Source organism: Carassius carassius, chromosome 29, assembly GCF_963082965.1.
Source record: "Carassius carassius chromosome 29, fCarCar2.1, whole genome shotgun sequence".
NCBI lineage: Eukaryota > Metazoa > Chordata > Actinopteri > Cypriniformes > Cyprinidae > Carassius > Carassius carassius.
Genome location: NC_081783.1, coordinates 27721412 through 27973181, shown reverse-complemented (window position 1 = coordinate 27973181; position 251770 = coordinate 27721412). Strand labels below are relative to the sequence as shown.

The 251770-nt window shown below is 38.4% G+C and overlaps 5 protein-coding genes and 2 pseudogenes across 10 annotated transcripts; 5 read left to right on the top strand and 2 right to left on the bottom strand.

Annotated features, from left to right (window-relative positions):
* Positions 1-8301: 8301 nt before the first annotated feature.
* LOC132110215 (zinc-binding protein A33-like) lies at positions 8302-10699 on the bottom strand (annotated as a pseudogene).
* Positions 10700-17496: 6797 nt separating this feature from the next.
* Positions 17497-22115, top strand: LOC132110037 (MRN complex-interacting protein-like; annotated as a pseudogene).
* On the bottom strand, positions 22013-27331 carry sqstm1 (sequestosome 1). The gene is made up of 8 exons (XM_059516507.1): positions 27043-27331; positions 26584-26679; positions 24495-24835; positions 24224-24383; positions 23831-23911; positions 23513-23691; positions 22699-22897; positions 22013-22618 (listed from the first exon to the last, which is right to left on the bottom strand). Exons 1-8 carry the CDS (start codon positions 27209-27211, stop codon positions 22461-22463), a joined length of 1383 nt encoding a protein of 460 aa, XP_059372490.1. The 5' UTR covers positions 27212-27331; the 3' UTR covers positions 22013-22460.
* Positions 27332-33347: 6016 nt separating this feature from the next.
* mgat4b (alpha-1,3-mannosyl-glycoprotein 4-beta-N-acetylglucosaminyltransferase B) lies at positions 33348-188718 on the top strand. 2 transcript variants are annotated; one of them, XM_059516504.1, is made up of 15 exons: positions 33348-33684; positions 128136-128315; positions 134759-134902; positions 135776-135909; positions 143002-143048; positions 144217-144330; positions 161526-161601; positions 162115-162229; positions 175344-175474; positions 178045-178152; positions 179800-179993; positions 181773-181851; positions 185940-186027; positions 186705-186835; positions 187814-187951. In XM_059516504.1, exons 1-15 carry the CDS (start codon positions 33588-33590, stop codon positions 187919-187921), a joined length of 1746 nt encoding a protein of 581 aa, XP_059372487.1. In that variant the 5' UTR covers positions 33348-33587; the 3' UTR covers positions 187922-187951. The 2 variants fall into 2 exon arrangements, with proteins under 2 accessions (XP_059372487.1, XP_059372488.1); XM_059516505.1 differs by lacking the exon at positions 187814-187951 and adding an exon at positions 187983-188718 and having other exon boundaries at positions 33375-33684; positions 186705-186817.
* A 1698-nt stretch (positions 188719-190416) lies between these two features.
* Positions 190417-214583, top strand: canx (calnexin). Of its 4 annotated transcripts, XM_059516498.1 has the most exons (15): positions 190417-190534; positions 201110-201304; positions 201774-201847; positions 202031-202089; positions 202404-202545; positions 202863-202944; positions 205885-206077; positions 206178-206367; positions 206574-206687; positions 207285-207441; positions 208344-208559; positions 212022-212141; positions 212223-212328; positions 212502-212590; positions 213500-214583. In XM_059516498.1, the coding sequence occupies exons 2-15, from the start codon at positions 201113-201115 to the stop codon at positions 213557-213559; spliced, it is 1794 nt and encodes a 597-aa protein (XP_059372481.1). In that variant the 5' UTR covers positions 190417-190534; positions 201110-201112; the 3' UTR covers positions 213560-214583. The 4 variants fall into 4 exon arrangements, with proteins under 4 accessions (XP_059372481.1, XP_059372484.1, XP_059372483.1 ...); XM_059516501.1 differs by lacking the exon at positions 190417-190534 and having other exon boundaries at positions 212226-212328; positions 212505-212590; XM_059516500.1 differs by lacking the exon at positions 190417-190534 and having other exon boundaries at positions 212226-212328.
* A 1869-nt stretch (positions 214584-216452) lies between these two features.
* On the top strand, positions 216453-246927 carry maml1 (mastermind-like transcriptional coactivator 1). Of its 2 annotated transcripts, XM_059516496.1 has the most exons (6): positions 216453-216894; positions 217329-217812; positions 232078-233436; positions 242761-242925; positions 244210-244381; positions 245867-246927. In XM_059516496.1, the coding sequence occupies exons 2-6, from the start codon at positions 217471-217473 to the stop codon at positions 246916-246918; spliced, it is 3090 nt and encodes a 1029-aa protein (XP_059372479.1). In that variant the 5' UTR covers positions 216453-216894; positions 217329-217470; the 3' UTR covers positions 246919-246927. The 2 variants fall into 2 exon arrangements, with proteins under 2 accessions (XP_059372479.1, XP_059372478.1); XM_059516495.1 differs by having other exon boundaries at positions 216453-217812.
* Positions 246928-247691: 764 nt separating this feature from the next.
* Positions 247692-251168, top strand: ltc4s (leukotriene C4 synthase). The gene is made up of 6 exons (XM_059516497.1): positions 247692-247750; positions 247795-248809; positions 249326-249425; positions 249504-249574; positions 250551-250632; positions 250707-251168. The coding sequence occupies exons 2-6, from the start codon at positions 248749-248751 to the stop codon at positions 250855-250857; spliced, it is 465 nt and encodes a 154-aa protein (XP_059372480.1). The 5' UTR covers positions 247692-247750; positions 247795-248748; the 3' UTR covers positions 250858-251168.
* The last annotated feature ends 602 nt before the right edge of the window (positions 251169-251770 follow it).

Genomic DNA, 251770 nt, shown 5'->3' with positions numbered 1-251770 from the left:
CGGCAGTTGTCTTTTTTTCCCATTGTGACAAGATCAACTGGAAGAAACGTCCCATGCCGAGTGAGCTGTCCACCAAGTAAGTGATTTTGTTATAATGATCATTCATAGTTCAATGAAACTGTAGTATAGCCATTGCATACAGTGTGTCACAATAATAACAATAAAGGGGATATACTGATACACGGACCCCCTATTCACGTAATAGTGTCACTACTAAGATTGTATTAACGTTACATTAGCATGGCACTGTTACAGTATGGCTAATGTTAGTCATCTCAAAACATAACGGAACACTTACCGCAGCAACAGGTGATCCAATTTGTCCTGTCTTTATTATCGATGGGATGGCTGTATCCTTTAGCACACGTTTCATGGTCCGTGTGGCAACTTGCATTTTTTCAAAATAGTCGTCTACAGTAAAATGTTCAGAGCAAACGAAATACTTCGTGATGGTGTTTACAGGTGTGTTTAGATCTATTTCCAGAGCAAGTAGCCATCGATTTATCAGGTCAGCGTTTGTGGTTGGAATTCTATGAAACATCATAGTAATACCTGGTCTCCCCTGTTTATTGTCGCAGTTCTTTACAATACAGCGAACACACATGATTGTACACTATAAATCTACTATCTAGTAATTGCTGACTCTATTACTCCAACTCAGAGCGAACTTTCTTCTCCTCACCACTGCGCGTCTCGGGTGCTGCGCTAATCACTCCGCCCAAGTAACGTTAGCTGTGCTCCTACACCTAGTGAGAATATAGTTCCCAGTATTTATTCGATTAAAAATGGTCTCTGTCTCATATAGCCTTGTTATTTGTACACGCTGTGACTATACAGATCACAACATGTAAATAGGAAAATGTTTGCATTATTTTGTCACTTATTGGGATTACTATGCTACCAGTATCCATTTACATCCAGTCTTTGTGCTAAGCTAGGCTAGCGGTGGGTGCGTCAAATAACACTTACACAACGCACAGAAATGAAAAAGGTATGTATGGACTTATCTAACTCTGGGGGATACTGTGAATAAGCTAAAGTCCCAAAAAGTCGGAGTGTTCCTTTAAGATAGTGTATCAATTATTCTCTGTGTGATGTCAGAGTGGCGTAGTCGGTTTTCTTAAAACTGCCTGTTATTCTATTCTATAAAGTTGCAGTCTAAATCATGCCACACTAAAAAAAAAAAAAAAAATGATAAATCAGTTTATTCCGTTTTATTTTCATGGTTAACTGCCTTAAAAAAAATCTGGGTTAAAAACCTGTTTACATATGATCACCTTGGTCAAGACAATAAACTACATAAAATCACACCTTTGTAATATCAGTCAGCATTTTAACTGATATGTGTGTGTTCGTGTATTTTGTAGTTTTTCATATGCATCACATTATTCAAGTAGGCTCCAAGCCATTAGGCTACCTGCATTTAAAGTTGTAATCAAACAAAGGACGCAGCAAACCAGTGTAACTTACCTGGCCTCGGTCTTGGCTAAGCCTGAGGTACATCACCTTCTCCACTTTGACGTAAAACAAAAGCAAAAACGAGAAGTTCTGTCTCCACCTCTCCTGACAGGACTGTCCTCTCGTCAGCACTCCTCTTGCGCCGTTGCTATGCGACAGAGCGGTAATCGGGAACACCAGAGTGGTGGAATTAGGAAATCCTGCGAAGGCGGAGCATCTCACGCACCTCGGAGGGCCCTTCGTGCACTTCGGAGACCGGTCTTCGAAGTCCGTGGCCTTCGAAGTGCGTACACTCAACTTTGGGACACAGCTATGGACGACTCAAATTTCCAGCTCAATCAGTTTTATTTTGGCTTTGTCAGTTGATTGGTCTTTTCGTTAAATTAGGTTGTAAACCTTTAAAAACAGAGAACAAATGTTACCATTTCAAGTAAACATTTTAATTAAACATTTATAATGAATTTTAATTGTTTAAATGTTTAATTAAACATTTTGTTTTCTATGATGAATTAGTCATTTAAGCCTTTACATGGAATAAAGAACCCATTAAACAAGTCAAAGCTGCATTGTGTTACTTAACCAATCTACACATCAATTAAACATAGCTTGAACATATTATACAGCATTCCAAACACCATGAAAGTAAATAAAACATTTCACTGACCATTAGCGTCTTTGGACTGAACCTAAAAGTGAACTTGGAGTGTCTTCTCAGTGAAGTTTGTTTGTCTGAATGACTGAGGAACTCCAGGTTTTTTAACAGGTGCTCCAAATCAGTGAAAATGACAACAGGTGACAAGCAGCCAGATTGCTGCTGCTGGTGCACTCTGGGAAGTGTAGTTCTTTGACTCATTTCAGAGATTCAGCGCAACACCTCCCCACTTGAGCTCCTGTTTTTTTTTCAAAACCAGAGCTCACACAATCCCTTCACACCTCTGCTTGTTCTTCAATGGGAAGTAAAATGACAAGGTGTCTTACATCTCTATGAAGAATTGTGAATGGAATTTTAGTTTGGAGCATCTTTGTTCTTTCACTGTTAGCTCTTGTGAGCCCTTCTTTGGGGTTTGCCTTTTTGATGTGAACGGGATAACTGGGTAAAGTCTTAACAAGCACATCTCTTACTATGCCTTTGCTGTCAGCATTAACACTGACCACTCTAGCAACCAGACCACATCTCCAACAGCAACATTTCGCTCTTTGGTGTGCCATTTGTTCCTTATGAACAGATTAGGTCCCGCCAATTGGCTCCACTTCTTCCAGAAATTATTTACCACTCCTTGAATGTGTTTATGTCTTTTGTAAGGGTAGCCATCAAACTGGAAATCTCCAGGGTCTCCCTTTGGATTGCCACGTCCTAAAAGCAGAGAATTTGGGATGATGTACTCTATACAGTCTTCTCTGCTTTGAATTCTTGCATCAATGGGTCTCTCGTTTGCAAGGTTAGCTGCCATGAAGAGAAAAGTTTGAAATTCACTCCATGTGTAAACAGCATCTCCACCAAGGTTGCTCAATGCCCGCTTCACTACTTTGACAGCTGCCTCTGCTGCACCATTCCTATGGGGAGAGTCTGCAGGGTGGATCTTCCACTACCATTCGGTACCATGCTTGGCAGCGGTGTCTTCAAGTTCAGACTTGTTTACTTGATTAAGGAATTTGTGGAGCTGTTCCAGTGCAGGCCTGGCTCCCACAAAATTGGTGCCAGGATCTGACCAGAGTTTTCTGGGGTGTCCTCTCAGTGAAGTGAACCTTTGATAGGCTAGTAGGAATCCTTCAGATGACATGTCACTCACCACTTCAGTGTGTATGGCTCGAGAAGCCATGCAGCAGAAGACTGTTCCCCATACTTTGAGTGTAGTTCTTTTCTTGACCTCATCTCTCACTTCATAAGGGCCGAACAGGTCCATAGTGGTGAATTCAAAAAGTGCAGCTGGGCCTGTTTGCTCCATGATTTGTTGACACTGTTTTGCCTTGTTTTTCCTGCAGACCACACAGCTGTCAACCATTTTCTTGGCAAGTATACGCCCTTTTATTACCCAGGCTTTGTTCCTCATCCGGAGAAGAGTTCCTGCCACTCCCTCGTGGTTTGCTTTGTGGGATTCTTGTGCCAGCAATGTAGACACCCATGCTTCAAATGGTAAAACTGGCACTGCTCGCTTATCTTCTTTGAACGTCTGAATTCTGCCTCCACAAACTAGTAGTCCAGAGTTCACATCTTTGTATACTGCCAGCCTGCTTAGAGTTGTGTTTGAAAAAAACTGCACCCTTTTGAGCTGCGAGGAAGATGTCTTTGAGTGCATCTTCTCGTTCTTTGACAGTCACCACAGCTTGCTTGTGTGATCTTAACTCCCACTTTGACTGTTTAGGGGCCCGACACTTCCTCTTCAGCCACTGCTTGGCAGCTAGACAAACCCAGGCAACAACTCTCACCAGTTTGGACAGGCTACTGAATATTCTTACTTCCACAAGATCTTTAACCCAGCCCGAGGGCTTCCTTCCTAGAAGAAGAGTTGTTGGGTTAACCACAGGTATTCCTTCTTGAGTTTCACTTTTTGGAATTTCCTGAGTGCCTCATAGGTCTTTTTCCTGCTTACTCCTCCTTGTTTGAGCTCTAGTTAATGCACCTGAGAAGGCCTTTCTCTGGAGCTTATTTACACTCTTCCTGGCATGAGCTGCAACCTCTCCAGCTGATTTTATAGGCCACTTCTCCACTGGCCACTTCAGGAACTATGGTCCATTTTGCCATGTGGAATTCTCCTTGAAATCTTCAGGAGAACCTCCTCTCGTTATAACGTCAGCTATGTTTAGATCTCCACAGATCCACCACCAGTCTTGAACTAGTCCAGCTTCCTGGATTTCACCCACTCTATTTGCAAAGAAGGTTTTGTACCCATAACTGACTCTTTTAATGGCTCCTAAGACCGTTTGAGTAGGTGGAACCATCTCTCAATCTTCATTCTAGCATGCTTTTCCACATACTTCCTGATCCTGGCTGCGAAGACAGCACCACAGATCTCCGCTTTTACAACTTCACCCTTCTGATCCAGGGGTGTCAGCTTGGCTTTTGATTCAACAAATCGAACTTCAGTGCCTTGACTTAAGTACATTACAGCTCTATAGGTTTGGTCACTTCCACCAGAGAAAGTGATGCCCCAAGGTTTCCCTTCCCAGCCAGCTGGTGTGAGGCTCCTGTGGAATTTCACCTGTCCAAGGTGCCCATATTCTTCTAAAAGCTTTATGGCTTCTTCTCTGAGCCTTTCTGAGAGAGGTTGGTCCCAGGTTTCTTGGGTTAGTTTTCCACCCCCTCCCTCTTGGAATGCTTCTCTTACAAGAATTGCTCCCTTCTGTTTGGCGGGTGTAATTAAACCAATAGGGTCATACAGTCCAGCCACTTGGCTTAAGAGGGCCCTTCTAGTCAGTGACTTAGGTGTTTCAGTTCTCACCTCCTCCTTCAGAAGATCTTTTTCCAAATCTCATCTTCTTCTTCCTTTTGGAAAAGTTAACGGAGATTAACATGTAGAGCTTGTCTTCATCCACTTGGTAACCGATACCCAAGGCTTTGTGTTCTTCATCCCTCATTTGATTTGGAAGAATTAAAGTTTTACCTTGTGTCTCTGTTAAACCCTCTTTCTCCACTCCTTGCCTCCCACTTTGCCCATGGTTTGAGGAAGAAACCTCCAGCTTTCAAGATCTCTTCAACATTTGCTGTGATTTTGTTAAGTTTATTTAGGTCATTTTGAGAGGTTAAGAGGTCATCTACATAACTGTCCTCTTCTATGACTCTACGCTCATCCTCCAAGTGAAGAAAGTTGGGCAGGTGTGCTGTTTCTCTCATAGCCAACTGAGCAATGCAACCAGCAGGTCTGTCCCCAATGTTGACTCTGGTTATTGCATATTCACTTATCTCTTCATCTGGGCTGTCCCTCCAGAGGAACCTGTGGAGATGCATCTCACGCTCCTCTAGCCATACAGAGTTGTACATCTTTTTGATATCTCCTAGAGACGCATACGTCCCTTCTCTGAACCTCAGCAGGACAGCTCTGATAGGGTTGAGTCCCTTCAGAAGAAGATCATTCATACCCACGCCTTTGTATTTCTGGCTACTATTCCACACAATACGAATTGGGGTTGTTACCGAATGAGGGTTTGGCGCCACCAGGTGGCTTACATACCACACTGGTCCATTCCACTCGTCCATGATTTTGTTGGTGAGTTTTATGGCTGCGCCTCATTCGACCATTTCATGGATCTGGGTAGCATATGCGATTTTCCAGGCTGGCTCTCTGCTTAGTTGCTTTTCTGTCCTTAAGAAACAAGCCTGGACTGCACCTTTGTTGTTTGGGAGAGAGGCTGGATCTACCGTCCAAGGATACTTTGCATCCCAATGTGGAGCTGGTGTGTGAGCATCCCCCTTCTTGTAGGTGAGGCCTCCTTTAATGATCTCCAGTTCCCTCTCCTCTGCCAGGGTCATTTCTTTTCCTCCTGGTGGACAGTTTCCACATCGGCATCCTCCACATCTTGGCTCACATGCAGCTCTGATGCTGTCCCAGTGCCACCACTCAAGGAACTCCCGGTGTCTGGCAGCTGTATATTTGGTCTGAACCCCATCCTCCTGCAGTAGCTGGGCTGTGTCAGTTCTTGGACTTGCAATTTCTTGATATTTGACAGCTGCTGTCCTCATAGAGCGAGCGAAGTGCGTTTTGGACTCATATGCTGCAACCTCCACCTCTTCAAATAAGTCGGGATACGCTCCACCTACTGTCTTCCCCAATGGACCCTCCCATAAGACGAGGTCTCCAATGATTTTTACCCTCTGGGGAGGGAGTCTTCCCTCTCGGTGGCTAATGAGAAGTTCAACCTCTTCTGGCCTTTCCAATTCTTTAAGTTTGACTTCTGGGAAGAATTCTCTCAACTTCTCAGGTTCAATTACTTGATGCACTCTGGCGATTTCATCCAAGCCGTAGCAGACCATTTCATGAGCTCTCTCTGTTCCTTTAGGTGTCTTGACTCTAACTTTGAGGAGATACCTTTGAGTATTCACTTCCATGGCCATACCACCAACCCCATGCACAATTAAAGTTATCTTCTCATGTCTTAACCCCAGTCTTTCAGCAGCCTTATGGGTTATGTAGTTTGTATCTGAAGCAAGGTCAATTAAAGTCCCAATCTTCTGCCCTGCGTTTGCAGTAACTTGCATCAATATCATGATGACAGGAATTTCAGAGAGCCCATTCCTCTGCAGTAGCTCAGACTGGCCAGAAGCGTCGAGTGTCACTGCGGTTTTAATGGTGTTGGTGAAAGCCTTTCTGCATCGATCTGCCATTTCTGGGGAAAGTTCAGACAAGATCTCCTCTTGTTCCTCCGTTAGTTTGGTTTCACACTGTCAGGTCCTAGCTTGCCAAAGGGGGCAGTACAAGGTATTAACTCTGCAGGGTGCCCAAACTTTTGCAGACACCATTTTTTTGTTTTCTGTTATTTTGAAAGTGTAAATGATGGAAATAAGATCTAACTTTTTTTTTACTTATTATGAGGATGTCTAATCTGTCATTTGATGCCTTTTGGAGATTTTTCCATCTTTTCTTGGCGTTTTTATGCACATTAATAAAAAACATTACCTGGGGTGCCCAAACTTTCACTCCCCACTGTATAAAGAGAGCGAGAGAGAATCACAGTGTGTTCAACTATTATCAATTACATTCATAACAGCATCAAGGGAACCAGCAGAAAGAAGGAAATATATACAGGGATAACAAGAAATGTCCAAAAGGATTCTATAAATGTGTTCTGCTTTTTTTATTTCTTAGATCTTTTAAGTCCCTAATGCAATGTTTAAGTTCAGTTTTAAATAATGTAATTTTAGGTTTATTATTAGTCAATTTTTTTTTGTATATGGTATTTCTCATACATAATTATTAAACAATAATTAATTAAACCATTAATTAAATCTCGTTTAATCTATATCTTTACCAAAGAGTCGTTTTGGTATCCAAAGCACAATGATGCACAATTTCTGAGCACAATTGATCAATATTGATGAATATAGGCTCAGCTAACAAATGTAGACAACTCAAATAGCTCAACTGTCATCGAATGAAACACATACACTGTAAAGATTGTATTAAAAATTATAGTCAGAAATGTACTGTGAAATCAATGCATGCTGGATCAATTTCTTACAAATGACTGAAAGAACAGCAGAATGATGCTAACATCACAGTAATTACTGCTCTTGTCTTTAACTGTGCCACTGTCAGAAATGTACTTGTTTAATAATTTTGAAGTTACCATACTGGTGATTGAAGATCCCATTTGTTTGGGGCCTTAGGCCTTGTATATTAATATCCAAACTTCTGATCTAGTCATGTCAGATGTGTGACAAATTAAAACATTTAATTTGTGACTAGCTAGAATATGAAATTACTGTAAAAGTAATGCAATCATTAATATACTGTAATTTTACACATTGTAATTGTGTGTAACACACACAGAGTGCCTTCGCCTGAAGTTCTGGAGATCTAGTGCTGAGTTCAACGCCTGTAATCAAACAGTTATAATAATCTCCTCTAGACGTTCTGGTTTACTGAACATTACAGACAGGTGTTGGAGCCGGGATCTTGATCTGATTCTGTTCGATCCTCTACTCAGTCACTCCTCTACACTACAGTCACATTCATATTTGAGTGTTACACCAATCACAATTAATCAAACCCAAAAATCAATCAAGATCCAGTCAACAACAGATGTATAGAACCAAGACCTGCCCTACATTTGTCCTTTTTCAATAATACAATTAAAAAATATAGTACAGGGCAGGTCAATATACTTGTTAGTTTGTTATTTTTTTTTATCTTAATATATAATTTCATATTCAAATATGTTTAATATCCATTAGTTACCATAAAATAGAATATCAAATATTGAATCATAAAATGCAAAACAATGTAAATAACTAATTATTGTACCTTAATTGATCTAAAAGCAGAATGAGATTTAACTGTGATTTTCTGTTGTTACGATCAGTTTAACTGGTAAGATCCTCAGAGGGGAAGTTGTGCAGTGATTATATAAGAAAGGAAAGACAGTCTCTGTGAAGGTTGTTGTGAATGAGCAGAGACAGATGTTAGTTTGAGGATCAGAGAAGGACACCTTTCCTCTGTCACAGTCCAGCTGAACTCTCACACGCTGAGGCTTCTATTTAACTGTGAAGCGAGTCGAGGGTTTATCTGGGGATTTTGAGCAGTATTTACTGCTCCTGTACTGCACAAGACAGACATTAGAGTTAAAGAAAACCCCTCCCTTCCTTTGGTTTGATGCTGTGGTTATTCCAACAATCCAGTATGTATTATCTCCAACCTCCACATCCCAGCAGTGTGTTCCTGAGTTAAAGCCCTCAGATCCCAGAACACACAGATACTCGTCAATCCTCTCTGGATTATCAGGAAGATTTTGACGTAAATCAGTGTATGATACACTGGTCAGATCAGAAGAGAGAGTGAGCCAAGGAGCTGCTGTGTTTGGATCTAGAGTCAATGGAGCTGCAAAGAGAATTAAATCAGATTAGATGATAAAATATAATGGGATTAGAAATACAAACCTATTTACATAAACACCTTGAGGAACAAACTGTTTTGTAGTCATTATGAGTTTGCAGTATGATCTTATGAAATACAGTTCAAATTCATAACAAATTTCATAGTACTTACAGTGATTATTAGATGTATATCTATCAAATGTTTATCAGTCTGTCTTTGTGTATATCTGCAGTATTTAATCGTCTGTAGTGGTGTCAGATTTTCTAGAGACTCACTGTGTTGGAGAGTTTCCTGCATCTTCCTCCAGACTCTAAAGCGCAGGTTACTCAAGTAATGTGGCACATGAATCAAAGCTCCAGAACTCATCTGTGGATCCGGCTGAGATGGGATCCGGAGTCTGGAAGAACATTCAGGATCAGAACTGCACTGGACTTGAGTTCAGATCCACTGAGAGAAGAAACTTACATTTCCATCGTCATGCTGAAGTTCTGGAAAACAGAGTTATAAAGACATTTTAATATCTCATCAAACACTCATAACAGGTTTCCTTCCATGCAGAATTTGATCATTGGTTGAGTTAATGATTGTTGTTTTGTGTTCAGTGGTCACCTTCAGAAATCAGGCATCGCTGGCCTTCATCATCTCCTCCGTGTCTTTGATTGTGTGTGAAAGAGCAGAGATGTGTCTGTTCATCTCCTCCAGCTTCTCCTTCATCATCTGCTGCTTCTGCTCCTCTTCCTCCCTCAGTGCAGTGATTGTAGCTTCTTCTTCATCTCTGAGAAACTGATGAAGCTTCTCAAACTCCTCTTTAATCTGACGCTCGGTGTGCTCAGCTTGAGACTGAAATCACATCACATTCACTTCAGTCAGCTCTGCATTAACACTCACTCCACTAATGTCCATCATAAACTCTGTGAATGTTTGACTCTTTACTCGATATCCTTACCTTGATGTGCTGAACGCTTTTATCACACATTGCTTCCTTTTTTTTTGCATGTTTGAGCTTGTTTTGTAAAGATGTCAGTGCTGTATTCAATTCCTCCTACAAGTTAAGAAGCAAATCTGTGAAACTTAAGTAGCTAAGAGCTTTAGTATGTTTGGAAGTTATTGTCAATTGTATGACGTATGATTATTCTCAGGAAGTTGTCCCATTTGTGCCTAATTCGCAGGACACTTTTTTATTATTATTTAACTTTAAAGGATAAATATATGCAAATACTAGCAAAGCACTGTGATTAGCACATGAAATGAAAGTCATTTTCATACCTTGTGAGATGAGATCACTTCACCGATGGGTCTGAATGTGTGACTGACATGTTTCTCTGAGTCTCTGCACACTAAACACACCGGCTGTTTATCCTCCAGACAGAAGAGTTTGAGTTTCTCACTGTGTAAACTGCAGATCTTCTCAGATCCTGATGAGCGCCTCTCGTTTCGCTCCTTTATCAGTGAATCACACAAGTTTTTTAACACTAGATTACGTGGAGGCAGTTCTTTTGAGGATTTTCTTCTGCAGACGGGACACTCCTGAGTTTTCTTGGTTCTCCAGAACTGTTGAAGACACTCTTTACAGAAACTGTGACTACAGGAGAGAAGAACAGGATCCTTGAAGATTTCACAGTACACCGGACAAGAAAGCTCTTCCACAGATTTGGGATCCATTTCGAGTTCTTGTAAAAGCTGCAACGATCTACAATTTACTTTCACTTTCTGATTTTGAAAAGTAAATTACAATTTCTAAATCAAACCTATTCTGTTCAATATACTTCTCTTAAATCCTCCTTTACAGTGTCTTCACTGATCTCCAAAACACGGACTCTTTAGCTTTCAGTGTGAAATGGCAGAAATCATAAGACTAGTCACTTCCTGGTGGGGTAAAGTTTGAAGGTAAAGAAGGGTGGAGTTTCTGATGTTTTCTGAGTTTCTGAACAGAGACTGAAAGTACATTTGAACTTTAATTGTGCATTCGTCCACCGGACTCAACAAACTGAAAATCAAACTACCCTGCTGAAAAAATCAACCAAACAATAGAAACCTTTACAAAATTTCTAATAGTTTTAGTTTTACTGGTTATAATGCCAGTTGAATTGGTTTTTATGGATACTGTACTGGTGTCTGTTGGTCTCTACTGGTAATAAGTCTCCTTCAGCTGGTGTCGTAATAAAACCACTAAATCCTAATGAAATATGTCCCAAAAAACACTACAGAAAACCATTTTTAATAGTTTTAATTGTTAAAAGATGATGGTTTGTACTGTTTGTAATGCTAATTGTTGTGGAAACCAAACTTCTGTGACGATTTCTATTGTCGTTTTTTTTTTTTTTTTTTACGTGAACATGTTTTTTTTAATGGCAGAAAAAGGGATATACAGTACCCTGCCTGTAACAGCACAATAAATAATATATATTAATAATAATAATAATAATAATATATGTTATATTATATATATATATATACCCTATTGTTTATATAAACAACAGGGTATTGTCTGTGTATTTTAAGACCCTTTTTGATCATCATAATTTAACATATCATAATAAAAAAAATTGACAATTTTATTGTTTGAGCAGTACTTCTTTATGGGTTTTATGGCAGAATGCATCCATCTTATTTGACATTTAATTTTGAGAGTGGTGTGGCTTGTAATGGCAATAATTTGCTTCTATATAATTTTTTAATATAAAAGATATTCATTATATATAATTTTCACACCATTAACACTTAACTGAAGAGTACAGACTCAGACGATATATAGATTAGAAGTTGAATAAGGCCATTTGACATGACATCAAATACTACTATAAACACTTTAGCAGATCTTATGATTAAAACAGTAATTAAAGAGATGTCCATTTTTCTTGAACAACTGTCTCACCAAGATAACTATCATTACTAAACAAGTTTCTGTAAAACAAGGACTTATTTTTAAATGTTAAATATTTATTGAGTTAGCTATGTTATGCTTTAAATTGAGCATCCATTTATAAAAAAAAGTTTATCAGAACATTATTTACATCAAAATTACACCTAAAAAAGAAAGAAACAAAGAAAGAAAAAATGTAACCCCACAAAGTATTAAAAGGGAAAATTTTGCCTTTAGATTGCAGGTAATTCTTTATCCATTTTTTTTCTTAAAGGGTACATAACATACACAGTTTCACCTTATCGCATGTCAATCTTGAGTACCTATAGAGTAGTACTGCATTCTTCATATATCCAAAAAGTCTTTAGTTTTATCATATTTATAAAAGAAAAATACAGCTTTCCGATTCTCTCCAGAAAAAGCCGAGCTCCTGGAGGCGTGCCGTCACTGAAATGACCAGAACACACAAATGCACTTGATACACTCCGTTGCTGCCCCGGAAAAAACAAACTGCATCCACTGTTCCTGTAACGCTGGGTTCTTTGGGAAGCTGAACATGGTAAACTTTCACCCTCATGTCGTTCCAAACCCGTGAGACCTCCGTTTATCTTCAGAACACAGTTTTTTTAGATTTTAGATTTAGTCCGAGAGCTCTCAGTCCCTCCATTGAAGCTGTGTGTACGGTCTACTGTCCATGTCCAGAAAGGTAAGAAAAACATAATCAAAGTAGTCCATGTGACATCAGAGGGTCAGTTAGAATTTGTTGAAGCATCGAAAATACATTTTGGTCCAAAAATAGCAAAAACTACGACTATATTCAGCATTGTCTTCTCTTCCGTGTCTGTTGTGTGAGAGAGTTCAAAACAAAGCAGTTTGTGATATCCGGTTCGCGAACGAATCATTCGATGTAACCGGATCTTCTTGAACCAGTTCACCAAATCAAACTGAATCGTTTAAAATGGTTCCCGTTAGGGCTGTGCGATATGGTGAAAATATCTAATTGCGATTTTTTTGACAGATATTGCGATTGCAATTTGATTTGCGATTTTAAATTTGCAACGTCAAGCTTGAGCTTAATATAGTCAATAATGTGCAGCACAGTAGGAGTGTCATTACCCTGCTGAAAAAAAAGAGGAAAAAAAAAATTCTTAGAGTTACCATGAAATAATTTTATATATATATATATATATTTTTTTTTTTTCCTGGCAGGCAAGATTATAAAGATATATTATAGAGCACTGCGCTATCAAGTGCAAGGTTGTAGGTTCGAATCCCTGCTAAATGCATAAATTTAATTAAAATTTAATTTAACTAAGTTACTGAATTTGACTGGAAATATTATTTTTTTATATAAATAACTGTATTTGGGATTTAAAGAACAAGTGGAAAATGTGCTGAATGTTTCATTTCATTCAAGTGAAATTAGCAAGCAGTTAGACTGAATTTACATTAGTTTTAAATACGGAGCCAGGCGAGAGTTGACGCAGGTTGCTTGAGTGCGTCGAGCCTCATCCATACTGCCAGATGCTCTCGGGGAAGAGAGGAGCGAGTATGAGAAGCATCATAGAGAAGCATTCAGAGACACCGGCTGTGTGTGCAGTCTTCTGAATGGGGAATAGCGAACATCCAATAAGAGATTCTCTTGATATGCATTGTGACGCAGCTCTTGTAAATTATATTTTTTGTTTGTTGTCTGTCTTTTCAAAGCTTAAGTTACATAACGTTTTTCTTTAGTTTTAATTTGTCTAACTATTGACCTGACCCTGTAGACGCCATAATCCCACTCGGTCTCTCTCCTGCTTTCCGTGTTTTTTTAAATTTATTTATTTATTTTTTTAATAATGGTGGGCGTTTACACAGTTGGCTAGAGAAGTGCTGATTGGGGAGAACAGAGGTGCGCTCACTCTATTGGTTAGTAAGATTGTCACTGAAGACTGACTGTCATGCATATGCTCTGGAACAGAGTGATATCGCGTCCACATCGCAGGCTTTTGGGATTAGGAAATCGCAACGTCTCAAATCGCGATTTCGATTAGATTTTGATTAATCGCACAGCCCTACCCACCTCCAATAAGCATTAATCCGCAGATGACTTAAGCTCAGGGGCGTCGGACTGGGGGTAAAACCAGTACTGATTACCAGGCCCCCAAAGGAAGAGAGGGCTCTTGAAAAGTCTGGAATATATATTTTCAAGGGGGGGGGCATTAGGACTGCCTATGCATAGGGCCAGCATAGAGCCAGATAACGAACGAAAGATTGACTCGTTCTCGATGTGAAGATGAACGGAGGTCTCACGGGTTTGGAACGAAATGAGGGTGAGTTATTAATTACATAATTTTGATTATTGGGTGAACTAACTCTTTAACCATGAATTAAATTTTTTTAGAACTTTCTTTAAAAATGGATGCACATTATTTTTATCTGAAGGTGTCAAGAGATATGAAGTGGTCCTCACCATTTGAAAGACCCATAATTCAGCTAAAAGTGGTTGTGTCTTGAGATGTGCTCATTATAATCCAAATGAATTTGTCAAATTTACTAATTCCCTCAGTCATACACGTGTCTAAGGACAAAGCGACCGTTGAAAATCATTTGAACTGTCAATACGTCATAAATAGAACGCAACAGCAGCAGTTTTCTGTCGTTGATTGTGTAGACAGCATCACTGATTATAATGAGTTTTAATAGTTGTAGTGTATTGTGTCCGGTGTAGATCCGCTCTGCGTCTCAATGTTATAAATCCAATGTGGCGGCTCCACGCGAACGACAGTTAGTAGAGAGGTTTACAAAAAGCGGTTTGAGTTACTGTAAAGCCTAGCAATGTCAAGCAATAAATTTCTCCAATCAAATCATCCAAGTAACCAAAATTTATTAACAACTCGTCAAAAGTTCTAAAACACAAATAGCCTTAGCTGGTAGCAAGTTGATACCATAAGGGTTCAACAATCCCCAATATTATCATGTGTAAATGTGCAATACTCTACACTAGACAAAAACAGTAAATCAAAACAGTGACACAGGCCAGCTCCTAGTACCAGGTAGACAAGAGTTTTCCAACTCTGGCACAAACCATCATTGCCATCTAACATCAGCTACGACAACTGTTTTCCGAAGCTGGCACAAACCATCATTGCCATCTAACATCAGCTACGACAACTGTTTTCCGAAGCTGGCACAAACCATCATTGCCATCTAACATCAGCTACGACAACTGTTTTCCGAAGCTGGCACAAACCATCAATGCAGTCTCCAAGAAGGAAATCACCACCACCCATCTGGCAATCAGCATGCACCTGCCATTACTCCAAAGCTAATGCCATCCCATTCATAAAGGACACGTAGACTAGAAACTACCGTCTGACCCTACCAAACAGGACTACCAAAAATACTGTAGTGTTTGTAGCCATTACATTACTATCAACATTTAACCTGGTATAAAATTTGTATTTATTGTTATCAGTGTTATATTTAATCTGCAACAGCAATGTGTACTTTCCTAAACATCCACTTGGTCAACTTTTAAATGCATCAATATGCAGAGTTCTCCGCGTTAAAGACCCACAACTGATAGATCAAAGAGTTACTTGTTTTCTCTCGGGTACGGTGGGAAGTTAAATTAAATTAAATGTGGAGGATGTTAACTGTGACATGATGATGATTGACAGGTCAGTTTACAGTTTACAGGTGCGACAAACTGCTCCTTTAAAGACACAATTGTGTGATGTATGTCCCAAAGCTTACCTACAGTCGTGGCCAAAAGTTTTGAGAATTACATAAATATTGGAAATTGGAGAAGTTGCTGCTTAAGTTTTTATAATAGCAATTTGCATATACTCCAGAATGTTATGAAGAGTGATCAGATGAATTGCATTGTCCTTCTTTGCCATGAAAATTAACTTAATCCCAGAAAAACCTTTCCACTGCTTTAAACCTGCTTTAATGCTGAGATCATTTCAGTAATCGTCTTGTTAACTCAGGTGAGAATGTTGACGAGCACAAGGCTGGAGATCATTATGTCAGGCTGACTGAAGTGAAGTGACATTCAGCCAAGTATGGTGACCCATACTCAGAATTTGTGCTCTGCATTTAACCCATCCAAAATGCACACACACAGAGCAGTGAACACACACACACACACTGTGAGCACACACCCGGAGCAGTGGGCAGCCATTTATGCTGCAGCACCCGTGGAGCAGTTGGGGGTTCGATGCCTTGCTCAAGGGCACCTAAGTCGTGGTATTGAAGGTGGAGAGAGAACTGTACATGCACTCCCCCCACCCACAATTCCTACCAGCCCGGGACTCGAACTCACAACCTTTCGATTGGGAGTCCGACGCTCTAACCATTAGGCCACGACTTCCCTACGACTGGATTAGAATGGCAGACTTGACATGTTAAAAAGAGGGTGATGCTTGAAATCATTGTTCTTCCATTGTTAACCATGGTGACCTGCAAAGAAACGCGTGCAGCCATCATTGCGTTGCATAAAAATGGCTTCACAGGCAAGGATATTGTGGCTACTAAGATTGCACCTAAATCAACAATTTATAGGATCATCAAGAACTTCAAGGAAAGAGGTTCAATTCTTGTAAAGAAGGCTTCAGGGCGTCCAAGAAAGTCCAGCAAGCGCCAGGATCGTCTCCTAAAGAGGATTCAGCTGCGGGATCGGAGTGCCACCAGTGCAGAGCTTGCTCAGGAATGGCAGCAGGCAGGTGTGAGCGCATCTGCACGCACAGTGAGGCCAAGACTTTTGGAAGATGGCCTGGTGTCAAGAAGGGCAGCAAAGAAGCCACTTCTCTCAAAAAAACATCAAGGAAAGATTGATCTTCTACAGAAAGTATAGTGAATGGACTGCTGAGGACTGGGGCAAAGTCATAATCTCAGATGAAGCCCCTTTCCGATTGTTTGGGGCATCTGGAAAAAGGCTTGTCCGGAGAAGAAAAGGTGAGCGCTACCATCAGTCCTGTGTCATGCCAACAGTAAAGCATCCTGACACCATTCATGTGTGGGGTTGCTTCTCATCAAAGGGAGTGGGCTCACTCACAATTCTGCCCAAAAACACAACCATGAATAAAGAATGGTACCAAAACACCCTCCAACAGCAACTTCTTCCAACAATCCAACAACAGTTTGGTGAAGAACAATGCATTTTCCAGCACGATGGAGCACCGTGCCATAAGGCAAAAGTGATTATTAAGTGGCTCAGGACCAGAATATTGAAATTTGGAAACTCCCCAAATCTTAATCCCATTGAGAACTTGTGGTCAATCCTCAAGAGGCGGGTGGACAAACAAAAACCCACTAATTCTGACAAATTCCAAGAAGTGATTATGAAAGACTGGGTTGCTATCAGTCAGGATTTGGCCCAGAAGTTGATTAAGAGCATGCCCAGTCGAATTGCAGAGGTCCTGAAAAAGAAGGGCCAACACTGCAAATACTGACTCTTTGCATAAATGTCATGTAATTGTCAATAAATGCCTTTGAAACGTATGAAGTGCTTGTAATTATATTTCAGTACATCACAGAAACAACTGAAACAAAGATCTAAAAGCAGTTTAGCAGCAAACTTTTTGAAAACTTTTGGCCACGGTACTCTTCTACTACTCACTCAGAAGTGTGTACTATCTCTTCACCAAAAGAGTACATATGAATATTGAAACGCAGGGACGGTGTCCTCTAGAGGGCGCTGTGGGTGAAAGGAAGAACTAATGTAGAAGAAGAGGACTGTAAATCACAGCCCTTAGTAAATCACTCAACGTTACTTAAAACTGTCTAAATATTAGGTTTGGATTGACGATTAATCTATTTAAATTCATCTTCGTTTTGTTGAACGAGATCTTTTGGCTTAAATTGTTTTTAGTTGATGCTTGAACAGAATTACAGTAAATGTTGTTTGTGTCACATCCCATCTAATTATCCCAATAAGCTTTTGATATAACTGTGATGTAATATCCAAATGAACATCGAATTGAATCAAATGCTTCTGAATCAGAGTCAAACCGAATCTCTTTCTCCTCCAGGTGAAGAAGAGTAAGAAATGGAGCTGTAAAGTGTGCGGCGAGAAGCAGTCACTGGTGAAGGTGGACCTGAATCAAGCTAAACTCATGATAAATTATAAAAATAACACAAAAAGAGAAAAACATAGTCGTCTAGTAGTACACACATCACGTGAATTAAGTTAGCTGCTATTTGCAATTGTTTAATTTAATAATAATAGTGATTTTGTAAATGAATAATTGCTCATTTATGACACTTTGTTAGTAGCTTGTACTTGCGATTGTTGATCTGTTGGTGCACCGTAAGTAAAATATCTAGAAAAATAAAAAAGGTACTAGTAATTTTCCAGGACGTTATCTGTTATCCATGATCTGCTGTAACACAAACTACAGTGTGTAACCTGTGACAAAATCAATACAGAGATTTCCTTCATATTAACACTGTAGATTGTGCCCTATTTTACAGACTTTTCTTGGAGTGTAGCATACTAACTACCAAAACACTGCTTAAAACCACAACAGTTCAGAATGTGTACTTGTTTACATTGTGTGAATGTGTACATTGTGTGACATCACAATGTCATTTAGCAGCAAATCAACCTTCCTTTAGCAACTTCCCCTGAGAAATATGTGTGTTTTGGCTGATTGATGTGTTGTGTGTAGGAGTTTGGTCGAGGCGGTGCAGCTGACTGCAGAAGACATGTCCAGAAGTTGAATGCTCTGCGAGGACAGATGCTGGAGGTGAACAGTGAAGAGCTGCTGTCACAGCGGTGAGCAGACCGTCAGGAGCACCACGCTCTCTATAAGTTACAAAACTCCTTAAACATTAACCCTAAAAGGGCTGACATATCCTGGGGAATACAAACTTTAGAGAAGCTGTGTGGAGAAGCTGTGAAATTGTAGGTCTTATTTCTTGGTTTCAATTTGAAAGGGTGTTTGTTGTGAATCTTTAGATGAGGTGATTTTATTTCTACATTCTTTGTTTAGCTCACAGGATGAACTGGTTTGAGGGGACTTACCTGTTTAAAAACTCTTGTTCAGCATTAGCTATTTAGCTTATTGGGTTTACATTGAAATGTCATGAATTAAGTGCTTAGATTTTTTGTAATCTGTCTCTAAATGTTTGTATCAGGGGATTTTTTAGGGGTATAAATCAGGATATAAAACACACACACTCCCCTTAAAAAGTGTTGGAACAGTGAGGCCAATTTTTTATTGTTGTTTGACATCAAAAAATGAATATGAGATTTCCACATTTCAGCTTTTATTTCCAGGTATTTTCATCTGGATCTTATACACAATTTAGAAGATAGCACCTTTTGTTTTTAAATACAAAAATATACAAAATATCATAAAAATAATACGATTATTTTTGTAATCTTGACAAAACACACATTGTTGGAAAGATCTGACAGTCAATGTTTCATATTTGGTGACTTTTTTCTAATAGAAATGATATCGTGTCAGAAAATGATTGATTTGTGACAGAAAACTGTAGAATAGTTGAATCTATTGAAATAAAATCTCATCTTTAAATTTGGAACATAACTTGTTTAGAAATGTGTCTTTGATTTCACAGCAATTTTAGAGTGCAACATTTGAGAAAATATTTATTTTATATAAAACAAAAACATATGATATTTACTGTAAACTTAAACTTCTATAATTTTGTTTATAATTTATTTGTTATTTAAATGATTTCACTTTAGCAATAATCTGCTGTGTGTCTTTAAAAAGAGACCAACTTTAGGTCTGTATTCCAAAACACTCAGGAAAATAAGTCAAGGTTTGAAAAACATTTTTTAACTTGTTTTATTTGAGTCTAAGTAAGATTGAAAATACCAATAAATTAATTTTCTGATGACTCTTTATGGTTTTGCCATTTTTAGAGTTAAATATGTACATGGCCTAGATTATATTTGAAAACGTTGTGTATAATTGAATAATTTTATGAAATCAGCACAGTTGTATCACCTTGACATTTTTAATTCATCACCACAAAAATATAAAACTGAATTTTAAAACAGAAATTGAAAACAAGCTCATCATAGGAGACACATATTCAAGTCACTGCATGTATGAGTTGCATTTTTAGCAGTGCATTTTAGTAAATTAATATTGCAAAAAGTGAGCATCACGTCATTGACTCTTTGACTAACAATGTTTTAAAGGGAACCGAATGAAAACTATGGAAACGAAGATGTTTATGAAAGTCTGGATCAAAATCCTAAATCAGAGGTAAAGCACCAATGTCCATTCAGTCCTTTTATTAATAATGTCCATTCAGTCCTTGTCTGCTGAGTTAAATGGTTATCATTCATACGGAAAGCGAGAAGCCTCATGTAGATCAATTGAGAATCAAGACGTTTGCCAGCAGGACTGTCTTTATAAGTGTCCTCTCTTTGTAGCAGGAAGTGGCTCATGTTAGCCGCTGGAGTAAAAACACTGATCAAACAGCTGAGGGTCCAGATAAACTTGAAGATGAGGAAGAAGATGAAAATGTTTCTACAGAAAGACACCAAGGAACCAGGTACCTTGTCAAGAAAAGCATTTCATCTGTTAATGAGGCAAAATACTATGACTGTTAAAGAAAATTTTAATCATTAATAAATAAAAACCAAAGAATCTTAGCACAAACAGTCATGATAGTGTACAAATATTGGACAATATCTTTACCTTTCTTCATCAACATCCATTCAAAGCCCATATGCCTAAGGACTCGTAAACATTTCCCTCCAAAGCTACCATTCCTCGGTGACTCACTCAAGTCCTGAGGATGTGAGACTGTCACCCTTTATCGATCACTGATCACCAGATCAGGGAAGTTAGGTTTTGAGATGCAGAAACTCCAGGGAAAGCTGCAGAGCTAAGAGTCCTCAAGAACCTAAGCTTGTGCCAGGCTTTCAGCCTAGTCTTTCCACTTCAAGATCCTCTGACTCAAACTGGTTCTTTTTCATTAACCTACTTCAGCAAAGATCAACTTAAGCCTTCAGATTACATCAGGACTATCGTTCAGACAGACAAGACGTGCAAGTGTCAAACTTAGTCTTAATTTTTAAAATAAGTATAATTTGCATCTTTTTTTCAAAGGTGTGTTTGAACTAAGAAACTGATGCTTCCTTCAGGCTGTAGATCTGCTGAATATCAAATTGTACCATAGCTTCATGTCTTTATTTATCTTCTCTTGACTGCTTAAGTTTTAACTTAAGCCGTTTAAGAGACGGCTGGATCAGGTAAGCCACACAACGCACTTTAACACATCTGTAACAGTAATGTGCTAGGATACTGCAAAATACCCTGTTTAAAAAAACACAGTTTCAACACAAACTCTTCTTGTATCTACTGCAGCCACTGCAGCATGAGACAAAGTTGAATTCATTGTGGAGTAAAGGATCTGCTTCCAAATATTCCTCCTGTGGCAGGTCAGGTGATATAGAGCCGTGCACTAGCACAGATCTCCCATCATCCCGTCAGGCTGTTTGTTATCCTACAGCCTGCTCCAGTTCCTCATACACAGCGGAGAACTCTGGTGAAAATAAACAGCAGTGTAACTCTTCACACAAGTCACCAGAATCTGAGGTGACCAAAGGACTCCTGCACATCAACAGTCCTTCTGTTTCTTCTCATCAGAAGTTTAGTGAATCAAAGATTGAGAAGGACTCCAAATGGGATAAATTCCTCACAGTTGTCCCTGATCAGCAGGACGAGGAAGAGTATGACTATGAAGCTCATGATTCCTCTAATCACAGTGATAACACAGCAGTGGCTTGTTTCACAGAAGCACTTACAGACACAGGTGTGGATTCTGAAGAGAGCAGGTTTCCACTGGATGGACAACAGACACAGGTGCTCCAGGGAGGCAGAAGTCTGTTGGTGATATTTGTGTGAATGGAAATGTATCCAGTCCAAACATCAGTCACAGCTCAAAGCCAGCCGGTTTTGAAAACGCTGTCTGTAAACAGCCTACACTATTTAAGATGCCCTGTTCAAGCCTTTCCATTAACTCCCTGTTCTTTAGTGATGAAGACTTTGATGACACATCTCAGAATAAGTTGCATTTCTATTCAAAATTAAAGTTTTATGATGTTACCATATCCTCTTCAATACAAAAATGCATTGGTAGTTAAACCATTCTCCACAGTTTTCACATTTAAGAAAATAGAAACTTTATTTTGTTTTTTTGCATTTTATTGTAGACAGAAAGGACAGGAATTTTAGAAGACCTACAGTGACATTAACCTGATTCCATCTATTTATTCAAACTAACAATAAAAATACCCCCAGGTTTCTACTTTGCCTACAAACTCTTCTTATTGGTTATGTAAATGCAAATAGAAAAAGCACACAGATGTAGACCTCTACTTTTATATGTAATATGCATATATATATATATGAGATGTAATGCTAATAACAGAAATGCGGAATATATCTATTTTGCATAAAAGCCCATTAATGATCTTAACTAAGTGCCAAGTCACCTGAGTAATTGATATTGTTGATAGCATTTACGTAAATAATTTGTCATTGAAAAAATATGGAAAGACTTTGTTAATAGAAAATAGGCCAAAATCTAATAGTTGTGGCCCAGGTCTTCTTTATTCCCGTGCTCCTTCTCTACTTCTGTGAGCCGGGTTTGGAGTACTGGATGGTATCCAGAGCAGAGCCGATGTCGAAATTCTTAGTGTGGAGCAGTCTGGTCAACCATCCACCCTCATCAGTGAAGCCCATGGAGAGCATCTGAGAAAGAGACTCCACCAGCCTGGGGTCTGCATCTGAGGGAGAGGACATTAACATTAGGATGCCTGAATTGAGATGAAGTGGACTGGAGTTGGTTACTGGGTGAAGCACGTACCTTGAGGAAGGTGTGGGTAGAGAGCTGCCTCGCGCAGACCAGTGGGACCCTCAGAGGCGCTTGTGCTGGAGTCAGTACTTAGTGGTGCTGGATGATCTGTCCCGTCCTGCTCCAACCTGAGGGACTGCAGCTCTCCTGTGGAGGGGTCCACCTCTTTAGAGCTGAGATGAGTCCATTCCTCATCACTGCCTTGGTCTTTCTGCCCCGAGGATAGAAGGAAAGAACGTTAACCCAATGTAGCTTCTCAGCCTTTAATATCTAACTTCTAAACTTTGTTTTTTTGGCTCTGAAAAACTCAAGATGTCACAATCTTGATTACTATCAGAGAGGGGCGTAGAATACACATGGGATGTGCCCACACTTTTAATAAAACAAATCTGTCCCCCACAAAATTTCGGGCAACTGTGTTCACATAGAGGTTTTCAGTGATCAGTGTGAATATATCTAGATTTAATTTCAAGGATGGTCTATGCATGACGTGGCATTTTATCCATACCCAAAATGAGGAGATGTGAACATTACAGAGCTCTAAACACTCTCATGCAGAATAGGTTTCATTCACACTCAAAGCTAGAGGGCGCTCTCACACAGAACATCCAAAACGGACTCGTATAAGTAATAACTTGAGACATGCAGGAAATCCCTAATACTGACAAAGGCATACAGCTATTGCTGTAGCTAAACTGAATAAAAAGAGGAAAGACAATACGTGGACATAATTGCAACAATATATGGCTTGTTTCATTTTTTTTGATACGAGCTTCAAAGCCTCAGTGTCGAAAGTCACATCACTACTACTTTGAAAATGATTTACCTTTGTTCCTTCACTGATGCTCTCTTCATTGGCCTGACTTCCAGGACCAGACCCTCTGGAGAGAAGCCCTATAGAGCCACTCTCACTCCGAGCACTAGATGGCCCACTGGAGGCAGGAGGAGTTGGTGTAACTTTGGTCCGCTTCCCCTCATGCTCAACGTCGATGTCCACATCTATTCCTGGAAAGGAACGAGCAATTTTATTTTGAAGGGTTAGATAACAGTCCAAACAAAGAAGAATCTGGATGGTATGTTAGAAGCCAAAATCTTTGGGAAAGTCCAAAAGTATCAGTAATAAACCCAAAGAAAGGGAACTTACCAAGAGGGCTCAACATGGCCGCCACTCCCTCTCCAATGTTCTTTAGATACTCCATATTGGCCTGGGAGGAGTCAGTAGCACCTGTGGATGATAACACCGTTTCTGTCAGGGACGTGCCGGTCTACAGCATTCTATCAAATTATTCTAAGATCAAATTTCATATGTCAGCCAAACCAAAGTGGTCTATAAATGGGACATTAGCTGCATCTGAATGCTTAGGCAGCTGACTTGTTTGTGCGCAAGGTTCTACCCAATCCTTTAGTTGTTCACAAACTGACCAGCAATCACATCTTTAACACAACTTTTTATTTTTTAACTCGTTCACACAAGCCCTGTTGCGTTCCTCCTACTTGGCAGGTTTTGTATTAGACCGATTGATTGATAGTGTCTCACCGTTCTCTCTCATGTTTTCAGAAGCATCCTGGTTCTGCTGGACTCCAGATGGGCCTGGCTGAGCCTGGTTCTGGGCTTGGGCCTGAGCTTGAGCCTGAGCCTGGGTATTTGCCCACATGCAGTGTCTCATCTTACGCCAAAACTTCCCACGAGGGAACCACTGCACACAAAAGATTTACTTGAATCAGTATGTTCAGATCATTTGGAAACCAAAATGTATTGTACATAAGACAACAAACACAGACACGAAAACAGTAAAACAGACATTCACCTCAAACATGTTGGCCATGGGGTGAAAGAGGGGCAGAAGAGGATGCTCCTTGTGGAGGCCTTTGCCCTGGCAGGAGGAGCACAAGTCATAATCGGGGCAAACGGTGCACTTGAAACGTGTTCCAACCACCGGCCCATCGCACCCGTCACAGGTCACCCCTGGGTGTGGCATTTGAGGGTAATGGGGAGGGGGCCCCATGTGAGGTGCTCCTGGGGGACCCATTGGAGGTGGACCCATAGGATTAGGTCCTGGGGGGCTGAAGTGAGGGGCTCCATGAGGTGGGGGGAATGAGAACCCAGGGACCCCATGAGGTGAGGGATCACGTTTGTGCTCCTTTCTTTCTGAAAAGGGAAGAAATGCAAGTATTGCTGTTATTGGAGCTGTTTGTGTGCACTGGAGACATTTAAAAGACAAGGGTGTATGTAGTATTATCAATAGGGATGTAACGATTGGCTGCGAGCTGGCTGAAAATCGATTCAAATCGGTTGAGATGCTAAACAAATCACGATTCAATTAGGGAAAGGAGTTTATATGCGATGCAATCTAGGAAAACCCAACACATGGTGAAACTGTAAGTTTTTTTTAGGTATTGATACCATATGAAAGCTGAGTTCAAGCCCTTTCCAAAACTGGTTTCATTTTGTCTCTTGAACGTAACAAAAGTTATGGGTGATTGTTTTTGCTTCAAATTTCAAAATGATACGATCTAATTTAGATTAAAAACTGCTCATGTTGCATGTATGCAGCATCTTTGTTTGGAGCATGATTAAAATGCAGTGGTTGTCTCTAACTTTTAATGGGAAGAGCACAGATAAAGCATTATTTTGTTTATATGAAGATATTTCTTTAATTTGTGTTATATATTAAATTTGGGGCTTGTTTCATATTTTCAATTTAGTTTTGTTATTTACATTTACATTATATTTAAATTTTGTTATTTAGCAGATGCCTTTATCCAAAGCGACTTACAAATGAGGATAATAAGAAGCAATCAAAACCAATAAAAGAGCATTGGATTGTGCTATTAGTACATTATTAGAGTGTTATATTTCAATTTCACAAAGAAACATGCAGCATTTTGTCCAAGCAATAATATATGGACATTTCATTTACAATTTGTCTTAGAAAATTTAATTTAATTTAGAAAAAATTGTGAATCGAATCGCAAAATCTAAATCATGAATGCCTCTTGTAAGGATCTGTTCACATTTTTTGAATGTATTGTCATTGTCATAGACTTTTCCCATCAAAAGAGCTTGTAATACATCTAAGTGGCTATTACCTACCAGACCACATAGCAGAGAATGTATATATATATATATATATATATATATATAATATCTTTGTATCCTTGTTGGTTTCATCCACTTCTGAAAATGTTTGTACAGTATTTAACAAGAATGTAATTCCTAAATAATCAAGTAGTGTAGCCATGAAGCAAAAAGCAAGCAAGTTTCATGGGGTTACTCAATTTGGCTTATAACATGGGCAGAGTAAAGGACACTTGCATGGCAAATGTGGTATGGCCAGATTACATACTATATTTTTTGCAGTGGTCTCAAAGTAAGTGCTTATTCAGAAGATGTATCTAGTCATAGAGTATGCAATTTCAGATGGACCCAGTCATCAGAGTCTTTTCTACAGGTTACACTACCTAGCCAGACAAATACATTTCAATTCACAGACTGATATTCTTCATAGAAGAGAGATATTACGGTTATTGTCTGTATGAAATGCATTTGAATGTAATTTAAAATAGCTTAATAGATCTGAGCCATGTCATTGATCCTGAGGTGTGCTGAGCCTTTTCTGTTTCTGTCTCCAGTGGAGGGCAGTAGTTTCTACTATGTCTAACAAGTTTTCTATTTTTTTTTTTTTTTATCAAATATGAATTTGAATTTGTTGTGTACTGTTTGTCTTCTGTCTAAAAAGCACTTGACAAACTCGTGCCCTCGTGTATTGAAAGGAAGTTACATTAAAGATGACGAATTCTTATGTTGAATTAAAGTTGGAGCACAACTACGTAAACATTACAATAACCCATAAACCCTTGGTTTTGCTCAGGAGTAATATCTGTGTAATTACTCACGCTTGATGTTGACACGGAAAGTGCCCTCCTTCACAAGAGCCAGCCCCATCATGAGCTCATCGTCAGAGGAGAAGGCAATCAGGTCACCATCTTCATCTGGAGACAAAGTCCAGGAAAACACAGAAGGGCATTTCAGCTGCTTGATATTACAGTCCTTATATCTTGGTTAAATTATTGTTTATAGATTCTGCTGCTGTCCCTCTCTTCATTGTAATTTAATAGCACGGTGCTTACGTAACTTTGTATTGAGGTGTATCAATGCTCAAAGTAACAGTAATGCCAATATTATATTTCATTTCAGAAAGAGGTTTATTTTCCTAAACGTGCCAAAGTTGTATGTCTAATGTCTCTTTGCTTAATTTATCATTAAAACTTCTGGTAGATAAACACTAATTGTATAGTGTTAACAATAAAAACCGACTATTATTATTATTAAATTAGAATTGAAAACTGACGTACCTTTATAGTACATCTGAAAGGGCGCAGTCCTGAGACCGACGAAAACATCGAGCACTTTTCTCTTCAGATACTCAAAACTTGTTGAGACGTCCTGATCCACGGCGAAGCGGCGGATCTCCTTGTTGCAGTCGTCCTTACCGATAAGGTAAGCTTTCACGGTCATCGACATTGTGGCGAGAAAGAGCGTCTCGGTGCGAACCTCTGAATGTGTTGCGCAGCAGAAAATGCGTTTGTTGAACACGGAACTCTGCGCTGTCTGAGTGAGAATGCGTGTCCTTCCTCAGACCACAGTTGCGTTTATAAGCCGGAGCGTCATATGCAAATCAAGCGGAGCGTCAGCCAATAGCGGAGCCGAGCGCGTCTTGCAGGAGGGGACGTCCCTCGTCACTGCGGGACACAGTTCATGTTGTCTCTCATCATGTGAGTCGGTGATCTAAGCTGTGACCTGGCATTTTGTGAGGGGAAATTCCGACAGCAGTGTCACCAAGGCCCAAACAACAACAATAAACGTTTAATAATATTGACAATGTCAATGTGATTCTGTAATTATTTTTTTTTACAAATGGTAGCTACATTTCTTGAGGCTAGCTTGCTCATTCTGAGGCAGGGAATGTCACAGTCTTTCTTGCTTCTGCTATACAACAATATAACAATGGTACAAGTTTTTTTTTCTACATCCATTTATGTATGTATTTATTTAAATGGTATAGGTGTTTATATACATGTATGCATTTATTTAAATATGTGTGTGCATTATTTTGATTGAATCTTTGTTTTACTACAACTGAGTCAGTAACTGTGAGCATGATGTCTGGAAATCGATTATACACGCTCTACTAACCCACATAAGTCTGAAATTGATGATGTGAGGGTATTGTATTTCTACTACAGCTGCTGGCTAAATAAAGTGCTGAGTCATCATGAATGAGGGCTAGCAGACGCATATTGAACTTGACTCCCTGAGAAAAAAAACACACACATTTTGTACACTGTACAGAACAAACTTAAGTAGTAAGAAGTAGTATCTATCATTTCGTAATCATGTATAAAAACTTAAGATATATATATATATATACAGTATATATGTTGTATAGTTGTATATATACCACAATACTAGAAATGTGGACTGATAAAGAATATAAACATTTATACTTATAATTAAAGTAAATTGTATTAATTTTTATTTCATATTTTACTACTACCAATAATAATAAGAATAATTGCTATTATTAATAATAAATAATAAAATATAAATATACTGTGTCATCATGAATGAGGGTTAGCAGATACATATTGAACTTTGCTCCCTGAAAAAACACATTTTGTAAACTTTAACAAACTTTAAGCTTAAAAATTCATTAAGTATTCTCCACCATCATTTCATAATCATGTATACAAACTTAAGAAATCTATTTTGTATAGTTGTATATATACAACAATACTAGACACGTTATTAATATTAAATATTTATATTTATAATTATTCACAGATCATATTTATGTATTAATTGTCATTTATTTTTTATAATTATAAATGACATTTTATATTTTTTTATTTAATATTTAATACTACTACTACTAAAAAGAAGAATACTTGTTAATAATAATAATAATAAATAAAATATAAATATACCGTGTCATCATGAATGAGGGTTAGCAGTCGACCTTTCAATATTTGTTCCTTAAAAAACACAAAAAGGAAATTATAGGCCTATACTGTATGAAGCTTACTGAACAATCTTTAAACTTAATGCAAAAAAACATACCGTATGTAACAATTTAAATGTGTGTGTGTGTGTGTGTGTGTGTGTGTACACAATCAACATATTCACATTACATATTCAACATAGTCACACATCATTAAACTATTAGCCTACGTTTATGATTAAAGAATACAAATGAATTGATATTTTATTTTAGAATACTGCCTACTACTATTATTACTATTATTTGGGCTTTATCTTTGAATCTATTAATATTAATCAATATAAGCAAACTTCAATTTCAGCCTCCATTTAACCCTGTTTTGAATTTGACATGTCAACTCTGTTTTTTGGTGGAGCCATATGATGTCAGAAGTTTGTGACCTCTCCCTTAAAACCTTCTCCGGACTCTTTATTCTAGAAGCCTCCAGAAGAGAAAGAGCGCGGAAAGAATGCAGTCATTCTGGAGGCGCGGGGCGTGACTCTGTCAGCTGATTCTGACTCACGCGCGTCACGTGCTTTCCTTTGTTTACATGCCCACATCCCATAGCGCTGATAATAAGTGCATATTCGACTGAGCAAACAGCCCATGACTTAAATACACAGACCCTATCAGTTAGAGACACTCTTAGATGTTCTCTTATTTAATGTTTAATTGGTGAACTATATTAAATATAGATTCCTGCTTTTAATTAGCCTATGTGTTTAAATAAAAATTAATCTAATAATTGTTCATTTATTGCCAGGTTTTTTTAATTTATTTATTCGTGTGTTTTAACAGGGGTCAAAGAAGTGTAACCCACATTACAGTGCTTAATCATATTTCACACAGGATCAAACGCTATCTGCTGCTAGGACTCACAATAGTGGCTAGATGGCGCTATTGTCTGCATGCCAGCACAATATTGTTTATTTACTGTAGGAGTGGTCCAGAAAATAAACTAACTATAAATGCATCTTAAATACAGGTTTGATTGGAGAGTTTGAACTATAAAGTAAGCTGTTATGAAAGCTGTTTGGAGTGTTTTAAATAAACGTAAACCGTTTAAAGTAAATTTTACTTAAATGACAGTAATTATGTTAATGGTTGGTAATACAGTATACTGATAATGTATTCCTGAGGCACCATTTTATTTCATCAGATTGCTGCCACACTAACACTCTGGAAATCCTCTCAAAGGCATCTTCCGATGGGGCCTTAAATATGTTTTTGTGTAGCCTACTCAAGTAACATAAATCAATATTTCAAGAGCTGCAAAATGTTTTTGTTAATGTGTTTACTGCAAGAGAGAGACACTGACAGTCTTAAGTACCTGCCAGAATATTTGGGCCCATTTTGTAGGTTTCTCTAGGAACAGGCATTTTAGAAATATCCCTAGAGGTTCTCCAGAGAGTTTCACAAGTTTCAACAAACCAATGATTAGCACCTGCACAGAAACTGCTTTTTCTTCGTTAATATGCACTGTGCATATTGGCAGAACACTCTCCAGAATGAAGCTGGCCACTCAAAGATGAACTGTTTGGCAGAACTTCAAGTCAAAGCGCTAGAAGAGATGAAACTGGGCAATCAGAGGCCTGATTCATCTCGAGAGCTTTAGATGAAACGATGACTGGCTGAAACATCACAGAGATGTGATTAATTATCTACAGGCACGAGTGCGGCATAACTGGATATTAACTGATCCTGTATTAAACAGATATTCTCATCTGTCTTCAATAGTGCCATGTACACTTTTAGATAAGCATTTGTCTGTCCATCCATCCAATGTGTATCTTAAACAATGATTATTTATCCGTGTATTATTTACTATCAGTTTTAGGGAGAGTTACTTTTTAAAAGTAATTGCATTACAGTATTGTGTTACTCCATGAATGTTAACCAACTGTGTTCTATGGAAAGTAATGGATTGTGTTAACTTTGCATTACTTTTTGTTACCTATAAGCTAAAAAAAAAAAACACCAGAAGTGTAATGAAGTGCCTCCACACCTCACTCCTGATTTCCATCATCATGGGGACACGAGAGGTAATATTATTCATATTAATATTGGCAATATATTAGCAAAGACAGCCTTGAAAATAAATCTGCATCGTTGACCTTTTAGATCTTACATTCAAAAAATCCACAAAAATTCTAACCTTTCATTGAAGTTAAACAATTGAAAGTGGAGAGAAAATCACATGATGAAGAAAAAATCTATGACTTTCTGTTTCACAAGATTATAAAAATGAGGAACACAAAAGCCAAATTCCCTTAATCATCCATCACAAGGAGTAAAACTTCAGCTTCACAAAATAGAAAGTAGCTGTAAGAAAAGAGCGAAAGCATTGAAAATCCCCATCATCAGGGCAATTATTAAGAAGTTCCATTCAACTAAAGATGTTAAATCTGCCTGGAAGAGGACGTTGTGTCTGTATGGTCCTAATGCACAGTGATGAAGAGTTTGAGTGGCCAAAGACTCTCCAGGGATCACAGCTGGAGAAGGAGAAGGAGCTGTGAATCTGAAGGATCTGGAGAGATTCTGGATGAAGCAAGGGTCTCTGATCTCTTGTCAGGTGTTCTCCAAACTCTTCAGGCATTATAGGAGAAAACAGGAAACTCAGAGCTGTTATCTTGGGAAAAGGACGTTGCATGAAAACTTTTGAACAGAATGGAGAACTTTTTTCTTATTTTATATGAATATATATATTTTCATTTAGTATTTTACTGCCCTTCAGAGGCTACAAAAGATAGTTACATGTTCCTCATAAGACAAAATAAGTTACATTTACCCTGATCTTTAAATTCAAGGCATCAAGAGCCACCACGCACAGATGTGTCAACCACAGACAACATCAGAGGTGTCTTACCTGTGCTAAGGAGAAGAAGAACTGGACTGTCGTTTTCAGATGAAAGCAAGTTTTGCATTTAATTTGGAAATCAAGGTCCTAGAGTCTGGAGGAAGGGTGGAGAAGCTCATAGCCCAAGCTGCTTGAAGTCCAGTGTTAAGTTTTCACAGTCTGTGATGATTTGGGGTGCAATGTCACCTGCTGGTGTTGGTCCATTGTGTTTTTTGAAAACCAAAGTCACTGCACATGCTTCCTTCTGCTGACCAGCTTTTTGAAGATGCTGATTTCATTTTCCAGCAGAATTTGGCACCTGCCCACACTGCCAAAAGTTGGTTAAATGACCATGGTGTTGGTGTGCTTGACTGGCCAGCGAACTCACCAGACCTGAACCACAGAGAGAATCTGTGGGCTATTGTCAAGAGGAAGATGAGAAACAAGAGACCAAACAATGCAGATGAGCTGTAGGCCACTGTCAAAGAAACCTGGGGTTCAGTACCACCTCAGCAGTGCCACAAACTGATCACCTCCATGCCACACCGGATTGAGGCAGTAATTAAAGCAAAAGGAGGCCCTACCAAGTATTGAGTATGTGTACAGTAAATGAACATACTTTCCAGAAGGACAACAATTACTGAATATGTTTTTTATTGGTCTTATGAAGTATTCTAATTTGTAAATTGGTGGGTTTTTGTTAAATGTGAGCCAAAATCATCACAATTAAAAGAACCAAAGACTTAAACTACTTCAGTCTGTGTGCACTGAATTTATTTAATACAAGTTTCACAATATGAGTTAAATTACTGAAATAAATGAACTTTTCCACGACATTCTAATTTATTGAGATTCACCTGTAAATAAACATATGTAATGTGAAATGGCTTATTCAGGACATTATCAAATAAACAATAGCATGCAATTTTCATGAGCTCATTTTGTTAAGTATTAACATATTTGCCTATTCTGCAAGGTGTATGTAAACTTATGAGCACAACTGTATATATAAATATACGAAAAACTCCCTCCCTCCCTTCCACCCAGACACACACACACACACACACACACACACATGTGTGTGTGTGTATACCCAAAAATTATTTCTACATTTTTACTTATATTTCCTCACTGCCATTTAAAAAAAAAAATTCAATGTAAATATAAAATGTATTTTATTTGTAAAATGTATTTAGGACAATGTGTGTGTATACAAAGAAATATTCTGGCACAATGTTGACTACAATATTGATTATTGATTTTTTTTTTAATTGAGGCACTTATGGAAATCAAGGGGGGCAGTGTGAAGAGTAGTTAAAAGGTAATGATCTTCTAAAAATGTAATTCATTCTTTTGAAAGTTTGATTATTTTTAGCTTTAGGCATTTAATTAGGCCTAGTATTGCAGTGTTATGGTTAAAGATTATAAACAGAAAAGGTAGGCTAAGTAATAATAAGAGGTTAGAGATTTTTTTCACACTATAAATTCATGTAAACATTATGTACATGGCAATAGCCCACAAAAGCGTATTTTAACATGTACATAATGTTTACATGAATTTACAAACCTGTCATTAATATCTATATTTTCTGTGTATAATCTTTTACAGGCTGCACCCTTAAACATGGTGTTACAGCAAAGCACGTGACTTCAAACAATGTATGCTTTATGGGATATTATATAAAACACAAGTCTACTACAGCGTGCCACTGTGCAGAAATATAGAGCGTGTTTTGTTTTTTGACCGCGCGGAGGAGCAGCTGCACCGCCTGCACGAGCCAGTCCAACAAAACACCGCGAAACACACACACACGCTCTTCTCTCTCTCTCTCTCTCTCTCTCTCACACACACACACACACACACACACCCTCTCCCGTATAAACGGCATCTGCCTGTACAGTACACAGTCTGTAGCATTCTCGCCTCCCTCTCCTCTCTCATGTGCGCGCGCTGTCATTAACGCACGCCAGACGCGCTCGAGCTCACGGTTCGGTTCGGACATGATACCGGCGCGCACCCGGAGATGAGGCTCAGAAATGGCACCTTCCTAACAGTCTCACTATTCGGGTTATGTGGGCTTATATCATTATCCTGGTACACCGCGTTCAACAATTCCAAAGGTAAGAGCCTGTTTTTACTCTCTCTCTCTCTCTCTCTCTCTTTGTCTGAACGGAGCGCATCATGCGTGGAAACCAAATGCTTCTCTTGCATTCTGTCATGCATTCAAATGCGATACTGAAGCGCCGGAGCTTGCAGATCACTGAGCAGCTGTTCAATGCAACGCTGCTGCTGCTGCTTGGCTTGTCTGTGCTTTTCTGTCTTCAACTTCCCCTCAAACTATCAAAGAGGCCTGCTGATGTTCACTCAAATACAAAGGCAACGTTTGCAATTTAGAAGCATATCTACCCAAATAACCATTAAACCCCTTATCTGATGCTATTTCAACCATTTTTATTTTATTTTTTTCTAGCAAATGTTTCGAATGCAGCCATGGCTTGCTGGGTGCTTGAAGGCTCCTGTGTGGTTCTGAGCATGCTTGTAACAATCTTCTGATGCTGAACGTGTTTGGATGTAGTTGGTATGATGAAGCAGGATAGATAGGCTAGATTTAAATCTTGGTATTTGCTTTCTTGTTTGAATGTGATGGATTGTATCCTGCTTACATCTTGGTGATTGATATCTCATGAGGTTCTTTAGAGGGCAGCTTATAACTTGCAGAAAGTATGTGAAAGAGAAATGGGTATGATGTTTGTGTAACGCATTACCTAAAATTGCTCAGTTGGCCTTATCCACTTGCTCCCAGTTTTAAATCCTAATTACATCAAGCTCTATCTATATATGCCTGCGTTTGCTCTCAATCCATATTCATTAATTAAGCCTCATGGTTGCACCTCTGTGCACATAACACAATGAGCTTTTTTAATATGCGAGTGCAGACTCTATTAGAGCAGGTATGAAAAAAGCACGAATTTTCCTAGTTTCTCACTCCATCACAACTTTTGTTTTGCTTATAACTTCCTGTGCTCTTGTCATTGTAAACATCTGCCCTTGCTCAACTCATCTGAAGATGCTAATCATCTTATTCTGTTGCCAAATATTTTTCACGTTTAGTGTGTTTTAGATGTTTCTTGTTATTTACTTCTGTGGAAACCCACACAAAACTTGATATATATATACATATATATATATATATATATATATGTGTGTATATATATGTATATATATGTATATATATGTATATATATATATATATATATATATATATATATATATATATATATATATAAAAACTTATAGTATTTGTTTTGAATTTATTTATTGCTGATTTTATGTAATAACAAAACAACATTGCGTCCTCACAAGATGATTTTCATAAAAAGATGAAAATAGAAGGGTAAACGTTTAATCACAATTAAAATGTTTTTTTTTATGAATACAAAAAAAAAAAAAATTAAAAAGCACCATGGTTGTAAAAATAGGCTTTATTTTGTTTGTAACGTTTTTTTTAATTTTTTTATTTGCAAAGGTGGAATAGCTAATTTTTTTTAATGGGCAAGATGAATAAAGGGAATGAAGTAGGCTAAACCCCCCCCCCCCAAATTGGCATTTGTAGAACAGAAAAAACACGCTTGCATGTACACACACACACACACTTACATACCATTAAGACATCCACAACCAAACTAGAGCGTAAAGAACACAAACCTCTTGTACCTGTCCAGACATGCCTGTTCAACACACTCTGACACAGGCAGATCAAGAGAGGCATCATTTACCCTTTATAATTGCATGCCTTTGTAGTAGAAATCTCACACCAGAATATTTCAAGCCTCACAAAGGGAGATAGTTGACCCAGACATTTTTTTGTTCAGTGGAGGAGAGAAATCTGTACATGCTTGGAGTACATGAAGGAGAGTAAGTGATAAGATTATTCTGTGGACTATTTATGAGTATTTATGAAGAGGTTCAATTGACTACTAGTGAGAGAGTGACAGTAGGAGATCTGTACGGTCGCTCCAGGTGAAAGCTCTTCCAAAGAGATGGAGAGAAAGCTCTTATTATCTGCATCCTGAAGGAGATAAAGATCTGGCTTGACCTCTTGATCTTTCCCATTTACTTCTTGTTTAGGCTCTTTTCTTTCTCTCGGTTGCTCACTAAAGGAGTGAAGCCCAGCAGGTATCACATTGCTGTTCATTCCAGCTTAAGCTGAGGTGATATCTTCGTGATACTCCCCGGTTACCCAGAATCCTCCCAGCAGAGATGAGGCAGGGAATCTGAGCAACCTTGTATTGATTTAGTCTTTTGAGGAAAAAACTGGACGAGTAACTAGAGACATTGTAGGTCTTGGGAGATTTAATTTACCAGTTTGTCCAAGGCTTTAGTTGCTACTGAAATTCTAGTTTCTCTGCCATTGTTACTTTCTGCAAATGAAGAGTTTGGTTCCAAAACAATAAAAATGGCTTCTTTTTTTTTTTTGAGTTTTCACCAAAATTAGTATAGTATCTGGTCGATATTAAAGTAAATTTTTTATTTTACGCAAAATACAAAATCCACCGAGTTGTTAGGTCATGTTTTCTTCCATATTTTTCCAAAATGCAACAATCGCCAGTCTCCTTTCGCTGCAGAATGCGATATATCCGCTAAACCAATCACAGCGCACCATTCCACTCACTGTAAACGGTAACAACCAATCACAGAGCACCATTCCATGCACTCTAGACAGTAATGGCAGCGCTTTGAATACACCTGGCATTAGGGCTGTGCGATTAATCGAAATCTAAATAAAATCGCGATTTGAGTGTGCATGATTTCTAAATCGCTTTATAGCACGATTTTCCGTGGCCCCGGCCTCCTGCAGTATGTTAACTGAACCAATCAGGATGCAGCGCACCTAAGTGGAGCGCGAGAACAGAACATGTTGGGCATATGCCTAACTCCAGGTTCACACACTCTGTCTGTGATGCGTAGGCCCATGTTAATGGATCAGAACGCTCACACTGCATGCAGTAAAAAGATGAGGACAGAAAAGGTTATAAATAGAAAGGTGCAAAAAGATTTAATATGATCTGAGCATGTGCATCTGGTTTTGTTAACAGAGCAAAGAAAGTCTTTCGCCTATGCTTTCGCCTTACAATAATGCGCTCTCGTTGCTGCTTCTGAACCGTGTACACATAACTTACTGTATACAGAGTACGTTTGAACCTTGGGCAATAAATATATTGGTCAAAACATATAACACCTGAGGCACCACTACAGTAAATAAATAAATCCCTGAACACGGGTTTTATTTTATCTTTTTATTATTATTATTTTTTGCCATATGTCTAGACATTTTGTTTGAAATCTTTACTTAGTGATTATTTTGATTATTTTGACGAATACATTGCGTCAAAGCAACTGAACAACATTCATTAGGAAAACAGTGTCAATAATGCAAAATGATAGTTAAAGGCAGTTCATCATTGAATTCAGTGATGTCATCTCTGTTCAGTTAAATAGTGTCTGTGCATTTATTTGCAATCAAGTCAACGATATCGCTGTAGATGAAGTGACCCCAACTAAGCAAGCCAGAGGCGACAGCGGCAAGGAACCGAAACTCCATCAGTGACAGAATGGAGAAAAAAACCTTGGGAGAAACCAGGCTCAGGTGGGGGGCCAGTTCTCCTCTGACCAGACGAAACCAGTAGTTCAATTCCAGACTACAGCAAAGTCAGATTGTGCAGAAGAATAATCTGATTCCTGTGGTCTTGTCCTGGTGCTCCTCTGAGACAAGGTCTTTACAGGGGATCTGTATCTGGGGCTCTAGTTGTCCTGGTCTCCGCTGTCTTTCAGGGCAATAGAGATCCTTTCTAGGTGCTTATCCACCATCTGGTCTGGATACGTACTGGATCCGGGTGACTGCAGTGACCCTCTGATCTGGATACAGACCGGATCTGGTGGCTACGGTGACCTCGGAATAAGAGAGAAACAGACAAATATTAGCGTAGATGACATTCTTCTAATGATGTAGCAAGTACATAGGGTGTTATGGGAAGTGTTTCCGGTTCCGGTTTACCTAATTAATGCAGCCTAAAAATCCTATAATGGATTTGGATATTAAAAGCATATCAGTATGTTATGTGTAAGCCAGGTTAAAGAGATGGGTCTTTAATCTAGATTTAAACTGCAAGAGTGTGTCTGCCTCCCGAACAATGTTAGGTAGGTTATTCCAGAGTTTGGGCGCCAAATAGGAAAAGGATCTGCCGCCCGCAGTTGATTTTGATATTCTAGGTATTATCAAATTGCCTGAGTTTTGAGAACGTAGCGGACGTAGAGGATTATAATGTAAAAGGAGCTCATTCAAATACTGAGGTGCTAGACCATTCAGGGCTTTATAGGTAATAAGCAATATTTTTAAATCTATACGATGTTTGATAGGGAGCCAGTGCAGTGTTGACAGGACCGGGCTAATATGGTCATACTTCCTGGTTCTAGAAAGCACTCTTGCTGCTGCATTTTGGACTAGCTGTAGTTTGTTTACTAAGCGTGCAGAACAACCACCCAATAAAGCATTACAATAATCTAACCTTGAGGTCATAAATGCATGGATAAACATTTCTGCATTTGACATTGAGAGCATAGGCTGTAATTTAGATATATTTTTGAGATGGAAAAATGCAGTTTTTCTAAATGCTAGAAACGTGGCTCTCTAAGGAAAGATTAGCACACCTAAGTTCCTAACTGATGACGGAGAATTGACAGAGCAACCATCAAGTCTTAGACAGTGTTCTAGGTTATTACAAGCAGAGTTTTTAGGTCCTATAATTAACACCTCTGTTTTTTCAGAATTTAGCAGTAAGAAATTACTCGTCATCCAGTTTTTTATATCGACTATGCATTCCATTAGTTTTTCAAATTGGTGTGTTTCACCAGGCCGCGAAGAAATATAGAGCTGAGTATCATCAGCATAACAGTGAAAGCTAACACCATGTTTCCTGATGATATCTCCCAAGGGTAACATATAAAGCGTGAAGAGCAGCGGCCCTAGTACTGAGCCTTGAGGTACTCCATACTGCACTTGTGATCGATATGATACATCTTCATTCACTGCTACGAACTGATGGCGGTCATATAAGTACGATTTAAACCATGCTAATGCACTTCCACTGATGCCAACAAATTGTTCAAGTCTATGAAAAAGAATGTTGTGGTCAATTGTGTCAAACGCAGCACTAAGATCCAATAAAACTAATAGAGAGATACACCCACGATCAGATGATAAGAGCAGATCATTTGTAACTCTAAGGAGAGCAGTCTCAGTACTATGATACGGTCTAAATCCTGACTGGAAATCCTCACATATACCATTTTTCTCTAAGAAGGAATATAATTGTGAGGATACCACCTTTTCTAGTATCTTGGACAGAAAAGGGAGATTCGAGATTGGTCTATAATTAACTAGTTCTTTGGGGTCAAGTTGTGGTTTTTTGATGAGAGGCTTAATAACAGCCAGTTTAAAGGTTTTGGGGACATATCCTAATGACAATGAGGAATTAATAATAGTCAGAAGAGGATCTATGACTTCTGGAAGCACCTCTTTTAGGAGCTTAGATGGTATAGGGTCTAACATACATGTTGTTGGTTTAGATGATTTAACAAGTTTATACAATTCTTCCTCTCCTATAGTAGAGAATGAGTGGAACTGTTCCTTTAGGGGGTCTATAGTGCACTGTCTGATGCGATACTGTAGCTGATGGCTGAATGGTTGCAATTTTATCTCTAATAGTATCGATTTTAGAAGTAAAGTAGTTCATAAAGTCATTACTGCTGTGGTGTTGGGAAATGTCAACACTTGTTGAGGCTTTATTTTTCGTTAATTTAGCCACTGTATTGAATAAATACCTGGGGTTATGTTTGTTTTCTTCTAAAAGAGAAGAAAAGTAATCAGATCTAGCAGTTTTTAATGCTTTTCTGTAGGATAGGTTAATTTCCCGCCAAGCAATACGAAATACCTCTAGTTTGGTTTTCCTCCAGCTGCGCTCCATTTTTCGGGCTGCTCTCTTTAGGGTGCGAGTATGCTCATTATACCATGGTGTCAAACTGTTTTCCTTAACCTTCCTTAAGCGTAAAGGAGCAACTTTATTTAAAGTGCTAAAAAAGAGAGAGTCCATAGTTTCTGTTACATCATCAATTTGTTGTATGCGGTTTTGGATATGCTAAGGAATTTGGATACATCAGGAAGATAACTTAAAAAGCAGTCTTTTGTGGTAGAAGTGATGGTTCTTCCGTACTTGTAACAAGAAGTAGAATTTACAATTTTGGCTATATGAAGTTTGCACAGAACTAAATAATGGTCTGAGATATCATCACTTGGCTGCATAATTTTAACACTATCAACATGAATTCCATGTGACCGTATTAAATCTAGAGTATGATTTCGACAATGAGTAGGTCCTGAAACGTGTTGTCTAACCCCAATAGAGTTCAGAATGTCTATAAATGCTGATCCCAATGCATCTTTTTCATTATCAACATAGATATTAAAATCACCAACTATTAAAACCTTATCTGCAGCCAGAACTAACTCGAATGTAAAGTCACCAAACTCTTTAATAAAGTCTGTATGGTGCACTGGTGGCCTGTATACAGTAGCCAGTACAAACATAACGGGATTTATCATTAACATTCGTTTCTCTGGATAATGTTATATGAAGTACCATTGCTTCAAACGAGTTATACTTGAAGCCTGCTCTCTGAGAAATCCTGAAAACGTTGTTATAAATTGAAGCAACACCTCCACCTTTGCCTTTTAGACGCGGCTCATGTTTATAACAGTAATCTTGGGGGGTGGACTCATTTAAAATAATGTAATCATCAGGTTTTAGCCAGGTTTCTGTCAAACAGAGTACATCTATTTTATGATCAGTGATCATATTATTTACAAAAAGTGTTTTCGTAGAAAGGGATCTGATATTCAATAATCCAAGCTTTATCATTTGTTTATCCATATTGCTTCTGTTTTTTATTTGTTGAACCTCAATTAAATTGTTAATCTTAACTTGGTTTGGACGTTTTTTGTATTTTCTAGTTCGGGGAACAGACACAGTCTCTATAGTGTGATATCTAGGTGAAAAAGTCTCTATGTGCTGAGAATTAACTGACCTCTGTGACGGGAGGCGGCTAGCAGACGGTCGGTTTAGCCAGTCTGTCTGCTTCCTGACCTGGGCCCCAGTTAGTCAAGTATAAACACTAAGACTATTTGCCATATTTCTAGAGAGAAGAGTGGCGCCACCCCAGGAGGGATGAAGACCATTTCTTTTAAACAGGTCAGGTCTGCCCCAAAAGCTCGTCCAATTGTCTATGAAACCTATGTTATTCTGTGGGCACCACTTAGACATCCAGCCATTGAGTGATGACAGTCTGCTATGCATCTCATCACCACGGTAAGCAGGGAGGGGACCAGAGCATATTACAGTGTCTGACATCGTGCTTGCAAGTTCACACACCTCTTTAATGTTATTTTTAGTGATCTCCGACTGGCGAAGTCGAACATCATTAGCGCCGGCATGAATAACAATCTTACTGTATTTACGTTTAGCATTAGCCAGCACTTTTATATTTGCCAAGATGTCAGGCGCTCTGGCTCCCGGTAAACATTTGACTATGGTGGCTGGTGTCTCTATATTCACGCTACGTACGATAGAATCACCAATAACTAGAGCACTTTCATCAGGTTTCTCAGTGGGTGCATCACTGAGTGGGGAGAACCTGTTTAATGTTTTGATCGGAACAGAAGAGCGGTGTTATGACCCACGACTACCACGACTACGCTGCCTTACCGTCACCCATTTGCCTTGCTGCAGGGGCTCTGTTTCCGGAACCGAACAATGTACAGGAATCCCTGAGCTAGACGCATCCAAAGCCGTATCTAGAGCCCTAACATTCTTACTGTCCTCAATTAAGGTTTGGATGTGTGTCTCTAATTCTGAAATCTTCTCTGTCAGCCTAACTATTTCCCTGCATTTATCACATGTGAATCCCTCATCAGCGACAGAGATAGATAAACTGTACATGTGGCAAGAGGTGCAAATAACAATAGCAGGAGAAGCCATTACTCACCGTGCTTGATGAAATATTCTTAAAACAGTTGTTTGATGAACTTGTGAAAAACTGAAGCGAGAGAGAGGAGAGGAGAAAAGAAAACAGCGATAGGTTCGAATGAAAACGCTAATGACGAGCTAACGAGTGCTAACGCTTTGCAGGTGTACTGCACTCACAGATATAAAATAAAAGTGAACGATCAAAGTTAATCTGATGAGATTGATCGATAATATCAGAAATATAGTGTGAATTAAGTTATATTTTACCACTTTAAAAAACAGAGAGTGATAGTAAGATAGAGATTCTAGAGAAAAAATAAAATAAAAACAGCTACACGGAGCTACGATTAGTTACAGAAGGCCAACAGGAAGTAGAGAAAACACTGTCCAACAGCGACACCCACAGGCAGGGAAGGGCAGGGAACTTATGTATGTTCTAGAGACATGTTACAACTTTTTGATAAAGCTCTCATTGGTTTTCTTTTGGAAATATGTTTAAAATTTATACTGAATGTATTTTTGACTGTAAAGCATGTCTGTATGTGTCAAAATCGTGATTAAAATTGAAATCGCAAAATTTAAAAAAAAAATTGTGAGTTTTTTTTTGTCCATATCGCACAGCCATACCCGGCATCTTAGTTTTCCTCATCTATTTTGTACTTTGTGATCAACAAACAAACTTAGGGCTGCATGATAAATCGCATTGTCATGCACATCTCGTCAGTAAAGCCAGTTCTGTGATAAATCTCCATCGCGAGCTTTCAGATGGAGGGGCATTTAATACACAGAGCCATACATCACTGACAAGTTATGCAATATAGCGTTTATAATCGCAGATGAGTTGCATTTGATTAGGGGTGCGATATTGTGTAGCTAGCCAGTGTAAGTGTTTTTATTAATGCCATTTATGTTTTATTTTTTTATTTTTATACAGTGCATAGCACTAGTCAACTAAAGAAAGATTAATGCACTTTTGGAAATTGAATGTTAGGGAAATGTCATTTAGGAACTTGGAATCTGTGGTTTAATGTGATATTGTTCATGTTTGTTCATGATGAAATTTTATTTTATTGTTGTAGGCCTCATTAATTTATAGCATTAACATTGACCTGTTGAATTCATGTTGGCAGTGATGACTAATGAATGTATTTTTAGTTTAGTGCCTGTATATAAGATTAGTATTGACCTGTTCAGAGCCTGTCATATGTGGATCAACTTACTATGTTGTGTATTTTCAACAGTTTCAGTATGAAAAATTACTTTTATATTGATTTAATGGAGGAGAAAAAAAAACGTGTAATGGATTTATCGCATTTTGGGGAGAAAAATATTTTTTTTAAATAATAAATCTTTGAAAATCAAAATCTGGATTTGAATTTTTTATGTTATTATAACCTAAATATTCTATGAGAAAGTTTGAAACAGAAAATAGTGTTTTCCATCTTGCCACTTTCTTGGTAAAGAAAACACATTTTTACTCCAATTAATCAAAATGGATTTATTTAGTTTTGGAACCAAACTTTTCAAATACAGATTGTGTCTCAAATTCTGATAAGAGATGTAGGGTTCAGTTAGTTTTTTTTTTTTTTTTTGCTATATATTAGTCTATTTTTTGGGTTAGTTCTTATATTCAATTGAACTGAAACCATACAGAGATATGGTGGTTATTTATAACTGTCCTTCAAATCAAACATTAAATAAGTGATATGATAAAATGACATTTGTCATTTACATATTTGCCAGAATTAGTTTTTTAAGCAGAATAGTACACAGTCCTCAAGCTATAGTAAGATGAACAGCAACATCATACTGTAACTATGTTCATTTTATAGTAATGCACAGTGATTATGTACAGCTGGATCACATGCTTGCAGTGTGTTAGCCAAACATTTCCACCTACTTTTGCAACCTTGTATAAAATACTTTTTAGGCCTTAAATATCCCCCATTTTGAAAAATATGAATGGGAATCCATGACAGTAGTCAAATTGATTTCATAGGGCCCTTATTTTAACTAGCCGTATCTCGCAGGAGTCATTATTTCAGTGGAGGAGGGGCATAGATTGTACTCTTTATCAATTGAATTTATCAAGGCACAAGCAAAGCTTAGAGTGTTAAAGGAAACATGTTGAAGTGCATGTCAAAGCTTGTCTCAGCACGATTGTGTGCTGGCGTGAGTTTTCACTCATGTTAATTTGTTATGTAATATTGTGTAATATCCTCTGGGTGCTGCTCTGTTATCCATGTGTATCAGTCCAGCCAAAAAAGGCTGAACTTAAATGAGAGACGGTGATTTGATGAAAGCCGTTTACATTATTCACAGCCAGGATATGTTCTTCAGCTGCTTATCAGCCTGTTTGGAGTGTTTCAATAGATTTAGTTGATGCCTAAGTGTTGGAGGGGTATATGTCAACATGAAATCTGCCATCATGCTTGGAGCCAAAAAAACAACTCTTCCATCTCTGATATCCTGGTCTGGACATTTTGGACATTAAAAAATAAATTCAAAAATTGGTATCAAGTTTGATTTTCTGAGTAGTCACATCTGTAACAAGCAGTTTGATAGGAAGGGATGACGAATATGAGAAAACACATGCCAAAATTTCGGGCTCAGTGTGCAAGGACCTTAAGTCTATTTTATGTGTTCATTCTCGACTGTGCTGTTATTCCTCACAAAAATGAGCACAAACACAGGTCAAGTTATGCATTAAAGTTTACTACTTTAAATGTGTGCTGTCTTTTCACTGCACACTGTTGCTTAGAGACTTTTGTCATAGTAGCGGCCCCATACAGGGGCCCCAAGAGCTTAAGACTCGATCCTGTTGCCAGAGTAAGTGTAACAAACAAAATAGCAATGTGACAGCCTGCAAGAGCAGTTTGTTTAAAGGTCTGCTATCTTTAAAGTAGTTACTTTGTACACTTTTATAGTAATAGATTAACACAATAAGTGATCAAAAAAGAAAATATTCTCTTGATTTGATTTTCTTGTCAGGGATTATTTTTTATTTACTAGAGTGCTAAACTTGTTTCATTGTTATGGTGGGTATTGCTTGTGCTCAGTCCAGATTTACTGTGTGTGTGTGAGTGTCTTCTGGTGTGAGTCTTGCACCTTTGGAAAGACTTGAATTATTTAGGGCTGGAGTGACTCTAGACCACTAGAAACCCTCCCTCAATAGAGGCCTGGCTGAAAAGAGAGCCAGTGCTCAATCCAGCTGACTGAAGCCCATCTAAATATTTAATTCACAAGGCCACAAATTCTGAAAAGCACTGATCAGTTTGCTATGAATGCTAATGAAGGTTTAGATTTAGAGAGTAGTTCTACCTGGCTACAGACAGACAGTTTGGAGCAGCCTCTAGAATATAAAAATAAACGTATTGTCTCTATGTAGTTTGTACTGCTATAGTGGTCAGCTTTTTTTTATTTTTATGTCTCTTATGCTTTACATTTCAGTGTCACATGATCTTCAGAAATCATTCTAATATTCTGATTTGCTGCTCAAGAAACATTTCTGATTATTATCAATGTTGAAAATTCCTTCATATTTAGTGCTGTAAAAATGTAAGGAATGAATTATTCATTATTAATATTTGTGTGGAAATTGATTCATATGTTCGAAAGAACAGCATTTATTTGAAACAGAAATCTTTTGTAACGTATTTTACTGTGACTTTTTTTGATCAGTTTAATGCATCCTTGCTAAATAATTATTAATTTCTTAATTTGTGTTCTAATTCTATTTTTTAATTTCTAAAAGCTTTTAAATAGTATTGCATATAATCACTTATTGTACAATTTATTTATTTTTTTTACTTAAAATTCACTAAACAAAGAAACAATATTCACAGAACATACAGGAACTGATACACTGACATGATTAAGCCAGCGTTGCTAGAACAAGCCAATGCTAGTAATGATAAAAAATACCTAAATATTGACCAATTATAATGGGCCAGGTTAATATATTTCTATAGCTTTCTCTAGAACAACCTGTGGATTACATACAAATACTCAAATAGGCCTATATCTTGCACTTGTGCTCTGTCAGTATGAAAGTTTCAATGATACCAATGTGATATTTAGCATATAATATCATAAAGCAGCCCATGTACTGCTAATATATACAACTGATTGACTTCTGTATTATGAAATACTATAATATGCTATATAACAATGAAGATGGAGATGCTAAACCTAGAATTCTGATGAAAATTGGGTTAGATATTGTAGTGTGTTGAGATAAGCTGCTTATGGTTATTATATATTTTTTGACCTGTTTCAATCAAAGAGACACTGTATCACAAAATCTGTGTGTTGTGACGTCACGATGAGCCGTGCAGGCATATGCACTGTGTGTGTGTGTGTATCGGGGGATGTGCCTGTAGGCAGGAACAGTCTTGTCTCTCTTAATTTAGCCCCGGTGATGCAGCTCATGTAGCCCATTTCTTTCACTCATTATATGATGTGGCACTCTGCCAAAGGCTACATTATGCAAGCCACCCTCCCTTCTGACAGCACCCACTTGCAAACACACACACACACACACACACACACACACACACACACACACACACACACACACACACACACACACACACACACACACACACACACACACATAGAGAGTGAGACTGGATTGAGAACACAGGTTAGCAGGTGGCATCATTTATAATTAATGTGACTGATGTTTTACCTGTGATTTCCATATGGAGAAAGGCAAGTGTGTGTGCCCCATGTGTGTTTAACGTTTACTTCTCTTTCACTGTGGAGCAAATCTGTCTTGTGAATGTTTACAAGACATCCACTATCCTGCAACATTGAGAAGGAGTAACCATGCAAAACAAGAAGTCAAGTCAAGTCACCTTTATTTATATAGCGCTTTAAACAAAATACATTGCGTCAAAGCAACTGAACAACATTCATTAGGAAAACAGTGTGTCAATAATGCAAAATGATAGTTAAAGGCAGTTCATCATTGAATTCAGTGATGTCATCTCTGTTCAGTTAAATAGTGTCTGTGCATTTATTTGCAATAAAGTCAACAATATCGCTGTAGATGAAGTGACCCCAACTAAGCAAGCCAGAGGCGACAGCGGCAAGGAACCGAAACTCCATCGGTGACAGAATGGAGAAAAAAACCTTGGGAGAAACCAGGCTCAGTTGGGGGGCCAGTTCTCCTCTGACCAGACGAAACCAGTAGTTCAATTCCAGGCTGCAGCAAAGTCAGATTGTGCAGAAGAATCATCTGTTTCCTGTGGTCTTGTCCTGGTGGTAATATTTTGAAGAATGATGGTAACCATACAGATGATGGTAGCTGTTGATTCCATAATAGGGAAAAAATGCTATGGAAGTCAATGGGGATCAGAAACTAAAGCAATAAGCCTGGAGAAGCTGTGGTTTACAGTGAATTTATAACCGCTATGGGGTGTTGTTTGGAATGATGCAAATTGACTGTAAACCACGGCTTCACAGGGCTTATTGCTTTTATAAAACGGTTATTCCATATTTGTAGTAAGGTTCCAACAAAGTGGTTGCCGAGCAACAAACAGAAGTAAACAAAGGTTTATGTTTGTAGTGTAATTTACAACAGCTTGGAACGTGGCTCAACCAATCAGAATCAAGGACCGGAACTATCGGTTTTATAATATTTAATTAACCACATTATTCAATATCTTCTTTTGTGTTCAACAGAAAAAAAGAAACTTAAAACTTTTAACTTTAACCACAGTGATCAGATCATTGAGAGACTGGAGCTGTTGAATCATTTATTGTATATATTATAAATAACAGTAGACACTATAATACAATAGAATTAATATTTTTTTCTTAAAGTGTTTAGTCAAAATAAAAGATTGTCACCATTGTTTTGTATGATGAACAAATTTAAGTTTTTATTCAAACATAGGCCAATGCACACACATTGAGCGCATCAAATATAGTAAATGGAAGCTCAACCATGTGTTCTTGATCCGCCAGAACCAGTGAGGTTTGTTCTTGCCAACTTAACTGTCTTTGAGCATATTTAATGTGAAGTAAAAGCTTTTCAGTTTGGTTGCACTGACTTTCAGTTGATGGACAAAAATGATGTAAGAATATTATAAATATTCTCATTTGTATTTTGAAAAAAATAATGACATGAGGGTGATTTAACAGCTGTGATATACTGTACTGTGATTAGAATGGAAAAAAAATGTTTTCCCTAAAAAATTCTCCTTTTGCTTTCCACTGAGAAAAAAAAGCCATGAGGGTCGATAATAACAAAACATTATTATTTTTTTTTTTTAACCAATTCTTATACACTGGAGAAAGAAAGGTTTTGTGCTCATTCGGGGACACAGATGAATTGTTCTGTTTATGGGTCAGAGCATTAAAAGGGCAATATGCCAGTGTACTTTGCATGTGCAAAATCACCCTTTCTCTTCCATATTCATACCCTGCAGAGAGCAATGATGGAGAGAATTTAGACAGGAGGTGACAGCCCATTGCTGATGTACTGAAGGCATTTACTTAGATGGGTATTTCATCATCACTGCCCATCTAAAAAGCTGTCATTTTAAAAGGTTTTGTTTTGGGTTAGAGCCTTTCTATATTAATTATAATAGCTGATATAAAACAATAGAAGTCCATGTTGTGTGATTAGCTGGACAAGTGTGTGTGTGGTCCTTTCAATAATTAGTCAGTTATCAGGAGAATAGCATGTGACTAAAGAGACCGTGTGAGCATTGCATGTGAAGTCTCACACATGTTCAGACGGCAGTGTTAAGCCGTGACTGGACTCTGAGTGTATGAAATTACTTCAGACCCACAGCAATGCAAACCATGCAGCTTAAGGTGTGTTTGTTCTTTGAATTGATCTGTGATAAAATTCTCTATTGGTCAAATATATCCTCTGATGGTGTTTGCACTTTGCAAATTTACAGAACATATACATCAATAATGTTTTATTGAAGAATGGAGTAATGCTGGATATTCAGGTTTACCATCTTAGTAATAAATTTCATTTTAAAATGCATTCAAATAGAAATCAGCTATTTGGAATTGTAATTGTAGTTCACAATATTGCAGTTTTTACTCTATTTTTGATAAAATAAGAACATCCTTGATGTGAAAACTTAATTGAATTTTTATGTTTTATTTATTATGTGCAGTTATATTTATAACTTTAATACAATATAATAATCTTTTTAGAAAAAAAAAAAAAAATTAAAACCTTTGATAATGATTAAGATGTGTACACTGTTTTTGTACTTGCACCACTCTAAAGCCAGAAAATTTAGATTTAGAAAATTTAGATTTTTTGGGGCAGAAACTGTCAAGAATAAAGAGTATTTTTCAGTACATTAACCCAACTGCTGCTCTTCCTCTGTCTCCTCTAAATCTTAAATTTTGTCAATATACCTCTAGTTTTGTGTGCTGTACTTGATCAAGTTTGTGTGAACTAGGGATGCACGATCATGATTTTTCATGGCTGAATCAGATACCGATTTTTTACAAGCAAACTGGCCGATTCCGATACCGATTTCCGATTTTTTTAATTTATATTTTAATCTTTAAGCAACAAACAACAAACCATCTGAAATTAACGGCAATAACTGCACAGTAAGTAGACTACATTTAATACAGACATAGATGGTACAGACATCAGAATTTAGCTTTTGTTTTTGAATTGTGTTGAAACTACAGAAAACTGGCCTTAAATGAAAATATTAACTGTAACCATGTGAAATTAAAGGCAATAACTGCATAGTTCTACAATCCAAACAACACAATCAACACACATTCAATAAGATGTTTCTTAATCAGCATTCTGTTTTTTAGTTTTTACATTTGGTTTAAATTAAAAAAGTGAGACTAAATAAAAGTATGCTGTAATAATAAATCTCCATAATCATCGGGAAGAAGGAGGCGGGAACCGGCGGACAATCAAATGACACTTTAATTACAAAAATAAACACAAAACAGCGGGTCAGCCCCTCACGGACGACTGATGCGCTCAAATAAAAAAGCAAAACATAAACTAAAGCCCAGGCCTGGTCCTCTCTCGTCCTTCACTGTCGTCGCTCCAGTTTTATATCCTTCCATCTCCTCAGTGGGACTCGAGACCGGTGGTGGGTCGCAGGTGTCGCTGATTTCCCAATCACTCCACCGGCCTCGCTCGTTCCCACATCCCTCGGCCCCGCCCCACTCGTCACATATGCTATATAAATAAATTATTCCAAAATGTTAAAATCAAATAATGTTGGTGCGAATAAAACAAAGATGCAAAGTGTTTCATTCATCCAATAAAAAAAAAAATAGGGTAATGATTCACATCTATATATTTTTTTTACTTGAGCCAATGAAAAATAAATAACTATTGTCTCAAGTTAAAAGATATAGATGTGAATCATTACCCTACACATTTTTAATTGAATGAATGAAACACTTTTTTTTTCAGTGTGCTACAGCAGGTGATTTTTAAATCAAATTAAGTCGATGTAATTTTAAGGTAAAATAAAAATAATCATCCTATACAGAATTGACGTTTACTTCTGGCTTTTCAAACGTGTATGCAAGTTCTACTTTACAAAAAAAAAAAATCTGTTTTGTCAGTTTAGTCCGTTTCATTTCTCATCCAACACGTGAGAAGTTGATCTGAATATCGCTTCACTGTCTCCGCTTGAGCAGGGCGGGGACAGAGTTGCATACAGGCATCAAGGAAGTCGGCCGCGAGCTGCCATCTTGTAGCAGAACTTCACTTGCGTTAGCATCCCATTGACTTTGCATTCATTTTGGCGTCACTTTGACAGCGAATAACTTTACATTTGAGGCGTTTAAAGACTCCATTTGTCCATTATTTATTTCTAAAGATACACAACAATGTATAAAGGGCTCCATTACCTTCTATGTTACATTATGGCCCCGTAGAAACAGTTTTTGTAAAAAAAAGGCTAACGATTGCGTCATAACCACTCGACTCTCTGTCGCACAGTAGAGAAATTACCGTACAGACAGGAGGAGAAGCTCGCCAAAGAACTCCCCACTCAAGCTCGCCGTCTCTGCAAGATTAACGATGGCAGTTTGCACGCACAGCTACTAGAAGATTTACATGTCAGACAGGTTGCTGACATCATCAAGCTTAGTTTGAGTCTGCGCGTCAGAAACGTAAGTGCTAAAAATCGCTAAAAATGGGCTTCACTTGTCTCAATTGAGTTCCAATGGGGTCGCTGTGTCCATTTCTTTTACTGTCTATGGTTGCATACAGCACGCTCGCGCAGCTACAGTGAGCGCTGGAAAGGGACTCTTATTTTGTTCAGTCGGTAGTTCGCTTCCTGCTATATGTGCCTCAGACATGTAGCTCTGCACTTCCAGTGCTGAACGGCTGCCCGTGTCCTGCGCACAGGTTTTGAAATACTTCCACACAAATGACATGATAGCGAATGATTACAATGTAGTCTGTACATGCAGGCGCACTTCTGGAAAAATCGGCCGGAAAAAAGACCAAAAACCGACCGATTGCCGATCGCGTATTTTAAGCAATAACCGGCCGGTTCCGATTTATGGCCAGTCAACCGGTGCATCCCTAGTGTGAACGGTCTATACATTGGCATTTCATGATGAGATGGTGTCTGTGCTTGTTGTGTCTTCAAAGAACCATTTCTTATCTCACCATTTTCTTTAGAGGTGTGATATTAGTGGTTTGCGCTGTGAAGTCTGTGTTCACGATCCTGCCCTTGTGCACTGTTTGCGTGGATGTGACTGTCTGATTCAACCTAGAGTTTAACCTCTCGTGGAGGCCATTGTGCTTACTTGTTAGTGTTTTTGTTTTATCCCTATCTGTCATCCTTCTGTCTCATTTGTTTGCTTGCTTTTCATGCTTGAGGTCTGTCAGGAGAGGTCATGTTTACCCAGAGTGCACTAAAGCCAGGAAGGACAGATTTTCCCGTTAGGCATTGCTCCCACGACCCGTTCAGAGTTCACTTTCAATTTCTCTGTCATACCCCATTAGAGCCCCAGACCTTTGATACGGCCCTGACACCCACACAACCCTGTGCTGAAACTGAGAAATACACTTGCCCAGAGAAACAGGAATGCTCTTACTGATCCGTTAACAGAAAAACCTTCATACGTGAGGAAGTAGATTGTAGAAAATTGCTGAAGTTTAGTGTAATAGCCTAGTATGTTTAAGAATAACAACTATACAAATAGCTTTATTAGTTTTATCCACACCGACAGACCATAATGATCTGTTTTTTAAAAGTGTGCCCCTTTTTGTCATCTGCTACTTTAAAGTCAGATGTATTCTGATTGGCTGGATTTTATCGTTCATCAGCTGGAAAAAAATAATGTAGTTCCTTAGTGTCGTTATCGTAATTGTTGTGGTTCTCCGGCTATGATTCATAATAATTTTCATAAGGATATCTATAAGACCTGGGGAAAACTGTCCGTTGTCCATTTCCATTAATCTCAATGACAGTTTTTCAGATCGTACAGGTCCCCTAAAGTATGAAACCTGCTCGCTGTCATAATTTCTCCTGAAAAAAAAAAAATCTTATAGAGAGGAGCCCTGAGGACCCTCATGACTGTCTGTCAAGGTCAGTAAGTCTCTTAAAATATCCGATCATTTGACCAAGGATAGGTTAGTTCTGGTTGTAAAATGTCATGTTGTGTGACTTCTTAAGAATGTAATGATATTAATTAATAATTTGTTATTTGCATATTAGCGGGTCATAAACTGTCATTAAATGTAAACTTTTTTAGAAATTATATATTTTTATAAAATGAAATGAAACCACTGTAATTTTATTTGTGAAAGCAACATGAATACAAAGAGTACATTTCTAAGAAAAATTAAATATGGTTTAAAATTATATTTTTTTCTTTATCGTGGACATTTTTTTCATGCATCCTAAAAGTGTCTGATTACTTAATATAATGTGTACAAATGATTACTGAATATAATTTTTCTAATTATTCTTTAAACATATCTCTCATCAACAGAATGATTTGTCCTCCTCTGCTCCTGTAGATTTCATAACCGCACATCCAGATCAATAGAGCTGATTAGCATTTGCCACAGCTCACTGACATGTATGAGTGTTTGTCCTAGATTATGATGAGCAGGCTCCAAATTAACACTTGCCAAGGGCGTTTACATACAGTTTGTGATGTGGCTGCTACCAGATCCATAGTCTCGCGTAGCCAGACCTTCAGACTGACAGCTGAAGGTCTGAAATCTGTGGCAGCTTTCATTGGCCAAGACCCGCCCATGAGGCCATTTGAACGACATGTCAAACAACCAATCACAGTTCGTTTTGTTTCAGCGTCACATTTCAGGGTCACCACATTAACAGACCGTTGTGTAAAACTCTTGGACGTATTTTAAAGATTCTGTGCCATGAACTTTAAAGGGATCATATGATGTTGCTAAAAATAACATTATTTTGTGTATTTGGTGTAATGCAATGTGTTTATGTAATTTAAGGTTAAAAAACACATTATTTTCCAAACACTGTACATTATTGTTTCTCCTCTATGCCCCGCCTTTCTGAAACGTAAAGTTTTTTTTTTACAAAGCTCATTGCTCTGAAAAGCGAGCTGTGCTCTGATTGGCCAGCTATCCAATGCGTTGTGATTGGCTGAATACCTCAAGTGTGTGATGGAAATTTTACGCCCCTTAAAATACTGTGATGCCATGTCCCGGCACGATGAGACAAAACCATAAAACCCATTACAAACAAGGCATTTGTAGCATCCTGTAGGGATTATAATGACTTATACTCACGTTTAAATCATCAGTTGCAAATTCTTTAAATATTTAAACATACTTACAAGCTGTGAGTCAGAAGCGTCAGACTGTCCTTGCAAAGTTGAAATTGCCTTATTTTATAGAACAGCCTTTGTACCACAGACGCATTGTAGGCTACTGGTTCAGGAAACAGTCCTCATCCTCTATAAAATGCACTGCAATATTTGCAAATGCAATATTTGGGTTGAACTGTTCTTAACCACTGATTTTTAGTTGTGTCCCCTTTTAAAGACCAAACAAATTAGTTTCGCTTTCACAATGAAACACACAGTGTCTTCACAATATGGTTGTGGTGCAACAGCAAGAATAAAAGTTACACCTTCTTTCTTTGCGGGAACATTTGGGCGGCATTATGCAAATCTTCCCACATCGTGACGTAGACATGTGGAGGCATGTTAGAATGAGCCGTTTTAGGTGGGTGCTAACTTTTATAAAGAATATCTCCTTGGATTTGAGACTTTAGTCTTTGTAACTTTACAGATGTTCTTCATGCACCAAAAGCTTTGTAACACTCCAAAGAAAAAGGAACAATTGAAATCACATCATATGACCCCTTTAAATATTTCACATACTTTTGAAAATACAGTTTTTATTTTATCCCAGTGAGCGCTCATTGTCACAGTTGTAAACACAACAGCTTTCTTCTTTTGTGTGGGGGTCTGGCATCACAGCATCTTTGTTTCCATGTGTAACATTTATTGAATGCGACACGCACATCTCCTGGAAATCCTGTATAATTCAACCAATCCGATGACAACTTGGAAGTGTCCATCTCTCCATTAACACTGTGGCTTGTTTACAAAACAAAGATAAGTGAATGTTCCTTTACTTATGATGTTTGCGTTCAGTGTAGACTGGTATCTAGTGTTGGGCGATATGGTCATTTTTCAGATCGTCATATCGTAAGCCCATGAGATCGATGATACATGATATTATCGTGCATGTGTGAAGCAAGAGAGTCATAGCATAACTATTGGGTGTTTTAAACTGCACAGGTGCGCGAGAGAGAGCCTATGGAATCACCAATAGTCGAAAAAAAAATACTTTCAAAGATACTGTTAAACTAACGTTAAATATAAAAATACTGTATTTAAAACCGCTATTTCATATATATTCAGACGCATCTGTCCTACCGCTCAAATTTGCCGCATCTGCGCATGGAAGTTATCAGTCTAAATGTTCTGCAAAGTCAGTCAACGGTGAAAATCAATAGTAGATTTCATTTAAAGTCCAACAGTTTAACACTAATATTTGACATAAACGAACACGGTAAAGTTGAACTGAACTGATGCATCAGTCATACAGCGCTCCGGACCGCGCGCCTCATGACGAGAACGACGCACCACAACAGAAACAAGAATGAGATGCGTGCTAACTTAACTGTGGCATTAAACTCAGTTAGTGACGGCTCGTTTAAAATATTGCATACATATAGGCCTTTCAGATTACTTGTTATACTGCAATGAAATACCTTATATCTGCAGACGACTTTGTAATGGCCAAAACGATTATTGTCGTGTAATGCACATTATAGTGCGGCATGCCATTTAAGAGTCTGATCACTTAACTTATAACGCACACTATGTGGTGATGATGCAGAAGGGCTACGTGTGAAAAACTATGGATGATAAATACACGATTCTATCATCTATCGGCACAACCCTACTGGTATCAGCCATCAAGTTATGGCGTTTGATGCATTGTATTTTGCCCAAACAAGCCATTTTTGGACATTGGTTAATAAATGATTTGTTTATAAAGAGGATTACGTTGTAGACCTATGATCTTTGGTGCGTTGGTCTATTTATAGGGTAAAGGAGCCTATGCCTATTTAGAGTGCTGAGATGTTAAGATGTCACAGAGGACTTATTTTATTTCTTTATTCCAACTTCCAAGTGGTGTAGTCTACGTTAGTTATTAATATATTATGTTAAAACATGAATAAATGACTCATTTTTGACAAAGGCAAAAGAGCTGTGTGCGTGTGCACATTTGAATAATGTCGGGTTGTAAACGGGTTCAGGCTTTTAAAAAGCTGTCAATCAAAATGTACTTGTCGGGCTCTGGCCGAAACCTGTCGGGCTCTGGTCCTGTCGGGCCTAACTTTTAAGGCCCGATTACAGCTCTATTACATTGCAAAACTTACAAGATGCGTTAATGGTACAAAGACCTCTTAAATGTCAAAAGATCAAGGGAAATTGGATTTCTCATGTCATGATAAACTGGCTCTATAATCCCACTGCCTTAGGGACAAACACACATTTGTAATATATTTGTTAGTAATGACCAGTAAGACTTTTGTGGCTGGTAGCCTGCCAATTTCTCATTTTACTACATCTACCATGTCCAGTTTTGGAATTAAAGTAATGACTAATTTTAGTGATTTAATAATTGTATGTAAGAGGATGCATTGCCATCTTTGCAGAGATTCTTGAATGAGATGCTGGTGGAAGAAATGATCTGATTGAACACAGTAGTGAAGATACAATTAAAAAGCAGGAGGTGACCTTAGGGTCGGCTTCAGTGAGGAAGATGCAGTGGAGCATGTGTATGTAAACTGCATGTCTGACAGTGTGTTCAGAATATATAGATAGTTTGATTCCTGCTGTGCCAGCCATCTGCGCCTTCAAGAGTTAGTGCATGTTCATGTTTGTGTGTCAGATTCACGCCTACACACACTGAAAGATATTAGTCATTTTTAATACGACGATTAATTGGTTGACCTGTTACCCTACAATATATTGTATAAAAAAAAAGTGATTTTACTGTAAAATACTTAAGATTTTTTCTCACACAGGTTTGGGATGAATTAAAATTCATGTTGACATTTATTTAGGTTGTAAAATGTCCTAAAATGGTGTGACCCTCCATTCCACAAAAATTTATATAAATACTTATATGTATATATTATTTGTTATATAAATTATATTTATGATTTTAATACTATTTATAGAGATGTTCCGATACCCTTTTTCTCTTCCCGATACCGATTCCGATACCTGGGCTCAGGGTATCGGCCGATACCGAGTACTGATCCGATACCTGGGTGTGTATCTGTATATACAGCTGTATATACTACTAGCCCTGTGTAAATTTCTAGAATTAATTTATGGTGTGCTCCAGACTTATCCCTTGATAAAACATGAACAAATACATGGTTAACTACTGTATTTATTACAGTATTTTTATTATCTGACATGAATTTGACAGTAATATTATTTAATTTCTTAAGCGAAAAAGAACTTCAAATGCAGCCAAAAATCTAACACCGCAAACTAAAAAAGGTATTTTAGTATTTTAGTTTTACAATATTAGTGTATAAAAAACTGCAACAAATAAGTCTAGGAATATAAAAAAATCTATATTAATCAGATAATCTCTTTACAACAAAACAAGTAAAAAACAAGCAACCGTCTAGGCATAATTATTATTATTAATAGAGACGTATTATTACTACATAGAGACGTAGCTAAATCTACTGTAGGCTACAACAGTAGCTTAATATATTGTCAATTTACTCGCCATGAAGATCTTTGAGTGTCTGTGTTTATGATATGACAGTTTTCTCAAATGAAACGTTAAATTCTCATGAAGTGACGGTTTATGCGTTCAAGTCCTCATATAGTGACACACGGCAGAAGCCACAAAACAGCGAGCTCCCGTGCATCTGCGCCCGTCTCCCACAGAGATGTAGACTTTGCAGGAGTAATATTTAAATAGTATTTTGCAGTTTAATATTCACAGACACTAGTATATATATTCGGCTACAGTCTGGAGCCCTGCGCTTAGACTAACACGGAAGCGACTGAACGCAGCTGCGGGTAACGAATATACTCAAACTTACTACCGGTTCTACAGAGACGCTGGTATCATCACATTTTAAAATTTTCAGCACCGTCTTGGTAGTGAAGTGCCAGTACTTGTGGCATCCCTAGTCGCCGTTTTACTGTCTGGTTGGTCCAGTCTGAAATACTGCTAAACAGCGGACATACTGCTAACCACTGATCTATAATATAGAAGCGGCTTCACTGTCTGTTGGCAGTTTAGAACGCGATGAGCGATCCAGTCATATATAGATCAGTGCTGCTAACGCGTTTTCATTTCTTCTTCGCTGCTCTAAACAGGGGTTGCTTGTGGCATTACAGCACATCGTCCTGTGTTTGCAATGCATTCTGAGCAGCGAAGAAGAACCGTGCAGCGGTTAGGCAAAGCTAGCGTTCATAACTAGGTCTTGAAAATGGTATCGGATCGGTATATGGGTTCATGTACTCGCCGATGCCGATGCCAGAATTTGTTGTGGTATCGGAGATATTTCCGATACTAGTATCGGAATCGGAACAACTCTAACTATTTATAGATTTTTTGAATTTGAATGTAAAAAAAAAAAATAACATGAATAAAAGGGGTGCATTTCACCATCATGGACACTCTTAAAAGGTTACTCCACCCCAAAATGAACATTTTGTCATTAATCAAGCTTTGTTTGTCTTCGGAACACAATTTAAGATATTTTGGATGAAAACCCGGAAGCCGGTCTGTCCCATTGACTTACCTTGACAGTGTAATTTACTTGGCAGTCAATGGGAAAGTGACAAGCCTCCCGGGTTTGATCCAAAATATCTTAAATTGTGTTCTGAAGATGAACAAAGCTTTTTAATGGGTTTGGAATGACACGAGGTAAGTGATTAATGACAAAATTTTCTTTTTGGGATGGAGTAACCTATCATTGACCCATATAGTGTGGATATATTGTTACACTGCACAAGATTTATGCTGAACAATAATGTCGTAGTAAATGACAATAGCTTTTTTGGGGATAAACTATTACTTCAATAACATATCAGTTTTTAAATACATTTCTGAGTAAATATAATGTAGGCAGAAAAATTCCATCCTATAATTTCTGAAATGTCTTTACTCTTTCATTTCTGGCCATTTCTGGTTTTTATTTTATTTTTTAAATCCGCTGTATTCTAGCTGGTGTGTTTTTCGCTGTTTAAGGGTTGATCAGTAAGACTTAACTTACTGACCGCTTGGCCATTGTGCTTGTTCATTCTCACCAGCCATCTGCCAGCGTAGCACTTCCTGTGCTGACAGTGCTGACAGCTCAGTGGGCACAGATCCATCTGAGGGTAGGAGGGACCTGCCTGATTCACTGATGTGAGCTCAAATGCGTTTTAAATTAATTCTAGGCTGCTCGCCCATGCACTATGTATGACACTTACTGTAATAAACGTGCACAAACATACACAACGACAATGTGTTCTGTCTCCACCTTGTAGTCAAATACACAGCCAACCAGAAACATAAATTTGCACTTATTGATAAAAAAGGCTTACGCAGACAAAAGTTGGTGGCCGTGGTTTCACACTCTGTGAAGGAAGTTTGGCAGTAAATACAGTAGGCTTTATAATGTTGTCAGCTTAAACAACTTTCTGTTAATGCTAAATGTCATGTGAACATAATTTCTCAATAGAGTTCTATAGGAAGTTAGCATTTTAGCTCTTCTGGTTCCACCGTGCTGAAGTTGGCTGATATTTTCTATAGGTCAAAATGTCCACAAAATAGGTCCACCACAGAAGAAACAGAACTCTCTGTCAATGAAAATCAGAGTTAAAATCATGGCAAAAAGGAGACATGCAAAATGTGCAGTGTTGAGGGGGCTTCAGAAACACTATGCATAAAAAAAACAGTCTACTTTGGGCTTAACAAGTGGCTAAATGTGGTATTTGGGGACATTAAATGTCATCATGATGAACAGGAAGACTCATCTACTCACTAGTCTGGTTTCACAGCCTCATTGTGTTTATATTTGGGCTCTTGCAAACTATACTAATCAAACTTTCCAGCTTGTAGATCGAAAGGGTTATGGGAAGTTTAGTGGTGGTGATGTTGAGGTCACGCTTCTGTGGTGCAGTTTATTTATATCCTGACATTAGCTTTTTACTTTACTAGATTTCAAAAGTCATGTAAATTGTGTTGTAAAATCATAAACATTTGTTGGTCTCTAAGGCACTTTTTTGTTGTTCCAATAATCAAATAATCCAATGGGAAAATCCTTCTGGCTTTTGTCAATTTGAATCAGGGTAGGGTCAAAATATAAAGTTTTCCATTTAAGGGCTAATATTTGCACCCTGGTTTTAATTTCCATTTTAATTAAATTAATTAAATTAAATTACCATTTTAGTGTTGTCTTTAATGTCAGATACATAAATTTAACCAAATACTTCAATCAAATACACAATCAAACAAAAAGAAAATTGTACCTCATTATAAAAAAGTCTTGAGCAAAAGAAAGTAGTTGCTGTGTTTCACGCTCTGTGACGGAAGTTTGGCAAAGTTTTATAGGTGCACAAAGTTTTGTTGTTATTATGTCTGTATACAAAAAAATGTAGACCCTTTACAGATTCGATTGATGTATTGCTCTTATCTGTATGATTAAAACTGAAAGTGTAATTTAAGTTCTTTTCGGGGGTTATCAGGAGAAAATTACTCCTAACATGTATACGCGTTAATCGACTCCAGAGGGTTAATATAATGCTGTCGACTTTTTTAATGCTAAATGTTATTATGTCAGTGAACATGTTCCCTTCCGAGAGAATTTGAACTGCGTTCTCTAACAGTCTCTATGGGGAACGCCTTCAGTGTAACCGGTGTCTGAAGCATACATGTAGACTCAATAATAACATTGGCAGGCCTATGAAGTAGGGGTGTGCGATACATATTGTCTGCTATAATATCGTAATTGTTGTGTGTGCAATTTGACATTTTATAGAGTTTTTTACAACAAAACTTTCAAAACACACTTAAAAAAGTGCACGCATTATGTAAAGTCTAGATTAGTGTGGTACGCAACTAGTGTGTCACGGTACCATAATTTCAGTATTCAAATGAAGAAGTGAATGTGTTCTCCCGTTGCCCTTTTATATTGTGGTCACTATGGGTTATGACATCATAGGTAGGCCTGCACGATGTGTCGTTTAAGCATCCCCGGCCCTTAACGAATGTGATTTGCGGATTAATTGCACAGCTTAACCATCATAGAGTGAAAGTTTAGTGTTTTTAAGTCCTGTCAGTTTAACAGGGCAGAGAGAGAGAGAGCGCGAGAGAGAGAGCGTGAGAAAGAGCGCGCGAGAGAGAGAGAGAGAGAGCGAGCGCGCGAGAGAGAAAGAGAGAGAGAGAGAAAGAGAGAGAGAGAGAGAGCGAGCCCCGGCCGTACGCTCACTGTTTTCAAACAACACGAGCGCTGTCTTGCTCTCTCTACCTCGCGCATATTAATCAATTGACAAGATGGTGTCGATGTTTAAATCATTTAAAATGAGAATGTAAGTGTGCTCACCCCATTTTTGTTTGTAAGAAATTTTTTTATTAGATTTCATATCGCAATATATATCGCAGAAAAATAAAATATCGCAATGTAATTTCTTCCCAATATCGTGCAGCCCTAATCATAGGCTGTCGCCGACCAATGTTATTGTCGTGTTTAGATGTATGCCAGTCATGCTGAAGGCGATCCCCATAGCGACCGTTAGAGAATGCAGTGTCTCATTCCCTTCTTAGGGAACCATTGTTACATACGTAACCTGAGACGTTTTTCTATAGAGTTCTTTAGGAATGTGCTCTAAAACATGGTTTGTTATTGGTATAATTATGATATTTTTATTACTGCAATAGTGATTATTAATGTTGATTAATAGAATACATATGTAGAAATGTTTTTGTGCTTAAGGCAAAGTCACCTCATTCTGGACAAACATGTTGGTTCATAATGTAATCTAGCCTAGTGCAAGATATGCAAAAACGTCTCAGGTTACGAATGTAACCATGGTTCCCTGAGTAGGGAATGAGACACTGTGTCCTCTAGGGGTCACTATGGGGAATGCCTCATTGTGACCCGTGTCTGAAGCATACAATGAAAAAACACCAACAAGTTGGCCGGCAACAGCCCCTGACGTCACTACCGGTACAACTATAGATAAATAGGCACCGGGAGAACACTTTAATGCAGGAAGGAGACTGTAATGCAGGAAGTTACCACCTACCCTCGGTCAGGTGGAGAGCTGGTGGTTATAGGGGAATTAGGAAGGGGGAGATAAGAACAGATGTAAAACACCTAAAGGGACCGAGTAGATACTCAAGTATCACTCTGATCCGGACTAAAGCGATGATGCCTTGTCTGGATCACCTCCCTTTGCCTATCTTCTTTTGACCCACGATTCCTTCTACACCTACCTGCAGGTGGGGGAGGAGTGCAAGCTGCGACACTAGCCTTCTGTGCCAGTCTCTGATCCTCAGACTGAGACGGACCAGGACCCCTATGTTTTTCAGGCTTAGACCTGGATGTTCGTGAAGGATTGAAGGCCACTGAGTGTGCTTTCACCTCCCTGAACCTCTCGACCACCGTTTCAACCGAGGTTACCGAAAATTTAAGGCAATTTGTAAGGCAAGACTGGAGCAATAAGAAGAAATCCTTACTTTCTTCCCGATATCTGTCAGGTTCACCAACAGATATCTCCCCGTTACCACCATGGCCACCATAAACCTGCCAATGGCAGAGGCTGCCTGCTTAGTAGCATGGAGGGCAAAATCGGAGTGTGCGGAGTGTGCATTCAGCTCCCAAAGGAGCTAAGCACGCTCAGTTTTTGCGAACTAAACTCTCCTGAATTTATTAACCACTGTCTCGACAGTAGTATCGAAGTTCACATCTTAAGAGAAGATGCTTCCACCATGGAGAGATAGCATGGCAGCTTCTCCTTAACAGGTGGCATCTTCTCATAACCATTCTCACCCATCCCCTCGATGTTGGCATAACTAGTATGCTGAAATCTGTATAGGCGGATGAGAATGATTTTTTTTAATGTTTTATTTGAAAAACAAATTCAAGCCGGAGTGCAGCATAAACAAAAGGAAATTACCGATAGGGAGAAATTTCCCATCAGATCCTTTCCATGTTCTCACCGTGACGCAACACACAGCATTCATTCAGTCCCCAGGGAGCTAAACACGCTCCGCCCACTCGCTGTGCAAAACAGCAAAAACAGCTGCCGCGTATGCATCGCTATTCCCGCAAATGTTGTCTACAAACTCAGGTAAATGGTGAAATACTCACATCCCCTCAGAGTCTCGCGAATCCATCACAATGAGCGCAGCAGAGCGCATCCAACTCCCTCAAGAGCTTAACACTTGCGGTTGCGCTTGCTCTTCACTACACACACACACACAAACACCAAAGTATGCGAGCCATGTGAACTGCAGGTATCGGACCAAAGCCTCTGGCAAGAAACATGCACTCCTAAACACTGTACGTTTATCTATAGTCGCACCGGTAGTGACGTAAGGTGCTGTCACTGGCCAACATGTTGGTGTTTTTTCATTGTATGCTTCAGACACAGGTCACGACAAGGCATTCCCCATAGCGAACCCTAGAGGATGCAGTTCGAAGGTCCCTTGAAAGGGAACTCTTGTTATAATCACTTAATCACATCTTTTTTACATTTCATTCTTTAAGAACTCCAGCACTGACTCATCTAAACACCTTTGAATGGCCATTGCATTCACAAGCTCAACAGAAACTTGTGGTTATTGGTTATAATGCTCAACGCTGCAAAAAACAGCATTTAAAAGGCAATCTGATCTGGAGCAACGTCCACAGATCATAACGTAATTCCACCAATTGCCACAGCCGTAATAGGTACAATTTGACTGTGCCAAGGCAATTTTTAATTTAAATTTATCTAGAATTTGTTATGGCACTAGGGCTAAAGTACTAAATTAGGGGTTAGTAATAAATCAATGCATCGTGATTCGTTGATCGATTCTGAGATTTTCAGAATGCATCTTGATTATCTCTCTAATCGATTCTGAGCTTAAATAATAAAAATTCATTACATTTATATAGCGCTTTTCTAGGCACTCAAAGCGCTTTACATAGTCTGGGGGTATCTCCTCATCCACCACCAGTGTGCAGCATCCACCTGGATGATGCGACGGCAGCCATAGTGCGCCAGAACGCCCACCACACACCAGCTTACTGGTGGAGAGGAGACAGAGTGATGAAGCCAATCAGCAGATATGGGGATTGTTAGGAGGCCAAGATGGTCAGAGGCCAATGGGCGAATTTAGCCAGGATGCCGAGGTCACACCTCTACTCTTTTCGAAAGAAATCCTGGGATTTTTAATGACCACAGAGAGTCAGGACCTCGGTTTAACGTCTCATCCGAAGGACAGTGCTTGTTGACAGTATAGTGTCCCCATCACTACACTGGGGCACTAGGACCCACACAGACCACAGGGTGAGCACCCCCTGCTGGCCTCACTAGCACCTCTTCCAGCAGCAACCTAGTTTTCTCAGGAGGTCTCCCATCCAGGTACTGACCAGGCTCAGCCCTGCTTAGCTTCAGTGGGAAACCGGTCTTGGGCTCCAGGGTGATATGGCTGCCGGCTTAGTTTTTAACAGCAGATAGCGCTCTAGGCAAATTTTTTACTGCATGCTCAAATGCTCATGAAGAAGAGAGAATCGCAATGCCTTTAGAAAATCCTAGAATCGATGCAGAATCATTTCTAGATGCGTGATGTATCGATTTATTGTCCCAGCCCTATACAGCACAAGCTCCCATTAATTTCTACCCTTGAACCAGGGTGATGTTAACTTCTGGGCTAAAAAAATACATCATCCCTGTAGCACTGCTTATCTTTTTACTTCATGTGCTTGAGGGTTACAGCTAGACTAGACAGTGGGCTTCATCCATTCATTGTGTAATAGAGTGAATAATGAAGACATTTTTGGAAATGTTTGTTGACATTGTGGTCACTTTCCTTCCATGCAATAAGCACTTCATTTAAATTTTTAAATCAACTACAGGAATGATAGTTGTGGGAAACCATGCATCAAGCACAGTTTTGTGCAAGGAACCAACCAAAATGTCTCTCTTTTCTTGGCACTGACTGCAGGGATACAGTAAAATTCACCCGAAATTATCGGTTCAGTCTGTTGTTTATGCACTTGAAGGTGAATGTACAGCTTTTGTTGTCTTTTCTGACCTACCAAGCCATTTACTTTCTCTGCATTTTCATTTTCATTTATCACAATAAACTAGCCTCTCAAGAAGCAGACAAATCAATTGGCAGGAATACCTACTTAACTACCCCCTCTTGTTCTCTCTTTCTCCATTACACTCTACATTTATCTCTCTTCCCTCTGGTCGAGCTCTATCAGTCTCATCTCTTTCCCTCATTTCCATGCTCAAGAAACCAATTGATTGAGATTGGTCTCGCTGCTGATTGTGATGTTTTTTTAAATCTTTGTGCACTCTATCTTCCTGCCACACAGACGGGTCTTGTAACGGGAGCACTAGGGTTTCCTTTACAGGCCTGAGAATGGGGACAGGGAATCATTTAGTATGATTAAAGAAAACCTCAGGGTGGCTTTACATCTCCTTGACCTGCAGCTTAAACGTTTGGATGTCTGCGCAGAGATGGACCTATTTCATTATGCAGCAGCGTTTGATGGAGGGATTTGGAGGTTAATGGGGTTGTGTGGCGTCCAGCTGTCGTGTGAAGGACACTGCTATCATTGGCTTTTTCGATTCACAGGTTCCTTTATTTTAGCTACCACATATTTTGTTGGATAAATGCTGCTGTTCAATGTCTTGTTTGTGTCTTGGTAAGCAAAACAGGTTAATAAATAATGTGGGTAATGAGTTTTGTTGTTTGGTCATTAAATTGTTCAGGTGTGAATTTGTGTGGTGATGTTATATTTTTCTAACATGTGGTGAAGTGTGTTCATGTAAGTTTCCAAAATGTGAGGTTATCAAATGACTAACTTAGTTTTAAAGTCTCAGTGTGATGCTATATTAGGGTTATATTCCACTAATATGAAATGGGATGGAACTCATTAGGAATGTGTGTGTGTATGGGTGTGTGTGCGTATATATATATATATATATATATATAATTTTTTTTTTTTTTATTAAACTGCTAAGAAAAATCTTTGTTCTGGCCAAACTTTGTTTAAAATGATGTCACATTAATTTATTTGTTGGTTTCTCTTGTTGTGTCTTAATTTCTTATCTTCTTATCTTATATGGTGGGAGATATTGTAAGCCTTTTTAAGAGAAATCTCTTTCTGCTTGCAAGATTAGCATCTTTTTATTTGACTCAATTTAGTGACTTTGTACAGAGATCTGGTTGATTGCTTGTTGATAAGCATCTCTGCGTCCTTCAAAGTGATTCTCTGTCCTGCAGTAATATCGGTATCATCATAGAAACAAAGATGGCCCTGTCTCAGTCCGTCCTTGAAAGCACTCTGCCAGTCAAGGAATCTCAGTTCACTTTCACTCATGAGATGCACTTTCCTTTCTCTTTCCTGAGGTACAGCATAGAAATGCACATATAATAATTACCTTAATGTCTCAGAGCACATGTTTGTAATGTTACATCAATCCAAATGAAGTCCCAGCATAAGAAAAACAAATATATGTCAGAATAATAGAAGATCAGTCTAAAAGTAGAGTTTGAATAATGGGAAACAACCACTAGAGAGGATTTTGTTGTGCTTTTAGTAGTACAAGTGACCTTATAAAGCTATTTCAGTTTAGGCAGGATAATATGCCAGTTGAGATGAGGTCACAAGTGTCACAATCTGCTGACAGATTATTTTGAAATATGGAGAGACAAATTGTACAAAACTTGTTTTGATTTCTTGTTTCAGTCATTAAATTGTATTACTGAATATGTAATTATATAACTATTAGAATTCTTTCATTTCAAAAATACAGATTCTATCCTTTGAAGACATTTGAGTTACACACAACTAGTCTTAAAAGATGAAAGGGGGAACAATTACTTATTAATTTTAACTTTGATTATTACACAGTTTTATAAAAGTTGTTGTAGTTTAGATGTGAATATAGCAGTACCAACTAAAGGAGGATCAAGTGTATTTGCTTTGAGTTTTCAGTTTGGGTTTCTGGCCCAGTGTTTTCCTGGATTTCACTTTTGACCACAAAAAAAAATAAAACTTTAGTGCATAACTGCAGAGAACTGTTGGAGAACACTACATTCTTTCATGCCTCCACATTTCTACAGATGAATATGTCAATGTCAATGTCACCTTTATTTATATAGCGCTTTAAACAAAATACATTGCGTCAAAGCAACTGAACAACATTCATTAGGATCAAGTGGTATATAGTCAAGTGGAATATCAGTGGTATAGATGGGCTTGATGGGTTTAGGGTTTGTTGAGTGAAGTTCAGCTCAGGGTAAATGTTTACTTTTCCCTGAACAGACCCTCAGTGAACACACAGACCCTCACTGTAAACACACTGACAAAGTCACCTTACAGTATAGAAATGTAACACTGGCATCAGTACCAGACCATTTCATTTTGTCTGTTTAATGTTCTGTCATATACTTCTGCTTGTGTCTGCTTTAGAAAGCAAATGTTTTATCCTGTCTTCTACCAATCCAGAAAATGCCATGAGACAGAAAAATTAACATTAATCTCATACATTGTGCTGCTCACCTTTCATTTGATAACCACTAAACCTCAGGACAGTATTGAATTAAGGAGCACTATTGAGTTTGCATTACAATAAAAAAAAAAGAAGTTTGCTTTGAATGAATGTAACTACTTAGACAGTTTTCCAGTTTTTGAACAGATTTCCCCTGAGGTCGTTTTAGGTGGTTTCGTTGTACTCCTTCCCCCTTCCCCTCTTTCCAAAAATGTCAGAGATGTGTTTTATTGTTTATTTTTGTATAAATTTACTCCAGTTATAATCAACTGATTCTTTAATTCTAACATTTACACAAGAAGTGTAGCTCATATGCTGTGTGCCAGCTTCCATATTAAGCACAAGCTCATTGGAAAAAAACATAGATGAAATTATATTTTTCTAGCTAATTTCACATAACATACAAAGTGAAATGTCCAGTAAAAGTGATGCAAAAGATGCATTCAGTTTTACCCAAAACAGATGAACGTGAATCTGTCAGTGTTCGTTAATGCTTGATCATATTTGAAAATAATGCACCACCTATGCTAAACCCGACCTACAGTACCGATAATGTTAGCAAATGCGCAAATGTGCGATTAAAAGTGGGCAGAAGCAGTCATGCCATTTTAACCCATTTCTGTATGTCTTTAAGATTTTTCATTGTGACTCATGTTTCACGGGACTCATGAGCTGTTGCAAGTGCTGTATCAGGTGAGCTACAGAGCAAGTTTACTGCAGTAGAAAACAACATAACAGCTGATTATGTAATGCAAACATCAAAATGTACTGTTCGTTTACACACAATGCACTATGGTAAAAGTTTTTTGAGGTAATAATGTAGTCTAATGCAAGGAATCACACAGTAAACTTTATTAATTAATCTTTTGCCTCTGTAATCGTAATTTGAGTGAAAAGGATTTCAAGTTGTTGGTGTCTTACTAGGGTTTATTTCAGCTGAAAACTGCAGTGAATTTTCTTTGTAGGCAAGTAGGTAGAGGCATGTTTTTCCAGTGGGCCTGGGTTGCCCGTATTCATGCTAAAGGAAGTGTTTTCCATTGTCAGTTGCCGGTTTTCCATCCTAATATGAAATATCGCAGAAAACATTTGCGAATAAGCACTGTTTCCTTCCAACAAATCAAAGTGAACAAAATTGTCACTTGCTGACAAACTGGCACTAAATATCACTAAGAAAAGTAGGAGAAGCCACTGAATATAATAATCTGTAAATATAATATGTTACTTGCGCTTTGAGTGAGCAGACGAAACAATAAATGCTTTCAGAAGTGAATGTCACCTGTTTGGGAACGTGGTAGACCATTCTGTTAGGCAGTTTTACAGAAATACTTTGACGACAGACTTTGCTCAGGCACTTCAGAATGACTATGACAACATTTCAGATGCTGTACAACAAAATCGTTCCGCTTGTTAGTCAGGTTATGCTGTCCCATAGCGCAAAGTCACATGCAGGATTTATTTGCAAAATGCGTTTCCATCTCCCATTATTCGCATTACTCCTTTTCCGCACAAGTTAAAAACTACCTCAAGCGAACGTAAAAACTTTTTTGCAAATAAAGGGATTTATGTTCTAAATTTGGTGTTTCCATCAATCGTTTCTGATGCAATACTTCAAAATGTGCACAAAAAGAGGGTGATGGAAACAGATAGTGTTTGCTCACATTATGAAGAAAAGTCTCACAGGCAACTGTGCTTCTCTTCATTCTCTTCATCTGTCTCACTGAAAATTCATTAAGGCTGTATATACAGTATGCTCTGTATAATGAAGAAGATCTAGGGTTGGTGTTACATTTTTAATTAAACAGTAGTTCTTACGTGTAGACCTTAATTAGAAGTTACTGAATTAATGTTTTGTGTATAATCAATAAATCTTCCCACTAATTTGATTTGTGGCCTGATTTAGCCTACTGCTACATGGAAAATACAAATAAATACAAATCACTTTTTGGGGGGTAAATTGTTGTACGATTTGATTTATAATATGACCACTGAATGTGAATATATATATATATATATATATATATATATATATATATATATATATATATATATATATATATATATATATATATATATGAGTTTTCTTTATTTTCATGACTATGAAAATTGTAGATTCACACTGAAGCCATCACAACTATGAATTAACACATGTGTAATTATATATGGAATTATATACATAACAAAAAAGTGTGAAACAACTGAAAATATGTCATATTGTAGGTTCTTCAAAGTAGCCACCTTTTGCTTTGATTACTGCTTTGCACGCTCTTGGCTTTCTCTTGATGAGCTTCAAGAGATAGTCACCTGTAATGGTCTTCCAACAGTCTTGAAGGAGTTCCCCGAGAGATGCTTAGCACTTGTTGGCCCTTTTGCCTTCTGTCTGCGGTCCAGCTCACCCCTAAACCATCTCGATTGGGTTCAGGTCCGGTGACTGTGGAGGCCAGGTCATCTGGCGCAGCACCCCATCACTCTCCTTCTTGGTCAAATAGCCCTTGATGCCTTCAGTGTCTCTACAATTTTCATAGTCATGAAAATAAAGAAAACTCTTTGAATGAGAAGGTGTGTCCAAACTTTTGGTCTGTACTGTATATATATATATATATATATATATATATATATGTATATATATGTATATATATATATATATATATATATATATATATATATATATATATATATATATATATATATATATATATAGGGATATATATATAGGGATATAACGATATCAAAATCTCACGGTACAATACAATTTCGGTATTGACCTCACGGTACGATATTTATTGCGATATTGTGGAAAAGCTCACGGTATTGTTAAATAGCTCACGATAGTGTTTGTGATGATAATAGCGAAAAAATGCTGACATTTATTCTGCTTTTGCCAGTCAACAGGCAATTTATTGTTGTATTTATGGATCCATGACGACATAAAACGCTGATCACATAGTGCTTTTAAAGTGCAAGTTGTAGTCAGGAACATCAATATTCTGTATAGTAATATTTGGTTGCATAACTGATGCTTCTGTGCAATGTTCAAAGTTAAGGAGCAACTAGAACAATTGTAAACAATAGGGAATTCCCTTTAAGTGCAAACAAAGATCAAGTTAAGTCAGGTTTAAATGTGCAAGGCAAATAAAAGCAGCCTTTTAAAACTGGTATTTAGGAACATAACTTAAACTTAAATAAAATAGTCAGTCAAAAAGCTTTTTAAAAAACACTGACCTATCATTTAGCTTATGGTCACGTTTTTCATCAGAAAGATCAAAATATCTACATTTCAAGGGAGAAGAAAAAAAAACAGTAAAAAAAATGCTTAAATAGTCTGGCAAAAAGCCTTCTGAAAAACACTGAACTATCCTTTAGCTAATGTTCAAGTTTTTCTTTAGAAAGATCAAAAGATTTACTGCAGAAAAGGGACGTAAATCACACGCTATGTATTCCGCGATGTACCTCGTGATTTCTTGAGCCCTTGCGCTGTTGTGTGGCATAGTTGTTGAAAATGCCTCCTTCAGGGTTTTATGACCGGACAGGACTTTCTTTGTGAGAGAATTTGCGTTTTTTGACACGGCGAAACCAAAATGTTTCCAGACATCTGATTTAAAAGCTGCAGGGGCAGGCACAATCTCAACTTTGGTTTTGTTTTTTTCATCCTTACAAGTATCGCTGTCGGCCATGCTGGCTTGCTGTGAGCTTGTGTGGACAGCGTGCAATCCTATTGGCTTAACAACGGTTGTTGTGACGACGCAGCGCAAAGAATCATGGTCTATGTAGTTAACAATGATTTGTTCCACGGTACTGTGTTTATTCCTCTTGCTTTTTGACGGACACCTGTCCTTTTAATATTGTTACCCAACCACGACGATATCGAGACACGTTTACCACCGCGATAGCGCGATATCGTCAATATCGTTACATCCCTATATATATATATATATATATATTACATTATGCAGTTGAACACACACACACTGAGAAGGTGTTAGACTTGGACACGTCCACCGTCATAGCCACAGAACTTTATCGAGCTAGTATGCTTAAGGTGGGTCATACGGTGGGTCAAGTTTTCTCAGATCTGCCAATCCGACAAACTGCCAATCCGTTAAACTTTGACCTCGTCTGCTTCAAGCACATCTCAGCATCTCATGTGCTCTGTTAGGGCCTCTTTACCTTCCCATCCATCATGTCTCTCTCTGTCTTTGCCAACATTTCTCTTTCCTACTTAACACCTTCATCAATATTTCACCTACGGCACAGCACTGTTCTTTTGTCTGCGTTCCAGAGTAAACCGTGACTGTCTGAGTTTGTGTTACATGGATTCTGCATTCAAAGCTTTTAAATCACATAGGTTTATGATCTAGGCCACATAAATATTTGTTCAAAGCTGAAGTTTTCAATGTCTGCGCAAATAACGTCACCAAACAGAATTGCAAAAGGCTTTCCGGACAGTTTCCCAAACTTTTCCCCTCCAATTTTCCATTGGTTAAACCAACAGATAGTCCCGCCCCTAAGCTCACGCCATTGATTGAGTGAACATTGTTGTTGCAGTATGCTCAGAAACACGTTGCATTTTCAAAGCCAAAGAGATACTCTTTCTCAAGGAAAAAAAACTACAAATGGCTTTAAAAGTGATATACTTTACCTTTCATTTTAAAACCCTTCATTTGAAACCTCCTAAAGATGACATACAGTAGTGACAACTTCCTGTTTCCTGTGTTTAGCTTGGCTGAGTTAAGCTGTCTATTCTCCCATCACTCACCCAGATAGATTCAGTTGGTTAAGATGACCTCTGTCTGCAGGCGTTGAGCTTTGATTGGTCCCTGCGTCTCAGAGGGGCGTTTGGATTGGTCCCGAGGGGTTTGCTGAATGTCGTCGTTTATTGTGGTTGTAAATGAACAGGTTTATGTGTCATAACAGTGGCGTGTGCTGCTGAAGTGAGGGAGTTTATGAATAATGCAAGGAAAATAAACTCATATGTCAGCAGCTATATATGTATATACATGGTAAATCTAAACTAATGTGACAAAGATCTTTGCTTTCAATTTTTGCACTGATATGGATTGTGAAAAGTTATAAATAAATCTTTTTTTTTTTTTTGCTTTTGAAAAAATAAAATTGGTTTTATATTTTAATATCACTATAAAATAACAGTTTTCTATTGTAAAATGTAATTTTATTCCTGTGATCAAAGCTGAATTTTCAGCATCATTACTCCAGTCTTCAGTGTCACAAGATCCTTCAGAAATCATTCTGATATGCTGATTTGCTGCTCAAGAAACACTTATCAATGTTGAAAACAGCTTTGCTGCTTCCTACTTTTGTTAACGTTTATGCATTTTTTCAGGATTGTGTAATAGAAAGTTCAAAAGAACACTATTAATTTGAAATCCTTTATAACATTATAAATGTCTTTGCGGTTACTTGCTGTATGATCAATTTAGTGTGCCCTTGCTAAATAAAAGTATTCATTTCTTTGAGTAGTTATGTCCCAGGAAGAACAGGAGGGTGTGTCATTATTACCTGGCTTAAGACATAACAAAAACATTCATCACATTAAAATGATGTTCATTTTTTACTATAGAGGAATTTATTTAGGTCATGTAAGTGCAGACCCATCAGAGCCACTTCTATGAACAGCTGTACTTGACAAAAGTGAAGTGAATAGGAGAGAGATGAGATGATCCCGGTTTACTCGTGAATGCACATTTGGCACAGTTTCAGATGTAAGCCAATAATAATGTGTATTGAATATATATTTCCAGAGGAGTGAAGAAGCGTTTCATTTAGTGTGAACTCTGTTTGTCTTTGTGTGAACATTGCTCTGAGGTCCTTTGTTCTGCTGCTGATGGTGGGATATCACACCGCCTCTGTGGACCGTGAACACTCTGTGAGGTTTGGGTTATTATATCACGTTCACACATTTGATGAAACGCCTCTACAATTCAGAGAAACTTCAGAGCAGCAAAGAGGAACTTTCAAAATTATGAACAGGCACAAAAGCTTACAAACTGACTGGCGGTGAAATTAATTTAGTAGTTAATGTGTCAATAATGTCGTTTATTTAGATCCTTTTCCATCAGATGTATTTTGTTTAATTAAACCTTTAGAATACTAAACATTAAAAATGCATTAAAGGGGTAGTTCACCCAAAAATGAAAATTATGTCACTAATAACTCACCCTCATGTCGTTCCAAACCCGTGAGACCTCCGTTCATCTTCTGAACACAGTTTAAGATATTTTAGATTCAGTCCGAGAGCTCTCAGTCCCTCCATTGAAGCTGTGTGTACGGTCTACTGTCCTACTGTCTACGGTCTTTTTGGTCCAAAAATGGCAAAAACTACAACTTTATTCAGCATTGTCTTCTCTTCCGTGTCTGTTGTGAGATAGTTCAAAACAAATCAGTTTGTGATATCCGGTTCGCAAACGAATCATTCGATGTAACCGGATCTTCTTGAACCAGTTCGCCAAATTGAACTGAATCATTTTAAACGGTTCGCGTCTCCAATGAGCATTAATTCGCAAATGACTTAAGCTGTTAACTTTTTTAATGTGGCTGACACTCCCTCTGAGTTAAAACAAACCAATATCCTGGAGTAATTCATTTACAGTCAAGTTAAAGTCAAGAACCGGTTGCATCGGTTTTCGGGTCACCAGTACTTCTTTCGGACAGTTTGATTCAATAAATCGTTTGAAGAAAACTTTTCACCGGTTCTTTTGCGCTCGAAGTAATGACATCATTGGCGATGATTGCCCTTGATTCAAGCCTTCGGTTTACCTGCGCTTATAACATTAGCACAGAATCAGTTCAGAATCAATCACCAAAAGAATCAGTTCAGTTCAGACGCTCTGTGTGTCGGTTTGCTTCACGCTGAATCACACATGCGCAGTATCATCAGCTCCTTGGTTCACGAATCGGACACCTCTGACAGAAACGGTTCTTGACTCGTGAACGAGTCAATCGCTCGTTCGTTATCTGGCTCGGCTCGGTGTTCATTTTCGGTTCTCTCTTCACAGCAGTTCAGTCAGTGTACTGTTTGAGTAAATTAATTACTCCGGGATATTGGTTTGTTTGAACTCAGAGGGAGTGTCAGCCACATTAAACAAGTTAACAGCTTAAATCATTTGTGGATTAATGTGTATTGGAGATGCGAACCATTTAAAACGATTCAATTCAATTTGGTGAACGGGTTCAAGAAGATTCAGTTACATCGAATGATTCGTTCGCGAACCGGATATCACAAACTGCTTTGTTTTGAACTCTCTCACAACAGACACGGAAGAGAAGACAATGCTGAATAAAGTCGTAGTTTTTGTTATATTTGGACCAAAATGTATTTACGATGCTTCAAAAATTCTAACTGACCCTCTGATGTCACATGGACTACTTTGATGATGTTTTTCTTACCTTTCTGGACATGGACAGTAGACCGTACACACAACTTCAATGGAGGGACTGAGAGCTCTCGGACTGAATCTAAAATATCTTAAACTGTGTTCTGAAGATGAACGGAGGTCTCACAGGGTTTGGAACAACATGAGGGTGAGTTATTAATGACATAATTTTGATTATTGAGTGAACTAACCCTTTAAGTCAAATATTTCAAGAACATGTCATGAGACTGAGTCTGTAATTATTTGGCATTTGTACAGTTTTGACATGAATTGTGTTCTTGATGAAGTGGGATCCACAGGTTCATGTGTGCTTTAGTGGCTTTACTGAGATCTGCGTTCAGGATGAAACTTGACTCACAAGACCTGTTAAAAGTTTAAGAGCAGAATAGAGGCTCATTGAAAAGTCAAGACCTTCCCATCTGTTGGCCCGACCCATTACCGGCCACATGTACTGTAAGTGTTTAGCTTGAGGTTGTGCGCATTAGATATGACTTAATGTACAGATTGTAACAGAACCTGATTCTGAGAAATGAACTATGTTCAGACTAATTAGTGTGGGGAAATTATGTTTATTTGTTAAATGTGAAAGTTTTCTGTGTGTGTATATGTGTGTGTGTGTGTGTGTGTTAGTAATTACAGTTAATGTGTGTAGGCATGTGTTGGATGAGACAGCATCACTTATTAATGCTGCTGTTGTAATCAGATACCAGCAAGAGCAACATACACTCTCTGTCTAATTCTGTCTCTCTCTCTCACACACAGTTAGCTTGTTTATTTAGTCCATGCAAAAAAAGAGAAATAAATCTGTACACAAGATATCTGAAGCCTTTTTGAGTTTATTATAATTCGATTAGGCAACAGAAATAATAAAATTCTATTCAGATTCATCAAGGTGGGTTTCAGTCTGTTTTAGACTGGCATTTTATTGCAAATTTGATTGCACTGTATAATCGCTAGCTTGTTTTTTGTATTTTTTTCTTGACTTTGCTGGGTGCACTTGTGTGTTTGTGCATCATTGATATTGTGTGTCTTTGTAATCCCTCATAAATCGTCTCCTTTACGTTGATGCCCTTCCATCAGCCGTGTTTCTCACAATCCTGTCCATCTGTGCCCTAATGCTTTGCTTGAGCCGGTGCAGAGTGGGCAAAAAATGGCTAAACTAGCCATTTCATTTCTCAAACTGAGAGAAAGGCCATCCAAAACCATAGGAAGTCCTCTGGAGGCGGTGACGGAAGAGGAGAATAAGTGAAAGAGCACTTCTAATGGGTCCTGGTGTACCGCTAACAACCCTCATCCTGACCCTAAAACCTAAAGAGATTAGCTGCCATAAACCAGAATTATTGGATCACTTGCATCTGCATATAATGTTGTTTTGCCCTGGCTAATGCCTGTCCATTAGGCTAACCGAAGCTGCTACGCTGTTAGAAATGGATCTCTCATTCATATGGCTACAGATCCTCAGGTTAGTGTGCTCTGTGTTAATCTGCGATTCTGATGAAAGAGCCTGTAATGCAGGAGATTGCAGACATGCAGTGCAACAGGTGACGTCAGGCAAAACGATTGAATGATCCATGAACCTGGAGAAGTGAAAATGACACAGAGAGTGCAGTCGCTATCACGATTTTTTGATAAATTTAGCGATTTCGATTTTAATCACGATTTAGACACACACAGACATGCTTTACATTCATAAATGCATTCAGTATAAATTTTAAACATATTTCCAAAAGAAAACCAATGAGAGCTTTATCAAAAAGTTGTAACATAACTCTAGAACATACATAAGTCAAAATAATCACTAAGTAAAGATGTCAAACAAAATGTCTAGACATATGGCAAAAAAAATAATAAAAAAATAGAATAAAACCCGTGTCCAGGGATTTTTTTTTCTTTTTTGCCATGCATTGGTCATAGAGCTCACTGTAGTGGTGCTTCAGGTGTTATATTTTTTGCCCAATTTATTTATTGCCCAAGGTTGACACGTACTCCGTCTGCAGTGCGTATACAGTAAGTTATGTGTACGCGGTTCAGAATCAGCAACGGGAGCGCATAATTATGGAAGTTCTAAGCAGCTGTGCATAATTTTTTTTTCCTTCTTGTTTTCTCATTATAACGGATTAATTTTCTCATTATTTAGACATAAAGTCGTTTTTTCGTTATAACGACTTAATTTTCTCGTTATCTCGACATAATGAAAATTGTTTTCTTGTTATAATGATTTCATTTTCTAGTTATCTCGACATCACGAAAGTTGTTTTCTCGTTATAACCACTTAATTTTCTCGTTATCTCGACAGAACAAAAGTTGTTTTCTCGTTATAATGACTTTTATCGTTATCTTGACATAACGAAAGTTGATTTCTCGAGTAATGACTTAATTTTCTCCTTATCTCGACATAACGAAAGTTTTCTCTTTATAATGATTTAATTTTCTCGTTATCTTGACTAGAGCCCAACCAATATATCGGCCGGCCGATATTATCGGCCGATATAAGGTAATTGCATTTAAATCGGCATCGGCATTTATAACGGCCGATGAAACATGAGAAACAGAGTCTCATGCTTCACTCATGTTATGAGTGTTGCATAGTGTGCCCACCAGAGGGAGCTCTGCAGCTCCAGAGTTAACAACAGCGCCAGAAATCCACTATAGAAGAAAACGATCAGCCAAGCCAAGGAGATGTAACTTACTGTTTTGACGGTGAGTCTGTCGTTCGTCATGTGAAATGATTGTAGATTTAGTTCATACCCTGTATATAAAAACTGTGTGGTAGTTCTAGCTAACGGTCCTATCATTATCACTTCTAAATATTCTGGAACATCACTTACAGCCGCTAATGCATTGCTATATTAGATTAGCCACAAAGCTAATACCATGTTTATCAGTGGAAGAGCGCGAACGTTAATAGGAGGTCAAACTATAACGTTAGCGTTTAACTTATTCTTATTCTATTGCGGTGTGTTTCCCACATAATGACCGCGTAATTGGGCCTTTCACACAGGACGCGGTATGCACGGCGCTTGCCGCTGGGTTCAGCTTTGCCCTTCAGATACAACGCGATTTGCGCTTCGCTATGGCGTAGGCGGAGTTTTAAAAACGTTTAGCGGGAGCTCTTTCATATTCTGTTGTTCCTCCTTTCGGTCAGCAGCAAACATGTATCTGTCCCGTTGTAAGAAGCGAGCGATAGCGCTAGTCCTGCTGATGAGAATTAAGAGAGAAGCAAGGAAGAAGAGGCTACCCTCAGGTCCAGAGAACAATTTGGTGAATTCAGGCTGGTTACGTTACTCTAACGCTAATATAGCTTCCTTTTTAGCAGGCCCCTTAAATGCTTGTTATTAACTTGTTTGAAGGTGGTTCTTCTCAAAATTGACAGCGGTGTGTTCATGACACTAACGTTAACCATTCAACTTCGAATTGATTCCGTAATCTTCCGGTAATAGTAGGCAAGACGATGTTTTGATTCAGACTGCACAAAGAGAAGAGGAGAAGATATACGGGTCTGTTGTGAATGTGTCTGTGAGAGCAAATATAGTGTAGTTACAGTAACTACAGTAGGTGCGTCAGAAATGATTAAACCAGAGGGGACATGTAAATAAATGTGAGCTGAACAAGCGCTTTTTTTTTACATATTGTTTCAAAGCAGCTTTACAGACATAATAGAAAAATGTTGAAATAATATTGTTAAATATAAGTAGGTAATACCTATTGCTTGACAAATAAAAAATATATATATATTTCTCATTTTTGTCTATGTAGGAGATCCCAGTTTATTATTATTATAATTCTCATGATGACATGAGTAATGATACATGGTGATATTAATACACATGCTTATTCTTTCTCTGTCTCTCTTTCTGCCTACAGATGGCTGAAAAAGGTGAATGCTGTAGCAGCAAAGTGTGGGACTACTTCTGCAAATACTTTAGTATTATAATTTATTTACAGTACACACACAGACTGTTAAAACCAGCTTCAACTGGAAGAAAGTAAAAGTGTTAAATGTTTAAAACCAGACTGTTTTTTGATCATTAAAAAATATATACTTTTGATGTGCAATTGTTTAGTCATTGAGATTGTAATCTAAGGCTTTTTTTTAACATAATCCATTCTGGAAAATGGTTTATACAGCCCACATACATAGAACAGGCAGATATTTTGCTATTGAATGTTGTGTAAGTGCAGTTTATAGGAAATGGGTCTAATATCCAGATTATTTTTAAAATCAAAATATCGGCTTATAAATCGGCTCTTTTCGAGTTAATATCGGCATCGGCCCCCAAAAATCCATATCGGTCGGGCTCTAATCTTGACATAACTAAAGTTGTTTTCTCATTATAAAGACTTAATTTTCTTGTTATCTCGGCATAACGAAAGTTGTTTTCTCGTTATAACGACTTAATTTTCTCGTTATCTTGACATAACGAAAGTTGATTTCTCGTATAATTACTTAATTTTCTCGTTATCTCGACATAACGAAAGTTTTCTCTTTATAATGATTTAATTTTCTCGTTATCTTGACATAACGAAAGTTGATTTTTCGTATAATTACTTAATTTTCTTATCTCGACATAACAAAAGTTTTCTCTTTATAATGACTTAACTTTCTCGTTATCTCGACGTCACAAAAGTTGTTTTCTCGTTATCACGACATGAGTTTTTACTGTTGCTATAGTAACGAACTCAACTTTGACAGGCATCTGATGGACAACCATGCAGGCGCTCTTACTGTAGCCTATATTTCAGCAAATTTTGCTTAGCCTAGGTAATAACATCTACAATACATAAATAAAGGCTGATCATTCACTGTTAATGTTAATCATAATTAACATTTCAAAACAACACCGCAGACACAGGCGAATTATTCAAAGATCTTTTAGAGCTGCTTGGATTAAACTCACTTTTAATTTTCCCTTTATTTTAAATAAAATTATATATAATTTGTAACTTTTAGTAGTCATTATATGCTGTGACAGACATGTGCGTTACAAGCTTCTGTTTGAAAAGAGCGTTGTACGTGTAGTGTATGTGTGTGTGTGTGTGTGTGTGTGTGTGTAGAAAAAAAAGATAATACATTATACAACAAAACTGAATTTAATTAGCCTATGCACTCAATATGGTTAACAATAAAGGTTAATAATAAGGAAAAGAAGCACATCACAAATAGCCTACATCGTTAAATCCCGTCCTACTGTTGATAAACAGAACATCTCCGCTTATTATCTAACAATCATGTGCCTCAAAGAAGCACAAATAAAGATATAGGTGCAAACAGAATACAGTGACATCAACCTTGGTTTCGATAAGCAGTTATTTTATGACAGAGAGCACGTTTGTGAAACTCATGCATCTGGCAAGAACTTAATACACAAAATAATCATATTGATTCAAGCATTTAACATTTATGAATTAATTAAATATTAGTAATGAATAATACTGCACATATTATAGTGATCACGAGGAAGGTCCTATTTTATTAAAGTGGATATACTGTACAGTATACAACACCCCAACACCACAACAAATCAAGTTGTTATAACGAGAAAACAAGAAGGAAAAAAATTATAATGCATGGCCGCTTAGAACTTCTATACATTATTGTAACGCGAATGCACATTAAAATAATGCGCGAGCGTGAATCTATCCGCTCGCATGCAGATTTCCTTTGCTCTGTTAACAAAACCAGACGCGCATGCTCAGATCATGGACTGTATAAGGCTCCAATACACGCTGCCTTAAAACGTGTCTCCTCGCGCTCAACCTGTGTCCTGTGCACTCACAACTCTCTGTGCTCATGCGCAAATCTTTTCGCACCTTTCTATTTATAAACTTTTCTGTTCTCATCTTTTACTGTGTGCAGTGTGAACGTTCTGATCCGTTAACATGGGCTTGACAAAAAAAGGCTATGCATCACAGACAGAGTGTGTGAACCTGCAGTCTGTTTTGTTCTCGCGCTCCACTTAGGTGCGCTGCATCCTAATTGTTTCGGATAGCATACTGCGGGAGGTCAGGGCCGTAGACAATTGTGCTATAAAGCGATTTAGAAATCGTGCACACTCAAATCGCAATTTTATTACGATTTCGATTAATAGCACAGCCCTAGTATCAACATAAAAGAAGCAAGATAATTATAGTTACTTAGCACTAAAACCACACACACACACACGTTTGTTTTTGTGAACAGTGTGTTCATCCCATAGGCGTAATGGTTTTTATACTGTACAAACTGTATATTCTATGGCCCTTCACCAACCCTACACCTAACCCTAACCCTCACAGGAAACTTTGTGCATTTTTACTTTCTCAAAAAAACTCATTCTGTATGATTTATAAGCGTTTTGAAAAATGGGGACATGGGTTATGTCCTCATAAGTCACCCTCTCCTTGTAATACCTGTGTCATACCCATGTCATTATACAGAGTTGTGTCTTGATATGTCACAAAAACAAGAGCACACACACACACACACACACACACAAATGTTACTTGAAATAAAATGCAAAACAAAAACATCTAAACTAATTGTATTTCAGCTAGTTGCCAAAATGTATCATTTAGTTTAACTTAGTTGCTGGAAAATAAAAATTACAAACATATGCAATAAAATTACTGCAAATGTAAATGGATTTAAAATGAAAATAGAATAAAAAAAATTACAGATTAAAAAAAATAGCAATACTTTTTCCAGTGATATTTTAACTATCATCAAGATACTATTATAAAATAATAAATTGTCATAGTATCTCAAAGATATAAACATTACACTGAAAAAAATGCTTTTAACTTGGTGTGACAGCAACACTGCTGTTTTCTGAACAAGCTCATCAAAAACATTTTGTTAGTAAAAATCTAGTTTAAAACGTGTCAAGTTCTTCAATGTAAATGTAAGTATTCATGTTGGTTCGAATGGTTTTGAGAAACTTCTGTAGTTTTCAATAGTCAAGAAAGGTTTCAATGTAACTGTCATAGTAACGCAAGTAAAATCTTTTTTCTTAAACCATGAATACATGTTGATTCTTTTTCTCACTTTTTCAGTTTTTTTCATTGTTAGTATCTTTCCAGTGTGTCGGTATTTAGAAATTTTGTATATTGCGTTTCATGTTTTGTCTTACAAATAAAAATAATAAATGCATGCTATTTTAAATGTTGAAAAAAATTTGTAAATTATATTTTTATAAACATTTATTTTTTTCAAACTGCATGATTTATTAATTATTTCCTTATTTAAGCACCGTATTTTTCCTGTAAGAGCAGATTTGGCCAATTCTAAATAATTGTAATATGAGGTTCATGTGTCATCCACTTCCAGCTAATTTTATTTGTACAAAACAGCTTGTTTTGCTGCTTGATATTGCACACTAGTGTGTTCGACCATGTTATTTTAATGTATTATCTTACTTATGAGCACACTGGTTTGTAGTGCAAACAGTTTTACCATTTACTGCACTACTGTTATTCTTCTCATTATTTTCCAACAGCGGCTACGGCTAATAAACCGGAAGTCTTGCACATTCACAGAAAACGGCTTACTACAGCATTGAAAAATAAGGTGAATAAACTGCATGTTGGTTGCCCCAAATGACTTCTTTGGTCGCACCACATGACTGAATGGTTTTGCTGTGTATTCATGTATTTCTAAAATGCTTTACTAGGATATTTTTTATATTGTAGTGTAAGCTAACAAGAGCCTACTTTTTGAATGAGTAGCATTGTTGAACTGCTTTAATTGTTTAATTGTGAGAAGCTTGTATCTTGGCAAGCTAGAGTTTCAAAGTAGTGTACCAAAATCTGGAGCTGTGTGTATTTCACAGAGGGAGCGGCTCATGTTGTTTGCTATAATCCTGTTATCAGTAGCATTCTGCTGAACTGTAATATAAACGTTAGTGTCTGTGATCAAGAGAAACAGTTGGTCTAATCAGAGTGCATTGTGGGAGTCCGCCCTAGACCAAATGAACCATCATGAACTGAGAGGTTTTGAGGTCACTTTATAGCAATTGTTCTGTTTTTTGCCTTTATGGTCGAAACTGCATTTGTACACACTCCCCAGAGCTCATTTGCTCTATATAAAGATATAATTATGTGTACTACTTATGGATTGGATTTCTTAGGTGTAGATTCAGGATGTTTGGTCATTTATAATTTTAGTGTTTATCTTTATAATGTAAGGGTAATCTACCCCTGAGGAATATACAAACATGAGCAATACAAGTGACAGAAAATCATACTCCCTCTTCCTCTGCTGATGAAGCAAAATGATAAGCTAAAAATCATAGGACATGATAAATAAAGGCTGTTTGGAAACTGCTGACAGAGAAAGAAAGCAGGATCGGGAGGAGAAATCTAAAGAGGATTTTCTACATTCATACAAATTGCTCTCCAACAGCTAAATTTAGATTACTTATGTCTTATTTTAGTTGTAACTTTGGAACTGTAACTCTTTTCTGAAACCCTGCCTAGCCAGCATTTTAAGGCTGCTCCAAAAGGAAAAGCTAAATTATGCTGCCCTCTGAGATCCCAGAATGCATTGCTGAGCAAGCTCAATGAAAAATCATTGATGACAGTGGCCAGGGAAGATGTAATTTGTAAAAACAGAGATGGTGCATATGGTCATGAACAATTAATTATAAAATATTTTTGGTGCATGAAAAATGGACTAACATTATAAGTGGACTCTAAATAAAACAAATGCAAAATATTGGACCTTTCTCAGCAGGTGGACTGTTTGTCTGCTTCTTGTCTACTTTTTCAGATACTTAATTTGAGATCCAGCTATTTTCAATATCAATTTATTTTTCCGCATACAGTTTTCTTTCCTTTAAACACTCTGTTTCCCAGCGTCCTCCTCTGCTGTTGCATCTCAGTGTGTGAGAACAGAAATAGCTGCCCTTGAGTCAAACATGTCCTGTTGCTTTCTGTTAACATGACTTACAGTTGTGAGCAATGACAAGCATCCATTATTGGATTTCTCCGGCTGTATTGTTCGATTGTTTCAGGTTGTGGATATAAGGTGATGTTGACAGAAAAGAATTCGTCAGATGTTCACACAGTTTAGCAACTGCTGCTCTAAAATTAGCAACTGCAAACACTCAGTCACCATCAGCTTGAAAATACAAGCCATGCTTATAGTCACAATCAAACTGAAGCAGCAACAGATCTATTGTTCTCTTTTGTTCCTTCCGTATTGTGTGGCTTCCCCATTTGTAAGTCCTTGTGGACAAAAGCTTCTGCTACATTAATTTAAAGGGTTAGTTCACCCAAAAATTAAAATTAGCCCATGAATTACTCACCCTCAAGGCATCCTATGTGTATATTACTTTCTCCTTTCAGACGAATACAGTCGGAGTTATATAAAAAAAATGTCTTCAATGTTCCAAGCTGTGTAATGGCAGTCAGCAGGTGTTGCAGTGCATAAGTCCAAACAAAGTGAAATAAAGCAAATCCATCCATAATAAAAAGTGTTTCACACTCTGGGTGGTGAACAAAGGCCTCCAATTAAAAATATGTTTTGGGAGAAAAATATCTATATTAAAAAAATAATAATAATCGCTTCTGAGCGGCGCATGCACATTGCAAACCTCATACTTAATTCCCCTGGAATTGCTTCATTTACAAAAGTTAGAGCAAGCTAGATTTAAGTGATTATTACGATTATTACCCCCAGAGCCATGTGAGGCACTTTTTATTATAGATGGTTGCACTTTATTTCATTTCTTTTTGACTGATGCACTGCAACACCCGCTGACTGCAATGAATATCCTTGAAAGATTAAAGACAATTTTTTATATAACTCCGACTGTATTCGTTTGAAAGGAGAAAGTCATATACACCTAGGATGCCTTGAGGGTGAGTAATTCATGGGCTTATTTTAATTTTTGGGTGAACTAACCCTTTAAATTAATGGAGCAGAAGCTTTTATCCACAATGACTTACAAATGGGGAAGCCACACAATACGGAAGGAACAAAAGAGAAAAAAAAAGTTAAAGTAAACAGTTGAGAAAAAAATCATATGTGTATTATATTGGATGCATTCATTGTCTCTTAAAGTGACCATGCCTAATAGGGCTTGGGCGCCGCATTGCATTCCGGGACATATTGATGGTGGGCATATTGATGAACAAATAAACAGAACGAACATACAAATTAAACACTTTCAAACGGGGCCCACTGGTACAACCTGAACCGGGGGCCCGCAAACCCCAACTATGGCCCTGTTTACAGTATAAACTTTAAGTGAACTATGAGGGCAAAAAAACTAAACGGAAACAAAATAATCGTTCATTTATCGTAATCGAGGTAAAATGTTCAATTAATCAAGGTTTTGACTTAAGGCCATAATCGTCCAGCCCTACTAGCAACACTTGGCTAAAGCATGCTATAAATGCAGTGAGACAGAGCATTACTGTAACTCATGCATACAATGTCTAATCTGCCTCAAACTTCACATGTTTGATTAGAGTCCTGGCCTGAAGATATCTACATGCTCATATTTGGTTACAGTTATAGCGCCACCTACTGGCAACAGGAAGTGACATGTTTTACAATGTTATGCACTATTAACAACACAGTAAATTATGTAATTGTGTTCTAAACATGACAGAAACATACTAAAACATGCTAGCTGCACTTAGCTGAGTGCTAAAGCATGCCATTAATGCAGTGAAGCAGGAAGTTACTGTAACTCAGGCATGCATGTCTAATCTTCCCCAAATTTAACAAGTTTGATAAGAGTCCTGTCCTGAACACACCTGCATGCCCGTATTTGATTATAGTCATGCTGGCAAACGGAAGTGACGTTTTACAATGGTGGTGCTAGCGCAGTGGATAAGACACATGTCTTTGGTGTGAGAGACCCGGGTTCGAATCCACTGTGAGACACCAATGTGTCCCTGAGCAAGACACTTAACCCCTAGTTGCTCCAGAGGTGTGCGACCTCTGACATATGTGGCAATTGTAAGTCGCTTTGGATAAAAGCGTCAGCTAAGTGAATAAATGTAAATGTATTCACTATTAGCAACATAGTAAAATATGCCATTGTGTGCTAAACTTGTTAGCAACACTTACTAAGTGCTAAAGCATGTTAATGATACTTTGAAACAGGAAGTTGTTTTAATTCATGCATTCAATGCCCAATCTGCCCCAAACGTCACATGTTTTATAAGAGTCCTGGCCTAAGCACATCTAAAGGTCTATATTCACTTATAATTATAGCGCTACCTGCTGACAACAGGAAATATCTTGTTTCACACTAACTTAAACATGCAATGTCTGATCTTTCCTTAACTTCACATGTTTGCTAAGAGTCCTAGCCTTAACAGATCTTAAGGGCAATATTTCAGTTATAATCATACTGCCACCTGCTAGCAACAGGAAATTGACACAAATATTTACCATTTTATAAGCATATTGCCCAACGTTTGCTGTTCACCTATGGCCACCGGGTGGCGGTGAGCCCAGGGGCGAGGGCCCTTTCATCACTGCTTGCAGCTTTAATTTTATTTGTAAATTTGGCTAATTATGACTGTTATAACAGGAAAAAATACTGAACCAATCTTATTAAGAACAGAATACTGTTCTCAAAACATAGAAGCATAGAAACATTTAATGATGTGACTGTCAGTCTATGAAATTCACATGTGAAAGAATCACACAACACACACCGAGAAGTGCTTCAGGACAGCTGCAGTCTGACACATCCTGTTGAGCGTTTGACACAAGCCCTTACGGCTCACAAGCAACACTTTACAGCAGCAAGGAACGTTTTCCTCCTTTTATTTCGTCTGTCTGCCTTCCTTTCTGCAGTCTGGATTGACAGTCAAACACAAATCCAGATGACAGAAGTGTATTCACTCGAAACACACTGTTTTAGCCCCACAGAGTGTGATGATGCACCCTAAATTTGTCACACTTCTCCAGTATAGACTCCACACAGTAAAAAAATAGAAACGTAGAAACACTTTGAATGATAAAGCATGAAGACAATAAACACACGTCTGCATCAATAATATATTCAGCCTATGTTCTTTATGCCATATCAGGACATAGCTTTTATTGCAATTTAATACTATAAAGTAGGGTTGCACGATGTGTCGTTTAAGCATCGATATCGCGATGTACGAATCCACGATAGTCACATCGCAGGATGTGCGATGTAGGCTGTCGTAGTTGATCCGTTTTTCATTAACTGTACGGGCCAGCTGCTCCCCTGCCCTTGGCAAATGTGATTTGCGGATTAATTGCACAGCTTAACCATCATAGAGTGAAAGTATCATTTGCTTGTGTTTTTAAGTCCTGTCAGTTTAACAGGGCAGAGAGAGAGAGAGCGCGAGAGAGAGTGCAAGAGAAAGTGCGAGAGAGAGAGTGAGAGTGCGCGCGAGAGAGAGTGCGAGAGTGCACGCACGCGCGTGAGAGAGAGAGTGAGAGAGCAAGAGAGTGCGCGAGAGAGAGAGAGAGAGAGAGAGCGAGAGTGCACGCGCGTGAGAGAGAGAGTGAGAGAGCAAGAGAGAGTGCGCGAGAGAGAGAGAGAGCGAGAGAGCACGTGCGCGCGAGAGAGAGAGAGGGCGAGAGCGAGAGAGTGCGACCCCATTTTTGTTTGTAAGAAAAAATTTGATTAGATTTCATATCGCAATATATATCGCAGAAAAATAAAATATCGCAATGTCATTTTTTTCCCAATATCGTGCAGCCCTACTATTAAGTAATATATTTTCTGTCTCATCCTGTGATAAATCTATTTATTTTAAACATGCAACTAATGTTATGAAGTGAGTTTTAAGTACAGTTTGTTGGAGTACAGGTTTATGCGTCTCAAACTGCGGTGTGTGTGAAGTCCGCACAGCTGGTGGTTGGGCTGCACAATTAATCGAAATTAAATCGCAAATGAAATTAAATCGCAAATGAAATAAATCGCGATTAGGCAGAAGCTGTGATTGTCATTCATATCTTTCAGTGAAGCACAGTTCTGTGATCAGCAGTAGATCTCCATCCGAAGGCCTCTCGTGCGAAAAATCCAAATATGTCCTGAAGACATACAGAACCGGCTTTACTGACAAAATGTGCGTGACAATCATGATTAATCGTGCAGCCCTAGCTGGTAGTATCCGTGTATTGATACTGTGTGGAAAGAGTATTGAATCTGTTTCAGATATTTCATTATCAGTTTAAGTTTGATATGTACTGAAAAATTGCCATTTTTGACAACACTACTCCACACTCATTTGTGTATTTGTAGAGGTTTCTGGGGCAGGTCGCACAAGTTGTGTTTAGTTAAAAATAGTTTTGGGCACGAAGTTACAATTTACACAACTAAGTGTTTGAGCATTGAACTTGCAGACTGATTGAATTGCACCTGACAGATTTCATTCGTTTTACTGTACATGATGTTGTTGATTACACTCGTCAATCATTTACATAAGTTTTAGAGCAGTGGTTCCCAACCTTTTTCAACTCGCGGCCCACACAACCAAACATATATTTTTGCGCGGCCCACTGCAAAAAACAAAACAAAACAAAAGATCTGACCCCGCTGTTGTTGGTTTAATAACTATTAGTTAATAAGTACTCAGAAGCTAGATTGTTAACTGTATTCATTGAATGAACTAGGGCTGTGCGATATGGAAAAAAACAAAAAAACATCGCGATTTTTTGATCAATTTTGCTATTTCGATTTTAATCACAATTTTGACGCACACATATATGCTTTACAGTCATAAATACATTTAGGATGAATTTGAAACATATTTCCAAAAGAAAACCAATTAGAGCTTTATCAAAAAGTTGTAACGTCTCTAGAACAGACATAAGTCAAAATAATCACTGTACTCAGGTGTTGAAATAGATTTGTTATACATTATACAGGTTCACACGTTTGCAGTGTGTATACAGTATGTGTATGCAATGCAGAAGCAGCAGAGAGAGCGCTTTATTGTAATGCGAAAGCACATTTGAAAACATTGCAATTGCGTTTTAAAATACAACAACGAGCACCATGAAACCATTTAAAGAGGCGCATTCAGCGGTCTCCTTGACGGGAAACAGTCAACAAAGTAAAATGATCTCAAACGTATGGCGCACTCTCTTCATTTTATCAAATGATCATAATCACATCTATTCATTTTACAGCTACTAGCATTTTATTCAGACTAAAACCCCTTTAATTTGGGTGAGAAAGCTTTTTTTCCAAGTGGCTTTTGCACATAATAATAATAATACCGCTGCAGACGCATTTTGCACCATTAAGGTTATTAATTGATTGTTAATTTAAACGACGATCGCTCATGGAAATGATCGAATATTGACATACCTAAATGCAAATGAGTTGGATGGAAACCTGGCTATTGTCTGCATCAAACCATGCTTCTGAACAAATGTCATTCACTCATAGTCTCTATTAGCACGGTGCTGTCTGTGAGTGGGGCAGAGTAACGCTGCAGTGTTTGTAAGAGCTGCCAACTTCTCCACCCCATTTACAGAGTAAAATTCTTTAACTACCTTTATCTCCCAGGACTGTTGAATTTGGGGTCCTTCACATGCGGCAGAAGCACTTTCCACTGCACCAATAACACGGGCTGCCCGTTGACATGTCTGACTTTAAATCGGCGCTACTAAACACGGATATCAGCCGATGCCAATATATAAAAAATTACAAATATCGGCCCGATATATCGGTCAACCTCTAGTGTGGTTGACCCTAAACTTTTATAACGAATATCTCCTTGGATTTGAGACTTTGCAACTTTACAGATTTTCTTTATGCACCAAGAGCTTGTAACACTCCAAAGAGAAAGGAACAATTTAAATTGCATCATATGACCCCTTTAAAAGCTTGACTTATTAGTGATAAATCTTAAACTCTCTTCTTCTAAAGGCTGTCGTTTAGACTTTGGTATATTATCCCCACAAGTTATTTGTCCCAAGATTAAGATTCTTTCAGAATATGAATATGTCATGAACTAAAAAAGTTGAAAGACCTCCTGTAATGTGTGTCCTTCTGCTGCTTTTAGATGAAAGAGGTGGATTAAACAGACAGAAGTTTAACGTTACAGTGGATGTGTTTCCTATCTTCTGAGGATTATTTGAGCAGGTCACATGAAGAAGGTGTGAAAGAGTGATCCTACGATGAACACTCTCATTCTCACCAATGACACATTTCAAAGGACTTGTTCCTCTAATAATTTTCATATCCGATATGATAAACAGACTTTTAAATGTTAAAAATATTCTTGCCCCTCATGTCACTAGCCTTACTTTTTTCGCTCTTTTCTGTGCAATCACAGTGTTTCAGGACTGAGGCTAGCAAGCTTCAAAAGGACTCAAAAGCACTTTAAAGGACCATAAATGTCACCCTGGACCACAAAACTAGTCTTAAATCGCTGGGGTATATTTGTAGCAATAGCCAACAATACATTGTATGGGTCAAAATTATCGCTTTTTCTTTTATGCCAAAAATCATAAGGATATAAAGTAAAGAATGTACCATGAAGAAATTTTGTAAAAAAAAAAACAAAAACAATTTGCATCCCTCAGATTCCAAATTTTTAAATAGTTGAATCTCAGCCAAATATTGTCCTATCCTAACACAACATACATCAATGGAAAGCTTATTTATTTATTCAGCTTTGTATGATGATGTGAAAATATAAAAAATTGACCTTTATGACTTTTTGTGACAAACAGACCAAAATGTATATATCTTGCAGTAAACACTACACTTTGTGCAAAACTGGAAAAAGTGTTATTTATTCGCTTCCATTTTTTAACAACAAATTTGATTAAATTAGCTTTTATGTCATTTTGAAACTTAACCAATCTGTGCAGTCTTTATTCACTTTGATTATAGTGAAAAGAGATATTCAAGGCCAGAATATTCAAGAAATCTCATTTTGTGTTCCACCGAAAGCCGTACATTTTTGGAATCACATGAGGCTAAATAAAAGATTTTTTTTTGAGTGAACTATTCCTTTAAAAGTACATACTTTATTAATGCCAGAAAGTGTGTACTCTTGCACTAAGCATTTAAAGCACAAACCTGCCTACTGTAGTTGTTCTTGGCAATTTCCAGTACTTTTCACCACCGATTTCATGTTGTGTAGTGGTAACAGTAACGGATAACAAACACCAAAAAAAGCTTCTCATTGACAGGCGCAGGTACGGTATCTCTGCAGAATTCAGGTAGGTGCAGTGGATGGAGGCTTTCAAAACATTCTTGAATCAAACTTTCCATGCCAATTCCTCTTCTCGACAGCTCATTGATCTGTCTGCTTGGTGCTGGTTTACTTGTGTGTGTTGTTTGCTTGTGTGTGTGTGCTGGAGCAGAGCTTCATGAATGAGGCATATTTAGTTTCTCCTGGTCAGAAGCTGTTAAACGGGTTTATTCGAGTGGAGATTTCTCTCCATGCCACAGCACAATGCCGCTTCTGTGAGCGCGAGACAATTGACTCCAGTTAATGAGCCGCACACTGAGAAACCAGCTCAAACAATGAGTGGTAGAGAGAGAAAATTACTCACACACAGCAGCTTGTATGAATTCATCATTCAGATATGATACTGAATTTTACCAGACCTGTCAAGAACACATCCAGGGCATATTTCATTGCATGATTAAAAAGAAAAAAAAGAAGAAACTACAGTTTGCATAAACATGGCTATTTGAAGGGCTGCTAAGATTACTGCAAAAAAAATGTAAATGAAAAGTACAATTGAGCAGTTCATCTGAAATGATGAATAATAACTATTGTTTGGTTATTGATAGGGCTGGGATAAACGATTATTTTTTAAACGATTAATCTAGCGATTATTTTTTCGATGCATCGATTAATCTAACGATTAATTTTTTCAGACCGATTCGATTTCGATTATCTCCCCATTAATTGACTACTTACAATTTATACATGTTGATTTACATATCTGAATGAAAATATAACATTGCAATATATGTTTATTGCTCTTAAAATTACAAAATAAAAGACTGACTAAGAATGCATTACTTTGCAATTGTATAGAGATATTCAATAAAACCTTGAAGCCTTGAAAACACATAGCTTACTGAAACAAGCTTACTGAACACATAAGTTCTTCTTTCAGATGAAAATAACAACAACTTGATGTCTAGCATTCAATAAAAAAGTTCACCCAAAATACTTGTTTAGAGCAATTGAAAAAATACAGTAACCAATGTAAACTTTAGGGCTTTAAGGTAATACAGAGAGTGCTTTTCCAAAAAATAAAAAATAAAAATTAACAGTGGGAGCCAGCAGCCTGTCATGTAGAAAAAAAAATCTCTGAATGCTCCACGTGAAACTTTGGCGTTCTGCCCTTTTTCTATCTTGTCTAATGATTTTGGTTAATATGCACGAGGGAGAGAGAGAGCGAGAGAGAGAGAGAGAGCAAGACAGCGCTTGTGTAGTTTGAAGACTGTGAGTGCGCGAGCGCGCGTGAAACTTTGGCGTTCCGCCCTTTTTCTATCGTGTTTAATGATTTTGATTAATATGCACGAGGGAAAGAGAGAGCAAGAAGCGCTCGTGTTGTTTGAAGACTGTGAGTGTGCGCGCACAGCCGGGGCTCTCTCTCGTACGCACCCTGTCATGCGCAACACAGTCATTCTATTCTACATCACTCACCGATCAAATAAGGCTTTGACAGCCGCCAAAAAAAAGATCAATGCAGAAAAACCCCTGGACTGGTTATATAACGTTGGACAGAATGTTGATCCGGCCATCGTGTATATTCAGCGCACATAAGGTAAACGTTTTGCAAACGTTTTTTAGAGAAATAAAAACAGGTCGACGAATCGATGCGCATATTTTGCGTCGACGTCATCGATGACCTCGACACGTTGTCCCAGCCCTAGTTATTGATGATAATTATGATTATCATAATACATGTTTAAATAAAATTCACACCATTAGTATTAACCCATGTTTGGAAACACTTTAGGGACCAATTTATGCTATTAACTAATTGCTTACTAGCATATTTGGCTGTTTATTAGTACTTATAAAGCACATATTAATGCCATATTAATACCATAATCTAGATCCCTTAACCCTACCACATACTAACTGCTAAATAGCAACCAATTAGGAGATTATTGGTCCCCAAACTAAAGTGTGACCACAATATTTTACACCATTTTTAACCCATTGCGCAGCAGATCTTCAGTAAGTAAGTCGGTCATCAGTGCAAATGTCATGATGCTGTTAGAGGCAAGGGTGTAGTTATAATTTAACGAAGTTGACTGCTCGGCTCAGTCACATGATCAAATTATATTTAGACATGACAGAATGTTTAGAAAACCAAATGGCTCTGGGATTTGTTTACTTTTGAATTAATTCATGCATTTTTACTTCTTTTTTCCCTATTCAGGATTGTCCAAGTACAAGTTTGAATCATGATAGGTGGATATCATTGCTTTGACAATCAGTAATTGTTCAATTATTGCAATGTCCTCAGTGAGATCAAGGGCAGCTGGTGACACGGTTGGACAGCATTTATTCAGATATTAATTGAAAGTGTTGTATGTGCTTGGTTTATTAAATGTGTACAATGACACAGATGGTAAACAGATCACTTAAAAAAAACATACTAAATGGTGTATGTAATGATAAAAGACTTCCTAGTCATCGGGAAGAAGGAGGCGGGAACCGGCGGACAATCAAACAAAGACTTTAATTACAAATTAACACAAAACAGCGCACCAGCCCCTCACGGACGACTGGTGCGCACAAATAAAAACCAAAACACAACTAAAAGCCCAGGCCTGGTCCTCTCTCGTCCTTCACTGTCGTCGCTCCAGTTTTATATCCTTCCATCTCCTCTGTGGGACTCAAGACCGGTGGTGGGTCGCAGGTGTAGCGGATTTCCCAATCACTCCACCGGCCTCACTCGTGTTCCCACATCCCTCGGCCCCGCCCCACTCGTCACAGTGTATTTGAAAACAAATAAAAAATGCCAGTAAGGGGGAAAGAAAATACAGTTTGTAGAGTAAAAACAACAACAACAACAAAAACACACATTTTGCCTTTGGAGAGTGCCTGTATACCACAACTACATGTGTGTGTTTTGTCAGGAAAGTCACTGTAACTGTCATATTTTCGTAGTCGTGCATGTACATGCCTGTGGACAAGTGAACACTATGACTGTCAGAGTTATCTATGAAGCCTGTTGTCTGTGTGACATCACTCTGTCCGCTCTTCTTTGTGTGCATAAGCCCTCCATCTCCTCCTGTTTCACTTCACGAGAGTGTGAGACAAAGATGAAGAGGGGTAACGTGCAGCAGGGCAAACAAACAGCCGCATCTGAGCTGAGTGAGCTCCAGGCCTGCCAAGGGGGAATGACCTGCTAATGTGTCCCAGCACTGGATACTCCTCCTGGGGAAGAACAGGTGGATATCTCCCTGCGCCAGGCTGGAGGGTTTCAGGTTTTGCAGTGAAACAGATCTCTGTCCATTAGTCAATATAAAGTCGATACTGCTACAGGCTGCACTGCAGAAGCACTTAATACTAAGAGAAGCTGAAAAACATGCTTACCAGTTTGTATTGTGATATATGTTTAAAATGGCATATTAAATACATGTAAACCATGCATAATATACACATTTTTTTAATATGCAAGGAACACCTGGATGACCAACACACATGCATAATGAGTATATGCGATTGACTTCTAATTTTTTTTTAATCTAGACATTTTTATAATGACTATAAAAACACCATCACAATCTTTTTTCTATTTTAATTCCTGATGGTGCTAAAAACCATGTAAGCGCTATAAAATCTTTATGAACAAACATGACTTTAAAACACACATTATTTATTACATTTATAATAATTTTATCCTTAAGGATGTTCTTCATTTAATTGACATAGGACCATTTTGTCCTGAAAGTATAGCTGAGTAAATGCAGACAAACTGCAGGAAATGAGGCTGATAAATGAGACCTCTGCAGCCCAGTGCTTACAAAAAGCTGAGAGAGAGAGTGAGAGAGAGACATTTGATAAAAGTACAGTAAGTAAGAGGTGCAGGTCAGAGAAATGGAAAGCTATGAAAGAGGAGTGAATAGAAGCTGATCACAAAAGAAAAGAGGACCAAAGTGGCATGGGCGATCTCTTCAGACTCCTAAAAAGTGGGGTTGTCAATGCAGCTGGTCAGGAGACTGCTGAATAGCTGTGGTTTTCCTGTCTGTACCCGACTCCAGGGAAAGAGTTTCAGAACCCACCTAGTGTGTCACAAGACCCCCATTACAATCACTCTCTGCTCTGGAACAGCTGATTGGTTTAAAGTGGTTTAGCTGTAATGGTTGGAGTGGTTGGTATTTCTAGTAGACTAATATAGGTCATTTAACTCCGAGTGCTCTGAAAACACTTTTCTGTGTTAGTAGACAAGCACATTAACCAAACAAAAAATATACATTACACACCAAGCAAAACACATTGACTATTGTTAGTGGTGGTAAGTAATTCAAGCATTACTCTTTAGCTTCACAAGGAACGCTTTAGCTTTAGCTTTAGCTTCGATTGCTGAGCCAACTCAGTTCAGAATGCTTGTGAATGCTTTCATTATAGCAAACAAAATGTAGACACAAGGAGGTTTATTGTCCAGTGTAGACCACTTCATTGGTTATAATGGGAGATTTCACAAGAGTGTAGATCTAGATCTTGCTAAAGAGAGTGTACTGCATTGATAGCACTGCATTGAATTAAAATTTGCATCTTCATCACTTCTTTCACCCAATGAGTTTGCATCTCTGACATTGTGTATGTAATTTAAAAGTGTATGTGTACAGAACAGAACTTCCTGTTTTTCTCTCTCTATCTCTCAAGCTCATCTGGCAGAGGGTGGATGTTTTCACATCTCACTAACAATAGGTTACTGTCGTAACCCCGGTTCTCTGAAACATCGAGTGGAGAGATCCACCTATGGGAAGGGCTTCCGTACCTGACCTCTGCAGAAGCATCCAATTGCACCAAGTCTGGTTAGACAGACAGAAGCGCGCAGCCAATGCCAGGTAAGGCCCCACCCCTTACCTAAGGGCATATAATGGCTACGACGCTGCTATTCTCCAGTAAGTATATTCGCTTCTCGTGCGGCAAGTGGGGCAAAGCTGGTGGATCTCTCCACTCGATGTTTCAGAGAACCGGGGTTACGACAGTAACCTATTGTTCTCTTTCATCATCTCGTGTTCGAGATCCACCTATGGGAGAGACATGGACAGCTCCCCAATTGCTCAATACACTCACAGTGAGGTTCTGAAAGCCAGAGAAGGACGGTCGCCCCAGGGAGGTGGTGCCTGACACGTCCCATAATCATGAAACTGCAATGCTGACGCAAACACATGACTGCTGTGCACATGCAGCACATGAAAATTGTATGTAGTACACACACGATAGTAACACTAGCAACACCAAAGTGCATATAAATACACCCAGAAAGGAATGGAAATGCATGCTTGGTGACAGTAATGTACGTGAACTGCCGGCCCATTCCCTCCTATTCGTTACTTCCAACGTGGTTGAAAGGAAGGGCTAAGAAGACCCCACCCCTAAAACCGAATGTGCTACTGAGATGCTGGTGACATCCAGCTGGTAATAACGCACAAAAGTATGAGGAGAAGCCCAACTGCCAGCGGAGCAGATGTTCTGCAGTGACACTCCCCTTAACAAAGCCCCTCGTGGAATGAGCCCTGATGTCCCCTGGGGGCTGCACTCCCTTGGATTCATAAGCCAAAGTTATAGCGTTCACAAGCCAATGTGAGAGGCGTTGCTTAGATATGGGATTCCCTCCATGAGGGGGTGCCCATGAAATAAAGAGCTGGTCGCTCTTCCGGAAAGCACCGGTCCTGGTCATATAAGTCTGTAAAGCGCGAAGGGGACACAGAGCATTTAGCCTCTCATCCTCCGGGGAGGAAAAAGGTGGAGGGTGAAAAGCGGACAGCTCCAACACCTCCGAAGTGAACGCAGGGAAGCACTTCGGCATGAAGGCCGGGTTAGGCTTAAGGGAAACCTTATCTCCACTAAGAGAGAATTTAGTGCACAAGGGATGAACCGAGAGTGCATGTAGCTCACTGACACGTTTAGCCAAGGCCAAGAGCAAAGCTGTCTTGAAAGACAGAAGCTTAAAGGAAATACATCCCAGAGGGCTCAAAAGGGTATTGAGACAGAGCCTCCAGCACCATGGAGAGGTCCCACTCAGGGCCAGATCTCCTGATGACTGGCAAGGAGCGGCGGGCACCCTTCATAAATCTGCGGATTAGAGGATGCCGCCCGACTGTTGAGCCCTCAAAACCCACATGACAGGCCGAAATCGCAGCCAAGTAGATCTTGATTTGTGGAAAAAGACCTACCTTTTTCCAATAGGTCTTGCAGGAAACACAAAATATCAGGAACTGAGCACTGATAAGATGTGAGACCACGCCCATCGCACCACCCTTCGAACACTTGCCACTTACAGCCATACAGGGACCGCATAGAAACGGCCCTGGCATTCCGTATAGTAGCAATCACACGAGGCAAAGCCCCAGTGCGCTTAGGTTCGCTTTAGCTAGAAGAACATAGAACAATGGTAGTTTCGCGCGAGACGAATAGATCTACGGTTGCCTGTCCGAATCTCATCCATAGCATATCCACTATCTGCGGGTGAAGATGCCAATCTCCGTAGATTGGGTTCCCTGTGCGTAAAAGTCTGCGCTTTTCCAGTGGCGCAAGGCTGCCGAGCAGGCGCGCGTCACTGTTACAGAGCGGCAAAGATCGCGCGTCGGGCTGAAATGTAGTGACAAAACCCATATCATGAACGCGCTCATTCTCAGGAGTCCCAGCGACACAACCTGGATGGTTGAAGCCATAAGACCCTGCAGCCTGAGGCATGTGTGATATTGTACTATCACCCCCTCTCTGAACTGCGATAGACAGTTCATCAGAGAGAGACGTGCTCGCATGGAGACTGAGTTCAACTCCAAGCCCAGGAAAATGGCATTCTGACTGGGTGTAAAATTGCTCTTGTTCACATTCACTCTGAACCCGAGAGATGTGATGTGCGTGAGCACACGGCAGGTGTCCTGCAACACTTTCTCCTTTGATTCGGCTATGATGAGCCAATGGGTGCCAAGCCAGCCTCCGCACACAGACAGAAACACCGGGGGCTTAGACTGAGCCCAAACGGCAGAACTTTGAATTCGTAACATGTGCCCTGGTAGGCGAAACGAAGAAACTTCCTGTGTGGCGGATAAATGCTTATATGGAAGAAAGCATCTTTCAGGTCGACCGATGTGAACCAGTCGTTCTGTTTTATGGCGCGGGTGAGCGAGCCATGAGTTAACATTCTGAAATTGTATTTCCTTAAATGTTTGTTCAGCACACGAAGGTCCAAGATAGGGCGGAGAGAGCCGTCCTTCTTTGGAACCAGGTAATAACGAGAATAAAAACCCTGATTCAACCCTGACTGGGGGGCACCACCTGAATCACTCCCTTGTTTAGGAGGAAGGATATTTCCTCTTTCAGAATGTGTGAGGCGCTCACTTCCGTGTGTGAAGAGAGAACACCGTTGAAATGCGGGGGTTTCATTGCAAACTGCAGTCTGTACCCCTGCATTATAGTACGCATCACCCACTCCTGGAGCCGAAACAGTCTGCCAAGCCCATTCGTGACTCGCGAGTGTTCCCACCCGAACCGAGTTCTTTGTGATGCAATGGCGCCATCTAGTGGATGAACTAGGGGCAACATGCAGGGGTTCAGACAGACTTTCTCTCTCCGCAGAGAGATGGACCCTCTCTGCAGAGAGAGATTCAATTCAATTCATTAGATTCGTTTGTTTTAATGTGTTTTTTTGTTTTTTGTGTGTTTTGTGTTGGGGAAACACTGGGGCCGAAGCCTTTAATAATTGGGTGAGGGGAACAGAGTGGGTGCGGTGTGGTGACACTGCTTCTGCACTTTTCCTCACAACAGACCCCCTGAACGTGAGGGGGGAACACATAACGTTCATAAAACACACGGGCCAGGCAGCCTCATGAGGAGGAGAACCGCTCCTTCCGCGGGCGACCCTGCGTCTCTTGTACGGGGGTTCCGGGACGGGAAGAGAGTCCGAAGGGCTCGTGGCCCGTGAACGTGGACTCGATGCCCCCATCAGCCGGACATCAGGCAGGCCGCTTACGCTTCGAGTCGGTGGGGGCAGGGTTAGATGGTCTTCCAGCCACGGCTGCGGTGGGAGTCGATTTTCCCCAGTACTTAGCAGGCGGTGGGTTATTTTGCCGTGGAGGGGGTTTGTTGCGGGGCCTTTCCTTGCTCTGGTGGAAATGTCGTCCCATGGCAGGTGTGTTAGGCAAATGCGCAGGGGGTGCCTGGCGAGGGGCCACCTTCCTAGGGAGGCATAGCTTGAAGGCCTCATCCACCTCCTTTTTGTCGTCACACCGTTGTTGCATCAATGCGACGGCGGGGCCGAATAGAGCCCGGCCGGGCTCTACCGATGCGCCCGCGATGCGCCGCTTCTCACTGTCAGGAAGGCCCGACAGGTTAAGCCAAAGCGCACGCTGTCCCACCACTGAAAGCGCCATAAAGCGCCCGCAGGCTTGGACGGCCTGCCGAGCGTTACGAAGGACGAGGTCGTTCACCATAAGGATCTCCTTCCACAAGGGTAGGGAAGGAGTTCCCTTTTCCAGCTGTTGCCCTAGTTTGTCCAATCAGGGCCCAAACAGCCAAGGCCGAGGACTTGTATGCAGTCTGGTGAACTGAGGCAGAAAAACGGTCCATTTTGTTGGGCAAGACCGGCTTAGGGGGAGCGAGCAGCCCGCCCTGAGCGGGGTTAAGGTGCCTGGCGATGGAAGGCTAGATAGCGGGGGAGTCACCCATACCATGAGCTGCCATATCCTTCACTTCAAGGCCTGTGAGACCGTGTTTGAAGTCGAGCGGGTTGCTCCAGTTGTGCCTCATGTGCTTAGCGCACGCTGGAAGGACGGGGAAGAGTTGTTTCCTCGGACCGGGAGGAGGTCCCAACACTTTCCCGTCATAGATATCCCTCTCCTGGTCGGTGGCGCTCTGCGGAGCTGGCCACTCAATGTTGAGGCGAGCGGCCGCTCGCTCACAAACCTCTAGGAGGATGGACTGAGGCAGTGCTGCATGGACGCTAGCCTGGGGAGCGCCAGAGGGCGGGGTGGCCTCCTCGTCCTCTGAGATCCCAAGAAGGGTCGCATCATCCTCATCGCTGGAACAGGCCGGTTCGTCGACGAGCGTGAGGTTGCCCTCGAAGATGTCCTCTTCGGGGAATGCGGGATTGGGCTGGTCAGCCCAAATAAGTGAGGCGGCGCCCCGGGTGTCCCCCGGTAGCGCGACGGCGTCAAATGTCCCCCGTCTGAGTCAGAAAGGCCAAGCTCGGAGCACTGGGTCGCTGCAACTTTAAGACGGTGTCGTAACAGCTTCTTGGGCAGCATAAGGCAATGGCTGCAATTTTCCGGATTCTCCAGGTCTTCTTGAGCGTGTTTAAGGCCCAAACAAACCACACAGAAAGGGTGAAGATCCTTAGCGGCAATAAGCGCACCACACGCGGCCGGGCAGGCCCATGATAGGCTGTTCCCGGGAGAAGCGGAAGGTTTAGACAGTGACATACCAGCGAAGAACTCGGAAAAATCCGTGGCGGGCAGCCGTGGAAGGAGAAGCAGGTGAAAAAGGCGAGAGCGCTGGCGGCTCCGAATGCAGAACACAGCGAAAAGGCTGAAAAGACAACTGTCACGTCTGGCGGAGGCTGATCTGGCGATATATCCTCCTGAAGACACGAAAGTGAGCAGCGTATTTCAACCGAACTGTGTCAGTGCAGAGATCGCGAGAAGCGAATGTCAACTGGAGAATAGCAGCGTCGTAGCCATTATATGCCCTTAGGTAAGGGGTGGGGCCTTACCTGGCATTGGCTGCGCGCTTCTGTCTGTCTAGCCAGACTTGGTGCAATTGGATGCTTCTGCAGAGGTCAGGTACGGAAGCCCTTCCCATAGGTGGATCTCGCACACGAGATGATGAAAGAGAACCATCAGTGTGTACTTGTGACAACCAATACATCTGTGACTCTGAATTAAACCCTGTGCTAGCAAAAAAATACATGAGGTCACATTGGAGTTTTGTCTAGGTCAATTGTGATATGCTATGGTGAGTGTTTTTATGTGTTTGTGTGTTTATCACTGTGATTAATGACAAATCAAAAAGCATCCAGGCTTTTTAACGCTCTTCAATAAAAGCTTTATACTGTGCTGCGATATGCTCTTTAAAATAACCGCAAAACCACAAGAGCATACAGCATGAGCTAATGACAGTCAGTCTCTTTCTCTCTCTAACACACATGCACACACACACACACACAGGCATACCATGGCCATTTCTATTTACCCAGTTAAATGCAGTACCGTGACCGTTTCCAACTCCTACTATTTCTGTAGTATATTGTATGTGATATTTTAAGTGCACATGAAAGACAACATCAAATCATAAGAATACATCCTTGAGAAGGGTTTTGTATGCATGTGTGTTACTTTGCTTCATTTGGTTTTATTGAGCAGCTGCATCATTCTCTCGTGTGTGTATGCAGCAGGTGGCACAGGTCCATAATTTCTCATGAGCCGCCATCACCTTGACTCAGTGCCACAAAGGTATTTACTAAAATGAATCAGAGTCCTGTTTGTTTGTCAGTTTATTCATTTATTTGTTTGTTCTGTTGATACGATATGACTGACTGGTGTATGGCACATGTTTTGTGATATGATCTCCACAGAGAGTTGCCAGCTTTATTTTTTAGGCAATCCTTAAAAATATTTTGGTTTGCAGTAACAGTAAAAAAAAATTTTAAAAGGGTCGGTAGGTAGGTCTATTTTTTTTTCAAGTTTCAATGTAAAAAAAAAAAAAAGTAAAATTTTGGTGATGATGATTACGTAGGTATGAACTTAAACAAATTAGCATATCGTGACGTCACTGACTGTGTCTTCAACCCGTAACTTCGGGCACATCATTGCAAACCTCATTTTGATGCAGGCTATAGACCACAAACAAATTGAAATCTTTGTCAAAAACATGTTTATTGCATGAATTTCAGGTGAGAAGAAAAAAAATGAGGTACTGTTATACTGTTTTACTTGTATCCACCACTAGGTGTCAATGCAACCTACAAATGAGAGACCGTTTACTTTGCTTTCTTGGGTTGTCACTTTTGTGAAAAAAATCCTGTTTGATTTGAGTGACAAGTGTTCATTGAATCAATTTTAAAATCGATTTTGCATACTAGATGCATTTTATACAGCAAATAACACCAAATACAGGTAAATCCACTTCAAAGATTCAATATATTGGTAAAGACCAATATTTCTGATGATTTATTGGCATGAAGTTACGTGCACAATGACAAACAGGAGTGCAACATTCTCGAAAAACAATAAGCAGAGTAGACTGCTATAATGCAAAACATTTACTGCAGGCTTAAACATTGCTGTGTTTACGATTAGAAATTTCAACAACAACAAAACAAAACAACAAAAAAATCGCATAAGTAGGCGATTCTAGCCCGAATCTGTATCTGTATGCATGAGACTGTCTGAATACCGGCAGAATTCACATTTCTGTTGTAAAAAGAGAAACATTGTGCAGAAGTATTATTTGCTGTTATGCGTGTGTCCGAAGCTGCAGCTGCTGTGTGACACTTGTTCCAAAAAGAACAAAAAAAAAAAAAGAAAACTGGACGCGCTCCAAGAGAAGGCTGTTAAAATCAATTTCCTATTTTCTTTTTCAAAACTTGTGTTGGTTGGACCAATCGATTCGTGCAATAGATTTTCGAAGTTTTAGACTAGACGTGAGGGAGAAGGGATGGGAAAAGATGACTCTGACTCTGACAGTGAATGAGAGTCTGAGACAAAGCGAACGCACAGGCCATAGTGTGACATCCGTTAACCAATAGTGTAAACATAGATGACGTTACAGGGTTTTTTTTAAAGAAAGAACGTAGCCTTCGTTTGTATGTAGGCCTAGGTAATTTATATATTTACAATACTTACTAAGATATAATTAATATTATTTTATTGCTTTTGTAATAGTTGTTTGAAGAGAGAAAAAAAAAATTGGTCAATCTTAACGCAAATCTACAACTGGCAAGTCGGTCGGACTAAAAGCAAAAAAAAAAAAAAAAAAATTGAGTCAGTTCTAAATTGACAGGGTCGGTCGGGTTACGTCAAACAAGAATATTTTTAAGGAAGGCCTTAATTCACCTCATGGGGAAATGGTTTTCCCTATGGTTTACACTGACAAGAGTGATGACTATAGCAGTATTAAATACACATTTTGCTTCCAAAATATTAACATTTTTGAAAAGGGGACATTTTGTAGAATGTTCATGGCGCTCTTTTCCATATTAATTTGAATTGAATGGGGAATGGAGGACTGTTGAGTGACAAAAATGGCAGCTGCATAAATGCTGATCATATGCACTGTATTCCAAATCATGTGATAGACAAAAATCTTAATGTTCATTCAAATAGTGCATTTTAAAATGCATCACACCATCTGTGATACTCATAATCAATTATGATGCATGCATATTACTGTAAATACGATTTACATTTTGGCCTGTTTCTCATCCATACACATTTGTGTTTGACAAAGGAAATACAGTTAAACAGGTTTCAGAATGACATGATGATGAGTAAATGTTGACCCAGTTTTTTTTGTCATTTGAAGAGAAATGCTCGAACTCTTTAAAGTCATGCAGATTCTGAGTTGTGGTGAGGACTTCCCTAATTTCGTAGAATTAGGAGAATTATTAAACACTTAATCCATCAACCTTGGTGTGTACTGGCCTTTACATGCCAAAGTTTAATACTTAGGTTACAGGAATTTCTTTATTATCTGATATTTCCTGGGTATTGTTTTTAAAGAGTTTGTATGTGTGTTTAAGTTATTTTGGGGCCATCTTTGTCCCTTTATGGCTCCTTCCGGAGCAGATCATTTGTCTTATAAAATTCTCCAACCTGGTAGCTTTGCCCTGCACAGACAAATCAGATTTTACACCACGCTCCTTCTCCCAGCGCCCTCCAGCTTGATTTACTGCAGTTTGGTTGTATTTCCTTAATGTGAAAGGGCTGCACTTTGTAGAATTGGGACCTCGGCTAAACACATTTAGAGTTTGTGTTCCGTGACTTGGACTTTAGTTTAATTGAATTCACTTGCTGTATTGAGTGCAGTCTCAGCTGGGTAAGAGCTTAGCAAAAATATCTGCCAAACTCTGTCTGACATGTGCACCTTGTGCTCAATTCAGTGTTTATTTGAAAGCAGACAGAGTCGTTTCAGTGCAAGGTGGTGTAGGATGTCCACCTAAGGCTGAAAGTGAGCTGGAGAAGGCGATACAGTGACAGATTTCAACTTTAACATGTGAGTTTTAAAAGGATGGTTCATCCAAAAGTAAAAATTCTGATCATCCTTCTGGGTGAAGGATGGCAGAGTTTTCATTTCTGAGTGATCTATTCCAATAATCGTCTTTCCACAAACTCGCTCTGTGACTAATTTAAGTTGCAAAAGTCACATCTGGACAGTGTGAAAGTGGATCAGGTATGAACACATATTGGAATCTTCACAAAGCTCTTTTCAAAGCATTGACCTCATAGTCAGACCTCTGAAGAGCAGATTTCAAAACCTGTTTCCTTAACGTGAGCCAGCGGTGTGGAGTAGGGATGAAAGTGCTACCTCAGAACCAGCCAATGGTCATTCTCCCTCATCTGCTCCCCAACAATCCCTCTTTATTTTTGAGTGGCTGTTTTTCCAGTGTGAGGGCCGTGTGTCAGATTAAAGGAATGTGGAGAAATCCTTGAGTTTCCAGTAGGGATATGCCGGTATCAAATTTTCCTGTTGCGATTAATTGTTCATGCTTTTATCACGGTAAACGGTATTATCACGGTATTGAAATTTAGTTTAAAAAAGTGCTAAAAATATAGTATAATATAATAGGTTAAATAACTTTTTTCTAATAACAAAAATAACTGAACATTTAAATAAAATAAAACAATAAAGAAAAATATATAAAGTTGAAAGTTTTGCACAGATTAAAGTGCAAAAGAACTATAAAGACCCATAGGTAACACTTTACAATCTCATTACTAAACCATTAACATTCACAATAGCTACATTTTCTACAGAAGTTATTAATCTTGGTTAAAAAAAAAAAAAAAAGTCAGTTCATGTTAGCTCATTAAATAATACAGTTGCAATTAAATATTGGAATACCTAAGATTAATAAATGTTCAGAAGAATTTGTCATTGGCAGTTTATATTAACCAATGAATTAACTAATGTTAAAAATGAAGCCCTGATGTAAAGTGTGAATTAACAATAAAAAATAAAAACATTTTCAAACTATATCTATGGCACGTTGTAGTCCAGATTAAAATAACCTATTAAGTCATAATACTTAAGTATTTGGCACTGTGATGAACATCATAGCAAATACACAAATCTGAATGGCTATTTAATATTATTTAAATATGTTTCAGAAAGTAGTCCAGCTGGTTTATTTAAGGGGTTTCCAGGGTAAGGACATTTTCTGCAGTTTAGCGCCATCTGCTGTCAGAGAATGACTGTGCTTTCATTCAGCTCATCCTTCACGTGTTCCTCCATGTGCTTCTCATGCGTGCTTGTTTACATCAGAGCGCAAAGAGTCTTTCAAGCAGCATACAGTGGTGATGTGCATTTTGACCAGTTGATGGGAATAGTATTCTTAAAATGCATTCCAAATTCAGAATAATTTGTAATATAATTATTCACGGTATTTAGAAGTGCCCACGATAACAATATTGTGCATATTCATTACCGTGATAAATCGCATTACCGAATACCGGCACAAGTCTAGTTTCCAGGCCCTTCTTCACTCACCTACTTCACAATTATTTAATACTAGCTTCTCTCGCTTAAGATGAGTGTGCTTCAGTTAGGGCTGGACCAGAATATTCGATTATTTGAATTTTCGTTCAATGGGTCGGCATTCGATTTTCAATTTTGAGATTAGAATTATTTTTATTTTATTTTTTTCTCGAACACCTGGCATCCCTCCGCGAAACGGTTCTCATTCATCGTTGAATACAGTTGTCCTGTCGCATCGCGTCATGCCGCAACAGCTAAAGTCTGTCTACAATGACACACAAGACCAGCCTCTATTGGTACTCTTGGCGAGAATTTAGATTTCTGCACACACACCCCACCCTTTACTATAATATAACATAAATGCTGCTAAAAGGTATTAACATAAATAAGTAGTAAATAAATTGTGGTGATAAATAAAATAGAGATAATGCACCTTGTAGGTATTTTATCAGTGAATCTGCCTATTGTTGAGACCAGACATGAGCTACTCCCACAACTATGCCTACAGTGACAAGTCCTTATTACAACAAAGAGAAAAATGAGCAATATAAAATGCCTAAAATAGTCTAGCAGACAACAAAGACAACAAAATAAAGACTACATTTTGTAATTTACTTGTAGATGTTTGCCAGCTAGTTAGTATAATTAGCATACCCATAACTTTCATTAAAATTTTGTGCATACAGTGGAAAATTACATACTTAAAAGGATAGTTCACCCAAAAATGAAAATTTAATGTTGTTGATATAGGTGACTTTGTTTCTTCAGTAGAACACAAACTGAGATTTTTTAACTCATACCGTTTTAGTCTATTAAGTCAAGTCACCTTTATTTATGAAGCACTTTTAACAATACAGATTGTGACAACGCAACTAAACAGCATTAAATAGGAAAATAGTGTGTCAATAAAGCAAAAAGGCAGTTCATCATTTGTATTCAGTGATGTCATCATCCAGCTCAGTTCATTTCATATAGTATCTGTGCAATCAAGTTGACGATATCACTGGAAATTAAGTGTCCCCAACTAAGTAAGCCTTAGGTGACAGCAGCAAGGAACCAAAACCCCATCAGTGACAGAATGGAGAAAAATCTTTGTGAGAAACCATGCTCAGTCATAGGCCCAGTTCTCCTCTGACCAGACGAAACCAGCAATTCAATTCAATTCAATTCAAGTTTATTTGTATAGCGCTTTTTACAATACAAATCGTTACAAAGCAACTTTACAGAAAATTATGTTTCTACAATATTTAGTAGTAGCTAGTAGTTTGTGCACGTTTGACAGGATTTTAGAAAAAATAAAAATAATAATAATACAAGACGTAGTCAGCTAGACGATGAACTATCAATATTATTAATTAATAGTAATTATATGATGCAGTCACACATGTAGCAATAATTGTTAGTTCTGTTTGTTGATTCAAGGTTAGGATCATCTGGGGTCCTCTGAGGGTCAGCATCATCTCTTCTCAGGTCTTCTGGATCCAGACTGGAGCTTGTGTAAATCCTAGTTCCCGTGGCAAAACATAGAAACAAAATAGAGACATCATTAGCATAGCTGCTGATCCAACAAAGTAAAATTAGTTTAACCCAAGCTAAAGAATAAAAATGCAGATGCAACTACACTCACAATTTAAGAGATACATTATTTGAATGCTTGGCGAAAGAGATGCGTTTTTAATCTAGATTTAAACAGAGAGAGTGTGTCTGAACCCCGAACATTATCAGGAAGGCTATTCCAGAGTTTGGGAGCCAAATGTGAAAAAGCTCTACCTCCTTTAGTGGACTTTGCTATCCTAGGAACTACCAAAAGTCCAGCGTTTTGTGACCTTAGGGTGCGTGATGGGTTGTAGCGTGGTAGAAGGCTAGTTAGGTACGCAGGAGCTAAACCATTTAGGGCCTTATAGGTAAGTAATGATAATTTGTAACTGATACGGAACTTAATAGGTAGCCAGTGCAGAGACTGTAAAATTGGGGTAATATGATCATATTTTCTTGACCTGGTAAGGACTCTAGCTGCTGCATTTTGGACTACCTGTAGCTTGTTTATTGAAGATGCAGGACAACCACCTAGAAGTGCATTACAATAGTCCAGTCTAGAGGTCATAAATGCATGAACTAGCTTTTCTGCATCAGAAACAGATAACATGTTTCGTAGCTTGGCAATGTTTCTAAGATGTAAGAATGCAGTTTTTGTAACATTGGAAATATGATTTTCAAAAGACAATTTGCTGTCCAATATAACACCCAGATTTTTGACTGTAGAGGAAGTAACAGTACATCCGTCTAGCTGCAGATTGTAATCTACAAGATTCTGTGTGGTGTTTTTTGGTCCAATAATTAATATCTCTGTCTTATCCGAATTTAATTGGAGAAAATGATTTGTCATCCAATCTTTTACATTTTTAACACACTCTGTTAGCTTAGATAATTGGGAAGTTTCATCTGGTCTCGTTGAGATATATAGCTGAGTATCATCAGCATAACAGTGGAAGCTAATTTCGTATTTTCTAATAATATTACCAAGGGGCAACATGTATATTGAAAATAGAAGTGGACCTAGGACGGATCCTTGTGGCACTCCATATTTTACTGATGATAAATGAGATGACACCCCATTTAAGTAAACAAAATGGTAGCGATCGGACAGGTAGGATCTAAACCATCTTAGAGCCTGCCCTTGAATACCTGTATAGTTTTGTAATCGATCTATGAGTATGTCATGATCTATGGTGTCGAATGCAGCACTAAGATCAAGTAAGACTAGAAATGAGATGCAGCCTTGATCTGACGCAAGAAGTAGGTCATTTGTAATTTTAACAAGTGCAGTTTCTGTGCTATGGTGGGGCCTAAAACCTGACTGAAATTCTTCATACAGATCATTTTTATGCAGGAAGGTGCTCAATTGAGCAGACACAACTTTTTCTAAAATTTTAGACATAAATGGAAGATTTGAAATAGGCCTATAATTTGCCAGTACACTAGGATCTAGTTTTGGTTTCTTAATAAGAGGCTTGATAACCGCCAGCTTGAATGGTTTTGGGATGTGACCTAAAGATAACGACGAGTTAATGATATTGAGAAGCGGTTCTTCGGCTACAGGTAACAGCTCTTTTAGTAATTTAGTGGGTACCGGATCTAATAAACATGTTGTTGGTTTAGATACAGTGATAAGTTTATTTAGCTCTTCCTGTCCTATATTTGTAAAGCACTGCAGTTTATCTTTGGGTGCGATGGATGAAACTGAAGTGTTAGACGCTGTAGAATCTACATTCGCTATTGTATTTCTAATGTTATCTATTTTATCAGTGAAGAAATTCATAAAGTCATTACTATTTAACTTTGGTGGAATATTTGAATCAGGTGGCGTCTGGTCATTTGTTAATTTAGCCACTGTGCTAAATAAAAACCTTGGATTGTTTTGGTTATTTTCAATGAGTTTGTGGATATGCTCTGCCCTAGCAGTTTTTAGAGCCTGTCTATAGCTGGACATACTGTTTTTCCATGCAATTCTAAAAACTTCCAAGTTAGTTTTTCTCCATTTGCGTTCAAGACTAGGAGTTACTTTTTTGAGAGAGTGAGTATTACTGTTATACCATGGCACAGTACGTTTTTCTCTAACCTTTTTAAATTTGATTAAACCAGACGAAACCAGCAGTTCAATTCCAGGCTGCAACAAAGTCAGATTGTGCAGAAGAATCATCTGTTTCCTTTGGTCTAGTCCAGGTGGTCGTCTAGAAGACAAGGTCTTGACTGGGGATCTCTATCTGGGGCTCTAGTTGTCCTGGTCTCCGCTGTCTTTCAGGGCTGTACAGGTCCATTTTGTAGGTGCTGATCCACCATCTGATTTTAAAATCTATACAATGTTTGATAGGGAGCCAGTGCAGTGTTGACAGAACCAGGCTAATATGGTCATAATTCCTGGTTCTAGTAAGAACTCTAGCTGCTGCATTTTGGACTAGCTGGAGTTTTTTTATTAAGCATGCAGAACAACCACCCAATATGTCAGGTCATGAATGCATGAATTAACGTCTCTGCATTTGTTATTGAGAGCATAGGTGGTAATTTAGTTATATTTTTGAGATGGCAAAATGCAGTTTTTCAAATGAAAGATTGCTATCAAATAGCACACCTAAGTTAGAATTTAGCAGTAAGAAATTACTCCTCATTCAGGTTTTATATCGACTATGCATTCCATTAATTTTTCAAATTGGTATGTTTCTCCAGGCCGCGAAGAAATATAGAGCTGAGGATCATCAGCATAACAGTGAAAGCTAACACTATGCTTCCTTATGATATCTCCCAAGGGTAACATGCAAAGCGTGAGAAGAAATGGCCCTAGTACTGAGCCTTGAGGTACTCCATACTGCACTTGTGATCGATATGATACCTCTTCATTCACTGCAACAAATTGATGGTGCTCAGATTAGTACGATTTGATCCGTGCTAATGCACTTCTATTAATGCCAACAAAGATTTCCTCTCTATTCAAGAGAAGGTTGTGGTCAGTAGTGTAGAATGCAGCACTTATAGAGAGATAAAACCACGATAAGATAATAAGAGCAGGTCATTTGTAACTCTAGGGAGAGCAGTCTCAGTACTATGATACGGTCTAAATCCTGACTGGAAATCCTCACAGATAACATTTTTCTCTAAGAAGGAATATAATTGTGAGAATACTGCCTTTTCTAGTATCTTGGACAGTAAGTTAGTTCATAAAGTCATTACTGCTGTGCTGTTGGGAAATGTCAACACCTGTTGATGCTTTATTTTTCATAAATTTAGCCACATTGAATTAATACCTGGGGTTATGTTTGTTTTCTTCTAAAAGAGAAGAGAATTAATCAGATATAGCAGTTTTTAATGCTTTTCTGTAGGATAAGGGTACTTTCTATACTTTCACTCTTTGTGAATCTCCCCCACATTTTTGAATGGGTTTTGTTTCACAATCCTCTCCAGGGTGCAGTTATCCCTATTGCTTGTACACTTTTTTTTCTAACACATCTTTTCCTTCCCTTCGCCTCTCTATTAATGTGCTTGGACTAGGGCTGTCACTATTGTGAAAAAATCATTTTCGATTTTTAAGACATAAGTGTTCATTGAATTGATTGTAAAATCGATTTTCCATGACTAAAAAAAAAAGACGTTTCCTTTTTCAACGTCAAATAATGGACGAACGTAAAGAGAGCGCTGGAAACGCACAAGTCAGCAATATTTCTTATTTATTGGCATGAAGTTTCGTGCAGAAAAACAAACAGCAACAGGAGTGCAACATTCTCGAAAAAATATATATGCAGAGGGGACGGCTGCCATAACTGCATCACTGCAGGCTTCAACTCGGCTGCATTTATGATTTAGACAATTCAAAAATCTCCAAGATTATTATAAATAATGATTCAATCCATTTCAAACAACTGTTCAAAAAGAAGACGCACTCCGACCACACTGATGTCCCAGGGACACTCAGGTACAGCTGCGCCAATTTTCCATCACAAAAGCCTGTCGCTGTCAGCTTGCAATGATCCTTTTCATAACTCAGAATTTCCTGTAACTAGATGCGCGAATGAGGCGAATTCGCGTCTACCGCCGCCGCGAGACCTCCAGATGCTCGTAAACGCGTCTTTACATTGACTTAACATTGAAATCATTCGTTCCAGACGCTCTATTCGCTTTTGGTGTGAACGCAGCATAAGAGGTCGCTTTCAACGTCACTTGGTCTGGTATTTTCTGTCTAGCTTTTGCAACGCATACTGCACTTTCGGAATTCTTTATTTTCTTTTTCTGCTTGTTTGTGAGTTTTGTTACATCTATATTCTTTAATTGTTTAATTATTTTAAAATTAATAGTGTACATATTTGGTTAAAATCGATTCCCTATTTTCATTTTCGAAACTTTCTTTGGTTGGTCCGATCGATTGTGCAATCGATTTTCAAACTAAAAGTGACAGCCCTAGCTTGGACACCGAGCTCTGTGAACAGTCAGCCTCTTTTGCAATGACTTTTTGTGTCTTGCCCTCCTTGTGAAAGGTGTCAGTGGTCGTCTTTTGGACAACTGTCAAGTCAGCAGTCTTCCCCATGATTTGTGTAGCCTACAGAACTAGACTGAGAGACCATTTAAAGGCCTTTGCAGGTGTTTTGAGTTAATTAGCTGATTAGAGTGTGGCATCAGGTGTCTTCAATATTGAACCTTTTCACAATATTCTAATTTTCTGAGATACTGAATTTAAAATTTGAGAATTAAATTTGGGATTTTCCTTAGTTGTCAGTTATAAACATCAAAATTAAAAGAAATAAACATTTTAAATATATCAGTCTGTATGTAATGAATGAATATAATATACAAGTTTAACTTTCTGAATGGAATTAGTGAAATAAATCAACTTTTTGATGATATTCTAATTATATTACCAGCACCTGTACACATACTTCCTGTTGTGGGTGTTCTCAGCTAGTGTTTTTCGTGTTTCTTGTTTTTTGGACTGATCTTCCGTATTTTGACCTTTTGCCTGTTTCGGATTTAGATTTTGGATTCCCCTATTAAACACTGCTATTGGATCTCTCGTTTCGTGTGTGCATTCGTGACAGTGACAAAGCGACCATTGAAAATCATTTAAAAAATATTGTCAGTACGTCATAAATATAACGCAGCAACAGTTTACTGTCAGAAATTTGTTATTGTGGCCAGCCTAAGGCACACCTGTGCAATATTCATGCTGTCTAATCAGCATCTTGATATGCCACACCTGTGAGGTGGGTGGATTATCTCGGCAAAGGAGAAGTGCACATCTGTGTCTAACACAGATTTAGACAGATTTGTGACAACCTGTCCTCCAACCAATACGCTCGTATAGGTCGTTTGTCCAAATCCCTGAAATACGAGCCATAAGAGCGTATCCTACAATTGCCCCCCATCGGCAAAACGTCGTTTTCATTTTAATGTTTTGTATTCTTTTATTTGCATATTATTATATGTAATCATGCTATCATGGATTCGATCCCAGGGAATGGATATGCACGAAAATTTATATGCTCAATAAATCATAATTTAGCATGATTTCAGGCTCATTTGTGAACCATATTTGAGAGAAATTGGCCTTTTGTAAACATAGAAAAAGTCTTAGATCTTTGAGTTCAGCTAATGAAAATGGGGGCAAAAACAAAAGTGTTACATTTATAATTTTGTTCAGTGTACAATCCTAAAAATGCGTCAATTGTATGTTAGTGTTGAGATCATTTCAAGCATATTCATAAGGTCACAATTTAGTGACCAATTTTCACTGTTAACTAACTAAAAGCTGTATCGTTTGCCTTAATAAACTCCTGATGTGCTGCTTATTAATAGTTAATAAGTAGATAATTAACTGATTAGGAGCTATAATACGGTCATGCAGAAGAAGCCATCATATGTGCTTTATAAGTCCAAATAAACAGCCAATATATTAGTATCATGCATGCTAATAACCAACTAGTTAATAGTTAGAACTGCTCCCTAAACTACAATATTATCTACAGTATGACTCAAGGGCATATACAGATTTTTTGTGCAATGATGGCTCTAATGAGAATGTCCCTTACTTGAATTGTGGCAGTCACTTCTGTGCAACTCTACTCTTTAGAAATTTTAGTTTCGTTCACTTTTGGTCACTGTGTGGGCTGCGTGTTTTATCTGGTTTAATTTTTGTCTTGAAAGTTATTGTCTTCTGTCCCTGTTGCCATAGCAACAATGTTTCTTTAGGACTGAAAGTTTACATAGAGTAATTTGGTTGTTGCCCCTTCTTTGACACACACACACACACAGATACACACAAGGTGTGGTCCCATTTTATTTCCGTATTAGTGCAGAAGTGAGTGCATCTTCATTAAATTTGTGTTGATTGACACATGACAGCAATAATAACTCAGTCAGAGAGCATTAGTAAATCTATACTCATATCCTCATCCAAAAGGCATTAGGTCCATTAGCAGTGCTATTGTGCTATCTGTATTGTGTCACAGGGTAAGTGTGTGTTATCATATGAAAAACCAGTTAATGCTTATTGATTTTATTGCATACAAATTTAGGAATACATTTACATGTGGGAGAGTGCATATCATTTGTTTCATAAGAAAAGAGCAAGACAGAGGTCTAGAATCTTAGGGACTAAGTACGGAAAGTATAATTTGAGAGACGATTGTGGTAAATTTTTTTTTTTTTTGGAAAATGAAAAGGATTTCTGTCTTGTCTCACTCAATAGCCTACAAAGATTTTCAAAGATGTTTTTTTTTTTTTTACATTTGGGCATGGCCATAATGCATACAGCCAAAGAGAATGAGTTTCCATCATACTGTATATGACAGTGCGTGTTCTCACATCACCAGAGAAGTTACGTCAGCTCAGTTAGCAAGTGCTGAATTCAAAACCGTACGAGTAGTCTGCTAGCATGGAGCATTCAGCAGAAATCTGAACTGAAACGGTCACTTTAACAAATCATGAGATGAAACATGGAGTCAAGTCAAGTCACCTTTATTTATATAGCGCTTTAAACAAAATAAATTGCGTCAAAGCAACTGAACAACATTCATTAGGAAAACTGTGTCAATAATGCAAAATGATAGTTAAAGGCAGTTCATCATTGAATTCAGTGATGTCATCTCTGTTCAGTTAAATAGTGTCTGTGCATTTATTTGCAATCAAGTCAACGATATCGCTGTAGATGAAGTGACCCCAACTAAGCAAGCCAGAGGCGACAGCGGCAAGGAACCGAAACTCCATCGGTGACAGAATGGAGAAAAAAACCTTGGGAGAAACCAGGCTCAGTTGGGGGGCCAGTTCTCCTCTGACCAGACGAAACCAGTAGTTCAATTCCAGGCTGCAGCAAAGTCAGATTGTGCAGAAGAATCATTTGTTTCCTGTGGTCTTGTCCTGGTGGTCCTCTGAGACGAGGTCTTTACAGGGGATCTGTATCTGGGGCTCTAGTTGTCCTGGTCTCCGCTGTCTTTCAGGGCTGTAGAGGTCCTTTCTAGGTGCTGATCCATCATCTGGTCTGGATACGTACTGGATCCGGGTGACTGCAGTGACCCACTGATCTGGATACAGACTGGATCTGGTGGCTACGGTGACCTCGGAATAAGAGAGAAACAGACAAATATTAGCGTAGATGCCATTCTTCTAATGATGTAGCAAGTACATAGGGTGTTATGGGAAGTGTTCCCGGTTCCGGTTTACCTAATTAATGCAGCCTAAAAATCCTTTAACGGATTTGGATATTAAAAGCATATTAGTATGGTATGTGTAAGCCAGGTTAAAGAGATGGGTCTTTAATCTAGATTTAAACTGCAAGAGTGTGTCTGCCTCCCGAACAATGTTAGGTAGGTTATTCCAGAGTTTAGGCGCCAAATAAAAAAAGGATCTGCCGCACGCAGTTGATTTTGATATTCTAGGTATTATCAAATTGCCTGAGTTTTGAGAACGTAGCGGACGTAGAGGATTATAATGTAAAATGAGCTCATTCAAATACTGAGGTGCTAAACCATTCAAGGCTTTATAAGAAATAAGCAATATTTTAAAATCTATACGATGTTTGATAGGGAGCCAGTGCAGTGCTGACAGGACCGGGCTAATATGGTCATACTTCCTGGTTCTAGAAAGAACTCTTGCTGCTGCATTTTGGACTAGCTGTAGTTTGTTTACTAAACGTGCAGAACAAGCACCCAATAAAGCATAACAATAATCTAACCTTGAGGTCATAAATGCATGGATTATAATTTTTTTTGCATTTGACATTGAGAGCATAGGCCTTAATTTAGATATATTTTTGAGATGGAAAAATGCAGTTTTACAAATGCTAGAAACGTGGCTTTCTAAGGAAAGATTGCGATCAAATAGCACACCTAGGTTCCTAACTGATGACGAAGAATTGACAGAGCAACCATCAAGTCTTAGACAGTGTTCTAGGTTACTACAAGCAGAGTTTTCAGGTCCTATAATTAACACCTCTGTTTTTTCAGAATTTAGCAGTAAGAAATTACTAGCGGCCCTAGTACTGAGCCTTGAGGTACTCCATACTGCACTTGTGATCGATATGATACATCTTCATTCACTGCTACGAACTGATGGCGGTCATATAAGTTTCATGGAGTTTCAAAGCTGCATATACATGTGAGAAATTATCCAGGTTTTCGTTTATTTGCTGCCCGATATTGATATTTAGCCAGAGAGTTTGCATTTACAGTTGATGAGACTCATATTGAGTGAACACCGTATCATAACCTCCAACACACGCACACAATGAATACAACTGATGCACATGAGAATCCAGAAATATGAGCAGCAGATCCAAACATTCAGTTCACAAATCCACACCTGAAGAATTCATATACATTGTTACACAATCCACAAATGTAAAAAAGTATGTGTAATGTTGTGTTTATTGATCTTTTTCTTTGACATCGCTTTCTGAAGTCCCAAAAAAAGATGATATTTAGAACGTATAGGTTTTCAAACTATTTGACCCAGGTTCGTAAAAAGTAAAGTAGCTATGGAAGAAAACCTGTTTTGGGTTGTCCAAAGAACCTTTTTTTGTAAAAAGTTCTTAAAAACAATAAAAATAAAAAATTATAATAATCTGAAGAACCTTTTTTTGCTATAAAGAGCCTTTTGCTCAATGAAAAAGTTACATGGAAGTTATGGGTTCTTTACGGAACCAATGATACCAATAAAGAACCCTTATTTTAGGAGTGCAAATAAGAATCCCCTTGCACATGACTTGCTTCCTCAAAAAAGTTTCAGCTGCTGAATTGAATCTAATATATTTTATTCCTTTCAAACAGTGATTCTCAAATCTGGCTCGTGAGATCCACTTTCTTGCTGAGTTTAGCTCCAAACCTAATCAAACAAACCTACCTGTGATTTTCTAATATCCCTGAAAACACTGATTAGCAAACTCAGGTGTATTTGATTAGAGTTAGGAAAGTGGATCTCCTGAGCCAGATTTGAGGATCACTGCTTTAAAAGAACAAAATATTTTATTTAACTTTCAGTTATGCTTTTCTTTAGAAGTATTCACTTCTGTTAGAAAGATCCATTGTCATTTCCCCCATTGAAAATGACTGATTAACTATTGTGAGCAGATTTATATACCCTCGCACTAAACCTGCCCCCAGCGTATGATGTGTTGATCATATACAGTCTTGAGTGTTTGTCTCTTTCATCCTGCGATATATAACAGAATAAAACCTTACTCAGGGCTTTCCTCCACACTTTCATCTCTCTGTGTTTCAAACACATAACGTCTCACTTCTCCAGTCTGTGCACTTGAGAAATTCTGCGGCTCTCTTGATAAAGCAAAACCATGTCCAGCTGTCAGAATGTCGTCTTTGGTACATCACTTGGTTTTGTTCTCAGTTATGTTACTCGCACACACATGCCGTATAAATCCCTTGTATCAGCAGCTGAGTCAGTAGTGATCTGCTCTGTTTGAGTGCTCAAAGCTGTAAACGTGGAAGTGTCTGACCTTATACAGCCCATTATCAAAGAACTGATCCCTCTCACTCTTTACTAATCTGATCTCCTTTCCTCCAGTGTCTTAGCTGAAAGAATCACTCAGCGAATGTCCAAATGAGCTAAAGAGATAACAGTGCCATTATACTGGCCCATCACTGAGCATATGAGTTTATTAAATCCATCTGTGCGGATGAAAAACTTTAAAGTGATAGAAGCTTGTCAATATCAGTAACAGATAATTATTTGTACGTCATAGTCAATGTGATGGTTGATGTTAGTAATCCACTGTATGTTATAAATCTTCAGTGTTTTTACTTAATATTTAGATAGATTTTGAATTTTTTGGTTCACTGATGGTTTCCAATCTAGAGTTTAAGATCCTTACAATTAAATCTTTTTGACTGATGATGTAAACCTTTTCTTGTATGTTACGACAAATTATTGAAATACAGTGATTTTATAATGTGTTAATATTGACTAGATTTATAATATCAACATTCTAAATGCTAGATTTAAAAGATCCTATGTGAATGAAATTATTAACCATCACAAATTGTCTTGTATAAATCAATCTTCATATCCACGTTTTTTTTATCTAATTCAAACATAATAAATTATAGTTATACAGCAAAATTAAAACTTTAATAATAACATTACATTACTAAATTTTACTGTATTCAACTTTGATGTATATTTTAAAAAATGACACTACATTAAAATATTTGTGAATATTTATTTTAGTTTTTCATTTTTTTAGTTTTTCAAATTTTTTTACAGCATAGTATAAATAGTATCTCCCATTTACTGAAAGAAAAGGAGTAAATGCTAGCTTATTGATACCATCGAGTCAATATCAATATATTTACAGTTCAAAACGTTTGGGGTCAGTATTTGTTTTAATAATTTCTGTTTTTGAAAGAAATTTATACTTTAATATTTTATTCATCAAGGATGTGTTAAATTGATAATAACTGATAATAAAGACTTTTATTGTTAGAAAATATATTTTGAATAAATACTGTTGCTTTTATTAGCATTATAGGTTTTAAAAATTATTAACTGTTTCCAACATTGATGATAAATCAGCATATTCAAATGATTTTTGAAGGATATGACACTGAAGATTGGAGTAATGATGCTGAAATTTCAGCATTGTATCACATGCATAAATTATATTCCAGAGTATATTAAAACAAAAAAAGTTACTTAAAAATCAAATAAATGCAGCTTTGATGAGCGTAAGAGACTTTAAAAAACATGAAAATCTTACTGATCCCAAACATTTGAACGGCTGTTTGTGTGTGTGTGTGTGTGTGTGTGTATTTTTGCACATAAAGACATCTTTCTGTAAGAAATAAATATATTGGAGGAAGTATGATGGATTAGATTTGTGGTAAAGCAAACTGATCTCCGATCGCTTCTCCTGGGTAAAGTCTCTCTAATGTTAACGGTAATCACCGTCATTTGTGTGGCAAACGGCGTCATTGTTCAAGAGCTTCCCGGCAGTGCAACCTACAGGACACACACTCAAGACCTGCCTGGTGCCTCATTCCCCTCCTGTGGGGAAGTGTGTGGAGAGATGGCCGTAATGGAGCTGTAGTGTGTGTTTGTGTGTGTGGAGTACTGCTGAAAGCTGTTATTTATCACTCAGTGGGCTGCTGCTGTATGTGTGAGGATGTGTGTGTGTGTGTGTAAACCCCTGTAGTGCATGTAAATGCTTAATTTTACACTTTGATAGTATTCATATCCAATTTATAGCAATTCTCCATGGCAATTTTTGAGAACAGGAGCTTTAGATGTCTCTCCACACATATTTCTACAAGCAGGGCTGTGAGACGCGCTGGAAGTGCTTTCTGTTGCTGATGTTTTAATAAGACGACTGTAATGTTGCTTCATAACACCTCAGAGTTTACAGCCTTATAATCAGCCTCATGAGATGAAACAATGAGCACGGCTCGTTAAAAGTGTGTGAGAGTGATCATGTGTGTCTGTGTGTGCGTGAAGAGCAGTTAGACTGGATTTGAGAGTGATTTGATAGCGGCTCTTTTAGTTGTTTACTAAGCTGGATTAGAGCTGATGGCTTTTACTACTTAGCTGTGTGTGTGTGTGTGTGTGTGTGTGTGTGTGTGTGTGTGTGCGAGCTGAATCAGTGTGTTATGATGTGTAAGGGAGTGGTGCATTAGGATGGTTATTTTCATTTGGAGGATGATAATGTGGAGATGATTCTTCTGCTGAATGTGATTTGTTATGCTGTTAGATCACTGTTTGAACAGCAGGGTTATTGGTTGTCTTTCACTAACTGAGTGTATGCACACACATGCGTGTAAACCCTGTTTGTAATAAAAGTAAAACATTGCTATTATCGCCAGTTTTAGAAATGCTTTGACTCTCTGTGATTGACTCTAAATTGCTTGTTTTTCTTCAGTTTTAAGTCTTTGATCAGTTTTAATCAGTTGGCAGACCCTTTTATACAATATAAATGGGAACACTTTAAAATATGGTTTGTAGGGGTGTAACGATATATCGTGGTACGATTTATCGCGATGCAAAAATGTCACGATATGTATCGTAGAGTTATGACGATATTAAACAATTTTTTTTTTTTTTTTTTTGTATGATTTGACGTCCGTTTTATCCTATTGGTTGAGCTACCGCAGCCGCGTCATACGTCACGCTTGCATTCAGGCTCAAATGAAGAATCGCTTGAACTGTGAGCAGTAGCAGGGCAAAATGAGTTCGACTTCATCTGAAATTGTAATTGAAATAGAAGATGCTCCGTCCACTTACAAGTCTGACGTCTGGCAGCATTTTGGTTTTCCAGTTACTCGACAGGAGGACGGTAAAAAAACAGACAAAACACGAACTGTGTGTAAACACTGTAAACAAACACTGTTATACACGACGTCGAACACTACAAATATGATGTGTCATTTAAAACGGTACCACAAAGAGAAACTCCTGCAACCGGGTGCGAAAAAGAGAGTTAAAGAAGGCCAAATATCTTTAGAACGTAGTTTTGCTTAAACATGGTCTCAGTCAAGTGCAAAAGCTCAAGAAATAACCAGGTGCATCGGAGTTTTTATCGCAAAAGACATGAGGCCATTCTCGGTCGTCGAAAATGTTGGATTTTGTGAATTGGTGAGGGTACTGGAGCCCAGGTATCATATTCCGTCACGCCCGCACTTCAGTCAGGAGGTAATTCCAGCCCTGTACAACGAAGTTAAAGCAAATGTGATGGATGTTTTGAAAAATGCTGAGAGTGTGGCGATAACAACTGACGGATGGAATTCGCGGGCTGTTCAGAGTTACATCACAGTCACAGCGCATGTTATTACCACAGAGTGGGAAATGAAAAGTTTTGTGCTTCAGACTCGCCCGCTTTTCGAGTCGCACACTGGTACAAACATAGCTGATGTCTTAAAAGCAACCATACAAGAGTGGGAGCTTGAAAGATCTGCTCATAGCATTGCTGTCGTTACAGACAACGCACGCAACATGGTTGTGGCAGTGAGGGAAGCAGGGATGTCACCGCATATTAAGTGTTTTGCACACACTTTGAATCTTGCTTCGCAAGCAGGATTGAATGTTCCCCGCGTCAGACGCTTGCTGGGTCGCGTGAGGAAAGTCGTGGCTTTCTTTCACCGCAGTACCACAGCAACAGCTGTGCTCGCGGCAAAGCAAAATATGCTTGAGATCGCATCACACAAGCTTATCATGGATGTTGTTACACGCTGGAACAGCTCAATGGAGATGCTGGAACGCTATCTCGAGCAACAAGCTGCGATAACGGCAGCCCTCTTGAGCACTGAGGTGCGCAAAAATGCACGTCAACTCGATACTATGGATAGCGCTGACATCAGTGACGCCGAAGAAATCGTAAACCTTCTTAAACCGCTAAAAAAAGCCACCACTGTCCTGTCTGATGAAAAGAGCCCCACGCTGTCACTCATATTGCCCTTGAAAGCCATGATCGAACAGAGCATGACACCGGACGAGAAAGACTCCACAACTATTGCTAACATGAAGACAGCCATCCTGCAAAACCTCTCAAGCAGATTCACAGAGGAACAGGATTATCTACTAGAGGGTACTGCCTTGGACCCCAGATTTCGGTCATTGCCCCACTTACTCCCTGAACAACGTGAAGAGGTTTTCCACCGGTTGAAAAACAAATCAAACCAGTTACAGCAGGTATGTCTGCATTACAAATTGTCTGAGAATCTATGTATTTGCACTTGTGTGTGTTTGTCACTCTAATTGCATGTTTGTGTAACCTACTTTGTGCACACCTTCTGTGTATGTACTTGAAACTACACTTACTTACTAGTATACCTTAATTATTTTATTTATTTTACTTTATTTTAAGGCTGTCACTGGGAAGCAAACGAAAGAGGGAGGTGCCAGTGATGGAGATCCAACTGATGCAGCAGATCAAAGAGATGCAGCACACAGAGTTGAGCCAGAACAGCCACCTAGTAAAAAGACAGCACTGGAAGAGCTCTTTGGTGCAACTTTTTCTGAACCACCAGTGACCCAGTCCAAAAGTAGGATAGAAGTAGAGATTAACATGTACAAAAAGGACACTTCTATTCCCCTCACTAGCTGTCCACTGAAATGGTGGAAAGAAAATGCTCAAATGTACCCACTTCTTTCACCTCTTGCAAAGGCTTACCTCACAGTTCCAGCAACTTCTGTTCCTAGTGAACGTGTTTTTTCGACAGCAGGGGATATTGTTAATGCGCAAAGATCCCAGCTACTGCCAGAAAATGTAGATATGCTGGTTTTCTTGCAAAAAAACCTGTAAGTAACCTCAAAAAACAAACAAAGCTGTTTGTGTTGAAATTACTTGAACAGGAGTCAGGACACTACTTGACGTGTTTTTTGTTGCACTTGTACTGCTTAAAGAAGTTCTCTCTTGGGCTATCCTAATTTTGATTTCATGATACAATTCAGTTTTATTGGTCGGTGACACCTAGTAGTCATTGTTAATTTATTTACGTACTGAAGGTAAACTAAATCTTGATTTATATTGAAGTATTGTATATTCTTTAAGTTGCATGTATAACAAGACAGTTATTGAACACTGTTAATGTTAAATAAATCTGTTATTTGATTTTCAGTTGAATTTTTTAATTTTGTTCAAAATATCGTGATGCATATCGTATCGTGAACCCAGTATCGTGATACGTATCGAATCGTGAGCTGAGTGTATCGTTACACCCCTAATGGTTTGTTAACATTAGTTGACTATATTAACTGACTCGATACTTCTAAAGCATTTATTAATGTTAATGTTAATTTCAGCATTTTCTAATACATAAATGAAAATAACATTAACATTAACAAAGATTAGTAAGCATTGTAACAAATGTATTACTCTTTGTTAGTTAATGTTATTTAATGGGAACTAATTGTAAAGTGTTACCATGCATAAGCAAACATCCACAAGAGAGTTTGAATTAAAGTGATTTTACTACAGTTGAGGGGGATATAGGCCCATGTTGCTTTATAACAACATGCTTGAGTGGTTTATGACTGCATTGGGACTGATTTATTATGTGCTATCACTGCTGTGATCACTTATCACTGTCTCATCATGATATAACGACTGACGTCACGCAGTATGTCTCATGCTGTCAGATTGATCTGTTAATGTAATCCTGTAGAATACCCACTGCTACATGATGCTATGCTAATATCATATAAATATCTGCTGCAGCACAACGGCCAGTGTCATTGCATTTTAAGCCTGATCGTTTGGACATATTTCCTGTATATTTTAAGGGAATTTGTCCATTTAGTTTAATGCTGATGTAAGCACGCATACTGCATGTGTTTGTGATTCTGATCTGTGATATGATCATGTTGACACACACACGTTTCATCTACTGTACTCATGTTAATGTGCAGCGGTTACTGTAACTCACTCGGTGCTTGTTTTCCTCCTGCATTTAAACCTCAGTGACCTTATAAACTGATACAGCAGCAGCACATAGATGAAGAAATCATGTTTTATTCAGTTTTTCTTACACATCCAATTCATAAGATTAGTCAGAGCTCTCTCGAGCTCTCTCGAGCTCTCTCTCTCTCGCTCTCTCTGTCTCTCTGTCTGTCTCTCTCTCTCTCTCGCTCTCTCTCTGTCTGTCTCTCTCTCGCTCTCTCTCTCTCTCTCTCTCTGGTCTGTCAGTCATGTAGAGTTGGATTTCATAAAGCACTCAGTGAAGACATGCATGATGAAGGCTGAACAGAAGTGTCTCTTTTATATTTTAAAAACTCTCACTTGCCTGTTTGGATGTCATGTAAAAATAACCGTCTTAGCAGTGGCATCTTCAATATGATATGCTTTGTCATGCCATGTTATTTTCAAAGTTACCTTGCATAATTTCTTTGTTCTTTGCAAGAGTAGCAAGAGTATTTATAGGTGGAAAAATGTAATGATTTATGTAATATTTCATAAGTCAGTTGAGAGCTTTGTTCCACATCCTGCAAGACATAAGGGGTGACAATACTGAAAGTAAGCATAATAATAAAAAATGCGATGTTTAAAAATGTATTTGAACACCTGACAAGACAAGCCACTATATGCTTTTGAGTTTGTTTGAAGTGAATAATATACAACATTTTCATTTTATGGACAACTTGTGTCATGCACTTTTCCCACAGCAGCTACTCTGTGTCTTCTGCTGTTTTCCAGATATGTCTTTTCAATAGAATTATCTTATTCAAGTTACTGTACGTGACTTGTGACTTGTGGAGGTTTTCCATGCACAGACGTGATCAATTAATAATCAAATTTGTTGTCAGTTATTTCCGTTTGATTGATTATTTATTGCAGCCCTAGTCAAACATCATTCAAAGCTTGGATAAACAGAACTTCCCATTGAACGCATTTCTCCTGTTGAGCGCTTGGACAAGATTAAAGGCGTTTTTTCATAACCCTAGCTTTTCTTGTTGATGAACCTGAACTGAATTGTTGTTTTTATTATTTGTGGTGGACCTGGCCTCCGAGACCCCCGCACTGCTGCTGTGCCCTGGGAAAATGTCACTGGGTCAGTTTCTGTGTGCTGGATCTGAGCTGACCTGTTGTGCCTGTCCTTTCAAAAGCTTTCTGTGTGTGACCGCTCTACTGAAACTCAACTGCTGCAGCAGTGATTCAACAAGCCAAGGACTTTCTGTTTTCACCATTGACTCCCTTATTCTCTTTATGGACCTGTTAAAGATGCTGGTCATTCACACACGGAGTCAGAATTTCTATATTGTCTGCGTAAAGATGGATCATTCATAGGACTAGAGTGCCAGTACAAGAGGATTGTATTTAATACGTCATTCTTCCGCTCAAACGGATGGAATGATCTGGTTTCAGGATCTGTATGGATTTTGCCCATTATGAAAATGCCAGGCAGGAATCCAAGCCACTTTACAAAATGATAGCAAAGAGAACAGGCCAAATGAAAGACAAAAATATACTCAATAAGATGGAAATTGAGAGACTCCAGGGGATTTCTGACAGCCTCAGAGGTACTGCTCAACATGATACGGTTTAGACTACATTTACACACACACACACACACACACACACACACACACACACACACACACACACACACACACACACACACACACACACACACACACACCACACATCCACAGACACACACACTGATTTACTTGACTAAATCAAAATTAAAAATTCTGCATTTAGATTTCAGTTGTTTTTGTATAGCTAGTTATGCATACAGTAATCTAACCCTAATCCTAACAGAAAACCTTATGAATATTTGCATTCAAATAAAAAATAATTAAATGATTTTTTTATTTTATTTTTTAAATGAGGTCATCTCTAGAAAGAGATTTTATCTGATTAAGCTAATGTCTGGGTAGAAATGTGTCCGCAAAATATGGTTAATTAGGTACACACACACACACACACACGTTTGTTTTTGTGAAAAGTGGGGACATCCCATAGGCGTAATGGTTTTTATACTGTACAAACGGTATATTCTATGGCCCTACACCAACCATCATCACTACTCTGGTCTTTGGTGTCACATAATCCTTCAGAAATCACTCTGATATGCTGCTCAACAAACATTTATTATAATTATCAGTGTTGAAGTATCTGTAAGTGCCACTCACATCTTCGTCAGATATGAAAATGTAGTTTCTTTTTCACTGTTGCATGGTGGTATCTTTTAGATAAGTCTGAAAAATCATTTCAGAAATGTTCAAGCCAGCACAATTAAATGAGCTCAAAATATTAAGATAATTATAAGGATCTAAATGAGATAATTAAGCACGTGGGAGATTAATCTTGGAGACCGCCCAATGAATACAGTTTTAATTAGAATACATGTCAGAGCAGTGGAATTATCACAATTGGAGTATTTTTGTAAAGCCTTTCAAACGTTCTGGCATCATTGCTCAGGGATTTCTGTTTTTCAGTAATGAATTTCAGGATTAATTATTTTTGACCTGCTAAAGATGCAAACAGAAGAGAGCGTTGAAATCTGTGAAGTAATTTATTAAGTCACTTTGTGAGCTTTAGTAGATTACAGGCAACACTTTCTTTCATGCTTTCATGTCGAGCCCTTTTCTTTTCTTCTCTTCTGAAATAAACCAGCACATTTCCATGAAAGAAGGAAGTAAACAAAATGATGTTAGAGCGAATCAAGGGCAACTCCATTAGAGGCTGATGGAAGTGTGAGATCTGACTTCTGTTTGTCTGGTCCTCTCTCTCTCTCTCTTTTTCTCTCTCTCACACACACACACACACACACACACAGGTGTCATAATGGCCATGACTATGCTGTTAAATCGTTTTGACGACTAAACCCTCACATTTTCACATTTCTCATCTGTATTTGTTTCAGCGTCAGTGTGACAGCAAGGCTTGGCGAGATGTCACGGCTGTCTTAAGACTTCTCTTTTAATAAGATGAACACAGCCACATGCACTGCAGCAGGGACAAACACACACTGTTGTGTGTCCAGTTTACACAGAGACATGCTGAGCTTGATCAAAGTCCATTTTAAGCACATCAGTTTATTTGGCGGCCATCTTCATGACACGCCAGAAGCTATTTCCAGACAAGTACAGATTCTCAACTTAAATGAGAAGGGCGAATCTCATGAAACCTGTCAAAAAGCATATCAAGGACACATTTGACCCTAAATCCATATGAAAAAATTAAAGGAATAATAATGAATTATATTTAGCATAATTAGAGTTTAGCATTTTTTTTTTAAGTATCTAGTTATTTATTGTTTGTGGTGTTTTTTTGTGCATTTTTTTGATGTGTTGTTTTTGTGTGTGTGTGTGTGTGTGTGTATGTGTGTGTAACTGGTCTTTTGTAGTTAATCTTTTACTATCTGTCTTTGATCATACAGAAGGCTTCATTTCCTCTGTTCAACATGCAATATGAGACCCCGGACCACAAAACCAGTCATAAGGGTCCATTTCTGTAAATTGAGATTTGTACATCATCTGAAAGCTGAATAATAATCTTTCCATTGATGTATGGTTTGTTAAGAGGACAATATTTGACCAAGATACAACTATTCAAAAATCTGGAATCTGAGAAAAATCACTTTTAAAGTTGTCCAAATGACGTTCTTAGCAATCCATGTTACTAATAAAAAATTAAGTTTTGATGTATTTACGGTAGGAAATTTACAAAATATCTTCATAGAACATGATCTTTACTTAATATCCTAATGATTTTAGGCATAAAAAATAAATCGATAATTTTGACCCATACAATGGTTTTTTTGGCTCTTGCTAAAAATATACCCCAGTGACTAAAGACAGGTTTTGTGCTCCAGTGTCACATATATTTGATCCTGTACTCTGTCTATTCCAATCCATCTGAATCCATCTCCTTTTGTTTATAATAATAGCCACTCGCACATGCTGTAATACATGTGTTTGTGTATATCTGCACATGCTCGTTATAAGTGTGTGCCTCTAACTGAGGCCACCAGCACTCAGCAGTAATCGAGTGTAGGGATCATAGTGACGATGTCATCAGTGCATCAGTAGATTATCTCACTCTACAGGGTATTATATGTACCTCTCTTCCCAGTCTGAAGTGTGGATTGGATTGCACTTGTGTGGAGCGGTGTAATTTCAGATTACACAAGGGCTTTGGACTCCGATGGCATTACGGGGTGCGTGTGTGTGTGGATGGGTTGTGTGCTGAGAGTGGGCATTTCTCCCAGAAAAAGCCTGCCTGCTCAGGATTATCCCGCAAAGCATAGATCCTCATGATTCTTTTGTTTTTAGAGTTTGTTGAGAGCAAAGAAAGAACAGAAATAAGCTCAGTCAGATGAGAAAATGAGAGATCTTATATACCGCCAGTGGTGTCACTACACCGTTGAAAATGTGTCATTTTTCTTCTGTCTCAGCTAGATACCCAGAGACAATAGTAAGAAATTCGTAGGTCAGTTTTCACAAAACAAACACTGATGACTCTGTGGAGCTTTCAGATCATCCTGACCAGCTCCACACATAGTCCAATAGCTTATCCACACTTATGTATGCATGCATTTGTTATTGTTTGTTAAAAAATTTAATTTAATTTAATATAAATATATTCATTTCTTAAATGAATGCACCCTTAACAATAAGGTCACATTTGTTAAATATATTTAATGCATAAATTAAAACTAACTAACAATGAGCAATTCATTTGTTACAGTGTTTATTATTGTTTGTTAATGTTAGTTAATAAAATATACAGCTCAGCTCAGGTCCATTAACTAAAATTTATAGATACTACGTTTCATTTTAATAATATATTAGTAAATGTTGACGTTAACATTAACTAAGATTAATAAGTGTTGTTAAAGTATTTTTCATTGTTAGTTTAACTAATATAGTTAAATATTGGAACCGTATTATTAAGTGCCATTACATTTACATTTTTATAGATTAATTATCTATGACACCTTAACAGATTAGTATTTTCTCTATTTCTTTAAATGTATTTAAATGCACTTTAATGTTTGATATTTGATCTGTATTTGAGGGTTGAAAGAACAGATTTGTATATTGACCTCTGGGGTCAGGAACATTGATCGCCTGTTAAGAAAGGTTATGACCCGAGACATGGAGAAAACAGGCAACCTCTCTGAAACACTTGTTAAAATCTCATGAATGACTGTCTGGTTACATGACACCAGCTCTATTCTCTCACTGTCTGAGAAAAGGGGGGTGTTTAAATGTAAATAAGTGCAGTTTCAGAAAAGAAGAGAGGAGGAGACCCTGTTGTTAAATATAAGTCTTTTTGAGAAACATGCTCATGGTCTGTGTTCAATTATTGGCCTTTATTTATTGATGCATATCATAACGGTTCTTTTGACTATTTATTATAAATTATGAAGCAAGAAGTTGATGAGGTGTGTTGAGAACATGCAAAAGCTGTGTTGCACTTTAAACCACCAATTAGTGTTGTTCTCTCTGTTCTGATTGTAGGTAATGTTGTAGACATTTACCAGCGTGAATTTCTGGCGCTCCGAGACCGTCTGCACTCCGCTGAGCAAGAGAACCTCAAACGCTCGAAAGAGCTGAACCTGGTGCTGGACGAGATCAAGCGAGCCATCGCTGAGAAGCAAGCGCTGCGGGACATCAACCGCACCTGGAGCAGTCTGTCAGGTCAGACACACAACACCAGCACATCCTGAAACAACAGATGAACACCTTCTGTCAACTAAGGAAGTTCTAAGCGGCCATGCATTATAATTTTTTTCCTTCTTGTTTTCTCGTTATAACGACATAATTTTCTCGTTATCTCGACATAACCCAAGTCGTTTTCTCGTTATAACGACTTAATTTTCTATTAGAAAATTAAATTTTCTCTTACAAAACTGCGCCAGCAGGTGGAACTATAGACCTGAATATAACTGATGGGGTGTTGTATACTGTACAGTATATCCACTTTACTGTACGCGTTTGAAATAAAATAGGACCTTCCTCGTAATCGCTATAATTTGTGCAGTCTTGTTCATTACTGACATTTAATTAATTCATAAATGTTAAATGCTTGAATCAATATGATTATTTTGTGTATTAAGTTCTTGCCAGATGCATGAGTTTCACAAACGCATTCTGTGTCATAAAATAACTGCTTATCAAAACCAAGGTTGACGTCACTGTATTCTGTTTGCACCTATATCTTTATTTGTGCTTCTTTGAGGCACATGATTGTTAGATAATAAGTGGAGATGATCCGTTTATCTACAGTAGGACGGGATTTAATAATGTAGGCTATTTGTGATGTGCTTCTTTTCCTTATTATTAACCTTTATTGTTAAACATATTGATGAGAAATGTGATGTATATGTAAAGTGCATAGGCTAATTTAATTCAGTTTTGTTCTATAATGTTGTAATCGTTTTTTTCTGCACACACACACATACACTGCACATGAACGATCTTTTCCAACAAAAGCTTGTAACGCACATGATATCTGTGACAGCATATAATGACTACTAAAAATTATAAATTATATATAATTTTATTTCAAATAAAGGGAAAATTAAAAGTGAGTTTAATCCAAGCAGCTCTAAAAGATCTTAGAATAGTTCTGCATCCTTCTGAAATCCTACTGTCTGCATCCTACTGTCTCTGGAAAAATCAACAGTTATTGATTAGCCTTTATTTATGTACAGTATTGTAGATGTTATTACCTAGGCGAAGCAAAATTCGCTGAAATATAGTCTACAGTAAGAGTGTCTGCATGGTTGTCCATCAGATGCCTGTCAAAGTTGAGTTCGTTACTATAGCAACAGTAAAAACTGTCATGTCGTTATAATGAGAAAAAAACACTTTGGTTATGTCAAGATAACGAGAAAATTAAGTCGTTAAAGCGAGAAAACAAGAAGGAAAAAAAATTATAATGCATGGCCGATTAGAACTTCCATAATCAACCAATCACTGCCCTCTGATATTAGGGTTAGATTGAGAAAATCACCTTTAAAGTTGTCCAAATGACGTTCTTATCAATGCATTTTACTAATAAAAATTTTTCAAAAAAGTTTTTTATGTATTTACAGTAGGAAATGTACAAAATAATTTTATGAAACATGATCTTTACTTAAAATCATAATGATTTTTGGCATAAAAGAAAGTCAATAATTTTGGCCCATACAATGTAGGTGTGACAATCGTGTACCCAGAGAGACACAGGGAGATAGCAAGATCCAATTGCAGGTATTTATTCATCAAGGGTAATCCAAATCGTCAGAACAAGCAAAGGTCAATACCAAAAGACAGTCCAAAATAAACAAACAAAAGAGACGGAACAGGAAAGGGAACTCGGGAAACGAGAGGACTCGGAGGACGAGCAGACTGGGATGAATCTCGGGGGAACGAGAAGGCTGGATATATGAAGGGTAAGGACTCCATACAAACAACAGGAAAAGACTGGTATTTATAGGGAGGCTAATAACAATAAAGTGACTGCACCTGGTGCAATTAACAGGAGTGCAATTACTGAGATGACAGGACAAGACTAGAGGAATTCTAGTGCCTAAGGTGAAGTGCCTAAGGGGAAGTGAGCCCACTAGTGGACACCCAGGGAAACATAGACTAGACAGCGTGACATTACCCCCTCCTCCACGGAGCAGCTGCCAGATGTTCCACCCGAACCCAAGGGAAAACCAAAAACACAAAGAAACCAGGAGGGAGGTGGAGCGGCGGAGGACCAGGGGGAGGGACGGAAGGCCAGGTAAAATGGGGAAAACAGAGACAAGACAACCAGGTAAAGTGGGGAAAACAGAGACGAGAAGTGCAACACAAAACAAGGAGTCCAGGAGGGAGGTGGACCGGCGGAGGATCAGGGGGAGGGACGGAGGGCCATGTCCATAGGAGGAAACAGAAAAAAAGACACAGACAGAAGAACAAAAATAAATAAATAAACACAAAACACAAGTCCTAGAAGGACATCACGTGACACCCACCAGGGCGGAACAGAAGACCACCACATCCGTGCGGCCGAAGCAGACGCCCCCCCAGGGCGGAGCAGAAGACCACCACATCCGTGCGTCCGAACCAGACGCCCCCCAGGGCGGAGCAGGAGACCACCACATCCGTGCGGCCGAACCAGACGCCCCCCAGGGCGGAGCAGAAGACTACCACATCCGAGCGTCTGAACCAGCCGCCCCCCAGGGCAGAGCAGAAGACCACCACATCCGTGCGGTCGAGGTAGAAGGCCCCCAGGGCGGAGCAGAAGACCACCACAACCGTGTGGTCGGGACGAAAGCCCCCCAGGGCGGAGCAGAAGACCACCACGTCCGACTCTGTCCTTGAAGATCACCGGTGCCTTGACTCTGTCCTTGAAGATCACCAGTGACTTGACTCTGTCCTTGAAGATCACCAATGACTTGGCTCTGTCCTTGAAGATCACCAGTGACTTGACTTAACTCTGGAAGGTCAACGGTGACTAACCCTGACTCTGGAGTAGGGGTGTAACGGTTCACAAAATTCACGGTTCGGTTCGATACAATACACTGGTGTCACGGTTCGGTTCGGTACGTTTTAGATACAGCAAAAAGAAAAAATTGGCAGATAAATTTCCTTGATTTTTAAAAAAAAATTTATTTATTAAAACTAACAAAGTATTTTTTACATTGAACAATGATGGAGCTATTCTTTACCCATCTTCTATGGTGTTTTCTTAGCAGCATACTGTATAAAACAAAAACAGCTCCTTATAAAAAAAAATGAAAATGTTATATTATTGTAGTAGTTATGAACAAATACAAAGATGTAACTTTTTATATGGAACTCTATAACTCTTTATATTGAGTGTGTTTTTACTCAATTGGTTCTCTATAGGGCTTATGTTTTTTGGAACAAAGCAGGAATTACGGTCTGTCTGAAATGGGCTCTTGAAGGAATATTGTAACAGGGCTCAATTACATTAAGCATGTTCTTAAAACCTACGTTTTCCACTACAGAGTAAGGTGCTCGCTCACTCAGTACGCGCTGAAGGCTCGTTGCAAAATGGCTAATGCGTTTAACAGACCAGAAATAGAAGATCCTCCAATAACCAACAGGTCTGGTGTTTGGGTGCACTTTGGATTCCCTGTAAGCTATAATGGGGGTGATAGAATCAATGGTAAATAGTAAGGTCTTATATCCGCGGCTATAACGTAAATGTAGCCTTACCAATCGCCGTGGTGATGTCTTTTCCCCTGTTTGAATCCGTTGGAAATGTCTGTCTAAATGCTGCGGGGATAGTTTGTTGCATGTATGGTTCTCCTTTTTTCCGTCTTTTCCCAGATACTGACACACTAAGGTGATGTCGGCGTAAATGAGTTGACATGTTTCAAGTATTCCCGCTGGTGTTTTTTTTTTTTTTTTGTATTCCCGCTGGTGTACCCTAGATGAGACATATCGTTGATTTTTTTTATCCACCACTCTCTTGCCATCACCATTATAGCTTACAGGGAATCCATAGTGCACCCAAACACCAGACCTGTTGGTTATTAGAGGATCTTCTATTTCTGGTCTGTTAAACGCATTGGTCATTTTGCAACGAGCCTTCAGCGCGTACTGAGTGAGCGAGCGCCTGACTGAGTAGCCTAACATTAACATATAAGTTGGTGTTTTTTTCTTCTTCGGGGGTGTCAGGGGCGTTGCCTGTTACGTCGTTTGGGTTATTGGGCTACCTGGTTGAACGCATATCATATTTCACAATTTTTTTTTATTTTCCAAATATAATTAATTAGTCCAACGAACCGTTCGGTCCATAATGCGCACCTCGTACCGAACGGTTCAATACGAATACGCGTATCGTTACACCCCTACTCTGGAGGGTCCACGAGCACCTGACTCGACTCTGGAAGGTCAACAGGACCTGGAAGTTCGACGGTGACTAACCCTGACTCTGGAGGGTCCACGAGCACCTGACTCGACTCTGGAGGGTCCACGAGCATCTGACTCAACTTTGGAGGGTCAACCGGAAACTGACTCAACTCTGGAAATTCAGCGGGCACCTGACTCGACTCTGGAAGGTCAACAGGAACTAGCCCTGACTCTGGAAGGTCAACGGTGACTAACCCTGACTCTGGAAGGTCGACGGTGACTAACCCTGACTCTGGAAGGTCAATGCTGACTAACCCTGACTCTGGAGGGTCCATGAGCACCTGACTCGACTCTGGAGGGTCCACGAGCACCTGACTCGACTTTGGAGAGTCAGCGGGAACCTGACTCAACTCAGGAAAGCCCACTGTAGCTGACATCCTCTGCAGTGGCTCCGGGCTGGCGGCCACCTTGTGCAGTGGCGCTGGGTTGGTGGCCATCTTGTACTGTGGTGCTGGCTCAGCAGACATGACGTGAACAGTCTCTGGATCAGCAGACATGACATGAACACTCCTGGGAATCTCTAGGATCTTTGACAGCATGGAGAAATAATCCAAAAACGTCTCAGCGGCCATCTTGGGCGTTGGCGCTAAGCTGGCGGCCATCTTGCACCATGGCGCTGGGCTGGTGACCACTTTGTGCTGTGGCGCTGTGCTGGCGTCCATCTTGCCTCATGGCGCTGGTCTGACGGCCATCTTGTGCAGTGTTGCTGGACCTGCGGCCATCATGGGAAGTGGTGCTGGGCCGGCGGCCATTCTGCGCAGTGGCTCTGGGCTGGCGGCCATCTTGTGCTGTGGGGCAGGGCTGGCGTCCATCTTGCCTCGTGACGCTGAGCTTGTGGCCAACTCTTGCTGTGGTGTTGGGCTGGCTTCCATCTTGCCTCATGGTGCTGGATTGGCGGCCATCCTGTGCAATGGCGCTGGGTTGGCGGCCATTCTGCGCAGCGGCGCTGGGTTGGCGGCCATCTTGTGCGGCGGCACTGGGCTGGCGGCCATCTTGTGTATCGGCGCTGGCTCGGCAGACTTGCGCCGCCTTTCCCCTCTCCGTCCACAATGGTGAGACGGTGGCTCCCATCCGTTCCTCCCGAACCCAGGGTCGACGGGGGGCCATAGTGGAGAGTGATGCCGGACCTCCTCTCGACCACTCACTCCTGAGTGACCTCCCCTGGTCCCACGAAACACGACCAGGCGAGTACCCTGGAAACCATTCCTCTCCCGCTCGGTGACTGGGGAGGAAATATGAACAGACATACCGCTGGATCTCAGTGATGGAGTCCTTCTGTGACGATCGTGTACCCAGAGAGACACAGGGAGATAGCAAGATCCAATTGCAGGTATTTATTAATCAAGGGTAATCCAAATCGTAGTCAGAACAAGCAAAGGTCAATACCAAAAGACAGTCCAAAATAAACAAACAAAAGGGACGGAACAGGAAAGGGAACTCAGGAAACGAGAGGACTCGGAGGACGAGCAGACTGGGATGAATCTCGGGGAACAAGAAGGCTGGATACATGAAGGGTAAGGCTAATGACAATAAAGTGACTGCACCTGGTGCAATTAACAGGAGTGCAATTACTGAGATGACAGGACAAGAATAGAGGAATTCTAGTGCCTACGGTGAAGTGCCTAAGGGGAAGTGAGCCCACTAGTGGACACCAGGGAAACAGAGACTAGACAGCGTGACCGTATGTTTGGCTATTGCGACAAATATACCCCGGAGACATCAGACTGCTATTGTGCTCCAGGGTCACATATTTGAAACTTCTTTAACTATAAACCATTGCTTACAGCCAACTGTCATATGTGCTTTCATGAGCTCATGCTAATCATAAGCGGCATCACATTATGAAGCTTGTGAAGTGACGGTCCTCTGTATTTAATTAATTTTGATATATTTTGTATGTTTTGTGGTTTCAGTGCTAAAACTTGCTTTCATTTGATTCAGCACTGTCTTCATTCAGCTTGTTTTTGTTAAGATTTTTGCTCATTCATGAAGGATCACATCATGCACAGCTGTCAGCTGTGTTTTAAAAAGAGTTTTTTATGACTTTGTCTTTTCATAAGGAATATCATTAAGCTTCCACTTCTATAAGCTAAATTTAGTATAAATGTGAGCATTGAAACATAAGCAAGTTAGATTTTTTTATTTTTAAGACAATAGTAATTCATATCAAATCATGTGCTAGTAGGTTAGATCAGCTGACTATGACGGATGATTGTCATGTCTTTCAGATGAGACCAAGCTGAAGCTGTGGAACGTGACCAGCAGTAAGAATGTCCTTCAGCTGCCCAGCATCTTCCACCATCTGCCGCACCTGCTGGCCAAAGAGACCAGCCTCCAGCCGGCCGTGCACATCGGCCAGGGACGCACCGGAGGTCAGCGCGAGCGGCAGACAAAATAATGTGTGATATCTTATGATAGTCATGCCATTCATTTAGGCATCATTTCTGGCTCAGATTCGATTATCATGATTTTTTTTATTTTCACGCTGGGACTACATTGTAATGCGTTACATGCAGGAGGTGTGTCAGTCATCCCTTTTGATTTTTTTGAAGATTTTTTTTATTGCAGTAATATTTTACTGTATTTCTGATTAATTAAATGCAGGATGGTGTGCATAAAAGACTTATTTCAGACCTTTTTAACATTATGATACACATTTAGTTGACTGATTCATCATGCATCTATTATGTGCCTTGCGTGATGATGTAATCATTCTCTAATACCAAATTTAAATGAGACTCTAATGTGCATTTATGACCCTTTTTTGTGATTTTAGAGATATCTGAGCAGGCCAAGTGGAGTAGTTTGAAAAAATATGGCCTCATAAAAGTAAAAAATGCTCATTGATTGGGTCTTTGTGATCCTCTTACCCCACATCCACCAAACGCTTATTATATGTTCACTCTTAAAATGCATTGTCTCTCTGTCTGACTCATGAAAAGATGTCGTACCTCTCTCATACTGCACTCCATCTCCTGTCCTGGCTCTCTGCCCGGTCTGAGTGGACATTTCTCTGGGGTGCTGTCCAACACAGCCCCGGCCCCCTGCGGGGAGGAGACGCTCGCTGTCCCGCAGGCTCAGCGGGGAGCTGCTCTCCATCCTGCTTTAATTAGGACTGAGCCCTTAGAAATGCAAATGCACAGTCAGACAGGACTCTGTGTGTGGATGGTACAGTAAGCTTTAGTGGTGATCTGTCAAAGTGAAAGCACACAGGGCTTATTAGTGACTTTCTCTCCGTCTCTCAGTGTCGATAGTGATGGGGGTGCCCAGTGTGAAGAGAGAGGTGCACTCCTATCTGACAGACACGCTGAGCTCACTGATGTCAGAGCTGAGTCCGGCCGAGAAGGAGGACTGCGTGATTGTCGTCTTCATCGCGGAGGTAAGAACAGAACAACAAGAGTATGCGAATGAATTCACTTTTTATGAGGATGAAGCATTCTTCTTTAGCCCCTTTCACATTGCACATTAGTCCAGGAAAATTGCCGGATTGCCTTCTGTGTGAATGCAAACACAATCCCGGGTTGGGGACCTAGTAACATTGCCGGGTTCAGTACCGGAACAAGCGCTGTGTGTACAAAAGCCAGAACTAATGCCATAACGGGTGTGTCGTGCGTCTTTTTTACGCTGAAGCTGAGATCGTTCGCCAGCTAAAGTGAAAGTTAACTTTTTCCTGATATCACGTGTCATTATGGGACCTTTTCGAGTTGTGTGTGAATAATAGACTTTATGGTGTGAACGTACAATCATATTCCGGGAAATCACTGGCAGTGTGAATGAACCAAAATCTAACGATCAGGGAACAATTGCCTGGACACATTACCCGTGTATTATCTGGAATCTCAGTGTGAATGGGGCTTTTGAGACCCAGAAGTGTTGATCTGTGTGTGTGTTTTGTAATCTTGTATCATACAGTATGTGGGTCACTCACTTCTTGTTTTCTTATGACTTTACCTGCTTTCTCTATTACGTATACATACAGCACAGTATGCGGCATGTGTAATATAATAGAAATCCATCTTTTGAATGATTTTATTAAGGAGTCACTGAATCAAAGCAGTTTGTTAATCCAGTATATAACAAAAAGTATCTTTAAGAGTGAGTCATTGAATCATTTACCAAACAAATTCGTTTAAATGCATGTGATCCTGTTTCCTAATTATCTGTAATTATATTATGTTATTATAATCCTTAAGTACAGTCAAAACTTTACATACAGCATCTTTAAATGTTGCTCGACAGGAGACTTCCAAACAAAGTGAAAGGTAGCCATAATATTGTGTCTAAAATATAAGTTACTCAATGTTAACTTCTTGTTTATTGAATATTGTATAACAGCAAGGTCACATTGGTGTTTATGGTGTTTTCCAAATATCAGCACAGCAATGACTACTGTAGCCGCACTGGGTTGTACATTATAATTAACTCAAATGATATATAGGGAATTTTAATAATTAATCAGGAATATGATTAATATATATATCTCATATGACAGTTTTATTGAAGATGAAAAATAGCTCAATTGCATATATCAATAACTCATTACAGGGCACTGTAATTTACTCATTAATATGTCAATATTCCATTCTTCATATCAATTATAGTGATATCTCTTACTGTAAATTACCGCAAATCAAACAGTGGTTTGTCCAGCAAACGGCCGTAAGATTAACTTATCAACTTTCAATAAAGTTATCACTTCTTATAATTCAAGGAAAAATAGTTTCTGGCCATGAAAACATTCTCCTATCCTTATGAAATTTCGGTTACTGAAAAGTAACAAGCTTGTAGCTAAGATCAGACATTTCATTGACTCGTGAAGTGAGCGTTTCAGTCAGAGGCAATCATGAATATATATTGGGTTTTAATAACTGAACTAATAATACATCAAACTACGATTCACACATAGAGTAAATATGCGTACGACAATACAGACAGTAAACAAATACAAAACATAACAGAATAAAAATGAGGGAGAGAGAGCGAGAGAGAGAGAGAGAATGAGAGAGAGAGGTGAGAGAATAGACGCGATCACAGAATAATCACTCAGTTTATGGCAAAATCAAAGACAGTAACCTTTTGAAAGACAACAAGGAATCAGATCGACAACTTTTAAGCAGCATTTAAGTCTCCTTAGAAAATAAATAGTTGTATGGGGTCTCTTTGTGACTCGCCAGACCAGCGTGCGTGTGTGCGTGGTTCTTTGTAGCTAGGCGTGTTCTTTCGTGTCTTCCGGAGCTGCTGCGGACTTTGCGATATTTGAAAGGTCCAACGAACGTAATGGTTCAGAGTTCGTCTTCCTCTTGTAGAGAGGAACTTAGTACAGAAAACAAAAGAAAACGGAGATAAAAAGCTCCCTTAAGGAGCCATGAGAACAGGCTGTTCTCTCAGCCGCCGTGCTGAGATCAACGACGATATAAGAGCGGAACAAGAGGACAAGAGAAGAGGACCAAGAGAGGGAGGAACTTCCTGGTTTCAGTTCTTATGGCTTGACTGGTTCACGCCTCTGTTTGCGCGAACAACCAATGAACGTCCGCGATCTGAAGCGGGAAAAACGTTCCTTTGTCTCTGGGGAACCACCCCCTCGCGTGTGTTATGGCTTATCAGAATTCAGCAGTTATATTCTAGCAAGTTCGTAATTCCAGATTAATACATTTTACTGTAATTTCCTATGCCTTAGTGAATCCGTCAAAGCATGACAGTTAAACGGATACCAAAAAATGGCATATATAAATGATCGAAACATGGAGTTACATTCATATGCAGAATTATACACATTTAAAGTTTGATTAACACACGATAAAATTGCAGATACTCCAATTTGATTATGAAAGACATCTAAACCCAAAAAGGCAACACAGTCAATGTATTTAGAATACATTTTAAATAAAAGGGTACTATTTGTTTTTCTACCAAGAATTCCCGTGAGCTGGCTTTTTCCTGTTTCCCAGTGGGATCATAAAGTTTTATGATCTGGTCAGGAGCAGGGTTACAGAATCATGACTCTTATTTGAGAACATTAAATTAGGAGAAACATTTTAAGTTATAAATTAGAAGTTCATAACCATCGCATAACTGGTTAACTCTGTTAACCCAGCACAAACCTATCAAAATACATCTTATTAAGGACTTACATAAAGAGCGTAAAGAAAAGTTTGTGTGTGTGCTTAGGAATGTGGGTGTTTCGTTTCTACTTTGAGGCTGCTCACCTCTGACTGTGGAATTTATCACTCCAGAGTGTCGTAAATAATTTAAATCCAGCCAGGCTGACGCCAGGCATTCAGCTTGCAGAGTTTGGTTTATATGCCTGAATTCAAAAGCTAAAAAGCTTTGGTTTTGCATTGTTTTAGATTCAACGAATCGTGATTCATTAGTTCAGAACCAATGAATCGAGGAACTGCTCATCCGTTACACTACCATGCTGATATTTGTGAACAACAGCATTCTTGTTTGTGTGGCAGTGCTTCATCAAAATCATGTCATCTGACTGTTAACATCTGATGTATCCGTTCTTTAAATAGCTTCAGCTTGTTTTGTTACTAGCTTATGTAGCTAAAGACTTTTCTAAACAGGTAGCTTTACAGTAGTTTATCTGCTTTAAGTTATTAGTAGTCTGTAACTTTAAGAAGCTACTGTACTGTTGGTTATAACAATGGCTTGTGTAGCTGCTAGCAGCACTGACCCGTAATAACACATCACTGCCCTTCTGTTCAGTCATTAGTCTACACAGCCCAATTAACAAAAGTTGTGTCCCTAATGATCTGTACACTGTGCACTTATACTGTGCACTATGTTCTCTACTGTCTAGTTTATTAAGTTTATAAAATAGTTTTGTCATTTAGTATCAGAGTCTGATAGTATATAGTAGGCAAGTGGGCATATTTTGCTGCAGGTAATGAAAACACATCGATATTCGATTTTTTTCCTATGCCCCATGAAACACATTACAGTTCGGAGAGAGCAAATTGTTAAAAGAAACAGCTTAATTCAATAATTAATTATAATTATAGAAATGATTACGACCAGAGGGCAGTTATATTTATTTTTATACAAAATATATTGAATGAAATGGACCTGGTTCTGAATCCTGTGAGATGTACTGTTATGGGCAGTGTTTTATTAGCCATGAAGTTATTATGAGAGAGCAGCAAAATGAGATTTGTTTTAGATAACAGTATATTTAACAGATGTATTGTGATAATTGCAGTGAAGCATCATGTTGTGTTCTTCCACACTGAGATGATTGTATCACAAGGTCATCATGCCCTAGACACACTGCACACTGTTGAGTGTGTTTGAGCCATTTCACATTAATTAGCATCGACTGTCGTGTAACTGCTGGCAATGAAATTCAGACTGTGTGTGTGTATGTGTGTGTGTTATATATGGGTTGCATGTTTGCACACCTATTACTTTTGAGATGATTAAAGTACAAGCTATATATAATTTTATTGTAATTGAGTATGTAACACACACCACCAGACTGGAGTCCAGCTCTCTCTTCTGTTTCTTGCCTCATCTTTTTCTGTCTGGTTTGCTGTTCGTCATGCTAAAGGGAAAACTCGCCCAAAAAATGAACATTTTGTGATCATTTACTCCCCCTCATGCCATTCCAAACCAGTTTGACTCACTTCCGCTGAACACAAAAGAAGATTACTGAGCTCAAACTAAGCACAAAAATACAATTTGATAGAGTTGCCAGAAATGTGTATAGTTGTAATGTAAATCAGTAATATCTTTACAACAGAAAGCTTTCATAAAATGCATATAAATATCAGCTGTCACTCTGTATCTCCCAATATTATGTCTTATTTTATATTCTTCCTTTTTTATTCTTAGTTCTTATTAATACAATTTCCTTAAAAGCCTGATGGAACATATTTGATACTCGCATTTTACTTCAAAGTAACTTCAGTCTGGTCAGTGTTCATCTCGAAATATTACTAATAATAATAATAATATAAAAGTTTTCTTACATTTACAGTGCTTGTTAAAAAAATTGGAAATACTACCATTTTGAAATGTTTTAATGAAGTCTTTTAGGCTCACCTACAGCAGAAACTAACATTGGGAAATGTTATTATTTTGAAGTCAAAACTTCTGTAAATGTAATTTATTCCTGTGATCAAAATCAAAATTTTCAGCATCATTACTGCGGTCTTCTGTGTCACATGATCCTTCAGAAATCATTCTAATATTCTGATTTACTGCTCAACAAACACAGTGTTAAAAAACAGTGTTTGCTGCTTAATATTTTGTGGAGTTTTTTAACAGGATTCTTTGATGAATAGTAAATTAAATTACATTTTAAAATACAATTTTATGCATTTAGCAGATGCTTTTATCCAAAGCGGCTTACAGTTCATTCAGGCTATCAATTTATACCTATCATGTGTTCCCGGGGAATAAAACCCCCAACCTTGCGCTTGATAATGCAATGCTCTACCAATTGAACTACAGGAACACTACTATCAAAGGAACAGCATTTACTTGAAATATAATATTTTGTAACCATTATAATGTTTTTTTACTGTCACTTTTGATCAATTTAATGCATATTTGCTCGATAAAAGCATGAATTTCCATTTTGATACAACAACCTGAAGGGGGTTGTTTTGAGGATTATACTAAAAGGCAGTTTAGTTGCTAAAAACATATGAGCTACTGATCAGACGACAGAAAGCATGGACATTGATCATTCGGAGGCCTTAGAATTTGCATATCAAATATTGCACTATTCAAAATAACCATAACCTGAAATGATTGTAAAATGGTTTATATTATTCATGCACTATAGTAAAGTCCAGTAGTTTTGTGTGAGAAACCAAATTCACTAAAATAACTGAATATTATTGACATTTATTTACTAAAAAAATGAAAAAGCATCATTTTAATTGTCATTTGGGTTGGGAATGACAGTAGGGTGAGTAAATGGTGACAATGTTTATTTTCTGGGTGAAAATAAAAAATATTGTTTTTATTAATTTGCAGCTTTTGATAAAGAACTTACTACTTATGTCTTGACCAGTAACAAAGTATGTTCTGTGAGAGAGTTATTTGAATTAAACAAATGTGAAGTACTCCTCGTTGACACATTTCTGTGTCATTTCCACACACTTGACCCAACTTATTTGGATTCAAGCAGATTCATTTGCATTTACTTTGCGTACACAATTTAGATGTATTCCAGTCAGTTTCATTGATATACAGCATGGTTCGGCTTTCTGTAGATGCAAATGTGTTGAGGCAACGTCAGCGAAAGATGTCTCACTGGAAACCCTTGTTGATTGTGAGAAACAAAATCCCTAGTGGTGTTTGCTTTCTAAGGCATATAGCGGCGTACCGTAGCAGCGTAGCATAGCAGCTCATTGTGGGCATGTTCCCCCTGGAAAGCACCACTCACATTTTCATCAGGAAATGGAAAAATCCCAAAACTGTCCATTTTTTAATAGAGGGTTGAAAAGGATATGTTTTATATGGCAGAGGCTTCTGGAGTGTTGTCTTTGAAACATTATGTAGAGTATAGCTGATGTGACAGTAAATGGGTCCGGGTTTTTTGGTCTCAGTATAAATCACAATCCTCAAGCTTCCTATTTGTCTGAAAAAGCAGCAATTCCCAATTCTCTGAATTTGAAAGATTTGGTCAGAGTTGCTGCAGGTGTTTCCTCATCATCTCTTCCCTGTGTCTCAGGAGTGGCTCTGATAGTTTAAAAACAATGACTTGGTCATGAGAGATCTGTGGGAAGTAATGAGGATTTGATGGGTCATGGACACTGACGCAGAGTCTGTATCCTCACATTATGCCCTCGTATACGCTGTCCTTGAGTATGACTGTTCTGGCTCCATTTGACACAATAGGGCACATTAATAGTGCTTCAGAACGGCCCTAGAGTATTTGAACACTTGAAGTCAACATGGAACAGAAATTATGATTCTTTCCTCTCCGTTAGAAATTTAAATAAAGAATTTAAAGATGTGCACAGATAAATAATTTTATAAATAATAAAGACAATTGATAATGGAATTAAAATCCAAGTGGCTTTTATGTAAATACAGCATAAGCTTTTAAAGCAAATTCTTTAATGATAAAGCAATGCATAAAAAAGGTTTAAAGACCTAAAGTAAAAAACAAAAAAACAATGATCTTACAGAAGGAACCAACTGTAATTTTATAGCACCCCTTGTGGAAACTCCCAGAATGCGGTGCATACTTGAGTTGCGTTTTGAACGAACCGTGAAATTGAATCTGAACAGTGAAATCCATCTGCTGTCTTACATTGGAAAGTGCTTTAGCAGCCCACCACCATTCGCTTCCATTATTGGACTTGACTACAGAGACTGTATAATCTCTTTAGCAGGAAAAGCCAGGAAATGACAATCGACATTGTACATCCATACAAAAATCTCCTACAAACACTTGTCTAGCCCAGAGATGAACATTTATTAAACCATTGATTCTTGCTTTGTTTTGCAGACGGATCAACAATATGCAAATAGTGTTGCTGACAACCTTAAGCGCCTGTGAGTACACTAAATTTTCATTAATGTTATGAACAAAATCTGCTTGAGTTTCATTGGTACATGTGTGTTTGTGTTTGAGAGACCATGTGACTACAGACCTCTACTCACATGCTTTTTGAGGACACCAACAGAAGAAACAGAAGGGAAAGTCCATCCTCCGGGTGTTAGAGTTCCTCTGCTTCGTTCTGCTTGTCCCACATTAGTCATGCGCTTGTGTTTATACTGATTGTTTTTGCACATAGTTACAACACTAGAACAGTACTGTGTGTGTGTTTTGATTAGATCTTTGCTTTTGTTGGCTTTTATTTCTCCCCTTACGCTATCTGTGTACTAATGGGTGTGTTATGTGGGTGCACAATAGAGTTATTATAGTGAACTAAAACAAAATAAAAAACTATATCTGTTACTTGGAAGAAAACCAAAAACGCAGTAACTGAAATAACATTTTAACTTGGTTGATATACTTGATAAACTTGATAAGCTGAAATAAATTAAAAGTGCAATAAAATTAATTGAAACTATGTAGACATGTTTTTTTAATTACTTAAAAACAAAATTACTAAAACAGTTTGTATTCAATTTCAATTCAAATAAAAACTGATTCTAAATAATAAAAACAATATTATTATCTAGTGCAAAACTGTTATTTATTTTTGATAAAACTTTAGTTTAGCGACAAATTCTCACTACTAACTAGTTGCTTATTAGCTGGCATAATACTAGCATTTTAGCTGGTATTAGCACTAACAAATATTAATGTCTAATTCTGCATGGCCATATTTTTGATTCTTCAATTAATCCTTAATTAGAGTTTGAGGCAAAAATGTAACAATTTTAATTTATAGATGCATCACACAAACACACACTGAGCTGGGACTAGTCCTGTCCAACTCCAAAAGAGACAAAAACTCCATTAAATATGAAATCACAAAATAGCTTTGTGTGGAAAAACAGACTCAAATTTAAGTCATCATTTGCTGAAAATGTTCCTCTGCATATTCAAAACTTGACACTAGTCCAACATTCACTTTCAGTTTATGGAAAAGTGCAGGTTGGACATTTTACTAAACATCTTTTTTGTGTTTTACAAAAGAAATAAAGTCAAACAGAATGCTGTGAATGAGTAAATGATGACAGAGTTGTGTTCCTCTCTCTGTATGTGTCTCAGGTTTCCAGGGGAGATTCAATCTGGGCTGTTGGAGATCATCTCTCCCTCCATCCATTTCTATCCAGACTTCTCTCACCTCAAAGAGTCGTTTGGTGACCCTAAAGAGCGGGTCAGGTAATATGACAAACCCTTCTCATCCCATCAGTGTGTGTGTGTTGTTGTAATTAGCCATGACTCATCAGTGTGAACGTTGAGCCACAACTGCCCTTCTCAGCTATTAGCATCTCACATACAGTGACTCAGTATGGAAAACATATCTATCTGCACACACAGTGATCACATGTACAGAAAAGCAGTTTACATTCGCTGCTTTCGATTCTGCAAGTAACTTGCATTTATAAATCAGAAAGTTCTGCCTGAACTTAAATGAGCTTTATTTGTGTGTGTGCGTGTTCCCCCGGGGTCAGGCTTCTTTATGCCTTATTCATGAGTGCACACACACTTCTAGCATCTCTGTTCTGTCAGTTCAGTTTAATTAACACAAACACACAACTAAACTAAAGAAAGCCACTGCACACACACACTGCTTATCTGCAGCCTGTCTTGTCAATGCTGTCTCTCACACACCCTTACAGTGCCACTGTGTGACAATTCATTTCATAATTATGAATTATCTTCTACTTAAAGTTTTTTGGAAAGGTTTAGTCGGGTGAACAATTGGCATGTTTCAGTACAATCCATGTGGTACTTCTGTCCCTCACAGCCTCATTATTAGATAAAAATCCAATAACTAATTATACTGAATGCAAAATTAAATAAATAGGGCTGCATGGTAATCCCGAGATACAGTAGCATTGTCAAATTGAATGCTGTGATTTTAGAAGTGTATAGTCTGATGCACTGCATGTTTCTGAGTGAAGCGCAGCACTGTGTTCATTTACACACGAGGAGCTCATGTTCCTGTGTTTTTAGAAGCTCACAATAAATGCAGAAGTCTATCTCTGCATGTGACACTATCACAGCTAAAAAGAGGTTTGAGTCCACTTTGAAGTATATTTGTATATTTACTTGCATATCATGTAACCATTACCCAAAACCAGAGATCCGTGAACTTGCGAATGTGTCGCTAAATTATTTAAATGTTATCTTAAAATCTCAGGGGGGCTTTAAGTAAATATCTTACATCTAAGGTGTTCAGCTGATGACAGCATTAGAGAAACCCCGGTATGAACATGACTGGAGGATCTTCTATGAGTATAATTACAGAACCATTAGTTTAATTGCTGAGAACCCACACCAACAACAAACATATTCCCAAACAGTGTTGAGTAAGTTGCTCTACAAAAGTTATTAATTACTAGTTACTAATTAAATCTTTGTGTCAAAGTCAATGTCACCTTTATTTATTTAGCGCTTTAAACAAAATACATTGCGTCAAAGCAACTGAACAACATTCATTAGGAAAACAGTGTCAATAATGAAAAAATGATAGTTAAAGGCAGTTCATCATTGAATTCAGTGATGTCATCTCTGTTCAGTTAAATAGTGTCTGTGCATTTATTTGCAATCAAGTCAACGATATCGCTGTAGATGAAATTATTGTGTAATTAGATTACTGTACAAAGTATTTAGTTACTAATTACTTTCTATATCCTATATCATCCTCGACAACTTAATGATACAAGGATAGATATGAAACGGTTCTTTTAATTATTTCAAGTAACTACATAAATTATTCTGGTCACACTTTAGATTAGGGTCCAATCCTCACTGTTAACTAATTATTTACTATGACTTTTGCCTCTATATACTTCTAATTACTGCTTATTAATAGGATTTAGAATAATGCCTTGCAGAATAAGACATTAATGTGTGCTTTATAAGTGATAATAAACAGCCAATATCCCAGTAATATTCATGCTAATAACCAACAAATTAATAGTGAGCATTAGACACTAAAGTGTTACCAATATTCTCATTAACTCACCAAAGTATTTAAAGTGAGAAGGGTACATAAAAAGCATGCATTTTAAGTCAAGACTTTAAATATTGATGTTAAATCCACTATTGGATTGTATATAAATGTTCTATACACTGTATAAAGTTCAGTTACATAAGAAGAATTAAATTACAGAAAAAAATAAGAGTAATGTCTTTATTTTTCAAAATAAAAGTAAATTACAGTAACTAATTACTTAGTAACTAATTACACCCAACACTGTTCCCATACTGAAATGTTCCACACAACCTAATCTTCATCAGTATTGCAGTAACATCTCTGTGTAAGGTAAAACAGCAGCGCTCCTTTCTGGACAGTCTTTTCACATTCTCCTAAAATAAACCATCAGGACACTAGAGACTAATGCTCAGACCTACCAGTTGATCCCAAAGCACCTTGATGAACAGATCAGTGCTGGATCAGACAGGCAGATGAATCAATCCCCAATCAAGCAGACACACAAATCAATAACCAATCAGCTAAGAAAAATACAAAGCCATTTTAGACCAGATCTGTTTCTTTTTAATAATGTGTTGCAAGCATAGTAGTTCAAATATTCATGTTTTTTTAAACGTACTGAAGGCCAGGTGGTGTTTATATTTTGAAGATACATTCCTCAAGTGTGGACTTACCACACGTGGACTTGCATTTGTTTATTCAAATGCCTCAGCATTTGGTTCAGTGTTTGGTGGCATGAGTGGAATTCTCTATTTTACACACATTAAATCAAACTCATTTATTGTTCATTACTTTAAATGAAATCAAGTCTTTTAGTGGTTAAAGATTTAGACCGGTCTGTAAACAAACAAAATGAGTTTACGAGATTTAGTGTGTTTTAATCTGACATTGCGTGACTGAACTAGAGTTTGTGAGTGTGCGGCGTGTGTTGTGACAAATTGGACAGATGTATCCTCGGGAGACCCTGGACGAATTGGTGGCATCTCACACATCTGGGAAAAAGAGAAAAGCTACCATCTGTATGTCAGGGATAGTGTTGTTGACCAGTTTTCACAGGTTTTTCTAAATAGGGTGCATGTAAGTTTAGCCAACAGGGCACTGAAAGCAGTGTACATCTATATATGTCTCCACAGGAGGAAAAGAGGAAATCAGGAGATAAAGAGGGTCACTGCACACCACCTGAATACTGTACAAGTTTAGGTGTGATATAATTATTTACATAATGCTTTTTTGCCTTTTTAAAGATCATTATTTTGTGTATTTGGTTTAACAGAATATGTTGACATGCTTTAATGTTCAAAAAAACACATTCTTTTTTAAATACTTTACATTGTTGTAGGTCCTCTATGCCCCGTCTCTCTCAAACGCTCGTTTTCTACAGAGCCTTTCCTTCTTACGAGCAGTCTGCTCTGATTGGCCAACTGACCCAGTGCATTGTTATTGGCCAAACACTGCAAGCACTCGTCAGAAATATAATGCCCCTTTCCATAATCATGAGCTTTATCTTTCAAAATAAATGTAAAGACACTTAATAATATCCTTAGTTTTACCATCAGTTCAAGTTGAAAGGGGAACAAAGTCACGTGACAGACAGTGATGAAGCTCGTATGTGTTTGTAGAACACAAAACAAGGACGGATAAGACCGCTAGATGACAGCTAGATGACTCCACTGTGTGACCGTCTCTCTCTCTCTCTCTCTCTCTCTCTCTCTCTCTCTCTCTTTATTTCTCTCTCTCTCTCTCTCTCTCTCTCTCTCTCTCGCTATCTCTCTCTCTTTCTCTCTCTTTCTCTCCCTCTCACTCACACACACACACACACACACGGCAAGCAATGCGCAAAACTCTGCATTTGAACATTCAATAGCAAATACTTATACTAATAACAAAACATACTTACAGTAGCTGATTCAGCAGATTGTCAGAATGACCTCATCTCATAGGTTCACGAAACGATCGTCCATAAAATGCATTGCTGTTCTGTTGTAAGTAAACTTAAAGATTACTAAATGCATCTACTTTCAGAAGGTCAAATAAAGTGCTTTTGCTTTTGCTTTCTCCTAGATACACACAGCATCTCCCTGACATGACTGCTTCAACACTAACTGTGTTACTGAAACCACACCTTCTTTCTTTGTCAAGTCAAGTCACCTTTATTTATATAGCGCTTTAAACAAAATACATTGCGTCAAAGCAACTGAACAACATTCATTAGGAAAACAGTGTGTCAATAATGCAAAATGATAGTTAAAGGCAGTTCATCATTGATTTCAGTGATGTCAACTCTGTTCAGTTAAACTGTCTGTATTGTCAACTCAGTTAGTTCCTTGCTCGGCAAGGAAACCGAAACTCCATCGGTGACAGAATGGAGAAAAAAACCTTGGGAGAAACCAGGCTCAGTTGGGGGGCCAGTTCTCCTCTGACCAGACGAAACCAGTAGTTCAATTTCAGGCTGCAGCAAAGTCAGATTGTGCAGAAGAATCATCTGTTTCCTGTGGTCTTGTACTGGTGGTCCTCTGAGACAAGGTCTTTACAGGGGATCTGTATCTGGGGCTCTAGTTGTCCTGTAGAGGTCCTTTTTAGGTGCTGATCCATCATCTGGTCTGGATACGTACTGGATCCGGGTGACTGCAGTGACCCTCTGATCTGGATACAGACTGGATCTGGTGGCTACGGTGACCTCGGAATAAGAGAGAAACAGACAAATTTTAGCATAGATGCCATTCTTCTAATGATGTCAATAGGGTGTTATGGGAAGTGTTCCCGGTTCCGGTTTACCTAATTAATGCAGCCTAAAAATCCTTTAACGGATTTGGATATTAAAAGCATATTAGTATGGTATGTGTAAGCCAGGTTAAAGAGATGGGTCTTTAATCTAGATTTAAACTGCAAGAGTGTGTCTGCCTCCTGAGCAATGTTAGGTAGGTTATTCCAGAGTTTAGGCGCCAAATAGGAAAAGGATCTGCCGCCCGCAGTTGATTTTGATATTCTAGGTATTATCAAATTGCCTGAGTTTTGAGAACTTAGCGGACGTAGAGGATTATAATGTAAAAGGAGCTCATTCAAATACTGAGGTGCTAAACCATTCAGGGATTTATAAGTAATAAGCAATATTTTAAAACCTATACGATGTTTGATATGGAGCCAGTGCAGTGTTGACAGGACCGGGCTAATATGGTCATACTTCCTGGTTCTAGTAAGAACTCTTGCTGCTGCATTTTGGACTAGCTGTAGTTTGTTTACTAAGCGTGCAGAACAACCACCCAATAAAGCATTACAATAATCTAACCTTGAGGTCATAAATGCATGGATTAACATTTCTGCATTTGACATTGAGAGCATAGGCTGTAATTTGGATATATTTTTGAGATGGAAAAATGCAGTTTTACAAATGCTAGAAAAGTGGCTTTCTTAGGACAGATTGTAGTCAAATAGCACACCTAGGTTCCTAACTGATGACGAAGAATTGACAGAGCAACCATCAAGTCTTAGACAGTGTTCTAGGTTATTACAAGCAGAGTTTTTAGGTCCTATAATTAACAACTGTTTTTTTTTCAGAATTTAGCAGTAAATTACTCGCCATCCAGTTTTTTATATCGACTATGCATTCCATTAGTTTTTCAAATTGGTGTGTTTCACCGGACCACGAAGAAATATAAAGCTGAGTATCATCAGCATAACAGTGAAAGCTAACACCATGTTTCCTGATGATATCTCCCAAGGGTAACATATAGAGCGTGAAGAGTAGCGGCCCTACTACTGAGCCTTGAGGTACTCCATACTGCACTTGTTATCAATATGATACCTCTAAATTCACTGCTACGAATTGATGGCGGTCATATATGTATGATTTAGACCATGCTATTTCAAAAGATGTTGTGGTCAATAGTGTCGAATGCAGCACTAGGATCCAATAGCACTAATAGAGAGATACAACCACGATCAGATGATAAGACCAGGTCATTTGTAACTCTAAGAAGAGCAGTCTCAGTACTATGATACGGTCTAAATCCTGACTGGAAATCCTCACAGATATCATTTTCTCTAAGAAGGAATATAATTGTGAGGATACTACCTTTTCTAGTATCTTGGTCAGATAAGGGAGATTCGAGATCGGTCTATAATTAACTAGTTATTTTGGGTCAAGTTGTGGTTTTTTGATGAGAAGCTTAATAACAGCCATTTTGAAGGTTTTGGAGACATATCCTAATGACAATGAGGAATTAATAATAGTAAGAAGAGGATCTATGACTTCTGGAAGCACCTCTTTTAGGAGCGTAGGGCATAGGGTCTAACATACATGTTGTTGGTTTAGATGATTTAACAATTTTATAAAATTCTTCCTCTCCTATTTCCTGAGTGGAACTGTTCCTCAGGGGATCTATAGTACACTGTCTGATGCGATACTGTAGCTGATGGCTGAATGGTTACAATTTTATCCCTAATAGTATCGATTTTAGAAGTAGTTCATAAAGTCATTACTGCTGTGATGTTGGGAAATGTCAACACTTGTTGATGCTTTATTTTTTGTTAATTTAGCCACTGTATTGAATAAATACCTGGGGTTATGTTTGTTTTCTTCTAAAAGAGAAGAAAAGTAATCGGATCTAGCTGTTTTTAATGTTTTTCTGTAGGATAGGTTACTTTCCCACCAATCAATACGGAATACCTCTAGTTTTGTTTTCCTCCAGCTGCGCTCCATTTTCTGGGCTGCTCTCTTTAGGGTGCGAGTATGCTCATTATACCATGGTGTCATACTGTTTTCCTTAACCTTCCTTAAGCGTAAAGGAGCAACTGTATTTAAAATGCTAGAAAAGAGAGAGTCCATATTTTTTGTTACATCATCATCAAGTTGTTCTGAGGTTTTGGGTAAGCTAAGGAATTCGGATACATCAGGAAGATTACTTACAAAGCAGTCTTTTGTTGTAGTGATGGTTCTACCATACTTGTAACAAGAAGTAGAATTTTAAATTTTGGCTAAATGAAGTTTGCACAAAACTAAATAATGATCTGAGATTAGCTCAGAGAAGCTTTAATTTTTCTTAACATTTGAAAATTATGAAATTACGACAGACATTAATATTAGTATTGTAATTTTGTTCTGTAAAATAAAATTATTATTATTAAATACTCATTTTTATTCTACTTTACAATTGTATATTTTTACTGTAGTAATATGTTTCTTGATTGGTTTAGTTTTTACAATTCAATAAAATAAAGAAAATGTAGTTATAATAATAATAATGGTGAGTTTTTTTCTGTATCATCATGCTACTCTATATCCTCATTTTAAAATGATATTTTGCTAATGTCCTTCCTGGGGGAATGTCAAATCATTGTCAACTTTTCACTCCTGTTGGGTTTGCATCTCTGTAGAAAACAAGAGCCCTGTTTTGAACTGCATCAAAGCTTCAATGGAATGTTGGTTTTTCTTACACCCTGATGGTTATGTCTGTAGCCGCACTGGGTTGTACATTATAATTAACTCAAATGATATATAGGGAATTTTAATAATTAATCAGGAATATGATTAATATATATATATATATATATATATATATCATATGACAGTTACATTAAAATTATTGAAGATGAAAAATAGGTCAATTGTATATATCAATAACTCATTACAAGGCACTGTAATTTACTCATTAATATGTCAATATTCCATTCTTCATATCAATTATAGTGATATCTCTTACTGTAAATTACCGCAAATCAAACTTATCAACTTTCAATAAAGTTATCACTTCTTATAATTCAAGGAAAAATATTCTCTGGCCATGAAAACATTATCCTATCATTATGAAATTTCAGTTACTAAAAAGTAAAGAGCTTGTAGCTAAAGATCAGACATTTCATTGGCTCGCGATGTGAGCGTTTAGACAGAGGCAATCATGAATATATATTAGTTTTTAATAATTGAACTAATAATACACTGTTAAAAAAAACTGTCAATATTCCATTCTTCATATCAATTATAGTGATATCTCTTACTGTAAATTACCGCAAATCAAACTTATCAACTTTCAATAAAGTTATCACTTCTTATAATTCAAGGAAAAATATTCTCTGGCCATGAAAACATTATCCTATCATTATGAAATTTCAGTTACTAAAAAGTAAAGAGCTTGTAGCTAAAGATCAGACATTTCATTGGCTCGCGATGTGAGCGTTTAGACAGAGGCAATCATGAATATATATTAGTTTTTAATAATTGAACTAATAATACACTGTTAAAAAAAACTGTCAAATTTACGGTAAAATACCAGCAGCTGTGGTTGCCAGGAATATACCGTAAAAAAATGTGGAATCTGTAAAAGACAATACGGTATACTGGTTTTGTAACCCTAAATTTTACAGTAGACAACGTATTTTTTTACCAAAATCATGGTAGAAAAAAACAATTATATTTGTCAATTATACAGTAATTCTATGTAAAAAAAATGCAACTTTCTATAGCTTTTTACGGATATTTGCAGTAAAAAAAAGTTATAATATAATCTGTATATCAGTATCTGAATTTTAAAATAAAAAATACTATCAATTTTATTGTCTTTTACTGCTGATATTTTTAAATGATATTTACTGGTTGTATTATTATGGTGGACCCTATTTTTTAACATCTTGCTTCTGTAAAAATTGATGTTTTTGTTTGCTTAAAAATCTACAGATTTATACTGTGAATTCCAATGTGCACAACCCCAAAAGATGTAGTTTTACTCAATACCGTAAAATCTAAGGTTTTCGGACATTTTCAACATTACAATATTTAATTGTAAAATGTATGCATATTTATTTGTTTTCACAGAAAATATTTATAATTTCAACATTTTATTACAGTAAAAAACTAAGTTTTATCCAGTCTCACAATTAACGGTTATTCAATCTATTTAATACAGTAAAAGGAAGTTTTTGGTTTTACTCTCCATTACCGTTGGAATTTGACGGTGTTTTGCTGTATATTTTACTGACTTTTTTTACAGTGTACATCAAACTACAAATCACACAGAGTAAATACGCGTACGACAATACAGACAGTAAACTTTGTACAAGACATAACGGAATCCAAATGAGGGAGAGAGAGAATGAGTGAGAGAGAGAGAGAGAGAGAGAGAGAGAGAGAGAGAGAGAATGAGTGAGAGAGGTTGAGAGAGAGAGGTGAGAGAATATGCGCGGTCACAGAATTACACTCAGTTATACAAACTCACAGACAGTAACCCTTGAAAGAAAGCAACGAATCAAATTACCTTGAAAAGGTAATAGACAAACTTTAAGTAGCATTTAAATCTCCATAGAGAATGATACTTGCATGTGGTCTCTTTGTGATTGGGCGTGTTCTCTCGTGTCTTCCGGGGCTGCTGCAGACTCGCGCAATATTTGAAAGGTCCAACAATCTTAATGATTCAGAATTAGTCTTCCTCGTGTAGAGAGGAACTTAGTAAGTAAAAGAAATGAAAACAACGGAGATGAAAGCTCCCGAGGGAGCCATGAGAACAGGCTGTTCTCTCAGCCGCCGTGCTGAGATCAGAGACGATAGACGAGTGGGGACCAAGAGCGCGAAGAAGAGCAAGAAGAACAAGAGAAGACAGGGAGGAACTTCCTGGGTCAGTTCTTATGGCTTGACTGGTTCACGCCTCTGTTTGCGTGAACAACTAATGAACGTCCGCGATCTGAAGCGGGAAAAACGTTCCTTTGTCTCTGGGGAAACACCCCCTCGCGTGAGTTATAGCTGACAGAAATTGAACATTTTTCTTAAGGAAGATTGTATTTCTGAAACGATGCATCTTTTTGTAATTGGTCGTCGAGATTCGACACAGTCGGATTTTTACGATTATAAAGATACCATAAATGACATATATAACTGATAGAAACACCACGTTACATTCAAATGCAGAATTACACACATTTAAAGTTTGATTAACACACGATAAAACTGCAGATACTCCAATTTATATGGGGAAACATCTACTGCACAAAAAGGCAATACTCAATACATTTAGAATACATTGAAAAAAGGTACCAGTGATCTGGCTTTGCTGTTCTGTCAGTTAGGTCATAAAGTTTTACGACCTGGTCAGGGGGGTAGGGTTACAACTCATGATTCTATTTGAGAACATTAAAATTCGGAGAAACATTTCCAATTTACAAGTCAGCAATTTATTATCCTCGCATAACAGGATTAACCATTCTATGCAACACACAAACCTATTCAAAATACATATTATTAAGGACTTACATAAAGAGCGTAAAGAAAGGTTTGTGTGTGTGTTTAGGAATGTGGGTGTTTTGTTTCTTCTTTGAGGCTCGCGCGGGTATCCCTGGACAGTTTCAATAGGTGTAATAACTGTAACCCACGCCAGGATGTTGCCGACATCGCGGCGCCCCAAATGGTGAATTATGTTGGAAGATGTTGTAAAACGAAGGTCCTTGTTTACTCACGTTCTGGTCTTTGAGTGCAGAATGTGTTAGAGAGTCAGGATTCATTAATATGGAACAGATGGCTGAAATACCATCAGCTCATTAGTGTTACATGTCCTTCATCATATTCCATGTTGAATAAGAGCAGAGACAAGAGTTTTTGTAAAAAATATGCCAGAGGTTTCATGTTCTCGTCACAAGATCACTGTGTACTGTATGTTCTGGTGGACAGTATATGGTTTATGAGGACACAAATGTGTATACTAACATGGGTACTACAATATAAACATGGTTTATGAGGACACTTCCTGTGTCCTTGTAAAACAAAAGGCTTAAAAACATACAAAACAGTGTTTTATGAAATTGCCAGTAGTTTTCTGTAAGCAATAGGTTTGTGAAGAGTGATAGAAAATACAGTTTGTACAGTATAAAAACCATTACAGATATGGAGAGTCCCTGTAAACTACAAATGCACCTATGCGTGCATGTGTGTGTCTTGAAAAACTGATAATTTGCATCCTGCAGGGTTTCACAGGAAGTACAGAGGCTTACCAAAATGCTGAATTTCTATGTGTGTGTAAGTTTGTGTGAAACACAGTGACTTGTGTGTTTATCATTTGACTCCATCTTTTAACATTGGCACGTTTAATGTGGTCATTCCTGTTAAAATCCAGTTACTACACTACACACACTACACACACTCACCATCTGGGCTGTAAACAGTTTTATATAGTTCTTAAATGTAAAGTGAGTCAGTTTTTGTTGTTCAAATACTTTTTCCTGTCCTAGTATAATATACATAGTCAACGTAGGCCATTCATAATTTGATTCCCTGATGAGAGTTACACTGTGTCTGTGTGGGACTTTCAATCCATTACTCTGTTTGTTTGAACGTCTGACCAACTGTGCAGATCCAAATGGGTGTTTTCCAGTTCTCTTACGAGAGTTCTCTCGTACTGCGTCTTAGCTAAGACGCAACGGGAAAAGTCTCTTTTCACGAAATACTGAAGCAAAAAATTATCCTTAATTTTGAATTTTTGTAAAGCGCATTTGCAGCAGCACACAGCCATAGGCGAGACGGCTCGCTCGCTCATTGGCTGCTCTGCGGCAACTGCACAGCCTATCAAGCGCAGGCTGATGCAACATCAGACCAATGAGGGCGCTTCGCGCCCTTCATGCCACTTCCCGCCGAAACGGGTGTGGCCCAACCCTATAAAAGGAGCTCGAAAAGGCTGACTCACCTGATCTTTCATCTCTTCAGCGAAGCTCATGCATCGTTGGATCACGAAGGAAGCAAGCGCCGTCTGAGAAGCATCTCAGCGGGACGAGCCACTTCTGAAGCTGCTGGCCTTCGCCGTCTTTCACTGCCGTTCCTGCTGCGCTCTCCGGCGCCTATATCCTTTTATATCCTTGTGTGTGTTCGCCCTGCGATGCACACTCGTAAAAAAGCTGCGTCTTTTTAAAGATGCCCTTGTGCGGCTCGTGCAGAGCCCCGCTCAGCGAAGGAGACCGTCACGTCATCTGTGTCTCCTGCCTAGGTGAGGATCATGCAGCGCTCGCGCTCGCTGATGGCGGCTGCCCTCACTGCGAGCTACTGCCGATGGTGACTCTGAGGACTCGCCTGCAGCGCCGTAAAAAGCGCCGCTCCCAGCGTTTACCGGAACCGCCTCCAGCTCAACCGAGCTCGCTTCACCGGCCTCCCCTGCATCGCTTCCCGATGGTCAGCGCCCGCTGTCTGCTGCCGCGTCCTCCGAGGAAGTGGATCTCGAGCCTCGGCCTCGAGTGGTCTGCACCAGCGCCCCCCTCTCGTTCCCGGCTGGATGGTAGCTTTCTCCCGGATGAGGGTATTTCTCCCAGCTCGAAGCATGCCCAGTTTCTTCCTGAGCTTCATGAAGAAGTGGCGAAAGCTTGGAACGCTCCGTTCTCTGCGAGAACTCGTTCGTCTGTTTCGCCAGCATTCTCCACACTGGACGATGCTAAAAACAGAGGCTACCAGTCACTTCCGCCGGTGGAACAGGCTATAGCAACGCACCTTTGCCCGCCCTCTGCTGGACGGCGGACTAAAGCAGCGTTGCCATCGAAAGCCTGCCGCATGACGTCATCGCTGCACGGATCTTCTCCGCTCCTGGGCAGGCTGCGTCTGCACTTCACACCATGGCCACGCTGCAGATCTTCCAGGGCGATCTCCTCCGCAAATTGGATGAGATGGGACCTGAAGCGATCTGTCTCGCGGATCTGAGGAGTGCTTCGCATCTCTCCCTCCGCGCTACTAAATCCGCTGCACAGGCCATGGGACGGGTTATGGCTTCCGCTACGGTGGCTGAGAGACATTTGTGGCTAACGCTTTCGGACATGGCGGAGTCTGAGCGCGCTGCGTTCCTCGACGCCCCGCTGACTCCTGCTGGCCTCTTCGGATCTTCTGGCAACGAGTTTGTCGAGAGATTCGTCGAGGATCAGAAAGCGTCACAAGCGTTTAAGCACTTCTTGCCAAAGCACTCCGGTTCTGCAGCGAGCCACGCTAGACCGGCCCCACAAAGCTCTCAGTCACGCCCACCGCCTCCAGCTGCTTCATCGCGACAGCGTCAGCAATGCAGCTCGGGACCCCGTTCTCGCTCTTCCAGCCGTCGCCCCGCACCGCGGGAGTCACGGCAGAGGATTAAGGTGAAACCGGAAGCCCCGAAGTCATCCTAGCACTGCTAGGAAAGCGCCGGTGTACGAGTTCCGCTCCGGCCGAGCTCTCACCCAAGCGCGCCGCTGTCGCAGTTCCAACAAATGTGACTGTCTCAGTGTTTTCTGCAACGCGCAAGCCTGCACGAGTGCCCGCTTGCCTGCACACAAAAGCCGTTATCACGGCTACCCAGATATTTCCCGAAAAGAGTGTTATGTCTGGTGTTCCGGCCACGGCCGATGGTGCTATAAATGTAGTGACGATGCCCGCTCCTCAGTGCCCATCTCCACATGTAAGCACAGCCCTGCACACAGGGCTCGCGCCCATAAGATCAACTCAGGTCGATCGCGCGCGCTACATAGTAAACGTGCCCACTCCTCAGTGCCCACAAACACTATGTCACACACGGCGTGTGGTTTCTGTAAAAACGAAACCCGTGCACGTACGCTCTGCCCAGGCAGTCAGCGAGTCGAAAGCGGTAAATGTGCACGCTTGCAGCCCACAGTTACTCGCAAACATCACGAGTCCCACGGGACCCGCTCAACCCTCCCTCAATCGGTTAAGCACCGGAACGGTGTCGAGGAGGAGCGATCTGCCCGCTGTGATCAGCGCGCTCCCCGCCTCAAATGCCACAGGCGTAACGCCCATGGTGCAGCGCACCGAAGCGCCGCCGTTGCCCGGTCAACAGAGCGCGCTTCGCATCCAGCCCTTAGCCATTCATGCAGATGCATGGTCAGCGCTTCCAGGGGTTTTGGATTGGGTGCTTGGCATTATAAAGAGAGGCTACTCGCTACAGTTTATTCGACGCCCTCCGCGCTTTTTAGCGCGCGTCGAAACTACGGTCAAAACAGAAGTAGCACTCATACTTCGGGCCGAAATGTCAAAACTGTTGAGCAAAGGGGCTGTAGAGCCTGTGTTTCAAGCTCAAAGCGAGGGGGGGGGGGTGTACAGCAGATACTTTCTAGTGCCCAAGAAAGACGGGGGTCTCAGGCCCATACTGGATCTAAGGTAGCTGAACAAGGCAGTGGTGAAACACAGTTTCAGAATGCTTACAACCAGAAAACTCCTCGCGCATATTCGCAGATGTCGTTCGTTCATGTCAATAGATCTGAAGGACACGTATTTTCAAATACAGATAGCGTCAAGTCACAGGCGATATTTGAGATTCGCCTTCGAGGGCCAGGCATACCAGTTTACAGTCCTGCCGTTCGGCTTGTCCGTAGCCCCTCGTACGTTTACGAGGTGCATGGATGCAGCGCTCGCTCCTCTCAGACTCAGAGGCATGCGAGTGCTGAACTATTTGGACGACTGGCTGATTCTGGATCAATCTCGAGCGGAGCTCGTGGAACACGGGGCCATTTTACTCGATCACCTCGAGAAACTCGGTCTCAGTGTCAACTGGACGAAGAGTTCGCTGAACCCCAGTCAGACGATACTGTTTTTGGGTATAGCTTTGGACTCACGTTCCATGACGGCGCGGCTGTCACCACAGCGCGCGTTGGGCATTCAGCGCACACCGAGTTCTCTCCGCTGCGGCGCGACCGTTTCGCTCAGAGAATTTCAGAGGATGCTGGGTCTCATGGCCTCAGCATCTCCAGTTCTTCAGTTGGGCCTGCTCCGCATGCGCCCCCTGCAGTTCTGGCTGAAAGCGTGGGTATCTGGTCGGCTGCGTCTCAGGGTCAATCAGAGCTGCGTTACAGCCCTGAAACCCTGGACAGCGAACGACTGGTACCAATCAGGTGTAAGCCTGGGGACTTCCTCGAGAGTGAAGATGGTGTCGACGGGCGCCTCCACTTCGAAATGGGGAGCGCTTCTCGAGGGCAGACCGTCCTTTGGCCTGTGGTCAGAACGGGAAAAGCTCCAACATATCAACTGTCTGGAAATGCTGGCAGTGGAGAATGTGCAGGTTGGCGGAACGCCTCCTGGTTTGGGCTCAGCGCAACTTGCGCTCGCTGAGGGCAGTTCATGTACCTGGGCTACAGAATCTCAATAAAACTGTTTTTATTACTATATTTTAATGTTTTTGTTGTCAGACAACGGAATGAATATTATAATGACTGAAACGCGGTCCATTAAGACTACATAACCAGCTCTCAAACATTAATCTGCACTAATGAAATCAAATACACATACGATAAAGTCAGTGGTTGTGCTGTGACTGATGTCGGCTTAACTTGCTTGTAAAATAGAGTTAGAAGCAACAGAATATCTTTTTTTTTTTTTTTACTGAAAGTGCTGCTCCTCTCTGCGCTCGCTGAACACAGCAGATACAGAGAAAGAGGCTCGCGCTGGGAAAGAGAGACCTCGTGCGGCAGCACCAGAGAGTCTCAGAGACTAATAACTGATTGCCCAAAAAGTCGCTAGATTTGTCGCTACTCACTTTTTTGGAAAAAAGTAGCTAAATCTAGCGACAAAATGGCCAAGTTGGCAACTCCACTGCCCAGCAGACCTGGCTTCAACCGTCTCGCAAGTGTTGATAGGCTATTACTCATGAGGTGTAACCAATCAGATAGCGCCGTGGGCGGGACATTGAGCAAGTCTGCAGAGTAGTGAATACAGAGAGACTACGCGCCAGCCAAAGTAGCGCATTTTTTGTAAAATAAAATTGACTTCAATCAAACCACGGATCCGTGATAAGTTTTGTGATCCGTCTCGCCAATAGTGTAGTAGCAGTGATCACTTTGAGGGGGGGATAAAAAATAATTAAGCAGAGGCAGGGATACATTAACCAGAAAGGGGGAAATCCCATGCACCCCCCCCCCCCAGTATTGATATTGGTATTGATGTGTGTTTATATACATGTATGTGTGTGTGTGTGTGTGTGTGTGTGTGTGTGTGTGTGTGTGTGCGCGCTCTTGTTTTTGTGACATATCAGGACACAACTCTGTATAATGACATGGGTATGACACAGGTATTTCAAGGAAAGGGTGACTTATGAGGACATAACCCATGTCCCCATTTTTCAAAACGCTTATAAATCATACAGAATGAGTTTTTTTTTAGAAAGTAAAAATTCACAAAGTGTCCTGTGAGGGTTAGGGTTAGGTTTATCGATCAAAACACCTGATTAACAAAAAACGCAGATTAATGAAGAATGTATGTTACTTAACTTTAATGTGGATTTGTTTAAAACAAAATTGTTGTTTGCTAAATAGAGCTAAAACAGACAATATTGACAACATGTGCCTAAAATGTGACTTGATATTGACTTCTTATTTATAAAATCAAAATTGAATTTCTATTCATGGTGATAATTGTCAAAAACAGCACTTTTTTTCTTGTCATAGGTTATGTAATAAATATTCAAAACAAAAACTCACACTGGCGCATTTTCGGACCCCATACCTCTTTGTTTGGAGGTATTTTTGCCCCAACCTCAAGTTACTTTCCCACCCTGCTATAGTAATATTATCTTAGTTATAGATATCATCCTGCCAATTTCCATAAACCGTAAGTTGCATTCTTCCACATTAAGCTACAAGTGATCTCATATAATTGCCTGTCTTGCACTTGGAAACTGACAACTACATTTTAACAAGTAAAGTGGTCTCAAAATGCCAACTGATTGGGAAAAGCCTTTTTTGTTCTTCATTGTTCCAACCAATGACTTGAATGTTCCCTTGCGTTGTATCTCAAATTCTCATTCAGCTCCACATCAAGACTCATCGCTTTGTCATTGATGAGACATGCAAGAAACCAAGACAACTGACTTCAAACCTGATGTGACATGTCATTATGTGCAATATTTAAATTAAAGGAGTTTTTTAACATTTGTTGTCAGTTTTTGAGCTTATAATTTAAATAAATATCCATGTGGCTCGACAAACATCCATTACTCACTGTCTTAGTACTTGTAAACAGCAGGTCTCTGTTACCGTATTTTCTGGACTATAAGTCGCACTTTTTTTATAGTTTGGCTGGTCCTGCGACTTATAGTCAGGTGCAAATTTTTTATCACAATTAATTTGACATGAACCAAGAGAAATGAACCAAGAGAAAACATTACCATCTACAGCCACGAGAGGGCGCTCTATGCTGCTCACTGCTTTTGTAGCCTACACTAAGCAGCATATAGCGCCCTCTCGTGGCTGTAGACGGTAATGTTTTCTCTTGGTTCTTGGTTCTAAATAAATGCGACTTGTAGTCCAGTGCGACTTATATGTGTTTTTCCTCATCATGACGTATTTTTGGACTGATGCGACTTATACTCAGGTGCGATTTATAGTCCGGAAAAATACAGTACTATTCATTATCTCCAACCTGTTGGTTTTTGTATGTGTAGCTGTGTATAATTCTTTTTAAAGCATATGATGATTGTTCTTGCAGATGGCGAACAAAGCAGAACCTGGATTACTGCTTCCTGATGATGTATGCCCAGACTAAAGGGACTTATTATGTACAGGTAAGATTAAGATTATGCATATTAGAACAGAACAGATTCTCATACTTGGATAGAACACGGACATAATTACGAGTTCAGATGGATGGGTCCATGAGCTGGTTCCACAAGTTTCTTTTTTTTTGTGCATGTATTGATGCAGTGAATAAGTAATAATGTACTGTCAGCTGGTTGAAATAAACCTTGACAGCTTGTCTTGTATTTCTTTTATGGGAATTGTGGGAAATGGCTTCCAGAGGAAAAAGAAAGTTCTTATAAAGACAAGCTGATCTTTGAGGCCACTTTTGCACTTCTTTTGTAGCATGTTCTTTTATGATCAGTTTTTTGTGGGCGTTTAGATAAGAAGAAAGTAGATGAACTTCTGGAAAATGACACCACTTTAAATCATTTAGCCTTAGATAGCCAGAAAAAAAAATTAAAGTTGTCGGCGATTATATGCAAATGATTCAAATCCACTTCACAGCTGCTTGTCTGCCCTTCACTCTCTCTCTCTCTCTCTCTCTCTCTCTTTCACAGCTAGAGGATGACATTGTTGCACGGCCAAATTACTTCACCACAATGAAGAATTTCGCCCTGCAGCAGCCGTCAGAGGAGTGGATGATTCTTGAGTTCTCCCAGCTGGGCTTCATCGGTGAGTCTTACTCAAACTCAGACTGGGGACTGTGTCTTACACTGCTGTCGTTGTATGTTAGCACAGCCAAACTCACACTGAATTCTTCCAAACAGAAAGATCCTTCTCACTGTTACCAGAAGAAAACTGTTATAATAGATGTCAAAGCTGGTTCTGTCCCAGAGGTGGATGAACTGTTGAGGTCACTAATGAAAATCATTCTTTACACACAGATCAGAGAAAATATTGAATTCATTTCAGCATTTGTTTTTAATTGATTCTGTTTTACTATATTGGCAATATGCCAGTCTATCCGAAAACAAAACTTTCACAATCGCTGCTGTCTATATAGATGCTAGTGTAAAAGATAAAGTAACGTGTCAATCTGTGCTTCAGCGGATGTAGTAGCTCATCTGGGTACTTCTCATCTACTGTTTTACGAATATTGTTAAAGGTGCAGGAAGTAATATTGACAGCTAGCGATTGAAATAGGTAGTGCAATCAAATTCGAAATATAGGAAAGCTTTGCTTCTCCCGCCCCCTCCTCTTCAGTTGCAAGATGGAGCAAGGAATCACAAAAACTTAGTGTTAGTCAAAAAGCCTTACAATGTAAGGTGACAAGTTGTTTTATACATGTTATATGTTTATTATTCATCTGGTCATTTTTAGGTGGATGCCGAGGCTTTTAACAGTAGGTTGGGATGAATCTGCAATCTCTGACCGCGTCCATTGGCTGGCTTCCATGGCTACGATACGCTTTGTTTTCTGCCAACTGGCAACCCTGAGTGTCGAAATACTATTGGGTAAATTGGCAGTGGGCCAGTCACAGGGACCAAAACAAAAACAGACATTCCGACACAGAACACACATTTCAAAGTAGAATAACTGGCTGTAGCATTGTTTTTCTGAAAACTTATCTTTGCAGATGTTTAGAAAACACGCTATGGTATTTTTATGCTTTAGTACAGTCAAAAAATTGCAGACAGCACCATTACATACATTGAAATGTGTACTGCATTCCAAATTCAAAATATTGGAGAGAGCCATTTCTCCCGACTAGATGCTCGCACAGGTTTGCCAGATTGAGGACATGCGACGAGCCTTGCACTGTAATTTGATAAGTTGATTTAATGTGTGTTTTAATGTTCCTCTGCTCCCAGAGCATTGTGCAGGATGTAGTATTGCCTGCTAGCGGTTGAAGTGGGTATTGCAATTCTGACCCAGAATCTGCCCAAAACGCACATTTCAGAGTACATTTTCCTAAATATTTACAAACATGTTATGTTATTTTTTTAGCCTTAAGAAGAGTCAAAAGCTTACATACAGCACCTTTAATTTTTTTTTTTAAATAATGTAATGGGAGATTTGTGTTTAAGGCATATTCAGAATTTAGTACATGTTCAGTTCAATTGACAGCTTTTTTGGCAAAATGTTGATTACATAAAATTTTTACATTGCATTGTCCCTCATTTTCTTAAAAAAAAAAAATCTTGGTTATAGTGATCCACATACAATTAAAGTGAAATGGGGCATGTCTCTAAATATTAAAATGTTCACTGTTTCGATAGTGTGTGTTTTCAGATATAGTAATAGTAAACAATATTATGTGCGGCATTTTCACACATTCAGTGTAAAAAATAATAATAATAATAATTTAAAAAACACAACAAATTTCCATGTGAAATATAATTAAAATTTTATGGCTTTGCAGCTCAAATAAAAATTTTCATGAGTAATGAATGTGGGTGGATTTATAAATAATAAGCTTCATGTTTTTTTTATCTTCTGAAAGCAGCCATTGTTTTGTGCCTTACCTTGAAATAATAATAATTATTATTAGTTTTTTTTTTTTGGACTTGCACACATTTGACAACAGAATACTTAGAATAGTGTATAAGCAGCCCATGTTAGGAGATTTGATGATTGTGTAGCAGAGCAGAAGCAGCAGTGTTGTCGTTATTTTGGAGAAGTCTTTTTTTTGACAGTGCACTCCTCATGGTCAAAATGAACATGAGTTGGCACAAAAAACTAATTTCACTATAAAACATATGAGTGTATTGTGCTTCATGCTGTGCTGTCAACTTTCAGCAATGTGTAAAACAGACACAGCAAAACACCAAAGTATAGTACAACAATTGAAAGTAAATGCATGTTGTCTTCACTAAATGACACTTCACAGCATGTTATATGGTTTAACATATATTTGACTATATGGTGTGAGGGTGAACAGTTCGAGCCCTCCTTTTATTCATGACCCTTTCTCCTGAGTGTTTGCTCATCAGTTCTGCATCGCCAAGACATTCCGTGACCAGCAGACTGTTGAAGTCAGCCTTTTGAGCCATTCAACTAATTACAGTAGCCAACCTTCATTCTTGTTTCCTTTGCTCAACGTTGCGATAGCCAAGGCCATCGCTAGTAGGGTGAAAGGTGGTGACGATTATAGGGGCCCATGGCTGAGGGGGGGGCCCCCGGCGATCTCAACCGACTCAAAAGACGCTCGGGACAGTTGACGGGCTGCTGCTGTGTGTCGTCAGGAAAACTTATCATTTTCACATGTTATTAAGCCTTGCCACTTGCCAATTTAACCATTCAAAAGACTTTAAAGTAGGGGTGGGTGATATCTCGATATTTAAAATACATTGAGATATTTTTAAACACGATATGGATTTTGACATATCGTATATTTCGATATATTGTTTATATTTAATTCTGATTCCACCACTTTGCTTGTTTGTCTTCTCTGTGCTGTGCTCGCCCCCACCTCCTTGATTTTGTTCCCCTTCCCCTCGCGTGTTGTCTCATTGAACATGGTGGCGTCCTCAACCAGCCCGGAGGCTACAGAACTAGTATCAAAAAAGACAACTGGCTCCATTATATGGAGATACATCGGTTTTAAGGCGTTGGGCGAACAGCAGGCAGATGTCTACTGTAGGGCCCTTTGATTTCCGTGATGCAGAAAACACGGACGGAATCCAGTCATAAAAACGGAATTTACAGTTTAACGCGGAATGTCACGGAATTTGTCAAATGTAAGTCATTGCACTCACATCAAATCGCGATATGGACTAATATCTGTAAATAGTAAGCCGGAAAAGTCTATTTAAATATGAATCCTGCATGTTCTGCATATCTGTGTTAATAAATGGCGCAGAACTGCGTCTTCGTTTTTTACACACATGGAAGGGTGCGTGACGCTCGCTGTGATTTCAGCTTCTGTCGTCTCACTAAATTAGTACGTAAACACATGAAGTACATCTCCAGAACTGCACTGAGAGTCACTTCATGAGCATTTGACCATTTGATTTGAGTAAAACTAGCGTCATATATCACATTATAGACTGTAGTATCACATACAGAACTATAAAGGTATGGTAACCCGTAATAATAAAAGTCTGGTTTAGTTTAAAGACAAGTATTTGCCAGAAATCTATTAATATTGTTCAGCAGAATGTACATAGCCTACTACTACTATTAAAATGAAACGAACATAATTTAAGGAATAATCACACAACATTTCTTCCATGTTTTATTATTTAATAGAAAATCTCCTTTGTTTACCAAAAAGTTTGCTAATTGTAATTAAAAGATCAATTAAATTAATGTTTTATGCCTTCATTTGATAACCAGAAAAATGTAAATACACAGAATTTCAGAGGAGAAAAAAACATTTCAAAAGAAACGTTTTTTCATTTAAAAAATAAAAAATGTAACAAATTAAGTTGTTTTTATGCATTTAAATAATTACACATGCTAAAACACAGAATTAGGTAACAATAAAACATATGATAAAGAAAAAATAAAACATTTTATAGGACCCTAAACATGTAATATTTGGCATATTTGTTTTTGCAGTAGTTTTTAGGGGGTTATTTTTCCTGTAAAGATATCGAAATATATATCGAGATATAGAAAAATATATCGAGATATATTTTTTGCTCCATATCGCCCAGCCCTACTTTAAAGCCTATATATATTTTTACTAGTACATGCAGGACACTATAATTAATTTAATGTGAGTATAGCAAAGTAAAGCGAACTGTGACATATTAAACCCCCAAATTCCTCTACAGTTGACTACTAGTGAAATTTATTAAAAAAAAAAAAAAAACACCTTGACCTGACCATGTTTTGCTTACATGTTTTTTTTCCAGAATTGCTAATGCAACCTTTTCACACCACAGACTGAACAAAATTAATCATTGCTTGGTAATTGGTCAACAAAGTATTGATATTTGTCTGAAGTTTTGGTTGATTGTAATCCATCACATACCTTTTTATCAAAGTTATCTGACATTATCAAGATGAATTTGTTCTGATACAGTTTAACTCTGAGTTCTTGTATTATTTTATTACCGTTTTCTAAACTATAGCAAATAAACTGTGATAATGCAAGAAATGTTGATGATGTCTGAATACATTTTGGTTTGACTGTATATTTAATTTTTACAGTGAAGACTATGCAGTGCTATTTTACATTTAATTATTCGGTTTCTGTACCTGGTCACATACAAACTTGAAAAAACGTAAAGACTGTGTAAATAGCACAAACAAATAAACAGAACGAACATACAAATTAAACACTTTCAAACACTAACCCCAGCTACGACCCTGGCGATAGCTATATCTTCACAGCAGAGTATGTCAGTGATCACAAATGAAAGCATGTGAATCGAGGACCACACAATCACAACCACACAATGCGGTTCTGTCAGAAACAAACTGAAAGTCGCTCATCCAATCAGCTGATACAGTTTATAAAACTGGTCTGAATTATTCCTTCACAAAAGATTGAGTAGGGCATTGTTCAGAGTACCTCCTTTTGTGTTCTGCAGAAGAAAGTTGTTACACAGGGTTTACACAACAGGAGAAAATAATTGCAAAACTGTAATTGCCCATGCCTGTTCTTTTGTTACATTTTGCAATGCTTTATCCATTTCCTCCAGAAGCTTATCTTGGCTAACAGCATCTAAACTCGATGATGAGGTCTTTGACAGTCAGTTGGGGTTCAATTAGAGAAACTCTGAAACTCTCCCCTCTCCAAATCAAACCTGTGAAGCTCATTTTGAAATGGCAGCCAAAATAATTGCTCTCTTCTGATCTGTGTTTGATATGAAGGCTAATTATGTTGATGATGGTGATCAGTGCTGTGTCAAGCTGGCTGAGGGCCTCAGGGGACGGCATGGGGAAGAGCTCTCGGTTTAGAGAAGTGATTATTCACTGCTGGGCCAATGAGTCGACAAGTTACTAGAGAAAATGAGGATGGCATGAACTCTGTTATATCTATTATAACAACACCTGTTTGAGACGGGAAGAGATGATGCAAGGATGCAAGCGTGACTTCAGAGATCTAAAATAGTTAAAGGAAAATCCCAGTACTTAGCAACTGTTAGCTAGTACGTAATAGCATGCCAAGTGATAATTATTCATTGATACTTGAGTAAAACAGTAAAATCATCCTCTATATGTACCTGCCTCACTATAAGCAAAAGCTTCCCTCGTCACTGCAGTGAAAAAACATTCTAAATCCCAACATAATGGAATATTAACCACTGTAAAGTCTTCCTCTTTTCCCATCTTTTAAAAAAACTGATAAAATAATACTTAATTTCAACAATTTACTTGTATTTTAAGTCCAATGCAAAACATGCTTTCAGTTAGTTTGTCAACATAAAAATCTTTTTTTAGTGCTAGATTGGTTCACATTCGCTCTCCATAATTTAATTCAGTAGATTGCATGTAGAGAATTATATTAATCGAATATAAAGAATTCGAGTTTAAAATAATTTTGTTGTTGTTGTTATATAGATAAGATAATACAGCCGAGTAAATCAGATGATCTATGTTTTCCCATTTCATCTGTGTATGCTAGTTTTAATTAACTATCAATGAATGAAAGTATGTTAATAAAGAAATTCAACTAATTATGTGTGCTGCCTTGTTGACTGATGTTATGTGGGTTTGACAAGTAGTCAGATACATTTTCACTGGGTGTTTTTAATCACAAGGTTTGACTGCAAACAAACTGTTCATTCTTAGCTGACTAAATTAAAACAACCCGTTCTGAGATCAGCCTCGCCTTCACAGTCAAGAGATGAACACAAGTCTGTTTGTTTCAGTTCAGCTGGGATCGCGTTTGAGCTCATGTGTTTTAGTCATATTTCTCCACATGACCAGCTCATGTGATGACCAGCAAACAAGTCCAAATAACCTCCAGCTGGTCCAAGCTGGTCTATGTGGTTGACTCTTTGTACTATCTGCTAGTGGAGCTGGGTTCCTGCTTGTAGACCGTTGGTAGGGCATCTTGAAGCAGCATCTAAAGCATGTTAGGCTTGTGTGATCTGTTTTGCCGCCTCCGGCCTGCCCGCCCTGACCAAGACTTCTGATTATTTTTGTAATAATCTAAGCAAAAAGGCTGCCAAGCCAGATGAGGTTGAGGGTAATATGCCGTAAGAGCAGAAAAGAAACAAGTTGACGTGCCAAAGCAAAGATAAATCCCCATGATGCATTTCACACTCTTGCACTGAACACCAGAGCGTACGACCCAGTCGGTTCTGGGTATTAACACCTTTCTCAAGTCAGTTCATTTCTGTCTCTCACACACACAGACAGAGACACACATATTTCTCTAGAGTCTTTCTCTGCTCTTTTACTCTAATAGGTCCCAAAGCAGCACTGAAGCTGTGATTGATGCTGCTCTCTGCCCATATCACACTCTCTCTCTCTCTCTCACACACACACACACACACACACAGAGACACAAACACACACATTTTCAGTCATTTAAGCCACCCACACAGACGCAAAGCTACAGTACTTTGCAAAGTTTTAGGCACTTGTGTAAAAATGCTGTAAAGTGAGGATGCCGTCAAAAAATAATGCCATAAATCGATTTTATTAATTATCTACCTAGAATTAACTTCTATTAAAGTAACTAAATTAAATCAACGTTTGGTGTGACCAGACTATAGGATAAAAAAAACTTTTGTTTTTTTCAGGGAGCTTTGTTTTGGTGACACTGCCACAGTTCTTCTGGGTTTAGTCTGTTTCAGTTTGTTCTGTTTCTTCATGTTATTCCAGACAGACTGATGATGATGAGATCAGATCTCTGTGTGGAGCACTGGCTGCTGTCAGACTCCTTGTGCAAACACAAATCTCACTGGATTATTACAATTAATGGCAAAAATAATGTTTGGAAAGGTAAACTGATATTTCCTACTGACACACTACAGAAAAAGATAGAAATAACTGACTTAAAACCATTTTTTGCTGGTGCACAATAAAAAACGTTAGGTTGTTTTTTTTAACCCAACTGGTTTTTAACCCAATCATTTGGTTAAAAATAACCCACAGTTGGGAGGGTGCTATGTTAACCCATAGTTGGGTTACTTGTTGTGTTATTTTTAACCCAAAATTTTTTAGTGAGTGAAAATACAAGTGTTTATCAATGATGAAATTTGAGAGCTTTCTGACCCTCCCATAGACAGCAAGGGTACTACCATGATCAAGACACAGAAATGTGTAAGGATATCATTAATCCATGTGACATCAGTGCTTCAGCCGTAATTTTATGAAGGTACAAGAATACTTTTGCGTGGAAAGAAAACAAAAATAATGACTTTATTAACTTTTTTGTAACTATGCTTCTCCTTTGCATGATCCTAGCACCATAGTATCACGCACTGACACAAAGGAGAAGAATTGTGAACGAACGAAGGTCTTACAGGTTTGTAGTGACATGAGGGTGAGTTTGTGGGTGAACTAACCCTTTAAGTAATAGCACACAAGCAACAGTGTCATTTATAAATGTGTTGTTCATTTTATACAATAGTTCAACAAATGACTGTGTTAAATTTTAGAAACAATGTTTTTTTTTCTGATAAGCCAGTGAAATAGTTCCAGAGAAGCCAGAGCAGAGCATTTGTGCACCTCAGAGCAGCGCTGCTGTGTTTTGTAACAAATCAGTTATTAATTCATCCTTTCATAGAATCAGTTGAATGAGTGATTCAATGAATTACTCATTCAGACAGGGACCTACTGGTGGTTTTAGTGTCATAATTAATAATCCAGGCTTAGCCAACCGAGATGCCAGCACAAAATACTGTTTGACTGTCATTGTCAGAAAAAATCCTTGTAAATCAAGATATCTTTTTTGTATGTGTGTGCAGAATCTGTATTAATGGTAAATTTGTTAAAGCTAAGTTGCATGTACAAAATATGATAGTATTGTACAATTATAATAACATGTAAAATGCTTTAACTTACAGCACCTTCATAAATTGAATAAAAACACTAGGCCTACAGAATAAGTAATGCACCAAAGTTTAATACATATCCTCAGTGGTTTTTTTTATGAAGTCTCTGAGCATTATGAGTATGAGCAACAGCAGCAGTAATGTTTGCCTTAGCCATCCGCCCTAAATACATAAACGCATACATCAGATGTTTTTGTCAGTATCGTCTCTCAAAATTCAGATTTGAATGATTTCCCCTGCAATCACAGTGTGAACGCTAAGATTTTTCCAGTGTCCTGTTGTGAACACTAAGATGTTTCCAGCGTGGAGTCGGCCTATTTTAGCTCAGGGATTGCATGCGTGACAGATCCGTCTGGATGAATCTCTCTTTTCCTGCTGTCAGTCTCTCTTCTCCAGCGGACAGGATCACGCCTCGCTCCGCCTGTCCACACGAGCTGCTAATTGGAGTGGTAGCGGGAAGGCAGTCGTGACCGAGCTGTTGGCACATGCACACACACCAGTGTAGACACACATACACCAGTGTTAACACACATATGCTCTTTACATTGGCGTTACATTCATGTTCACGGCAGATACTTTTCTGCCAGTGCTACTTAAAGGAAGTGCAAGCAAGTGGCATTCACCCCAGCAGCCGGCTAATAATACATCCACCACCTTTCCTGAGCAGAAACGTGTAGATTCACATGTATGTCACTGCATTAGACTTCAATACTGCTGGGTATTTAAAACTATTGGACTGTTTTGTGTTTATACATTGTGTTTTTGTGCACACTCTAACACACACACACACACACACTTGTATCTGTGTATATATATATATGTTTGTGTTTGTGTGTTTGTGTGTTTGTGTGTGTGTGTGTGTGTGTGTGTGTGTGTGAGCATGTGCATATATACTAATGAATATTTATATTCTGCTAAAAGTTTGGAATAATAATATTTTTATGCTTTTGGAAGAAATATCTAATGCTTGCCAAGGCTCCATTTATTTGATCAAAATACAGTAAAACTTTAAGTTATTAAATTTCACAAACAGTCAAATTGTGAAATTGTATTTTTTTTTTTTTTTCATTTGAATATATTATACAATGTAATTTATTAATGTGATGGCAAAGCATATTAAAATGATGGATGCTGAAAATTCAGCTTTACCATACCAGGAATAAATTACATTTAAAATATAAAAAAATAAAAAATATATGTTATATAAATAAAACAGTAATAATAACAATAATAATAGATTAAATAAATGCATGTTTGGCGAGCATAAGATATTTCTTTAAACACACACACACATCAAAAATATTGTTTGTTTGCATGCATTTCAGATTACATTCAGGCATGTCTTGCATTGCATTTTTCAGATGGAGAGAGATATTCCTGATACAGAAATATGTATTAGAGAATAGAAATTTCTGGGTCTTTCATGTCTTCCTTGTGTAAGTCCAGAGTTTTAACCTCAATGTTAACTGAGAGGAGTGTAGTTGTATGGACATTAAAAAACTTTCCACGGTGAATGTGCAAATGAGAAAGTCAGCTTTAAGTCATTGGTAGGTCAATGCTTTTTGTCCACATAAGATTCAGTTCATTTAGCTCCCAGCAGGGGCAAACCAGACCACAGACCAGCTCAACCTGCACCCCTTCACACATTTCTCTCCTGTAGTCCAACTCAAATCCCATTTTACATTACTAATATAAGCATGCAGGTTTGTGACTTCAGCGATTTAGCAAAGTCCATACAAAATTTAGTTATTAAATTAACTAATTTTAGTAACAGTATAGATTAGGGAAAACAAAGTATTCACTATTAAGGGTTTTTCCTTAAGGAACTCCTAATTAAAGTAAGTGTTAAGGTATGGAGCGATTTAGGGATCTAAAATATGGTCATGCAGAATAAGTCATTAATATGTGCTTTGTAAGTACTAATAGACAGCCAATATGCTGGTAATATGCATGCTACTAAAGAACTAGTTAATAGTGAATAGTGTTCCCTAATCTAAAGTGTTACCTTTATTTTGAATAATAATTGTGCACAAAAAGATCAACAACATGCATTAAGTAAATATGATCAGTTTTGATTTCACATTGACTAAAAAGGACACGGTCAGAGAAGAATTGCACAAGATGAGAGGTAAAGAAACTGTTCATTAAGTAAGTTAAAGACACCTTTAATAATATACTCAGAAAGAAAGACAAATATACTGAGGGAAGTTTCATCTGCTTCTGAATAAATGTGGAGGTGAATACTGACGAGGCTGTTTCAGATGAGGCCTTTCCCTGTAGATTTAGCCTCTCTCTATCTCTCTCTCGTGTGTGTGTGTGTGCGTGCGTGCGTGCGTGCGTGCGTGCGTGTGTGTGTGAGAAGCCACCACACTTCTCAGGGACGACATGAAGGTGAACCGGCACATGCTCTCGATACAGAGAACATTTATTACACACACACAACCTTGAATAGCTGCCAAAGTTTTCAGAAATGGAAAGCTGAAGATATTATAATGTCTCAAAGCGAAGACAACGTGTAGGGCTGTGTAATCTCTCTATGCCATAAAGAATTTATTGAAGTGTATACATTTATTTATTGAAATATTTATTATAATTAATTATTGATATTAAATCATTGTGTCTGGAAAGCATTCTGTTTGACTTGTGTTTTCAGTGTTCATTTATTTCATGTGTGTTTATTATTCATGTGTGTGTGTGTTTACTCGGATCAATGCTTCAGCCCTAATGGTCAATGTTAGCCTGTGGGTGGGTCATGCACTGATGAGTGATCCTACTGATGATGCTAAACCCTACCAAACCCCTCTACCTTCCCTGTAACCTCTAAACATGCACATAGGTGCTTTTTAATTATGAAACATCCATCAGCATCTAAAATCAGCTTTGTGTTTCATTAAATAGACTTTTTAAATTGGATCTTTTTAATAAGCATTGTATCTCAGAGTTGAACTGGTTTGTTCAGAATGGACGATCATCAATTTTTTCTCATGCATAATGTATAGCATACTGTGTACTAGCTACTGTTTTACAAATACTATAATATATAAAACAGCCTGCAACTATAAATGATTCCAACTTTTTTATCCTGCATGGTCATATTTTTCATATTTTATTCAGTGGCTTCGATTTAGAATCTTTTAAATAAACAGCTTTTCATTAAAGCTAAAGTGTGCAAAAATAACAGTTTTCATAAAGGTTTCCCTGAACACTCTCCTCATCTTCCATACTTCTATTCCATACATGAGTGCATCTCACGAGTGTGTTGCCATGTAAGGCTTGTCAGGCTTAAACAAACATGCAATGTTTTGGTATCATCTAGATTTTAACAATTGATCTTACATTTATTTTATAATCGTGAATTTGGCTTTCTGTAGACTTTAAAGGTTATTTTAGAAATTTGAGATTTTTTTCTGAATTAATAAAGGAAAATGTGATGTCTGATGTGCTCATGATAGATGAAACAGATGATTTAGCAATTAATATTATTATAATGCTTGGGAAATTATTTTTTGCATAAGAATAATTCTGTGTCTATCTATCTGTCAGTCTGTCTGTGTGTGTGTGTGTGTGTGTGTGTGTGTCTGTCTGTCTGTCTGTCTGTCTATCTGTCTATCTATATGTCTGTCTGTCTGTCTGTCTGTCTGTCTATCTATATGTCTGTCTGTCTGTCTATCTATATGTCTGTCTGTCTGTCTGTCTGTCTATCTATATGTCTGTCTGTCTGTCTGTCTGTCTGTCTATCTATATGTCTGTCTGTCTGTCTGTCTGTCTATATGTCTGTCTGTCTGTCTGTCTATCTATATGTCTGTCTGTCTGTCTGTCTGTCTGTCTATCTATATGTCTGTCTGTCTGTCTGTCTATCTATATGTCTGTCTGTCTGTCTGTCGGTGTCTATCTATCTGTGTGTGTGTGTGTGTGTGTGTGTGTGTGTGTCTGTCTATATCTGTCTATTTTGTTTTATTGTTATTTAATGTTTCCTGTAATGTTGTCCTGTTCTTCTGTACACTGTGCCTACTGTTCAATAACGTTATTGCATGAAAAGTTTTGGTAAGAACCTCAGAAACACAAAATAACTTTCAGAGACATCAGACTACGACAGGTTTACTTGGTTGTCTCTTCATAGACTGCGATTCTAGAAAGTATTTTAACATATAAACTAGATTTACCCACTTCACTTTTCTATTTTCTGTATACTGCTGGTTTTGGCACACAGCAGACTCAGTGTAGTATGGCTGTATGCAGTTTGGAACAGAACCGTGTTTTCGTGCCCATGAACACTGAACTGTGGGATGAAATGGATCAGTGGAGGCTGTCAGATCAGAGCTGATGTGTTTTGACATCTGGAGAGGCAGGATGTTTCTGGGCGAGATACTGTCCGGGTGGTAGATGTTGGACAGTAATTCATTATGCATAAAAACAGATGTCTCTTCTTTTATAGATTACCCAAAACGAGCTGATTTACTGACTGAGTGTCCGCCCTAAGCCAGCAGAAATGGCCACATCAGTTCCTCTGTGACCTAAACAGTTCTGAAAAACTTAATTAGAGGCCAATAAAAATGAAGAAAAATAACATCCTTCCTCTTGAGTCTGATCTAATTTCATTGTATGAATTGAATTAATCTCATGTTTTAAGAAAAATTTTATAATTCATGTAGAACTGAAATGTAATTACTCTCCGAGTGCCCTTTCCTTTTGATTTCATTAAATGTATTTTGCCCTACATCGTTCCTTGTTTAAATGCTTATTGAAAGTGCAAATCCTTATGAGTTTTGATTTTTCACTCCAGTCCAACATGACCACAATCCTCCCTCAGGGGTGATTGTGTTTCAGCTGACGTTATTAGTCTCGTTTGGTTGATAGTCATGACTCTGCTTTGCTCGTTTCAGGTAAAATGTTCAAGTCCGTAGACTTGCCGTTGATCGTGGAGTTTATGCTAATGTTCTACAAAGACAAGCCCATTGACTGGCTGTTGGACCACATCATGTGGGTGAAGGTGTGCAATCCAGAAAAAGATGCGGTAAGAATTACACAATTTTGCTTTTATATTATTATTATTAGTATTATTATTATAGTCATCAAAATTATTATTTGTTTCCCCAGTCTCACTTGTTTCTCACTTGTTTCACTCATTCAGTATATGAATCATTATTTTTGTGTCTGTCCTTAACATTTGTGTAAAGATTTTTTTTTAATTAATAGCTGATGCAAATCATAGCTATGTGTTATTATTGGCATTTCTCCTTGAGATATTAAAAAATGTGTATATTTTTTATTGCAACCATCATAGCTCTCTCTCTCTCTCTCTCTCTCTCTATATATATATATATATATATATATATATAGCTATTTTTTTTAAATAATATTAAGTGACATGACATAAGGCCATGTTCACTTAACCCAGCCAAAGTGCACAAACACAGCAGTGAACACACACACACACACACACCATGAACACACAACCATTTTACTTAATCAAAATATCCTAACTGTAGTTGGATTGAAATTAATTGGAATGCACAGTGAAAAAAGTTATCTGTTTTTGCAAATGAACTCTTCATATTGTAACTGCATCATCGTCCTCTCAGGAGTGAACTCCAAGAGTCTTCCAAAAAAAAGAGCAAGAACCCAATTCACAATAATAATAAAAAAAACTGTATTAGTTATTTAAACTAATACATTTATTTAACTAATTAAAGTTTTTATATAGATAATTATCCAAAAAAAAAAAAAAAATCTATCATCATTTATTCACCATCATGTCATTCCAAACCCAGAAGACTCTTATTCATCAATGAAACACAAATGAAAATATTTTTAATGAAACCTGAGAGATTTTTACTTTATCCATTAATCAAAATGTTCTTGCTTCAATAAGTACAAACAGACACTGTAAAATGAATCAATATGAATGAAGTCTTCTGAAGAGAGTCGGTTGCTTTTATAATACTTGATCATCACAGATAACCAGAGACAATCAAGTATGGTAAACAAAAGTTTAAGTGTGCTTGCTTGATGCTCAAGATTTTATGTTTTTATGAACTTTTTGAAGCTTGACATTTTGAGGGAGAGAAAATGCTCAGATTTTATTCAAATATCTTAATTTGTGTATAGAAGATGAATGAAACTCCTGTGGGTTGGGAATGAAATAACGGTGATTTAATGATGACAGAATGTGGTTTTTGTGTGAGCCATCTCTTTAATGCAGTGAGATCAGTCGTCTGAGGTGCTAGAACGTGACAGAAACAGCTTTGTGCCTCGACTCATTCAGAGATGAAACCGTCTCTCTCCGACGTGGTGCCTGAAAGGTGCTTTAATAGAAATGATCTCCGGTTTCTAATATTTCTATGGCCAGAACGATCATTCAAATCAATTCAATTCAAGTTTATTTGTATAGCGCTTTTTACAATACAAATCATTACAAAGCAACTTTACAGAAAATTTACAGCAATTATTATATGACGCAGTCACACTTGTAGCAATATTTGTTAGTTCTGTTTGTTGATTCAGGGTTAGCATCATCTGGGGTCCTCTGAGGGTCAGCATCATCTCTTCTCAGGTCTTCTGGATCCAGACTGGAGCTTGTGTAAATCCTAGTTACCAAAACAGAGAAACAAATAGAGACATCATTAGCATAGCTGCTGATCCAACAAAGTAAAACTAATTAGTTTAACCCAAGCTAAAGAATAAGAATGTGTATTTGATCAGATGCAACTACACTCACAATTTAAGAGATACATTATTCGAATGCTTGGCGAAAGAGATGCGTTTTTAATCTAGATTTAAACAGAGAGAGTGTGTCTGAACCCCGAACATTATCAGGAAGGCTATTCCAGAGTTTGGGAGCCAAATGTGAAAAAGCTCTACCTCCTTTAGTGGACTTTGCTATCCTAGGAACTACCAAAAGTCCAGCGTTTTGTGACCTTAGGGAGCGTGATGGGTTGTAGCGTGGTAGAAGGCTAGTTAGGTACGCAGGAGCTAAACCATTTAGGGCCTTATAGGTAAGTAATGATAATTTGTAACTGATACGGAACTTAATAGGTAGCCAGTGCAGAGACTGTAAAATTGGGGTAATATGATCATATTTTCTTGACCTGGTAAGGACTCTAGCTGCTGCATTTTGGACGACCTGTAGCTTGTTTATTGACGAAGCAGGACAACCACCTAGAAGTGCATTACAATAGTCCAGTCTAGAGGTCATGAATGCATGAACTAGCTTTTCTGCTTCAGAAACAGATAACATGTTTCGTAGCTTGGCAATGTTTCTAAGATGGAAGAATGCAGTTTTTGTAACATTGGAAATATGATTTTCAAAAGACAAGTTGCTGTCTAATATAACACCCAGATTTTTGACTGTAGAGGAAGTAACAGTATCCGTCTAGCTGCAGATTGTAATCTACAAGATTCAGTGTACTGTTTTTTGGTCCAATAATTAATATCTCTGTCTTATCCGAATTTAATAGGAGAAAATTATTGGTCATCCAATAATTTGGATTGGAGAATTAGTTTCTGATCTGAGACTTCTGTTTGTAGTATTGTTTGTACAGTAGTTGCTATATAATGTATATAAATGTTCTTTGTGTCCCACAGAAACATTGTGACAGGCAGAAAGCAAACCTACGCATCCGCTTTAAACCGTCTCTCTTCCAGCACGTTGGAACACACTCCTCCCTCGCCGGAAAGATCCAGAAACTCAAGGTGATCTTTTTTTAACCAAATATGTTTATTTATAAGGTTTTATTTTTTTATATGTGTGTGTAATCATGTTATAGAACCCTCCGGCAGAGTGGTCTGCCTCAGGACTGTGTGCATTTCTCTTCAGATTGTCCAAATTGCAAATCACAGTACCCAGAAGGCAGCTGATAAGAGCTCATGTCCTAATAAATCAGCATGTGTCCCTGCTCTGTCTTTATTGGCTCCAAATGAAGAGCGCTAGGAATTGCCATGGCGATGAGCGCTCTTATGACCCGCCCGCTCTGTGTCCTATTGATTTTTGTTCTGGGCTGGTGAACACATCTGACGCTCCATTTCCTGCATTCTTCCCCCTACGTTTATCATAACACCTGCCTCAATCACTGCTCCTATTCTTCATCTCTAGTCATTCCTTTTCTAGGCTTCTTTCATTTATGTTTTTCATATCAACCTTTGGCATGTTTTGGCACTGTAGTTTCTAGTTTGAAGTTTGTTTGGCATTGCACACTCTCCACAAAAAGTGGAGGCCTGGTTTCCTCCAGTACAGTTTGCAATTATTATAGTAACATCATTTTAAGTGGATTATTAAAAAGCGAAATATTTGTATATAAGTTTAAATATTTAAGTAATACTTTAGTGAAGCTACGTCTATGTAATGTTTCTTTTCTATGTATTGCACTTTCATCCACACTGAGATGATTCATATATATAAGTTAACATATAAAATGTATTTTGTTATCATTAGGTAATGTATTATTTAACATGAACAAACTTGAGCAATGTTAATATTAGTTAATAAAATGGTTTTATAATGTTAGTTCATTGGGCATTAACTAATGTTAACAGATTTTAAAAATGCATGAGTAAATGTAGAAATTATCAAATTATCTTACAAGGTTCTGCCACAGAAGAATCATTTTTGGTTCCACAAAGAACCATTCAGTCAAAGGTTCTTTAAAGAACCATATTTTTCTTACCTTTTCATAATCTGAAGAACCTTCTTTATCTGTACAGAACCTTTTGTGGAATGTAAAGGTTCTTCAGATGTTGAAGGTTCTTAATGGAACCATTTAGACAAAAGGTTCTTCTAATCTAAGGCATCGTGAAGCACCTTTATTTTTATTAAGAGTGTTACCAAGATTAATAAATGCTGTAGAAATAGTGTTCACTTTGCATTGACTAATGTAGTTCTTCAATGTTACATTCCTGCAAAGATGACTAATACATTTATTAGCGATTGATGTCCTGTGGCAAAAAAACTAAACAAAAAGAGGCAATGCTGTTCAGACCATACATGAGGTTATGGTTTTGTCGTGGAACATGGAAGCACCTGTGATAGATTTGGTGAATATATGAAATAAAATGAAATAATCACGCGAGAGAACTTTATTAAGACGAGCAGCTGTTGGAAACTGCTAGTTTTGACTGAAATGAAAACACCATATTCAGATTTACAAAAACATTCTGGATCAGTTAAAGGCATTTGAACGGTAGTCATATAAAATAATGAAGGCATGAAAAATCTATCAAGGCAGTTATATAACAGCAACAACAAAAGAGGTTGAAATCTTTAGTTTGAAAGGACATAAAGTGCCTGTTTTTGAAAGAAATACCCAAACACCTTTTATATAGTCCTACTGTTTTTTTGCTCAGGATAAGGACTTCGGAAAGCAGACGTTGCATAAAGGTCACGCTAACCCGCTAGCTGAGGTCACCACCAGTCTGAAGACGTACCAGCATTTCACTCTGGAGAAGGCCTATCTGGGAGAGGATTTCTTCTGGGCGTTCACACCTGTGGCTGGAGACTTCATACGCATCCGCTTCTTCACACCTGTCCGAGTAGAGAGGTACACACAGACATGATGCCTCAGGTTTCTCTCTGTTACACCCTCATGAATGCCACACAACTTCTTTTAGCCAAAAAGGCAGCATTGCATATGTCCTTTGCAGAACCGAGTTGCAAAGAGTTCACTTGAAAATGCATCCAATTTAGTTGATAATATAGATTATAGATATAATATAGATATAATATTATATATCCTATATTATATAGATATAATAAGATAATTCAATCTTTATATTTTAAAAAGCATCAAGAACAGTCCAATTTAATCAGATAATCTTACCCGGTATTTGCGTGTCCCTACTTGAAAATCTATTTTAGGCTGATAACTGTGTTTTGGAAGATGGGAGATGCTTTCCAGCTGGTCTAAATATCATTAGCTGGTGGAAGGTAGCAGACGGGGATTTTGTGAGTTGATAGAAAACTAAGAAAGTGTTATATTGAAGCAAAAGTTTCAATAAATAAACAGCGCAGTACAAAAATTCTGATAAAATCTTATTTCAGTTATCAAATCAAATGCTTTGATTTAATTACATAACTGTAAAGTTACAAGTCACCAGTTCCAAATCTACTTTCCCATCACGCTGACTCAGAGCAGCTGGATAATGCATCAATCATCATGAGACACAGTCATCCGTACGTTTTTAACCCTAATGGAAAGTCCATGCATATTTCAGGCTTAATTGAGAGCTAATAGTGCTCCGTGTGAATGAGAGCGTTTGACGATCACTCACTGGCTTCCTTCATGCTACAGGAGTCACAATTTAACAAGCGCAGGTGTCCATTTACACCTGTATTTAGAGACCGAAATCTGCCAGTGTCTGTGATTGCTCATGTTTCAGTGATCCACAGAGGAGGAAGAAAATTGAAAAAGTCATTACATTAGATGCCATTTTATCAGGTGTCATCTGTGCTCTAATGCTACTGGACTTTTCTCAGAATTAATTATTTGAACTCTATTTCTAGAGAATCAATCAGCCAGCGTTTCTGCGTTTTACTGTAGAATAAAGATGTCACAACCACAAATTTATACGAAACATTTCAAACCTAAAAAACTTTTTTAATTATTCATTTATTTATTGAAATGTATGTTTTTCATTCTTTAAATTGCCACTTCAGTTGATATTTTATATAATGCAAACACATTCAGACATGTGTGTGTGTGTGTGTGTGTGTGTGTGTGTGTGTGTGTGTGTGTGTGACTATTTATTAAAAAATTGTTTTAATAAATTATTGATTTTGTTTAGTAAGAATGCATTGAATTGATCAAAAGTGACAAAGGCAACAAGCTTTCTGTTGTTCTTCTAAACTTTCTATTAATCTAAGAATACTTTAAAAAGTTATGACATTGATAATAATGTAAAACGAAAATGTTTCTTGAGCAGCAGATCATCAGCTTATGAGAATGTTTTCTGAAGCATCATGTGACCCTGAAACCTGGAGTCAAATTCAGCTTTGCATCACAGGAATGAATTATTATTTTAAAGTATTACTAATGTTGCTATATTTTTGATTAAATAAACTGAATGCAAGAGACCTGAAGAAATTTCACCAGTCCCAAGCCTTTGAATGGTGTTAATGTCTAAATACTTTTTGGGGCCACTGTGTGCTGCATTGCTATAAATAACTGCATGATAAGATGATATATGAGGAAACATATGCCGTACAGTTCTTTAGCGTTGTACTCCTTAAGGACTTCTAAGATTGATAGTTTCGATGGTGTGTGTGTGTGTGTGTGTGTGTGTGTGTGTGTGTGTGTGTGTGTGTGTGTGTGTGTGTGTAGGTATTTCTTCCGCAGTGGAAACATCGAGCACCCTGGAGACAAGCTCTTCAACACTACGGTGGAGGTTCTTCCTTTCGACGTGAGTCTCAGATGAACACTAGCAGTGTGTTTGTTGAAGGATTGTGTGTTTCCTCTGGGCCTCCATAAACACCCCACAGATCTGTGCCGAAACACTGTCTCAGCAAGCTCAAGGCTTCAGTCAGTGTTGAAAATATAATGCAGTCACAAACACTTTTTGGCATGGTTCCTGTTTGAGCAGAATTGATCGTAGTTGGATTAGAAGCTTTTTAAATGTGCAACATCACTATTATTATTGCCCATACTTATAGTTAAGGGTTGGTTTAAATGCCACATGACTGATATTTCAGTCATGAAAGTGTCTCAGTTTCCTCAAAAATATGTAGAAAATATTATTTATTCAGCACTGGCAGTTCCGAGGTGTTTAATAGGTTGTGTAAGTCTTCTGGAAAGTTCACAGTCTGACACAAACTCCAAACTATCTTTGTTTTGGCCAGATTTAGTTTGAATGTATATCAAGGCCTCGAGGCACCTCAGAAGTTTGTCCATGAAATCTTGCCAGGCAGCCTTTAGAAGCTCATCTAGGTATCCAAATAAATATTATTCAGTTAGAGAGGTTGACTAGTGCCTTCATTTTTTCATGCTTCGGAGGAGATGCAGTTTCTCAGAGCCACTTTCGCCGCCTACAGCAGTGCATTTCCAGACAATTACTGTCAGACTTGAAATGGCCTGCTGTGATCAATGTTCCTGTTATTATGCATGATTCGTGGGTCTCTGTTTGTTTGTAAGGACTAGATCAGTGTTACAGCAGATAGTAGTTATTACACAGCTCTCTGGATTACCTGATTCTGATTGGTCAGTCATGGCCTTCTTTTTGAACCTCGCCTCATACAGAGAGGCACTGAACTGTTAGAATAGAAAGGGTCCTGTCCAAACTGTTGCTATAAAAGGAGCACATAATTCCCTAGAATATCATTATATGCTTAAGATTTGTACTCATGGGAATTCCTAAAGTAGTCAAATAAGTTCATTAGAAGGGGTCCAATACTTTTGTCCATATAGTGTATATGTAATAACATCTAATAAATATAACGAATAATATTATATAATAACTAAAACTAAAATTAATCAAACTATATGAACATAGAAAAACAACAAAGACGGAAAAAATTTTTTTTTACTTTAACAAGGAAAAATTTAATAAGCGCAATAAATATGAAAATAAAATGTATTTCAAAATATTAACAAAACTAATATTATCTCGATACTAAAATAAAACTGCTGTGGAGACAGAAAGAATATAAATAATACTGCTGTAAAGTACACAAAGACAATCAAAAGTCTTCCTTTATATGAAGGAAATAAGATTTGTTGGTATTATATTATATTATATTATATTATATTATATTATATTATATTATATTATATTATATTATATTATGTTATATTTGGATAAAAGCATCTATGAAATTAAATGTAAAGGTTTGATGTGGGTCTGAATGTAAGATTAAAGCAGAATAAAAAGAGAAATATTTAAACTTTTAAAATATAAAAAAATAAAAATCTTTAGGCATAATTATATGTTTCCAAGTAAAATATTATATATTTTTCTAAAATAAGCTTACAATGTAAATTGTTAATCATAAAATCACATTTTTTTGTCTGACAATTAATTGTCAGCACAAACTTCATGATCATGACAGGCCATAAGTGACAGGAGACCAAAGCCTGGTCAAAACAGTTTGTCGTAAGCAGTGACTGGCTTCACTCTGGTCCTCTCTTGGTGCGGTTCTCTGCATCGCTCCATCTCGAGCTCGCCGGCATCAGACAGTGAGGATCCAGGGGAAGCTGTGGAGATAAAGATATACTTCTGTTTTATGAGCTGATGGAACTGTACTGACACTTGGTGATAACAAGTGACCTGCTGTGTGTGCGGTCGGCGTGGAGGAAATATTTTCTCCCGAGGGAGAGCAGACGAGGGTTTTAAGTCTTAAATCACTGTGATTTAAGATTACAGCCGGAAACGGACGTTCACCGCAAGATTAATAGCAGGATTTCCTAAGAGCAAGAGCCTGTCGCCATGTAATATCTCTCGTCTTCCCACTGCTTTTTGCTTCTTGTTATATCTCTACTTTCTGCTCATTTCCTTCTTTGCAAAGCTCCCTCTAGGGACATTTGTGGAATTCTGCCGTATATAGGAAATTAGCAGGGAATGCTCTGGAGGAAAGAGTATTTGTGGTCTGTTTTATGCTGTTTGGAGGAATTAGAGCGATGCTCTGCTGGGGTTTTGAACATATTTGTCATATCACTGAGTTTCGGTCCAAGAAGAAGCCTCGTAAGACCTGTTTCAGAAGTTATAGTTGCCAGGGATGCAGACACAACATGTACAGCCGATAATAGTTACTGTGCTGTGAACGACGCTTCAGATCTTCCTCCCTGTAAATGTCAGCTTGTGTCTACAGTCTCCCTGAGTCAGTTCTCGTTAATGCTTCTTTCACGCTTCACAGTTATTTTTATATTGTCTTGACAGAAAAGCTGAAACACATATCTCTTCAGAATATTCTCTGCCAAACTGATATTTTTAATAATGGACATAGCTTCTGATCTCGCAAAGCGGTTCCACTCGCCTTCATAAACTGTTCATTCATTAAGAGATGCATGCAACAGAATAAAAGGTACATGTTTTCACACAGAACAACTCAGTGATGACCGGACTAGATTTGTAAATTTGATGAAGAAAAGAGTTGTTTGTTCATGCAAAACCGCTGGTTACAGTTTCAAAGTTAGATGGTCTCTTACTAGCCCAAGTCAAAAGAGTTCCCCCTTAAGACGCTCTGATAATCTGGTTTCTGGATGTGGCTGGGCTCCCTCCTTCAATATTATACTATGGGAATGAACAGAGCAGCTGATAATGAACGTGGATTAGCGCATCTTCTCAGGTAACAACGGCTCTGTGTAGTAACAGCTGCTCTATGTGAAATCACGCACCTGAAGGAATTTAACGCTGATTAGAGAACAGGCTTTACTGATGAGATGCACATTAATTATCAGACGATATTTTTGTGCACCCCTAATTTTGAAGTCGTGGTAGAAAAGTTTTTTACCTTACTTTTTTGAAATGATGTACACAGACGAAGAACAAACCATGCGTGACCTTAATGCATGAGGTCGAGCTAGTGCAAGAAATTTTAAAAAAATTTTAAATGGTAGATTGTTTGGCTAGATAAGACCCTTATTCCTCGGCTGGGATCATGTAGAGCTCTTTGAAATTGTATTGAAACTTCAGTTTGAACCTTCAACCCATTGGCTGCCATTAAAGTCCACTAAAATGAGAAATCCTGGATTTTTTCCTCAAAAATGTTTTTGCTACTGAAGAAAGCCATGGACATCTTGGATGACATGGCGGTGAGTAAATTGTCAGGAAATGTTTATTCAGGAAGTGAACTAATTCTTTAAATGCACACCAGATGTGATTATCCCAGCTTGGAAGGGTTAAAGATGTCATTGATGTTTGCATTGCAAATAATGTGACCATAAACATAAAGTAATGGTAGTTATTTTACCTACATTTTTTAAACTTATTTGACTGAATTTGAGAAACACATTGTGCGTGTGAATTTCCAGTGATTAATTACTTCACTAACAGTCATGTTATCTATCACATTGTTGCTGAAAAATATAGCTTTCAGTAACAAAACTGAATTATATTTATAATTTCGCAGCTCAAGTTTTTTCCCCCTATATAAAATGTTCACCTCAATAAAAGAAACTGTGAGTTTGTGCAAGCTTCATAACGCGACATTAAGAAAATATATATTTGTGGATAAATGTGTCGCCCTCACCTTGTGATTCGATGATAACTTATCTAACACGAAGAATGGCAAACCAAATCTTATAATACAGATACCATATTAAAAACACTTAACGTCTGTTGATTTATAGGTTTTTACAGTAAAATTGGATTCTAAGCTAATCAGTCCTGCTGTTTTGGACTGTGGTTATCAAGCACTTGTCTAATGCATGAGACTTCTGGGCTTGTAAAACAGGGAGCACGTGTATTTTTCTGTCTGAAGAGCAGCTGTGATGAGATTATGAAGAGGAGAGGGTGATGCGCAGAAACACTCCAACACTTTTGTCTCTCTTTATCAGAATATTCAGTCAGAGAAAGAAGCGCTGAAGGAGGGGAGAGAGAAGACGCCCAAGTACCAGCGCACAGAAGACGGCTTCATCAGAATAGGTGAGCTGAAACATACATTGCACTTGCTGTGACGTACACAAATATAGCAGCATGATTGAGCCCTTAAACTACATTCATGCTCGTATGAAGCACGCTCTGGCCTAATAACATAAATGCTTCTGAATTTTTGATGCACAGATTCACTGGTTATGAATGACTGTTGTCAGCGTGTTGTGTTGGATTTTTATCTATAGTTAAACACCTGTCTTGTTTCACCATCTTCAACCCATTTTGTGATTTATATAATTGATGCAATATCATATAGCCCTATTAAATCAGCCTCCACAGTGGCATTCTCCTGAGAGAGCGCCAGTGTCGCCCACTTCTGAAGCGGTTACATGAGGAAGCACACAAGGAGAATTCAGATACATGCGTGAATCATTCACTGCTTTCTGTCATACTCTCTTACTTTCTTGAGCGTGTGCTCCAAATCCAAGGGGAAAATACTACAGAAGCTGTATTTTTTTCAAAACGTTTCTCTCTCACTCTCTCATATATGTAGTATTTGAGTGTTTTCTCATTATTATGTATGGATGTCTGTCTGATTGCTGTGCCTCAGGGTTTATTGAAGGCCGTCGCTCATGACAGAGCGTTAGATATCCCCTCAGTCGTTAATATACGGAGTTGTAAGATGTAGCGTCCAGTCTCTCACGGTGTGTGTTGATGGCGTCCCTCAGGGAGGTTTGACCAGGGGATCGCGGAGGGGGAGGTGGACGCTTCCTTCGGCCCGCTGGAGGCTCTGCGGCTCTCAGTCCTGACTGACTCTCCTGTGTGGGTCATTCTCAGCGAGGTATGGCACAACACAACCGTCTCCACCATCTGTTCCTCACGCAGATGGACTTACACCTAGCAGCCAACCCAACCTACATACTGTGTGTGTGTGTGTGTGTACATATACATACATGCATGCATATATATATATATATATATATATATATATATATATAGTCCCCATTGAGATCTGATGTGTTTTTAAAGTGTCCCTCTCATTTTTTTTTGCAGTATATGTATGTATGTGTTTGACAGTGAACACATTGCAACAAGGCATAGGACTTAATAATTTCTAAACATTGACTTTCAGTCTTTATTAACCCGTTTCTCATTGTTTCTCATTAAAATTCATTAAAGTAAATAGTGTAAATTACATAACTAATGTCACAGAATAGTTTAATAATGGCGGGGCACATTGTAACCCCATCTGTGCAACTGGAATTTAAAACTGGTTAGTGTCGTCTGATAGTTATCTAAGCTGATTAATAACAGATTGGAGATTAAAATAATAGCAGATTTGTCTAATTTAAATGAACTTAGATGGAAAATTGACTTGAGCCAGAAATGGTAAAATAAATGTTCAGTGATATCTTCAAAAAAAACATTTATTATTTTGGCACACTTTTTTCTCTGTATAATATGTATGGTAATTGGTAAATTCTGTAAGTTTTGTTATGCTAGCATGTGAGGAAATATTTAAACCATGTGTTACTTGGTGCACCGTGCTCCCCTGTATATATAAAATATAATTATTTTGTTCCTCATTTTACCAGATACTTTTATGTTAAAAAATATTTTCTTAAAAAAGTGAACAAATACACACAAAACTGTATTTTCATTTATATTTGTTTTAATTTATTCCATGGTCTGTCTGAATACTGGATTCTGATTGGCTGGCAGGTATACAGTCAGTTTCATCACCAATGCACTGCTTCAATTGGCCACAGCTCTTCTGGATTTAGTATTTTTCTGATTCTTCGTGTCATTCCAGACAGACAGTCGCAGATCTCCTCAGACTCCTGGTGCATACAGAAATCTTCCTGAATTATTACAGTTAATGGCAAAAGGAAATGCTGACACACTGCAGCAAAAGATAGAAATGGCACAGTACTGTATAGAATAGTTTAATGTCGTGTCATTTGCAAACAGATCATTACAGTTGACTCCGCCTTTTCTCTCGACAGATTTTTATCAAGAAAGCAGAGTGACTGGTGTTCAGCAATCCCTGGTGACTTCACAGGATGGAAGGTGCAGGATGTAGTCTGCTCCGCACCTCCATGAGCTCTTCACACGAGTTTCTTTAGCGCCAGCTGCTGGCCACAAGCTGTTCTAGCAGGGTGGAGAACGCCCGGCCCGCGCTCCTCAGAGACATACAGCTGGAGCTGTCAGCTGGCACACGACTGATGACGCTGTATTTTGTAAACTGTATTTATATGTATATATGCCCGTTGTTGAATTCCTGTAATTACACTGGTCTGTTGTCAAGGGCTTCCTGAGCGCTCTCTCGCCTGTTCCACCATGCACTTTGACATTCAACAAATGCTGCTTTTGGAACGGAAGGAAGACTCTTCCTAATTTCATACTCGAGATTCGATTTTCAAAGTTCAGTTTGTGTTAGCTGACAAAAGATTCTGTTTAGGTTACTCCAGACGGTGTGTATTTATTGTATTTATTATGATACATTAAGAGTACACACACAGGCATATGGCCGCGATAGATATGTGTTTGTCCATGCACAGGCCTAGCTTGTGTTTCCAAAGTCTGTCCAAAAGATGCGTTCTAATGAAAGAGTAAGGTTTATTGTAACTAGAGTATGCTGCAAAACTGTTTCTTCTAAAAACTGAAATCGCTGGACTTTTCTTGATATAATTAAAAATGAAATCAATGACAATAAATAAGGAAGGGATTTTTTTATTCATTTTTTTGCTTTCCAGTAACACATTATTTCTTACTATGTTGTTTATCCTCTTCCTGTCTTAACGTGACACAGTAGTGTGCTCTCTGATAATAGACATAATTCATATTTATCAGAGGCTACACAAATTTCTCAAGGGTTGTAATATTTTTTTAATGCCTTAAAATGATTCACCAATGATTTCGGTATCACAATACAACACTGATGGATCTAGGTGAAATGAGTGATCAGCACATTTAACAAGATCTTGAGCTAGAGCTTAGTAATCTTCAAAGAAAGAAAGAAAAAGAGAAGTAAGATAAGACCACCTGGCCTACACTAACGCTGATGTTGTTTTCGAGGAGAGTCACTTCCCCGCACGGGTCGAGGAGAAATACAGCGCCATCAACTTACACTATCCCTTCACTGTTTTCTTTTGATTCGCCTAAATGAACCTGAATGAAAATGTAATGCTCCTGTCAAACTGTTTGTATAAAGATAAAGTCCAAACGTGATGTGTTTATATATTGTTATGCAGACGTGGCTGCAAAGTATTGTTTATATACCATCTTCAAAGTTGTGAGTGAATATAAATCCAAAAATCTAAAGCGATATCGTTCTACTATGTATGACTTTTATGGCAGCTTTGCGTTTATATATTTATAACAAGTGCCTGTGACTTTACCCACCTAATTTCTGATTACAATTTTGCCATGTTTTTATTGTTTTGAATACTATTCAGTGATTCTGTCCAGTGAATAAATACATCAATCTTCAGCATAATTTATGAGGTCATGAAGAGCCCTTGAGGGTGTCTTTATAGGCGAGTTTTATAGTAAGAAGAGTTAACCAGTCCTTGACCGCTGCTCTACCTGTCTCTCTGCCCTGGAGACATTCAGCTGATGCAAATAAGACGATGCCCACCTGAAAAACAATCAAGATAGGGTGTGCCCTATCACCAAATACTGGAATTTAGTTTCACTCGCATGACAGTAACCAGCCATTGAGTATCTAGTCACAAATTCACACAATAAAGGATGTGAAACTTGCACACACACACACACACACATATATATATATATATATATATATATACGGTATGTGTGCTGCCACACAAGGACCCTTAAAGGGATTAAGTTTGTACATCATTTTCTGTATGACACTAAAACTGTTTGATTACCAATATTCTTCTGAATTTTCATGTTTGGGTGAACCGTCACTTAAACAACGAAGAAAATATTGATTTGAAATTAATGCTGGGTAATGTCTGTTATTAAACGTTATATATTATATATGTGTAGCCTAATACAAGATGTGTCACAATGCATGTTTCTAAATTTACACATTTAACAAAATGTGTCGTTATGTTTGTTTTTATGATGATTTTGTACTAAACTTAAGGTAGCTTGGTATTAGACACCACCAAGACAGTATTATTCTACAAATCTAACTGAATTATTATCAGACATTTAGACAGAAGCCTGCATGACACAAAAAAAAATATATATATAATAATAATTGGCATTTGGATAAAATCTTGCTAAATAAGTATCCGTCATCTTTCACTTGCGCTGTGATGTGGCCAATAAGTGTCTACTTCCCAGTCCTCGACGGCCAATCAGCGGTGTCCACGAGGTGCAGGTCGGAGGCGGAGACCTCTGTCCATGACAGACGTAACATCTGTCCAATCAACATCTCACAATGTCAATGAGGCGTGTCTACGCCGGGAACAGTAGCCAATCGGATGCGCGCGGAAGGCGGAGCCCCAGTTTCTGGATACTTCTCCACAGCCACACGTGACGCGCTGGAGTCGCAGGCGGAGTGCAGCATCAGTGAGCACGGGTGAGTAACGTTACACTAAACCTGCAAATAGGAGCTTTACTACACCTCTGTGCATTTCTGTTCACGTGCGGTATGCTTCGCCGATGTGTTAATGTATGAGAGCGGGATTGTATGGTTCAGCTCGAGTGTTAAACTGAGAATATGTGCGTAGACCTAAAGGCTAATTGGTCAGTTAACGTTAGCAGCTTGTGCTAAGCTAACTGATACAGGTGTCATGTCAATAAAATCAGCCGTATAATCAAACCTTATCACAGAAACCTGCTTCACATCGTTAATCGTGTGATTTTCTTGTCAGCGGAGTGAGATGAAGGCTGTTTACGGTGTGTGTGGTGTTCTCTAATGTAGGACAGGTCTGAGATTCATTGAATGAAGTTAACGCTAGTCAAACGACACTGATTTACTTTAATGTGCTCTTACCTCTTCACATTAAAATTCTTATATAACGTTACACATATGTAAGGTTAAAATATTTTTTCATAAACGTTATTCCCTCGTTTAAAATATACATTTGTAAGTAAAGTTAAATGTATGATTTCGTATATTTTAGAAATATATAGCATGTAGATATGCACCTAGTATGTTTATCTCGAACCCAATGATCAAATATCACTAAACAATCTTTTGCTTTCAGTTTGAGTTCATAAATGGTGGTTTGTGGAATGGCATGGCTGTGTGTGTGGGGTATAAAAGTTAATGCGGAAACGCCAAACCGGCTGAACTAGAGCCGCACATGTCAGTTGAACCGTCATTTCCGCCTTTTAAGAGGAAAGGTAGAGGTCACACGAGAGATACTCTGACATTTGCATGGGATATATTAACTTAAATGACGTTTGGTCCGATTAAAACCAAAGAACGCTTTGGATAAGACTTCTTATTTGCTCATATATTAACAGAGTCATGCACTTCTTCCGTTAACATGTAACTGCAGGTTTTCTGATTCTGCCACTTTGAATGTAGAGCTCAACTTTGACCTTTAGGTTTAACCAAAAGACCACTTTGCTGGCGGTAACTGTTGTGAAGGAGTTTAACACTTCCCTAAGTTCCTTGTCGCTGATCTCTATGAACTAGGTCATTTGAATTATCTACGCAGTTTTATCTATTCACTTTTATGGCCCATGTCCTGCTCCGAGGCATTGAGTCACTTCACTGGTGCACTCTGGGAAGCTTGTGGCACCTTCCCCCATCGCCTCAAGCCCAGATCTGTGGCACTCAAAGGTAAAGAGGCTTAAGCATGTGTTCTGGAAGAGTATGCATTCACGATTGAGGGCAGAATTGAACAGACCTCCGGTTAGGCCATGCTGGGACCTCCACATGAGGCTTACTCACATAGAAGTCTGACATAACGAGCGCCTGCTCTGGACAAACGTTTAACCAAAAACACAAACAACTGGCTGACTGTACATGGCTGGTATTGTGATGATAATTACTTAAGATATTCTGAAATGTTGTTATAGATAATTTCTATTGTTGTTTAACTACCTAAATGTTTTTTTTATCAACAGAGCGTCTTTGCAAGAACCAGCTGTGACATTTTGATTAAAAGATACAGATGAATTGTCACAATAACTTCAGTAACATACACCTACTGTAGAACATGGTGAATCTTCATTTCATGCCAAAATGAAAATATTTTAACAATAATTAAGTTTAATGATATAAACTAATAATTCAGAGTTCAGCTGATCGATTTATTTGATTTGCTTAGAAAGTTGTAACTCATTAAATGAAATGATGCTTGCCAACTCCATCAGCATTTACTGCAGAAGTGATGTTTTTTCTAGGGCTGCAACTAATGATTATTTTGATAATCGATTGTTGATTATTTTTACGGTTAATCTTTATGTACTTATATTTTAGTTTTGCCCATTTTTTCCAATTAAATTATTAACAACGGGTCTTTATCATTCAACATAGACTTTTAGAGATTTTAACCATTTTGCATTGTCATATCCTCATCAAAACTATACCTGGAGTTTTGTTTTATTATGTGTTAGTAATCCTTTGTCAAACTCTTCTGCAATCAGAACACTGACCCATACTCTAGCAAACTTCACAAGATTTCAAATAATGTTTTCACCATGGCAGTCCTTAGAGCTCCTAAAGTAGTTTAACATCCCGAACAAAGCTTAAGGAATCTTTCAGAAAATATTTTCATTAAGAATAAAACAATAAATTTGCAGCACATTGCATTTTATAATTTTTTCCTGTAAACTCACAACTTATACCTGGGAAACAGCTTTATAGCTTATGCTGTGAAATTGTAAACAATCCTTCGAATAAAGTGCCAGTTGCATGAAACCTGAATGGAACTCACATTTTAAAGTAAAATCCATCAGAAGGTTGTCCAGAAAAAAAAAAAAAATTGACACAGAAAACCTGCTGTGTGAAAAAGAGCAGTGAATACTTAGGGGGAAAAAGTGCATTTCAAATACATTTAAACATTTACCTCTCTCATTCAGTCATAATTAGGCTGCAAGACTGAATTATGAACTGGTAAACGACAAACTGATCACAGAACATATTTGTAAAGCTTAAAAATGTTAACTGATAAAAAGCAATGTTATTAGCTTTTACGACTAAACATTTGCAAACAACATTGTACTGGAGAATCTGCACAAATAAAAGTCTTAAACGGTTTAGTAGTGCAGAGTTTACAGGTTACTCTTCTTTTTTGAAGGCTCAAAGTAAAGTTCTCCTACACTTTGGATGACTTCGTTCGATTAGTTTTATCTTCCGCTTTTTTCTTTCTCATGCTTACTCCACTGCCATCTGTCTCCACAATCTCGCTGAATGCTGCAGACGCAGTTCAGGAAGCACGTGACATAAAACGAGGCCAGCTATTGGCTATTCGCTACTTCTCCTGCTGTACTGGCTGAATAAAACCTGCGGTGGCTCATTACTGCCACACTTTGGTCATCGCAGATTTAACATACCGTATTTTCCGGACGATAAGTCACACTTTTTTTCATAGTTTGGCTGGTCCTGCGACTTATAGTCAGGTGCGACTTATTTATCAAAGTAAATTTGACAAACCAAGAGAAATGAACCAAGAAAAAACATTTCCGTCTACAGCCACCAGTGGGCGCTCTATGCTGCTGAGTGCTCCTGTAGTCTACAGTGAGCAGCACAGAGCGCCCTCTCGCGGTTGGAGACTGAAATGTTTTCTCTTAGTTCTAAATAAATGCGACTTATACTCAGTTCCGACTTATAGTCCAAAAAATACGGTATGTGCAAAATGAGCCGCTTACGGCAAATAAAAGTTGTTAAGCAACTAATCGATGACTAAATTAGTTGACAACTATTTTAATAATCGATTAAATCAATTAGTTGTTCCAGCTCTAGTTTTTTCTGGTTCTTATACCTGCGAGTCGGAGTAAAAAGGACTGATAGTGAAACTAGTTTAATGACCGGATCTTCTTGAGAAATCTTAATAGCCGTATAAAACCATGAAAATCAATGGGATATTCACAGTGTTGCTTTGACTTTATATTGCTAGCAAAATCATATTTCATTTTATATTGTGCATATATCAGTTTATTGCCCATTACAACATATGTTGTTATGTGAAAAGAAAGAGCCATGAAACTTTCACAGCTCTGTAGGAGTGTTTTTTTACAGTCTGTTGGTCATTATGTAAAGCTGCCTGACCGCAGGACGCTGCAGTGACCACAGAAGACTGTTACGGTCATATTTAATCCAAACTGGATCTGAAGCAGCTCACTGTGCGTTAGCACTGCAGTCTTTCAGTCCCAGTAGTTAGTTTTATTGGGGGCAGGATGGAGTCAGTCCAGTCCAGAACGAATGAATCTGCTGTGTCCAAACAGGAACCACTAGACCCCTTCTAACGAGCCTTGTTCTGTAGTAAAGTCTTTTCTTAAATAATGGGCTGATATTGGCCAATAACTCCGTCTGCTTGGACGTTTAACCGAAGTGTTCGTTCCCACTTGTTTCTTTAATGCTTCTAAATCACTTGGAGGATCATCAATTTCTCCATATTGTTCTTTGAACAAATGTGAATTTTGAGTCGATATTGTGTGGAAGCAATGTTTAGTTAGTCTCAGTCCAAAAATCTGGGCCCTTCAAAATTGAGGATTAAAAAAATAATGAAAATAAAGAAAATGTATGATGTCAAATTAATAAAAAATAATCTGCTTTTTGCTTTTATTTCTATTCATTTGTATTTCTAGTGTCTTTTTAGAAAGAAAACTGCATTTGACATTGATCCATTCAAAGGACATGTTGTGTCCTTTGAATAAATCGGTGTTCCCCTGATTTATTTTTGCTAAAATCAAACCATGATTTTCAGCAATCTTGAGGAAGTGTTGCATGATTCGATGGGTCTCTGCTGAATGCTGTATTTAATTCTGCTGATTTCTTGCGTTGGTTAAGCTCAAATGCTAATGTTAACTAATGATGAGCTTTAATCGTGGTTGTCTGTAATCGCTCTACCCCCACAGATGATCATTAGTTCCCTGAGCAACAGATGGGTGGGGAGTGTATCCTGTGACCCCCAACCCCACTTCAATACAAACACATTCCTCCCTGTGTAGCCCCAGGGATCCTCGACTCTAGTGTCCTGCTCTTAAAGATCAGCCTCAAGTCGATTTCTCTCTCAGTTCAACACATGCTCTTATAATTTCTGTAATCTCTGTAATCAGTACTTAGTTGATTTGTTTGTCTTTATAGTGTAGAACTGCTCAGTAGTGGTTGATCTGGGTGATTTGTGGCAGATGTCTGATATAACACTATTAGACGGGGCACAGTGCCCCCGGGCTTGAGATGTCCTCCTCACCTTTAAATGTCTTCTTGACCGTAGACAAATAAATCTCATCTAAACCACATTTACTGAAAGCTTATGCTATTATTAGTTCACTTTCAGAACAAAAAGGTACAAATAATGTACTCGCCCCATTGTCATCTATGATGTTCATGTCTTTCTTCGATCGTAAAGAAATAGTTTTTTGAGCAAAAAAAACAAGGATTTCTCTCCATATAATGGACTTCTGTGGTGAGTTGGAACTAACAAAATGCAGTTTAAATCAGCTTTAAAGGGCTCTAAACAATCCCAGCTGAGGAAGAAGGGTCTTTTCTAACAAAACGATCTCATATGCTTAATTTAAAAAAAAATTATAAATTTTTAAACCTCAAGCGCTCGTCTTGTCTAGCTTTGCGTGAACTGTTTATTTCCGGTTCATGACAGTTAAGATATGTCGAAAAACTCCCGTCTCATTTTCTCCTCGAACTTCAAAATCATCCTACATTGCTGCAGGAGTACCGACCCAGTGTTTACAACGTGAACATGCAGAGAAAACCAAACGTCATTTACAAAAAAATGGCAAAACAGCGACGAAGAACGATTTTGAATTTGGAGGAGAAAATGAGATGGGAGTTTTTCGACACACCATAACTGCAATAAAAAAAAATTGAGTTCACACAGAGAAATACATATCTTGTCTTGGTCGTATTTATACAAACATCAGCTTTTGTGAAATTTGTTTCATGTGTTTTTTTTCTTCTATTGTCACTTGTTAGTGTTTAACTGTCTGTTAATGTAGAATTATTGGACATAGGCCATTCAATATGTTGGTAACAAATTGGTAAATATAGTTCATATTTGCAGTGGAAAGTAAAGGTTAGGTTTTTTTAACCACCCTGGTTCAGGTAAGTTTGAGATGCCTATATGGTTCAATTTAGGGCTGAAAAAAAAAAGATTTGATAAATCATGACTTTTAATGATGTTGATTCAATATCTTTTCTGAAAAGCCACGAATAACTTCCAGCATTGATTTCAGCAAACATTTAACACAAAATCTGTTTAACATAAATCTAATCATTAGTCTTCTCCACTATTTGTCACCCTCTTATTTACCTTTTGTGATGTTACAACGTAAAGCCTGTCATTCATTTAGTGCTTATCATGGCAGAGATACTGTTGACAAGAACCAAGAACAAAGCAGTATGCTTGATTTGCAATGCTCAGTAAAATGCTATCGTAATACTGCGGAAGCATTTGGCATCACGTATAAGGCACCATCATTTCTGTGATGAATGAATGGAGGTTGTGTTTCCTATAATCATACTAACGAGTGTTTTCAGCCTGTATAGCAATACGTACACAAGTCCTCATCTCCAGCTGCTTTGAGAGTCACTTCAGTAGCATCTTACTGCTTAATTTAAGCATAATACCTTCATATGACATACACGGCAGCTTTAAGTTCTTCACGGTAACCTGTCATAATAAAAGTTTGGTTTAACGTGAAGAAACTGTTACAGGAATATCCTACTATTGTGCAGTCTTAAGACTCAATGTACCAACAATACTACTGTAGTTACAATGGTTTAAGTATAGTAACCTTGTTTTTTGGGGGGTTTATTTGTAGTAAACCCATGGTTAATATTCGTAAGGGAATTCTCACAATAACAATTAGTTTTTTTTGTTTTTTTAAATCACAAAAAGCACACTTCCATTATTGTCCTCAAACCGTGCAGCCTGAGTGTATGTGGTTTGTTTGTGAGGCTGGTCATGTCTTGTAGTTGGTGTGACAGTGGTTTTGTTGTGTTTTGGCTGTCTTGGTGATGTTATTATCAGACTCTGTTGGCACCGCTGCTTCAGTCGCAGTAATCCTGAGAGTGTTAAGCTCATTAACACAACAGTCTGTGGGGTGTTCAAACATGACTGTTCCCGTTTAAGGTTTTTTGCGGTGTTTATTGATACCCCTGAGGAATGATCTGACAGCGCTGTGAAGCTCTGCTCTTGAGGCCAATGACAGTATTCACCTGCTTGCGCTGAAGAAGGAAATCAAGGGCTTGTAATGGAGTGAGATTGAGGTAGTTAACGGAGTATTTATATTTGCTTCTGTTAACTCACTCCAAATGATACTTAAGTTGAAGTGATGCTTATGGTGAATTTAGAGGGAAGATGCTTGGTTTTGTCCACCACAAAACAGGTTTTATGCTAAAATGCTGGTTCTTTTAGAGGAGTGCGTGTCTGCACATGTTGATTTGATATTGGTGTGTGTGTGTGTGTGTGTAATCTCATTGGGGTAAATCTTATTAAAGAAAAAGGGCTGATGCTGCAGAACTCTGTCTTTCTGTCATGGGGACCCTACAGCTACAGCACACTTTACATCGGCCTCTGCAGCCTCGCTTGTGTCGGGCGATATGCTTTAATTGTCATATCGTTCTGTCGCCAGCCTGTGAGATCACGATATACGATATTATCATGCTGATTTATCTCCAGCGTTAGGCTAAAATCAGCCCTATGTTTTTAATATGACTGAATTTAACATGAAAACAATTTAATAGAAACAGTGTTGTTAGTAACAAAAAAAGTTACTAATTCTAATGCTTACATTTCCTCCGTTATTCAAATAGCTGATGCAAAAAATGAGCAAAGAACATTTACATGATCAAAGAGCATCATAACTGACCTCAGTCTAGTGCGAGTATATGCACTTTAAAAAACACTTCTGTTATAATCAGTCAAGCCGTCTAGTCTGTATGATGAATAGGACAAAATCTCTGTTACGTCGCATGTGCATCTGCCCTTTGTTTATGATGAGAGATGTGATGAGATCCTGGTGTGTTGTGTGACTTAGGGCTGGGAGTTTCATGATTCAGTTCCTTTTCATTCTTGATCTTGATTTAATGTATTTAAAATACCTCAGATCAAATGTGTTGGTTTTTTGTAAACTACAAGAGCCCTGTCAGTTGGTACTAGGGATGCAACGATACCATTTTTCAGAACCGATCCAATCCAAACATTCTGAGTATCTGCCGATACCGATCCGATACCAGCACAGTTTTGATTTCAAATCAATGTAGAATTTCTATACTTCTCTGTGTTGACCTGATCGTCACTCTTTTTGTGTTAAACACAATCTACTACATATAGACAACTTCATTTTAATAAAAAATTACAAAAAATATTTATACAAATAAATAAAAAAGATCAAATAAATGCAGTCTTCATGAGCGTGATAGACTTTTCTTTTTTTCTTTTTTATTGAACATTACCCCACACATTTGAACAGCAGTGTAATTTCTTTTTAGTAATTACGGTTAGTAATTACAGTAAGTAGACACTACCCCTGAACCTTATATTACCAGTATTTTCATGGTAACACTGGAAGTACACATACTCTAAAATAAAGTGTAACCAATTTTTTAATTAAGTTTCTATTCATGCGGTTGACTGTTGAATTGTTGTGCGAAGCCTGTTGGACTGATCACTCTGATTGGCTGTTTAGCTCAGCGAATCAGCTTCGACTCCTGCTGGTATGTTTTCTTCTCATACAGACACAGTTGGGCTTTGTGTATTGTTCAAGCTCAACTCTGTGGCCCAGACTCAGACAATGTGAAAAGGCATTCCTTTTCCTTTCATTGCTGCTAGTTCTTTGAGGTTGGTTTGGTTTGTCTGAGCCCCTAACACACACAGATAAACATGATGAACTTTGCTCAATCTGTAGTAGTAGTGACAGTGTAGACGTTACACCAGCATGATCAAACTGAGGTTTTACTCTGGAAGAACTGAGAGAACATGTTCACTTTAAGTAGGTCTTGATGAAAATATTGGATGGTTTTCCAGAAAATCGATTTATTGTTTGTTTGAGAATGTGCAGGACTACACATTTTCAGACTTCTTCTAGTTGATTGTCTCAAAAACTATCAACCTTAAAGGAACCTTCATGTTTTAAAGGGTTAATATACCCCAAAATGAATATTGTCAAAATGTACTCACCCTCCCGTCGTCCCAAATCAGTGTGAGTTTCTTTCTTCTGTTGAACACAAAATAAAATATTTTGAAGAATGTGGATAACCAAACAGTTGTTGGTCCCATCGACTTCCACAGTGTATGTCCATAATATGAAAGTCAGCGGACTATCAACTGTTGAGTGGGAGTAAATGATGAGTTTTTTTTTTTTTTTTTTCGTGAACTATCCCTTTAAGAAAACTCACAGCCAGCATCATAAACTAGGGATGGGCGTTTTCCACAAATATCACATTCGAATATTTGAGCTCACAAAAAACGAATATTCGTTTATTTAAATTAAGTTTAATGAGTCAGACGTTATTTTTCAGCAACATTTGTTTTCGTCATTTTGAACAAGCTTACAATAAGCTTGAACATTACACATCGTGTTTTGTAGCTGAAAACCTTTAACAATGCGTGCAAACAAACAAAAGTACAGATTAAAAGCAAAAAAAAAAAAATGAACAAAGAAAAAACTTAAAGCAGCCTGCAGCAATTAGGCTATTGTACAGAATGTAGCTTACACTTAACTTTTAAACTGTCAGCAAATCTTTTTTTCTTTTTTCTATTGTTTCAAATGTTCTTGTTAAGAAACACGGGCATGTAAACATGATTGGGGGAAAGTCGGCTCCTTAGTCTGTTAACAATAAGGCCGGCCACGGAGAAAACGCGCTCTGACGCACAGACGTTGGCAGGACTCACAAATAACGGTGTGCTAAGCGAATAGGTTTTGTGAAGCGTTTTTGTGTTTTCGTTTCACCACTGAATGGGATCCTTATCTGGTGGAATACATGGCTCCAGCAAGAACTGTTCCCACTCGTCTCGGCTGGACTCTCTGTAATCATCGCTGGAGAACTTTCCAACGAGTGGGCATTGCATCTTCTTCATCGTGGTGACTGCATCCGCACCACTCGCATCAAGGAAAATGTTCTGATAATGTTCAAAAAAGTTTTTTTTTCTTACTTCTCTCATGTTTTCATCGAGAAACCTGAGATGTTTGTGCCGAGGGTCTAGGGCAGACGCGAGAAGAGGAGTTTTCACTGCATTCTCCAAGCGGTGTTTATTCGTTGCTTGAGAGATTCTGCAACAGTGTTCTTGGATCACTTTCTGTGATTCTCCACGGTATGCGCGCTCATAATGGAAGCGACACGGTTGCGATGCGCACGCGGTGCAACGCGGTCCCGTTTTTTCCAAGCGCGTCCCAACAGCATCGAGTTAAAAACATCTCAACTTTCAGAATGCCGCAAGCGCACCGCAGGTCATGTGACAAGAACTAAACATTCAGCTTCATCCTTTCCTGTAACAACGTTGAAAGCTCAGCCAAGATGAAGGAACAGCTGATCATAGCTGTATATGGATTGCCATTTTGAAATAAATTTAGTAGCAGAGCTACTGAAAGCGATTTTTTTTTTTGTGCTGCAAATCCATTTATCCTTTGCTGAAATTTCCGCGTCTTCATGGAGAGAACGCGTCGCTCAGGAGCGCTTCTGCCCGAGCACTTTGGAAAGAAGGAGAAAGCTGAGCGCATAGCCTTTTCCACGCCTTATTAGGCGCGATATGTGAATGGCCCCTTAATCATTCATTAATTATTTTTTGCTTGCATACACCTTCAAATATGCCGTGGAGAATCACAGAAAGTGACCAAATTAGGTTTTATTGTGAACTTTTTTTTTTTTTTGCGAAATTCGAATATCATATTTATTTATCGAATAATTAGAGCAGAACGAATATTCGAATGTTCGACTATCCGTGCACATCCCTATCATAAACCAGCTAATCCGAGTCTTGACCCATGTCTAATTCATTATCTCTTGTGTCTGTAGACTATGGAGCTGAAGATGCGGTTATGTGTGGCTCTGCTCTCTCTGAGTCTGTGTCTGGGCCTCATGGGTCATGTGAGGGCGCAGGAGGAGGCCGAAGACATGGACATGGACGTGGAAGATGCCATCGATGACATGCAAGAGGAAGATGTTGAGGAAGAGGAACAGCAAGTCCCTTCTTCCCCGCCAGTGCCCACGGTAAGAGCGTTAGCTGACTGAGAAATGTGCTTTACTTAGACAGCACTCCAGGATCTTCATGCTTCAACAGTCAGCTCTCGGTTACTTCTGCTGGATTGTCACTTGTGTGTTGATAAGGGAATAGGTTGGTGAACTAAAACAGCTCATTAAAGCCCAAAATAGCATCCACATCAGCGACCCTTGACTTCAGTTTCTCGTGAACAGTGTTGGGAATCACTGAGATTTAGCCAGAGACGTGGTGGTCTGTGTTTGTTTGAGGTATTTGATCTGCCAATGATTAATCATGTCACTTAAAGGGCCAGTTCACATAAAATTCAATTCCGTCCAGATTTACTCTCTCTCTCATATCATTCAAAACCCATGTGACTCTGTTTCTTTCCTGTAACATGAGCCTAAATGTAGTTAAATATAAAACCGTGTTATGTAGGTGCATCTAGGTTAACGTCTTCCCCAAACGTCTTTATTGAAGGTGACATATAAAGCTCCAGAGCCGATGGGAGAGCACTACTTTGCCGAGTCATTTGATAAAGGAACACTTCAAGGGTAAGACGCCTGTTCTCCTCACAACAGAGAGAGCAAATATTGCAAATGTCTGTTGCATATACAATGATGTTCAAACGTTTGGGGTCTGTTAAATTTGTTTTTGAGTCTCTCATACTCTTTTAAAAAAAAAAAAAAAAAAAAAAAGTAAGTCATTTAAGTCTTTTTTTTTTGTTTGCTGTCTAGATGGGTTTTATCCCAGGCCAAGAAAGATGGCATCGATGAGGAAATTGCAAAGTATGATGGTAAGTTTCATATGCTATTTCATCTTCTGCTCACCTGAAGTCTGTATAATTATTAATTTGAATAGTCAGAACAAATCAATACCCGATTGATTTGTTTAGCATGAAAACAATTAAGAAGACCTAGCCTATGAATATATAGGTATATAAAATCACAGAACAATGTTGTGTGTTGTTTCTGACTTTTTAAAGATGTTTTTATTTAAATCCCAAAATTTCTAAACGTGAGGACATTGATAGAAGTAGTTTTTTTGCCCACACATGAAGTGAGTGTGTGTGAGGTGATCTTGAGGTTGTGCGGTGGTGTTTGTGTGCAGGTAAATGGGAGGTGGAGGAGATGAAGGACACTAAACTCCCGGGTGATAAAGGGCTGGTGCTGAAATCTAAAGCGAAGCATCACGCCATCTCCGCTCTTCTCCTGCGACCTTTCACCTTTGACACCAAACTGCTCATCGTCCAGTGAGTATTCATCTCTGCTCTTGCTATGCATTTTACTCTGGCCTTTCCAGATGAACTGAGTATAAAGACAATATTGTAGTAAAAATATTAGGAAATGTTATTTGGAAATTGCTAGTGATCTCATGTCAAATTACTTTGACATATTTGCTTTGTGTTTTCAAGTATTATAGTACATTGATATTGCCTGAAAATAACATGTTTAATGTACAGCTCAACTCAAAACGATAATGAAAGCATGCACTCAAATAATCCAAATGCACCAATGTCAAAGCCTTGAAATATCAGAATAATACTAATGATGTGCCATGTTTCGTCAGGTATGAGGTGAACTTCCAGACTGGCATTGACTGTGGCGGCGCTTATGTTAAACTGCTGTCTCAAACCCCTGATCTTGACTTGGTAAGATGCCCTACAGATTCATTGTTCACAAGTTTCTGCTATACCTGCCCTGAAACACGTTTCAAATTTGGAAACTAACCTAGACTGTAAACTTGCTGAAATGTGAAGTTGTGACTTCTGGCCCTGTTTCTTATTGTAAAGTTATTCTTAAATTTACTGACTGTGATATCTGTGTGCTGTGGTAGAATGCTGTGTATTCTTCCTGCACGTCCCAGAATGATCACAGTTAATGAGTATTACTCTGCAGTCCAGAGCGCATTTAAGACATGCATTTTTCCATTACACATCTGATTAGGGATGTGCGATATTTTTTGGCATTTTATCGATGATGATGATTAGAAAATATTTTGCTGAGTGTATAAATTAATCTTTTCCAATAAGTTTAAATTGATTTTTAAAAATTTATGGGCATTTTTACCTTTACAAAGCCCTTTTTGTGTGCATTATTTTTTTGTCAAATTCCTACATTTAAATTCCTCCAATAAATGTAAAAAAAAAAAAAACATTCGTACAATTAATCAGTGAATTAGAATAAAACATCTGGGCTGTTACCAATCAAATTAAGTTAGTATCAATAAAATTAATCTTTGCAAAGCAAAGGAAACACATTTAGATATTTGCCCACTACTTTTTAGTGTAGAACATAAATGCATTTTAACCTGCAATTAAAAATGTATAATTTTTTGATAGTATTCAACATTTTATGATAAATTATGAATGAATTTATCTTAATGATAAAAATAAACTTTTTAAAGGTGAAATTAAAACCACCAGTAGATGGCAGCAAGTCACTGTTAAAAATTGAGTCATTGTGATTGAACCGAATCATTTAAACGACTGATTCTTTCAGGAATGAAACACCATGTCATGTTCCTCAGAGACACAAAACAGCTTTGTGGCTGTGTTTGGAATTATTTTTGTTGTTGAAAAAGAGCCAAAAATTGCAGTATTGTCTAAAACGAAGTCTCTTAATTAACTTTTTTGTTTTTTGGAGAGAAAAAAAACCCCAACGCACTGTTTTGGCGCTCTTCCACTGCGTGGTACGGAGAGGTGGGTAGAGTACCCAAAAACTGTACTCAAGTAAAAGTAAAAGTACTTCTAGAAATATTTACTCAAGTAAAAGTAAAAGTACTAGTCTTGAATAGTTACTTGAGTAAGAGTAAAAGAGTATCGGATAAAAAATCTACTCAAGTAGTTAGTTACTAGTTACTTTGGGTCATATGTACTGAGCCTATTTTTATTTAGATATATAGATAAAATGTATGTAATGTATGTGTGCGTGTATAAATGTATATATTTCATCAGCCTTTACGCCAATTTATGTAATTTATTATAAAACCCTGTCTGTTTACTTAAGTAACAGATATAGGTGTCATACCATAACACCATAACATATTTTTAATATGACTGACTTTATATTAAATGTGAATTTAACATTGAAAGTTAATGTGATATAAATATTGCTACTAATCTTTCGTTGTTCAGAAAGAGAGCAAATAACATTTACATTATTAAAGATAATTTTCACAGACAGTCTAGATTTCAATCACTCTCAAAAACTCCCATTAAAATCACTGAAACTGTTAACACTGTGAAATCAATATCTTAATTAAAGATTCGTACACACATCTGCACTTTGTTGTTTCTGACGAGAGAATTCGCCAGAAAGAGGTATTCAGTCAGTGAGCGAGTGAAGGAAGCACCGGCATTTTAGCGATGACTCATCTGAACGCCTCTGATTGGCCAATGCTTTAATAAGCTCAAAAGAATCATGTGTGATTGGTTATAATGCGCAGCGCTGTATAAACGCATCTATCTCTGGCTCAGCGCCAGCAAGCGATCACAGATCTGAATTTAGCAGCTGATTATATGACTTGCTGAACGTACTCACGCCGGTGTGATTGTATTAAAATTAATAAAAGCTTAATCGGCTATTTTTTATCTTTTGGAAGCTGCATTCAACTTGATTCCCCTCTTTTATAAGCCACACACGTACAACAAACTAATGTCAGTGGTATCGTGTACTGTAATTGAATGTAGCCCAAGTTATTACCTGTTAAACAGTAGACAGCACACGCGGTGTTCATCTAATAAGGATCTCCATCGCTAGCAAATAATAGCCTTTGCAGATTTCAATTCAGTGCAGTTCCAGCCACGTTTTCAACGCTCTTTCTGTTCTTAAACGTTACAACTCTGAGTGAACCACTTCAGATGCTCAGCGCGTGCGGCAGGGAACTGAACGACTCATTCAAACTGATTCATGAACCAATTCACTCGTTTGCCAATTGGTTTGATCAAGCCTTTGAACAGAATTGACTCAAAAGAATGAATCATTCGCGAAAGGGCATCGCTCATTGCCCAGAGAAAAGTAGACGGCGCGTTTGGAATAAACTGAAGCATTATAACATTTATTGCATTAAGATAAAGTAACGAGAGGAGCGTCGCCCAAAATAACGAAGTAAAAGTACAGATTGTCCCCCAAAAATTTACTCAAGTAAGAGTATAAAGTACCCATCTTTAAATATACTCCGAAAAGTATTAGTTACCCCAAAAAATTACTCAAGTAAATGTAACGAAGTAAATGTAACTCGTTACTACCCACCTCTGGTGGTACGGCTCGACTCGGTTTGAAAGATTGTGAAAGTGAAAGATTGTGTGCTCTCTATAGGGGTGTTTTGAATGGTTTTTGCGAAAAGTTATCGCACACCCTTTCATGTGATGTCGTCACATGTACTTTTGACTGCTACTATGTATGGATTCAGTGATCCAATCACAAAACATTTTACACCTGTATGTAATTTGTGCTCCTGTTGTGATGCATCTAGAATCCAGGTGACCAATGCAATGCCTGTATGGCCGTGTATTTATTTATATAGTTTATTGATGGCATATGAGCTGAACACAGAACTTAATGCGTAAGTATTGGTTGTGTCCTCACAGGAGGAGTTTGTGGATAAGACTCCGTACACCATCATGTTTGGGCCTGATAAGTGTGGTGAGGATTACAAACTGCACTTCATCTTCAGACACAAGAACCCCAAAACCGGCGAGTTTGAGGAGAAGCATGCTAAGAAGCCCGACGCTGACCTGCGCACATACTACACCGACAAGAAGACTCACCTCTACACACTGGGTAACAACACACATCTCATGTGCACATCTACCTGTTTGATTAGCCTGTCTGCTGGTTTTGCATCAATCACAAATGAATTTTTGAATGTGTTTCCCTGCAGTGCTGAACCCTGACAACAGTTTTGAGATCCTGATCGACCAGACGGTGGTGAACAGCGGCAGTCTCTTGACTGATATGACCCCCCCCATCAACCCCCCGGCCGAGATCGAGGACCCCGATGACCTCAAACCAGAGGACTGGGATGAGAGACCCAAGATCCAGGACCCAGATGCCGTCAAACCTGAGGACTGGTGAGGCGGAGAGAGTCTTTTGCAATAAATATCTCAACTACTTCTCTTTGCACCAAAGAAGTGCAACACTTTGTTTTTGTTCCAAATTATAATGCACTCACTCCCTGTTGTGCACTCTCAAGTGTGGTCATTTGGACAGTGTATATCTGTGTGTGTTATACTGGGGATCAGAAGCATCCTTATGGTTCGAGGTGTTTGTACTTCAGGGATGAAGACGCTCCTGCTAAGATTGCTGATGAAGATGCTGTGAAACCTGACGGCTGGTTGGACGAGGAGCCGGAGTACATCAGTGACCCCGATGCCCTCAAGCCAGAAGACTGGTAAGACTTTCTACATTACTATTTAAGAAATATTTTTGGTATCTAATAATTATTAGATAGAAAAATAAAAAAAATAACTATCTCCTCCTCTGGGAGGTAAAATTTAAACTATATAATATTAATAAAAATCTACTTTTTTCAATCCAAATTAAATTACGACGTGTAAAATCTCACGTTTTATTATTTCAGTTAAAAAGTTTGCTACAATATGAATGTTAAAATATGTTTATATTTTTATTTATATATAGACCATAGATCCTGCACACATACAGATACCTACGTAAACTGATATATATATATATATATACTATATAGCAAAAATGTGGCTGTGTGATTGTTCATAAATCTATAGAGACATAAAAACAAATGAGCTGCATTGTAATGAATGCACAGTTTCTCCGTATCATGTAAAAGACTGAGAGATTATGTGTTGGACAGTGGTGAAGTGAGCTGATTTTAATAAAGAAATTAGGACTCCTGGGGTGATGATCTAGATTTAATTTGTGAAATTACAGCCTTAACCAAGAGAGCAGTTGAAATAGAAATATGAGGAGGTTTTCTTTGTTAGTTGCACTACATCTGCGCTCGTCTCTTTAGGGATGAGGATATGGATGGCGAGTGGGAAGCACCTCAGATCCCCAATCCTGTCTGTGAAACGGCCCCCGGCTGCGGCCCATGGGAGAGACCAGTGATCGACAACCCCAACTACAAGGGCAAGTGGAAGCCACCCATGATTGACAACCCTAATTATCAGGTAATAAGCATCAATTTTGATTATTAAAAAAAAAAATGGAATGGATTGCAAATGCTTAAAAAGCTGAAGCATTTAAAGGGGTCATGAAAAGGAGAATTAATGGAGAAATCATGTTGCAATGCGCTTGCAAAACCTTTGAGAGAGTTTCACATGGAGTGCACATTTCATATGCAAAGATTTTGGCCAATCAAAACAGCAGGCGTTTACTTTGAAGTCTCCAAGCAGACACGCCCCTTCCAACAGTGTGTTCCAATCAGAGGGCTAAAATTATGTTAGAAAATGGCTGTTTTTATCTTTATGATTGCTGTTTTTGCTGGAAAATATTATGCTATGATTATAAGTGCCCATAATTTAAAACTGCACTTCTCATTAAAGTGGTTATGATGTTAAATAATAAATGTTATCATTCTCTGGTATAGGCTAATAGTATTGTTGTTGTATTTATTTATTTATTTACGTGTGAGCCACTCATTTATTCTGTGCATTAACATTATATAATGTAAAATTAATTATTTTATTTTTCTTAAATGCTCTCTTATAGTTAAATATTACAGTAGTAATATATTTTATAATGTTTATATTTGTATTGGGTAATAATTCTAATACATTATGTAATATTGTTTTAGAGTCATATTGATACATAATCACAAACATTTAGCAAATTGTGCAGCTCTACAGACAAGCACAGCAAACCGGGATATTTTTTGTTGTTGCATTTTATCACTTTTAAATATCAGGGTTTTTTTTTTTTTTTTTTTTTTAAGAAAATCAATTTCCACCCAAATTATGCTGCCCTGTTATGAGAGATAGTTTCTGAGTCCGTGAGTTTTACGAGTGTTGATTTTCTGAACGGAAGACTGTTCTCTTGTGAAAATGTAAAAGTCTGATGGTTTGTTTGTCAGGGAGTGTGGAAGCCCAGGAAGATCCCTAACCCAGACTTCTTTGAGGACCTGCACCCGTTCCGTATGACCCCAATCAGCGCCGTCGGTCTGGAGCTCTGGTCCATGTCCTCCGATATCTTCTTTGACAACTTTTTCGTCACCTCTGATCGTAACGTGGCCGAGCGATGGACGGCTGATGGCTGGGGTCTGAAGAAAGCAGCTGAGGGAGCCGCCGAGGTAGAAAACCTTCTCTACCTTTCCTTTAGTCAGCCGCTCATCAGTGAGATGAGAGCGTACGGTTAACCTCATCCAGTGCGTTTTGCATAGAAAAAATCAGCAGTAACTTTATCAGAAGCTGCAGTCTGATTGGCTAACTTTATTTCCTGGAGACGGTGTGCACAGGTTTTTGTAATTACACCAGGAGAGTTTCTAGACTGACTAATCCTCTCTGATAAGTGTTTAATGTATCACTGGATTTGCCAAGGTTTGTGACTGTTATGTTTTTTGTTTTTTGTGGTGTGACTTCCAACAAATTATAGTATGTAGAATTTAGCACAAATTTTAACCTAGATTTTTATTTGTTGTTGACCTCTCTATGACTTTTTGCCAATAGTAAGTTATTTTTCTTCTTATTTCCTCTGTGTTTTTTATTTTCCTGACTCGTGTCTTGTAAGGGATGCCATATGTGTGTGTGTGTGTGTGTGGGGATGCACTCAGCAGTGCTCTGAAGATCTGTTTCTACTTAATCCTGAGACTTTCTCCCATGACACAGTTGAACCAGCCACGTTCTTCCTCGGGGCGTGGAGCTGTCTCCTCATCAACCCACACACATTCACACAGTACACGTGAACAGCAAACACACACACAGCAAGGCCACAGCTCCTCGTACCCCGTGCCCTTCACACAGCCTACGCCTAACCTCTGAGTCTCTACACTGCAGTAAATATCTGTCCAGAACTCAATATGAGCCCAATCCCAGGGTTCATGCATGATGAATTTCTGGCTGTCAGGAGCTATAAGTGACCTTTTCACTGACATGCACAGTGCTACATGAAATCTGTTTTCCCACAATTCCATTTTTTCCATTTTAGATTTTCCTGGTTTCTGTTTTCTGTAAAAGCAACTCTAATTTAGAACTTGCACAATTTAATTAGAGTATTAAATGTTTAACAAAAATAACATTTTTAGGGCCCTGTTCTTCTCTAAATTCTGCGTTTTTCTTCTTTGTAGATTTAATTGTATAGTTTTGTGACTTTTGATGATGACTTGTGAATTCAAAATAAAATACCATTTGTTAACATTGGTTAACAAGAACTATCAATAAAAAATTAGTTTTAAAGCATTTATTAATCTTAGTTGAACATTGATACCTACATTTACTAATATATTATTAAAATTAAAATTTGGATCTATTAATTTTATTTAATATACCTGAGCGAACATGGGCTAACAATGAACAGTCTTTAACAAACATTAATACTGTAATAAATGTATGCATTAAATACAGTTGTCAAATGGAACCTAATTGTGAAGCGCAAAAAAATTACAGTAATATTTTATTCCGTGATTTCTTCAATGTGTAGTTGATGAAACCATGACACTTCTTCACACAGACATCATATTTTAAAAGCAGACTTTTTGTGTATAATATTCACAGACGCTAGACCGTAATGCAATTTGATTAATTTTACAGCCCTATTTTTGGTTTATTCATTAAACATTTGCCAAATTCCATGACATTCTGTGTTTTGCAGTAAATGTAACTTTTATTACTGCATTCCGCGTTCCCATCTGTTTTTCCCGTTGCAGAAATCTTAGAGCCCTACAGGAAGTATCAGGTGTATGTATAGCAGGGCTTTCAGTTAGACACAGTGAAAATATAATGTGTGACTGCAGAACATTGTGTGTCTTGGTTTTTGTTGTGTGGGGTCTCTCTCTGAGGCAGGCTGTGGATCCCAGGGGAATGTCTCTGGTTCTGTCGGTGTGCTGGGAGGCACTGCGGAGCACATGTACTCTGGGATTAGCTGTTTTTTGGCTGGCTTTCATGAGAATTCCTACTGTGCAAATGCCTTTTGCCCCAAAGGTGGATTCCAGGCATGCCTTGCATGTTAAACTCGAGGGCCAGCTCTGTCCCTGGCTAAAGGACCTAGCAGAAGCCTGTGGGTTTTTGTCTAAATGGATTCATGCTTTGATGTTGCTGTGACAAAGGCATGATGGCTGATTAAACTGACCACAATCAAAAACGTGAGTCAGGACAGAAGCCTGTGCCTCAGTGTGACATGCGGCTCAACTCTTTACCACATGGCCAGAAGATGTGCACTTGGTTTGAAGGGTTTGCAGCACAACCCTCAATGGTTAACTTAAAGGAGGCATAGTTCACCCAATGATGGTGTTATTTACTCACCCTCATCTCTTACCAGACCCATAAGACTTTAGCTCACATTCACGAAAGATTTAATATGGCTTTAAAATTTATTCCCATACAAACATTGATCAGTGTACACATATAAAGAATGTTATTTATTGTAAATGGAAGCTGAAATGTTTGGGTAATGTTATTTCCTGATTTCTGCTTTTATTAATGGCGGCAAAAAAAAAACAAAGTTCTTATGGTATGGTTTGTACACAACAAATGCGATGCAAACATTAGCATCGTACTAATCGCTCTTATCGCAGTGTTTTTCGCATAAATTTTTTTAATAAAAAACATTGCGCAATGAGAAATGTCTTCATATAACAACATCCACAACATGTCAAACTGGGCATGTCAATGAGCTCCTCACTGATTGGCTTGCTGTTGACGCATCATGTGAATTTTATGCTTTTACGAGTTAAAATTTGTAAACTCGCACGGAAGATGCAGTTGAGGCGAATATCGCATATTCACACAATCTTGTTACCCAGTTCGCATCATTTGTCGCCGGGGACAAATTCCGTTCAAAACTTTGGCATTAGTTGGGTTTCCATCCAAAGTTGCAAATTTAACTTATGCGCAAAATTGAAATATCGAATAAAAAATGTGCATTAAGTACCGTTTTCATCCATCGAGTCAAAGAGAACAAAATTGTCACTTCCTGGTAGATTGGCCTATATATAAAAAATTACTTGTGCCTCAGAGCGAGCAGACGAAACTAAATAAATGCGGTCGTTGCTTTCGGAGGTGGATGCTGATGTTTGGGAGCGCAGTCGTGTAACAGTTGGAAGGCAATTATATAGAAATAGGCTGATGACAGACTTTGCTCTGACATTCAAAATGACCATAACATTTCACATGCCGAGGAACGAGATTGGTCCACTAGTTAGATTTTGCCATCCCACAGTGCAGTCACATGACTTTTTCAAAGCGCTTGGAGGAATTTACTCTGCAAATGTGTTTCCATCTCCTTTAATTCGCATGAACCCTTTTTTCGCACAAGTCAAAAACCACCTCAAGTGAGCGGAAACTTTTTTTTTTTTTTTTGCGATTTATAAGGGATTTTTATTTGAAGTTTGCCGTTTCCATTACTTGTTTCTGATGCGATACTTCAAAATGCACATAAAAACAGGGTGATGTAAACATAGCTGTTGACTTTATATGTAATCTTATCACACAAATAATACAGTTTGCTTTGGGTGTGCACACCCCACAATAGATTCTGTATTAGACTCTTGTACTCGTGTGTGTGTTAGTAAATTAAGTGCGTGTGTGTGTGTTAACAGCCGGGCCTGATGAATCAGATGATAACCGCTGCTGAAGAGAGACCCTGGCTCTGGGTCGTCTACGTCCTGACTGTGGCTCTGCCTCTGGTGCTCATCATTGTCTTCTGCTGCACTGGAAAGGTTAGTGTGAGTCGTATAAAAGAAGCCTGACCTTAATATATGGCTGGATCTGAAGAGTAAATGTCATCCTGTGCCTTACAGAAGAGCTCCGAGTCCACATCTGCAGCTGAGTACAAGAAGACAGATGCACCACAGCCAGATGTGAAGGAGGAAGACGAGGAAGAGGAAGCCAAGGAGGAGGAATCAGGTCTGATAGATTAACAACTTTTATTAAATCTTTCTTAGTTAAATGTTACCAGTCACACCAGTTGCGTTCTTTGGTGGGAAGAGTTTCTTCTTCTTCCTCTCTTTTGGGGAATTGGGTTCGGACCTTATGAAGGTTGAGCCGTTTTCTATAACTCTGTGTTGTTGTTCCCTCAAAAGCAAAGAAGAGTGAAGAAGAGGACTCCACAGGAGAAGCAGAGGAGGCTGCAGAGGATAATGACAAAGATGACATTACATCCAGCCAGGTAGAGCATCTTATGCTACTAGAAACACATAGGAAATGCTACATTTTCAGACTTTTAGATTCTGTAGCAATGTGAAGTCTTTTAGTAGGCACCTGGATGTGGAAAATCAGGTTTATTTTAGTAAATCAATTAAGCATCATCATATAAGTCTTCAGCAGCATTTGAGGTGTTCGTGTAAGCTGGGGTGAGTTAGGAGTGTTTAATGCCATTTCATTTTCCCAGATTGATGTTGTCTGAATAGAGATCCTGATTTTGTGTGTTTTGTATAAATTTAAGGTGTTTTTTATTTACTCTCTAATTTCTGATCGAACAGTAATGGTTTCGCATGGGGACAATAAGCTGTTGTAAACATTTATACAGAGGCTAGGCTTTTTTTCCCGTTTTCTCCCATTGCCCATGTAAAAATGTTCGGACAAACTACCTACTGTTTTTTGGACAAACAAGAGGTTGTGTGGTAAATTAATTGCTGACTGAATCCACATTTATGAGTTAAGATATGATCGATCTAAAAGATGTTCATAAGTCGTTTTTGACCATTGCCAAGAATTGTACAGTAACTGTTGCATTGCGATTTAAACATGGACACTTATTACGGAGATGCCAGAATCTGTTTACAAGAATGATATGAAGTCCACTATGGGGACTGGGAGCTGTTAAGATGACCAAATCATTTAAACAGGCCATTGAAATTGGCCAGCATTATGACCCTTTCATGGTGAATAAAAACATCATCTGAATGCACAATTTTATCACCTTGCAAATTAGTTTTGTGTAGATTATAACCCCATGATGAGAAAAATCCAAACCAAGTAGGGCTTTACAGATGATTGACTGAGAAAAGCACTGCAAATTATTTCGAAAGAAAAAGAACAAAAACTGTCTTTTGACAAGTAATTTTCTCTTTTGTAGAGATTAGAGGATGACATTCTGAGAAGGTCTCCCAGAAGCAGGAAACCAAGAAAAGACTAATGGACTTCCTGAATCTTTATATCCCATCATCCCTCTCCTCCCGCTCCATCTTTCCTCCCCTCACTCCCTCCTTCCCTGTTGTTCTTCTCCATCCTTGCCGCCATAAAGATGGTCAGAGTGAAACGTGTGGTCTGCCTCTCAACCAGCAGCCAAATGAACGTCTTCTCAAGCGCCCTCGAGGAAGTCGATGGTCACCATACTGACCATGACACTCAAATAGCATAGAGACTTTCTCCGTAACTAACAATGAAACACAATCTTTACCATTCCTGAAGGGTCAGCTGTCACACACACACACACGCTTCCAGACAGTGTTCCTGAACACATGACCACACTGACACTCTTGGTATTGTAAGGTTTACAGGCCAACAGCTTTATTCCTTTGTTCCAGAATTACTCAAGAAGCCATTGGCGTTTGATTGGATATATGTTCATTATAAACTAAAACTGGCCACTTGATTGCTTGGACATACACCTAGGTTTTAACTAGTTTAATTTTCTATTCCATGAGGTTCTTCATTTTGTCGTGGCGTAGACTGGGCGTCCAGTAAAAGGCCAAACCATGACCTCAGTAAGGTATCCAGGGAGAATGCCAGGTAGATTCGTAGGCTCTAGTGTACTGCCTTACTTGTAGGAAACAAGATTTGCTAATATTTTTTCTGTGAATGTACTGTGAGTTTTGTCTGTTTTTTTTCTTCTTTTGTTTGCAATTCAATTCAAATGGACTTTTTACTAAATCATGGATTGCTGTACAAACGTGTTTTCTGGTCTTGAACTGATGTCGATTCTAACCCGCTTAGCCCAATTACGGGACGATTGACAGTTTTTACTTTCTTGCCCTCATTGTGTTATTTGTATGATGGTAACTGTGGAACCTTTTTATCTTTCTCACTGTGATGTCATATCCTGTCCAGCCACTATTAGCAGCAGCAGCAGCAGCATCCATTACATTGAACCAATTATGTTCACATCAGGAAAGATCGAGGACTAAGTTTGAATGTTTGAGCGCGCATCTCATGTCACATTTTAGCCTGATGGAAAAAGAAAACCATACAACACAGTAGAAAAAAAAATACCTTTATGCATAAACACTTTAGAAATAGAATGTTCCAATATTACACTAATGAGAATATGCTTAAATATGCTTCATTTTTATGTAAAATGTATCGTTTTCTTTTGTGTTTCTGGAGAAAGCTGAAATGTGACATGGACTTATTGAGATTCACCAATGAAAACTCTGTTTTCTAGAAAGTGTCACTCAAAGAGAAAACATTGAAAAAAGACGATGTCCTGGGTGTAAAGCAAGCCCCGTTTCACATTGACTCCGCCCCTAAATATTTGACCCCAAAGATATGAAAAAGGCACTATTGGGGGTTTACCCTGATCTGAAGTAAACTAGTGTAGTTTCACTAGTATTCTTGAAGTTACTTGTTTATACTCTCAAATATGGCAAGCCGGACACGTCTGTTCCTTTTCCATCGACGCAGTCTGGCGAGATGCCATAACGTGAGCTCTACCCCAAGACTAACGAAGAGTTGGCACTTTCAAAGGTAACTGAGAAAAATCAAATCACACACCGACACAATATCTGCTGCTCTGCTCTTAATATCTCACTTTTCTTTCTCTGATGGGCATCATCTCCAGCTGTAAATGTCCTGTCTGTACACCTGCGTTTTGGGCTGTTTTTGTCTTTTCTTTGTCTTTTGGATAACCATATTTTCACAAATGTAGCTAATTAATAGTGTGGATGGATAGAAGGATGGGAGAGCAATGAATGGAGTGATTTACTGGCATCATTGAAGTTGTGAAACCGAGATCTTGAGTCTGGACTGTTTGGGAAAAATCCATCATGTTACTCACAAACTAAAATAAAATAATGATTTGAACGATTTGAAGTGTGTTTCTATGTGATTTATTTCTTCTGTGTTTCTTGAATGTGGCTTCATGTGGAATCAATGGTTTTTTAACATGCTTTATTCTGAGGCATTATTCTGGTTAAAGAACATGTCTAGTTTTCCCCCTATTTAGTAGAAAGGTTTTTTTCTCATTATGAGTTTTGCATTATCATATTTTTATGACACTTGATTAGATTACATTCCCTTCAAACCTTATTGCAGTAATACAACAGAATGTAAATTCATTGATTAATAAATTTAAGTGTGGTGCTTTGTATGTGTTTGTTTCGTTTAATCTTTGTAAAATGTGAATTATAAAAGAAAAGTAATATTTCTGGAAGGGGAATGTGGTTAGCTTTCATTAAGTGTGAATGCAAATAATATCAATAGCCTAAAATAAATGTCATTCTCCTTTATGTGTAATGTGACACTATATGTTGCTTGATTGAGGTGACATTACCTGGAGATTTTATGTGAAATTCACCTTTTTGTGGATTGTCGTAAGAGATCAACTGTATTTTTCAGTTAAGTTGGCATTTTATTTTATTTTTATGTTTTTGCCATTGGTGTGGGGTCACAGGGTTCAGGGAGTGTATTGAGGACAAGCGCACACACACACACACACACACACTCAGATTGATGCTGGTCAATGATTCAGTGTCTGAGTCTCATTCAACTTCAGCTGTATGTATGAAAAAATGTCTTCTGATTTAGATAATGACATGTAACAAAAATAAATAAAATATGATGTTGAATAAAAAGTATTGTAATGACATTTTTTCATTGCTCCACTGCACCAGCACCAGCACCTGCTCATCAGTTTTTCACTTTAAATCTTCTAGCTTTAAAAAACGACTTTCTTTTTCATAGTTCATAAATAAATGTGTTTTCCCGGGAACAATAAGGCATCGCATCTGCTGAGGAATGTTTGTAGTGAGAGTTAGTGATTGCCCGAGCAATCTGTCACTCACATCGCGCGGATAAAACAGAGGAAAAATAAAAAATAGTTACAAGATGGCGACCAACAGCCTCCTGAACACTGGAAAACAATAGAGACTCGCAGCGGGGCAGAGCCTATTTCTTTATCGTCTGCCTTTTCTTTTTCAAGTCGAGTCAAACCCGGGGACAGTAGCTGGCTGTGTGTACTTTACGACTTCTGAAGCAGATTGGGAAGAGAAAGAGAATTTATAATGCTTTGTTTGAGGGCTAGTTAGCAAGCAGGCTAAGCTACATCCGTAGCTGTAATGTAACAGTGAGGATCAGCTGTTAGCCGCACTGCTACTTTAAAAGTTACTTTTACTACTAAAACTCGCTCGTAAGTCTCAGAGTTAGTGTTTTTGGGCTGAATGGATGTAATGTATGAGGCTTTGTTCATCACTTTCTAAACTTTCGTCGATTGGTTTTATTTCAAGTACGTCTTTGGTCAACTTCAACTGTGAGGTAAAAAAAAAAATATTTTTATTCTGTTGCTAAAATTTCTCTAAAATAGAGAAAAGTCGATTTAACGACGTGTCGTGTCGCGTTTATAAACGAGAGGTAACGTTAAATATTCACGTTTTATACGTTTTCAAAAAGAGATAACTTAAGCATAAGTTTTGACTCCTCTTAAACTTTTCTCTAAATTATGTAACGTTACAAGTTTAAACAAATGTAACTTTTAAGATGCAAACGCTATTGTTAGGGGATGCTTTCATTCATAAAGTCGTAGTTTTTAACTTAATTCTGTCCAGTGTCAGGATTACAGTTATATAAGGAATATTGTTCACTGATTTGTGTCGTTTGGTTAAAAGGAAAGTTTAGAGTTTTTGCGTTTGGACTCTTCTGGATATAATCGCACAAATCTGAACTATGTGCCGTTTCTTTTGTTGTTCAAGGAGGCAGATAGTGATAAAGATGGAGGCAGTTGAGTGTGTTTGGTAAAGACACACACACACAGCTCTGAAACAGCACGATCTGTCCTGAGAGTTGTGCTGGACTCCGGAGACTCGAGTGAGTTTATAAACGCGGTTCTTCTGGATGATGGCGGATTTCGTGGTGCCGCGGCACAGCGCGGTGATGGAGCGGCTGCGGCGGCGCATCGAGCTCTTCCGGCGGCATCACAACGGCTGTGAGAAGCGCTATGACAGCACGGCCGTGGAGCGGCTGGAGATGGAGAGACAGCAGACGTACGCGCTGCATCCGCGCTGCCTGCAGACCAAGCTCAAGCGCCCGAACAACAAGCACCGGCAGCCGGCGGCGGCGAGCGCGGACCCCGCGGGGCAGAGAGGCACTGGCGGCGGCGGGGGAACCGGCACGGACCCGGCGGACGGAGCGAGCGGAACAACCGGGGAGCAGAGCAGAAACAGCACGCTGATCGCGGTGAGTCTGTGAGAAACGAGTCACGACTGAAAGATTGTAGGTTCAAACCTCACGTGTGTTTATGTAGAAACTGTTACACTACTCCTTTGGATCTCCGGTTACACTTTGTTTTACGGTGTCCTTGTTACAGTGTAATTATACATTTCAAGTAGGCTACTGAGTAGTATTAATGAACTACATCTGCCTCGTATATGGTGAGGGTTAGGCTTAGGGTTACTTGCATGTAATTATGCATAATGTATTGTTATTATAATAATAATAATAATAATAATAATAATAATAAGTGCATGCAACGTGTAACAACGACACCTTAAAATAAAGTGTTACTGGAGCTCCTAAAAGACAATAGGGAAGTAGACGGTTGTCTAGAAACCTGAGAATGCAGTAAGGTGCTTGAATGCACGAGCTGATCTCGGAGAGTTTGAGGTGCAGGTGTGTGTGTGTGTGTGTGTGTGTGCGCGCACGCTCTTGTTTTTGTGTCATATCAAGACACAACTCTGTATAATGACATGGCTATGACACAGGTATTTCAAGGAGAGAGTGAATTATGAGGACATAACCCATGTCCCCATTTTTCAAAACGCTTATAAATCATACAGAATGAGTTGTTTTTTTTTTTTTTGAGAAAGTAAAAATGCACAAACTTTCCTGTCAGGGTTAGGTGTAGGGTTTGTGTAGTAGGGCCATAGAATATACAGTTTGTATAGTATAAAAACCATTACGCCTATGGGATGTCCCCACTTTTCACAAAAACAAACGTGTGTGTGTGTGTTATAGCATCAGCATCAACAGCTCTGAAGTCATGTAGCGCGTCACATGAACTTGGTGCTGTTTTCTGTGTGCCACAGATGTTTTGAGAGGGGGCTCAATTAATGATCACCTCATGGCTGTGTTTGTTTTTAAGCATGCATTGCTGTGCTGATTGAATCTTTCAAAGCATCCCTGCTTCTAGAAAGCAGCACTGAAGGACTTAAAGACACGTGTGAATGTCATTGCATTAAAACCAAGAAACGGAGCACAAAAATAGGTTTGAAAAATGTTTAGTGCAACTTTGTGACCCGCAGCATCTGAAAGCAAATGACTCTTGCTGTTTTCTAATGCAGTGAAATTCTGAAACCAGGTGTCATCTAAGTCCAATACTTTGAGGACAATGAAAACCTGGCCATCCTCCTGTTTTTAGCTCTGCTTGTGTTTTAAAAAACAGGGCTTTCCTATACATGTTGTTTTCCTTTTGAAAGTATTGCAACAGTGCTATTGATTGAAACGGTGGCACAGAGAACGGTGTGTAATGTCGAAACCATGGCTGGTTTTACAGAGACAGTCTGGCTCCTGAAACTGATAACATGTAATGCTTATTGTAGTTTGTAGGCACTAGTTCATGATAAACAGTGCAAAGAGAAGTCATGAGTGGAGATTTACATGTTCCACAGCTGATTAAACTCACACTGCACTGCTAGAAACCAGCAAACTAAACCGATAAGGGCAGCTTTCTTTATGAATGAATAACTGTAACCTCTAGAACATCTGACAGCAGGATTATTCTCTCTTGACGAGGAGTGGGCAGTAAAGTCACCTGAGAACTGACAGATCAATGTTGAAACCAGCGTCTTTTCCTCCACCACACTAGGATGCATGTGGATGGGCAGTCTTCAGTTTGGGGTTTCAGGGGTGTTGCATATTGATGCATTTCTCTTTACCAGGTTTTTTTAAGTACCGTATTTTTTATAAGTACCGTTTTAAGTTATTTAATCTTGCCTGTAATACCCGAGCAGTGTTTGTGAGTGCAGGCTCAGCCCTTATCTGATTACCTCTCTCTCTCCTGCTCTACAAGCGCCTCCTGCTGGCAGAGAATTAATTTGCATATATATGCTGCCACAAATAGAGTTCAAGGCTGTGGGAAACATCGCTAGGAATATTATAAAATATTTTAATTTGGATGTCGGATTGAAATTAATGCTGGTACTAGAGTGGTTCATCATTAGCATAAGCATGGCTAAGGTTAATATAATGTTTCTTTATTAACTATTTAATGCTCCTATAACTTTTATTAGGGTAAAAAAAACAGGAGGACATGATGATATTTACTATTTTAGATTTTTAAACACCAGATGCACCGTTCGAATCCATGAGTTTTATCACCGAGGTGATATGTAAACTTATTTTATATGAGAAACCATTACAGACCTGATCTGGCTTTAGTTTATGCATCTTTTCTGCAAAAATATTTTAAGTGTATTATTTAACATCTCCATCATGTTGACAACTTCATGTCCTGGTGCACTTGGAATAGAATTTTCTTTAACTAAAGGATTAATAAAGAAAAAATAACTTGAATCATGTTGTAGTTACATTTTCAAGTTGACTAGTAAAAAATGTAAAATTGGTCATATGTTCTGAAAAATAAAACAAGATTTTTTTTTTCGTCGTATCTCCCAGCCCTAACTTATGCCGCGTTCCCACCGAAATTAGCCTGAACATTTGTACCAGGAACTTTTTTTCCCCCAGACCTGTTGCTTTCTGCGTTTCCACCGCGGTCTAATGTACCGGAAAGATTAGGCAAATAGACTTGTGACGTAGGTCTGCGCGCGTTTCTCAATACAAAGTACGCTGATTTTGGACTTGCATCCTCGGTAGTGCAGACTTTCTGCATTCGACTCGGGAGTGTGATGTCTCGACGACGCAAATCCGATAAATCTGCAAACAGCAGCGTACTTGATAACTTCAGTCAGCTCGTCTTGGCTACTGCAATTTTCCTCTCTGTATATTTACAATAAAACGAAATAGCATATCAAACACCTCTGCCTCCTTTCGCTTTCATTTAAACACAATAACAGCTGCAGAAATGTACTTAGTTCAGGGATATGTGTATATATACACAGCCATTACAATGAAATGAAATATTATATAAATTTGACTTTTTTATTTTCATTTTAACATATAGATAAATTGAATATAGACCAAAGACAACCTGTTAGACCAGGCCAAAGTCCCTAGTTCCTGGGTAAAGTTCCTGCGGTGGAAACGCGGCATTAAACATTTCAAGACCCCTGTAAACAAACACTTGTCAATCCCAAACAGTGACTGTGAGTATAGCAAGTACCTTTTAATTCTTGCCACTTGATTTTTTCATGTTGGGATTTTCTATATATTTTTTGTAAAGTATTTCATGACAAAACATTTAAATAATAATGTTGAAACATTAATGGCAAAAGTGAACTTTTTCTGTACATGCAAAATAAACATTTATTATGTATTATTACATCTGTTTGCCTCTCTGTGCCCACATACTGTATTTTGATGCAGCTAAATTCTCAATAAAATTCAGTTTTCATTTATATATTTAACTGTTCCTCTCAGCCGCTCGCTGAACAGAGCAGAACAAGTCACAGAAACTAAGGGAAAATCCTAAAGATTTGTCTTTAAGGCGCTTTTATTTGCGCAGCGCTGACCTCCATACATCATTCCCCCAGAACCACTTCCATTTGTGTGTCCAAGCTAGATTAAAGTGATTATCACGTTTTGAATAGGGATATTTTTCTTACAAACGCGTCGATTCATTACAGAAGCTCTTTGTTCACCACCCGGAGCCATGCGAGACACTTTTTTTTCAGTGGATGTGCTTTATATTAAACTTCTCATGGACCGATGGAGTGCAACACACGCTAGTTGCACGCACGTTTGTGGGCGTTACACTTTTGAGTGTAGGAATATGAACTTTGAAGCGGTGGGATTAAGAGAACTGAATGAATGGAAAGTCCGGCATACATCACCAGAGAGAAGTCTGACATCTAACTGGAAGATCCAGTAAACGTTTGTCAAATGAGGAAAAAATAGAAGGAGAGAGGGGAAAGAAACATGCTTGGATGAATGGTCCACTCCACACCGTAAGTTCTACAGCATGCATGAAGATAAGAAGGTTAATTTTCATTTCACGCAGACTTTAACATACAGTTTTGATGCAAATATTTTTTACTTGCAATGAATGAAGCACTCCAGTACTTTTAGCCTGCATTTCACATACGGTTTGCCCTGAAAGATTTTATAGGTTTTAGGTCAATTATTTTTTTTATGTTTCTGATGTGCTCGCATGATAACTGAGTGCTTTTAAGCTGAAATTGATTAAAAACCTTATTTATTAAGGTCGTTGATTGCTGATTCAAGATGGTTAGCCATTCACATCCCTAAACGGAGACGGAGAGACTAGAGGTTGTGATCTTTTGGCTTGGACTAGTCAATATTTACTAAGAACATCTAAAAAAAAAAAAAAAAAAAATTAGAATCTAGCTATCGATTAATATGGCTTGTTGATTAAGATGTTAAGAGAATGCACTTTTAATAAAAAAATGTATCAATGCAGGGCTATTTGAAATAAATAAAATCATATTGAAAATGCATTAATTACACAGTAAGGGCAGTGTTTGTGCCTTGTTATATGCTCTAGCAGGACAGTTAGGTTAGAATATGAGATCTTTTTTTCTGGTCAAGTTACGTTTTGGGACTAGTTTGGAAGTCGTTAGGCATAAAGGCTGTAGTCAGAGAACAAGTCCTAGTTTGGCTGTAGGACAGTGCTGCTGTAGTTTTGGGATGGTCATGCTGGTGTGATGATGCACAGCATTTAGGATGACTCCGGTCTGCTCACATTCACCACCCCCTCCCCTGCTCGCCCACACCACTGACTCACTGTTGTTCCCAGTGACCCCTGGACCGCTGAATATCTCTGTGTGCTCTCACGCATATGTATCTACAATACACCTAAAGCCCAATTTATACTTCTGCGTCGATCCTATGCACATTGTGGTTTGCATGTGTACTGCACATCGACACGGACAACGATGCAGAAGTATAAATCAGCCTTAAGTCTCAGTAAATATATGTATGCTGTCCCAATATTATAACCTGTCTTGCAGTGTTTTTAAGTCACAATCTTAAAAGAATGGTTGACCCAAAAAACGAATTTAGTCCGCTACCAGTTTAAGTGCAGATCATATGATGTTGATGTAACTTTCTGTAGATGGGCTGTTGGTTTTAGTTAGCTTGTGCTATAAGAGTGAGTCTTGAACTGTAGTGTATCTAGTTGTTTTTCCCTGACTCGCAGTATGACTCAACATAACTCACTGTTCTTGTTCAGCACTGGGTCTGCAGCTGGACTTTCACAGCTACTCGCCGGGGTTAACCAGGGCTCAGGGCAGAAATCCCATTGCAGTTGACAAAAACTTGCCCCCTTTGTGAATTCCAGAATGTGGTGTTTTTCTTTTTCTTTTTTAATTACATGATCAGATTTCTAGCATTTAAATTCTATTTTACAATATATAAAAACGAGTGCTGTCAATCAATTAAAATTATTAACTATTTAATCACACTTTTTTTTCCTGATTAATCCCTACTAACATTAAGGTTTGTAACTGCATCACTGATTCCAATACTACTGATGTCTCTAGGAAATTGTCTAAAGCCATTCAGTATTACATTATATTTGAGGGTGATGCATTTTAACATTTTATTTGACCAAGTTCACTTAAATGAGTTATTTTTTTTTTAAATCTTTACATAATGTCTCATTTACCTGTGCCCTTCAGCAAGTAGGAGTTATATAGATACTGAATTAAGTTAATCAAATACCAAATTTTATTATTATTATTATTATTATTATTATATCCTTTGATTAACAGACATCACAGCAGCTGGGTTATTGGGTTTTTTGGCTGCTATTACTTTAAGAGCTGCCGCTGCTGAACGTGTCCCTGATCTGACACGCATGCTTGTCGTTTCATTTGAACTTTAATATGAAATCATACAAGATACAGTGTTGTCCGCCTTATTTGTGCATGCAATTGAAGAGCACCAGCTATAAGCACAGTGTAATGGTCTACTAGACAGGGAAATTAGTTTTTACTGACATATATGGCCTGACAACATCTCAGCTGACCGCAGTTCACTGGTGTTCTTCTGAAGCTCTTGTCACCTGTACCGTTTCCGCGCTTGTTTGACTCGTGCCTTGCGCTGAGGTGAAGTGGAGTGCACGTCTGAAAAGTCCCCCATTTGATGTGGTCTTAAAGATGTTCTGCTTCTAAATAAATGCAATTCTTACCAAGAAAGAGTCAGAAGCAGCAGGCCAACCCTACCCCGCCCTTCATTAACGGCGTTAATAATTATTACTGTGCTTATTTTGACAGCACTATTTAAACAAAGTATTTCAATTGTAATAATACTTTACAGTATTACTGTTTTACTGTATTTTTGGATCCAATAAATGCAGCCTTGGTTAACATAAAAGACTGTATCATTTATTGCTACTTTTGTATTTGATGTTGATTTTAAACTTTATAATTAAAAGCCATATTATGAATTCAGATAATTTAATAATTTAATCAAATTATTTGGTTGTCATGGACAAACTCTTTTAGTTTTTTATGCCATTTTTAGAGTACAAAAAATGTCCCTAAAAATTTGAATGGGTAGGTATTAATTTCTGTTACTTCTACCCGCTGATTAAACATTAGAGATGCATATTATCCAGCAGCTCATTAGTAAATTAAACGGATAATCCATAATTGTATTTAAAAGTAAATTACGTTTCAATAAAAAAAATATTGTGGCTTGCTCATTTAATAGCATGATGCAGGGGTTTTGCAGGCAGTTACTGGTATTGATGTGCAGTTTCTGTTGTATTTTGCATGGTTACTAGGACACTGCTAGGTAGTAACCAGTGTTGGGAAGGTTACTTTGGAAATGTAATAGGTTACAGATTACAAGTTACCCTATTTAAAATGTAATAGTAGTGTAACTTTTTTAATTACTTTAATAAAGTAATGTAACTAATTACTTTTGAGTACATTTTGATTACTTTTATAAATTTCTAATGAATGTTAATTTGCAACTGTTAATCATCTTCAACCATTTTACACCATGCAGGTTTAACCTTAAAGTAGAGCTCAATACTGTCAGACTTTCACCATCCTTCATCACTTAAATTAAGATGATCACATTTGAACACATCCACCACACAATCAGACTTTACTTAGAGATTGATCTGAAGATTAAAGCAAATTTAAAATCAAAAGAAATAGTTTATAGATACTGTTTTTGAAACCAAATCTTTGCATAACTACAGGCATCTAACTGCATCTAACAATGGTTTGGGGCAAAATAGTTAATAAAAAAATAAAAGCATATACATCAACTCAAATACGGTTATCTAATAAGCATGTGTCCTATTTTGTGTACTAAACTCCTGAAACATTGGTGTATTTTTGAAACACTGCTGTCTCTTTGTATATGATATGATGATAGTTTCTCAAAATAAGTAAAAAATGCTCATGAAGTGACTGTTCCAGAGATTAATTTCCATGAGGGGCGGACTGGGGGAAAAAATAGGCTGGGAAATCTCACACTCATACACCCACAACCCATTCTGAAACATGGACAACCCTATTTTGTGTATGGACCTGACATGAAAAAGATTTGAATCCTTAGGTTGGGGACATGCAACGTAATTAAGAGTTCTCTCCTGAACTGCACCTTCACTTCCATTATCCATCCATCTCCCTCATGACTTTAGTACTGAAGATTTTTTATTTGACTTTTACCATGTTTTGTAAGTGCAATTTAGTTTTTTTGGCAAATGAATTACCACTTGTATTTATTTTTACTACAAATTCCATAGTTAAACCACGGTTAGTGCCATACCATAGGCTATATTAATTTTCCTAAAGGTTGTGTTTTTGTATGCACTAGCTCCCCCTAAACCTATGATAAAATATGATGATTTGTCTGCTAACTTACTACTGTAACATTACAATAGATATTAATGACGTCGTTTATACAGTATTTTGAGTGATTGCGAGCAATGTGCTGCTGCTGCTTGACTAAGTAAACAAAGACAAAACTACATTAGCATATTTACAGATGAAACTGACCTGCACCTGAAACCCTGAACAGAAGAGTCGCTTCTCTGCTCCAGCTGTGCGCTACAGTTCACTCCGGTCTCTCTCTCTCGCATTGATTACTCGGAGTCTGATCCAAACCGTTCGGCGGAGGCGCGGAGAGCGCGCGAGCCCAACCATTGCCAGTCACGACTAACCGATTCATGATTTATTAGAGATTTAATTATCGAATGGCGGATTCGGAAATAATCGCTTTAGTATATTCGGCCTGCAATTATACAATAACAATATTAAAGTAGAAGGCCAAATCGTCTGCCAGGCCACCGGGAATAGTCCCGGTTCTCCCAATGTCCAGTCAGCGCCTGATTTCCACAGACACGCAGAACGTGCAGGATTCATATTCAGTCTTTTTGCGGCTTAATATTCACAGACATCAGTCCATATCGGGTTTTGATTGAAGTGTACTGACTTACTTTTGATTTATTCGTCCAAAATGTGGCATATTGCGTCATTATAGGCTGAATTCCATTTTTATGACTGGATTCTACGAATGTGTTTTCCGCGTCTCGGAGATTATGGGCCATATGTCTTAGTGCAGTTTGGGAAAGAAATAAGCTGTATGTGGATGTGTGTAAATATTCAAATGTAATCCTCTTTGTAATCGTTACAATTTTCATAAGTAACTGTAATTTAATTACTCATTTTTTCTTAGTAACTGTAACTGATTACTGTTACATTTATTTTGTAATTAAATTACGTAACGCCGTTACATGTAACTAGTTACTCCCCAACACTGGTAGTAACTTGCAAGCTAAAATTAAAAGAAGCTTACCCCCATGTCTCCGATGTTTTGGTCTGTAGATATTGCTAGGAATGCACGATCATGTTTTTCATGGCCGATTCCGTTACAGATTGTTTTTTTGTTTTTGTTTTTTTTTATCTTTAAGCAAAAAAAAAGAGAAGGAAAGTGTGCATAAACAAGATGTTTATTTGGTATTTAATAGGCCAAACTGGATTTTGGCTATTGAAAACAATAACCATAACCATCTGAAATTAACGGCAATAACTGCACAGTAAGTCGACTACATTTAATACAAACATAGATGGTACAGACATCAGCATTTAGCTTTTGTTTTTGAATTGTGTTGAAACTACAGAAAACTGGCCTTAAATTAAAAGATTAACTGTAACCATGTGAAATTAAAGGCAATAACTGCATAGTTCTACAATCCAAACAACACAATCAACACACATTCAGCATCAGCATTCAGTATTTTAGTTTTTAAATTTGGCTTTAAATAAAAAAAAAGTTATTTACCAGTGAGACTAAATAAAAGTATGCTATATAAATACATTATTCCAAAACGTTAAAACCAAATAATGTTGGTGCGACTAAAACAAAGATGCAAAGTGTTTCATTCATCCAATAAAAAATTAGGGTAATGATTCACATCTGTATTTTTTCACTTGAGCCAATGAAAAATAAATAACTATTGTCTCAAGTTAAAAAATATAGATGTCAATCATTACCCCAAAAAATTTTGATTGGATGAATGAAACACTTTTTTTTTCATTGTGCTACAGCAGGTGATTTTTAAATCAAATTAAGTCGATTTAATTTTAATGTAAAATAAAAATAATCATCCTATACAGAACTGTCGTTTACTTCTGGCTTTTTACACCTGTATGCAAGTTCTACTTTACAAAACAAAACAAAAATAAAAAAAAGTTTTTTCACAGTTTAGTCCGTTGTTTCTCATCCAACATGTGAGAAGTTGAGCTGAACATCCTTCACTGTCTCCGCTTGTGCAGGGACAGGTACAGTATGCTCACGCAGGGAAAGGCTCTTATTTGTGCGCCAGTACAACAACGGCTGATCGCTTCACGCTCTCTGTGCCTCAGACATGAAGCTCTGCACTTCCAGTGCTGAACGGTTGCCCGTGTCCTGCGCACAGGTTTCCAAATACTTCCACACAAATAACATGACACATGGGTGTACTTCCGGAAATACCCCCATCCCCCTCCACCCCCCCCAAAAAAACAAAAAAAAATGGCTGATTGCTGATCACGTATTTTAAGTAAAAATTCTGATTTATTTATATCCCTAGATATTGCTTATCAAGGCCATTTAATGAAGAAACAGGACCTCTTAAAAAGCTGCATGATTTGAGGTTACATTCATGTGTGTAGTAGGGATGCACCAAATGTTTGGCAACCAAAATTGTGGCTGTTTGCTGGTTATTGTATGATTATGAAATCACTAAATGGCTCATAAAATTCTGCAGTTTATTTACTAATTGTTTAGTTTTCTAATACACTCACAAATTCCATGTATTCAGACAGATGTTGTGCCATCTGCTTGTTAGCCAGGGTTCAAATTCCAAAGTGAGGAAAGTGAGGAGACTGTGCTGACAACGATACTGTTGTAAAGCCGCAACACCGATCATGTCTCTTGCCCACTGTCGTTTTACATTTTTTTTTAATGGTAATAAAAATCATTTAATTCAGTAAAAAAACAGACACTACAATTAACGCGGCTGCTCAATGCAGCGTGCCATATGACAGTCACATCATAGATCAGATTTCATTTCTCCAGTGAGGAGAGTCTAGCTGACTGACAAGAGTGAGGTGAGACAGACAAGACTATGGCGGATGATTAAGTTTTGAAACTAAATGCAAAAGTTCCTGTTTGGCAGTATTTTGAAAAGCCTGTTGACTTTTGCCGTTCATCCAATGTGATTTCTAAACGTTCTTTTCTTATTTAATTGGTTCCACAGCGTTTGCTGATTTTTAATTCATTTAAACTTTTTAATATAATATAATAAATGTTTTGACATCAAAGATGTATGCCATGCCTCAAATCTTCTTACTCATTTTGCTAAAAACGTTCTACGTTTCTTATTTCTTTGGTTATATATTATACACATTTTCCAGTTTTGTATACCTATTTAAACCTTATGTAAGTTATTTGTTATTAGAGCCCAAATGATATGTTTTTTTTGGGGCCGATACAGATATTAGGGAGTTAAAAAAAAAGACAGATACCGATATATCGGCCAATATACTTTGTGTACCGATCAGCTCCGGTGGACTTAACACCGGCTTTAATGCGCTGCAGATGCGTGCTGTGATGCGCAGATCAACTGAAGTCTCTAACGTCACTGAATCTGTTGTTAAACATGAGCCGTCCATTCATCATATAATCATGCAAAACTAAAAGTTGCAATCATTGTAATGTGACGATAATTTGAAGCAGCAGACTGGGGTGAAGTTTGACCTGGGTCACCAGGAGCAAACAATGGAGTGCACTTTGCTGGACAAACTAAGTAATTACACCATTCAGAAGCATTTAATTTGCATTATATGTTCTGTAAAAAGAAAAGTTCATATCGATGGCATATTCGCAGATACCAACATATCAGTGACAGGCTCATAACGGCCGATAATATCAGCTAAACAATATACTGATCAGGCTCTATTTGTTATATTAGGCATAGCATGCCCTATAGCATGGTGTATTTTTATTCATTTTGTAAATAAGTTATATTCTTTATATATATAAGTGAATTTGATGTGTATTTTGTTGTTGCATTCAAGCAGTTGACGCATTCAGCTGCTGCTAATTCAAAAGTTTAGGCTATTTAAAATTCAAATGAAAACTAAAAACTAACATGTGCTTTACACCAGATTGCCACTATTTGAAAATGAAAAAAAAAAATTCATCCTTCGGTCTTCAGCCAAGTGTTTCATTTTGTTCGGCTTCATTTTCAGGCCAAGAATGTTCATTTCGTTGAAGCTGGTTTGAATTTCACGTACAGATTTTTGGCCGCTCTCAACCATTAAAGTACTAATTACTAGCTTCACTAAATGACGTTAAACACTTGTTGGTCTTTGCCCCTTGTTTGTGAAGTAGCTGTAACCACCAAACTGAGTGTAGTGACCGAGTCTTTGCTCTAATATTGATCGCTGCTCTCTGTCCTTGGACCCCGTGCGGTCGGGGGCTGTCTATTGTAGCAGGCAGTGCTTTCAAAGGCGAGCTGAGCCTGAGCTGTGCGTGGGCAGGAATTTGGCACACTCCTGCACCCCTCTGCGGTCCGTGCGCTGACTCTTTTGTTGTGGGATACACGTTCATACAGATGGTAATTAGACCCATGTGGCTCAAGCCTGCGGGGGAGGCACGAAGATGGAGGGAAAGAGTGCAAAAGATTAAGAGACATGCGTCAGTAAAAAAAAATAAATAAATAATAATAAAATTGCTTTTGGAAGAGTTTTAGCCTGTTTGGAAGAAAGCACGTTTTCATGCGTGTGTCGCCCCAGCTAGGTCATCTCAGAAAAGCGACTGTAGCTGATAAAGACAGACCAGTTTTTCAGGTTCAGAAACTCTTTAGTGTTGGGAGATCACTTCAGATGGCCTGCATGCCTTTACTCACAGCCAGACCGTAGGTCAGCACACAGAGGCTCTGTTCAGATGGGTCAAAAACTGCACATGCTTTTGTTTTCAGACCTCATTTTATTCCTATTAAACACCACGCACTTTGAAATTAATATTTAGGCCATCATGCACCAGCCCTCCAAGTCTCAGATTATGTCAAAAAGCAGGGGAGTTTCCTTTCCTGTGACGTGGTATTAGTTTGCACACAGTAGCAATACATTTGTGGTTAATACTATAGTTTTAAATTGATTGGCGCATTTAAATTTGTTAAAGTATCATGAGTCCCCCTTTTTAGCACTGGTCGTTCACACCTAAAATTTGAAAGACTTAAGAAATGGGCGTGTTATGCTGTGGGAAAGTGGGAGTGTAGAGGGGTCATTACAAGGCTATTGAATACTAAAATGTGAGTGGAGAGAGAAAAAAAGAGTAAGCACATTGCTGTATTTGAATCCTTTTGCCCTATGACAAACTTGAGCAATTTTTATTTATTCATGAAAAAAAAAAAAAAAAACATTCTTAAGAAATATCATTGCATGAGCATTTAAACTTTCCTTAGTTGTCGGTATGTATGAAATAAGAAAAAACATTTGAAAGATAATATATCATATTAATATACATATCTTCATCGCATTTAAAAGCATTACAGTCTCTGAGCAAATGACTTGTAAAGCAGGTGGACTAAACTAAAGGCATATTTACTTTTCTCTTCATTCTTCTTTGAGTTTTTAGTTTACTACATTGTCTTCTATTTATCGCCATTTACACATATATATTATTTGAAAAAGTTGCAATGGAATGTGTGCAAACACTTTGCCAGTATAAGTTTAGATCACCTACTGCACTGAAGAAATGCTAATGTTTCACACGCATGTCTCTGAACAACAAAATAACAAACTTGAATCAGCACAGCTGAAACATTTATTTGACACGTTTTAATATAAAAAACATAAAATATCACATGCAATAATACAGTGCCTTGATTGAATAGAGTTCCTTCTCGTGAATAATGTGTGGAAATGCTCAGAAACTGATGACAAAGACACATACTTTTTTTCACAACTTCACAAGTCTAAATAATAACAATGTGTATTTATTTAGTGTGTATTAACAACCACATGAAGTGCATAAGTTGATCTAAAAGTCATACAGCACACCGTATGCAGGCTTAAATGTTTGTGATGGGAGAGCAGTGGCCCTTCAGTTTTAAGTGCATGATTCATTCCTAAAAGTCTGCCTGTTAAAGGGAATTGTTTTAAAAAACAGGTTCGTAATTATCATTAATGTATGTAGAAAAAGTCCACAATGTTTGTCCTTTTAGTAATACACATTACACATCTTTTAACAACCTTATGTTGATTTTATGTAATTTGGTATGCAATTCAAAAAGTGTGTCCTGGATTTCTGAACATGAGAGTGGGAGTTTCTTGAGCTAATTCTCATAATGCACATATGAGTCATGAGTAATATACCAGCCCACAGCATATCAACATCATTGCTCAGTACTTATTTCCAGCTGTTTATCTTAAATTTTGTCTACATTGTCTAGTCTAGTGTATAGCTATTTAGTGAAAATAAAATGGGACCAACATCTTTGCAAGTAAACATACATCTTAGACGTAGTTTTGACTCTTGAAAGTAAAAAAAAGCTTATCTTAAGGGTAATTGACATAAAATTCTAGTAGAACCTGAACATCAGAATATAAAAAAAATAAAATAAATAAAAGTCACACTGCAGGGCCATTAAAATTACAAAAGGTGATTTATAATTAGTCACAGCACCTTAAATTCCCATCATTACTTACTAATCCATAATAATAATAGTAATAACCCATTTTTTTTTTAATGTTTTATCAAGTATGCATGGCACTTTTTACAACTTTGTAACAAATATGAAGTTAAATCCTAAATGAACTGCTTGTTAAATGTTAATTTATTCTTTTCTGTGTGTAGTTACAGGAGACTGTCAAGAGGAAGTTGGATAATGCTGGTTCACCCCATGGCCGTGACCAGGTCAATGGTTTCACCGATGGCTACCCGCCAAATAAAAAAGCCTGTAATAAGGATGCATTGGGGGGTCTTAATGGGGTCTCGAATGGCACAGTGCATCCTCTCTCATCTTTGGACTCCAAACATAACGTGAGTACCGAAGCCATGATGGCCAATGGGAACCACAGATCGGTTGGTGCAGAGCACAACGGGTCCGGTTTAACTGATAGCGGTGCATCACGTGGCTCAGAGTCCGATTTCCGCCTGAAAGAAATGAAGCAAGAGCCGGTGGATGATATCTTGCCCTGCATACTTCCTGGTGGAGGTATGAATGGAAACAACAGCCTCTTCCCTGACCTCAACCTCAACGATCAGGACTGGAGTGAGATCATGGAGGAGTTCAACCGCTACGTACCCTACGAGGACTTCCAGGAGCTCTTCAGTGACAGTTTTGGAGATCGTAAGGACCCCGAGCTCCCATCCGCCAGTGCAGGTCAGAGCTTGATGCAGCCAGATCTGGCTAGCGTGAAGACTGAATTTTCCCCCGCTACGGCTTTCGATCAAGACTCTTGCAATGGTTCACCTCAGGTGAGACCCACCTCATCTGGACCCCCCGTTCACACCAACTCCCCTGCAACGGCTCCGGCCACATCGCCGGCCCTTCCAGTGCAGCATCAGTCCACCAGACAACTCCCAAATCACCTGCTGCCCGCCCCACCCAAAGACCTGTCCCCCGCGCAGCAACTGAAGCAGTTAGCGGCACGTGAGCAGCAGAGGGCGATATTGCAGCAGCATGTGGTTCAGAAACCACTTCAACAACAAAAACCACAGCAACAGCAAGCGGCGAAATTCCACCAGCAGCCCATCCACTCAACATCTTGGCCCCAAAATGCTCCCACACAAAGTCAAATGGGCGGAACCTTTGGCATTGAGAAGTCCACCAGTCCTTCTTCGTACCCGCAAGACTTCCCTAACCCCAAGACCCTGCTCATGCCCAACAAGGGTTCTCCCAAAGCAGGCGCTCCAGCCAGTTACATGCAGCCCAGTGGGCACGCCAACATGTTAAGTCACCCAGCCACACCCACGGGGCACCTCAACCACCCATCCAACCCAGGAGCCCAGGCTGCCATGCTGGACTACAGTAACACTAAACCCCTGTCCCATTACGAGGCTGGAGCGCCTGGTGCCCCCAGGGGCCCTCCGGCCACACCGAACCAGAACAAACAGAACCAGGCCATCCTGAACCTGATGCTACAACAGCAGATGGCGAAGCAGAGGCCAGCCAGCATGAACTTCAGACCAGCGCACCACCAGCATGCTCCGGTAAGACCAGCTTCTCACTGCAGTCGTCAAATCTGTTGCTCATAGTGTTGTCAAAAGTACCAACTTCGGTATCAGTGAAAATTTTAAAAACGTTTATTTCCTGCTAACATCTGAGCACATTTGAGCCCATTCTGTTCATGTACTTGGGGAAGAGTGTGAAGCAATGATCATTGTAGCCAATCACAGTCATATCTGTTGAGCATGTGAACACAATGAGTGCCATTTAAGAATCGGCTCACCGATTGGTAATGAAGTCAGTGCTTTAGGGCTGGGACACATCAAGCCGCCTTCAAAGAACTAGCGGCGACGAAAGCTGACGATGTTGTCGCCTCGCGTCGGCAGCATAGGACCAAAAAGTTGCACTCTATCACTGCACAGACTACAGCTGAAGGGAATCTAACATGTGTGTTCTGCGCATGCGTGAGAGGAATGAACTGTCTATATCAGCAGCTATCACTAGTATATATTCGTCATTCAAAAGGAGAAAGCGAAACAAGCATATACCAGATAAACGCAGATATACAAAACGTAAACAAAGCAGTGCTGGCTTACCATTTTGAATATCAGTAAATCTGATAACTTGAATCATTTTAAGCAGCTTATGTTTTTATGAAAACATTTTTTGATTAGAATGTTTGGGAAAGATCACGTAACATTTAAACAGCCTTCTGTCTGTACTGCCTTCATTTACGTGCTTGTTTTCATCACCTCTTGCTTTAATTATTGGGCAATGGCTCGTTTGTTAAACTGAACATCCAGTCAGAGCTATCATTGTTGTTGACGGCCCAGACGCTGATTCAACATGTTGAACTACCACGACGAGTGGAACACACCAAACAAACAAGCCCGACCTTGTTGTGTTCCGGGCTTTAGACAACACTAGTTGCTAACAAGGAGTTTAGTTGACCCAAAAATGGTCATTAACTCACCCTCGTGTTTTTCAAAATCATTAATACTTTGGTTAATTTTTGATAGTTAAAATAGTTTTTTTTTTTTTTTTTACGAGTTGCAGTGGGATGTTTTTTTTACACGCCATAGAGTTTCAAGATAATTTTTTTCAAAGTTGACTTGCATTAATTTTACATGGATTTCTAAACATTCGGCTCTTTTGTATGAGAGCCAAGTGCAACGGTGATAGATGTCCCTCTAGAAAATGTGTGAAATATGCATCCTGTGTAAACGGCTTTGTTTCAGCCATTCAATCTCCGCATTGATGTTCACTTTTCCTGCAGTATTTATAATTAACAATGAAGCAGCGCCACATCTAGTGGTTTCAACTCCATAGGGCTGCATCCTTAACACACACCTAAAATTCAAACGCAGCGTTTTTGCATTCGAATGTGGATTTTTATTTTAAATTCAATGAATATACGAAATTCTAATTTTTTTTTTTGACAGCCCTAATCAACACACTTTCATACAGCACATCACATATGGGGATTTAAGCTTTTGCATGCGTTACGGACTGCAGCAAACCTTATTGGTTGTCATGCATCATGTTCGAGTCTCCGTTTACCGGACTTGATGTGTTTTTATTTTTTTAACTCCTTGATTCATATTGGGTTTGTTTTACGTTGCCTTTATGACTGTTTTGGGTCTTAAGTTTTGGTTACCTGGACTTTTAATTGACTTTTAACTTTAACTTAACTTTTAGTTTCACTACAGTATAGTAATTTTTGTTTACCCAAAATCTTACATGTTTGGAACAATAGAAAGGTGTAAATGACGGATTTTTATTATCATTTTTTTCCATTAAGTGTTTCCAAATGAAGGGGGAGTTATAATATTCCAATATTCCATAATACTCAAAAAAAAGTTCTGCGTTCAAATGCACACAATAGGTTTAAGCTTGCTGCAAAGCACCGCAAAAGTAATTACCATAAATGTGACGGGGTAAACAGTAAGGAGATATTTGAATTATTTAATAATAAACGTGTTTTTCTGAGGCTGTGTCGCAAGGATGAAGTTGTCGACCCTGACTCGCCATCTCATTAGACACGCATTTAGAGAAAAGTCCATCTTTATGGATTATGATTATAATGAAAGATTTTCGATTTGTTTTATTTCGTTAAGTAGTCATTTAACGCTTTCTATAGATATATTTATCGGAGTTTTGGTTCATTATTGTGAAGCGCTCCTATTAAAGACGAGACGGCAGATGCAGAAAGCGCATCATGTTTTTGTTTTATTTTATATAAGCACAACACTTTTATTGATATTGTGAGTGCACACAAATTAAAGTAGACCTTTAGCGGTTACGAATGATGTATTACTCTTATAAGCAAAAATGAAGGCATATCCAGTGGAAAAAAGCTCAAGAGATCACGCTGGCGTCTCCCTGTCCTGAAGCGTCTGCGCAAACTATTGGATATAGCCACATTTATCTGGGTCTAACGTTTAAGCACTGTTATATACTTGAACTGTTTTATATCTATAAATTTTATTTTAGGTAAGTCGTGATGATTTGAGAAAGCTAAATTGATCAAACATAGGCTCACTGTCTGCCGCTGGCCGCTTAGTCATTGCAAAAAAAAAAAAAAAAAAACTTACATTTAACAAACCCAAAAATGCTCCAAACGTTTTTCTAAATTAAATTAATTTTAAAAAGACACTAAATTTAATCACCTTGCTATTACATTCAAACTGAACTATTTTAATAGCTGAAACAGCAGAAGTTTAAATCAGCCTTCAGTGTTTTAGCTTTCAGACTACAGTGGCCTCAAAGCATTTGGACACACAAAAGTGTCTGAATGTCATTTGCATTACAGTCATCTTCAAACAGTGATGACAAGATCTTTCTGCATCACCGCAGTGGAAATGAGGTGCTCAAATTAGACCAAGGGACTAGAATTATCAATGATGTTATCAGTCTGTTGTCAGGGTAAAACAAATACAAATCTGGAAAGAGCTTCTAGAAATAAAGCTTTCATTTTCTTTTTCATTTACTAATATAAAAAATTTGAAGGTTGAACATTTTTATTAATCCATCTCAGAACAATCAAGGTAGTTGTCATCATACAAAGTTTCCTTTTCTTTATCTGTGACGTTTCCAAACAGAGTGTGATCAGCACCACTTTTATAATAAGGGGAATATATCTAACCATTTCAAGAGCGGAGTCCTTAAAAAAACTACTAAGTAACTTACTACTCATCCGCTAACCTTGAAGATGTTCTCGGCAGCAGGGAGTGTTTTTAACTAAATGAATATAACTACCGTCAGCACACAACTATTCAGTAAGGCATTTGGTAAGACATATCCATATAAATAAGTCAAAATGTGTACAGTGGAAAAAAAGGAAAAACGAAACCGCAAGTGGATCTTTAAATATGCAAATACAAGTCTTCATGTTTGCTTTTTATTTTAGTATTATTATGGAAATGTTGTTGCAAGGAGGGGAGGGTTTGATTAAAAATGATGAGAGCACATGAACTCGAAAAGAATAATGTGGATGGATGAATACTTTATTATAAACACTGCAAGAAATTTTAATCATGACTAAATCATAGCAATATTCACAGTCAGCAAACAAATTAATATAATGCATAAAATAAAAACGTATTGAGTTTATTATCCAGTTGGAGGGACCAGTTTTTGTGTCTCATGCGCCCCGGGGTTGAACAGTTTGTCTGGGTCAGGCAGGTGGTTGCTAAGGAGCAGAGAGCAGACAGCCATACACACACACACACACACACACTGCGGTGGGGGCTGGGATGGGCTGCGAGAGACAAGTCAACAGAGAAAAGGACAGACGGAGCCAGAGAGGAGCGGGCGACAAAGCAGTCTTTCATGCGTGCTGGCAGTCGTCCTGCACAAAGTATTTTCGGATCAGCCCCCATTATAACACAGTCTTTCTGTTTAAATATAGCCCTTTAACCCATTTAGCTTTTACTTTCTTGCTAGATATCAACTTTTACTTGCATAGTTCATCGACTTGCTCTTGTTCACTCTCTTTTGTAAAATCTCTGTCCACATCTCACTCTTCAGATAACAGGGTTTAGCGTCGTCGCTGACCTCAAAATACCTCCGCTCTGAGTGTGTGTGTGCGTGTGTGCCGGTTTGTTGTGAAAGGCTGCCGCCTGCCAGCGCTGCATCTCTGATATATTTTTAAACCGTCTTGGCCTCCGTCTGTAGTCCAGAGGTGCTGAGGAAGCTTTTTTCCTCCCGATCAGGTCAGATCAGAGAGAAGAGGTGTGTGAGTTTTAAATGGGAGTTTCAAAGCTGTGAGATTTGAAGCTTATACTTGACCACAAAATCAAAAGGAAGAAATAAGATTTTATACTAAAAAGAAAATAAAGCCTAATTTTAGGTGTTTAGGACCATTAGTATTTGCTACCTAAATTCAGATTCTTTCTGTAATGCAGTGCTATATTAAGGATATATCATAATAAACTTTATATACACAAGAAATGTGTATACAGGTCCTTCTCAAAAAATTAGCATATTGTGATAAAGTTCATTATTTTCCATAATGTAATGATAAAAATAAAACTTTCATATATTTTAGATTCATTGCACACCAACTGAAATATTTCAGGTCTTTTATTGTTTTAATACTGATGATTTTGGCATACAGCTCATGAAAACCCAAAATGCCTGTCTCAAAAAATTAGCATATCATGAAAAGGTTCTCTAAACGAGCTATTAACCTAATCATCTGAATCAACTAATTAACTCTAAACACCTGCAAAAGATTCCTGAGGCTTTTAAAAACTCCCAGCCTGGTTCATTACTCAAAACCGCAATCATGGGTAAGACTGCTGTCCAGAAGGACATCATTGACACCCTCAAGCGAGGGGGTAAGACACAGAAAGAAATTTCTGAACGAATAGGCTGTTCCCAGAGTGCTGTATCAAGGCACCTCAGTGGGAAGTCTGTGGGAAGGAAAAAGTGTGGCAAAAAATGCTGCACAACGAGAAGAGGTGACCGGACCCTGAGGAAGATTGTGGAGAAGGACCGATTCCAGACCTTGGGGGACCTGCGGAAGCAGTGGACTGAGTCTGGAGTAGAAACATCCAGAGCCACCGTGCACAGGCGTGTGCAGGAAATGGGCTACAGAGAAGCAGCACTGGACTGTTGCTCAGTGGTCCAAAGTACTTTTTCGGATGAAAGCAAATTTTGCATGTCATTCAGAAATCAAGGTGCCAGAGTCTGGAGGAAGACTGGGGAGAAGGAAATGCCAAAATGCCTGAAGTCCAGTGTCAAGTACCCACAGTCAGTGATGGTCTGGGGTGCCATGTCAGCTGCTGGTGTTGGTCCACTGTGTTTTATCAAGGGCAGGGTCAATGCAGCTCGCTATCAGGAGATTTTGGAGCACTTCATGCTTCCATCTGCTGAAAAGCTTTATGGAGATGAAGATTTCGTTTTTCAGCACGACCTGGCACCTGCTCACAGTGCCAAAACCACTGGTAAATGGTTTACTGACAATGGTATTACTGTGCTCAATTGGCCTGCCAACTCTCCTGACCTGAACCCCATAGAGAATCTGTGGGATATTGTGAAGAGAAAGTTGAGAGACGCAAGACCCAACACTCTGGATGAGCTTAAGGCCGCTATCGAAGCATCCTGGGCCTCCATAACACCTCAGCAGTGCCACAGGCTGATTGCCTCCATGCCACGCCGCATTGAAGCAGTCATTTCTGCAAAAGGATTCCCCACCAAGTATTGAGTGCATAACTGAACATAATTATTTGAAGGTTGACTTTTTTTGTATTAAAAACACTTTTCTTTTATTGGTCAGATGAAATATGCTAATTTTTTGAGACAGGCATTTTGGGTTTTCATGAGCTGTATGCCAAAATCATCAGTATTAAAACAATAAAAGACCTGAAATATTTCAGTTGGTGTGCAATGAATCTAAAATATATGAAAGTTTAATTTTTATCATTACATTATGGAAAATAATGAACTTTATCACAATATGCTAATTTTTTGAGAAGGACCTGTATATTATTTTTATATCGCATAATATCTAATAATTTTTTGCCAAAGTTTGCGATCAGTAAAAAAAACATTTGTGGTATGCTCTTTTATGTTCAAGGTTGCATTTATTTGACAAAAAATACATTAACCTGTTAGCCAGCACCCCGACGCCCTCGCCCTGAAAGCCTCTCACCTTGCACGTGTCAGTATTTATGAATAGATTAAATGAAATGGGACAAATTTAATCTTGACGAACTATGTATCATTATAAAGATCTAAGCCTCAAGCATCGACGACAGATCGCTGTTTTTCAATGGAAAGCTTATAAAGACTGTATTTGCTACATTTGTGTAAGCAGTACACATAAAAACATGAGCAATGGAAACGCTGTACATACCAGATCCGTCGTAATAACGAGTCATAAACACATCCACAGCTGTAAATCCCGGTTCAGTTAGAAAGGTAAGGGTCCACTGAACGACATCTCATGAAGCACGTTTAGTCCAACGAAGCAATAACGTTGTAATATGGATAATAATTCCTTTGTTTACATTTCAGTTCTTCAGCGACAGAACTGTTTGCGTCCGTTATGGAATAATTTTGTAGTAAAAAAACAGCATGGTTTTGCAGCGTACAGTGTCACAAACAGAATGAGACAATCCACCGGAAAAAAGAATGAATGAAAGATGGGCCAAAGATAGTGTATTTGAATTTTGCATTTTTCTTTGTTTGTTTTATTTTTCAACAGTTTTTATATATGTGAGAGTGTGTTTTATGTTGAATGTGAATGTATTCTGCATGATTACCATCTGTTTGAGTGCAAATCAGCCCAAATCAGCTCGCTATTACTGCATGATCACGGCTATCAAAGTGAACGTGTCTATATGAACAAGAAGGGGGTGCATTATTTACTTTTATGGCACATTTTTTTTTTATTACCATCTGTATACGTGGCCATCAGCACTTATTTGCATCGTAATTCATTGTAAATGCTGCATTTCTAGCAATCTCAGGATTTTCTGTAATTGGCAAACAAAGTTAAATCTTTTTTTATTTTTCTTAATTAAATTATTCTTATTGTATTTTTATAGTGCTCAAATAACTTATCTCACTTATATGATCACTTATATGATGTCTAAGTTTCTGTCTAGTGTTTTATAGGGGTGTAACGGTACGTGTATTCGTACCGGACCGTTTTGGTACAGGGCTTTCGGTACTGGATGCGTGGCGCTAGCGTCTCAGCTGCGTGGCGTGTCCGGTTTTAATTCGGCTCCCATGTTAACAGGTTAGAGCTTGCAGACTGCCTGTGTGAGACATGCATCTCAGGAGCCGCGTGGAAAACGATATGCATGCTAGAAATAGAACCGACGCCTATTTTTCACGCGACACGCACGCGTGTTGGAAGCGTTTCCAGGCAAAATAGAATAGGAAAATATGTTTATATGTCATTTTGTACACAAATACATATTAATTCATGACTTTGATGTTTGAAAGTCTATAGGTTGACATAAATTCAGATATAAATGTAATTTAAAAAATAAATTAATAATTATCGATTTTCAAATATTGCACCTGTCAAACATAGCCTATTTTGCCGTTGATACTGTTGATGGTGTCCTTTATCAGTAGGCTTTATATTTATGCTCAACATGAAGTATAGATGAAGAGTTCAGATGCAAAAGCCTCTAAGTGCCATCTGAAATTTTCATCTAAAATTAAGTCAACGATAATCAAGTCAATGATATCACTGCAAATGAAGTGACCCCAACTAAGCAAGCCAGAGGCGACAGCGGCAAGGAACCGAAAACTCCATCGGTAACAGAATGGAGAAAAAAACCTTGGGAGAAACCAGGCTCAGTTGGGGGCCAGTTCTCCTCTGACCAGACGAAACCAGTAGTTCAATTCCAGGCTGCAGCAAAGTCAGATTGTGCAGAAGAATCATCTGTTTCCTGTGGTCTTGTCCTGGTGGAAGACCCAAGGCTATTATCAGAACTGGATCCACTCTGGTCTTGGATCTGACTTTGGGTTTTCAGATCCTGTTGGACTTTGTGAAGACCTAGATAACACTAGAAATGGGATGTAGTCACTCGCTCTCCCCTGGTCACCTCCAAATATAGTTTTGGTGATTAAGTGATTTGGACCCAGTTCTGGCCTCCTCTTCTTGAAAAACAAAGTTCACATGAGCGTCCTGACTCTGCAGGCTAACACAAGTACCATTGAAGTGTCGTGTGGTAGCTCCTCATCTGCTAACCTTAAAAATAATATTGGCAGCAGGGAGCATTTCTCTTCTGTAATGTTTGAGTAAAACATCCCACAGCACAGATTGATTATTATTACAACTAGAGATGCACCTATTGATTGGCCAGGGATCGGAATCAGATGATTTTCCTCAGTCTCACTTCTTTCTGGTTTCGAGCCGATTAATTTTGTTAGAGGGCTGGCAATAACGTCATGTCAGCCATACATTCACAAACTCTTCTCTCCAACAACCCCACACACGTCTCATTTGCACCGATAAATAATGCTTGTATTGTGCATTTAGTCATTCCTGCAGGTTTCGCGCTTATGCGAAATGAGTGGCTAACTGCTCTAAAACGTTCAAATACATACAAAATGGTGTCAAAATGCCCGTCTTGGCGAGTATGTAGTTAAACACAATTCATTTTGTAATGTTATATAGATGAGTAAGAGAACGCGTGTTGTGTAAGAGTATTTTGGGTTCTTTGGTAAACTCTTAAAGGGGACCGCTGCAGTCTGTCATGTTAATCAAAGAACAAAAGACAAAGAAAATCACTTTCTGTTCTTGACTAAATACATTTTATAACTTTAATGGTAAGCATTAATTTGTATTTAATTTTTACAATGAAGACTGCAGAAATTAAATTTTATAAATTTACGTTTGATTTACTTTAAATTCTGTAGTATCTCTTACCTGAATAAAACTTACTTAACGTTTTAACATTTCATTGCTCTCTATTCTATTACAATTATTTGTGCTGTTTGTTTGCCCTTTTGTTGTTGTTTTTTGTTCTTATTTTATTACTGACTTTTTACTTGGTTTTTTTTTTGTTTTTGTTTTATGAAAATAAAACTCTGCATTGAAGAAAAGTAGATTTTTGTTTGCATATGCTGTCAGTTATAGTTCTGAGGGAAAAAAATGGAATCGGTATCGGCAGTAACATCGGTATCACACTAACAAAAAAATCGCTCAAATAACAAACTTTCTGAAATAAATTCTGTTGTAGGAACAAGATGGATTTTATTCTTTTAAATCTAGGCATGACCTAGTTTTGTATACAAGGTGGCGTATTGGACATAGATGAAACTGATGTGCCAAAAAGCTAAAGTCAAGTCAGAAATATTGTTTATTGTTTAAGGAGTAATTTCTCGCTCTGTCTCTGCAGGATTCAGGGTCGTACCCCTCCAGCGCTCATGTTCCCGGCCCGGGGAACACGATGACCCCACAGCAGAGCAGCAGCAGCATCCCGGCGAACCACAGTAACACGGCCTACATGAAGCAGCAGCAGCAGCAGATGCAGTTCCTCCAGAGACAGATGATGCTCGAGCAGGTGACCTGGACAATATTCTCATTATTTATGCTTCTATAATATGCCAGCAAAAGTAACATGATTAAAGACAGCAATGTTCAGTTACATTTATTATTAATAATAATCATCCTCATAATTAATCATTCATTCTTTAACCAAATAATACAGTTGTGGATTCAAATATGGAAGTCAGTTTTTATCAGCAGATGGTGATTATATTTTACAACTACTTCAAAAGTGGCTCATTTAAAGCAAACTTGGAGCCAAATCTGTTTGTGAATAGATCTGTTTGGAGCAGACGTCACAGTTATGTCTCTTAAAGCTCAGAACAACACTGATGACAAGTGGAGGGAGATTATTTTTACAATTATTTTTGTGCCTTTGGATCTCCGAATCGGTTCTCACGTCAAAGAAGCCATTTGAAGCTCAACACAGATGTTTAAATGCACAGAATATGGATGGAAAATGCTATTATTATTTTAAATGCATAAATTTCATTTAGACAATAGGTCTACATAATATATTCACACATGCGGTTCATAGGGGACGTTTTGTTACAGCACATCTTATTTAAACCTATTGCTATTAACGTTTTACATAGTCTAACATTTATTTATTTCATCTCATGATTCTGACTTTTTTTATTCTTCTCCTCGCAAATGCAAGTTTATATCTTCCCAATAAAACTCCACAATAGTGAGTTTGTCAATTCAGAGGAAAAAAAGCCAGACGTCAGGGATATAAAGTCACGAGTTTTTTTTCCCTTATCATAACTGTGAGAGAATCTAAGAGTTGTGAGAATAAAATCTTAATTTTAAAATATAGACTCAAATTGACCTCTTTTCTTTCATTCATTTTCTGCCACCAGACAGGCTCCGCCCACAAGGAAAACGTAATCACTGTTTGCAAACACCTAACTGGTCTATAAGTTCCTGCTAAAGTTCATTCCATCCATCAATGTGATTGTGGCTAGAAGGGATACAGCTAAAAGCGGAAGTGAACAATACATTAACAATTGTATTTTATTTATGTCTACACCTGCCCCTTACATTAATGCAAAAACATAAATTATTGTTGTGCAGTGTGACGACAGATTACACTATATTGATGTTGCTATGCCCAGTAGATGAATCTGAAAACCATCTGGTCTTAACCCATCATTTATTTGGGTTGTCCTGTTTTGAATGTTCACCTCTAGGGGGCAGCAGCCTCACAAGAATAATAAAACCTCGCGCAACAGTGTTGTTCCTCTCCTAAGAGTCTGTTGATATCATGGAAGTCCTAACTGAAGTGTGTTTGCCTCAGGAGAAGCAGCGGCAGCAGGAACAGCAGCTGCAGAGACATCTGACCCGTCCACCGCCTCAGTACCAGGACCAGCAGAACCCATTCCAGCAGCAGCAGGGGTCTCAGTTCCCCGGTGTGCCTCCCTGCCTGGCCCAGCAGCACTCCTCCGGCTTCAGCGAGCACAACATCAACGGTATTCACCTTTCTCTTCTGGATCATCACTTGGCCTCTCTAACTCCTGCTGTTTGTTACATGTTGCATCAACAGGTATTCTGTTGTGTAGAATGCATCCGGATACACACGGGTGGATGCTAGAAATTAGAGAGGAGTTAGAATAAGGAAGCGGTCTGGTATTGATAACTTGAGTCAAATGTTAAACAGGTGTAAACGAGACCTGTGTTTTTCTGACACGAGCTTCCTGGCTCAACACAAGTAGTCTTTTGTTAGCAGTCCACAAACAAGCCCATCTGATTTGCAAGTGTGTTTATTGATAGACTCATTTGAATGACAGGTACACAGTACGTTTGGTGTGTGGCGCCGATACGTACACGGCTATCGTTCATCTGTGAGTCTACATTTAAGAGCTTAGTTCACTTAAAAATTGTCGTCATTCATTCGCCCACATGTTGTTTCAAACCAAATTGTGGCGAATGAGTATAAAACGCTGTTTTAGTGTTGCCAGGTCTTGCAAGAGAAGCAAGAAGCCTGGTCTTAAAAGTAAGAGACTCGACTTATCAAAAATGTTGTGTATGTGGTCACGAAAACTTAATGTTTGCAAGCGCTGCAGTTTAAAATAACTGATTTCAGGCTGTTGAAACACAAACAACAGAGCTAAATGTGTGCACTGTCTGTTTCAACTGCGCATCAGCTGCTAATAGAGCTTGTGAGCATTTTTGCCTCTTTATTGGCTTTGAATGATTGCATAAACACTTATATGCGTCCAAATGCAAGTATCCTCATAAACACAGTCATTTACGTCTTAAGGGAATATGAACATTTGCTAGAAAAAGCGTATATGTAACAGTATATTGGATCCGGACTTCAATCTTAAAGGGGAAGCTGTCCAATATTCTTCCTGTCTGCCATTCATATAAACAACAGTAAGAGAAAATCTCCCACTGCTCTTGACTAAATCACTTTAGTAACTAATAAGAAGAAAATAAATAATGATAACAATTATGCGTGTATATATATATATATATATATATATATATATATATATATATATATATATATATATATATATATTATGAAGAATTCTATGGTATCAAAGATTATTAAAAAGATATTAAAATAAAAAATAACCATATCAAGATAATATATTGTTATTGAGATATAAGAGTTCTAATATCGTGATATAAGATTTTGGTCATGTCCCCCTATGTACGTACATGCTTGAGTGTACTGTAGAATGTTTCTAGTTGTGTTAAAGAGTATTGCTTAAAATCTGCATTAAATGAAAATTCACCCTATATATTTTCCAAATCCATATGATTAGACTTGCTGTGAATTATTGAATTTGTAACATTCTTTGACCTAGTAACTGCAAGCTTGTATTCACCTGCCTCCACTGCTGCATGCCACGCCCACATCTAAACATCCCATCAACAACTATAAATTCTTAAAGGGCATATTATGCCATGTTCTAATTGTGATTGTGTGGCCTACTCTGTTTTAGGTGTGTCTCAACAAGTAGGAACCGTCAACTCTTTGAGTGGCCCCACCCCTGGAACGCAACGGATGTTCTCTCAGGCACAAGGCATGATGGGAATGGGAGTTGGCCAGAATACTGGACCAACCACTGGTAACCCTCCAGCCGCCGGTCAAGCAGACATGAACCTCTCATCCTGTGCAGGCGGTCTCGACGTGCAACAGGTCCTCTACGGCAACATGCCCATGCATCCCTCCCACCCCAACCAGCAGAGACCGCCGGTGTCCTCAATGTCTGCCGCTTACCGCCAGAATGTTCTAGCAGCCCAGCAACAAGCACACTTGAAAAACCAGCCCAATGCTGCTATGCTGAAACAACAGCAACAGCAGCAGCAGCAGCAGCAGCAGCTGGCCCGTATGCCCAACACCTTGGCTAATAACATGGGCTCTGCTATGCCCAGCTCCATGCCAACCAGTATCCAGGGTGCCTTGCCCTCACAGGCCCAATCATGGCAGCAGCAGCAGCCCCAGCAGCATCCAGGTCTCCAGCCCGGCTCTGCTAACGGAGGCTTGCCAGCAGGTTTCCCCAACTCTGGTTTCCAGATGCAGTCGAGATTGTCCAAACTTTCCAACAACACCCCATTTCCCCAGGGTGGCATGGGAAACAGTGCAGCTGGTAGGACCCTGGCAGGAATGAATCCTGGACAAATGATGCCTAACATGAACCAGCAACGGACCAATAACCCAGGCATGTCCCAACAGCTGCCCGCTCCTGGCCAGCAGACGGTCCAGCAGGGGCAGCAGCAAGCGCCGCCTCAACCTCAGCAGGTTCTGCCTGACTTGGGGACCTATAGCCAGCCACAGGGTGGACCCAACCCCACCGCAGGACTTCAGTGCAGTCAGGCCTATCAGCTGAACAGAACAGCCAATCAGCAGCTCCAGTTTAGCTACAGCACCCAATCAGGAAGCAGCTTGTCCGGGTTTTCCACTGAGACCGACCTGGTGGACTCTCTGTTAAAGAATCAGACAACACAAGAGTGGATGGATGATCTAGATGAGCTGTTGGCCAGTCACCAATGAGCGATGGCCACAGGCCAATAACAGCCAATACCAGTGCCTTTGGTAGAGGAGAAAAAAACATGTACATCCACATCATGTTTTCAGAGATGGTGAAACCGCTCATATCACAGTCAGATCTGCTGTGTTCTCTATTGAGTATATATATCGTGTATAAAATAGAGGTCAAGTAGAGCACAGAACCTGTCACTGAAGTATTCTCTGGACTGGAAATGTCGAAGAGGGAAATGCTCTACTACTGAACCTGTGGCTCAGTAAAACCACTGAATTTTCTTATGACAAGTGTGTGCTGAAACGTGTGTTCAGCCATCATACAGTTGTTTTTTGTGTTTGCCGTAGGCACAAGGAGGCTCTGTTCAATGTCAGGACTGTCTTGACATTTCACAAGCCTTACATTTGCACTCTTAAAGATGCACAACGTGTGATTTACAGTAAAACGGTCTAAATAAGTTTGACCAAAAATGAACATATTTGAATCATTAAATAACCATGTTGGTCCAAATCCAGATTATTTTTCTTTATGATGCTCTCAGCAGGGTTTATCCCCAACCCAAATAAAACACACCTGAACCAATTCTACAGGATCACTAGAAAACAGAGATCCTTTTATAGGGAGATGCTGACTTGTATGCTCTGCTGTTGGAGATTGAGCGTTGGTGTAACGGTCAACGTGGATCACATGTGCCTTGATCACCAATCACATTATATGCTTGACGTCACTGAATTGCTGTCAGATCTGAATGAGAGTCAGTCACCGATTGTGGATACCATAGAATTGAATGAAATCTACAGCAAAAGCACTTCTGATGCAAAAGTGTCCGAATTCTCTTCTAAAGTCATTTCCATTGTAAACTCCAAAAATATTATAAAAAATTCTAGTTATTATCTTACCTTATTATCTTACAATAATAAGTTATTGTTTCATGGCAAAAAAATGTATTCAAGTAGTAACAAACTGCTCATCACAAAAGCAGTGTATTCAGAGTCCTGAAGCCTCTTCTCAATCCAAAAAAATGTGTATTACCATTCTTCATTTCTATCTTCCACTAACGATGGTCATGTGAGTTTGGCACGGCGTGAGGGAATAAAGTGACAGTTCACCTAAACTGAAGTTCCATATGCTTTATGTCCATTGGTTAGTTTCTCATTAACTAAATTTAGGAAGTAGATGCTTTGTGTTTTGTTTAATCAGGCTGTGACTAATAGTGAGGAGGATGCACTGATGAAGTCTACAGTGCTCCAGTGAAAGTAGATCGCATCATGTTACACTACACTAAGTTGTGTTTGGTTTCAAATTATTATTATTTTTTTTTTTTCTGAAAAGCCCAGAGCTTCGGTGTTGGTGAGAGGGTTCATATTCCTGTTTGTTTTCTCCCTCCGGTGTCTGATGTTATTTTGAAGGCAGGTCATTACCTGAACTCTCTCTTCATCCGAGATTCTGTGACAGGATGTCATGTATATTTATATATTATTTTGTATGTATGCAGTTCTTCTTGTTGAGGAGAAGATAGATCTTATTTTTATATGTACATTGTTGTAAGTATTTTATACTTTGTATTATTGTTCTCTGTAAAACAAGAGTATTTGTGTAAATATAGTTCTCTAGAAATGGTCTTGTTTGGTCTGTTTGTTTATTGTTTTATGCATATCTTGTGAATGCATCATATGCCCTCTAGCCATAGGTGCTGATAAATCTCATTATTAGTGATGCAATTTGGGTTATAGGTGTGTCCCTCCCACTCCGGATCATGCTAATATAAGTGAGTGGGTAAAAATCAGTCTGTGAGTGTGATCAGAGATAGAGGATAGTGTCTGACCTCACTGTCCACAGAGATGATGCTGGAGCAGGTCGTGCTGTTAGCAGCCGTCACAGTGCTGGGACTGCTGGAGCAAGGTAATTACCACATGACTGTACTTTAATATCCTCAGAGAAACAGAATGCACTGTGTGATGACGCGCTGGTGTCCTACATTAGAGTTCTTATATCTGCAGCTCGCGCTATGACGTAGAGCACTCTGGACATTCTCTGTAAAAGGGACAGTAATAGTATCGGTGAGTGTTAATGTAGGCTATGATAGTTGGAATTTACTCAGGAGAATGGCCAGAAGAGTTATAAATCATGTTAGAAAGCCCAGCACACAGTTGCTGCTTTAAAATAAATTATATAATAATTATAACAACAATACACTGAGTTGTAGGCTTGATAGAAGAGAAACTTTTTCCAAATGGAAAAATTCGAAATGCACACTGTCAGATTTTCTAAACTGTTAATAGGATGTATGCTTTTGTAAAATAATATATGTCTTGAAATTAGTTGGACACTTTAATTTTTGAGAGGTTCTCATGCTTTTTCTGTAATAAAGTAAATGTTAGTTTATCCAATAAAACACAAGTTCTGCTTTCTTGTCAGCGTACTTCTCTCTGCAGGTGATCTACGCGCGCAGGAAGTACTCGGTGTCTCCGCCTGCCACCACCGGACCTCCCGAGTTTGACAGGATCTTTCGAGCCCAGTGAGTCAGGCTTCTGTCACGAGGGGAATGTAGATCTCGACAGGTGTAGTCTCATCTTTCCTATTCTTGTTTTACCAGAGCAAACTGTTCCGAGTATTTCCCGCTGTTCGTCTTCTCGCTTTGGCTGGCCGGAGTGTTCTTCAGTCAAGGTGAGTTTCTCTGAACTGAGAAAAAGAAATAAAACATAAAAACCCGAGAATTATCAGGTAGGCTAATGACAGTTCAAATGTGTGCTCACTTAAGATAATTAATCTTGATAAAGAACAGAGACCACACTTTTATAGTTTGTGGTATTAATAAGTCATGCTCAAGCAGCTTGATGTGCTCACACTTATCAGTCAAACCAACATTTATTCTGACACCCTTAACATTTCTTACATAATCAAGATGAATTTGTTCTTGGCATAGCCTATTTAATTACCATTTCAAGTTAACAAACTGGTAATGTCAGATAACTTTGGTTAGAAAGGTAATGAATTCTGTTGAAAAGCTGTCAGCTGTTAAATTTAGGTACACAAGGTCAAACAATTATTAATTATGTCTCAATATTTTTTGGTTTGACTCTACATTCTGCTACTGGTGTAAGCACAGAAACACACTTGATTTATTTGCAGAAAAAGCATCTAGAATTATACATTTAAATGAATTTCAAATCCTCCTGGTCTGTTTGGACGGGTTTATCGTGGTTTTTGGGCACTTGACTGAGGTCAGACTGGTAGAGCAGCAAAAGAGCTTGGCTGTGTTGAGCGAGCATCTGAACCCGAGATGTGTAAAAGGGGAACTTTCCTTTATGAGGATGACTGGATATAAATAATAAATCTGCCTTGTTTTGGTTCCCTATATTTAAAGTCCATCTAGATTAAATGGCAAAAAAAAAACCATCTGACATCTCACACCTCTGATTTGCATGTAAACAAAAAATCCCTTGAAAATGTTTTATGCAAAGCACCATGCTGTTCTGTTGATGTTGTGCTCTTCAAAAACACCTCCATTCAGACCTAAAGGAGTAAATGTACATCTAAATTAAGGTGGTGATCAATGCAAGTCAAGCATCACAGTTACTTGGGTTTAGTGATCTGAACAAACAGCTCACGGATAATGAGATGTTGGTTTCTTGCTCTCTAGCGCTGGCAGTGTTGTTCGGGCTGCTGTACCTCTATGGACGGTATCAGTACTTCCGCGGCTATGCGGCGTCTGCTCAGGGCAGGTGAGTGATCCAGCTCTGTACTGATGATGATGTCTGCCCAGTCGTGTAGCTGACCTCTTCCTGTCCGCTGGCAGACTGGAGCCGCTGTACTTCAGTGCAAAGATGCTGTGGGCGCTGATCGCTCTGGCCGGGCTGGGGGTCGTCTGCACCCTCACACAGGTCTATCTGGGACTGGACCTGCTGCACTCCTTCAGTCACGCTCTGGGTCTGACCGAACACACATGAAAGATCTGGACCACTGCAGGACGCTGAGGACAGGGACAGCTTTAGCACCTGCAATGGAAGAAGTGACAAAACCACAAATATATATATATATATATTTCTCCTTTAAAGAAAGATTTATATAAAATTTGAATGAATCCAGGCTACTATTATAAAGTGTGTGAGTTCTTTTTGTCAATCAAATGGAAACATCTGCAGTTGACTCGTGCAAATCCATCAGTTATTCAAATGTTTAATAACTGTATAGAAACCATTACTGGTAGTGTTTTCAAATAGCTAAAATGAGTTTACTTAATATATGATTATGTTTATATTTCGACGAGAGGCTTTTAACTGATTTTTGTGTTGACCGTGTCTACCAGTGGACATAAATGTGGATCTCACAGGAGAATTCTGTCTTGTTTTGCAGTGATGTGATGCATTAGGTGCTTTTTAATAAATCTGACATTGTTTGTCTAGATGAAAAAATGTATGCATCCTAAATACAATTAAAATGTTTCACCTTTGGAATAATTTTACAAAAATTACAACTCGACTTGAAATGATGCACAATAAAGAAATATTCTGCTCCCAACTGATATTTAGTCATTTTTAGTATGTTATCTTCATACATCATGTTCACTGACAGTGTTGATTTATTGGTAAACAAGCATATTAATGCTATATATATATATATATATATCCAAGAGTAATTAAGTTTTCATTTCAGCATTTTATAATAGTTTCTGGTAATGACCTGTAACTGTTAATATGCAAATGTATGCATTTATAATCTATACACACTAGAATAGAATAATTATTCACTAGAATAATGTTAACGAGACTTAGCATGAAAATGTCAAATTCTTAAAATGTTTAACTGAATTGTAGAATGTGTGTGTGGTGTTTTGTATTTGTGTCCACTAGGAGGCGCTAG

Bases quoted from the DNA above. Each gene is read 5' to 3' on its own strand.
- canx (XM_059516498.1), top strand. From the start codon at position 201,113: ATGGAGCTGAAGATGCGGTTATGTGTGGCTCTGCTCTCTCTGAGTCTG. The intron at 206,078-206,177 runs GTAACAACACAC...GTTTCCCTGCAG, and splicing joins GACTCACCTCTACACACTGG to TGCTGAACCCTGACAACAGT. The intron at 206,688-207,284 runs GTAAGACTTTCT...TCGTCTCTTTAG, and splicing joins GCCCTCAAGCCAGAAGACTG to GGATGAGGATATGGATGGCG.
- mgat4b (XM_059516504.1), top strand. From the start codon at position 33,588: ATGAGGCTCAGAAATGGCACCTTCCTAACAGTCTCACTATTCGGGTTA. The intron at 161,602-162,114 runs GTAAGATTAAGA...TCTCTTTCACAG, and splicing joins AAGGGACTTATTATGTACAG to CTAGAGGATGACATTGTTGC. The intron at 179,994-181,772 runs GTACACACAGAC...GTGTGTGTGTAG, and splicing joins ACACCTGTCCGAGTAGAGAG to GTATTTCTTCCGCAGTGGAA.
- maml1 (XM_059516496.1), top strand. From the start codon at position 217,471: ATGATGGCGGATTTCGTGGTGCCGCGGCACAGCGCGGTGATGGAGCGG. The intron at 242,926-244,209 runs GTGACCTGGACA...TGTTTGCCTCAG, and splicing joins GACAGATGATGCTCGAGCAG to GAGAAGCAGCGGCAGCAGGA. The intron at 244,382-245,866 runs GTATTCACCTTT...ACTCTGTTTTAG, and splicing joins CAGCGAGCACAACATCAACG to GTGTGTCTCAACAAGTAGGA.
- sqstm1 (XM_059516507.1), bottom strand. From the start codon at position 27,211: ATGTCGATGACCGTGAAAGCTTACCTTATCGGTAAGGACGACTGCAAC. The intron at 22,898-23,512 runs GTAAATCATTTT...TCCTCGGGGCAG, and splicing joins GCATCAGTGAAGGAACAAAG to AAAGACCAAGGCAGTGATGA. The intron at 22,619-22,698 runs GTACGTGCTTCA...CCTCTCCCTCAG, and splicing joins CTACCCACACCTTCCTCAAG to ATGCAGACCCCAGGCTGGTG.
- ltc4s (XM_059516497.1), top strand. From the start codon at position 248,749: ATGATGCTGGAGCAGGTCGTGCTGTTAGCAGCCGTCACAGTGCTGGGA. The intron at 248,810-249,325 runs GTAATTACCACA...CTTTCTTGTCAG, and splicing joins GCTGGGACTGCTGGAGCAAG to CGTACTTCTCTCTGCAGGTG. The intron at 250,633-250,706 runs GTGAGTGATCCA...GTCCGCTGGCAG, and splicing joins GCGGCGTCTGCTCAGGGCAG to ACTGGAGCCGCTGTACTTCA.